This window comes from Atractosteus spatula, chromosome 7, assembly GCF_055471065.1.
Source record: "Atractosteus spatula isolate fAtrSpa1 chromosome 7, fAtrSpa1.hap1, whole genome shotgun sequence".
Taxonomy (NCBI): domain Eukaryota; kingdom Metazoa; phylum Chordata; class Actinopteri; order Semionotiformes; family Lepisosteidae; genus Atractosteus; species Atractosteus spatula.
In genome coordinates this window covers 15,802,650-16,091,007 of record NC_142712.1, presented here as the reverse complement: position 1 = coordinate 16,091,007, position 288,358 = coordinate 15,802,650, and the positions used below count along the sequence as shown (strand labels likewise).

Genomic DNA, 288,358 nt, shown 5'->3' with positions numbered 1-288,358 from the left:
TAAAGTAGTGCTGGCTTGTGTTGCTACTTAATTTGAGAGATGCAGATGTATTAAAATGATTTCACTACAATCATCTGACAAAGGCAAGGATTTGTCACTCTGCAAAAACAAAATAAAAGCAGTGTAAATCATATAATTGGAGGCACCTCAGAAAGAGCAGGTGTGAAACTGAATACATTTATTTTTTTCCCCAGGAAGAAGCACAGATGGTTCTGATCCAGGGTTTTATAGATATGAAATCCCGGTGTCACTGCACTCATTTGAGTGTTTGAATAAAAGATAATAAAAATAAAAGCTTTTAATCAATTTTAAAGGATCAGAATACCAGCCTATCTTTATATAATATGTTTGACAAAATTAAAACATCTGGTTAACACATACATCTTTCTCCTGTAATAGCTTTAAAAAACAGGACTGATATTACAATAGGTTACTATTACTATTTTGTTTTTTTTACCTTAATTACCTTTTACCATTATCACAAACTTGTATTCTTTGACCAAATTAATTTTAAATATGGTCTAGAACACAATGAGTATTATCTAATTTTGAAATACATATGACAACTAGCTAAGCTTCTAAATGATAAGATGCGCCTGTCTGAAATATCAAATATTGAACTGAAATGTATAGGCATTTAGGAAAAAAAGAATATTACATTCTGACATTTACAAACTACTGCTTTTAAGACATTTAACACAAGCCAACAGTAAAGAAAGAAAAACACCTACACATTAATTTAAAAATGCAACGAATTACATTTTTAATAAATTAATTTTACACAATCAGTCCCTTATCACTGACCCCAATGAGTTCAGTGTATGTACAAAAAAACATTCTGTTGCGTAAACACTTAAAGAAAAAAAGATATAACCCTTTTTCATTTGCATATTACACACTTGAGGAGGTTTTAAATTTGTTTTTAATTACTTTATCATTAATTCATGAACACTGCATTAAGTGACACTGCAACACAACCATTTCAACCAAGAGATCATGAAGTCACTAACAGACCCAAAACAACAACGTTAACAATTTGGTCACATTTTAGTTTTCTTAATGGTCTCTTGGTCCTGTTCTGACAGAGGTTTAAGTTTCAAGGCATTAGCAATGAAAGCATGCAAAAATAAAACACCTTCGCAAAACGATGCCACTGCAATACTGTATTATAAATAACATAAGGAAAGAGGAGACAGGAAAACTGTGAATTCCACCACTGCACTCGGTGAACTGTTCTTCACTGTACCGGCCAACAGCCTTAATCAAAAGGCTCAGTTGAGGATCATTTATAGAAATCCCTTCTTTTTCTGGATAAAAACTCAACCCAATTCCATGAAACACAAATAAACCATAATGAAATTCAGAGACACCTTAGTATTGGGGCCATATGAGAATAACACATGTGGCATGTCTTTGCTTTGACCTGCTTTATGTTAGTCCAGAAGTTCATACAGTACTACCCCATGGACCCCAACAGATACTGGCATCTTTCATCTCATTAGAAAATAAGAAGTAGGCAGGACCATTTAATGAGATTGAGCCACTCTTGTCAAATATTGCAGTGCATATGATCAGGACTTTCGTGTGACTTGTGCAACATCCTCTTCCTTGTAAAACCACCTCGTTTAACAGCTGGCTCGGAGAAATCCAATTTGCCTGCAGTCTGTGCACGGATGCCAGCCCATGGGCCCCACTGTTCAATGCGCCGTCTGTGCTGAAAGTTAACATGTTCAAGAACCCGCTGTCTGTGGTACATTAATTGCAAGCAGATCTTGCAGATGGAGGGACTTCACTTACATACAGCACAACCTCTGAACGCTGTCACCTTGCACATAATCAATTTCTCTGTGCGCAGAGCTGCTGTAAACCGAGTTTTTAACAAGAAGAAAACAGTGACAGGTAATTACTCAACAGCAAACTGGAACTGCATACAAATCCTGTCACTTCTGTCATATGCAGCCTTGTACATTTATTTGATTCAAACATAAATATTTTATTGCAAGTCTAGAATTCTAAGAAAACTGAATGAGATATGCGGGTAGATAATACAGTTTAGAAGTTGAGGGTTTTTTTTTTCTATGGGCAGCTTCTCACTCTACAAATATTGTAACTGGTACGATGCACCTTTTCAAAACCAGGACAAACACTTTGGAAACACCATCAAACAGAGCAATTGAAGGATACAATCTCCTTTAGTTCTAATGTCCTGCACATCCTACAAATCACACTGGTTATTTAGTTATCATCAAATAAATACTAGCTTCAGAGAATTCTCTTCAAATTAAAGGGCTAGTTTAGAAGATTCAGAAAGCTTTTCATTATTATTAGAAAGGGAAGATAATAATCTTTCTAGTGTGTGCAATACAACCATACACTTTCTTCGACTTCTGAGGAGATGCACCACAGACAGTACAGTACCATAGGCTGTTTATGAGAAACAGTCTCTTAAAATATGTTACTCAAGGTTACATTGTAATTCACATACAGTATAAATTACAACAATGACTGTAAATAACCTCTAGTCTCAAAAGTTCAGTATGAATCAATGGTGAATAACTCTCAAAATCTTTTAGTACCATTAAGTATCAGCAATAACCTTTTTACTTAAATTATACATTTTCGCTATCTGTATTCGCTAGAATAGAAAATGTTTCTTGTACTCAAAATTAACGGAAATACAGTATTTGCTCTAAATCTGCAGCTCGGAAGCTTAACAGAGTAAAATCTACTGATTTAGGTCACAAAAATGACCATTTAGGATTGAATATAGTCAATTTATATTCACATGACTTGAAAGTTTTTTTATGTAGGAATATTTTTTATATACAGTCTCAATACATATTCCAACTTGTCAAATAAACATAAAATGCTGTGGCCTCTTGCACATACCAACAGCACGTTTGTGGTCAAGTCATAATGTTCTTGGTACTACTCTGTACATAGAGCTCCTCCAGGGGTGTGTTGACTTGTGGAGGAGTTGTATGTACAGAGCAGTTTCAAGAACACTCGATTCACAGCAAATAATATCCAGGCTCATAAAATGATGCCTTTGCATGGGATTCCGGAAAACAAACCAGACCTTTTCCACAAATGTGACTGAATCCACCTCACTGGGTAAAAGAAAAGATGACCATGTGTACACAGCAGAGACACACTCTGGACCTTCATGTTTTAAATCTTTACAAATCTGTGAACCCAGCCTTGCCCTACATGTTTGTCAGATGAGTCACCTTATGCCAGCAGCAGCCAGTCACAACTGATAACAGCCCCAGTTACCACCATGTCAGGGTGAAGCAAGGGTGAATTCTCACATTTTAGAGGTTAAAGACCACCCCCACTCTACACTGCACATGAAGTCACCACAGAAATCAATTGTGATGCTATAAAATAGACAAATGTAATGCCTATCATGCATTTGAATCATACACAGACATGTTCTTGTATACGTTTACAGGTGATGCTGCAGATTCAGATGACACACAGATTGACAACAGGGCTACACATTGACACAAGCTCCTTATAAACCACCATCAAAACTTGTTAGTGTTTTTTGCCTAATTCCCTTTAAATGAAATGTAGTTATTTGAAAAAAAGTAATCTATGCATTCCTGTTTTTTGGTTTAATTACCACCAAAAACAGTACACCATTTTCAATACACCAGCATTTATAACCCTATTTTGAACACAAATCACATTACAATGATATTCCCAGTTAAATGTTGTATAAAATGGAGAAGACGGACACCGAACTTCACAGTCCATAAAGTCCACTTCTTTATCTACTGTACTTACAATTGAGAATGAGGATTGAATATCTGTCAGGAATTCAGCAGCATGAACAGCAAAACAACTAGCAAACTAGGGCTAGAAGCAATATAACCTACCCTTCTGAGCTCAAATTTGATTTTCTTAGCTTCATAGCAGCAATAGCATTAAACTAATGGTTAAAGAACTAAACAAATAAATGGATAAAAAAGTTTGCTGCATTTGGTAGAGCTAGTCAAACCCCAAACTGCTTTGGATAACAGATGTTTCAGATATTATGAAAATCAGGATTTTCTCAGTTTAAAAAGGTTTAGTTCCCCCTGAGAAGGATAATAATAAACTAGCTTTAAAAACAAAATACATCTGGCTTCAAAACCAGCAGCCCCTCTGAAAAAAATAGGAAAAAATCATTTTGAACAAGTGTCAGCACATTCCATTCAAATACTCATCAATCACGGGAACAATTAGTTCAGTTTCCCAGCTCCTAGCTTCCTCGATTCTGGCAATCTTTGCATTTTAATTAATATACAGTACAGCTTCATCCACAGTCAACCATGCTAGAATGGATCTGGACAGGCTGTTAGATGATTCAGACTCTGTGCTTGGAATTACCATTGATTGATCCTCAAACATGCAGAGGCTGAAATAAAAGGAGGCTACAGGCTTTGTTTCATAATTCATATGCTTTCAGGTTTGGCTTCCCTGTAATGAATACCGTTAGACTTAAACATGAATAAAGGGGAAAGTATACATGCTTTATAATTAAAAAATGTATACAAATCTGGCAGTTCTAACTAATCAAGTACAAATGTCTGAATACTCATACAGTCTGATTGTCCTGGTAAAGTATAATACTGATCTAAAGAACTACTGTCAAGGAAAGAAACTTGTCCATAAGAGCACTAGGCCTTCACTTTGTAAAACTTGTGAAGCAAAGACAAGTGGTGCTACAGATTACAACAAAAAAGTTTTATTCTTTAGTCATAAGTATTGATTTGGCACACAATTTAAGCCCCATGACAAAAGTGTTCCTACTGGGGTCAAAGCAGTTTTGAAGACAGAATGTCTTTGCCTTTCTTGTTTTTACTGTTAACAGTTTAATCAGCAGTTAACCTTGGCTGTAATTGCTGTACAATGCAGAGCAGTGTGTGGCAGTGACAGTTTTCTCCTCCAGGGCCCTTCTCGGGCAAACAAAACACCAAAACGTTAATGGACTGTGTGGAAAAAGCTGCCATTTCGGCTTACTTGATTTTAATTTGCTTGCTCACAGCAAAATGCTTGTAGACCTAGCAGCTGATCTGAAGGGTCTATTTTAACTGAAGGCCCAGAGCTGTGTCACATTACCTCCAGCCAGCAAAGTCAGAGATGACGTTTTCCTAGGTCCTCCAGGCATTCTACCATGTGAGGAGTTGCAGAAGACAGGTGAACTTATGGTGAGCTTTGCCAAGCTTTCTAAGGCAGCTGCGACCACACTATGTGCCTTAAGTAAATGTCTGTCCCATCAAAATAAAACCTGCATTATTTTTTTTAAGGTAAGTGTACAGCCAACTTAATAGTTTTGTTAACTACTGTGCCTAGATAGTTGACCTAAAAATAAAGACTTTATTTTACAGATTTTGTGTGCTTATAATATGGTACAGTGAGGGGAAACTCATCTCCATTTTGATACTGTATGTAGTAGTGACACACTTACCATTTATCAAAAAAATGACAAAGTGCAAATATAAACCCCTTCAAAATCAGTTCTGTTATTCCCCAATCAATAATTTGGTGGCTGTTTTGAACAGCGCAGTTTGTATATTATTACAGTGTAGAGTGTCGCATTTAAATTTGTGGTCTTACTTGAAGCACCGTTATCATCGTGCTCAGAAGTGCTCTAAGACAATGAAATAAATCACGCCTGTCGCTGTAAACAGGCACTTCTGCTTTCCTGCTTCCAGGGACGAAAAGGAAAAGTGAAAGAGATAAAAGCTAATCTAAGACATGGTACAGACACAGGAAGACATAACGAGTCTGCGCTCAAGAAGATTTTCTGAGGGAAAAAAAGCTGGTGCAGTATCCAGTCTTCTTGAAAAGCTTTCAGGAACACAGACACCCTGAATTATAGCAGACAGGTTGAGAGTCTCATCCAGAGCTCTACTCAGGTAATGTTCATTAAAAAAGGTTGTTTGAAGGTCATGCATGACAGATGCCCTGTGATGCCGTTCAGATTATGTGCTCCTGTGGGCCATGCTGTATTGCAGAGGTACAGTACTGCTTGTTGATCCCTGCGGACAAAGTCAGCCAGCATCAGTCAGAACAAAAAATAAATAAATCTGCTTACCTCCTGCTTACCACAGGTTCCTGTTTTCTTTAATAAAAAAACACTTTCCCTCCAGGTGATTCTGGATGTTGCCATAAAGCAAACAAATCGGGAACTACACTCAAAACATCCTCTCTCTCCCAAAATTTTTGTTATTTTTGGCAAGATGGCAATGGCTGCGAGGTCAATAATTTTGCGGCCAGGGAATGATCAATAGCAATAACTAGTGCACATCTAAAGCTGTCTAAAGTTACTGTGCGGCACTGTTACTGAAGGTCTGCTGTCTTCTTAGAAATATTAATACTGCTTTTTTTTGCCCCCACGTGGGGGGGGGGTTGTACACAACAGCAAATGTCTCAATGCAAGACATACAATGGACCCTGGCTTTGAGGGAAATGCTTCAAGAATCATTTGGATGACATCCACAGATCAATTACCTGTTCAGAACTAAATGAGCTAACCAGGCCAAATGGCCTCCTCTCATTTAATCCTCCATTCACTTCTTATGTTCTGTAAAGTGAGGGAGAGGGGAATCATTAATGCATGCATTCAAAGAAGGCTTTGCTAATGTATACTGCTTAAGAAACAGAAGATAGGCTAAAAAAACTTTTGCACGGACAGTAAATTCATCTCTATAATTTACTCTATTCCACTAAGATGGAGGAACTGTTTTCTCCCAATACACCTAACAATAAATGCAGCTACACAGTCTGATCTGACTATTGAACAGTGGCATTGGACGACTGGATACACATTTAAGCATTTGTGTATTCTCTTTCTGTATTGACACATTAAGTAAAAATGTTACTGGTTCCAAGGCTCATTTGTTGCATAATTGCAACCAATTAATTCGCCAACATCTATACACACTTCAATATCATCCTTTTTAAAAGCAAAATTGAAAATAGTAGGTGTTGAACACAAATCAAGTTTTGGAAATCAGATAATTTCATAGTTTTTCTTTTAAAAACAACCCAGGCCCATTCCAAAGCAGATAGATTCTAATGGCTATACCTGTCAAAATAGATATTCCCATTGCCTCTGTATCTCAAACATGTCCACGGGCCGCCCTGTAGTACAAGCTCACTAATGCAAGACCTCATTGCTTGCAAGCCGAGACATGGCCTTTTGAAAACCTGACGCAAAAAAAGATTTTAGGCTCATTTTGTGTGAGAGGACAACATTTTAAAATATCAAGAAGGTGTCAATTCAGACCTCTTTGGGTCATTCTAGTGGACAGCAGACTGAATGCAAGACATTAAGCATATTAACATCAGAAGGAAGACTGAGTTATTCTTATATTTATCCTTAATCCAATTCTATCACAAAATCTTGTGATTGTGCCTTACAGGTAAAGACAGAAAACAACAGTACTCATAGAGGGAAGAGAAGGAAATGGTCAGAAAGAAGCCAAAGTGCAATACATGAATGAAAATAATTGCAGTTTCCTGTGCTGCATTTCCATGCCAGTTAGGCAGAAAGTAGATAAAGCAAACATTCCACATTAATCAAATACCATACCATCCACACAGGGGAAGGTGAAGTCAGACAAAATAAGTGAGAATGCTGGATTTGCTGCTCAGATAAAGACATCTTAGACATCTGACTTAAGCAGCAATGTAGCACAAACCAGGTGTCACAACGGCTTATGTTGGAAGACTTTCTTAATCTTAAATACAGCTGAAATCATTTATACTTTTCTCTATACTTCATTCCACAGATAATGTACTGAAACACAAAAATTACAATGATGTACTGATGAAGGAGAAACTAAAATTAGTAAAAAAATAAATTAAATTGAAGATATGATAATGGTGTTGCTCCCACATTGACAAATATTGCTGAATATTTTTTCACCTCTATGGAGAATCATTAAAATGCATTTCCTTGATCTCCAAATCTAAAACTATACAAGTATAATGATGTACTAAATTAACTAAAGGAAAACGTTTTGCTCCCCCCCCCCCACCACAGCGGCACTACTGTATGTATGTAGTGGTATCTGAACCTTAAAATAACAATGCAGGCATCTTATTTTCACTGAGAAAATAAACATTTTATCAAGCAAGATTTTTCTTTCTCTCTCAACCTCTACAGAAAAATATTTATAGTTACTACAGTATATTCAATTATAGCATAAGTTATGCATTATTAATAAGCACTACGTTCTTGTCACAAAGCCAAAAAAAAGCTTGAAAGCATGACATTGTTTTTGAAATGCACTTTTGCTCACATCACCAAACAAATCTGACCTTTTTACCGTTATTTTTTTTTACTTATATTTACTTTGAAGAATGCTTTATGCATTATTTTTTATTACTCGGCAAGTCAATTGTGAACAAATGTTCATTCCTGGAGAACCATGAGCAAATACAGCACCACATTTACTGGAGTAAGTATGGGAAGTGTCCATTACAGTTTGAATTTGCAGTGGCAGTGGGGCCGGACCTTTGCTGAATTTATGCTGGCCTTACAATTTGTGCTATTCCTTCTCTTACAAGACCTTTTCCAAATTATGGCCCTTCAGCCTTCAGGCACACACTACACAGCTTCCTAATGTTTCTTCAAGGTTAGCAATGATACATGAACAGGCCTTACCGGACATAAGGCAGCTGCTATACAGCACGCCTTGTTAAGTGTGGGTTTAAAAGAAAAAATTACACATTTACGATCGCACACACATAGATGTTGGAGAAGGCCTTCCCTGGCAGAAACAACACCAGGTACAGTAGCTTTAAAAACAAATCTGTGGCTGTCTGTAACTAGCCTTGAGGATCTTACTGCAACAGCATAACACATACTTTGCTTTACCATTACTGCCCCTCTCAATCATTTTTAACAGAATCAGCAACGCAGAACTGCCCTGCCGCTCTTTCAATTGATCCCTCTACTAGTGCAATGCACAGCAACAAGGCATGAGAGACCCTACTGCACTCTGTCAATTACTTGTGTGTCAATTGATCCAACCTGCTCCAAACACGCAAAAGTACTGCAATCTGCAGATGTACTGTACACTGTTGGCATAAAACAAAGAAATAGTGAAAATGCCCTAATGTGTTCAGTGACCTCCAGCAATATTAAGACAAACCTATTTATATTTTCTAGGGGATTACAATTAAGCGATTGATTACCAAACCCCACAGTTAACACATGATAATTCCCTCTGTGTACTGGGTTGTGTTCATTAATTAGAGCTGTGGGCACCAGAGCAGGTCAAATCTCTAGTGGAAAGGGATGAAAAACATTATTCTTAACCAAAAACAATACAAATTACTTACCTGAAACCCAATAATGATTAAAAACAAGAATTATCTTTTAAATTGCGCTTAAAATTCATCATTACATATTCTTTCCATGGCTTATCATAGTAGCTGGTAGGGAGAAGGACACCAGGAAAACTTAATGTCACTAAGTAAATTAACTTTATATCTTGAATACATGTGAATTACAGTAATTGAACAGTTTACCAAAGTAAACCAAAAATTACACAATGTGGTGTATAGTACAAAAAAATAATTTCATAACGTGTGAATTACATACAGTAACTGCCAAAATGCATTATTAAATGAAATTTCTGCTGGAAAGGACTGTTCCAAAGCTGTTTTATCTAAATATTTTTCCATTAAAAAAATGGTATATAATCTCCCTTTTCATACAATTTGTACAACTTTGGCAAAATAAAAGAAATCTTGGATGACTGCACTACCTACAGCTTTTCTTACATCAGGCTATAGTCATCCAGACTCATGAAACCTGATAGCGAAGTCTTGTCAAGTTGTCTATTTCCATGTTTTGACAGGCAGTTAATTCCTTGTTGAATTCTCTTCAGTATGGCTTGGCGCAGACCAAATGCCACATGGATAATCTCTCCACATTTTTGAAAGAAGAGAGCACTCCCCACCAGATGTTTCTGTTTTGTGTGCCGAGGTTCAGTATTAATACCATAAACTCGCAAAACAACTTGTGAGTGTGGTTACAACACACACTAAACTCTGGTTTGGCAGTGACATCTTTAATCGCACAACCCTGCAAAGACAAAAGGGAATAATTTACATAATCTGCATCCTGGGTTAATTTCCTTTCTAATCTGAGCACCCTTCACAATTTTCTACTGCTGTCATGTTTAAGGAACACTTAAGGAAAAGAGTCTACAAAGACAATTCTCATTCTAAACAGAAAAGGCAGAATACCAGGGAGTACACAGCAGCTCTTGAGCTAGAGATCAGATTCCCTTTCTGTGGAAACCAAAGCCAATTATTCTGTCACCAAGAAGAAATAATTTGTATAAAAAAAAGTACCTTTAAATGTCTAGGTGCACTGATGTGTGTACAGCACAACACTTATGCTCGGCAGTATGATGACAATAAGCAGAAAACCTCATTTTAAGCATCCAGGAGCAGATCAATTTGATATGATCAAGAAAAAATTGAATACTGTACATGAAGACAAAGATTCCTTCTTTCTATGTGAATTCTATACTCAATCATGTCAGGCATATTTTTATGTCTTCCTTACAGTTGTGTTCTTTAAAACAGATGATGAAACAGCAAAATTTTTGTTAATGAAGCAGACTTCCAAATCATTTATTGTTCCTGCTGGTTTAAATCCTGCATACTGTAGGTCATGAGAGAAATGAGCTTGGTGCTTTCCATTAAACTCCCAGCGGTGCATATCACCAAACCACTATAGAAAGCAAAGCAGTCTGGTAACCAATGGAGATGACAAACAAGGCAACCAAGAGGCAGGTACAGTACAGAGCTGAACTGAACTGCCTTCTAAGCCAATGCAGGACACTGTGAGAAAGCCCATATTCAAACATCTTGTGCTGCAAAATGGTTGGTGAACAGTGATTTAAGTATCCTGAATAGGATAAAGAGAGTAAAGAACTTCCAAAGAAACAAAGGCCACTTCAAACCCTAGGTTTTTCATTCAAAAGGACTAAAAGCACATCATCTCATCTGAGCCAAATCTTAAAAGGGATAAATTTTCCGTCCACATAACTACATGTTCATATTGGCATCACTGTTGTGTATTCCAACAGTAACCTATAAAAGACCTGAATACAGCCATCCGGAATATCATCCAGAATCCTCAAAATCTCATTTTTGCATGGCAAGGACTACCCTATTTAGATAGTGACACATATATGAAACAGCAAATGGAAAGGTTACTGGATATAACATGATCCCATTTTCACTCTGATCACAGCTGCATAAAGCTAGTTCAAATTGCTAAATGGATATAAGCTATATCAATTAGGCATCACAAATTTGTGCCTAGCGACACTAGTGGACACTCAGGACTCCATGAACAGCATGCAATTTCTTTGGAACAGCTGGGAGGAGAGCACAGACTAGCCAGCTCTGGGAGAAACAGCAACTCCTATGAGCACTTGCAATGACCTCAGCGAGGCAACATGCTTCCTGTCCAATCGGCACTAATCCTCATGCACATTGCTGGCAGGCATGTAGTATATTAAAACATGAACAGTTTCTTTCTTGAGAGGACAGGGGAACCTCAGAGGAGCTAGTTTGCCCCCCTTCCTCATTCTCCCAGTGCGGGTAGGGTAGTTGTTGCTGCAAGCTGAAATGTAAAAGGATAAACTGGGATGATATATAATAACGAACAATTTTACATTATTTTCAATTAAGAATAAAGCCTAATAATAAGGCCCACGCTCTTTTCATTTATAATCCTGTATTTTCCATTTATGATGTTCTCCCATTATGTCTAATTGAAGACGTAACAAATGTGAGACTGTTGCTAAGCAGCTGTGGAGTTTCTTATGTAGTAAAATAATGGTCTGATTTTGGCAGCCTAATTTACTGTATGTTAACATATCCATCTCCTGTTTTAATCACTTCTGTCAGAATGGTTTAGATCAACGTGAAAAGTGTGCAAGGTGTTTAAAGTTTTAAGCCACTGTATAAATTATTTCAACGTTCAGTTTTAGGAGTGTCTAGTCTCATATGGGGGAAAAAAGCAACCAGACCTAAATCAAGTTGCTTTCTCTTTCTCAAAATGTCAAGACACCACAAATGCAGCATACAAGATAAACCTTGTGCTTCAATCAACAAAGTACAAAATAAACATGGTGTCATCATTCCAATCAGGGAATAATTATTCAAGATTTTTTTACACTAGCTACTATACTGTGTGTCTCAGGTAAAGAGAAACATTTCCTTAATTGATTTCCTTGATTCCTTTGTGATCCCTATTACATCTGAAAGTAAGTGAGCTACAGTTATAGCAACCTGATGTAGAACTATAATAATGTAAGAAAATAGTCTTGTTTTATATGTTTCTCTAAGTTATCAAGGTGTAAGCAAAATGTGAAGTTAATGATTATTGTGGAACCACCTCTGAGTTAGATCACAATAATACAGTAATAAATAATTTTAACTTATTTAAAGTATCAAAAATGATGTTCAATTTTCTTCAACAGCATGTTGGAATTACAGCTCCAGCTCCTCATATGCAGTATATTTGCATAAAAAGCACCAAAAAAAAAACAACCAACATACAGAAAGCTGTTTTCATTAACTTAAATCAGAACAAAATTAATTCTTTTTTATTTTAAAAGGTTAAATAAGCTTTTCTACCTAAGCTTGAAGTTACTAAGTGGAATCCTTGTCATTTACAGTGTAATATAGGACAGATTGGATTGGAGTGCAGAAGACTACAGAAAATCTGACAGGTAAATTAAACCCATTACAGAGCCACTGCTGTAATTCTCTGACATATTAAAAAAATGAAATAATTAAATACATTCAATTAGATTCAAAGCTCATAGGACAACATCATAGACTAAATGGTATCAGACAATAAAAAAACAAGTAATTCCTGAACTATTAAATTTTCAGCAGTTGATCCACTATGAACCGTATTTGAGCATAAATGCTGTTCTTTCATTAAAGCTATACCAGCATTTAAACGGGCTGTTATGCTTTTAAGTGGATTTGGAAATGTTTAGCAAGCAGATGATAACACCACTAAGGCAACGATTCAGCTTTGTTTTATCCAGCTGAGAGGCCAGTACAGTGGAGTGGTGGAGTGGTTTTTCACTGCAGCAGTCTTGTGGATCTTATGGTACAGTACTTCTCCGTCCGAGAAACCCACTCAAAGAGCCGCCGTGACAGAACCAGGCAAACATGACATGAAGGAAGCGCGTGGGCCGAGTGAAGAAAGATGCTAATCCGCAAGGAAACGGATGGTCTGAGGCCCAGATCTATCGTTTTGATTGAACGTTTAGTACAGGCTTGACAAGAATTGAGTGGAACCCTGGTTCACCAGCTGAAGAACAAAAAAAATTCTCAAAAGTGACATCATCACTTTTGGCAGGACCATGACCACTTTATATTAGAAAATTATAAGAGAACAATTCCAAAAAAGGATTTAAATGAAACCTGGAATTAAAAATTGAAGGTTGTAACAGTTTAAATGTATAAATTCCAACTATGGCTTTGGAACACTCAGTACCAATATCGCCTCAAAGATTACCATGCGTTTTAAGATAAACTTTTATTTATTCTTTTATTCTTCTAAATATGTGCTAGTCCATTGGAATCACTTTAATTTTTAACCACAAATGGCAGATGTCTTATTTATAAGCATAGTTGCAGTCTGGCAGAAAATATTTAAATTAACATTTTACTGGTTCAATTCACTCTATACTGCATATAATAGTGGCACCAGTGGGCAACGGCTGCAAATAGGCTTAATTTCTAATGCAATTCTTCTAATTAAGGTTTCAAAATTGGACCTCTTCCACAGTTCAACAAAAACTTCCAGAAGCCAAGTATTTTATATTACTCAAGTAAAGGAGATATAATGTTTACAAAATAATTGTCTCATAAAGACTGTCTATTTTTGCAGTGCGCAGCTGGCATGATCAGGAAGCCTTTTCCCTCTTACAATGAGCTGCACACAAGTCTAATCAAACGGTTGTTTCTTTTTTCAATGAATAAGCACAAAGGACATTCTCAATCACAGAGGTTTTTTACATGTTAAAAAACTTGTAACAACTGGTCTACAACTTAGAACTAAAACGAGATATGTCAGCACCAACGCAGCAACAGTATAATTCTCCAATGAAATCAAAACTTATAGCAGAAAAACAGCTTGTTGTTGAAAACTATTCCCAGGGCTAACTTGAAAAAGGAAAGAAATGAATTAAAAGCAGACTTTAAATTAAAAGTTAAAACCTCAATTGTACGTTTTTTTGACTTGTGAAGACCCCACTACCACCTGCTTTGTACTGTGGCCTGTACAACTGCATCCACTCTTGTCAGTATCTCTAGCTCTCCACCCACACAACACCAACCTGAGGCATGTTATAGTGCATGCTCCTTACCACATCAAAACTGCACACTTACTTTTTTGTCTCAAGTTTTTTTAAACTTTACCATACTTTCTAAACAATATTATTCTTCAACTAGGATTTCACAATCCTTCACTGCCCTCTGCCAAACCTTTAGCATGATGTACCACTTTATTGTGTCTAAGGGACAGGCAGGTTTTTTTCAAGAATCTAAATGGGATTGAAGACAAAAGAGGACTGAAGTGAATAGTCATTTACACAATATTTGTACACACAAAGTCAATAAAATAAAAAAATCAGGCATACACAACTACCAAAGTGGAAGTGCTGATATCACCCCTGTGTGCTGTTTCTGACACACAGGCTCTCTCCACTAAAGCTGGACACCTTTCAAAAAATATTTCAAAATGAAAAAACAAACCACTATGGCTATGTGTTAGGAAACAGGGTGGTTTGAAAGTTCGAAATTGCTACAGTGACAGTGAGCAAATGCTGAGAGTTTTAGCATTTTGCCAAATGTGAATGTATCCTTGAATCACATTGGCATCTAAAATGACTAAAAAAAAAGTCTGGTGTCTTCAAACTCACTGTGCCTAGGGGCAGTTGGCAAGAATCCAGACGAGAGGACAGCCCCCTGTCTTTAGGAATGCTGAGATTATCATCCCTGTTATGGAGTGTGAAATGATTCCAGCGAAGGGTGAGGACTGAAGTAAATATCACTGGGAATTCAAAGTTCCTCAAACACTGAAGCCCGTTCCTCAGACCACTAACTGGGCCCCATAGTGCCAGACTGAATTTGACCCGTTATGAGCCAGATGTGACTTCTTGTGCATTCTTTAACGTCTGGCACAATTTAGCGCCTCTTGGATTGAGTGGTATCACAGTCAGTGTTTCCTAGACTTGTTGTGCAACAGCAACCTTTTTTGTTTGGTTAGGTTCTCCAACACTACAACTGTCTCTCATGATGACTTTACATGATGCAACAAAGCAGAAACAAGAACGGTGCACTTTCCAACTCTAATTTTAAAACTAAAGTAAACCACTCCGAGCTGACAAACGAAACTCAAAACATATTAAAACCAACCTTGTGTACACCTAATGCCATGGCATATAATGTATTTATTGTAAAAAATGGCACCAGTTATTAATGCTTAACAAGTTAGCAATTGTTTTCCAAGGGAAATTTTATGTTAACAGGTTCATGGTTACATGAACCTTCCGTCCACATAATGCAGTTTCAACAAGACCATGTTGAATTACTAATCAGAATTTAAAGATTCTTATTTATGAACAATTAAACTTAAAAAAAGTTGTGTTCTGAAGTTTTGTACATGAGGTAATATTATTATATTACATTGTTCTTAAGTCATTAACAATTCTTAGAAGAAGAAATCCTGACTTTTTTCCTAATTCTAACACTAACCTTGGGATTATAACAAGAAGCAAGAGAAGCATGTGAAACAATTGATAAACAAATAAAGAAGAACCTCCCAAATACAGAGCAGAGGACAAAGATTGCGAACCTCATGTTACTACTATTTTGTCACCATGGCAATCAATAGTGTAACCACAGTCCCATGTCTCATGGGAAAAGGTAAGTTATTACAAGCCAGGGATCTAGTGTACCACCGACGCCATCTGTACAGTCTACAGAAGTACCATAGTGGCTTCAACATTCAAAAGGGATGTCAAGGAACAGCCCAGTTTCCAAATAATTAGGAGGTTTCTATAGTATTTAATTCATGAAATACAGCACAGCTTATCCTGGTGAAAAGTGGGCACAGGAAATGACTGTTACAGTGTTAGAAAATACCAAGATGCAGTGCAGCTAAATAAAATATCTTTCATTTTCTCTTTAAGAATGTAAATAGTCTTGAGCATGTTTTTTTCTGAAAATTTGCATACTGTATGTGTGAAGAATTTAACATAGCATTTCCGTCCACATAATGCAGTTTGCTTCTTTGTTTGTTTGAAATAAGCTCCAGGGCTGTTTTTTTTAAACGCTTGTTGGCTTTTTTATGATGGAAAAAAAATAGATTTTCTAAGCCATCTAAACGAGATGAGAGGAAAAGAATAAAACTGCTTGCTTCAATGTTACCCATGTCAATTCCTAGAGGAAAGGCATCCAGCTTCTCTTCGAACCGGTGCCAGCTGATGCCTCCGCACAAGGAAGAGAACAGGAGGAAACTGGCACAGTCTGAGCTCTGTCGGGTTATGATCAGATTTCATCACCAGATAGCACACACTGCACCGAAGTGTGAGCTCCCATCGAAAAGAGTGAAGATACAGTCAGCACCCAGGGAAATGAAAAACACAATACCATGACGCCAGAGATGAATTATGCTGAGGAACAGCAACAACAGTGTACGCGGTGTCCACAAAAGTCCTGTTTACACAGCTATTTTTTTTTTAATTTGTGGAACAGTGCTGGTCTATACGCAAGCTGAAGCAGGCTGCCAAGAGAAATATTTTGCTTAGTCACAGCACGCATGTCGCAGCAAATGCAGCAACTGATCGTTCACTGCTACGAAAGTGATGACGCACACACTCAGCCCCCGGAGTTTCCGATACAGTGAGCATCATTTTGTGAAATGAGCACAGATGATTCGCCGTTTTCCACTTCTCAGTTTTTGCTCGGTGCAACAGCTGTTAAACCAAAAGTGCAGCTCTCGGATAATAGGATTCTAATAATAACTGTTTAAACTTACAGTATATAGTGCATTTCTGGACACTCCACTGGACACAAAGTACTTTACAGGTAATGGGGACTCTCCTCCCTTACCACCATTGTGTAGCACCTACCTGGATGATGCGACGGCAGCCAAAGTGCACCAGTACGCTCACCACACACCAGCTATCACTGGGGAGGAGAACAGAGTGATCAAGCCATTTCATCGATAGGGATTATTATGAGGCCATCATTGGTAAAGGCCAATGGGAAATTTGGCCAGGATGCCGGGGTATTTCTACTCTTTTTGCGAAATGCCTTGGGATTTTTAAGGACCTCGGTTTTACATCTCATTCGAACAACGGCGCCATTCTACAGTATAGTGTCTCCGTCACCATACTGATATTAGGACCCACACAAACTGTGGGGTGAGCGTCCCCTACTGGCCCCACTAACACCTCTTTTTCAGTAGCCACCTTAGCTTTCACAGGTCTCCCATCAAGGTACAGACCAGGCTCACACCTGCTGAGCTTCAGGTTATAAAAAATACATGTTTGTCAGATGTAACTCACACAGAAAAAGTCCTTATGTATCTTAGTTATTATAAAAATGTAAAATGTCTGACCATTGTGCCAAGTTTTCTTTTGTTTTCCAAAGAAGAAATTCTGTGCACCAGGGTGTCATGAAAGATGTACTATATCAGCATTCTTTTTTTTCTCTGTTCTGTTTTTTCTAACAGAATTTTTAGTTCAATGAACAGCCTGTGACACCATGAGCTCCATCCAGGTACTGGATCACACCTGCTTAGCTTCAGTGGATTGCCAGCTGTGAGTTGCAGGACGATATAGCTGCTGGCAAGAAGAAGGTCCCATGCAGAAAAGATGGCGATCCTTTCTTTTACATTTTTTTCTGAAGTGTTTATTATTTTATTCTGTCCACCTCAAACTGAAATTGTTTCTTCACAGCTTGGCTCGCAGAAGCTTGGCCTGACCCGTGTGAAAAGAAAGTGATAGACAAGACGTGCTCCTGTGACCTGTGCCCTGCTCAAAGCCGTTCATCTTTTGGCACACTGCAAGCTCTATGGTGCCCTAACAGGAGGTCAAGTGCTGCAAGCCAGCCAGAATCTGGGAAGCTGCAGGAGCGCCCTGGCTGTCTAATCCCAACCCGACCCCTTGGAGGCGCTGTGCCAGCTGTGCACCCACACTTGGGGAATTCTGGTCACACCTAAAACCTAAGCTGCTTTTTAAATAGACTTAAAAGAAACAAAAAGAGGCAAACTCAGCCGAAAGATCAATGGAAAAAAAAAAGAAATTGTTCGGCTGAAATGTTTTTTGAAAAAAAAATCACAGCAACTACAGTAGCGGATTTCTAGGATCCAAAAGAAGCTGACTGATTTGACTGCTTTAGAACACTCTCCAGGCAGATCCCACCAGACCAGTGCTAGATGGCACAGCTGTTGCCATACTGACCGTTGTGTAACAGTTTGTACAGCAAAGAACATTGCTATTGTCATTGCTGACACAGCTATGCAAAGCAACTTGATGAGTCCCTTGTCTGCCAATAACTGTCAGTATGTTCCACAGCTGTACTGAACATCTGAAAAAAACACCCCTTATTCTGGCATTCATCAGATCTATCATTTTTTTCACACAGGAGGACAGTTTCAAAGAGGTTCCCATTTTTATCAAAAATACTCTCTAAATCTTGGGTTTCTTTTTTTTTTAAGTTAGTGGGTATATTTTAATAAAGAATACAGTGCTATATTACGTAAAACAAATGGAGAAAAACAATGTGAAATGATTCCATATATACTGTATATTTGGGGTTTTTTAGATGAACATGTCCCACTTCCAGAATGGAACCTTAATGTCTAAACTTCTCTCTGCACATCTAACAAAGAGATTCCTGTAAATCATATTCATTGTACGGGAACAAGTAATAGGTTTATTCCATGCTGAAAAAAAGAAGAAAGAGAACACAACGTTTCGGCCGTGGAGCCTTCTTCAGGTGTGTCAATATTCATTGTACAGCAGTACAAGGGCATTGATTTTTTGGTTGAGTGGTGAAAATATACACAGCATGTTTTAAAAAAGGAAATTGTTCAGCTATACCACTTTACAATCAATGACCACAATTTTCTTTGAAAATAAAAAAGTGGCATTTAATTGATTACCACTTTGAATTTTAAATGCAAAACCTTTGTACTAGGCAAAGGTTAAGACATTCACATTTCCATTGATGTTTCATGACATACAGTACAGTAGATGATGAAGGAATGAACATTAGCCAATTTTAGTCTTTTTGCTAAAGATCAACAAATTCTAAAAAACAAGCTGCTATTTTGTGCCCATATTTGTTATTACTGTATAAATCCTTACAGCGATGGGTAGGCCTCATTTTGCACTTTGCAGCTCTCTAGTACTTCTGCACGGAAAGAGAAAGCAAAATTCGGTTCTCTCTTCAGCCCAGAAGACCCTAAAGCTTATCTTTACTACTATCAGATTAAACTTTTGTGGTGAAGTTACACACTGTGTGTGAATGAGGATGGGACAAGGAAATTGTGGGAAGAACACATTTCATGGCAGTTAAGGCTGCGATCTCAGACCTCTTGTGTCGTAGGTTCGATACCGGCTGGTACACCTTCTGTGTGGAGCTGACATGTTCTCCCTGCATCCATGGGAATTTAAAGGTACTCAGCTGTCCAAAGAAATGCTCACTAGGTTGATAACCATTTTTCAGTAGTTCTGAGAGACTAACTGAGACATAATGCCTATATGCATTCTGAATTTCTGCTGTAATTTTACTGAATAATAATAGTTTTTAGTCTAGGATATGTCAGTACCCTACTCATGGCCTTAATAATGTATACAAATTACTTTCAGAATAGGTTTCTAAAGGCTGTCACCCACAAATGTGTACTTCATAAGAGAATTCTTACATTGATTATATAGAAAAAACAATCAAATTGTGTGGATATACAGTTATCCTGGTTGGTTAAATAATTCATACATGGAAAATGTATGAATAATTATGCATACTGCTGACATGCAGAATAAAAATAGGCTCCATTATGAAGAATGATGTACATTAAAAACTAAAATACTCAGAAATTAAAACAAAACTTCACTATCAAACCATTTCAAGACAGATGTCTTTTTCTGGCACAAACACTGTCATTATGCCACTATCCAGACATGCCCTTGTTTATTTTAACACTAATCTTAAAAACATTTCATTCCACCAGTCTCTAAATTTTCCCCTTTCCTAGGCAGGATGAACCTAACATCTCCTGCAAGTCACTGCTGTTTAAAACACACTTAATACAACAATTCAAAGCTTCAATCAAAGCCGTCTGACTTCCAGTTTACAGTATATCCTGTTCATTCTGAGTGTAGGGCTACCAGGGAGGTATCTGTTTTTCTGGGATTCCTGTGTAACTGAAATGAGAGAGCATGACAGCCCTACAGCGTGAAACCACAGTATCTTAATGCTTCATATGTGATCATTAGCTGTTACAAACACACTGAAATGCTGTGGTCTTTGTCTCACATTTACTCATTTGGCAGACATTTTTATTGAAAGCAACACTGAACCTCATCTACTCAAATCGCAAATGGTGAAAACTAGCGGTTGCATAAAACAACAATATCACAAAAAAAAACAATAACAGTGCTGCTCGACAAACAGGAAACTGTAACATAAGAGCACAGTTGGTAAGTAAAGGTTAGTCAAGGGCCTCTGGGGTTACACGTGTCCTGAAGAGATCAGTTGTCAGTTTCTTGAAATGTAAGACTTCGATGTCTTGAAATGTCAAATGAGTTTGTAACCTACTTGAATGAATATTAGAAGGAAAATCCACAAAACAAAAATCAATCTCCTGGACCTTACACCTAATAAAATAATTGAACTATAAAATACTTATATAAAATGTGTAAATAACTGTTTTATGAAGTGATTTGTTTTGAGTTTTTACAAACTAGTGATGTTTTTATTGTAGGGTTACATTTCATTATAATTTACAAAGGAGCTGTCATGTTGTGGTTTTTCACGGCACTTTTTATTTACTTCAGCCCTGTACGTTATAGGTGGGGTAAGACATCTGAACAGCAATGTAGCATCTCCAGTGGCCTTAAACTGAAAAGAGAAAAAAGGTCATCTTCTCTCCTGAGTGCAAAATATCTGTCACCCTCAATTAGGTTTATATTATCATTAAACATTCAGTTTTGCCATCTCCCCCCTACAGAATGCATTTTCTCACGTATTAGCAATGACTTTCTCTATGTTCACTACCCATCAAATACTAATAAACAAAACAGAGTGAAGTGTTGTGGTTGGAAAAAATGATAAAAATATGAATAATTCCATGTTAGAGGTGCAAGCAGAAACTAAATCTTTATAGCCTCACAATAAAACACGACTTGAATTCTTATCACTATTGCCAATATTATCCCTCCAAGCAAATACTGTACTAAAGGTCTAAAGCTTAGCTCATGCAGATTACCTTCTTAACTAATAAACTGCTTATTTTATCCAAACAGGAATTCCAAATTTTCTTTAAACCATTTAAGAGGATTATTTTTAAAATGCAGCAAAGAATTTCTCTCTAAAAATGCCCATGTAACATGGTGTTATATTTACCAAGAGAGCTACAGTACAATGAAATTTTAACAAATTCCACAAATCATGTACTCGTTCTTAGAACTTCACTGCTCATATTTGATGCTGACGAAATTGTTCAAACACCATGGGGAGGTTATAAGAATTTATGTATTTTGAAAACAGAAACTAGAGATGCCCACAGGCTAATGTAGTTAAAATGGAACATTATTCTGTCAGTGGTCTGAGAGGTTGCTACAATGAACTGAAAGACTAAAGTTTTATTCACATGTAACTGTTTACTAAGGGCAGGGTCTACATTACCTGCTGAATGTTGGTTCTCCCCTGGGTGGCCTTAATTGTCCCTTTGTTAACAAGACTCTTGCTGAAGGAGCAGTAAATGACGCAGGTTGCTAGGAGATGTGAATGAGGAAGGAACTGGGTCACATGATTTTTGTTGACAAGGTGGCGGACAGTATCGACTTAAATCGACTTGAAGCCTTCCAAAATAACGGAAAATCCACAAGGGAAGCTTGCAGCAGACAGGAAAAGTTTCAATTCATTACAACCATGCTTGCTCCAGACACTGCCCTCTATAATCTCTTTGTCATCCCATATGTTAATTAAAAGCAGTGGTTGACTGTCTAGTTTACACAGTACGATGTAGTGTTTTATTTCATGACAAAACAATGCAAAACAAAATGTAAAACACAATTTTAGCCCCATAACACCTGTTTTCAGGAGTGACAGCTCACGTGCAACAACAGCGGTACCTGTTAGAGCGATAAATTTGAACGAGCGGCCTGTCAGACAAGAGCAGGGGTGAGCCCGAGTCAGATTTACACAAGGGGCTCCCCTAGGTCACATGACCAGTGTTCTGTGGGGACCACTAGCGTAAATGGCACTCTACCCCTGGGACATCAAGCACATAGGCTGAGTCAATTTAGATTTAGACCTGTAAAAAATATGAGAAGGAAGAGGTTCTTACTGGACACAAGTAAGTTATTCTGGACACAAGCATTGACAACTTAAAAAAATGCACAGCATCTTACCAATGTAACCTTGGAAGTTTAGTTTTACTGTTGCAGTATTTCCAACAACGTTGATAACTACAGGAATAACAAGACAGATACTGCTGCTCTTGACTCAGTACTGAGAAGAACGACTATGTGGGTCCTGGGCTTAAAAGGAATGTCATACACAGACGATTACAAAGAAATGAATCATTTTAGTCACGGTTTGGGACTGAAACCAGAAGGTACAGTTTCAGAGAAAGGGGCTGTGGGAGCCTGGAGTATGCTACAGTGTGTAGGCTGTCACAGCTAGTACCCTGACTTCTTTCAAAAAGCAGCTAGGCAAGATTTTTGTACAATAAGCTCCTAGAAATCTAACAAGCAAGATGGATTATTGAATACGACACTCCACATAGTTTTAGCAAGGTCCTCTCTAACCTCGCAGAGAAACCAATTTAAATTGTTTGTATTATAAATAGTTTTTGATTATGGGATATATTCTAACTCATTTTTGGACTAGTTAGTGGGATATGTATACCAAAACTGTCAGTCTCCAGGACATGGCAATTGCTTCAAAACATGCAAATGGTGAGAACAGAATAAGTTATTTGGGAAAATCGTGAGCACAATAAAACCCAGATATTATTCATAGGTTTTAAAAGACGAGGTTTGATGGCTACACCATTTCCTAGGCCTCTTAAAGAAGCTCGCCCAGTCTTTGGTGAATATCAGAAACTCAGAGGTATGTCTGTGACAATCTGCCAATATGTGTACAGTATATGCACACAGGGTAAAAGAAGCATTAGATGACCCAACCCCATGAACTCAGGTCAGTGTTCAACCAGCATTTCAGATATCTGCAAACTCCATACAACACTCTCATTGGAAGGAGGTCAGAGACAGCATTGTCACTCTGGCCAATAAAACATCAGGTAGCCTGTATGGATTTTTATTTCAGTTTCAAACTTAAGATGCCAAAGAAATGCTAGCACATACAGTACATGTATCAACATTCAAATCCTATTTGACTGCCTACAATTTAATTTCTTGACTGTATTTATGTACATGTGTAGTACATAATGAAGAGGATTGTACAATACAGTCAATGTCACTTCAGCCAATTGGGTAGTAACAGTGGGCTTTTACCATCACACCATCCCATGACCTGGATAAACATTTCATGCATTGGCTTTAACATGGAATTATTCACTTGGACAAATCTGGGACTCTTTTTGACAGCTAGGAACAAGAAATATTAGAGAGACAACACCTGATAATATAGTCTGAAAAACAAAACCTGAAATATATGTAATCAGGTCACAGAGCCTTGATAACTTACTGGATTAACTTTCTTAATTTTTGTGAAAAAAAAAAGCTGTCCCTTTGAAATACCACCACCCAATAAATCTCATTACATCTGGACTGCTTCATCATCTTGCATTAATGTTGTTTAAAGCAATTTTAAAAATCACTGAAATGACTGATTTTCCTACACAAGCAAGCAGAATATTTGGAAAATTAACCACATATTGAGAAAAAAAATCTCAATTTAAAAAGCCTTTTGCTGTTTTTCCCCTCACCATTACAAATCACAGTCCATGTTATCAGTATTTTGAAAAGACAGAAGGTAATGCACTGAATGTTTTAGCACTGAAGTAATTATTAGCTCCCTAATTTAACAGGTTACACATTTTAAGAAATATTGACACAACACACATTTAAGAGGGAGACACACAGAGCCATAGGGGATGGTTTAATATTAACTATACAGTAGGGAGCTTTTCTGTTTTATTATGACAAACAAAACCACACTAATGCACCCAACACAAGATGCTCTGCAGCTTTTAATCTGTTCTCCGCACAGAGGCTGAAAATTGATCTATCAATTGATCTCACTCTGCCCATGACAAATACGTGTCAATTCTGGGAACCTTGCAAAGAAATAACTGATCTACTGGCTGCTGCCTCTAAGAAAATAAGCCCTGTCTGAAGCCCTGCGCAGCTTCACAACAAAGAACCGAGCATTCTCAAAGATTTTTAAAGCCATTGTTGAACATTCTGGGTTTCAACCTGATGTAACATAAAAGTGCACAGAACTTGCAGTTATCAGGTCCAAGCTAATCCTGTGCAAATCCTAAAGAACTGGGCCCTGCTCAGCCAGATAGTGGATTTTCATCTTATGTTTCACTGGTTTTGTATTTGACAGGAGACCCAGTAGTTTTACAAGTGTTCTCTGCAGGTTTTCTTGATGTTTACAGGCTTGGTAGTGAAATATGCTGCAAGGAGAACCAATAGATTACGATTCTGAAAACGAAGATGATGAGCTATAGCTTGCTTCCCGGGCTATTTCTGCTGCGGAAGGTCCAGAAATAGCTCACATTTTATATACAATTCCAGACTGGACAAACACCTGACAGAGGACTTTTAATGTAGACAAGTGGAGAGGTAGTAAAAACAAAATTACAAATACAAAATAGGAAATGCCGTGACAGAACATGCTACTCACTGAAAAGGACTTGGGTTTTTATATTGTTGCATCACTTACATTCCCTAAACAAAGTGGGGAAGCATTTAAAAAGGTAAACACAATACAGCCATATATGCTGGGAAGTACAGAATTTAAATCAAGCGATGTTAAGTTAAAATTCTGTAACACATTTGTAAAGCTATTACAATTATCATCACTTTGGTCACGACATTATAAAAGAATGTATTGCTCTGGAATCAGTCCAGAGAAGAGCAACCAGACACTTCCTGGGACTTAAAGGAATGCCCTACACCAACAGGATGAAGGAACTGAATCTCTTAAACTCTTTAGGCTTGCACAGAGAAACCTATGAATGAACCTGACTCAGGTATTTTTTTCACAATTAACTCTACAAAAAGAACAGTGAAACACAAACCACTCTGGAAACTATTAGGAAGTGCATTTAACACTGAGAAGAGGAGACACTTTTCACAGAAAAGTGGGAGTATGGAACAGACCAGACATGAGACACAGCTGCTTTCAAGAAATGGATGGATGAGATGAATAACTTACTAATTCACAGACTGGAGAGGCCAGCAAAATGGCCGCCTCTCCTTCGTAAAACATGCAGTATGCACCCATACCACCTTTCCCAACAAACCCCAATTTGTAGCGCTCTTACAAATCAACATCACGTTTTGCTTCAGCTAGGAGAGATACAAGTAAACAATCAATGTCAAAGAGCTCCACAATTTAACAAAATTCATTGTAACTTACATTGTAACTTATATTACAACACAATCACTGATGTACAGTGTTTGATTTTTTCTATATTAAAGATGGTCAAAGTCCTGATTTAGTCTAAACCATAGAGATTTATGGATGTTTTCTGTAATGTCTATGATGAATCATTCATGTATGTATTTTAAGCTTTCCCCCTACATGATAGGGTGGTCAGTGTTAGTCCATCTTTCAAATATTAAAATCCTAGCTTTCCAGGGCCTATTCTATAGAGTATAATACCAGTATTTAACCCTACACATTAACAAAAGGTGTCATTTTTCTTGATTTCGAAACATGAGAATTTTAAATGATTCATGCAAAATGCACAGCTGATGTACACAATTCAGAAAGAAACTCCCCAGAAGTCACCGACAAGAAAATAAATCATACTGTCCCCTAAACTCAAATGCAGATTTCTATGGTTCTTCTGCAGTCACTTGAATGACCTATTCATTACCATGACTTGCAATATCACCTAACACCACAACAAAAAATTCTGCACCATGTCTTTCTGCTTTCTAGCAACACAGACCTTGCCTTTAATTCAAAATGTCACCTTTTGTTAAAGTTTGTCATCTGGTTGGATACAAAAAATGTTCCAATGGACACAGAAGCAAATAAAGTCAGGTTAATGCCATCAGCACACTTTCCCAGAAAAACCCCAATTTCCAATATGAATTCTCTTAACCTGCTCTTTTTAAAGAAAGTTTTAATTATTACTATTATTCTCGATTTATAAACAGCAGTCTAGCTGTAATACAAAGACAAACTGATGGAACTTGTAGAAGCTGAACTGCCAGATTAACTATATGACAGCTACCCGTGAAGCTTCATTCATAGAAATATTCTGCTCTCCTTACTGTCCCACAAGCCCGTCTACATTGTATGGGTGACAGGGCCTTCTCCTGTTATGCCCCCAAGCTCTGGAACTCTCTCCCCAAGGATATCAGAGAGTCACTTTCTCTAAACTCCTTCAAATCCAGACTCAAAACCCTCTTCTTCAGAAAAGCCTTTACTTAACTGGTTCCATTCTTCACCCCTCTGCTTTTCTTAGTACCACCATCCACGGTCTCCTCTCTATATTGTAATTGTGTTTTATCTTGTGTATTCTTCTCATTTATTGTTGTTGTCATCCTGTAAAGCGCTTTGAGAAGCCACCTTTAAAGGTGCTATATAAAATAAAGGTCATTATTAATAATAATAATAATAATAATAATAATAATAATATTACTGGACATTCTAACAGACATCCAGTACCAAGAACTTGTCCTGTTTTTTTCCATGTTGACCACTTCTTCCCTGACTGGGGTTACTTAAAACATTGATTATAAAGACAGATAAAACAGCAAATAAAACCAGGAGAGAAGGTTCCTCTGATGCTTTAAGGGAATGCGGAGCTTCAAATGTGAAGAATAAATCTCTTCTATGTTGTGCCAGAAATAAGCCATTGACTGAATCTCAGAATGTGGAGCAGCTGGTAAAACGAGCTGCAGTGCTCCTTAAGTCAGCCAATATAAAATTGGAGGTCTAGCCTGTTCAGAAGTAGCAGGCACCAGATTCCACTGCGATAAACCAAAGAAAAGTGAGTGACTTATTCTGATTAGCTATGATTAAAGGAATAGGCTGTTCGTAATCAGATATGTTTAAAAGATCTTGCAATGAGTTTTCAAGATCATACAGTGCGATGTGCACTGAGTTACCTGATCTTGCTGCTTTGTAAATAGAGCTCCCTATCTCAGAAGTCACTTCAAATTCAGACATATACAGCACTGTACATTGCATGCTAGGGAGCTCCTCTCTCCCTCTCCCCTCCCACACTGGCCTGAGAGTGTTTTCTGCCCTTCTACAATCTCTCCACTTAACTACAGATACTCTTTCATACCGTTTTCTTACAACAAATCTTTGCTGTCAACATTTTTCTGGAAATGTTTTTGTGTAAAACAACATAAAAGGATATTTCTCATGAACGTTTATTAAACAAAATTATACTTGCATTTTCTTGAATAATGAAAAAAAATGGACAAATAAAGAAAATTTGACAAATAATGAAAAAATTAGACAAAATTAAACAATCTGATGAGGTCCATTTAGTTCAAATTAATAAATTAGATAACATTTAACATTTGTACTGCCATGAAGTTACATTTTGTATCCAGTTTTGTTACAGTCTCTGTGCACAACACCTAAATTCACTGCAAGGTGATATTATGGTTTTGAGATGAAAACAGTGACCGGTTAGGTGTAAAGTTTTGAATTGAAAGTGCTTTCCTAACTTATAAATTTTATTTCCCGAACAACAAAGCTGAACCAACCAGGGCTAACTCAAAGAGCAAGATAACTACCACATACAGTACAGCACATTGGCAACACCTTAATTAGTTAAACGAAAATGAAGATTTAAGGTTTAATGATGACCCACTTTGCTCAAAGCATTTTTAATATTAAACCTTTAACAGACTTAAAATGTCAGCTCTGCTTCTCTTGGTTTTTACATTTCAACAATCACTGGCGCAATGTAATTGTGGCCCGAAGTTAATCTCCTCTGCATAGTGCTGCTCCATATAATATGGCAAATGAATAATTTAATTTGATTATGCAAATTTGCCAATAAATAATGCTACATATGCAGAGAACAAAACCCAAATACAAAGTGACAGCTATGATAAGTGAACCCTGAACCTATATGATACAAAAAACACAGTGCATTGCAGTCATTTGTAAGTTAACATAGAAGCCAACAAGGCACACATGGTTAAATAATGCATCAGAAGCATAATTCAAATGCAGGAAAGACTAAAATATTTGGTAGAAAGTGCACAGAATCACTTAACACTCAAGATACAACTTATATTGGAGGACAGTATATTTTTTTATAATGTTTGGAATTGCATTTCAGTGCTTATTAAGATATAATAAGGACAACAGAAGAACAACGCACATTTCAAAAAAGAACATCTATAACTTAGCATCTTAATATAGCATCTTGAGATGGGGCCTATACAAAGCAATATCTGAATATAATTCACACTGTGCATGGATCGAAATGAATTTATGCCATGCTGATCCGGTTTATGGGTCTGCTTTGACTATGCTAAAAAAGGGAGAGAAAAAAATGAATGTCTGAATGTTATATAAGCAATAGGACAGATTTTTAGGCCAAAGTTTGCTTGGCTTTCTGGCTTGTGACTGGATCAACCTTAAGATGCTATGTAAATGTTTCTGAACCTACAGTATTACAGATTGCTATAGGGTAGAACAATGTACCGTAAAATAAAAAGATTAAACAAAGCAGAACAAGGTTCAGTGCTTAGTTTCTTTTTTTATTTTGCTTACACTGAGTATTTGCTCTTTATTGCTCACCCAGAAAGAATCTGCTAATCCTGGCAAGCACGCAGAACAGTAGGTGTCCAGGAAAAACCCCAAACTCATTAAGTTTCCTGCGGTAAATGTATCTGACCTCCAAAATTTAACAAATGTAAAGCCCCACCACCTCCACTTTCCTCATTCTCCTTTCTTAAGTACGAATTAATCTACTTAGCTGTCAAAAAATAATGACATAATGGGCCAGAAACCAGCTAATGCCAAGCCCCATTGCATTAATAAACTGAACTAACCAGCTCATTAAGTAATCTGTCCTGCAGGACAGGATGACAGAAGAAAGAAATAAACCAAAAAGCATATTGCTATACAATTATCCTCAAAGGCTTCAAAGGTGGACCACAGGTGCTTGTTTACCAGACTGTTAAATCTGCACAATAAAAAAAACTTGTAATAGCCTAGAAGCCACATCAACTAAGAAACCCCTTCCACACCTGCTTTTTTAGGACAGCCTGGAGCCACTTTATGGCTGCCCTTTCTCAAATGTGACTGCTCCCAGGCCTTGGGCCATCTGAAATGTTTTTAAACTTTTTAATGCCGACCAGAATCGGCAATTACAAGATACGGCTTAGCGCATATCACAGTGTATATGGGGTCCAAAAAAATGCTGACTTAGATTTGAGGCAGACAGGGGTCAGTGCTAGATGAGCTGAATAATTCCCACTTCAAACAATTCATGATAGCTTTCAATCCTTGAAAGCCATTTGTTTTTCTTTGAAAGAACATGGTAAATTCTTTCCCCTCACTGAGCATAAAAAGTAGGATTGCATATCTGTCAATGGTTGGAACTGTGATCTTTTACAAACGAGCCTCCAAGCTTATTTGTTTTTTTGTAGCTACAAAACGTGGCAGTCTGTGAAAATGTTGTGGCAGGCACAGAAAGACACCCGTATTATCAACTCCAGACAGCCCCTGTAATGCATATCTCTCTAGCACTGATACAAGGGAAAGGCATCGGTGACTTTTTTAAAGGATTTCCAAAAAATGTTGTAAGGCGTTTTTCATCTCCTACAGGTAAGTATCCAAATTTGCAGAAGACCAGTTTTAATTTTTCTTCAATAATCCTAATGTATTCTAGCAGAAAAAAATAGCTTCTATACAGGGTAAAAAAATGCTGCACTGTAAAATCTACAATGTCTCATTTCACAGCTGACTCCCTGTTACACAGTATCTTTCCTTAAGCCAACTCAAGTCTTCTTACAAGACACTTACAAATGATCCCCTGGAAAGGATGGTGGTTGAACCCTTTATGTACAGTATATGATATTACTCTTAAGACTACTGCAGATAATACATCTGATGTGGTTTTACATGACAACTGTCAGACCTAAGTGTTTCAAAAGGCTTTTAATGACTGTATATCTCAGCGGCTTATGGTTATCATTTTCAGTCTTCTTTTTCTTTCGCACTCATTAAATATAGTCATATACTGTATGTGGTCACTTTGGGTTATTCCAGAACACTGTTATGTTGCTCTCTCCCATGTTAACTAAGTGTGCTGTGAAAAAGTCAGCTGTTTAGAAACCTAACTCAAGCTTAATGTAGAAAACACAAAGGGAAAGAATATGACTGCTGTACAAGGTTTAGCTCACCTCGGTGCTAAAACACATTAAGGGAAAATTAGTGAAACAAAAATAAGACTTACTACAAGAATTTAACTAATAAGGCATCCTTCATCTGCCAAAGATGGGTTAAACATTTTTTTAGGACTGTTACCGCTTGATAAAGCGTGCCAAGAAAGCTGGCTACTTCATGAACACAGCCATGTATGATGCCAGTTCATGATTACTAAAGTATAAATGACACCTGAGGACCATATGCAAAATCGAGCAAAGGCTAACATAAAATAAAATGCTTACAACATTAAGCATTACTTTCTATGGTTTTCCGGATATGCAGGTCACCTCAATATAACTTTGAAGACAAAGCCCCTGTATTACTCTCAGAAAGGAAATAGATTTATTTGGGCCACTCAAAGAGACGTGCGACCCTTACTTTTTGCAATTGTTATGCCAATATGCAGCTCTCAGAACTTGCAGCATAGAATACCATGGCAATGACTCTCAGAAGTTAATTAAAAAACTGCTTCATAATCAGTGCTGTCTTTCAGAGTGAACTGATGGGAAACATATCGAAGTCCAGTTTTTGTCTTCGAGAGAAGGCTTCCACGATATAACTGCTTGACGTCTTCAGACGCAGTCACCACTAAACCAATATCACATTAGGAAAAGGACTGGATGCTCAGAAATTCATTCCTTCAAATTATTTTTCAAGCCAAATAAAGCTGAACACATTCTACATCTGTCTCTTCACTGGGACTTCACTACTTTCTTTCATTTAACACACACAGCTGGCAGGACAAACAAACAGGTTTTACAGTCCAGAGTCCACAGTCTACAGTTTCAAGCTGGCAGCTGTTACCTTTCAATGTTTGAAAATAAAATCAACACACACTACCTGCGTGTCCATGTTTTCGCTGTACCATCGGTTTTCTGTATGAAGGGTTTCAATTAAAAATGATTTAACACCTTTTCACGGAAGGACATTTAACTGGACATCCAAGTTACTGAGCCACTGACTGAGCCATTGTCATTGACCACTATGCCATCAATAAAGCATTAGCAGATTATAAAAGTGTTAGGATCACCAAACAAGTAATGGTTTCTTGGATTCATTTCTTTGATACATAGTAGTAGATGTCCATGACACAGCCATCACTTATAAATGAGTTCCTGAATGCAAAATTTAAAAATAAGTTACTGGTATGGGCTCACAAGCAAAAATATTAGGACCCCCCACCACCACCCCACCGTCAAATAGATGATGCACACAGCAGCAGGAAATGTATGGCCTTGAGTAATGTGAAACAGACTCATCACCATCTCCATTCAAAACAATTCCCCAGGTCTCAGTCCTATTAAGAAGTGTGGTGGAGTCAATGGAACATGCAGTTTAATATCAAACACTGTTACCCTCATCACAACCCCAGCTGAAGGTGGTCCATCTATAAGAATGGGATTGGGCTGCAAATATCTTGAAACCTGGTGGAACACAGTCACTGCCTATTCAAGCTGTACTTGCTGCTCATAGAAGCTCAACAAATTATTCAGTGGGGGTCCAAACTATTTGCGCCAGTAAGTGTATTCTTTGAATATAAGACTGATTAAACTTGCTTTTTGTAAAGCAATACAGCCTTCTGTTCATTTATACAGGCTCTTACAATATCAGGCTATCATGCAGTTTTCTAGCACACATACTTCTGAAGTACTTTAAGTTTCTTAACAGAGATGAAGAGAGCTATATAAATTTGAGTTTTGTTGAATATTTTATCCTCAGTACACTTTCTTCCTACAATAATCCTGCAGAAGATAATTTAGTCTAGGCAGCAGTATGGTTTAATGAAATCCCTGGGAAATACATTTCAGTATGTGTCAGTTTAAAATAAACTGTAATAAATTATGGTCTATAAATTAAATCTACATTATCTGCTGGCATAAAAACAGAGTAGTGAACAGTTCAACCCATACTTTTCTACACAGATAAACATTTTACCATGAAGGATAAGCCTTCAAGAAAATGTGAAAAGGCATAACTAAAAGGCAGGGTATTTCAAAACTAGACACCACGCAGAATACTTGCTCTCCAAAATAAGGTAGCTTTTACTTTAACCTCATGAAACAATTTCCTTTCTTAAAATTCAATCCACCATGAAGAAAGAAGGTGGAGGCTTAATTAGCATATTTTATCTTGTACCGACTTTAATCTTATACTCATTGGCCATGAATGATTAATTGCAAAACACCTTAATTAGGAGAGATAAGGGATAGTGGCAAAGAACAGCAGCAAAGTGTGAATCTTTGTGCAGTTCTTCTGTTCTGGAAGAACATGACAATAAGTAGGCTTCTCCGGTTAACTACTGTATGATATCTGGCAATCGTTGTTAACTAAGTCTTTGTACTGATGGTGTGCTGACATGCCTTGTATCTATCATACCCATGTAAAAAATACATTCTTAATACCTTATATTATCCTATTTCCTTTTAAAGAATATAGATATATTTTTAATCCTACAGTTTACACAATTTTGAAATAAGTCAATCTGATTACCAGAACATATCTTATATTAAATAATCTTTGGATGAATCTCACATGCAATTTAATGTGATATCAGTTGCAGATAAGATGTTCCCCCCAAGAAAGCAGCTGGACTCATGAACTTTCACATGGAACTGTTGTACTATTGACAGAGTTCTCCTCTATGGTGAATAATAAAGGTTCAATTTCATTTAACTTCCATCTTGCTTTACAGCAATATCTTATCATATTTATGTTATTCTTTAACACAAGGGCTGAGAGCTCTTGACCTTGAGTGAAGAGTGCCATCCGAACAAGAGGAAAGCATACGAACTCCATGGAGACAGCACGTCACTAACTGAACCCACGACCCCAGAGCTGCTAGGCTGCAATGCTAACCATTGCACCACCATGCTGCCCTAGTACATGGCCATTACAACTATATTCCACATTGTGTTCTGCATTACACTGTAGATATCCAAGATAAGGAAGCACTTCAAATTGGTCATTCACTTCACAGCCAAAGGTTTTACTCATTTTCACCATTTTAAGTCACATTAATAATTCTCAATATGGAATGCTGTCCATAAGATGTGTGACGTTTAGGAGCAAAGAAGGCATGCTTAAACACTGCAGAAAAATAAAAATAATAAAATCCGGTAAGAGAAATGTAAGTATTCACTGAATCCATGTCGTAATCCAGACGGTTTTCCCCCAACAAAACAGCAAATGAACACTAGACAAACCCAATCCACTATCTATCAGAGCTAAGTTAAAATATCTGCTTAACAAGGTGTGAAATCTACAGATGGCAAGACCTGACACACTGCTGAAATCTGTTCATCATCTTTCTGGTAAGATCTGATGCGCCGTTGGTGATATATGAGAAATTCCCCGCTGCATACCCAATGAGGTGAACTGTGACGCCGGCTAAACAAGTTTGATCTCTTGCACTGCTACAGTACCTACCTGTCAAAACGAAGCATTTCAAATTAAGTCAATGTACCACCTCTACAAATAAGAAAAAAAAACACATTTATCTCTCATAACCATTGCAATGCAAATGCATACAAACATAGTGCTGGAAAAATCATGAATATCAATATTTTGTTCTATTTTTCTACACTTGATGTCCCCTCAGTTAGGAATTGCCAACTGCTGTTGGTATACTTGCTTAAAGCTATGACTTTGGATGTATGTAGAGCATGAGGAAGGGCAGACCAACTCCTCTGACCTAGCCAATCACTGAACTGCCCATATTTTAAAGTGCTGCAGCTCCATGGTGCCCGAGAGGAAAGTTCACACTGATTGGAAGAGGGACACATTTCCGGCTGGGGCTACTGCCAGTCTGTAGCCATCACCTTCTGGAAACCTGACAGTCCTGGTCAACTAATCCCAAACCATTTCCTGGCAGCACCCGGCAAATATTTATCAAATAAAAGGCCTGCAATTTTATTCATGTCTACTCAAAATGGCTGGAATTTTATTCATGTCTACTCAAACTGTTATTCCAGTACCGGTGTTGGTGCTCAAGAATGCCCACTGTAAAAATGGTCTAGTATAGTCACATACTGTATTTAGTAGCACTGCATACAATTTTCACTTTGGAAAAGGCGCATGTGTATTATCCATTTTTTTTTAATTATAGTCAATTAAAACATATATAAAAGAACACCATTAGATAGAAGCTGCCCGTTGTATTCTCTGTTGACAATGAGAAAACTTATAAGCCCAGTAAACTGAAAAGCAACACACTGTGGGTCACTTACAGCCATTTAAGAATAAGCAGATTAGTCAATATAAGTTGCTATCATTACAAAGATTAATGCCAATGGCAGATTCACAAAGTTTTTTTTCTTCAATTACGTATAATGATATGCTATTACTGCTTATAATAATAGGAATGATTAATGGTCCATAAAGGCAGATGCTATCTACCTGCTTTTCTGCTAATGTGTAACAGATAATGAAATGCCTGAATCCAATTAACACCTTGCCTTTTAGTTAAACAAATGCCAAATACCGCAGTCTCATTTAAATAGAAGTCTAAGCACCACATCTTAAAGAAACAGTTACTGACACTACATTAGATATGCACTGGAGATACACCTGGTTAAACGGGACAATATTTTCATCTTTGCCAGGCTTAAGCAGGTCCTTTTTGAAAGGAAGTAGAAATAAAAATGTGATGTAGTCCTATCATAAGCTATGCAGCATCTGCTTGAAGATACTATTCAATGATTAATTGATAGTACAAGCTGATATGGATGCTGTAAGCTTTTTGAGCCCACATTACTGTCTGAGGGCTTTTCATAAGGATACAGTAATCCTGCATAATAGTCTACCCCAGGTCAAGTCACATTTGTCCTGAGTGCGTTATCTTGGCTGGAAAGCCAATGTGAAACACATTCACCTTGGCATCTTAATAGACTGTGGAGGGGAATAATGAAAACAACAAGGAGCAAATTTTCCTGACCTTAACAGTAGTAACTCAATGCTTCCTGGGTCTACCTGTTAAAACTGCTCTATCTAATCCTCATCTCTATACTGTACATCTCTTCCCTTAGCTCACTCACCTCAGACCTTTATTGGCCAGTTCAAACCTGTGTTTAATGTATCTGTATATTGATACAGGAAACCAACACACTTACAGCACTCTATGGCTATGTTAAGAATGCTTCCCTTAATCCTAATTCCAGGTGTTGTCAAGTCATCTATTCTGCAATGCGTGACTAAAAACCTGCATTGTTTTTCCTGTAGCACACGTACAGTAATAGGTCTCAGTCACACTAACATGCTACCAAAATAAAAAAAAACAGTCAGACCCTCTTCTTCCTTGTGAGAGTCACTCTAAATATGATTACCTACTGTGTCAAACTGAGTGCAGCACTGACAATTCACCGGCTCTGCTGGGATTAGCTGCGCCCCAGCCAGCCTCTGCATACTGTATATGGTGCTGTTCTCCATAGCAGCCAAAGATCTGCAGACTACAATATACACAAGGCTTCCCAATCTCTGTCACAGTGATCTCAGTATCTTCTGGATTTCATTCCTGCTAAGCTCTCGGTTATGTAATGGTCCCTTTAGCTAAACTGTGCTTATGTGCAATATTTTCCAAGGTGTACCAGCTTCTTAAAGCTTGCTGTATTTAAGTTATTATTAAAGTAATCCTTCAACAATTTTTAAGACCTGAAATATTCCAGTTAATCATATTCTTCATTCAAGTACGGTTTCAACTAATGGAGAGCTAAAACTGACTACGAGCTGAGGAACAAAGTTTCAGGTACTGGAGCCTCAAAAGCTGATGATTGGGAAAAACCTGGTACAGAAGCATCTTGAACCCCAGACTTTCTTAGGAGTATAGTGCCTTCAGACAGAGAGGAACCTGGCACAACTGGCACATTTTATACAACAAGCCATGTTGCACTTCCTTCGGATTTGGAAGCTACAAAATGGAGGATGACTGTGGAACAGTGCCCCACTTAAAAAGCAGATTGCAATTATACAGTAGAAAGCAGGGCAAAGGCAGAGACCAGCTGAGCCGAGTCCTGTCCCCCTGGGGTTGGTGGCGTGGAAACACCTGCTGATCAGAATGTTTAGTGGAAAAGGGATCTGGCCACGGAATTAGATTTTAATAGGCTTATCAATCAACAACCTTCTTACTGATAAGATGATGAAATCTGTACCGGAAAAAAAGTTGTTTTTTTTTTAATATTGTACATATGAAAGCCAGTACGTAAAAAGCAAGGCGTAGTACTTGTACCCAGCACACCTCATCACAATACAATCATAAAAATCAGTGTAAAAGCAAACCTAAAAATAACTTTTGAAAATGTTGCTGCAGTACTGTAATGAAAAGCACGGTCACTGCTGGATTTAAATAATGAAAATTCCTTAATGCTCCATTTCTGTATCAGCTTCTCCTGAAACTAAAGGCAATGAAACATTAAAAATATCCTGCACAGATACCTTGGGCACTATCTGAAGGATCTTATTAAGCTGTATTTAAAAGTGGAAGAAATCGCAGAATCAAAAGGTGAAAGTCTTTAGCCTCACTGTACTTGCAATAATCAGAGCAACAATAGCAGTCAGATCGGGAATTCAAATGCTTGGTACGTTACCGATTCATAATCTGTGACCTTGGTCTGCCTTCCTCCTTACGAACAAACACGCGCTCTTCCTTTTTCAAAGTTGCTCTTGAGCAATTCACTGAATCTGACTGATATAACATTGAAGATAATTCTTACAAGCAAAATAATTAATAAGCAGGCTATTTTTTAATCTACACATATGGCCGTCATTTCTCTTAAGAAATTGAGAAAAACATATCAAGGCTTTGTCCTTGTAACATAAAGCTACTGTATAGGTCCCAGAAACGGGAGAGACAGGAAAGGACACATAACTTAATTAAAAAATATATAGCACCTATTCAGAAATTGCACACGAACAACAAATAAGCACCCAATGCAATCAAGATCAATGCTGAGCCCTCACAAATATATTTCAACACGTACAGTATGTTATACAAATTTAGTTTGGAGTAGATTTTTTTTTATGAACTACAAAAAACAGAATACACTGACACAAATGAGGCTTCAAGCAAGTGAAGACTACATAATGTAGAAACCAATACAAAACAGACAGATCTGAAAAATAAAAAAATATTCTACAATATGGTTTCATTACTGTATATATTTTTCTCCATTTATCACATGAAAAAACTACTTTTGAAGCTTTATGTTTCATTTCAACAGACATCAGCACTTCATTATCTTTTCTTCCTACATGTTAAAACGTACTCAGTATTTCACATAATGAAAGGTAAAACACAATCTGGGTTATATGCAGAGATGAGAATATTATGGTGTTTAAGATGGTTTTTCTCACAGAATATGGTGTCATTCACCTGAGTAAACGAACACAGGTCATAACCCTGTTAATCTTCTACAATTTTTAATGAATAGCACCATATATTTTTTATTGACCATATATAAATTGTAGGTTTATTTCATGGTTAAAAGAACTATTGTCACTTAATCTTCAGTAACAATGCCCAGAAACAACTGTGGCACCCCACTTTATATTTGGAAGTTAGAATTCCCATTAAATTGTTCCCGTGGAAACAGAAGCGTGTTGTTCAATGCATAAGGTGTCTGAGATTTGGGCCAATGCAGCATATTCCTGTCTAAACATGCAGCAGACTGTGGCATTCCTTGTTCTTGAGCAAGGAATTGTTTTCTTTCCAGTGAAAGAAACTAAACAATGTGGAGCATTATTAATCTCAAAATCAATTAGTGGGCACTTATTTTAAGTCTGTTAAGCAGTACAATACTCAGACAGCAAAACGGGATAAAAAATAAAATAAATCTGTAAGCCTTGGCTACATTCAATGCGCCAGAAAATCTTAAATTCACTGGTAATTTTGAAAAGTCCAATGAGTTAACTCAATCCATGCCCATTGTTTGTTGGGAATACTGTAGGTTCCCAGATATGAAGTGATGAGAAAATGGATGGATGGCTTTAATTTGCTTTATAGAACATTTCAGCTCAAATGACGCCAAAATGTTCAAGCCCAAACTGGAATTTAGCCAGGAAACTGAAGTTACACCTCAACCATTTTATGAACAACGCCATGTGACCTTTAATAGCTAAGTAGTCAGGATCTTTGTTTAACATCTCATCCCAAAGACACGACCACCTACAGCATAGTTTATTTCCCTAATCACCACACTGGGGTATCGGTTTAGAAATTGGAGTCCGGAGGAAAGAGAACCACCTACTGGTCCAGCAACACAACTCACAGCAGCAAGCTGGTTTTCCTTTGAGAACGCTAATCACACTCCCAACCAAATGTAGTCTTGTTCAGCCATTTGAGTTCTGAGACCAATTCCAAAGCAACAAAACAATTTTTGTAATATGGTCACCAAATATGCACACAATATTCTAAATTACTTGTGCATGTTTAGAGTAGCATCCCTTAATTCTTCACTTTTAACATTTCTAATGTATTGTTTGCTTTCCCCCCACTATCTGGTGAAGGAAACTGCCTTTTAAATACCAAACCAAACCAAAGCATTTTAGAGACAGCTCTTCCTTTCCACTGGACATGGAAAGGGACTCCTCTCCATGTGATTCAGTGGACAGTACAGGACCAGCTGCGAAGGCAATGAATGAGGCAGAGGGAGAGATGAAAAGATCCACACAAGGAAACAACTTGGAGATCAAGTCAGGTTTGCAGCCTGAGCTAAGGATCTCATCGCCTCTCCAAAAACTATGCATTTTAATTCCCCACTGTAGAACAAATAAGTTAATCAAAGTTGCAGGTTCCCATCTCTCAGCACTAACGCATCTTGTCTAAAGACCAAAGTTTAAAATAAAAAAAAACGGTTTGTCTAGGAGATGTTTAGTGCTGCTTTGAACCACACAGAGGAAGTGGACACTGGACTGCACTTAACAATGGACACCGGGCTAAAATTGCTGGACATTCCACTCAAAGCACCTTACAGGTAATAGGGACACCCCTCCACCACTGATGTGTAGCTCCCACCTAGATGATGCAACGGCAGCCATAGTGCACCAGTACGCTCACCACACCTCAGCCATCAGTGGGGAGGAGAACAGAGTGATGAAGCCAATGCAGAGATGGGGATTATTAGGAGCCCATGATTGCTAAATGCCAGGGGGAAATTTAGCCCAGACACCCTTACACTTTTTGAGAAATGCCCTGGAATTTATAATAACCACAGAGTCAGGACCTTGGTTTTTACTTAAGCATAAATATTGTTTTAAGGAATAACATATCCATCCATTTTCTTTATGAAGCCATTCCCAGCAAGCAACAGGCTCAAGCAGGATACACCCAGAATGGGAGGGCAGTCCATAACAAGGCACACACAGACATGTACACACTCACACTAGGGCCACTTTTCCTAGAAGCCAATTAACCTACCAGTAAGTCTTTGGGCTACAAGAGAAACCAGAACAAATTCCACACAGATAGCACCCCAAGCCTGGAATCGAACCCCTGCACTGCGAAGCAGCAGTGAAAACTACTGTGCTGCCCCTTTCTACATAAATAAACAGTGACATTTACTGAAGAAACTGAATAAATATTTGCAATGTAAAGCAATGACAGTTTATCTAGTTACATAACTACATGCTTACAAAAATCTTGTAAACATAACAAAAAATGACAAATAGAACACAAAACTAAAAGTCTGAAATTGAAAAGTCCAAAGAAATATAATTAAAAAAAAGAAATGTGCACTATATTTCAATTCAAAACATTTATGCTGTTTAGACTTTTGGAAACGTTTAATATGAAGGCATAACTTTCAATGAGGTAATGTTATGTATTTTAGAAACTAGATTTTCTTTTTTTACAGTATATGAGAATTGTTTCAGATGTTAAGTGATAGTTGAGAATGCAGATCTTTGACCAATGTCATTCCGATAAACTGAATTCACTGTTGACCAGGCCCAGGTGTGAAGAGAAGTGTTTCCAGTGCTGGCTACCAGGCAGGGCTAGTCAGACTGCTTTGCTATCTGTGACTTGCTGACCCGCTCCAGCAACACAGGAACCATGCCATCCATTTAAGCAAGAAGGAATGTGCTTTGTTAGTAAACTGATACAGAGTTGGAACAACTAAAAGCCACTGTAAATAAACAGGCTTAAAATTTCAAGGACTGAATTAAACTGCCATCGCTTTCATCCACAGCAGAGATGTTTCACTCTGAAAGCTTTTTGATTTTGGTTCTGTAATGTGACTCTGGTGAAAACCTCCGTTTACAATTGTTTATAGCTACAGATTTTGTTTTTAAATTTTAATGGCCAGTATTTAACAGCGTTTGTGACTCAATGGCTTAATTAAATTGCAGAATAAAGATGCACTCATAAAAGAAATGCATTTTTAACATTACTGTATGTGATTAAGGGCAACCTGTTACAGTATATGACTGTTTTACAACAGACATTGGTAGAACACTTTATACAACACAGTCTGTGCTAAAGACCTTACAAAATACATTAAAATCCAATGATATCTTAAAATGTCTCATTACAATGAATCCATATACCAAACAATATTGCAATGATTGCCATCAATTACACCATTCTTGAGCATACCTTCTTACCACAACACCATAACAGAAGGGTTGAGGACAGGAACTTCTGACTTTTGGCACACTTGAAAAAAAATCTCACGAATATGCTTTTTTTCTTGACTTTTCCTGGCGCAAACAGAGTAAGATGCCCACTATGTCTGAAGAGTCTCTGATTAACAAATGCATTGGTAGTAATGACACTCAACAAACAAAAAAAAAAATGACCAAGCTTTATTTTCTCTGACATTTACACAATAAGTCTTTTTTGCTTTTTACTTTAGCTGAATCCAAAGCAGAAAAAGCCTATTTGTTCTGACATGAACTTTGATGGGCAATCTGCGGCTAATTTTCTCACCCCTTAAAATCAGACCTGTAGTGTACCAAAACACAGTGTTAATCTTTTTGTTAAATGGACTTAAATGCTTTATACATTAAAATAAAAGTTAGTCTTCCATTATTGTGAAAGCAACCTATATATCCTTGTCATTTTTCAGTGTTTCTAATGAAAAGGAACAACGCGAAACAAAACGACAGACCATTTGCTAGCCTTTTCAGCTACCCACATGGACATACCCTATATTCATAAGCAAAACATCTTATAGGCCTCAGAAAACAAACAGAACTGCGCGTCAGGCAGGTGTCTAATGTTTTCTGGCAGTACTCCAAACCAGCACGTAATGTTAGTACTGCGTTCTGTGCATTTGCAGGAGTGCACTGCGCCTTCAGATGGATTTCAAAAACACTGCCACTTGCTTTAAGGCCTTGCAGTGACTCGCTCCCGTTCCGTGCTCACATCCTGCATCTTTTGGTAGAAAAGCTGGTAGGTGGCGGCCGGTCAATTACCACCGCCACCTGGAAGACTAATTACAGTGGTCGTCCTGCGAAGACGCGTCATCGGTGAGCACAACCTGTCACACCACCTACAGTATTGCTCAGTCGAGCAGGGTAGGCTAGTGAAGCTTAAAAATACCTCTATACCTTGACGGTGCCTTTTAAGCTTGAAGATGTGACACAAAAGGGTCAGATTCTAGTCCGTACCTTCTGAAAGATATTCCTGTCTGATGATATCGGACAATATATTACATGCGATATTTTCTCCAACAGAACAGATTCAGGAGACTTGCTGATTTGCCTTCTACCCTATTTGCTTACTTAATGCATACAAACCACTTAAAATATGGACAATGCATCAACAAATGGCTAAGATTCACACATAGCTGCTTTTTCACAACTAGTATCAAGTTTACTTCCTTTTTGGGGTTTTATTTAACTTGTTTATAAACATCCTGTTGTTTTTTTCTAAACACAATCTATGTGTTGGTTTAGAGAAGGCTGTAGCTTTCAATAGGGATACATTGTTCTGCTATAGGCACCTTTAAACTGTGAGACACATGGGGAATGTAGTGAAAACTACCAGTTTTCAAAGAATACACAACAGGGGCTACTTGTTCGGGGATACATATTGTATCACAACATAAGAAAGAGAAAAAAAGGATACAGGCCTACAAATGAGTGGATAATCCAAACATGCCTTCTGTTATTAAGTTTGGAATTCCATGACGAAGCATTCAAACTAAACAATGAAAATAAATACAAAGGCACAACTCAATGTCTGATTTCCAACGGGTAAAAGCAAGATGTTTCTAGCACAAACAGAATCCTCTTCAAGCTATGCAATTGGTCTGGAAAAGAATAGTACTTTAAAAGATCTTCCAGCTGCTAAAGTTACTATAACATGGAAACTGCAGGTTCCATATATGTTATATGTTTTATGTATAAATCAATTAACTCAAATGCATTAAAGCCGTTAAAACCGTAATGCTGTTACAATAGTTCTCCAGCTGTCTGCACATAGTGCAATCACAACTATCTAGACAATGTTTCAGTTAAGAGGGCTGTTGCCCCTCATAATGAAATATAATACTATCTCACTTTCTTTTTTTTATGAAAATATAGAAATCTTCCTATCCACACCAAACAATAATTAGAAACTTATTAAACTTATTTTACATATCATCTTTATAAGCAATCTTTGCACTTAAATTCAAAAACTAAAACTAGAATAAGAACAGAGTTGGATTCTAAATAAAACCAACGGCAGCCAAACATGCCAGTGTACGTTCAGAACCAGAACCGGACACCCAACTCATTTTGGTCCATAACACAACATCCCAGCTCCAGCTTCACCGGGGAGAAGGGGGGGGGGGTTGGTAACACTGAGGGGATTCTCTGCAGACACCCCTAAACTTCATTTCCATCTTAATTCTCACAGCCCTGTCATTCCAACTTTTATTCATCTCTTCATTTTAATTCATTTTTTTTCTTTACTGCAAAAAAAGAAACTCAGTCCCTAATAAATCTTCCAGTCTGGTGGAATACATAAATATTTATAGGAGGACAACACCTGTTTGCTGTACTTGGTGGTAATTAGGATCAAGATCAATAATCTTTCCTCTTGTCGAGATAACACTTCTCCCTAACTTGGTCATGGCTTGAATTACACTTTGAGTTTCCTTTGTCTGTGTTGGTTTAGAGAAGGCTGTAGCTTTCTACAGACAAGTAGCAGGCTAAATCCTACTAAATGGCTACCAAGGTACCTCCAGATCACCTTATTTCCCACTACTACAAACTGAGCCATACTATGCTAATGCGTTTGTACCACATTACATGGATGAATACGTTACTTACTCTCCTTTTCGACAGAGAAAAGGCACCCGGGCTGTCTTAACTGTTTGGAAAATAAAGCTAAGAGGCTTTGAGGCTTATTATTTCCTTCAAAGTTATCTTCTGAGTCCCATCAGAATCCTGTCCCCGATTCTTGTCTCGCCCAACTTTTATGTCTTCGGCATGTGGGAGGAAACCAGAGCACCAGGAGGAAATTCACAAGAAAATGCCAACCCCAAACAGAAAGGCTTCTCGGCCTGGAATCAAATCAAGACCCCAAGGTGTGCTGACTGTAAAGACCCCGCGTCACTCAAAACGGTTGTCTTCCTGCCATTTTTTAAAAACCAGCCATGTCAACAGAGTCCTGTTAATTCTCAGGAGGAGGTTGCCCACACTGGCTGAAGAAATAAGTCAGCAGTCGAAATACTGAAGTCCATACTGTATGTCTACATGATTATGGCGACCAAGGAAAAAATACTAGTTGGAGTTTATGAATGTTAATAACACTCCTTGTCATCATTTCATGAACCTCCCAAGAACTTCACTGTAAACGCCTGTTTATTAAATTAAATTTTTTGGAGGGCAAACTGTGTACGAATCTAACTTACAAAAATTATGCCAAATACTTTCGAATTTCTGGCCTCTCTAAACACTGAGAATATACATTGAGTATTTTATAATGCTCAATAGCACTGCTTAAAGTGTTATCATAAAGTAAATACAATATTCATTGAAACACATTTTATTTTCCACTGTGGATGCACAGTACTGTACAAACTATTTCAAACTGTGTATTTTAACGAAGTGCTAAATAAAGTATGTTTCATGCTCGTGAGATTTATGCTTAGCCTACTTTAAGACAGTGACTTTCATTTTGTTATTTAGTTCAGTGCGAAAAAATGTTCTTTGGACTTGAGTATGGTTAGATCTAGCACAAAAGGGTTTATTATTATTAAGAATAATAAGTAATTTTTATTTACCCTTTTACAGTACCAAATTTTTGCTTAGCCTGGCATTGTGTAACATTATGAACACGTGAGACGACCTTTATACAGCGCGTGATTAAAATTAACAGATTTTTTTTTCGAAATGTACCCTTTAAATCGAATAGGCTATTAATTAACACTGCCTTCCATAGAAACCACTCCTCAAGAGCATTCGGCCTCAATCAATAATGCAGGACCAAGACACAGGTTGTGGTTTCTGGGACATACGAACAAAACACGGGACCCTCCCCAAGACTGAAGTATCAGACATGTTCTCAAACACCAACAAAGCCGGTATCGCGTAATGTTCGATTCTCACAATGATTTGGACATACAGTATAAGTTGGTTTTTTTTTCAATTTCTCCGGGCATTGCACAGTCTTGTCTTATTATTGCAATCTCCTTCAAGCCCATCTGTTAAGTATTGGCTGGTTTTGAATACATTACCACTGCAGCAACGTCCCCCACCAACTGTTTTCACATTCTGAGCGGTTCCCTGCCAATGAAGGCGCTAGTACTACCCTCATTTGTACACGTTTATGAGCACTACGTGGTTTTTAATACTGCAACATCTTATTTAAGACATGGTACGGCGTAACCTACACAGTCTGGGCATCTTGATTACGATGGGTTCGAGAAAGCGAGCGCCATGAAAGAAAAGGCAGGCTTATCCCTTCCCCCCATCCCGAATAAAGATCTCAATGCAATAATATACACGGCTAAAACATTCCGAGGCCCTCCTCAAGAACATTCAACAGACTCGCACTTCAAAAGGTGCGATGCAATTTTGTGGACACAAAGGCGAGAGAACCAGTCAATTACAACTATAAACGCCACTACTTTGTTGCAACACCGTGCGTTTTGACACGCTTATGCTGCCTGCACGGATAAACCACCACCGCCAGCTGAGTTGAATGACCCCAGTGGATCCGCAATACTGAAACGTGGACGATGTGATCACTACTGAACAGAAAACCTGCTTCACACAAACGTGAAAGATATTTGGACAGAAAATAACACTTTCCAGCCTAATCTTTCTCGGTGCACACTGGCCCTCTGTTATTATGTGTGCTCTGATCCGCATCCCAAACCACACGAACACTGAAAACTGCTTTAATCCATCTCCATTCGCTGCGTGTAAGCGCAGCTCCTTTGGTTCAGTCTGTACCCGGTCAAACGCAACAGAAGGCAAAATTCTGAACACTTAGCTAACGATGCAGACAAAAAGGGGTAGGAGCTACAGTATTCATCTGGGCAGCATCGTGTAGCGCTATAAAAGCACCAGTTAACTAAGACTGGGTTATATGTATATACGCATACTGTTTAATGATACACAAAAAGGGTCACCATAAAGAACTTGCAGGCATAATAAAAAAATACCACACGGATGCTCTTCGTCTTTTGTTTTAAGCCACCTCAAGCAAAATGACCTAACGACAGAGAAGGCAAACAAAATTAGCTATCCCCTCGTTTTCTGCAAAAGAAAGATGATCGGGGTCTTTGAACTTCTCGTGGCAAGCAGAAGCTATCGGAACGTTTTGTGATTTTTCTGAATCAAAATCCCATGGCAACGTCATATAGTTGCATACTTCTGATTGTGCTTCTGTATTCAGTTGCAAAAAAAAATACAAGCTCGTACAACGTTCCCAGGTAAACTGTGACGGTAACGAACAAAAGGAATTGTCTTCAGTATTATGCAAATTAAAATAATTGTCGCAGTAATATTGCCACTATTAACGGACAAAAGTCAGGGATTGTAATCCTGAAGTGCCCTCCAATAGCAAATATTGCCCTCTAAGAGAAAATTTGCTATTGCGCCTAATGTATTATCTCTTCTTGTCTGTAATCAGAATGTTTGCGTTTATCTCCCTGTTAAGTTGAAAAATACACAGTAACAACATGATATGATACCGCATCCATTGGCAACATATAAAATGGAACAGTGTTTAATAATACATGCAATTAAACAGACAGTATGCATTGTAGGGTTTCTGTGTTGTTCTTACCAGGTTCAGAACCGTCTCGACAATGTCCCTGTTGCTAACCTCGCCGACCTGGATCAGACCGATGAGAACGGCGAATTTCATCTTGATATTCCGGATCGGCACCGAGGGGTTGATCACCCCGGCCGGCAGAACCATCGAACCCGAACCAGACACCATCACCTCCCCGGTAGCGGAACTCGTAGCCCCTTGCTGCCCAAGACCCGGGGGTGGTTCTCGGTCCGAGAGCGAAGCCGAACCCGGTACTGAAACCAGCTTCTCGCTCGACATTTCCACCCAAATCCGAAGGAGCGGCCGCAGTCTCACCTGCTTCTATATTACCCCCGACTGTGCCAAAGCATCAAGGAGAGAGGAGAGAAAAAAAAGAAAATTCTGGAATAATAATATAGGGGGAAAATTCTGCTTTTCTTGAAAATCCACCCTCTCCCCCAGTCTGTGCATTCAAAAGCAAGCTGCTTGCAGGTGAGGTTTGTTTTCTAAATGATTAGCAGTACGTGTTATCTTTTTCCCCTTAATTTGGATTCTAGATGTCAGCCAGCAGCGGTGCAGTTGCTAGTGTTGTCGTACTGAAGGCACCACCGCTCTCTCCGCCATGTTGCCGCCCCCTGCCTGCGGTACTGCTCACCACGCCTGCGTGCTGAGCGGGGAGGTGGATACGGACGGGGAATAGTCGAGGGAGGCTGTCCCGTTAGATGGAAAGGGACAGGTGAGCAGGTGCATTCCGGAATTGGACCTTGGGGACTAAGAATATAGGACTAGAAAAAAATGGAAAATTAAAAGCAGGGTTTGCACACAGTTCCTACTTAGCATATTGTAGCCAGAACTTAGACTTTAGGACATAATGTGACTTTACAGACTGTGGGCCAAAGCAGCAGACCAGAGCATACTCTGCCAGAGCATACTGTACTGAACAGCAGAATTCATTTAACCACCCCCGCCCTCGAAAAAACTGTATCAAGTTTCGTTGACATGATTTCACTGGGAAATTTATTTTTACCACAATAATATTAATAACAACATTTTAAAAGTCTACCATGTGTCAAAATGGTGTTTGGCTTTTCAAATATTTTCACGTTTCACTTTGTGCTGCCTATATGCAGTCACCGAGGTCTATCACAATTAAATGATGAGCAGAGTATGCAATATCACAAAAAAATGCTGAATTTATTAGCCCTGCTGCAAAATGGTTTATTGTAACTGCACGGTTTACCACACACAAAAATTATGTAATACTGTATTTACTATATTATACTCATAACTTCTCCCCTCTTTATACCGTATACATATTTATATTTACAGATTTCCTTGCATCATGTCATATTTGTATGTGGAAATGGCTGTGATTTACACTTATTTTAATATATTTTGAACTTTCTGTCGAGCTCATCAGCTTAAGGTTACCAGCCATTTTTCAGATCTTTCTATTATCAATCATTTATCTTGTAACAATTATTACTGTATCTAAAACTAATGGAAAGTCCTGTGATTCCATCAAATCAAGATATGATAATACCACTGTGGAACTGGGGAATTGTGGAATATGTTAACATTTAATGTATATTTTGAATCTCTAAAACTTGAGTCTAAAATTAGTGTTTATGTATTTACAAAAAATACTATGAAGGAATGAAGCAGAACTGTCTTAGACTTAATGGAAGAAATATGGTTATATTTTAAAAAATGTAATGTTAAAGAAAAAAATAGAAGATTGTGTAGAGGCCCCAAGATTCAAAGATAGAAAAATAATGTAATATATACAAGCTACTGGCAGAGTTGATAAATATATTGCAATCTCCAAGACAGAGATAGAAAATCATATTGCAACGGAGGTAAGAAAATAATGCAAAGTATTTTTTCAGTGCTACAAGAGTAAAAGCCGCAGTCAAACTCTTTAGATGAATACAACAGTCCTGGAACATTACGAAACATATACAAATATGAAGCAATAAGCAAATAAAATGTTTCATATTTTGAAAGCATTATTAATAGAAGCAGATTAGCTGATCACTCTTTCACCTTCTACAACAGTTTAAATATATTATACTATTCCAAGTGTTAAGAGTTAGAAAGAGCATGTGGGATGGGGACAGGAGTATTGTTTTGGACTCAGCAGGGGAGTCCTTACAGAACTGATTGTGACAAAACAAGGAATTTCACAGAGTTAATTAATAACCCTGTTGGTTTCCCATTATAATCTATTGTCTCACATGTAAAGAGATATTGAGAAATAAAAAATAATTATTTTTCTGGTCTTCATTTCAGAAAAAAATTATCTTTGAATCTTCCTTTATTATTAAGTTTTTGTATTATTCAGAGAGAACCCTCTCTTTTAAAACATAAATGCATTAAATCAACTTGAAACACACAAATCAACAAAGAAAGAAAGGAAGCAGACTTGCATCTTCTTGGTGTAGAGGAAATTTGCTTTATCTACCCAGAAGGAAACAAGATCTCCTGATTGAAATTTATTTCACTAAATTTAATTTTGTGTTGTATTTGTAGAATCCCAAGATCAGGAAACCATTATTGGGTTTAGAATAGCAATATAAACACAGCAGAAAACATAATAATCCACAGTAAATTAAAGCTTCCCTCTAATGTCAATGCCATGGTAAAGTTAAACATTAATGGGTTTGTAAGGACTTTAGTTATGGGTATAATTGCTATAGAGCAAGCCTCTGTAAAACTGACTTTCTCTTACTTGGATTTCAATTCAGACCACAGATTCATGTATTTTCTTCCCTTGTCCCTCTTTTTATTCAAACACCATGTTCAAAGGAGACCTAATGCACTTACATCAACAATGGTATATGGTACATGTCTGAATGGCGAAAAGCTTTTAGCACAATTTTCCATTTTGTTGCCAGTGTATATCATCCTATACATGCTTTAATAAAGAGGCTTTGCAGCCATCCACAACCAACAAGTAGTGTTCCTGCTGTGCTTTTGCCACCTAGCAACTGTTGAGGTCGATATTGTTCTCATTGGCAGATATGCTACATATGAGGGACAGGCGTTTCAAAGGTTTTTACTTCTGTGCAAAATCTACTCTATTTCATATACACAAATGCAAAACATATGGAAATAGAAAGATATTTAAGAAATATTCTTGGTGGTAAGTGACCTGTTGCTGACTTTTGGGGTATGTTTGGTTAGGAAACTATGAAGCAAAATCGCCAAAATGCAGGTTTTTTTTAGATGTTCATAGAATTTTCCCAGTTTTCCTAATTGTTGTGTCATTCATCTGCCATGCAAATAGCATGTATGGTATCACACTTCCCTGTACCTCTGTGTACTTCCCAAGATGTTTGCTTTATGGAGGTACAGTATAGTATAATCAACCTCCATAATGCAAATGGTTTCAACATCTGGCAAGGCTCAATAACTAGAAGCAAAGCTTAGTAACTCTTTGAACTTATGTAAAAGAAAGATTTTATGTATGCTATTTACAAATGCAACTATTGACAAACACATGCCTCCTTCACAAAACTGGGTTTTAGAAAAAAATTTAAAGTAGAGTTTGCACAGTGGCGTTCAAGCAGGGTTTCCCGATTGAAAATGGGCAACTCTATCAGATGCACATATTTCAAATCAGAGTAAATTAGAATTTGAGCCATACTGGCAAAACAAAACAAGCACATACTGTAATGCTTATCATACTTAGATCAATTAAAAGGAAGTGTTTTCTCCCATTTTGGTGGAAATTAAACCAAATGGACATTTCCATGTGTCACTGGCCTATTGAGAGGATGAGTTTAAGTTTTGTAAATGTAACCCACAACAAGTGCCGTGTTTGTTGTTTTTGCATGTATTATCCTTAGGATGTGATGAATGTCTGACACTGAAATGAGGCCTAAGTGAGTGAGTAAAAAAACAGGTGGTTGTGCTGCAAATCTGAAGGTGTGAAAAGGGAAAAATCCAATAGGCCCAAATCCAATAGGCCCAAGGGGAAAGAGTGTTTGGATAATGAAAGGCAGCTTCCACACTCTAGCCATCTACCATAGCTTTTAAGGATTTCACCTTATGGGAGCAGCTGAGGAGTCTAAAAACACAGTGAGTCATGCTTGTTTGACCATTTCAACATTGTTTACAACTTGACAGCTTCAACTGATCCTCTAGTTTTATTTCAATAACCTAACCCCTGCCACTTAAAAAGAAGACAAAAAGACTAACAATTGATCAAAGTCTCAACACTCTAAAAATGACATTCCTACTTGAATATGACGTACATAACTATTACAATATACAGCAGGAAGTCCTATGACTGTAAACATATGTTATTAAGATTGTCATAGCATTAATGCATTATATTCTATTAAATATTTATGTTTTATACATAAATATTTGTGTTTTGTATCATTAGTTCCTGTATGTTTTGTATACAACATTTTCAGCAATGGGTAGCTTTCAACTATGATACTCTCTTTCTTAAGGTAGTCTTGAAAGTCACCTTTAAGTGAAATCTGAACTTTTGTAGTGAAAGAACGACTTTTCTCAGAAATTATTTTACACAATATCTGAAAACATAATTCTGTCAGTTCTTATATCTGTTACTAATAACATCCCATGATGAAAACCTCAAATGATTGTTGCTGTTTCTGGAGTAGATTACATTGAATTAATTTGACAATATTTCCCTTGAAACTATCTGTTGATCTCTATTGCAATTTTCATGATTGTTTTTACTTTTGCTGATTCACACATTTAAGGGGAACAAGATATTGCTGATGTTTTCATCTTAATAATCCTTAATCTGTTATATGCACAGAGGTAACAAATCAAGCATGTCTCTCATACTTAAACAAGACCTGTTGTAATGTTCATTTTGTATAGTTATAGAGTGACCTGGAAATGTCCTTCTAATGTTTTTTTAATCTACCCTTTGAATTATTGAAGAATACTTGGGTGCAGACAACCACTGTAAATTACCTAAATCAGAAATTATAACAAGGTGGAAGAGAGGCAGGGCTATGTGTTTGTTAATCCATATCTGGTCAGAGGTGATGTACTGTAGGCTCTGCAGACATGCAATGTTAATGTAATAGGTTGCATTCTAGAAGCAAACACTAGACAGGAGTGGTGTCCTGTCATCTCTCTCACACTGCTCTAATGCTACCTTGGCCTGCTTATGATAATAAAATTGGTCATCCATCCATCATCTCAACATGTTATCCAATGCAATTTAAATTGGGGCAAATGGTATCCAACCACTTAATCTTAGTGTTCTCCGAATGCTCACTCCTTTTGCAAATCACTGGATTACCAGGGATTATGGCAGGAGTTACATTGTGCACATGCATACCACAGTGGAAGTTTAACTAAAGTGACCTCCATGGGTCAAGGAGGAAGTCATCAGTCGGTGATAATGCCTGAGGCAAAAGGCTCTAATGTCTTTTAAGGCACTTTCATGGAATTCAGACTCCCAAAGTTGATCTGAAAGCCGTTCCGCTATATTCCAGTGGTTTTATACCTCTCGGTAGCTGTTTTCCTTTTAAGAATTACTATCAGACTAACATGCCGGAAACATTTGTACATTTGTGCTTTTTTTTCAGTATAAAAGGAAGCTGAATAAGATAACCTGCTTTGAGATCAACAACAAACAATCTTTTCTCAGGCTTGAATATAATCTTTGAACTCTGTAATCCACACATTTGGTTTTGAATTTTAAATAAGAGGAATCACTTATCCAGAGTAAGTGGCATTCTGTTTAAAATCCACTAATATTAACGTGCAGAAGAAAACATTTCCAAAGAAATGCATTAGCAAAAGGGCTAAATGGGTTACTTAGTGTGAGATTGCCAAAGCAGGAAAGTTGGATCATGTGCACCTATTTTGGTGTTGCTTAATGTACAGTATGTGAGAAAAAATACTTTTGAATTTTCACCTGAATTTCCTGTGAGCATCACCACAACAAACGGTACCCTTTGACCCAGGACAGTAGCATACTGTACCTTTAGAAGAGCTTACCACCCTGTTTTTAGTTGCTTCACAACCCTGTTCACTATGAAACAGCTTGAATCATGGCTATGTGCTGCCATGATCCCTGCATAACGTTTATCCAATTTCTAAATTCATATTTACACAGATGGGTATTTTACTGGAGGAACTGTGGTAAAGTACCTGAGATTTGAACCTTCAGCATTCAAAATACAAAATTACAGGTCCAGAAACCGGTTTGTTCCTCCAGCTCAGGCATAATACAGTGTAAGGATGAAAGAAATTTGACAGCAAATAGAAAAATAAAGAGGGAGGCTTCTATAACAGTTTTTCTCAAGAGAAACTATTGTTAAATTATTATACAGTAGAATTTGTTAAAACATCATAACTACTTGCATGTAATAAATATCATCTGAGTAGTGTACTTTATTTGTTCCTTCAGTACATTCAAACTGTAGGAAGTGAGTGATTATATACGAGACTTTATGTTGAAGTACAAGTGATAGTATACAAATCTCCATTTACTGCAATGACAGTCTTCTACTTTACATTTGTAGAAGGAGAGTGTTGTCTTTAAAGAGGTGTTTTGCTTCATTTACATGAGTTTTTACAACCCTATAGTTAGGTAAATTAGCTTTTAATTGTTCTGTGAATTTCTTTTTTCAGTTTTCCATTTAGCTCTTCCACCATGACTTTCCATGGAGTCTCCAGCTTCTTCCAGCACATCGACTATTTGAAGTTGAAGCCATTGGACTTTCTGCCCATCTGGTCTGGCCCCATGTTGATTTGGCTACATTCATGTCTGGCCTACTGCAGGGTTGCTCCTGGTCTGAAGGACAGCTGTCATTCATATACGGCCAGTGACAGGTGTCTAGTCTGAAAGTGCATTTCTTAGCACAATCATTTCACCTGGAGTCTTTTTACTTGCCACCATGTAGTCACGTGCGTTATTAAGAGGTTATCACAACTCAGACTTTTACGCCGAAATAGACTGAGTACTCTGGCTTAATCTAAGCAGGATATTATATCCGTTCAAAAAGCCTGACTATATACGAATTCATTCATGTACTTCGTAATGGTCATCGAGATTGAGGAGGAAGCTATCTGCAAGAACAGCAGAGATATGACTTTAACTTTTATCCAGCATATGAACATCAAACAACACGAAACAATCGCTTGCCTTGTACAATGATGCCCTTTCTACGGTAACTGTAAAGAATTTTCACAATTATCTTCTTTCCTTGTTGTGTTCAACTTCAGAAAAGAAATCTGAGGTTGGGATGCCTAAGGACGGAGGTAGCAACACTGAAGTATAGGAAATTAAAAATCCATATCATCCCTTATCAATGAGGTCAGCTGTCAGCAATCAACTGCTCCCATTTATCGGCTTCTTTCTGTCACCTGGGAGTCGAGGGACTGTGTGGTTCAGGCTAGTGGTAGAGGGTAATTGGTCCACAGGGGTGTGTGACATTATTTGATTCTGTACTTCAGAAATGTGCTGCACATTCATTACTTGGACAAATTTTAGCAGCAGGTGTCCTAATTAAGCTATTAAATAAAAAAAACCATTCTTTCCTCCTCGTGTTTCCACACATAATTGCAAATTTCAGATCTCCTAAATCATGTCAGCTTTGCTAGCCATAGCCATGTAAACTGCTGAGCACATGAAATTATTACTTCACAACTGCTTTGTTGAACCAGTACTTGTTTATTTCCATTTCTAATTTCTGCCTTTGAAGTCAAGAGATGGAGTCTTTTATAGATGGCATCTTCCTACTGCAAAACAATACTCTTGTTCTCATTTACTTTGCTGAAGATATGAAGCTTCTTTACAGAGCATCTACTCACAACTGTTTAGCCAAAATCGAAGAGAAACAAGGACTAATATCAAGAAAGTATGATATCTATCTCAAATCACATCAAAAAGGTCAAGGACATCTCCAATGTCATTAAAGCAACGTGGCATTAAGCCTGTATCACTATCAGACATCTTCAGTGAATCCTCTGATTAGGAATTTTTCAGGCTACAAAAGACAAAATCCAAGGCATTCATTATGCATGAAAAAAATAAAAAATATATTACAAACGTCACATGTTCTCAAAGGACAGAAAGCCATCAATATACTGCAGCTATCATCAATCATGCTTGGAACAAATTTTCCATCTGCTTTTCTATGCACTGGATCATGTAGCAAAATCACTTGACCATCCATCCATTTCCTACCCACTTCATCCTATTCAGGGTTGTGGGGGAGCCACAGCCTATAGTGATAAACATGAGTGCAAGACAGGGTATTGTCACGCCCTCTGCAGCCAGGGGGCGCTCCCCTGTCCTTCCAGTGTTTCTCTCTCTCTGGGGCTATATATTTCCGGGTCTTTCATTCTGCTTGGGCTCAGCATTGACATTCAGATGTCCTGAAACCCGCCTAGCACCAGGTCGCCCCACGTCCTCTACCTGAGGGCATAGGTTTCTATACGGCATTTCCTGAACAGCTGAGGGTCTTTTTCGCTCTTCTGCCATTCTACGGTTCGTCCTTTCCAACATCCGTGACAGGTACACCTTGGATGGGACTGCAGTCCACTGCATGAAACGTAGACACGCACACACTCACACTAGAACACGTTTTCCCAGAAGTCAGTTAACCATCAAGTACCGTGCTGTATGTCTTTGGATTGTGGGAGGAAACCCATAGGAACATGGGGAGACCATACAAATCTCCACACAGATAGCACTCCAGCTCCAGAATTGAACCAAGGGCCCCAGCAGTGCAAGGCCACAACGCGAACCACTGCATTGCCACGCATCCATGGCAAAATCTTCTCAAAAGACATTCATTTGCTACACAACCTATACAACCAAAGACCTGAACAGTCTTAAAGGCGTACTTCTCATCCTGACACCCTCCTTTGTTTTAAACATTTTTTTTTAATATTAGCTTTTGTAAAATTTATACTAATTCCTATGAATTAAGGACCCACTTAAAATGGGAAAACAAAACAAAGAAAATATCTTAGCTACATTTCTGTCTTCCTCCTTAACTCTTTGTCTGTTCAAGTGGGTGACTGTGATATGGACACCACAGGGTGTCATTGTTTTGTGTGGGGAAAATATGAATTCTTTATTCTCTCAGCTTTTGGTCAGTGTGAGCTTAAGGAGCTGTTAGCCGTGGGGTTTTGTCTCTACGTTATATTGCTATGAGTGACAGTGAAAGGGTTAAAAGACAAAAACAAATCAAATGCAAACATTTTTTTCAATGTATAATTCATGCTGCTTTTCCAGAAGGTCACCAATACCCATTCGACAGAAGCCTTCCACTTTAAGATGCATACAGCATGACTCATTTGAATTTTATTTCCCATGGAAATATATTACTCTGTATGTTATAAAGCAAAGTGCTAACAAAACCAGGTGTAGCAGAAGTGTGGAGTAGTAGTATTTAGGACTCTGGATCACTACTGCATGATTGAGAGGAGTCCAAATATGGGATAGGGCAATGCTGTTATACTGTTGAACAATTAACGATTAAATAATATGGCCTAGTATGTAAATGGATATAAAACTAAAATATTTTAAATGAAAATATCTGATGAAAGGGTGGCAGGTACAGCAGAAATTAGCATTGCTGCCTCAGAGTACTGGGCCCTCATTTTACTTCATCCCAGATCTGGGGGTGCTAACTGCGTGGAGTTTGTATGCTCTCCCTATATTTGCATGGGTTTCCTCGGAGTGCTCCGGTTTGCTCCCACAGAATAAACACATGCTGGTAGGTGAATTGGCTTCTGGGAAAATTGGCCCTGTGTGTACATGTCTGTGTCTGTCTTGTGATAGATTGGCATGCCCATCCATGCCCACCTTGCGCCCATTGCTTGTTGGGATAGGGTCTGGATCCACTGTGACCCTGAACTGGAATAAACTGTTAGGAAATGTATGGATGAATATCTCCTGAATAGGCGATCGTTCATGTACAGTACTTTAATCTTCTACCATTTTTTAGACATGTGACAGAAAAGGATAGTGGTATTTTCCTGTGAGTACAGTTAACTATATTTCATGATAGAAAACGTGGGAGAAGGTTGCAAAAAAAAGGTCCTATCCACTGAAAAAGAACAAAAGCTCAGCAGAAGCTTTTGCTGAGCTCTGCCCTGTAATAGCCACTTTCAGCTCCTGACTGACAGCCAAAAGCTGAGCTAGCTTTCACATCTCCATGCAGTAACTTATGTGACTACACCTCTTCAATTCCACCACAATTACACAAAATGTACAGTACAGAAAGATGTATAATGTATCTGGATGTACACAAAATACTGCAAAATACTGTTTTACAGCTCCTGTGGGTTTGCCTGCCTTAGCTGACGAATATTTATTTTTAATTTATGAAGCTTTTCCGAAATTATTTCTTGTTTTAAACAAATGTGACAACTTCACAGTGAAAATTGCATCTGAAGGGTTAACAGGGCTCCACTTGCCTATTGTTTCTCACAGTTTCTTAAAGCTCCTAAGCGTCAGTGTTCCAGAAGGTTATTCAATTAGTGACTGATAAGCACCACATTATTGTACTTTCAATACGTCTGTAGAGGAACACCCTTTTAATGTTTTTTAATGTCTTGTTTGCTGGTCCCTTGGCCAGTGAATAATCCATGTTGTGTTAAATAAAGGTCAGTCCAGATAGCTATTCAGGGGGAGGGTTCTCCATTCAGATGCTAAAATGCACACACTGCATTGGAGAGCTTAGTAATGTGGGGCTTCGTCCCAAGTGCTTTCTCCTCAAAAGAGCCCTGCTGCCTCCTCGACTTTCTCCTCCTAACAGAGGCACGGGCCCGGCTACCAATTACACAACACCCTGCCAAATCGCAGCCAAGTCTTTCAGGCCCTTTCTCTTTGGTCTGCTCCTGTGAAGCTGTGCCCCCTGTGTTTCATGTGAAAGTTTGATTCTTGTAGCTTTTTATTCCAGAGCAAAATTTTATCTTATGTTCAGTTTTCCAAACATAAAATTTTAAAGGGTATGTATCTAGCAGGAGATTGTACAGCTCTGAAACAGAGGTACTGTATTTACATCCACTTTAAAACAGTATTCAGTAATTATGATAGTCAATTTTGTTATCTTATGGGTTATGGCCCAGCTTGGAAGTGCCGGCTGTGTGTTTACATCTCAGCTCACAGCAATGACCCCAGTGCCCAGCAAGAACAATGACATACTGTATAGACTCCATTAACCAGCCCTCCCATCAAGTCATTCAAGCCGTCCTCTGACACTAGATACTGCACTGCAACATTCAGGACAGTCAGCAGTGATTGGAGGAGACGTGTCTCCCTCACTGATGTCACCACAAGCCTTCAGGATTGCTGGGAGCCAATGGGAAATGTTTGATGATGGAGCCATCACAAGCGCCTCAGGTTCAGAATAAAGTTTGGATTTTCCCAGAGAGTTTAGTGTAGATTGGGGAAATTCACTCTGAACTGAGCTGTACAGTCTATATTCTCTTTATCTGTTCACGTGATACACAGGTAGTCCAGGAAAAATACATTCTGAACTCGTGTGCCTGATGTGGAGTGTATGAATAAAAAATAAAAGATGCATCCTATGTGTGTGACTTCTCCTTATCTTTGCTGTTGCACTTAGGTACTGTATGTACTTGTCACCACTCTGGAAAGACCCTGGTGACTTACTTAGTCACTGCCCGGCCTTTCACAACACAAACTCTTGATGTTTCACGTCAAAGCTAAAAATAAACATGGCTTGCACTGATTGAGATTGATCACTTCAAGCAAGGATGAGCTAATCCATCTGTCCAATTCTTGCAGTTTCCTGTCACATGAATATAAATGCTACTCATTAGAGATCGTTGATTCGTCTGTGTTAGGCTTTTCATTCAGGCAGAGGAGATAATATCAACTGTCTGCTATCAGGTCTTTTCACACACCAGCACACTGGTACAATATCTAGCCAAACCTTAGATGCAGAGCCATAGAAGAAGATAGCCCAAGTTATTATATGATTTTTATTAATCACTTTTGTTAGAACATTTTTCTTTTTTAAATTCTACTGGTTCTGACTGTAGTGAAGTCAATAATGAAGTCAATAATGCACAACATACTTGTCAGCATGTTTTCTGATTATTTCTAGACAAGTGTGCAATATTTATATAAACATATGAATGTGCATATAATAATACAGCGGATTTCTGCTAAAATTCAGATTTTACAAATAAGTGAACTATGCCTTCTCCCAAGTAATGTTTAAAACATTGTACCTAGGTCTTGCGTTTTAGTAATATACTTTACATCAGTGCAGTCTTAGCAATGCTAATACAATTGCAAGTATGTAACAACCTAATGGCTATGCAAATCTTCATTTGTAATTGGTGGTATTGAACAAAGTGGATATATTTTGTGGTGTCTGTAATTGCAATGTAATTATGTATCTATAACACCCTATCATTTTTTACTGAGTTCATACTCAGTACACATGAACTAAGTGTGTGTTCAAATATTACAGATTAGTTAAATTTTGGATTTGATTATTTCCCTTTTTTAGTAGGAATTATTAATGATCAACCTCTTATGGTGATGTTTTCTCTTCTTGTGTTGGAATATTTAAATATTATACACAGAACACATCACACCACCCATGAACTCCTTCACTCCATGGCTCTGAGCATCATTAATTAAATATTGAATATCTGCTGACATCTGATTAACTTGTCATGCAAAAAAGTAAGAAGCTGATTGCAAAGCACCTGAAATTGTTCATTCAAAACAGCAAATTAAAAGGCCATGACTGTTAATTGAATAATAAATAGTTATGTTTAGAAGAAATAACTTGAATTTCATTTACTTTTGAACCTGGAATTTCAGCCAGCTACTGTACTGTATATGTGTTTTTAGTCCTAATGACACATGATACCAGTAAATACAAAACTAAATGCCCTTAACTGCACTGTAATACAGCAAATTGTTCCACTTTCAACACTGAACTACTTTACTATATTTTAAATTTCTTTTAATTTTAACAGATCTTGAGCCCTTTCCCAGCACTGTCTTGCCATTATATTTGTAGGATTTTAATTTGAAGAGTCTAGATGCTTTAGAGCTATATCACACTGCTGATCTATTGAAACGCCAATACCCTGTTACCTCCATTTTGTTAAGGACACACTGGGCTCATATTTTAGCAATTGCTATTCTCTGCTTCATTTTTGCTAAAGAAAAAGAAAAAGAAAAAGAAAAAATGACTTTTAACCTACAATACCTATCTATTTGTGTGTAAATCTAGAAGAATGGTTTTCTTTTAAAAGGTTTTTCCAGGCTTGTGAAAATACTGATCCTGAGCTACTTTTGCTAGGAGCGGCCTAATGGATCTGAGCCTAGATATGGTTGAGTGGTTCAGGTCATATCTCTTTGGTCACACACAGGCAGTTATTTTTAAAAAATCATTTTCTAGCTGTTTGGCTATCTGGAAAGGTTTTCTTCGGGGATTTGTTGTGAAGTCTGATATTTGCTGGCAAAATCTTGTTTGTGTCACAGCAGAGTCCTCAGTTTATCAAGTGTACACTTCTCTGAACCCATCATTCTGTAGAGGGATTTTTTTATTATCTGTGCTGTGAATCTTGTACCATAATTATATGTATTTTAATATTACCTCATGGGTAGCATGGTGGTGCAGTGGTTAGCATTGCTGCATGGGGGCCCTGGGTTCAATGTTTGGGGCATTATCTGGGTCGAGTTTGCACTGTATGTTCTCCCCATGGTTGAGGAGTATGTCCAAAGACATACAGATACATGTAGATCAATTGGCTTCAAAATTGGCCTTGGTATGAGTGTATGTGGGTGTGTTTGTCTGTGTGTCCTCTGTGACGGTCCATCTAGGGTGTATCCCATCTTGCTTTTATTGCTTGCTGAGACAGTCTACAGCTCCGCTGTGACCCTGTATTAGAAGATGTGGTTAGAAAATTGATAGACATATAATCTTACCTCAGATATTTTATATTGCATTTATAAATGTTTCATAAGATGCTCAGTGGTATGGTGGTTAGTGGTGCCAAATGATAACTTTATTTCAATTTCAGGTGCCTTCTTTGTGGAGTCTGCGTGTTCTCACACTAGCTACTGTGTGTGAGTGCTCTAGTTTCATTCACAGTCCATACTGTCTAAGGGAATTGTCATCTCTAAATTGTTTCCAATAGAAATATGTGTGTGTGCCTTGCAACAGACTGGCATCCGATCCAGAGTGTATCCTGCCCTGTGCCAGTTGTTTGCCAGTATAGAATCTAGCTCCCTAAGACCCAGTATTGAGCTAAGTGGTTATTGAAATTAGATGGAGAAACTGTATTAATTGTATTAATTTGTTGCTTTGCCCACATCCTGTTATAATGTCTCCCTTCATACTTCAGATGTTTACTTCTGCTGTTTTGTTCAAATGTGGTAGATTCCAGGTTTAGAATCCAGAAATTAATTAACAAGACTAATAAAACAATGAAATGAATTTTCTGTTAACTGCTTTTCATACACCTCAGAGAGTCAGCTGCAAATGTTTATGGTTGTATAAACATATACAGAGCCAAGAAAACATTTGTGAGCCTCCAATATAATTACAGGAATTTACAATTTCTTACCATGACACACTTGTTTAATTAAAACCGGTCTTTCCTTAAACAGCCAAAAGGGTTTATATATAACGGTTCAGTATTTTTTGAGACACAGTGGTGTATGAAGTAGAAAAAAAATGAATAATTAAAAATCAGTCATCCATTTTCTAACCTCTTTATTTCAATACACAAAAAAGCCGGAGCCTTTCTCAGCAAGCAAGGGACACAAGGCAGCATACACACCAGATGGGATGCCAGTGCATCACTGAATTAAGAATCAGTGTACAGTAGGTGAATTAATTAATGAACCCCTAGTTTACTTAGAAAAAGTAAGGGGTAATTAGAATCAGATGATTAAATATTTGAGTAACAGTGTTCAATTATGGTGGTCAACTTATATAATGGTCAGAAACCATACAGGTTAGTGAAAACGTGTCATGCCAACGTGACAAAATCAAAATTTCAGAGGACCAAAGAAAAGGCGTATCTGATGCTCATCAGTCTGGAGAGGATTACAAAACCATTTAGAAACATTTGGGGCTCCATCCACTGTCAGACAGATGGTCTACAAATGGAAAATGTTCAAGACCACAGTGGCTTTAGCCAAGAGCAGTTGTTATGCCAAGATCTCCCTGAGAGCAACCTGGAGAATGATCTAGGAAGTCACAAAAAAATCCCAGGAGGCCTCTCTTGCTGTGGCTAATGTCAGTGTTCACGCCTTACCCCCCAGCACAAAAACCGAACGAGAAAGGTTTTCATGCCAGAAGGGTCAGGAAGAAGCCATTACTTTCTAGAATGAACACTGCTGTCAGATCTCAAAGGGCATCTGTACAATCAACAAAACTACTGGAAGAGGTTCACCTGGATGGATGAGTCAAAAGTTGAACTTTTTGGGCACAGTGCAAAATGTTTTGTGTGGCAAATACAGAAGAATCTCACCCTGCACATTAAGCCTGGTGGTTTGAAGGTCATTTACTACTGCTTTACTATTTCAGGGCTGATACAGCTTGCCATCATTGATGGAAACAGGAATTTGGTGATGTATCAGTAGAATGTCATGCCGTCCATTTTATTGCTGAATTTGGGTCGTGCAGCAAGGCAATCATCTTAAACATTGAAGCAGAATTGTAACAGAATGGCCAAAGTTTTGCAGTTTGGAATGACCAAGTCAAAGTCAGGACTTAAATCCCATTAAAACATACTGTAGCAAGGAAGTTGCAGGTTGGAAGACTAGGTCAATAGACTAGGGACTCATGAACAGTTACAGGAAATGTCTGTGTCACGCCCTCTGCAGCCAGAGGGCGCTCCTTCTCTGTCCTGTCCCTAGTTTCCTGTGCTTTGCTCTCCTTCTGGTGTCTCTCTCTCTGGGGCTATATATTTCCGGGTCACTTATTCTGCTTCACTCAGCATTGATGTTCGGATGTCCTGAGACCCGCCTAGCACCAGGTCGCCGCTCTGTCCGTGGCCTGAGGGCATAGGTTTCTATACGGCACTCCAGAACTCTTTGCACTGCTGAGCCCGGGCTAACTCCCCGCCGCTTCTCATAGGGTCTTTTTCGCTCTCCTGCCATTCCATGGTTTGTCCCTTCCGACATCTGTGACAGTCTGAAGACACATACTCATTCAGATTAGTACTTTTACTATTGAATCATTAATTAAATAATCCAAATATATCTTATGTATTTAATTACCAATTAACCAGTTTAATCTGGTTATCTTAATCTTTTATTAAGACTTAAATGAAATTCTAATTACATTTGAAATAGAATGTCATACTAAAATATATTAGAATGAATATTTTAAGCAATGTTTGCTAGCTGCTTTAAAAGCAGCATGGTCTCTTTGTGAAAACCATTCAATTTAAAGCAGTTCCTATTTGTCAGAAATATAAATAAAATATGTATTGTTCTTTTTGCAGTGGCTCATAGTCCAAGCTGATTTTCACTTTATTGAAATATATACTGAATACACACTGTTCTTACTAAACCTAACCTTAGTCCAAACCCTTACCTTAAACTAAGCTAATTGCCATTGAATAATTAAAGATAGATACTTTAGATTATAGATAGATACTTTTATTGTCCACTACTGTGGAAATTTGTCTTTAGGTTCTCCCCTAAATGTACAAAACACACAAGCAAAACATAAAAGACACATACAATTGTGCATAAAATATTAAACAACATTACATAATAAATAAATAGGCAGTTTATTTACATTTCCATACATTCGATGAGATGCTTTATTGCATAGGGGAAAAAGGACTTCTTACAAATTATAGGTCCTTTATTAATGTTCTATAGAATATCAATTTATAGTAATGTGTGCTGCATTAAATATTTATTAAATCTTTTTTCATACAATTTAATTTAAAGCATTTCAGATGCTTGGTTTGAAGATACAAAATGTCACATTAGGGCAGAAAAGGTTAAATTCTGACCACTCATATTTATCCATAACTGGATAGTTGTCCGCATATTATTGTTTTTAGTGTGTGGTCTTGCCTTTTAAACTTTTATGTACTTAAAACTTAACTAATCGAAACTAAAAAAAATGTTTTTTTACAAGAAGATAATGGTAAATGGGACTGGATATTACACTGTGAAGTAATGACATATGGAATTGCAGCAGGCACCTATTACCCTGTCTAATGATTTAAAATAACGCAACTAAAATTACAGCCATTTGTCTGGATTAAAGGCTTTGAGGATTATGAATGGGTCTGATAATTCCTACATTGGCCTATTTTGTGTAGCCTCTGAAATTGTGCTACTTGTCTTGTTTTGTATTTTTAAAGATGTCCTTTAGTATTCTGTATTTCTGCACATTTTACTTAGAAAAGCACAGACTTTTTGCAATATGAGGTGAATGAAAGAAAGGGAGATTGAATTGAAGGAGAGCAGTATCTACTTTTCAGCTGAATAATATCTGGTTTCCATGGTGCTTTGTTGAAAATGAGAGTTGAGGATGGAAAAAAACACAAAAACTAAGGGAAAGGTTGTTAATGTACTGCAGGGCAGATGCTGGAATATAAGGATAGTAGTAAATCTAGATTTTTCTTTTCTTTTTTCCAGAAAGCTTTATGTTCTGTCAGTTGCTGATTGTTGGGAAGATTTGGTTTAAATCTAACAATGATGTATAATTAAAAAATAGCTGACAAACCTGTCCATCAGTTTCTGAATGCATAAAAGCAACTTATTCTGCTCCAGGATTAACAAATGACAGATGTATATCTCTTCTCTTAAAAAATAAGGAACATTGAACATTATGAGAAACACAGAGTAAATGTGATGGAGATGAGAGAAAAACTCTTTAACTGTCCAACAAGCCTGTTTGTGTTTTAGGCTATAAGAAACTGAATTGTGTGAAAGAAATTTAGTTTATCAGACATATATGTACTGTATACAGCTTCCATTACTTTTCTATTAATTTATTTCAGTTTTATAAGGAAATAAATCCAATTTACCTGAATTTGGAGCTGTAATCCATATAAAATGTCTACTTTGTTAACATGTCTACTGCAGTTGCTTTTATGATAACTAATTCAAGTGACAGTGCAAACACCAGATTGAAAGACTTACAAAAAACAAATATGATAGATCTATATTATTAAGTTCTTAAAACGTTTTTCTGGCCTATACGTTCCATTAAATAATAGCTCTGTTGGTAGAGCATGAGACTCATAATCTCAGAGTAGTGGGTTTGTGGCCCAGGTCCTCCATGTTGGAGGTTGGGCACAAGGCTAACAACTCTGTCCTGTAAAAACCAAATGTTACAGAAACAGCAACAGGATGTTGCTGCCCCTACATTCCAGAAGGCATAACAGACAAACATCCATCCATCCAAATAATAAAACAATGACTAATACTGTATACTGTAATTAATCAATTCATTTGCTTATTAATCATTTTTCGCCAGAACATACTTCTCTGGGGTATGACTTTTCTGTCTGGAAAACATGGTGCTATGCTGTGAAAATATATTTATAGATGTTTGATGGTATTAAAAGTATTTGTTACACATATACATTAATTGACATTTACTCTACATATGTGCTAGTTTACTGTCCAGCTTGAGTTGGCTAATTAGGTGCTTTGAAAACTGTAAGATTTGCTTTCCACAGGTACAGTTCTTGATATATTACTCTAAACTGGAATTATTTTAATGGACGGCACCTTACTCACTCTTAGCATATAATACAGTATCTTGAAACAACAGCTGTACTCCCTTAAAGCCTATGGGTTCGTGTTGGGAAGAGAGACATTGAAGGAGAATCAGTTTGGCTGTAGAAGTTGAATTACTGGGCTGGTAAGTAGCACTTGTCCCTCTAGACTACAAAGTCCAATCCTATGTGGTAGCTACGGACGTTTTTCTGTGAAATGTAAAATAATAAACACTATGGGTATTAAATATCCTGTGGCAGTTTTCACAAACCATTCTGTCGTGGTCAAATCCAATAGTAGGTTAAATGTTCTAGTCCCACTACCTTAGTAAGAACCAAGGTCAAATTGCTGTCTCTTTTTCATCTTTCTGTTCAGTTATTGACACAGTCATACTGGAGTTTTTTAACTACATACAAAATAACTATTTCCCACCTCATACTTACTGGCATTGTAGTAATAGCTTATCTGCATCATTACTATAGACTAATTAGGGATTCTGTTCATAATGAAAGGTACTTTATAAGCATAGCTATTTCTGTGAGATAAGAAAGAGGTCCAGAACATACATAGAATTTGTTGTCTGGAAAGCAAGTTCCACTTGTGAGTGGGCCCTACCACAGTTGAAAAAACAGCACTTTGAAAGGATACTAGAACGTGCGTTCTCAATCCTTTCTGAAGAACCACATGCCACGTCACCAATAGTTCTGACAAATAGTGTAAATGATTATGTCCAACAGTGTGAACATCACCTGCAGTACTCATAACGTCACCTGCCACTGTCATGTGACTACAAACAGAAATGGCACCCTGAAAGGCCTGTGCTTTCTGTGGCCTTTTTCTTCCTCCCAAGTCTCATTAAAAGCAGGCAAGTAGAAACTTGTGGAAATAATGGAAGAACGTCTGTGTAGCCAAGGCAACTGCAACAAGGTGCTGCTTAGATTCAGGCTTCAGTCTCTTAAGAGATCTCTTAAAAGAAACTCAAAGGTGTCTTAAAAAGGAGAGAGACCCTTTCCCTGGAAAGAAAGTTTAATCATGTCACGGTTAACAGCGAGACTAAAACCAGGGCCCAGAATTAACATTATCTCGACATTATACAGATTATGTCTTTGCAAAATGTTTTGTGTTTTTTGGGGTGCAATCCAAGAAAATGTTCTCAGTTCCAAGCTGACTCAGTCGGCTCTACACATCACTTAACGCCAGTGGAGTCTTGATAAAGAACATGACAAGCTGAAATACAATGCGTAGTAAAAAAAGAGAGAGACTGATAAGGAGAGCTGTAGAGAAGCCGAGGGGCAAGATGGCTTTTTTGATGGATCAATAAAGTAGGAAAGTAGACAGAATAATTCTGCAGCAGGACAGAGAAACAGGGAAAAGGACCTGAAGTAGTCCTGGATGTTGACTTGACTGACAGGTGAACATTAAAATGGTACCTCCAGCATTAAAATGCAATGATGGCGAGCCATTCTGGTGTTATTCATTTGTATCCATCTGAGCCTTATATGTCAGAACACGATAACCGAGAAGAAATTTCTTCTTGTTATTGTATTTTGTTTTAAAGAAATTTGCAATACAGGTATATTGTTTTCCAAGTTTAGAAATGGGCATTGCACATCACAGATCAGCACCACTTTCCAGAACTCCATAGGCATAACAGGACGTAAACAAGACACTGGACACTGCCAGGGCTGTTTCTTCCAGTCGTGTCTTGGAGGCCTGGGACAGAAATAGTTGAGCTGATACAGTACCTCTTTGTTAAAGGTTCCTCAAAAATGGGTCCCTCAGAAACAATTCTGGGGAAGCATATCAATGTTGCAAAGTCTTCAGTGACAAACTCCTCCACCCGAAAGTTTCAGTGTATTGTGTAACAGTTTTCTGCACTCCTGCTCTGCTTTCTCTGCTTGGTTTTGAGTATTATTTCCAGTAGTCCTCTTAGCTCTGATGGTGAATAATGCCAATGATAATTAATAACTAGTCAGCAAACACACTTACTGTAATGGGACATACAGTACATGTGCTACTGTACATACTTTGTGTGTGAAGTCTGAATGTAAATTGCACACATGGTATATAGTTTGAAGAGCAACATAAAACAGATGAATAGAAGACCAACTGGTAACAGATCAGAACTATATAAAAAAAACTTGGAGTGAGGTGGTCCAGTATTGGAGATAAAGGGTTTATTCCCAAAAAGGCTCCCAGGCCATGTTCCAGTCCTGGTCTGACTGTGAGTGACAATGCTGTAGCAGCTGTTGATATGAGTTCCTTCCTTGTGAAGCGATATTTCTTGAAAGCCTCATCTGAAAGTTCAATTTTAATTTTATATCACATTTCTTAATTAAGAAACACATGTGAGTGGACAGACATACTGTACAAGCAATTAGCAGACATTCACATAACTGTAAGTATGCAAGATATTCACTTATAAAGGCTCTTTGTTCTACTTAATCTTTTGTTCACCACTCTGTCTTATTTTTATAATTATTTTTTGAAAATGTGCTTCTGACTTCTCTGTAAAATAGGACACATGGGCTTCTGAAGGACATACTGAATAATGGCCTAATACAGACATGCTGTGGCTCATTATTTATTAATTTGTTTAATAATTTATTTATTAATGACCTTTTACAGCAATATACCCAATTGGAGCTGTTTCTTTTTACTGTCTTCTAAGGTCCTGAACCAGGCTTTCTGAATAACAAATGCTATTGACAGTAATTCTTCAAAAAACACGATTTTAACTTAATGTACAGTAGTTTGACAGACCAACTATGTGGAGAAAGAGAAAATTCTAACACCCGTGCTGGTATGTTAATTTAAAGTTTTCTGATGTGTGGTTGGCACGCTCAATAAGTATTCCAGAAAAGACATTAAAATTGTTTTGTATTTGCACTGTAGTTTAAACTGCATATAATGAGATAAATTATATATATATATTAGTCTGTGAATGTATGGCCCTCTTCAGATACTAACAGCACAATAGCCTCATTTTGATTTTAGACATACATGCATTATTTCTGATAACAATATTAACATGTTATGATACAGAATCTAAATCTGATTATTTCATTCAGGAACAACTCCAAACACAGAATTGGCAATCTTCTTGGATTGCCTTTGTAGAAAAGTATTTTTCCCCCATTGTTCAGAGCACTGACGTGATACCTGGTATCCTTAAAGCATATGTGAAGACCTGCAATTAAAAAACCTTGAATTTCTTATATCTAATTTGTTCTTAGTGTTGATGTTAACATTAAAGTCTAAAATGAGCAACCAACAACAAAGAAATACAGCTAATCTATTCTTAAAAGAAAAGTTAAATAATTTCCTCTGCGCTTGCAGATCTTATAGAACACAAAACACTTGAAGACTGAGCTAATTCACCAAGCTTTTCATTTTGTTTCCATGAAGGCCTCATAAACACCACATTCTTTTCTGCAGTCATCTAAGGTTTATGTGAGTTTTACACTTTGTGTTTGCATTTCTCAAAGATCATTTCTACAATTATGGGCTTTGCTTGGAACAATGCTATGGAACTGAGAAGAGGCTGAATAGGAAGGCTTGTCAGGAATTTCATATATGCAAATGAAATCTTTTCCATTTCTTGACAACTAATTCATCTCACTCCAGCTGCAGCACTCAGATCTTATACTGTTCTTTATACTGAGATGCAGAGATGATAATACTGGGGATCGCCTTGAGCAGACAAATTGTACAAAAATGTAAAGAGAAGAAACAGCTTTCAGAGTTGTAAAATGTGGTGCTCCTTTTTTTAAGAAATAAAATTCATTATGAATGGCATGGTGGTACAGTGGTTAGTATTGTAGTACTTTGTAGTATTGTGTAGTACTGGGGCAGTGGTTTCAATTCCAGACCTGGGGTGCTATCTGTGTGGAGTTTATATGTTCTCCCTGTGTTTGCATAGGTTTTCTCGGAGAGTTCTGGTTTCCTCCTACAGTCCAGAAACATACTGGTAGGTTAATTGACCCTGGTGTGAAGTGTGTTCATGCCTGTGTACCCAGCAATGGACTGGCATCGTATCCAGAGTGTACCTTGCCTTGTGCCCACTGTTTTCTGAGATAGGCTCTTGGTCCCTTGTGACCCTGACTTTTAAGAAGTGACCTGAAGTAGAATATGGACAAATAGAAATTTCATCATTCATCATACTGTATGCCTATGGAAAAGTTAGGTAATCACTTTTGTGTCTTAGCAAAGAGGTATTCCTTTATGTTTTTCTTAATACTGTACATTATTACAACAGATGGGCACTAATAGGCCCATCCTGAAAAGACCCATATCCTGAAGATGGCACTGGCTTCAGACAGAGTGTTTCTGTGTCAGTCTTGGATGTGACTTTCACTCTGACAAGAAGATCTGTTCATAATTCAGTCTTCATCCAGGTAAAGAGTAAAAGTTGAGAGGCTTTGCGATATAATCCAATGTTTGCAGGAGGTTAAGCTTATCAGGTTAATTTCATGGGACTCAAACCCCTGCCTCCTGAGCTAAAGACCTGTGCCCCTTCTTTAGTGGGTGTTTGTGGAGAAGTAAGAGCTTGAAGGCGTGAGAGTATTAAGTCAAAAGCACATGTAAAGAACACCCTTGAGGTTTGCCTCAGTAAGGCTTGGCCCAGAATCTCAGGACTCGCTTGCCTCTCTTCAGCCGGTTTGTTTCTTTTAACATGTTCATCTCAAAGGAAGAAAAGGAGAGTGAGAGAGGAGAGCTGATCCTTAGATGTTATTCTGGGGTAACCTAAGATCTCCTAGAAGATTTGCTCTTGTAGAGATCTTGGCAGGACAACTAGTCATAGATAATGTAATCTTCCATCTCAGAAATTTCGACAGATTATGTCCTACACTATGTTTTCTTATGTCTTAAGTATGTTCACTGTTGCAAAAAACTGGTCAACACATCTGTCTTTTCTAGAATTGATTACCACAACGGCCTACTTTCTGAGGTATCTTAATCCACACTGAACACACTCTGATATCTTCACAATTCGGCTGCCAGAATCTGACCAGGTTGTGTGGAAGTGATCACATTACACCTGTCTTTGAATCCTTCAATTGGCTTCAAATCAGTTTGCGACTCGACTTCACAACCCTCATGCTCAGCCATAAGGCTCTACAATGACTTGGCACCTCAGAACCTATCTGACTTTTTATCTGTCTGCTCACCAACTCGCAACCTTCATTCATCTGACTCTGGTCTTCTGTATGTTCCCCAAGCTTGTTTACATTTTTTTGGTGACGGGTCCTGGTATGGCCCAAAGGAATTCTGTCCCTAAGGATATCAGAGACTTACCTATTCTAAGTACATTTAAATCAAGACTCAAAACCTTTCTTTTCAGAAAGGCATTTATTTAATTATTGTCTGTGTCTGCTTCATTTTCTAATGACCATGTACTGTATCTTTTGTTGCACTTCTAACTGCTTAGTTTGTAATTTGTTTTTTCTATAACCATTTTATTTTGTTTCAACTGTTTTTTCTTACTGTAAAGGTCTTTGAGATGCAACCTATAAAGGTGCTTATTATTATTATTATTGTTGTTGTTGTTGTTGTTGTTGTTGTTGTTATGGTCTTTAATATTTTCCATCTGTAAACCATCTGTTTGAAAGTGCACGTATGGTCCCAAATGTTATTTTAAGTATTGGTTATAAATGGTTTTGTGAACCTCTTCAGAATGATGTGCATCACTTACAGTACACTTGTTTTTGAAATATTTTTTGATTGTGCCATGATGTGCTCCCAGTACCCAACCTGTTAAAGATAAACCTCACAGCATTTCTTACTGTTATATACTGTAGGACTGGACATCCCAAACGTCTGTCCTTGTTTACTTTTTACATAATTATTTTACCACTTGATTCTAGTTACTCCCTTGATTGTGCAAAAGTTCACTAGGGGTTTATTTTTTATTTCACCTACACTGAATTAATTATCCCTTTTTACCGCTTTACTATACACCATTGTATCTCTAAAAACATTGAATTGGTAAATATAAATCCTTTCGGGTTGTTAAAAACAAATCAGATTCCGTTAAACAAGGGTTCTCTCGTAGTAAGAGATTACATTTCTCACAATCATATCTGAGATTTACAGACTTTTTCTCTGCACTGTACGATATGGAATAAGGCAGTATTTTGAAAGAAAAAAGACAGAACTTGCAATATTTAAGCCCAGTCCAAGAAGGCTGTGAATATATCTGTCTGATTCATTAGTTTTGGGTTTTGATAAAATAAAAAGAAGTCTTTATTAAATGACTAAGAAATGTGGCACAACATGCACTTGGACCTGGATGTCAATGGAAATAAATAAAATAAGTTGCATTAAGTACTAAGGAGGCTGCCTGAGAAACCCCAGGCTATTCGCTCAAGTTACACTTGAAAAATAATTAGTGTCCCCAGCTTTGTCTCCTTGGACTATATAGGATATTTAACACTCATGGATATACCTGGAGAAAACATTAGGTAGCAGTTTTTTCATGTAAAAATGTAAACTGCATGCAAACAGCCTCCTTAATCTCCCATCTACCAGCATGACGTACATTTGGATTCAGCACAACAGGGCCAGAGTATGTTCTTTTTTCAGATGGCAGAGTGAGCTTTATAAGGCTGAACTTGAGCACTTGTGACATGAGGAATGTGAAACATTTCATTATCACAGCATGAAATCGGCTCTGTTCTCCTGGTCTCCTGAGTTTGCTCACAGATCATCCTGGACAGCAAGTGGGAGACTAGGGCTGTGTTAGTATTAATATTGATATGACTCTGCCATGCTTAATACGGCTGATATGATCAGTCACGGTTTCTCAGGTCCAAGGGCAAATTACATCAGGGAGTATAATGAGGTGCTGTCAGTGCAGGGTAAACTGGGAAATCCCATGTGACTTCAGGGGAACTTTACAGCATTCAGCAAAAATGTTATGTCTTATCCATTTCCCAAAGTCTACTCCCCACTAACACATTACTTGACAACCAAATGAAAAATGCCATTGTGACAGAGGTTCTGTAAACTGGACAGAATATCTTACTGAAGACATTTTAATTAGAAACAATTCAAAGGTGTCGTTCACAAATTATGCAATAACACACATAATGCATTATGAAGGAATATTATTCATATTAAAGAAAAAGCTTACCAATGAGTAAAGTCTGCATTTTGTGGCAAATAAAGAATAAAGAGTTGGCAGACAGAGAGACAGTGGTCAGTGGTACACATTTGGAGTTTCCATTTCATATTATATAAACTTTAAAAATCAAAAATAAAATTCCAATTTCTAATAAAAAAAGTTTCTGCCACCACTATCAAAGTATAACACCACATTTGATGTTGAGCCTTATGAATACTGATTTTCTTTTTATTAACTCAAGTTTGAATACTCTAGTAATTTCAAACAATGCTCTGATCCATTTATTTTCATACATCCATAACTCATATGGATCTTATATTCTGTAGAAGAAGAACAACAGCACCTCACTATCAGTCATAGACAGTAATTTATGAATTCATAGGGAAGGAAATCCTTTCTAACTAGTGTGAGGAACAGCTTTGGTGTGTTGTTGAATATTTTGTAAGTTAATTGAACAGGCAGAATTACGAGGTTATCAAAAGGCAACCTGACAATACTGAGCTTAGAATATGGTAACATTGTTCCTGTAATGGGGGTAAAAGGAGAAACCAGGCTTGGGACCAGTTCATTGGCTTTGTGGTTCCTTATGGACATTTGTCAATGTGAGTGTGGGGACTCCAAGGTACTACTGGAATCTCTTCTACTTTATATCCAACCACAGCAGAAACAAACTGTGTGTGGATGTAAACAATTCTGGATAATGGATTGTTATAATCCATATTGTTATAATTCATACTGCACCATACCTTAATAGTTGTTAAATACAAACTTTGTATAGCTGTTTAGTATATCAAGCTTGTCTACAAAGCCTGTAGATGTTTGAGAAGATCATCTACAGCATGTTCAGCACTCTTTATACTAACTGTAGTACAGTAAACTGTAACACAACAGGGTTCGGGTGGGCGCCCTTGCCTGCTGCCTACACAGGTCGGCCCCCCACCGTCGGGGACGCGAACCCGGGCCACCGGCGTCATTCAACAGGGACCCAGCCCGGTGAGCTAAAGAGAGATCTCTCCCCAGCCTAGCGGCTGTGCTAATAGTCCTGCTATTACAAGGAAGGGCGGTGACGTCACCGCTCTGGTAAGCCGGCTCTTACACAGTGCCTGTCGGCCGTATGCGTTACAATACAGTAAGCATTGTGCTGATGAAATTAAATGTACATTGTAATTATACATTAGTTGGAAGAGCAGAGAAATATTGTTTTATCTATCAGTGATGCCAAATACATTTTTCATAAGATAAACACCTTTACCTGATGACTGCTTTTTCTAATCAAGGTGGATATTTTTCAAGGGGAGTATGTGAGGGTTGGACATGTTGGATCCTTAGGCGTTTAAAAAAATTCCAGGAGCTGAAGTTGTGTTTCTATCACTTTCTCCGCATAACATGTCCAGAGTAGCAGAGGTAAAATTAAAATTCAATGTCCAGGCGCAGCTGTTCAAGTAATAAAAGGGTCAACTCCACGAGCGTTTTTCCCCCCAGCTTCACCCAGCGCTACAGTTCTGCTTCTTCCCAACAGAGGGCACCCTAGCCATGACTTAATCCTGCTAGATTTATCACACCAACGATAGTTTAAATCCTCCACCTACAATACTGTACGGTATTTTGTACAAGAGGACTAATGACCTCTGTAACTTCACTGCTTAAAAGAAACAGATATACACGGGCAAAAATCAATCATTTGCTCATTAACAATCGAAATATTAATGCGAGTTAAGACATTTCTCTCTTGGGTTCTCCCATTTGGGTTACATGCACTCGTCAAAGACATGTCAAACCACTGTAGAAATGAAAATACTTTGCTATTGTTTCAGGATCTCTAGGTTACCCAAGTTCAGTTTATTCAGACGCCATTTGATTAAATATTGATTAGTTGCCCTGCTGAAACATCGGTAGTGTGTATACACAATATCCCTTTTGTGAGACTAGAATATACAATGAGCCAACTGTGATTAAGGTGATCTGCAATCAAAATTCTTTTTTACTATAGTGACAAAATAAAACGAATCAGTCTCCCTCTTTTTCATACTGTACCTCACTGCATTCTGCGTGCTCATGGCTGTGCACAGAGCTCTGGAGGTCAGCAATGCTGGAGAGAGCCTGTACTAAATTCTGGCCTTGCGTGCTTTGTATGAAATAACATTTTTTATTCATGATGAAAACACATTTTTCTATTTTGTGTACTTACTGTATTTCCAAAAGGAAAACATATTTTTATCACAAATATTTGAAAATGACCAGAATACTAAAATTCGATATAAAAGCCACATCTCTACATCTCTGTGGAAAACGGTGCTTAAATAATTCACGAAAAGGGAAAAAAACGTCTTTCCGGTTCAAGAGCTTAATGTTTTAGTTACATGGATTAACAGTGACATCTGGTGGATAACGACATAATTACATTCGTTTTGTTAAGTTCTACAGACATCTGTCAGAAACCATTACATAAACATAATTTAAAAACATTCTTCTAAAATTAACATAAAAGAAACTATCGAAAATGACGATTACATGTCTCTTGACTGCACTGTCAGATATCTCCTCTCCATAAAATTCTTTTATCTTATGTTTAAAGTCCAACATACTCTTTAATTTGTTTCATTTAGAGGTATTCACTAGTTTGGCATAATTTTACTCACAAAGAAATAATCACTTGTTATCATTGAGTGAATGCTACAATAATTCCTACTCAGTTTTCAATCTAATGCACAAACAAAAAACTGCAGCAATATTGTATTACATAATCATACCAATTTTGTCCTTTTAGATGCAATATACTGTACAGTACGTACAGCAAAATCATAATAATGAAATGATCTTGATTGCAGAGATAATAATTCACCACAACCAACCATCAACTATACCAACCGAATAGGATAATCAGCTAGCTGCTGGTTAAAGGGAATTTAATCTCTTCTCAACAAAAGCACAATTGTTGTCATTGTTTCCATTCAAAATCTGAATTCCTTGTTGGATTTTAAAATTAACATTAATTAAGAGTTCTCTTATAAATCAATTTTTCCATACGAAATCCCCAAATTTAAACTGACTCTTGACCTAAGCTTAAAATCGTCATACTGTCAGAGCTCAGAGCCATTTGTGACTGTTATTCAATAAGTAACAGAGAAACCAGAATGGAAAGCCAGAATAAGTTTTTAATTCGGTTGCAGCAGCCGTTATCGGGGTTTATATAGTAAAGCTTGTAATTTATAAGCCACAGGCCCTGGCTCATGTATTGATATGGGTTTTTGCTGGGAGAAGTATAAATGCAAATAATATTAGAAATGTTATCTCAAATGCAGCTGTGTACAGTTACCACTGGCCAGATTCAAGGAATGCAATATGGCTCAGAAAGAACTGCATGAATACACTTACATGAAGAGAATTTTTATTATGTCTTGGAAAGATGTTATAGGGATGTACAGTATTTCTTCACAACATTTTTTGAAAAAATTCTTCCTTGTATTGGGATTCAATCATATTCCAGACACTAGGAAGTAACTCCTCAGATGTTTACTTTTTGTAGCCTGAAATCGCATGGTCATTCCATGGGCAAAAAATAAAAGTGTCTCTGGTTATACTGTATTAGGAGATAAAAACTCCACATTTAAAACATCATTCTTCCATCTCAGAAATATCACCAGACTATGTCCTATGTTGTCTGAGACTGTAGCTGAAAAGCTGATCAATTAAATTGTCATCTCTAGAATTGATTACTGCAATTCCTACTCACTGGAAATCCATACTAAACAAGCTTCAGTATGTCCAGAATGTGGCAGCCAGAATCCTGACCTGGACTTGTACAAGTGATCACATTACTCCTGTCCTAGAGTCCTTGCACTGGCTTCCCGAGCAGGTTTCATGTCAATTTCAAAATCCCCATACTCACCTACAGTATAAGGCCCTACTGTATATGGCACTTCAATACCTATCTGCATGGTGCGAATTATGGGGGAGCCAAGGGGGAGCTTAGATCCCCTGAATAAGGCACGAGCCCCCCTGAAGAGACCATTTGCAAAATTTTGGGGGGTCTCAAAAATATGGAAACTGTCAATTTATAAAATTTAAATCCTATTTATATGTGTCACTTTTTCCGGTATAGACTACATTTACTGTAGGTTTCTGTTGTGAGCGTGTTGTTGACATAGAAATAGCTAAGCAACTTAATGCTATAAAGGAACAAGTAATAGGTTTATTCCATGCTGAAAAAAAGAAGAAAGAGAACACAACGTTTCGGCCGTGGAGCCTTCTTCAGGTGTGAGAGAGACAGGGCAGTAGGCAAAGGTAAAGTAGCGGGAGAACAAAGGTTGGGAGGGAGGAGGAGTGAGAGGCGGGAGCAGGGGACAGAAAGAGAGGCCAATCAAGAGGTGTGAAGTCAGAATGGGTGCAGAGAGGTGTGAAATGAAACTTCCAATGAATGGAGAAAATTTAAAAGAACAGTAGTCTGTCGTTAAGGGAAGGGAGAAGGTGTGATCCTAGCTGCAGAATAATTTTAGTTTCGGTCGTCTTTCTGATGTATGAGTTTGGAAAACCGTCTTTGAGAACACAGACGGAGAGATTAGAGTGGTCGTGGCCGTCAGAGGTGAAATGAGAAACAATGGGCTTGGAGAGATCTTTAATCTTTACAGCCCTGACGTGTTCTCTGAAACGGTCTCCGAGTCTCCTTCCTGTTTCTCCAATGTAGATGGCTGGGCATTTACTGCAAGAGATACAGTAAATAAGGTTGCTGGAGGTACAAGATGCTGTCTGGGTGATCCGGAATTGTCCTGAGGGGCCTTGAATGAGTGTGGTGGTGGCTGTGTATTTGCAGGTGATACAGCGAGCTCTGTTGCAAGGGAAAGTGCCTGGTGTGGATGGTTGTTGAGGGCGGTCAAGGGAGCTGTGAACAAGGAGGTTACGCAGATTAGGTGGTCGGCGATATGAGATGATAGGGCGATCAGAAAAGAGGGCCCCAATGGAGGGATCATCCTGTAGGATGGAAAAGTTGTGGTTAATGGTCCTGGGGATAGGAAGTGTGTTAGGGTGGTAAGGAAGCACCAGAGGAATGCGGTTGTTACAGCGGGAGTTCCTGATCGGGTTGATGGTCCGGGGGGTGTTTTTGGCTCGGGCAAGGGCCCCGTCAATCACACTGCTGGGGTATCTTCTGTTGATGAAACTTGCTTATTTTGGATTCAACCGGAAAACCGTGGGTTCAAAACGTAACCCATGGCCTTTCGTTGAGAATGAAAACTTGGGATGCACAATATGCAGAGATGCAAAGAGTCTTCTGCTGTTAGAAAAAGCACTTGGCATGCATTTATCTGAGGAGTGGATTAGTGGAGATGTAAGTAGCCCTTTGCAGAACCAGTTGCGGAAAAAATATACAAACATTGTGATAGCTTATCACATAAAAAGGCCGTTGATTTTGAAGAGACAAAGCAAAAAGAAATTCTCCCTAACAAAGTACTTGAAAGGAATGCTAATTTAATTCAAGACACCGCAGTTTCATTCAGTTCTGCCAATATGGTGTCCAAGGAAAGACTTATTTTTGTGGATCTGAATGGACCTCCTTTGGAGAGATTCGATCCTATGCCTTTAGAGTCATCTTGGATTAAACCAGGCCACCGCTTGTCCACTTCATGGGCAACAGGATGGACACCAAGGACAGCTGAGCCCTGACCTCTGTGGTCACTTCTATTTTAAGGTAAGAGTAACTCCTGTTAAATTCTAACTATATAATCCAATGCTCACTTTTTTCAATGTGTTAGTTGACTGGCCCTTCATGTGTGATGTGCCCCCCCCCTGCCTATCTTCCTACTCCCCCCTCTCAGCCTTCGTTCACCTGACTCTGGTCTCCAGTCTGATCCCTGAGCTGGGTGACCGGGACTTCTCTTGCCATGCCCCTAATCTTTGGAATTATATCCCTTAGGATATCAGAGAATCACCTTTCCTTAGTATTTTCAAATCCAGACCCAGAACCTTCTTTAGAAAGGCTCTTATTTAATTGATGTCTGTGTCTGCCCCTTTGCATACAACATCTCCACTACTACCCTTCTGTCTCTTTGTCCTAATTTGTTTTCACTGTTTTTTGCTTTTAAAGGTACTATATAAAATAAAGTTAATCATTAAATGAAACTCAGTAACTAAACCATACTGTCAGCATCTAGAATTGTAAGTTGGAGACCGTTTCTAGAAGTGAAAAGTCCTGATAATTCAGTCACTGAAACAAGAAATGCCAAAGCACTACAGATACTGTAAGTGCACAGTTTTTAGATATAAATATATCTGCTGATTTGAATTTTTGAACAAATCTTCAGTACTATCATGTCTTCAAAGCAGAATTCACAAATTGGTTTTATCCTCATCAACACTCTGTTCTTTTTTTCAATATTTAGAATGTGCAATTATTTTTGTTTTCTGTGCCTCATTGCTTTGGAGTCATGAATTCTTGATGATTTGGATGCATTACGATGGCCCACTTATTAATGCAGAAGAGATGAAGATGAGACACAAGCATTTTTTAAATATGCACAGAGTAGCTTTGTCTTTTTCATGGTGTGAGCCTACTGTGCTGACAGTATAGCTAAGGCACTGGTGGAAGGACAAATGGATCTGTGCAACCTCACATGCATCTACCTGACTATAACCCAGCTATTCCTGGCGGCACTCAGTTTCCTGTTCTTTGCTATTTGCAGGAATCACACTGACTAATAGCATAGCCCAAATCTGAAGTAGATATTTCTAACCTATTGGACCCAACCTTTGTTTATAACTGCTGCCTTTACTAATGGATCCACCCAGGAACCATCTTCCTTTCAAACTATGTACTTGCCTATTCTGTTTCATACCACAAGTATGTCAAGATAGACATAGGAGCAGCCCAGTCTTCCTGCAACACAAGTGGAAAGTCCTCAGAAAATTAGGCAGTGCTCTCAAAGCGTCAACTGGCATCATGCTTGAGAGCAGCATCATTTGTCGTCACCTTTCGGAAACAGCAGAAAGATTTTTCAGAATGCGCACACGAACTTTGAGACACACGACAGTGTGCAAATCAACCATCTCCATGAACAGGAAAGAAAGTGCATGATACTCAACGGAAGTTAGCAAATGAAATATGTAAAGGTGGCTTCTTTGATGCACATGGAGACAACAGCAGAACAAAACCCATCTGTGCATGACAGTCTCCAAAACAAATGTGATAGTAGACTCCTTTTATATGGAGTTAAATTAAATGACTCTTGGAGCAGTACTGTGGAAATCTGTTCTCCAAAAACATTTTGCATGCCTTCAAAAAGGATAAGCATATGTGAATAGCTCTTCAGGTGGGTAGCTGCGTCAGCATGCGTAGGCTGCAAAGGAACAAGTAATAGGTTTATTCCATGCTGAAAAAAAGAAGAAAGAGAACACAACGTTTCGTCCGTGGAGCCTTCTTCAGGTGTGAGAGAGACAGGGCAGTAGGCAAAGGTAAAGTAGCGGGAGAACAAAGGTTGGGAGGGAGGAGGAGTGAGAGGCGGGAGCAGGGGACAGAAAGAGAGGCCAATCAAGAGGTGTGAAGTCAGAATGGGTGCAGAGAGGTGTGAAATGAAACTTCCAATGAATGGAGAAAATTTAAAAGAACATTAGTCTGTCGTTAAGGGAAGGGAGAAGGTGTGATCCTAGCTGCAGAATAATTTTAGTTTCGGTGGTCTTTCTGATGTATGAGTTTGGAAAACCGTCTTTGAGAACACAGCTCAGTGAATAGCTCTTGTAGTTGTGAATAGTGTTCAGATCCTCCCACTTAAGAGAGCTGTCTTTCAGGGTAGCAAGATTTAACGTGTGTTTGAGCCACAAGACTGGAGCAATTGGATACCATGATAGCACAATTAGCACAATATCACTTCTCAGAGCTGCTGCATATCAAATGTATGGATTTTCATCCCTTTTGTAATTTAAAAACAGAGATCATGGATCAGTATAATAATAAAGGAGGTCCAACAACACCTCAAGGGACTGACACCCACTGGCCCTCACACTAGTGCCTGACCCCTTACCAGTCCTTACGGCCTTTAATCACTTCTTGTGTCAGCAGCTGTTGATGGGCAGTAGATGTTCTGCGTTCGAAATTTAAAAAGGAAAAGGGGAGGTAGGGATGAGGAGCCACCATTTTAAAATACATGTTGGATTTGCACATTTCTTTTGCACCAAATCCCAGAACAAAATCTGACCACGGAGCACAAGCAGGGAATTAAAGACAACAGCAAAAACAGTTCCAAGATTACACAATTAATTATGAGTGTAGTGTCTTCTTGACTAGAGAAGCCATTCCAGGCAAATATGACTATTTCTTTGATATAATCAGTATTCCTTCAAAGCTTTTCAAATATGTAGATAAGGGGTAGCCAAACTGGTCTTAGAGGGACCATGGAACACATGAATTTTGATTAATTTAGTGAGTCAATTGGTTCAATTAACTTAGTTGGAGAGCTAAAGTGCTTTCATTTAAAATGATTTCTTATTTACATAATTGAACAAATCACTTGCTTCAGTGGTCCAAGCATAATTGTTTTTGGAACTTGATGGTATCAAGTCATGATGGGTGAGTCATGAAAACTGTGAGTCGGGGGTTCCCCTGGACCAGTCCTGGCTACCCCTGGCATAGATTGATTGACAAGTCCCTGAATTGCATCTTCTGTTTGCTTTAATTGAATTGACAGTGGCTGCAGGGTCTCCTGACATGTAATTCGTCATCACTCCTGAGCTATCACACTTAAAATCAGATTAATCTGAGCAATAGGAGTCATTTCAAACTCCCCATTTCATCTACTGTACTTATTGTGCAGAAATGGGAGAAGACATTGATTTTAGCTTTGATATGTTTTAATACATCTTGTTGCTCACTTGAAATAAGCATTTGATTTTCCTGTCATAAATGGTATGGGATAATAAATGCAGTATAATTAATGTTTTAAATGAACTACTAATTATTTCAATGGCCTTGGTAGATTATAAAAATCATCATGAATGCTAACAAATCCAGTATTGTGTTATTATGACTGATTTTCAGTAGAATACATTTAAATTTTTATATTGAGTAAGTGTGCGGTTTACTCTCAACATGAGCGCAGTTCACTCTCTCACACCACCACCTGTGACTCCAGCAGTTATAATTACACTGTCCTGGAATGTGCAGACGAGCTTTTATTTTTAGAGTCTGCTTCTTACAACTCTCTGTCTCTCTGAAACGGGAGAGAAAAAGCTACCAAACGCTTCCAAAGCTCAGGACTTCTAAAACACCACAGGCTACAAATTGCTTTTACTCTGGCTAAAAGCAGGAGTGTGCAGGAGGGAGATTCACAAGCCTGTTTAACAAAACATGAACTCTGAGTTAAACGCCATGGTGTGTATTTTGAACTTCACAGGGGAGCCCTTGCCTTTAGAAGCTGAAAGGATGAGTGTTTGTACAACCATCCTTTATAAAAGGATTACAATTGAATAAAAACCGAGCAGTTTACGCTGTACTCCGCCAGAAACTAAGTGAAAATTGTCTACCCGCTTTTAAACCGAATGAATTCTGTAGGGTGTTTTCAGCGTGGAACATAAAACTAATTATGAACTAATACATTATAAATTCCTTGTTGAAAAAAATCGATTTGATTATTCATACGAATGGTAATACGGTATTGTTACCAAGCCGTGTGTGTAGAATTAACCATCCTTGCATAAAACTGCCAGATTTTCGTGTTATACTGTAAAACATAAATCTGATGCGTTTGTATTTAAAGAGCTCTGTTCCAATGTTGAGCTCAGTGATTTATATAAGGGCACATTGACAGGGGAGATTGTATTTTTTTTGTTCATCTACACTTGGTAATAATATTTTTTGTTATGTTGTAACTGTCGATCGACACCCTGGTCTTTTTTGCTTCAGAGTATCAGGACTGGCTATAGCCCATTAAATAAACGAGGTACAGTAACAAAGGTTGTCATACTAACGGTGGTTTACTCTGCACATTTTTATTCGCATTTATACGGATAATTGCGAGTGTTTATATAGCGAGGAATCGCTTCACTTAATTAAAGGCTACGTTTGCAAAATCCTAATTGTTCATGTCCATAGTGGAATTTAGCTGAAGTACCGAGGTTAATACCTTTCCGAAAAGTCCCATAGGATCCCACGATCCCATCAGAAAAAAAACAGTATGTCTTACACCACAGCGCCTACCGTTAGGGACATCGGTTTTAAAAATCTAATTATTTTCATTTGTAGATCATCCAATGATCTTTCTCCGCACCTTGCAACCTTCAAACTGTTATCACCAGCAATGAGTATTAGGATAATCAGCCAGTTTTTCCTAATTCTCTAATAAAAATTGCACGATACATTTTTTCGTTTACTCTGAGAAAATTTAAATAGGGTGACACAATGGCACAGTGTTGCAGCCTTGCAGTGCTGGGGTCCTGAGTTCAATTCCCAGGCTGCACTCTGTGTGGAGTTTGCATGTTCTCTCTCTGTTGTTGTCCACCCAAAGTCTAAAGAATTACTAGCAGGTTAAGTGGTTATTCAAAGTGATGGCAAATGTTAAGTACTTTATTACATTTTATTACATATCCCTCAGAAAATAATAGCAATACATTAATTTTAGTACACATTTGAACAAAAATGTTACAATTTCTAGTTCATAAGTCTCAGAGGACTGAATGTATTTTTCATTAATCTTTTAAAGTACCCACAATCCAGTACTATATAATTGCATTCATGTTATTTGTTTAGAAAAAGCAGTCAAAACTTTGGTACAGTTCAGTAAAATAAAACAGGCTTTCCCCCTGTGTATTCAAAGTGTTTGTCTGATTAAGTCACACGGAATATATTAACAATACCATTGAATTAACATTGTGTAATTTCCTTAAGGGAAACTGCTGTATTGTTAGTGATTAGGAAGCAACAACCAAATCACTTTAGCAACAGAGACAACATGAACTAAAACAGAGTTTGGGAGAAAACAGAACATGATACAGTGTATGCCTTGAACACAAAATCCTAGTTCCAAGATCTGATTTTCATATTTACGTTTCAACATTTTCATTCATCTGTACCACATTTTGGGACTTATGAACACTTGTTGTGGTTACTGGAACATGTACCTGGAAAATAACAGCTAACCCAGGGCAGTCATTCTTTTGAACAGCCAGTCATTTTTATTCTTCTTTGCTTTAATTGGAAAATGCTGTCAAGCATGAACACGCAGGAGACAGAAATGTTTTACCTTCTGAGCGCCTGACCTTTTGAATATTAACATTTTAAGGTGTACATTTAATGTCCCTTCCTGGAAATATTTACTCAGAAAAGAAAATATCCATTTTAAACTGGAATTGGTTTCCCACAATTTCATTTTCAACAGTTCTACTCTTTTGAAACTCTTTTTTATGAACAGCACATACGATGGACCAGGTTTAAAGGAAAAATGAAGTGAGACTTTAACTGGAATTCAAAACCTGTGATTCCATGATACCTTGAAGCAATACAGAAGCTTACTTTTCAGAATATACAGTATTCTATCACAAAAGGAAGTAGCGAGTCTAGTTTTATTTCTTTGTTTGCCAACAAGATGAAAACAGAAATACACTGAAGGCCTGTCAATATACATCAACAGAACAACTGTGACTAGGAAGGTTATAAAAATAGTTTATGATGTGATAAATAACTGATGTGAAAATTAAGGGGCAAAAAATATCATGTAATAATAAACTGATATGCTAAAATGTAATAATACTGTATACAGATGTACTTCTAAAGAAATCTGCCAGATTGTTTGTTTTGTCAGTAACACACTCTGTATCCAGTAAATTTATGTATACATCCATTTATTTGAGTCACTGTAAAGAGAACCTCTCAAAACATCAAACTATAAGTAACCTATAAATATCAAAATGACAGGCGATAACACTTGTCAGAGGCACTTTACTGAATTGCTAATGCATTTTGAGAGAAATAGGAATTCCTGAATGCATACACTTACACTAACACTTAATGGAAAAAGCTGGTGAATTTGGTCTATTCTTGGGCTCATCTTAAGCAGACTGCATCAACAATTTTGTGGGCTTGTCATAAATCTGTGTTTACTGATGGTGAAACATAAAAGTCAGGTTTTCACCGAGAGATTGTTATCCACTCTGCACTGGTTTCTTGGCAAGAAAACATAATCACAAGATATTTGTGATGTGTAGAAGTGATGTGCACCTTAGACCCAAGGATGTCTTTGTTTTCAGGCAAGAAAACAAATAGCATATGAACCAGAGGGCAAGATTCTTACATTATTCCAGCATGTACTGTATGGTAATAGCTGACTGAAGTCACACTTTTCAGTACAGTCTGGCAGGAACATTGCTGTAATTTACAGTATAAATATAAAACTGAGCTGCCTGAGTCATACTGGTTGGAGTATCTTCAAGGTATCTTACATTTGGAGAATAGCCATTTCACAACCCGTGACAATCCTTTAGGATGCCAAAACTACATTACTGACCTTCAGAGCTGTCAAGGTTTCAGTGTGGCAAAATTGGACTCATCCCTGAAATATTCTTCTATTTCATAGTGTAATGCTGAAGAACAAACGTGTCGTACAGTATATGGAGTATCTAACAAGGATGGTATGATGGCACTACTGCCTCCCAGCTTCACAGTCTTGGATTCATCTCAAGCCTCAGGTTTCTGTTCGTGTGGAGTTTGCATGTTCGCCCCATGTTTGAGTGGATTTTCACTGAGTGTTCTGGATTCTATTTAACTTCTGTCTGAGGCCCTGCCTCAGGTCTACAAAAATGGCATGCTGTTCAGAAGAGGTGCTACATTCTCTTAGGCCCTACCTTGTGTCCTAGGCTCCAACTTGTGGGGAACCTTACCAGGATAAATGACTTTATGATAATGTACAGCTACCTTATTACTTTTGGGCTCTCTGTTTGATTTTCTATGCTCAATAAAAAGGCCTACTGACTGGGAACCTTATATTTCAAACATCAACTCCACTGCTCACAAAAAGGAAAAGAAAAATACGAAGTAAAGCTGTTTGCAACATTTTAATTCAGGTTTATAGACTAGTTTTTTCTTCTTGATGTCTAGGAGGAGCTGCAAATAGTTACTGTGAAAAGATTAGTTATACAACAGGGAGTAGTTTGTGAGCAGTAGGAAAGCAGAGTTTTCAAATGACTGAAAGAAGATAAGTCCCTTGAAGACTTCTTTATGATAGTAATATTGCAACAGCTGTTTTAATGCCCACTGAGTGCCCCTGTTTAGAAGAATATGTATTATTCACAATAACAAAATTATTCTAAAGCCAGCCATTTGAATAACAATCATTGCTTTCATTTCTGTTAGCTCTGCTGAAGTGACTTTTTTTTTAAGATGACAAATGGGGGCAATGAGTCTCCCAAATCATATCTCGCCCACAGATTACAGGATGTTGCTGAGAAGACCTCAGGTGATATTTTTACAGTCTCCTTAGCAACAGAAGTACTGCTTATAACTAACATTCCATTCCATAGTTGGAATGGAACAGTGACTGCATATCAAAGCAGATAGACAGAACTGCCAAGGCGATACTTCTTTGGAAGAATAACTAAAGCATACCACATACAGTATGAAACAACTTTGGAACCCTTTAAAATCGTATCTGATTTCCTGTGCCTGGAAATAAACATTCCCAAGGCATTTTGTGCCATATCCACACAAACATTTACCACTTTATTGACTTGCCTTATCTTTGTTTCTCTTAACCAAACAAGAAAAGATTGTACCCATGTCATTTTGTCTATTGTGTCATGAATCTCGGCTACTTCATTTAACAAAGAAAAACACTAATGTCTCACTATGAGTTTCTAATACCTTCAAACCCATAAACCTCTCTGGCTTTAAGGACAAGGTTTGGGATAAGGAGGGACATCTTCTCTTTTCTAATAACAATTATATTACAGACAATTAGATTCCTGTGTCCTAGCAAAAAAAGCTCAGTCGCACCATTCTTATCTAAGTGATTAGTCCATCACTCCCAACAACCAACCAGAAATACCTGCTTCAAGCTAACAGGCAGTGGTACAGTGGTCTCTGCCTACAGTACAACAGCACTCACAATAGTTGGCTCCAGGCAGCAACCCCATCTCTCAAGACACACACTACTGTACAGAGCCTGACTTGTTAGTGCACACAAATAAAACAACGGCAATATACATACAAAAATATTACAAATCAACAAATACAAGCCAGTTATCAGTTCTCAGTATGCCCCAAGGCAAATAAGGTGGCCAGCCTGAGGGTGCCACTGGCCCACAGCTCCTCCTCTACACAGCTACAATACATTATTCTGCAATGTTTTACAAACACCTCTAATGGTGTTGCGGCAACAGTGGACAAACATTAATGTGCTATCTGACCTGAAGGATTAGATGAATTTTTAAAAAATGCAGTACGAGAGATTTTAAATGTTGATACTGTAAAAACCGTTGCCTGCAAATTAAATACTTCTAAATGCTTGTAAAGTACTATTGCAGTTAGCTGACCCTCTTCCTCACTAGGGTCAATACAAACTAATTTGGGTGGGGGGTGGCTTAACCCTCTGTCCTGTAAAGCTCATTCTTAAGAACATATTCATCACAAAAGAAAACAGACAACAGAACTTTACAAACTCATATTCCTAAAAGGGTTTATAAGTACACATAACAAAAAAAAACCAAATACATATTCTAAATATTTTTTATATTTGCAATTGACACACTCACAAGAACGTGGTTTGTCCTTTCACAAACTCTCTATTATAATGATAAAGCTTAAGCACTTGACTCTTCTAGCCCTTTTTTTCCCCACAACTCTTCCGCTCTCTCTCTACTCGGCTTTTGTATTCTATAATGATAGTCACAGCCATAATACCCGACTCCCCGACTGTGTAGTTACAGTAGTTGGCATCTCAAAACTGAACTCGCAGGCATGCGTGTGCATGCCTTGTGATGGACTGCTGTCCGGTCCAGGATGTGCCAATTCTCTGCCGTGTTAGGATCGAGCTCCCCGTTAAACTGTACTAGAGGAAATTAGTGAACACGGAGAGATACTTGTTTGTGTGTTTGCTGCTTTAAAAATCCTAAAAAGCAGAAAGCTTTTAAAAGCTACAGCCGGCAGGTGACAGGCAACTTCCTTCCTCATGCTTGCCTCAGTTTTTGGCGTCTGGGAGTCATGTGAGCGCGCTGCCCAATGAAAGCCGTCGATGTGTCTGCCTGCTTTTGTGTTGGCTGCGCGTTAACTGGAAGCTGCCGATGGCTGTTACATGTCCCCACTCTTTTAATTTCATAACGTGGCTGGGAGGCAGTCGAAAGGTAGCAAAATCAATAAGATGGAAGATGTAGCGGAGAAAAAATGACTGTGCGCTTCATGTAGCATCAGTGCTTTAAAGGAACGATCACAGGGTCGTCTGCTTCGAAGGCGTCTAGCGCTGTTCCCTCGGTGTCCGTGCGCTGGTTGCCACAGCCCGCTGTGATGGAAATGCTTTGAAATGATGCTTGGTTGAGGCTGTAGGATAGAAAGTTTTTAAAAAACAAAACAAAAATGACATAAGACCGCCGCGGGTGACTTCCTATTTAATGACATGGTGAGTATATGTATATATTTCAATTATATGTTTAAAGTGAATTTTTGAAACGAGTTGCTGATCGGTGTTTCAGGAATAAATATCAACTTTCCAAAATAATTTACATTGCATTGACCGTTGCAAGAATTCCGTTTTCCAACAGGGAGATTTTTACGAAGTGTGCACTAGACTGCTGTATATTGGTATTGATTGATGAACCTCGCATGTCAAAACTCCAATAACAAACATCGGAAAAGTGGTGATAAAACACAGTTGTGACATTTTTTAATCAGAAACATACGTTTACATAATTTTTAGACTATATTCATTAAATAAGAAGTTGTTATAAAACTTGAACATAAGTAAGAAATCAGATTTGTATTTAGCTAAGTGAATTATGGGTGATGGACAGCACTTCCTATTATGAACACGTGCCTTGTCATTGATTTCCATCGCTCAAAAAATAACTCCAGTAGCGTCGTAAAGACGAAACGGCAATGAGATGTTGAACAGCATTGTCTCCTGTTACCTGTAATTAAGTGAACAGGTCCAATAATGACTTTTTAAATCACACAATATTATCATTTATAACGTAATTTATTCTGTGGGGAGTACCTCTACGTTATGTTGTACAGTATTTCTGTTGAGTAGATTTCCTTGAGCAGGCTATCGATTGCAGGAATAATTCTTATACAAGTACGTTTCACGGTACACTTTTTTTTGTGTTTCGACCCTCGGCTTTTTCACCAAGAAAAAAAGCCTTCTAAATGTCTCCCAAATAGTTTTATAATGACTTTTACTCCTTTAAATCGTAATTGAGAGTTAAATGATAAAAATGCATCAACGATTTCACGAGTCCCTGTGTCCTGAAGTTCCCAACCAAATTATAAAATCACAAGTGTTGCCGTTTCATAAATCAACAGTTTACATTTGCATGCATTTCCTAATGGGTGTACACTTAAAACCTGTCCACCCTGAAATCTATGTAAATATTCCAGTAAATTTTGTTCCAGTTCCAGCGGACCCATTCTACAGGTACCTGCACAATAGTTGGTGTCAATGAATATCTTCAGATTCACCTCAAAGGGATTGTTTTTTATTTTCAAAAACCAAACCTTTCCAACATGTTTGTTTATTCCGAGGCATTAAAAAGGCAACAAATCTGTCGACTTTTGAATTTTAAAATGTCACCCAGTACCCAGAATATGAAGATACCATAATATCATAAGATACTGAAGGGTTGATTTCATTTAATCATTGAATGTCTTTTTTTGTGACTGTATTCAGGTGTATGTGGGTTCAGGGGCTAGTGGTTCATTTCCATTCTATTAAACAATGAAACTTCTGTAGTTTTAATGTGATTCTCAGAAAAAGAGAAACATATCTTATATGTACTACTATCTAAATAATCTGATTCCATCAACAACTCCACTCAGTTGAGGCGGGTCTTTTGCTCACTGTACCCAGGATTAAAGCTTTGTCTTTCCCATCTCCACTGTTCTAGAATGCCCTTCCTCAGACTCTGTGAGAGACAAATTCTTTGAGTCTCTTTAAATCCAAACTCAAAACTCACCTTTTCACCAAGGCCTTTATCTGCTTGCTCTACATTCCATCTATATAAACCTGTATGCTCTTGTTTATTTGTCTCTTTCACTTTTTATTGTACTTTTTTTCCTTTATCACTCTGTACAGCATCCTTGGGTTTTGGAAAGGCACTTTATAAAAAAACATGACTTAATAACATTTATTATTTAGGAGTAACTTTAATAATAATAACACACTATGTTCCATTTCTCAATTTGAAACAAAGAGTGTACCAAGATATTTTTCCGTTTACCTTTGTTAATTAAAAGATTCCTTATTTTCATCCGTAGGTTCCATGAAAACCTTCTGTGGTCTTGTGGTTTGTAGCAAGGGCAGCTCAGTGAAACGCCACACTTTCCACTGCAGGAAATCTCATTTGTCCATGTCCTTCAGAGGACGATAAGTGATGCACGTCACTGAATAAACTAATTGTTTTGTGGTGACTATAAACAACCTCTGAGCAACAGTGGGGATCCTGCAATGACCCATCTGTTGCTGCCAGGAGACGGAGTCTCATTGTGGTTTATCTTTTGATTTTTAGGGCATCATCTAGCTTTGACACAAGCTCGTATCACGTCAGTTCTGTGCTTTATCCTCAAGCTTGTTTTATTTTTTTAATTTTCCTTGGTTAGAGGTTCAGTGGTGGACAGGGCCCAGATACCAAAGATAGATCTGAATGGCAGTATAATTTATTGTTCCACAGCAGCCTGCCCAGTATGGACTGTCTTCCAAAACTCCAAGGCTTAAAGTGTATTATATCAGTATATAGAAATATGATATACAAAGTACTGACAGTGCTTCCTTAGAGATTAATGTATTTCTCAATCGTATTGAAAGTGAACAGAATTTGAGAAATCCTTAGTCCAACCATCATTTTCCTTGCCCATGACCATTTGGGAGTCTTGATTGCAGTATTGATGTTACACAATCTTGTTTGTTGTCAATTTGTTTCTTTTTCTGTTTCTTCTTGTTATTCCAAGCATATGTCTTTCCACACTGCTGTGGTTCAGTTGTAGCTTATACATGTACAGTATATAGTTTTTGCATTCAGGGTCACCACAGTGTGTTATTAATTGGTTGTGTTAGTCCTTGGGATGTGTTTTGGCTCATTGTTTTAAACAGGAAAGGATACCACTGACCAGGAATGCAGAAAGCTGGTTCTTGGGGGAAAAAAGGCACTGTTACAGGGGTTCTGTAGATAAGAAATCTCCTCTCTCCTTCCACCTGCAGCCTTAAAAGGATTTTGATCTGGAAAAAGTCAAGGCTAACAGGTTTAAAGTTCTGAAGTGTGTTCTCTTTTAAAGTGTGTTTTTGTGTTGATTGTTCTCTGAAATATGAAACCTGACATCTCTTTCAAAATCACCATATCCACCTGCCATTAGTGAGGTCTTTTTAGTTACTGGAACTTATGAATTTTTAATGTGAAAACATTCCTATGCAAAACCTGTGGGTATGTAAGTGGGGGTTACCCAAGAGATGGTCACGGAATGAAAACAGGCAATTTGTGATTGCTGTTTAACTCAAAATATTTTATAGGATAAGTGTTCACCAAGGGTCTCCAACTCTTTTCCTGGATAGCTGTCGTGACTGAAAGTTTTTTAGGTTCATAAATTGTCCCATTGGCCATTGACTAGCTGATTCTGTTCACTAAAAACTCCAGCAAGACTGAAACCCTACAGAACGGAGGTCCCAACGAGTCATATCAATAACTAGTTCCACTGCTTAGAGTTAACAGTCAATGTATTTTACCTGTCACCCTTATGTGCAAATAAAATATTAACTGTTTTAAACAATACTGAAATGTTTAATTGGAAAGAAAAGCTAGGTTTGTTATATTGCATAAAATAAATCTTTGATGTTTCAACTGAGTAAAAAATTGACTATTGGAAGGGACACTTCATAAAAAGAGCAAAGTGGGAGCTGTATAATCTCTTCTCATCACCTGCTCTCGTCAATGGTGTAGTCAGCTGGCCCAACTGGCCCTGTCAGATGGTGCAATTGAACACCTGAACCTTATCACTGCCACCCTCCCCCATTGGCAGTGAATATCTTAAGACAAAGAAAATGTTGAAGGGATACTTTCAGCTCGATAGAGCTCAACTCTCTTAAGTGACTTAAAAGCTTAAGTAATCCCTTCCATTGTGATATCAGCATAACAGTTCACAATCCTATCTGCAAAGTTGCTAAAAGAAGCGTTATTTTTACAGCTACTGTATGTGCTGCTGGCCTGCACTTCGTTTTCTGCAGTGACTTGAAGTCACTGTTGATTTAAATTTCCATTTTCAATACCGATGGCAGGAAATCTCTGTAGCAGTGCTCAGCTGCACGCTGGTAAGACAATATTCCTGGCTTCTTTCAAGAAAAGATTTGATGAGATCTCAAGGTCAATAAGCTAACAACCAAATGGCCCCCTCTTGTTTGCAGTTTTTCTAATGCTCTCGTGTTAATGGAAGTGAAAAATATCAGCTCCAGATACAGTGCACCTGGTGGGGGGAATCTGATTGGTCTTTTTCCATTAGTGTCTCACAAAGAGATGTTTATATATATATCTAGATTTTATATATTATTTCAGTACTAGTGAGGTCAGAGGTGGAAGCCAAAACTGCCATTTGAGTAACCTACAAACTTGTCAGTCATCAGTAGGTCAAATAAACCAAACCTCTTATGACAACTGTTTGCAGCACCATCATCTGAATTAAGAGCTACAAGAGAAGATGTACTCTTTATGTACATACACTATGAACTAATGTCAAAATTAGGAATGTCAGGCTTCATTTTATGTGCTTATGTGTCATTTTATAATCCATCCACAAGCAAGAATGAGTAGAATAAGACATACTGTAACTGCATTTGTTAATAATCACCATCTCTGTTTTCCCTTTGTGCTAATAACTTGTAACGTGTCCGTGCCTTTGTTAATTTTGTTGTTATTTAATATGAGATGCGATTGTTATTCAGCCTGCTTCACAACCACTTCAGTGACATTCTTCAAGATACACTGGCTGTTATGCAGTAAATATGAAGCTGGACAGTGATGAATGAAAAGGCCCATTTGTATCTCAAAATCACAATTATTGTTTATAGTCTACCAGACCCAGTAGAAACATGGTTAGGTAACAATGACATTTTTAGATGTAACATTTCATTTTTCTGAAGAAAAACACTAAACAAGCACAGAGAAATTTGCAAACAAAAAGAAGGCTGGATAGGAGGTGTCACAGAATAAAAATGAGAAACGGGGCTAAACAGAAAGGTTGTATATGAAAAATTATCTGTTAGGGCTGAGAGTTTTTGCCATAGAACAATTTCCAATTCTTGTGGTAAAGTCAAGAACGTTTCACTTTTAACAGATTTAAAAATGTGCTGTTTTTTAATTTTAAAAATTGTGCCCTGTTTTTTTGCTGCACTCCAAGATAAAAACATTGTGCCAAATTAATTCTGGCTTAGAAAAGGTCTTGTGTCTGAAATAATGCATCGCATTTTTGAGGGAGCCCTATTTAAACATTATTTTTTAGAGAGGCAGGATGAAAGAATTGTGAATCTCTTGACCTGCTCAAAGAGATGTGTGTTCTTTTACAGTAGATGTAGAGTGACATTCAGGCCATGACCGCTTGACTGCTTTAATAGAATTATAGACTGAAAACCCTTACCTTAATGCTCCCTGCCAGTTTGCCGTTTCTGCAAGGCAGATCATGGATCATAACAGTAACTATGAAACTTTGCTGAGGACAGCCCCTTCTCTGGAGGTAAAGCAACCTGACAAATGAGGAACGTCACAGAGTTCTGTCTCAGGGAAAAAATTAGAAGTTGAAGTTTTTTCTTTTAACTTTTGAAGTTAAGGAATCTGACAGAAACCCTTTGGTTAAGTTCCGTCTTCGTTGTAGCCGTTATTTGCTTCTCCTGAAAAAGGCCTGAATGTCCTTATCTTAATTCCATGCCTGGAATGAGATCCAAATAATCTTTCATTACACTGTTGCCACAATCTCTATGTAAGCTGACACAAAGCCTGTCTTTTGGAGTATTAGTGATACTGATTATTTGACTTCCAGGGGCACAAAAGGCAAGATGTGACAAATGGCCTACTTGTATTGTTTCTCCTTACTAACTCTTTACCTAAAAAGGTTGTGGGCCTGTGGAACTAGCTGTCCAGCCATGTGGTTGAAGGCGATACTTTGGCTCCTTTCAAGAAAAAGCTGGATGAGATCCGTGGATCAGTTAAAGAGGAACTGCAACACTATTTTTATATTTTGGGTTTAGAAAATGTCAGCAATGATGAGTGCATTTCAAACCATAGCGAAAGTAAAATGTACACAGTAACTTGTAATACCTCCAATTTACATCACAAAATAGATGGAATTTCCAGTTATGCACAGCGCCATCTTCTACGATTCAGAACAAGGCGACAAAACTTCTGGTGAAGTACAGCGGCCCTCCTACATTGTAAACAAGAAGGGTTGTGAATACATCTCTTTCAATCCAATAGAAATATTGCTTTCGACTTCAAGATGGTTTTGCTGATAAATGGAACTTGTTAACTCCGCATGCAGATCATGTTGGAAACTTTCTGTGACAAATTGTCTATCACTCGTGCTTCGCATTACATTTGCTATTACAGATACTAGCGAGCAGGAAGGGCTTCATCATGTCACAATTTGTGGGAACTCTCGCTCTTCTTTTTGTAGCTGGCGCTAATATTGACTAGGACTAGGGTTCAAAACATCTCTATAAAGCCTAGAAAAAGGCATTTTTGAAAATGGTGAGCTTTCAGACTTGGAAAAGAAAGACTCCTTTCAGCTCATCTTTTATAGTGTTCTAGTACACACTTCCTGTTTACTTTAAGGATTTTAAAAAGGCTTTAGACAGATTTATTAGAAAACATATATCTCTCTGTGGCTATAAGATGTTTTACAAGACATCAGACACACATACTGTAGTTGCTACAGTAAGTCACTTAACACTGCCCACTCCTCCGACTATTCCATTGGACTAGTTTGACAGACACCATTAAGAGATCTGTGGCAAAACAGCCCCTAAAATTTCAGTAAAGCTGGGACTTCATAAGAGAGTCACTCTCAGCTGCTTTTTAATAAGGCTATTGGAGAGACCAGTTAGCAGTCACACCTTGTGGTTTGGTCTTTCTTGGCCTCCAACTGTTCATGAGCCATGAAAGAATTTCATTTACTTATTCCGGTTCCTTTTACCATGTGTGCAGTAATTGTAATTGAACAAAGCTACTTGTGTGTGTCCATAGATTTAAATCCATTTCAGTACAATAGCATATAATGGGGCCTGTAAATCCTGAAAAATATAATTTTGAATATACAGTATAGCAGTTTTCTACACAAGTAAAAATGTTGGTGTCTATGTATTACGGTAGGCAATAGCATTTAAAAAGAATACAATTGCATATTCCAAGTTTTTTATGGTTTGTGTTATGGTACGGTGTGAGTAAATAAAGGATGTGTGCTGTTCTTGGTTGTATATTAGCAAATCACAGTATCAGGTGTGGTTATGATCCTTGCTACAGCAATTTATTATTGGCAGGATCAATATAGCAATTATGTTGTTGGTTGTGTTAGACCAACCAAAGGACAGAAGTTGAGTGGGTTGAAAGGGAATGATGATAATACTAGTAATAAAACTGCAGAGCACATTTCCTTTATTATGATATTTACCATAAAAAACCTTATTCATGTTAAATAACTCAGTTGCTCAAATGCATACTGTAAATGGAAAGAAATAAAATGAACATCTCTAAATGTATTTGGATTTCTTTTTAGAATTACTCTGATTTTTCACATTTCTGGCCCAGGCCGATGCAATGAAAAACCTCTAATACAGGCGTTTCAAAATGTAGGTGCAGCATTGTTTAGTGTTTCATTCTTTAAAATCTTCATTACAGCATTATGATTCTAACATGCAAGTATTGATTAATGAATACAATAATCAGAACCTGAAGGAACGGTAAGATTGCACACTGTCCCACCACACCATTAGAGAAGAGCTTTCTGAAAACAGATAAAAGGGCCAAGATAAAGGGAATGGTCCATTACTTGGTATATTTCTTGATTCCCAAGGACTGTAAAGTAGTAACAGACCAGGCCTTTTGCTGGTGCGCAGTGGTAAAGAAGGCTTATGTAAGTGACCTCACAAGAGGCATGATGATTAGTGTGCTTTCCCCTTCTGCATTGCTGAAAGCAAAAGCAGAGCCTGCTAATATGTCAGTTCAGACGCTCTCCTTAAGAGAGAGTTTACAGGCTGTGGAGGGTGAATAAAAAAAAATGCCAGCAGGTACCTTCTGTACCTCTGTCCACATCTCATACAGAGCTGCTGTTCTCAGCTGTCTGGCCCAATATCTTCACAGATATCTGCAATGTGCTTCAGTTGTAATTGCTGCTGGAGGTGGGCTGACATGCTCTTCGAAGACTTTCTTTGATATGTTGGGGTTGGAAAGTTTGTTTCTGTATTTCTTTAAGCACGAGAAATATGCATGATAAAAGCTGGAAAAAAAAGATTAGCAATAATGTTGCTTTTGCACCCATTAGAAGCATCCTCATTACCTGCAATACAGTCACAGAAAGACAGATTTAGGGTGACTGTGTTTTCTGCACAGTACTTTTTTTAGCTACCGCTATTTGGTAGCCTGTCATTTTGCGATCTGGTCACAATTACTGTTTGCCTAATCGTTCTAAAACAATACGGCAGCATGTTAAATTGAAGGTAGCACTTTGCATTCTAATATATTCGAGCTCTCCTTGTGAGGATGACATGCAAAGAGAAGCCGGCTTCAGAGGGAATAACAAAATTTCAAAGGAAGCCGGTTGTTCATCTGAGACTGGGAAATGAACAGACATTTTACAGTGAGACAGTGACTCAGGGCTGCAATTTAGATTCAGTAATGATGGGAGTCCCAAGTCACGTAGTTCTAAGTGCCACTGTGTTTGGCGTGTTCCTGTAGATAATGCAGACAGCAAACCTCATGTTTCAGGTAAGACAGTACTTCACTGCCTTGTACTTTATTCGTCCTGACAGGAATGTGACTGCAGACCAGGAATAAATGAGACACGGTGCTCTGTAGCGTAGCTCATTAATGCAAATGATGGTCTCATTTTACTCAAGGCGCAAGCAAGGTTCCATAAATAAGATTAGGATGTGTCAGTACTGGTCTGAATATTATTAATATTAACTCTTTTCTAGCAGTAGCAGATATAGATAACAAGCCAGTTCAATCCAGTAACTCTAATGAGTCAAACCAGTAACTCGATAAATGAACTACTGTACCTTCAGCTTCCTTCTCAAATTAATGGAGTTCTTAATGGTGTTATCAGGGACTGCTCGTTATTGTTAGGTATAGAATCATCCTTGCTTAAACCTGGACTCAATTCTCCAATCTGTGTTTGTTTTGTAGTATTGCCTTTTTTATTTTGAGGAATTTGGTCATTTCCAAATATTTTTTTCTAATTTTATACCCTCCTAATTGTGTTTGGGTTTGTGAATTGCTTATTTAGTTGGCTTGGAGATACACCCCTGTAACACAGGAGAAGAATAATGACTGTGTACTCACCCGTATCATGTTTATCATTTGAAGGCAGATCAATAATGTTTCACAGCAGAGTTAGTTTTAACTGAAGGAGCAGTATCTCTCTCTGACAGCACTGCAAGGTCACAAACCCCCCCGACATCTCTCAATGGTAACTGCTGTATGGCACTTCTAGGGAGATGTCAGTCATTGTTGGGTAATGACTTAGCTCAGGGATGAACCAGCAACCTGTGAATTCGAGAGCAGAACCTGTATTTTGATTGAGCATCTTTCTGATTGAGACACGCAGGAGATCCTTCCTAAGTATATCTGTATATCAACTAAATATATAGTTAAAATATGATTTTTGTCAGTGTTTACCAAACTGTTTATTGTTTCCTTTGTCAGTGGCAAAAATGAGTTTGTTATAAGTTCCTCAGGGGTCTCTTACTATCCCATTAATATTTGAATGAGCTATCTCACTATTAACAGTACCTAATATAGCAGGTGTGATTCTATGGTTTTGACAGTGTCTCGGTGTGTATAGACCTATTTGTTAAATCTCTTGTTTTACTCTGCCAACACATTAAATCCAAATAAGATTGGATGAGGGAAGAAATCTACATTATTTTTCCTGGACTGATGGAGGTTTTAAGTTCACATCAACAGTATGCCAAAAATTCTGTCCTCTTTCACTGAAAGGCTAATGAAAAATTAGCCCATACAGATCTACTAAACTTAGCCTTGAGTTGTCGGCTGGCATAAATTGATTGAATAGTCAGTTCCTGCCACGTGTGTAAGCAGCAAGCTAACTAGAAACCAACACTTCCAAAGAAGAACTGAGCACATTATATGCTTTGGCATCTAATTGACAATTATTGCTTCCATTTTCACATTGTACTCTTCTCCTATCCTCTCCCATTTCTTCAGACAGCAATATAGTACGGTTTGACCAAACAAGCATATTTGTGCTGAAAATGACTGTTTCTCTAAGATATTCTTACATTAACATAGGCCTGCAGCCCACAGCTGGCAACCCTTAAAAGCTCAGCAGGTGTGAGTCAGTACCTGGATGGGAGACCTCCTGGGAAAAACTAAGGTTGCTGCTGGAAGAGGTGTTAGTGTGGCCAGCAGGGGGTGCTCACTCTGCAGTCTATGTGGGTCCTAATGCCCCAGTATAGTGACAGGGACACTATACTGTAAAAAGACACCGTCCTTCGGATGAGATGTAAGAGTCCTGACTCTCTGTGGTCATTAAAAATCTCAGGGTCTTTCTTGAAAAGAGTAGGGGTGTTACCCTGGCATCCTAGGCAAATTTCCCATTGGCCCTTACCAATCATGGCCTCCTAATCATCCCCATCTATGAATTGCCTTCCTCACTCTGTTATCCTCCCCACTGATTCCAGGTGCGTGGTGAGCTTTCTGGCGCACTATGGCTGTCGTCGCATCATCAAGGTGGATGCCACACATCGGTAGTGGTGGAGGGGAGTCCCCATTACCTGTAAAGCACTTTTGAGTGGAGTGTCCAGAAAAGCTCTATATGAGTATAAGCAATTATTTTTATTATTATTACATTTATCGGGAACCAGAATGTGTTGTATATATTGCACTCTGTTCATTAACAAATCTTGAATTTTGATTAAAGCTCAGAGTGCCAGCCTCTCGTGTTTAAAACATTGGGTCCAAATCTTACGCTGGTTGGACAGTGAATGTGTGATTTGGAAAGCGAGGAGAACTGAAGGGCTTCTTCTAGTTTAAATGTTCTCATAATTGTTGTCACAACTAGAATGCATAGAACTATACAAAGTACTGGAGGCCAGAACATAGAGCTTTCTTTTCCATGTAGGTCTGTCAAGGATTGTGAAATTCGAACCAGTAATGGAGAATCCATCCATCCATCCATTTTGTAACCACTTCATCAAATCCAGTACACCAATCCATCACAGGGCAGACAAACAGACATGGACACTTGCACACATTTGCACCAGGGTCAATTTTCCCAGATACTGGTATGCCTTTGGACTGTTGGAGGAAGTCGGAGACTACGGAGGAAACGTATGCAAAGATGTGGAAAGCACACAAACTCCACACAGGTGATATGGCAAGTCCAGATTTGAACCCAGGGCTCCAACACTGTGGGACAGCAATGCTGATCACTGCACCACTGTTACTTTCACTTGTATTCCATTACAGGGATTACTTTCCATGAAGGGATTACCTTTAACAGTAACCCTAACCCATTACAGTAACAAGTAACTGGTGTAAGGGATTTCATTTTTAAATTAAAGGGGAGCTGTAGTCACAATTTCTCAGACCATTTATTAAATCACTGCAACAAAATAAATTAAACGGCGGTATCTCAAAATTGTACAATTAAGCACAAAATTGTGAACGTAGTGAAAGTCCTGTATGGTCTCCACATTGTCGATATCTGCTGGTCTTGCCATGGGTGAGAGTGAGACTTCTTGCAAATTGTGATGAAAAACGGCCCTTCCTGCTCACTAGTCTCTGAAATGACTAATGTAATGTGATGTATGAGGGAATAAGTACATGATGCGCAGCAGACATTTCACCACAGAAATATTCCAACATGATCTTCATGGAGAGTTAATGTAGTATTTGTCGCCAAAACCTTCTCAAAGTTGAGAGCAATATTTCTATTGGATTAAAAGATGTATCCACAAGCCTGCTTCTTTACAATGTAGTAGGGTCTCTTTGAGCTTTTGCATGTTTTACATGTTACTGTGTGCATCTTTCTTTAATTGTAATTTGACTGACTTTAATTGTGATTGCACCGAGCAATGCCGATTCTTTCTAACCCAGAAATCTAAAAATAACATTGCAGTTCCCCTTTAACACGAAGTTGGAAAATAATTTTGAAAACGTTCAATTTTGAACAATGAAGTGTGTGTATTAGTATGTAACGTCATAGAGTACATTGCTTTGTAAAAGCAATTTCCCCTGAGCTTCTTACTATCTTCCTGCCAGTTCTGGAAACAAACAGCACCGAGCCAAAAAGTCTGTTTTTTTAATCCCTTTTGTATTCCAGCTGTAATATTCTGGAAGACAGATCGATGATTGCAGCAGGGGGTCGACAATGGATAAGGAGGCCAGCCGGCTGGAGAGGGATCACGTTCACAGCGTGTATGAAAAAATAGCTCCCTACTTCAATGATACCCGCTACAAAGCCTGGCCCAGAGTGCGCCAGTTTCTGCTGGATCAAGAGCCAGGCAGCATCATTGCTGATATCGGTATGTCCATTTTTCTTAGCTCTTTCTCCATCTTTACACCATGGTCATTTTTGTTAGGAGCTAGCTTATAGCCTTTTTCCACTCCATGGGTCCCTCGTTCTCAAAACGCTTACTGCAATACAAGTTAAAGCCGTTTCTTATTATTGGTCAACAGCGCAAGTAATTTCTGAAGCCCCACTGAAATGTTCCAGGGTGTGTAGTTCTTGGAGATACTGAGTCGTAAGGTTTTCATTAAAAACCAGAGCTGTCTGTGAATTACTTGAACCAATTTTAGGAGAAACTAAGATTAAAGTGATATTTAAAGTTTGGAAGATTGATGCTCTCTATGATCAAAATTGGAGATCACTACCCTTTAGGATGTTTAAGGGATCCTTTTTGTTTTTTTTAATGTTGCTAAAGGAAAGACACACAGTTAATCTAGCTTCCATCTATCTGTGCAGCTACCTGTCTCTCTGTTTATCCCTCTGTGTGTCTTTCTGTATATCCCGTCTTAACTCGCAGGCAAGTCATTCATTTGAGTGGCATGAAAAACTTTATCCCAGATTGACTAAAAATGAACAGTTACAGTTGAAAATGGCACAGTGTTTGTTTGAAATTTACTGTACTTTCAGGTCAAAAGCTGTTATCAGTCCAAGCCGACGGTTGATCTTTCGAGTTGATTCAGTTTCACAGCAACCTTGCTTTCCAAGATACTACATATGGTATACCTGAAGCAAGCACCAGCAAGTCCCAACATGTTCCTGTTTTAAATACTCAAAGAAAAAAGCCCTTTTAGTTATGAGCCTAATGTTTGTCAGTTTGCTGATGTTTGTTTGGTGCTTTGGAGTGGTGGGGGTGTTCCACATATGGAAATGTCAACGGGGGAGTACTAGGTTAGGTCCAAGAAAAAGGTCCTTCTTTACTTTTTTGAAAACATTGAGGGATACCTTTTTGTTTTTTTTTCAGTTGGGATCTAAAAAAAGATTTTAATCGTCTTCATTAAAAGCGTCCCAGATCCCAATCAAATAGTAACATTGGCTAACACCGCCAGTGTTGCAGAAGTGTGTAGTTAATCATAAACCTCACTTTATCTTCTTTATTAAGTACTTCTTGAGTAGAAGTGTCCCAAATCTTTTAAAGCTTGTATGCCAAAAACATCTATACAGGTTTGTAGTGGGAAGAAAGCAGACATGTATGTGAGAATTAAGCTACTGCTCAACAAATCAGTCACATTTATGGTCAGTAGCCTTTAGGGGATTCATGTCTTGACTTGTCAGGAGACCATGATGTCACGGCACAGGGTAAGTATGGCTTAAATAAGAAATGAGCAACAGTGGGACTTTTGTTTCAGGACTTTCCTTCCATGGCTTATTCTTACCTCTTGGGTGATGACTTTATGAGGCTGAAAAAACTATAAATCTTTCTATACTTTGGTTTAATTTAATTATTTTTAAATATTACTTTATTTTTTATTACATTATTTATAAAATAAACACTTCATATGGAAAATTCTTGATTCAAACATCATAATACAAGGATGATTTTAAAATCCCGCCAATCAGAACTTTGGCTACAGCAGACATTTTCTCGAGTCTGAAATTACATCTAAAACTCTTTCTGCAAGGAATAATAAATCACAAAGGCGGCACAGTGGCTGGCATCACTGCCTCGCAGTGCTGAGGCCCTGCGATGTTAGCTGTGTGGAGTCTGTATGTTCTCTCTGTTTAAATTTGAGTTTTCTCCGGGTGTTCCAGTTTCCTCCCACAGTCCAAAGACATACTGGTGTGTGTGCGTGTTTGTGTCTGTGTCTGCCCTGCGATAGACTGGCATCCCATCTATGGTATATCCTCCCTTGTGCCCGTTGCTAGCCAGAGTAGGCTGAAGCTGTTAGAAAATGGGTGGACGGATGATAAATTGCACTTCCAAGCTTTTTCCTTGATAAGACCATGACATTCTAACTTTGTTGTTAGAATTGGGTTTCCCAGATCAGCTTTTTCACTGGGAAACTATGCTTCTGATATTTCAGTCACATTGAAAAAGATATTTTGTAAAATTAAAAGTAAGAGCACTTCAGTGCGGTGGTTCATGCTGCTGTCTCATAGGTCTTTGGTATTGGTTTTGATATCAGTCTGGAGCTTTTTTCCATGAGGAGTTTGCATGTTCTCGTGTTTTCTCCGGCTTTGTGTTACTGGACTCTTAGCTGGCATAAGCTATATATATATAATATATGCTATATATAAAAAAAAGGTGTGTATATATATCACTATATGATATATTTAAATATTTTCAAATATTCTAGTTTTACTTTTCATGAATAGCTTCAAGTATCACTATCCTCTAAAAAACACAAGTTGCACTATTTGTTTCCATGATTTGATATAAAGGCTATGGTTTCAACAGAAGAAGCTTCTGTGAACTGTGTTTGTAGGACCAGTAGGGGGTGCTCACCCCATGGTCTGTGTGGGTCCTAGTGCCCCAGTACAGTGATGGGGACACTGTACTGTACAATATGTGTCATCCTTTCGGATGAGATTTAAAACTGAGGTCATTAAAAATCCCAGGGTGTTTCTCTAAAACAGTGTGTAACCCTCAGTGTGCTGGCCAAATTTCCTCCTGGCCTTTACCAATCATGGCCTCCACTAGCTAATTTGTGGTGAGCACATGGGCCTACACATCTGTGCCGGTGGAGGGAGTCCCCATTACCTGTAAAGAGTATTAAGTGGAGTGTGCAGAAAAGCGCTATATAAGTGTAAGGAATTATTATTATTATTATTATTATTATTAAAATAAAGAAAATAGCTCAAAGTTTGCTGCATTCTTCTCTACATCACTATATTACTAACCAAGTTATTTTTCTCAGTACTTCTCCCGTGAGGTACTTGACAAACTAATGTCTTTCCTTCTTGTTTAATGCTGCAGGCTGCGGTAATGGGAAATACCTCCATATCAACAGCGAGACCTTCAAGCTGGGCTGTGACTGCTGTCGCCCCCTGGTGGAGGCAGCCAGGAGCCACGGTCACGAGGTGCAGGTGTGCAATGGTCTTCGGCTGCCTTACCGGGATGGCTGCTTCGATGCTGTTCTCTCCATTGCAGGTACACAGCAGTGGTATGCTTCCTCACAGTATGCCCTTAGGGCAGTGGTCCGCTAGTCTGGCCCAAGGTATTCGCGTTCTCAATAAACTACTGGTGGGTTGGGTGGCATGGTGGCTCGGTGGTTAACGTTGCTGCCTCATAACACTGGGTTCAACTCCAGACCTATCTGGGGTGCTATCTGCCTGGAGTCTGTGTGTTCTCCCCATGTTTGCGTGGGTTTCCTCTGGGTGTTCCAGTTTCCTCCAGCAGTCCAAAGACACACAGGTAGATTAATTGGATTCTGGCAAAACTGGCACTGGTGCGAGTGTGTGTGTTTGTGCCCTGCTGTGGACTGCCGTCCTGTCCAGGGTGTATCCTGCCCTGCGCCCTTTGCTTGCCAAGATAGACTCTGGCTCCCCTGTGAATGAATGAAGTGGTTAGAAAATAGATTGACAGATAAACTGCTGGCCACTAAGATCTGGGTTAAACCAGGCAGACTCTTGTGGCAGTGTGTGCTTTGCATTAAATTGGGTTTTCAGGTTTCTGTTCTACTTAAGGTCTGAATTTGTTGGAGTCTTATACTGATTAGTAATACTCCATGCCGTACAATATTAATTTTCAACAAGGTTTGGGATTTACAAAGAGAACCAAAGTGCAGAATTCGAATTATGTTTTATATGTAGATAAGAGACTGTTGCGGTAAATTTCCATCCTCCATGAAGTGAGCATGCAGTGCTTTCTGTTTCCGGGGTTGCTTGTTCATTATTCATTTCACACACACGTATGCCGCATGGCTGTTGAGTATCAATTTGCCACTCATCTGTTTGCAATTGAGAAGATAATGTCCCTTTATTAAAGAATGAAGTGAATGAGGCTGCGAGTTACCAGGCTACAAATGATAAGTTATCTCTTTCAGAAACTGATGGTCATCAGGTTTTCAGGCAGTGAGTCACCAGGCAACGCAGACCACTTTTTGTGAAGTGCAAGTGGGTTGAAAAATATACGCCACTGACGCACGAAATCTGCATATTTATTTTAGCTTTTACTGTTAATGTACAATATGTAGGAGGCGGTTTTATGACGGGCTAGACAGGAAGCATAGAAAATGTGTTGGTGTGTATCCGTATCTCATTAGATGAGATTTATTTAAGGGTCCTGGAAATATGATTTTTTTTACAAAGGTGCTATGTTGTTATTCAATAAAATGTGGCGCGCATACATAATGGCTGGTATTTAGTCATGCACTACTTAAATGTTAAGTTCATTGTCTTGCTGTACCATTACAGTATTGAAGTAAATGATATCTCTTTCTGCAGCTTTGTTCACAGTTGCATGCGAAAAGCAATTCTCATTTTTATTTAAGTGTGTTGTAGAGTTGTTCTGACTTCCAGTCATTATCAACTGTTGCAGTATTTAACACTTGCCAGAATGACAAATTACAAAGAATTTATCAACTGTGTACCTTTGGTAATGGGTGAATTGCTGTGTTCCATGGATTAAATAGCATTTGCATAAAAAAAGAACAGTATTGTAATTTTAGAAAGCAAATACATTTCCTTGTGTGTTTCCAGTGATAATTACGCATAAGACCTACTTTGTCTAAGTGTCCTTGTGTGTAGAGCACTGTACATTGAACTTAAACCCCTTTACTAATGAGGAGAATTTGCACTGAAAAAATAGAACGTAAGTTTATTTACTGTAGGTTACTATGAGAGTGATACTTACATGTCTTGATCGGATGTAACAAAGGATGTTACTTATATAAAAGTGCATAAAGGTGTATATATGTTGGAGCACCAGGGACTTTTTTTTTCTTTTACTGACAACAACAAAATGATTTTGAGAAGATCAGAGGATTTGGGAGGCAGGAACCTCAGTACACGAGAGTATTAGTGTAGCTTCTTGGTGTGCCAGGACTGTTGTATACTTGATGGTGTCACCGTAATGGCCTCCCTTCTGTTTTTCAGTCATCCACCATTTCTCCACTAAAGAGCGCCGCATCCGGGCCATAAAGGAGATGGCGCGCACCTTGCGAGTTGGCGGGCGGGTGATGATCTACGTGTGGGCCATGGAACAGAAGAGGCGCAGGTTTGAGAAGCAGGACATCTTCGTCCCCTGGAACCCTCACCCCCCGTCCTCTCCCGCCACTAGGGGCTATCCAGGCAAAGCCAGGCAGGACCGGAGAGGCTCCAGTACTGGAGACTGTGCTAGCTATGGCACTGATGGCAGCGACAAGCACAGGAAGACAAAAAGCACATCCTCCGTCGCGGGCGAGGAGGAAACGGCATCCACTTCCCACGGGAAATCGAAAAAGCTCTGGTTTTTCTCCAGGTCGCTGGATTCAGTATTAGATTTTGGAGGTGCCGCCAATTCCAGGTCTACCAGGGAACTGAGCACGTCCTGTGATGACAGCACCCAGATGAAAGAAGCAAACGAGACTAAGGTCTTCGGGCTCAACAGAGGCATGGGTCTGATCAAGCAGGTCTCCAGCTTCTTCTCATCGAGGCACAGCTCTGACGAGGATGTCTTTGGGTCTGTGGTAGACCAGGACCCTCCGAAGCTCTCAAGGGTTGAGAGAAATGGCAACTCTGCCACTGAACAGCAGGGCCTGTCTGCTGCTATAGTCCACACGTGCGGCGCTGTGCCCTTGCCTGACCTCGTCACACATCAGAATATTGCTGTTGCCGACAAAGAGGCATGTGACCGTGCCTACAGCAACAGACTGCCCAGTGGAGAGCAGGAAGGCAGGCCCGAAAGAGAGGTACCACAGTTCTTTAACAGCACAGAAGGCACTCAGGACAAAGAGATGAATAAGCAGAACAAAATAAAGTCAGCAGACTCCTTCCTTCGCTACTATCACGTGTTCAAGGAAGGTGAGCTGCTGGAGCTCATCGAGAGGCATGTGGAGGAGCTACACGTGCTTCAGTCGTATTTTGATCATGCCAACTGGTGCGTCATCGCCGAGAAGGTCCAGGTTTGGCAAATTTAGATTATTTGTGAAGAATGCTGTGTTTTTAAAAGCCTGTTTCGAACCAAACTGCTTTCATTTCCCCAGCACTGATCTCAAAGTAATCATATAACACAGTAATATGTCTTTTCTTTTTGTTTTATATACTTGAAGAAACAGTGTCAGTGTAACTGATATACTGTACGCCTCAGTGTTTTAACAAGGTATTTAATTTGAAGTACTGTAGTATGATGTGGAACTCATTGCTCCCTAATGAGCTGGATGATTCTGTCTGATTTTAATGCAGATGTTTTGTATTGGAGTCTATGAAACAGTTGATTCTGTTTATAATACAGTAAATTTATTTACTAAAACATCTCAAGTAGCAATTTCTAGGATTCACTTGTTCAATAAGCCCGCAATATACATTAACATGAACATACAGTATATTTGCATGTACATCTGTTTCTCTTCAGTACTGAATAGAGTTTAAGTGTGCTGTCATACGGGTCATTATACTGATCTGTTTATTTTTAAACGCTTGTCTGATTTGTAATTGTCTATTGTCATGTGCAGCCAAAGAGTATCACTTCAATGCATAGTTTAATTCAAATATTGCTCAGGATGTGTTTTGTCCTCCTGAAGAGTTCTCAATATTGTTTGCATGCTTTCACTCCAAACTTGAATAATTTTTCTTGCCGCTAATTGTAAATAGTCAGTTAACAATGCTTTGAACCCATTATGTTTTTAGTATTGCAAGGTGGTTTACTGGTGTTAAATTGCCTCTAATTTGTATTTGTTAGCTTTCCAGACATTTCATAAATATTTTTAATATTTATTGAGCAAACGTGCAGTGGCATGACAAATCGTTTTAGTAAAAAATAAATTACTTTTTAATATTTTGAACTGTTCTGTGCAAACTGGTTTTGTACATTAATTTTAATATTTGTGTGTTCACAATCTAATAAATATATTTTTGTCCTTGGAAAATGAATGACCTTTGGTGATGTTTATTGCTAACACAGCATGAAGACATGCATATTTTCTTAAATAGCATATAAGCAAGTGAAATCTTACATTGGTTGAGGAAAGTTGGATTTCCTCCAAGGCTCACACTAATAACAAGGGCAGTTTTCCATTAACATAAGGTTTCTTTTTCTTCAGAGTTCTAACCTGTTTTAATTGAGTTTGAACAGTGGGAGAGATTCTATGTCATTTTAAAGGCCTACAGAGTACAAAGCCGTGATTGCCGTCATTATGGAAGTCTTCCACTGTCTGCTGTTCTCCTAAACTGACAGCTGCTTTTATTGATATTCATATTAATGTTTATGGTGTACTAAACTTGGTACCAAATAAAGAAGAAAAATACCTTTTATATTGTCTTTTGCCAGCTGCTGAAAAAATCCAGTCAATCAAAAGTTGCAAACGCACCTCAAAGAGGTGAAAATCAAATGCTTTCCATGCTCAGTGTTGTAGCTTTTTGAATATGATTAGAAATGGGAATCCACTTTATTTTTCTTTCAACAGAGTATGGTATACTTTTTGAGTATTGAAATTTAAATGCAATAACCTTTTGTCATTGCAACCACATGGCATATATTATGCACCTTTTAATTGGTTAAATCGGGACATAACTCTCTATGAATCCACCTGTTCCTGATGAGGTTAATCAAAAGCCTGAAAGAAGCCAGCATGTACAATCCAGTATACACAATGTCTAGGGCATCCTGAAGATTTGTGAGGCTGCAGTTCTCATTAGTCGGTTTTGTACAATTTGGAGGAGCATTACAATCTGGGGTTTTTGCAGCAATTTAAAGGTTTTTCCCATCTGGATTACCTTCATTGTACAGTGCACAACAGCAATCTGCTAAAGATGGGTGTTTTTTAGAACAAGCATCAGACTTGCGCTTTTGAGAACTTACATCTGCTCCTCCACCAGTGCAAATACTGTATTTAAAGTTTCACTGCACTAAACACTTTTTGTTCATTAAGCATGAGTTCATGGAAAGGTGCTTTTAAATATTTAAGACTTCTGAGACAAAGGGAGAAAGAATTAAAAATTACAAATTCAGGAAACTTCTAATAAAATCTGTGTGACCTAAAATAAAATGATACTCCGAACTTTATTGCAGGGTTTAAATTAATGATGGCCTTATAGTTTATTTAATGGATCATTGCAAACTTCCATTTGGTTCCCAATACTCTACTGCCTACTTAGCACACAGGCCTCACATTTTCAAAATGTAATAATGACAACAATCTGGTTTAGATAAAGTGTCACTGCCACACAAAACCAAATACTACAGTAGTCTGAGAAGCTTACAGCTGTGTCAGCGGGCAAGCTACTCAGGAACAATCAGAAGTTAACTGAACCTGAAGAAGATGCCACACCTAAAACGTTTTTATTTCTTTCATTTTTTATTTTCAGCGTTGAATTAACTTCTTGTTGCCAAACACGTCTCTGCCAGATTGTGTGCACGAGCACCACTCAAGGATGCAGATTCAGCACTGTACATATGAACATTTGAAAAATGAACTATAAACAGGACATTTTTATACACTTAAACATCTCAAAACACCATGCCTTCAAGCCCATCCTCCATAAATTTCTTATAGATGGCCATGAATTTGGCCACAAAGGCTTCCAGGTGATAAATGGCTTTGTTTCCAAGCTGCAGCCGGTGCTCATAGTAAGCAGCCATCTGTGCAACGTCAGCTTTCAGATGTCCATCACAGTTACTCAGGAGCTCCGAGACCAAGCCCTGAAACAAGAGGCAAAAACGAACTGTCAAGATTCAAGACGTTTGCATATATAATGGTGCAGGAACAATCAAGAACAAAATCATAATTTAAAAAAACCGAGAGAGTTCATTTGTGAAGAGGCATCTCCTCTATAGACAGTATGATGTGGTACAAATTTTAACAGATACTTTGGTTTTAATCATAGGTTTCAATCTTACGTTAAATTGGGCTTAATAATACAGAAGGTCTTAATCAAGATTAATCTTGACTTCATTTTACAACAAATGCATAATACCCTCTTCTACAACATTTGGTGCCTGTATGCTCTATTGGATACTGTTTCCAGTAACTGAACTGAAGTTTAGAAAAACAGAATGTAAAGAATTTCTTTTTTTACAGACAAATGCCTCAATCACAAGGGGTCTGAGAGCCACACATGCAGAAAATGGTAGAGAACAAACAGCCACTGAGTGGAACGGAGGCTCAGTGGTTAGCACTGCTGTCTCACACAGCTCAGGCTCTGGGTTCAATTCCTGGGCTTCTATTTGTGCGGAGTTTGTATGATCGCCCGATGTTCATGTGGGTTTCCTTCGGGTGCTTCGGTTTCCTCTCACAGGTAAGTTATGTGGATTCGGGAAAAACTGGCCCCATTATGAGTGCCTTCTGATGGACTAGTGTCCTGTCCAGGTTGTATCCTGTTTTATGCCCACTACTTGCCGGGATGGGCTCTGGCTCTGTACTGGATAAAGTGGTTAGAAAATGGATGGATGAGCAGCCTCTATTGACTTGTTGACCTAAAGAATACTCCTAGGTAAAGCAGAGCTCGACTTGGCTGAATTGAAGCTTAAGATGGCTGCCTGCTTTTCCACTCCATTTTCTAAAGCCAAAGTGGGATTCTAAGGAGAAGCTAACATTCCAAAAATTGAGCAACACTAGTTAGTATGAATGCATGACATTTTTAATGAGGTGTGTCCACCAGATCTTTTTTGCTTGAGATTAGTCACTAATATGTTTTACACATGCTTGAATGTGTGCTCATTGTCAGGAAATCTTGTATATCAAATGAATTAGAACCAGAAAAAAACATCAGACAGAAGGTAAACGAAAACTGTACCTTGATGATGATTTCTGGAGGAATGCAGTGAGTGAGAAGCTCATACAGTCTTGCCCGGACTTCAAACAGTCTAAAATGAAGAGTGAAAAAAGACGAAGTCAAAAGACAAATACACCCCTTCCTCACAGTACGTAAGGATTCTGTTCCACATGTCTTTCTGTAATCTGCTTTTTACACCAGTTGGCAGACACACTTTCTGTGCTGTGCCTGATCAAGAAAGATCATCCACAACCTTTCTAAACAGAAATACTTCAGGAAAAACATTTTTAAATCCTATAGTCAAATTAAACACCAAATATAGCTTACACTTTAAAATATACAGAAATAAATGAAACATTGGAGTGAATTACCTTTTAAAGAGTGTATACTGTAGGGTACACTTAATTATCATATACCATACTGCTAAGTAATTAAAACTTCAATGTGGGTTATTGCAGTATTCAGCAAAAAAGCATGAGGTATAACAGCCTATGCATAAGAAATCAATACTGGGCATAAAATGGTGCCCTAGTGAAAGCTGGTGGTGACCGCATTATGCTTACTCTATGCTTTTCTATCTGTGGATGAACTCACTACTTGATCTTTTATATCTACTGCATATCATTTGCTGTACTTCAAAAATGTTATTATGGGACTTACAGGAGATTTGATGGAAAGTCGACCTTATATCGAGACAAAGGTAACCCAGGGAGCGGATGTATGCTGTATAATTAATTAAAATTTAAAATGTGAAACACCTTTTGTGCCTTTGAATGTGCCCGCTTTTTGCAAATGTTAAAGATGAGTGGAACCACCTTAAAATGGAACTAACTATTTTCAATCTCAGACACTGTTCTGTCCACCACAGTAGGTATGAAGTACAGCCAAAATGAAATGAAAAATAGAACATGATTTGATCTAGACGTTGTCTAATCAAACCACATGCGCTTGCATCAGCTGATTCTTTCTTAAATGTTTCTGAAATGCGGTTAGGTCCACTGAGGGTGCCTCTGATTCGTCATGTTGCACACACAGCTGCAGAATATGTTTTTCCTTAAAAATTCAGGATGGGGAAAAAAACTCTCAACTTGTGGATCTCCATGCTGCAGAAACAGAAATACTAAAATTTCACCATCACCATCTCCCTTGATGATTTCTAGTCATATTAAAGTAGCTTCACAGCTTACACGAGAGAGAACAATTCCTAACAGTCTGTACCACTCTTTCCGATTAGGCTGTGTAACTGGGATGTGCCATGGAAGGTAACAGATTAGGACCAGCATTAGAATAATCTGAAAGCCTATGTTTTCCAGCCAGTTGAATGTCCAGCCCAGCGCTCACCTCTGTGGACTCTGCAGGCTGACAATGGCGTTGGCTGTCTCTCTCAGATAAACCTCCCAGTCTGTCTCAGGAATTTCCTGGTCCACAGAGAAAGGATACCTACACAAAACACAGGAGAGGTCAGCCTTTGCGCATCTTAATATTGTGAAGCAGAGGTTGTCCCAAGCAATCAGTAACATAGTTAAGCAGGAGGTTAGGTTAATTCTAGGCAAGTCCAACTGTATAGCTTGTGTCTTCAACTCAGGAGCCTTCGGGGTCTCCTAAATTCTGTTCTACATACAGTACCTGATCTCTTAATCACCTATTTTACACAATAAACTGAACGCCCATTCTTAAAGACACCTACCGCATTCAAACTGGCACTTCTATGCCCAAAAATCCTGTTTCGACCAGCACGAACAACTGATAAAGGAAAAGTAAGAATCAAATTGGAACTTTTAAACCTTTCCCCGGGGTTTCAAGTAGTTAAAAGAGACCTTCTGTACTACACAGTGCCGAAAGAACCCCGTCATTGTTAAACTGTGAAATTATTTTAATCTACAAATGTTTAGAATAAATAAATTACAGTCGGAAACAATAAACACTCACTCAAACTCCTGCACAAGACGCTAAACATCTATAATGTAAATGTAGAACCAAGGCTACAAAGCCCATTTTCTTTTACTCTGCTTTTGGGGCATATTTGACATAATCCATTACTTCAGATCACGCTACGAAAATACCAGCTGACCATACAGTCCATCCATCTGGAAAGAAGGCAATCAACACGAAGCAAAGATTTGATGACACACTCTAATGTGCTGTAATTTAATGAACTCAATCCATTCATCCATCAAGGACAGTCAGTTCTTTAAAGCAATCTGACACGGGGTTAAAGATAAAGAGGAAGACTTGCAGTCTGAAGATTCACTACAGGAACGCTTTTGTTTCTTTCAATTAAGATGAAGAATAGGGATATTCCATTCCACTGAGTGCTTTCATGCAAGTCAAAGGCTGCGAACCGTTTAGAATGGATCAGTTTTTCCGATAACAAAAACACAGTAGACGTATTGCACTCAATGATCAGATCTATGCTGGGATTAAGAAAACTGGTTTCAGCATTCTTCTACATTCCTTTAGCATTCTAAAAGCTCACAAGCTTTAATCCATTAGTTTAGAAAAATCTTAAGTGGCAGTGTTAGATTATGTTTCTTTTTTTCCCCCACTACAAATAACTTGATATTCCAAAACTGCAAGATTCCTATATGAAATCGTGTGTCATTTTGTTTTATAAATTCTAATACATCATATGCAACAATCAATTACATCTGAATGTATTCTCGTTTCTATAATTTATTTGTCGGGTTTCTTCATAGGTTTTCCATGATGGCAGGTCTTTCTACTAAGACTATTTTGGACGTCATTGAATAGTGCCATAAAAATAACGTCTGAAGCAGGTTCTCAATACATACTACTGGGACACCTTCTGCAGAACGAAATCAGCTACACATCATGCTTTACTGTCCATAAGTTAAATCACAACGGTGCTGCACTGATCTATTTCTGCCATTTCCCTTCCTCTGCTCCAGTATCCTGGAGCTCTTTCAGAAGCCGATTTTGAAAATAGACGTTACGTCAAAAATCAAGTGAAGAAACAAAAGCAAAGACATACTGCAATCCAGTAGTGACCAAAATGCAAATCTAAACGAAATCAGCAGAACACAAAAATCACAGGGGAAAACCATCATATCCCTCTGGACAGAGCTGTCTTTCTTAACCATTTAGCTTATTCCAGCAAAGTCCAGAATAAAGCTCCCAATGGAACGTCAACTGGTGAAATGACCTCTCGGAGAAGCTTTCTGGTCGTCATTGGGGAGCTGTTATGAATACATTAATTCGTGGCCGATCGCTACAGGCAGCTTTTAATTAAACCCCCCTGTGAACTAACGCAGACCTCTGCATGCCAAGCTAGGTTATGAGTCAGTGGCCCTGCATATTCATGCAGAAATTAATATTTATTCCGACATTCTCTATACGCCACATGAGCAGGCCCTGGTCTCCCTGGCGAGCTCGTGTATCCGTGTTCCCTCTGAGAAAATCTGCACAAAAACGTTGCTACTAATTGGATTATCTTTTATGGAAATGACATTTATCACCCCCTCTGCAGGCCTGCACAGACATTGATGGGCGTAACACACACAAAAAAATCATTCTGCGAGGACACTATGGCTAATATTCAGAACAAAAACTCTCAGTCTCGCCGGTCCCACACAGCTCCACAGCCACAGTGGCAAACACCTTGGAGATACAGTAGATTGCGTTGTTTACCGAAATGAACATGCATATAAAACATTGATCTCCGATGTGTCTTGGTTTAATTTTCTCAAACGCCACTTCTCACTAAAGTCCCCGAGTTACAGCCCGAGTACTTCATGAATGCTGATCCTCCTGGAAATGATGTGCTACAGTATGTGTGCACACATACTGTGTGTGCACCACCTTGTGGATACACACAAGATGTTCAGAATTTTCCTTAACTGAGGACAGCTTTTATCATTCACTTACATTCTACACAGTTTTCAAATAATTTAACACTTTGCAATAAAGATAAACTCTGCATCTCTGAAGTACAGTTGTATTTTGTGTCTTAACTGTGGCTAGTAAGTAAAATTAGCAATGGTCCCATGCCTTGATCTTAAGTTTTAATCCCCTTCAAAAATCTCCTTATGTGGTCCCTGACATGTCAAGAAAGACTAAACTACTTCTGTATCAAGTTAGTGTTGCTTTAGCAACAACACGTTACCTCTGTGTAAATAGTAGTAATTGGTTATATAATTATAATAAAAAATAATTTATAATCTATAATATATAATAAAAGGAACAGGTGAAGGTTCATTTCATGCTGAAAGGGAAAGAAAAGAAACCCAATGTTTGGGCTTTGAAGCCAGCATTGGAAAACAAGTTTGTGAATGTTAACTTCGGGTTGAAATGTTAACCAATATTAAATTTTTGATTTCAGACAAAATTTGCATTTTGCCTCAAATGTTGAAGTAGGCTTCGTAGCCAAAACATTGTGTTTCTCTTCTTTACCTTTCCGCATGTGACACAGCTCCTTACTCGACTGCCAAGACATATAAGAGGGAGCAAACTATGTGTGCGACCCGAGATGCTGTGTGTGCATTAAGATGGGCCAAAACAGTCGACTCTGAAATCCGAATCCATCTTAAAAGCAGTGTGAAAAAGCCTGAGATGTTGTTTAACCCCCCAGATTGGATACTCTGTAGATGCCAGGTCACGTGAACAGGTATTGCTCCCCATGAACTCACTGTTGCACTCTGCAGGCTTCGCACATCAGCAGAGCTTTGCGAAGATTGCGCCCCGACTTCTCAGCAATTTGCTTTGCAAGCTCCCCAGGAAGGATCAGGCCTTCTTTCCTGCACACGCTGGTCAGAACACTGCATACCTTCAAAGAGAGAGAGTCACTCATTTTAGCAGGTATATTACCTGCAGCTGACAACTGGCAACCCACTGTAGCTACGCAGGTGTGAACCTGGCCAGTTCCTGGATGGGAGACCTCCTGGGAAAAACTAAGGTTGACGCTGAAAGAGGTGTTTATGGGACCAGTAGGGAGCGCTCACCCTGCGGCCTGTGTGGGTCCTAAGGCCCCAGTGTAGTGATGGTGCCATACTTTTGATGAGATATAAAACTAAGGTCCTGACTCTCTGTGGTGTACCAATCAAGGCCTCCTAATAATCTCCATCTGTGAACTGTCTTCATGACTCCATTATCCCACTAATTGCTGATGTGTGGTGAGCGTTCTGGCGCACTTTGGCTGCTGTCACATCATCCAGATGGGGGGGATACACATTGGTGGTGGTGGAGGGATGTCCCCATTACCTGTAAAGCACATTGACGGATGTGTCCAGAAAAGCACTACATGAGTGTAAGGAACTATTTTTTTTTGTTAGACCATTTAAAGCACTGGTTCCCAATCCTGGTCCTGGTCCCCCACACACACCTATTGCTTTTGTTGCAGCTGAACTCTCAGTAACACAACCAAACCCTTCATTAAATTAATAATAATAAGATTAATTTGAACTGTTTGTTCCCAGCTCTTAAACATCTTGGGGCCGAGCTTTAACTTGTAATCTGTAAGTGAAATCAAATCCCCAGCTTGTGACTCGAAACAGAATGAAAAAATTCAATTGAACCAACCTCTTAGATCAAGTCAGGCTCCAATGATCTAATGAAGGTGGGCTGGAGTGAAAACCAGCAGCAGGAGTGTGGTTCTCCAGTACCACGATTGGGAATGACTGACTTACAGCAAGACCATGGGCAATGTGACAAAGAGAAGGAGCTCAACCTCATCCTTATTTATGTTTCATAGAACAGACATCCAAACCAAAGAACTGAACAGAGTTAGGGAGAGTGGAGAAATTCTTACAACAGATTTGTTTGTGGAGTGTTCTTTCATTCTGTACAGTTATGAAAGATGCAAATGGAGATGTTTGGTAGAAAAAGGGGAATGCATGCAGAACTGAGGTTTGTGATATTTGTGGTGTTCTGTTGTGTGACAGTGAAAGTGTATGGAGATCCAGACTTTACACTCCCTGTTTTATTTTTTTTTATAACAACTCCTTTTCTGACTGAGAAGAAATAAAACTCGTCACTGGAACCCCTCCCGCAATCCAGCCAATATGAGTGCTTCGCTATGAATCAAATCTATTACAAAGATCTGAAACAACTCCCGATAACGTCAAAAGAATTTATGTCCATACTGTAAATGCATCAAATTAGGCTGTGTAAAAATTTCTGCTGCTAAAAAACTAGTAACACTTAAAAGTGCTATGTAACTGTACTTTGAAGGAGGACAGCGTATTGAGAAGTCCATCACACATAAAATTGCCAGTAAGTGAATCTCTCATAAAAATAGCCTCATCGTCTTTTTGACAGCATTCATAATAAGGAAGACTAAGTGAGAAATTGAGTCTAATGAATCTGCCAAATTAAACCCTCACAAAAGCACATGTACATTCTTTATCAATACAGCATACATGTTTCCTTTCAGAATTACTACTCATTTTATAAGGAGAAAAGGACACATACAATACTGCTTAAGGCTTTTCTCCAAGTATAAAATGTAAAGGTTAAAAGCAGCAGCCTTAAGCTAAATGCTTTTCTGTCTGTTTGAATGCAGTGTGATAAGGCCACGAATCGTGTCATAGCACACAGTTTGCCAAGTCTCTCTCAGTAATTATCCACGCTACACTAACACGGCCCTGTCAGGCTGAACTGAGCTGAAATGGCACAATAAATACAAGAATGCTACTTTCGACATTTTATACACTTATATTCTCTGTAAAATAACACATTAGAGTTTAAAACGTCCACGGAACAAAAGGTTATTCGGTGTCACCAGCCACAGTTACTGTACACAACACATCACAATATGGTGTTGCAACACAAATTTTACTACACCAAGAAACACCAAGTTCAGTTGGCACTTTGCTATTGAATTAAAAATGTTTCTGCCGAAGCACTTTTTCAAGTTCTAAACCAGACATTGTGTTAATACTTGTTCACTGTTATGGAAATTAGAATTAAAAAAATCAGAAAGGCCTTAACAATATCAAGAGGGACCAAACTATTTGTGCGACCCAAGATGCTGTGTGTGCATTAAGAAGGGCTGAAACAGTCGACTCTGAATTTCTAATCCATCTATTCAATGAAATACCATTGAATCCCTACAAATATTCAGGAGGCAGGTGGGAAAATTAGAGTACCACAAGGCACAGACGTTACACAGGGGGAACATGCAAACTCCACACAGACAGGCACCGGAAATGAAACCTGGAGCTGTGAGACAATGCTAACCACTGACTAGAGGTCCACTGAAGTCAGAACAAGACGACTCAGCTTAAAATAATAGCTATTCAATTTCTTCAGAGTTCAAAAGGCTCCCTTCCTTTTTATTAGGTTACAATACCCACTCAATCAAACAGACAGCGCCTGAATCTAGGATCCTGGAGCTCTGGGGAGGTGATGGCTCACTACCAAGCTATCATGCCCAAGAAGGCGAAGTGTACTGCCTCCAATTAGGTCATGGCACAAACACTGATTTCCTAAAGGCCTCGCCTCACAGGCGATAGCATGGCACCCACCTCTTCCACGCTCGGTAACGGCACTCGCACAGCCAGGCATCTACTCCTGATGGGAGCAATGACTTTAGAGGTGGAGTTGCAGCACAGTATCAGCCGGCAGGTCGCCATATACTTCTCCATCGTCCTTCGCAAAGCATGCTGGGCATCCTTTGTTAGCCTGTCCACTTCAGTCAGGAGCACCACTGTCCAAAAGATACATTTCTTGGAGTGAATTTTCGATTTTGAAAGAGAGAGGGTTTCGTTTAAAAGCTCTGATCCTTAAAACTACGATGGGTCTGCTGTAATTCTGAATTTAACCTGTCAACCACTGTTAAGATAAATAGATACTTTATTGATCCCGTGAGGGAAATTGCAGAAGACCTTACAACTAATTTAATTAACTGGTTTAGAGAAGATTGCATTAAATTGTGCTATTTTTTTTTACATCAAAGTGACAGAACTCGTCACCATCTCCGCTAACCAAGCACAGGCATCTCAATTTACCTTTGAATTCTCTTTGGGTGCTGGTCTGGATCTGCTGAGACTGTGCCACTGTTTTTATCAGTTCCTGGACAACCACACGGTCACTGTTCCCTGCGTCACTGCAAGACAACGTGTTTGGAGATTTAGGAAAGCACAGACATCTTTCTGGACTTTCTAAATTGGCACCAGAAGCAAATCTGAAAGCCTAACAAGAACACAGCGAATTCACGAAGAGCCATCACTTAGGTACAAATCAAGCTCGTTAAGACAGCTGTTCCTTCATTCAAGCAATTGAGATTACTCTAGTGATTATGGACAGCAACAAGAAAAATACCACATATTATAAAATACAACATTCCAAAATTGGTTTTCAAGCTACGTCTATATTCCCTTAAGCAATTAATGGGAAGAAAACACATGCAACGCTTTACTTGTCCTCTCATCAACAATAATATTTGAAATTCACCTGCACTACACAGCAACCAATCTTCAAATACCATCAACAAACTCCTCAAATCTACTTTAACTTCTGTCTCATGTTCCCTGCTCTCCAGATGGTTTACCTGGGATTGACCTCAAGGTGATAGTTGCTTGCTATTGTGTTGATCTCAATTTTCTTTTTCGAAGGAGCCTGCAAATGAAAGGGAAAAATAATTGGTCTGTCAGAATATGTGGCACAGTCATTACAAAGCACTTATCAGAAATGTCCCAACCAGGAATATTTATGCACATGGATGTTTCTGTCATAACCATTAACATCTGGCATTACAAAGACCCACTGCACACCATTTCTAATTAAGAATAGGACACAGCTTACATCTGCTTTACATACAGTAGATGGCATGCCTGCAGTCAGACTTTCAGATAAGGTGTAGAATTGCAGAAAGGTACTTTCCTGTCTGATCCAAAACACTTTAATATGCTGAATCACACACAGCATGCCAATTCACAATGCTCCCTATTAACCTGTGAAGAACACTGCTGTGAAGTACAATTTATCTACCCTTAGAATTCTGACTGAATTACATTCACAACGCAGTAAAATTTCTTTTGGCAATCTGGCATCTTCAATTTCCAGATCGAAGAAGTATTTGGAGACTAGAAATAAATCGCACAGTGGTTTCATCACTTTTAAGCTAGGAAGCTGCAACTCACTGCCCTACAGTCCCAATAAAGTTATTATTTGAGGTCACCTTTAATCACCTGCTATTTAAAGATGAGGACCACATATTTTAGGAACAGATAATTTAAGCGATCTGTGACCCTTAAGGGATCACTGGCCCTTGAAAGCACAAGGACATGGTGATTTTGGTTCCAACTGAACCCTAAATTACTAAATTGAACACATCCCCTGTTTGACTGATCAGTTAAATTTTTCCGAGGTCTTTACAACTGATGATGTAAAGGTTACTCATGTGCCTAGCCGGATCGGGTCTAAGACCAGGTTTAGAGATCTGTTTATAGAAAAACCTAGTTTAAATGCTTTCGACCCATTACTATCCATACTAAAACATGCAATTTATAAATTTTACAATCTCAGGACTGACCTATTTTTATTGACATAAAAAGGTGTTGTCCTTCAGTACAATATAAAAAGGTTTTATTGGTTTTTATTGTCAATTGTAAGAAAAGTCTATTTTTAATAGTAGTCCTTACTGTGATGGACTGATGTTCAATTCGGAGCTTTTCAACCCCGGCACCGTACAGCTCTCTGAGCAAGCACATAATCCGTGTTTTCTTCCCAGCTCCGGAGGGACCGTACACCATCAAATGGGGAAAGTCTCCCCCTTGCACCTGAAAAACACGCACAAATGGGTAAATATTCGCAAAGACCAAAGAGTGCAGGAGACCATAGATTTATTTGAAATAGTTGTCAAGATCAAGTGGTTTAAAGAGCTGCTCTCAAATACTATTTATTTTTTCCCTAAATTATTCCAGATCCTGTCATATTCTTCGCACCCTATCCGACAGTGTAGGTAAAGAATTCTTAGGAAAATGCGCGCAACTGTTCACGCTACAAAACTACAACAACAAAAAAAAACCAAAACACAGGAGCAAGACTCACCAGGTTTTTAAACATGTTGGCCTGATCCTTGTGAAAATCCAACTTCGACAGAGAGGTCGGTCTGTATTTATCCACCCATAAACTCATTTCGCTGTAATTTATTAAGTAGTTTTCTTAATAGTTTTGATATATATATATATTCAAAGCACTGTATCTCACTTGCTTGTATTACAAATACAACTTGTCTTCCCGCGAACTAAACACAACCCGCGCTGTCAAACGCAAGCTCACTACAGGAAGTGGATTGGGACAAACAGGACGAAGGAAACGCGAGTCCCAAAATGCGATAAAACCACCGCTTGAAGAGACACTTTCGTTTGTGAAGTGTGAAGAAAATGTACTTCAGGTTTTAAGGATTTAAAGAACAAACTGGAAAATAATTATAATCTGTTCCCTCATGCCCACATTTGAGCAATAATTTAGCACAATAATTTGGGATAATTACTATAATAATAATAAGTTTAGCAATCTCCTTTATTGAACACGGTGTATGAAGGTTGTTACTTAGGCATAACATGTACGGTATAGCGTTGATTATGTTCGGACCATGCTTTACAGAAAGCATTTCGTAACTATTGTAACGAAAACTGTTAAATAGACTTAGCAATTTCAGTAGTTCAATTAGGTTCACACCCTATGCTTAACATGGTCAAATCTATATACATACAATTAAGGAATGAAAATATAAAAAATAATTAAATTTGCAAGCAACAGTGATGGAAATGTAACATTTATTTTAAAATGATATTAATCAAGTTGCAAGCGTCATCCAGTATTGTGTGCCTATTTTGACTGCGAGGTAGTCTTAATCTTCGTTACAAAACTACTTTTGCAGTTGTTCTGATATTAACACAACCCTAAAATAAGCGTTTTATATAAAAAAACAAGTTTTTCATTTAAACAAAAAAGGGATATTCACTTTAACCTACTACAGACACTCCAAAGCAGACCAGAATGTTACATCTGTAGATAACTATGGATATATCTCAAAAGAAAAAATGGATGATGTCTAGATAGTGTCAACATTTTCAGCTTCAAAGCAAAGGTGATGTTTGCTAAGATGTAGGGAGTCCAGACTCAGTGGTCAAAAAAGCAATCATAAAGTCTACCTTGGTTTACCTTAGTAATTAGGCTTAGTTAATTAAGTTTTGGGTAAATGATTAAGTGTCAATCAACAGTCCAGAAAGACACCATATAAGATCAGATCAAGACAGAACAGAGAAAAAGAACAGAGACCACATGACAGGATACAAAACATAAAGCCTGTGCCAGGCAAGAGGTCGTAAGAGAGCTTGCTATTCTGTAGTTTTCTAGGGAACTTGAGTTCCTGAGTTAAGAAACAGACACTCCTGCTTAGTGAGTGCATTTTAGAATAGGGAGATAGGGAGATTCCCATTTATTCTGTGGCAATTAGGTTTGCTGAATAGAGAGATTTAACCACATGTTGTATTCTATTTAGTTTAGAAAGAAGCTTATCTCTTATTCTGATCTTTGTAGGGTTTAAGAATTAAATGTTCATGTGGGTAGCTGCGTCAGCATGCGTAGGCTGCAAAGGAACAAGTAATAGGTTTATTCCATGCTGAAAAAGAAGAAAGAGAACACAACGTTTCGGCCGTGAGGCCTTCTTCAGGTGTGAGAGAGACAGGGCACTAGGCAAAGGTAAAGTAGCGGGAGAACAAAGGTTGGGAGGGAGGAGGAGTGAGAGGCGGGAGCAGGGGACAGAAAGAGGCCAATCAAGAGGTGTGAAGTCAGAATGGGTGCAGAGAGGTGTGAAATGAAACTTCCAACGAATGGAGAAAATTTAAAAGAACAGTAGTCTGTCGTTAAGAGGAGGGAGAATGTGTGATCCTAGCTGCAGAATAATTTTAGTTTCGGTGGTCTTTCTGATGTATGAGTTTGGAAAACCGTCTTTGAGAACACAGACGGAGAGATTAGAGTGGTTGTGGCCGTCAGAGGTGAAATTTTTTTTTCCCAATGATTTCAATGATTCAATGATTTTTCAATGATTGGTGAATGATTTCCTTTAAGAATTAAATACTTGGTAAGAGACTGGGATTTTCTGTGTGGTTAGGATGTTAGGCCTCTGAGACACCTTGTCTGTAAACTTGTGTATTGTCATTGTTAATATTTGCTTAATCGGGTGTGCCTGAATTATTGCTCTTTTCACAAAAACTGTGCCAGAGAACAAATAATTAATGTGGTATTCTTAGGTATATTCTTGGCAGAAATCATTTACAGTACAAGTTGGGGGTTATGATTATTTAATTTACTTTTTGATTAATCCGCTCGGTCATTTCCTGATGTTCTTTCTCAATGTTTGTAACCCCCCATTTGTAACAGTATGTAAACATTGAAAAATAATTCAAAGTTGAAGAAAATAGCAACATGCATAATTACCCTTAATAATATGACCCCTATGTGAAAATTACTGTATAGAAGAGAATTCACAACATGTCTCTTAACAGCACAGAAACACTTTTAACAGTAAAAAGGCATAATAATAACATGGTTTCCATAAAATTAACTGTATTTAATTTAAAATAATCGTATATTTGTCTTGTAAAATAAAATCACTTATTGCATGTATTAATAATGCAACTTTTGAGCATCAGCAATTTGTCTCATAGAACATACTGATGTTTTCTAACTTAATTGTCCATGTACATTAGTATGCTTGTCAGTGTTTCCTCATCTTTTTCAAAACTTCAATGCAAATACAAAAATGTTTTCATCCAGAATAAGAAAAATATAAAAGGTCTTTAAGTAGGCAGACATTATAAATCTTTTTCTGTGGAACAACTGGAATGATCACACATTGTCACAACCCCCTGGTTTCCCACACCTGCAATATACCAGAGAAAGAAAAAGTCACTTAAGTATAAAAGATGTGAAATTATGTATTTGCACAACTTAAAACATCTAAACTTCAACAAATCTCCCTATAATGTATGTTCAATATTATTCTTGTGTTGGATTGCACATAACACATTATTTGACCTCAAGAGCAAAACTTTGAACAAAACAGTCTATAGATGAATGATTACATGGCAAAATTACACAAAACAATGTAAAACACCGAACCCATTTGGTTGTAAGGCTACAGATCTCCACAATAACTATAAATATATTGTCATTTCTTTAACACCAAGTTCCTATGATATTAAAGCTTTGTGAAATTAATTTGTCTCTTAAATGTTCACAGCTTGGTTTGTGAAAGAAGAATTTCCTACCAAAGATGTGTACTCAAATTCAATTCTTCTATTTGTCTCATTCTTCTTAATACTGTAATAAGACACCTAGAGTCTGATTACATCTCACTACAAAATTGTAAGGCATATGTTAGAATTCAAAGTAATGCTTTTGTCAATATACTTTTTTATAATAAAGGACAGTTACTGGTACAGTAGATATGCATTGTGTTACCTTTACAGCAGCTCTGTGGACTATAGTATGCCTGAGAGCCAGTTTATCAATGTCTCTGGAATATCCTCCACCAATAACCGTGGCAATGGGAATGCCCCTCCTTACAACAGCATCAATAACATACATGTCCCTCTGATACAGTCCTGTGAAAAATAAAATAAACAAGCACAGACATTTTCTAAACTGAATGGAAAGTAATTTTTCACAGTGAACAATAACTGGAGAAAAAAAAAGCATAACTCAAAGAAAACATTGCAGAACTACTCAAACCATTGCACTGTTTAGAATCTGATGATTAATCATTACATCTCTAGTAGGATGTTCTAACTAATACGTTAGTGTTAATAAGAATCATAGTTCCGGTGTCAATCAGAAAAAGTAAATAGTAGTTTTTAGGAAAAACAGTTCCTGGGTTACAAAGCATGACTGTCAAGAGCAGAAGTACTTTTTTTCCCAATAAAGAAATAGGACTTTACCCTCATCTGTTAAGCCAAGTTTCCCCAATTCATCCTCTCTGTGGGGGTCAACACCAGCATCGTAGAGCACCATATCGGGACGAAAACTCTCCAGCACCCAGGGGAGATGTGTCTCGACTTAGAAAGAAGGAAAAAATGCTGAAGAATTATGATTAAGACCGCATGCTTCTGAGGAATTTGAGCGCTTACCTTTACCTGAAATAATTTAACAAGATTTTCAAATGCTAATTCTCTTAACAATATTAGTGCATAACAATTACAGGGTTCCCAAGCTCAGTTCTATTCTGAACATTTAAGAGTTCTGAGGCACTTTGTGTTTTACCACTGAGTCTAATTACTCTTAGCAGCTTTTCCTATGGCCTAGCAGTGAGCAATTCTTGGTTAGTCTGCTTTAGAAACATTAGTTTTACTGAAAATGGCCGCATAAAAACACTAAATATAATTAATTGTTCTGACGTTATTCATCAGTATGCAAAATTCTAGAGATGCATATTGCTCTAATACACTTTCTAAAATAAAAATGAATTGTGTGCTTCACCAGTGCATATGTTAAAGCACAGGAAGTGACCAGCTGGTGGAATATTCAGTATTTTTTCTTATAATAAAAAAATAAAATTGCAGGGAAGAAAGAGCTTCCAGAGAGCTACACTTTAATGATAGCCTTTGTGACAGCACTGTGAGTTTTTGGGGCAACTACAGTAGGTGGTAACTATAATTATGGAACTGGCTGCCCGGTGCAGTACTTAAAGAGGAACTTTGCAGAAAAGAAGGATAGTAGTAATGTAAAGGGTCATTTCTAAAATTTAGAGATTGCCAAGATTGGATTTAGCCAGTCCATGAAAAGAAAAAGTATATGTAGTAACAGGTTAAAGGTTCCTTTTTCCAAAAGCCTGTACAATACCTGTATTGAGGTAATCTTTATCCATCATTCCTTCGTCAATGCTAATATCCAGGTCACTCTGTTGTTTCTGAACCGGAAAGTTCTTCCCACAGTGCACAGAAAAAGTGAAAACACCTGGCTCATCTCTGAAGATATAAGCAGTGCCATCTCCCTTAAATGAGATTAAGGCAATATCAAACCGACAAAGACCTTCTGAGACACAAGTTGTGACAGCATTGAATGCATGAAAACTGAGAACCCCAGCAGGCCAGTTCAGCTGCAAATGAATCTGTCATTGTGACATTGTCATATAAATATTCCTCCCCCCCCTTTACAACCATGGTACCTGGTGCACATCCAGGTCAACGATGAGGATCTTCCTCTTGGGGTGAGAGCTGTCCATCCACTGCCTGGCAGCCACCGCCAGGTCATTGAGGAGACAGTATCCTGCACCATAGCTGGGGAAGGCATGGTGAGTGCCCCCCGCCGTGCTGCTGGCCAGTCCTCTTTGGAGTGCAATCTCGGCCGCGAGTAGTGTGCCACCTACAACACAGCCAGCCCCATGCTTGAATTTTTCCTTCACGAGGATCACAGTTTGCTAAGCCTGTATTTACCTGAGACATGTGAATTACACATTGCTTAATGTGACAGTATTAGGTATAGAACTGTTCAGTTTGTGACCGTAAAGCCCACCATGGGAAGTGTAAAGTGTTGAATGAGATTCTGGGATCGGATAGTTACTAGAAACCAGAGGAGAAAGAAGGGCCAGATGTCCTCATTATATCTGTATATTAAGCTCTGAGAGTTTTTTTCCCTGGAGACCAAACTGTCTCATTCATGGGGTACATTACACGTGCTATGTTTTTAAAATAGTCTTCCTGTATTCGAACCATAATTCTTGTGTGTTGACATAACTGCTGTCTAGCTTTTCTTACAATGCACAACAGAAAAGGGCTGCTTGTTCCTTTTCAAGCACTATGACTGTGTTGTACAGTGAAGCTGTTGCACAGGATTTCTGTGACTCCAGGAAGCCGAGTTAGTCACATCTTATTGAACGGAAAACAGCTATCCTAGGTGAAATAGTACTGGAAATGTACAGGAGATCTCATGACAGCTAGTTAACATTATTCCAATGTTGTATAATTAGCCTCTAAATTGCTCCAACATTGTCAATCTTTTATCAAGCAGAAATGAGGGGATTAATATGGTAGAGCTTTTCTGTTGTTAAAATAAAATCACTGAAGAACTGATATTTCATTCTTGAATGCATGCCACTGTGGGCAACATAAATATTTTAGAAGTCAGGCAAAATGTATTCACTATATCAATACAAACCCTCAAATTTTCTCTTTTATTGAGATTTGTTAGAGGATAATACATCTTCACAGGAATATAACAGTGTTTTGAAACTGAAAACCTAAAAAGACAGTGGCATCCTAGAAAATGTAGTATAACGTGTGCATTAAATAAGCATGATCAATATGTACTGTAAAGAAATTAAATGTATTTTAAACTCTACTAACCACCTTTCCTTTCTTTTGTACCTGTTTCATATAGGCAGCGATGTACTATGCCTTTACTCCAGACAAATCCAGTCCTTTTCTGCTCCTTCTGGCTGGTCTTCCCATTTATGAAGTTTTCCACATACTCCTCTGTGTGCACACGGCAGAGAGCCTCTTGAGACACCGGTTCAGGGATGCACACCTTGAAGATACAAGCCAAGGTGGATAGTTCCAAAAAGGTCACTGCGTCCTCTTATTGTTTAGTTTTTATATACAGGACCTTTACCTCCAAAGTGCAAGGAACTATCTTTTTTTCCTTTTGTTTTCATGGCAACAAGTGTTATTATCATAGCCTCATTTCACTCAGTACATCAAAATGCAAAGTAGTAAATGAATACAAAACAATTAAAAAAGGTATTTTCATCAGTTTAACAAAAACTCACGTACATACATACAGTACAGTATGTCCTAGAAAATTAACATTTGGATTTTTTTAACATAGCTACTGTATCCCTAGCTTCACACAACAATTAAGGGTCAAATAAAGTTTTTCCTCTTCAACTTTCTTCAGGTGTTCTTCACACTTCACAGTAGACAAGAATAGTTAATGCCTTTGACAACACTAAGATGTTCCCTTTGAGGTAACAAACTTCAGTGTATAGTTATTTATAACTCAGGAGCACAAGGATATGTTTTTGTTCTTACTAGGATTACACAGTACAATACCAACCTCACCTGTTTCTCTGTTATTATTTGATCTTTAAGAAGAAAGTTCAGGACCTTGGGAAATTTTCTCATTGGAAATCTGTGATTGGGTGGAAGATCACAAACATATTTACTGTGATGGACAACAGGAAGACCTCTTGCTCCTTCTTCAATCTGTGAAAGGAAAAACATCAGAAGTTTGTGGCAAGATTTCTTTTTAAATAAAATAATGACAATGTTATAGGTGGGAAACAACTTTTAACGTTTTAATTTTACATTATTCATTTTACTACCAACAAAACCTATTTCTGAAATAGTTAATAGGTATATCAAAGCAACAGTCATTTGTAATTTGTCAGATAAATGTCTGAAAACCTCATGTCCACAAAACTAAGCAACTCCATGTTCGTTGCAGAGAACAAGATACAAAGTCAGACAACAAGCACTTAATACGAATATACTCGAAGCAAAGAATTAGACCGTCGCATTAGGGAGTCGCATTGGTTATTTACTACCAAACCATTAGACAATAGGAGCAGCACATACTTCGTATTTGCCATGTGTGGCTCTCTTCCACTTGAAGTTATGCTGGACAATTCTTCTGCGCAAAAGGAGATCCCCAAGCACTGTCACATGCTTAGAACGAAAAAGCTGTTTATAATATGCGTTTTGTGTAGCCGATATACATACAGGTATCATTTTTGTTTGTGTTTTATGTTACTATGCCATATTACGAAACCATCCCCAACAATCAGAAATACTGTATCAGTTATAACAACACGTATTTTTAAATGCACCGGTAGCAGTGACTTTTCCGACTTTCCAAATTAGTTGCCTTCTAATACTAGAAATCACTAAATCCAGTTTTAAGGAAATGCTATACTGTTTAACATTTAGACGCCATGTTTTCGTTAAAGGTTGGGAGGTACAGTAGGAACTAAAGTTCTGACGTTGACGTTTCCTTCGTACTGTATGTTCATGGTGAAACGCTGGCAGCGTGTAGCTTATTTTACCACGTGTATTGTAGTAATTATTTTAACGTAGTACACTGCGTCTTTTCAATTTGCATTGTGTAGTGGATATTTGATATTTTTAAGTGAAATACCCCAATATTTCTTAGTGTGTGTTTTATAAATTATAAAAAAGTCTAGTGTTTGAGATTGAAACAATATAAAAAGTACGACCACTTGAGGGCAGCAGGACTCAAATGGATGATTTAAACAAACATGGATGTGCAGGTACTGCATCAACGAAGAAGCGTTACACGGGAAACACAGTGTAACATAAAAATTACATATAACCATACAAATTGGTTATATATAAACTTTCACGTATGAGTCTACTAGCCACTACTCCACACTGCTCCCTCAAAGTGTAAATTAAATTGGATACTTTAGTCTGATAGTAATAAACATCCAAATTTGTAATTTCCGATCCTCTCAGCAGAGAGTCTTTATTATCCCCCGGGGGGGAAAGTTGTTTTACAACAGCAGTGTTGGTGTACAGACAAAAGACGAAGAAAAAAAGACAGGAACAACAATATACATACGTATTTACATTGCAGGTCAACTGTTAAGTAAGGATATAGCTACAGGTATGAATGAAAACTTAAATCTGTTGGTTTTGGAGTAGGGGAGTCGGTATCTGAGTTCTGATGAGCTGCATGTGGTTATAAGGCAGAACTTTTCTATTATAAGTTTAAGTAAAATTCTAAAACAAAACAAATGGCTAAATCCTCCAAAAGTACTTCGAGCTTTTGCTCCGTAAATAATCATCAAGTCTAATTCTAGAAATCTCTGTAACACTACAGTGACCTTCATGAAGGTTCCAAAGCAGAACAAGCTGTCATCTGAATCAGAAGATATTATATGTACTCGGGTTGTGTTGGAAAAACAGACTGATTTCAGTTGCTCTGAAAGAGCAATGCATTTCATCTGCAGTGCTGTTTTGATTTCCATGATCATAACATAGGAGTTTGTATAAACAAAGCAATTTCCTTTTAAATTGTTTCTTTATTTCTATTGATATGGTTTGTATACAGGTATATCAGTTTAATGCTTGGAAAATGTTAATATATCAATAACATAACATCTTTCAATGTAAATGTAAGATGTAAAATGTAAAAACATTTAAAAAGACACATTGAAAGGGAATGGATGTTGGCTACTTGGAATGTAAAAATGTTACACAGTGAAACTTTCAAACAGTTTAATTTCTGAAAAGTAATATTTCAATAAATTAGTACTTTTAGATTTATTTTTTCTGTACAACCTTTACAAGGACAATAATAATGTTGCGCTGAAGATGCTATTTAATTCTGTATGACACAGTGACAATGGTAAGCCTTGGTAAAACCAATATTGTCTTAGGTTCCCAGCTGGCTGTTTAAAATAAAGAAAAATGTGCAAATTAAAAAAGGTCTCTGTAGGTTCCAACTGTAGACAGCACCAAATGTTTAATATGCATTAAAAAAACCATCATATTGCATAAGACTCCTTTAAATGAGGTGGGGATTTGAGCTTATCAGTACAAGTTAAAACATGAATGCTATGTTGTCTTAACATCAGTGTTAAAACTGTTCAAGGTTATCAACAAATATCCAAAAGAACATGGACAAATATTAACCATGTTCTTGAATTATTCACTGATCCCTGAAAAGTGCATTCTTGTTCTTTGCATGTTACACTTTGGGCTCTGGTTTATAGAGGCCTCAACATGTTTTGGTTGGCCAGGCTTTCTACTGTACTTCTTCAGGCTCTGGCCATATATGATAGTCTATCAATGTGTCTATCCCAGTGGTCATGGAGTGCAAGACAGGACTACACCCTAGATGGGACACCGGCCTATTGCATGATATAAATGTGCACACATGTATAATTTAGAGACACAAGGTAATCTAGCCATCATATCTTTGGAATGTGGGAGGAAACCAGAGCACTTGGAGGAAACGCATGCCAACACACAGAGAACATGCAAGCTCCGCATAGAAGGCACAGCAGTGTGGGTTTGAACACAGGACCCAAAAGCTTTGAGTCAGTAATACTGCTATTTTATTTATTATACTATAATACATTCTTATAATTATAATAAACACTAATATGGAGTTGCAAAACCATTTCTGAAATGGTATTGTCAGTAAATTCTAATGCACCCAAAAGCAAATGCTATCTTACTTTCTACGTATTTAAAAATATGAACCTGTTCCCTTAAAATGTTATCCTGACGCTAATGTAGAATTCCGTGCCTTCTCTAATCCCTTGAGCAGGGGAAATGCAATGCACTTATTGTATTATTACATTACCGGCAGAAAAATGAAGAAGACTGCAGCTTTGGTTTGGGATTGTACTGACATGTATTAAGAAATAGATGTGAAGGATAGCTTTATGTTACTGCTCTTTTTTTTTTGCTTGTGTTTTTTCAGGTGCAGGAAATGTTGGAAATGAATGTTGTACCTGTAAAACAGAGAGCAAAGAATGCCTTAAGGCTTGAATGCAAGAAAACATTTTGCAAAAATGAAATATTGAGGACACGCAATATCGGGTTCAAGTATCAGGTTCTTCTGAAGCAACGATAAACACAGTTCCGCTTCATTTTCATTTCATGAGCAAATATCCCAGAGTCCTGTTAGCATCATTAAATCAGTGTTATAAATGAATTAAAGGCCTAATTAAAACCAAGCTAAACTCTGTGCTGCATTAAAATATTTCCCTGACACCTAAACACGTTTTGTAATGAAAATAGCATTTAGCATTGATGTTTGGCTATGGATTTATCTCCAGTTTAGAACTAGTATAAACTGTCTGCTTCTAGCGTAGGTTAATTAAATAAATGGGATTATTTTCTTGCACCGTGATTAAAATATCTAAAAATTAAGGCAAATCACATCCTGTAATTACTCAGGCTAACCAAAGCATAATGCAAAAACATGACATTATTTGGGACCGAGAGGGATGCCAGCCTATCATTCCTGTATATACCTGTAGTTTAAAACTCAATGAATCTGCACTCTGGGGCTATTTGGTAATTTATTCAAAAATGCGTAAAGGAAAAAAGACTTTTGAAAAAAATCTTTGATTTGTTTACTGAAAAGCCTGAGATCTTTTTGCATGGCTAGCCCAAGGCTGTTGATTTAGATTCGCGGATCATTCTTCGGATAGTTTCAACATTATATCACTCAACCAGCTTGTGTGCGCTACATCTGTTCAAGCAAGCTTGAAGGATTCCACAGCCACAGCCATAACGGCTCAGTTATGTCAAAGGATCTTGGAAAGGCTGATTGTTGTTGAGTGGAGCAAAGATGCAGCTGCACTGAGAACTGCTATAATCCCAGAGTATGAAGTTTGTCAAACTGTGATGGCAAGGCCTCAGCATCACTTGTTTAATTGATGTAAGCGAAGCTGCGGTTGCCACGGTAGCAGACCCACAAGCAGAGCACAGCTGTGCCACAACTGTGCGTTCGCTTTCAAGACGGACTAGGGCAGGCTCAGGGAAGCAGAAAGCAGGGCTCTTCCCGTTCTCTGCAGCCTCCCGGGCGCTGGCAGGTATGCAGAGCTCCCGCTGAGGGACGCACCCTTATCTCATTGGCACTGGAGCTCCAGGACGAGGCTGTGTGTAGACCGGGAGAAGAGGACAGAAGTATTAACACACTCTTCTTCGTTCTCCCCTGTGTGCGGTCATAGCTGTAAACCTATAGTAAATGTTAAAACACACAATGGACTATTCCAGATAGGGTGGGTACACAAAAATAAGTGGAGATTATACATTTAAAAAATTGATTTGGCATGTATGGGTCCTGTACCACTGCCAAACCCTCTATTACTGGCTCATCTTGGGTGAGTTGATAGGAAAGAAATTGGCAGTAAACTCTTACAACACCCTTTTCTATACTTGTTGTATGGGTTTGTACAGAATTTGAGCAACTATTTTCTTCTTTACAGCATCATTTAGATGAATTATAGACATTCTAATTTAGTAGAATTAGAATGTAGCATTCTAATTTAACATTTCTGCTAGGGTTGCCCATATCACCAGGTTTATACTGTATTCTGTATTTTGTTGGACCAGTGTGCACTTTGTGTTGAACTAGATGCAGTTATTTGTGATCTTGTATAGCTGCATTTTATTTCTGCAATTATATTATTAACTGTGACTCACCTTGGTTGCAATGTATCTGGCAAACAAATAAGTAAAACTAGAAGTTAAGATGCAAATGTTCAAGTTCTCTATGTTCAAAAGTGAGTTTTAGCAGTGGAGGGAAAACTTGGTTTTCCTTTGATCCCTGGAGTTGGACGCTGATGGTATTTATCAGTTAAATGCTGAAATTTTGGTGGTCTGAGCAATGAATAAGAGTCTGTTTTTTTTTAAACATACTGTTACGTAATCAAAAACACCCAACAGGAGTTTAATTGTTCTACAACTCTGAGCTACCATTCTTAGTTCTCCAAGTACAATATATACCAGTCACTTCATTTCTATCTGTGACTTTATAATCTGTACTGTGGTGTATTTCACTGAATTTAAAGACAAAACCAGTTCTTTATTTCTGGGCTGATGAGAATTAGAATTTCATTATTCAAAAAGTAGTCAGAAAGCTTAACAAGCACAAATCAGTAAATAAGAAACCTAAATTGCCTAAACAAGCAAAGATTTTTTTTTTACATAGACACAAACAAATGTCGTCGCCTGAAAGGCTCATGTTAAAATAAAGCTTATCATGGAAAGTTTACTTTAATCCAGGACCAGCGTCTGGGAAAATACAAGTATAAAGAAAAAACTACTTACTGTATCTCAGCTGCATGATGCACCTTTTAACCCTCTGTAGGATAAGAGAACTTCATTGTTAGCAGTAAGAAGGCAGTTAGAATATTAAACCAAACCAATCACAGCTCATGCTGTTTTTGTAATCTTTATGCTTGTTGTTCATAACCCCAGTAATAGTGTTTTTGTCACTTATTTGGTGGGTTAGCTGAAATTTGTGGAGCATTCTAATTATTCTGCATTGAACTCATTGTAAATGTCATTATGTAATAAATTATTTAATATGTATATCCACTCATTTAAAAAGCTGGAGAGTCTACAGTATTTTCATCTGTAAAGCTAGCATACTGTACACAAAGGAACATTTAATAATGGATTTTTCCTTTCACATTTTTAGCATACAGTAAGACTGTCAACACCTACAATAGATTATTTTTTTGTGAATAACAATCAATATTCACAATGCAAAAATAGTGAGTTTTACACTTTAATCTATGGGGATCAAAGCAGATTACAGAATGACTCCCCTAATTCTTGAACTCCGAGTTGCCAATATTGTCAACCTGTCCTTCAAACACAAAGATATGGAAGTGTTCCAGCTCCCGTTGATCAAATCTGAGTAACACAGGCCTCGGCATCATCTGTTCAGATGTCACTATTTGTCTTCATCTGTTTCAGCTGATCTCTCTCCTTTCAAGCGCAGATGAGAGCTTTTGACTGTTTTCCATAATGCTTTTTGAGACTTCATATGTGTTCATTTGCTTTCTTGCTTTTTTTGTATTCTATTGAATTCCACTAAATTAATCAATCCCACGGGCGTTAGAATTTTAGGCTCTGAGGTTGTTTTTTTCTTGTTCTCTTAGATCCCAAGATTTTGGAAATATACATAGAGCAGCAGACATTGGAACTTCAAAGTTCTCCCTGTATTAGTGCGGGTTTCCTCCAGGTGCCGTGGCTTCCCTCTTCCAAACACACGCGAGATAAATTAATTGATATCTTTATACAGTCCCAGTGTGTGTGTTGTCCAAAATGTAGCCGGATCTTGCTCATAGGGTTCTGGGATAGACTCTGTGTCGTTATGACATTTACTAGGAATTGGCAGCTTTTCGATGACGTATATGTCCTAGGATAGAATATCCTTATACGAAAGTGTTATCCACAGAGAATGTAGAAAGCTCTTAAATGACAGATCTTTATTTACAAATCATTCCCTTACTGTGCAGAAGGGAGTTAATTAACTGCATGTCCCTTTAGAGTACTTTAAAAGCTACAGTAATTAACACCATTGGTTTAAAAGAGAAAAAATATACCTCAGTGTGACGTAGCTGGAAATTGTCATCTTTATCTTCCCAATTTTAGCTGCTGTTGGCTTTGTGCTTGGTCATCTGGAAGACATATAGTACCTTAAACCTCTTTTTTTGGTCAAACTGTCAAGATTTCAAAAAATCGTTAGGGTAGGGCCTCAAAAGTTCTGCTTTTTCCTACAAATGCCCTGACATTTTGGATGCTAGAATACATTAATGGAAATTCTTGTTTTTTTTTAGCAATGCAGTCTTTCCTTTAACCTACTGCTTTACCTGAAGAATGTGGAGCTCAAGTTAGCATCTGAGCACTTTGCTACTTTGCTGGGCCACTTAATCCATTTCAGCTAAATTGACAACTCATTGGCTTGATCTCGCCTCTCCAAGGCTGGTGCTCGAAGGCCGGGCTAACCCACCCACTCGCTCTGGCCCGGCGTCTCACAGGCTCATTTGCTGAGGAGGGGTAGTCCTGCACAAACTGCAACAGACACTGGGTTTGAATACAGCTTTACACAGAGAATGCAAGTGACGTGCAGTTTGATTTACTGCCTGCAAGTCCACCACAGACAACCAGTTCTGGGTCCTTAGGTAAGCAACAATTACACATTATTACACATTTCTGGTGTTCTCATTTATTGTTAATTTTCTTCTGAAAGGTTTTCTCAAAATTTTAAATTAGGTGGGGAGCTCTGTCTCAATATATATTTTATGCAAATGTGAAAGCATGGTTTTAATTTTGACTGATTTGTGATCCAAACACAAGAAATTCCTTTTGCATCCTTCCTTGTTCTCTTGCCATCGTGACTCTCCACAGCTGCCTTTCTTATCTTTTCAGACCGACAGCTTGTAAGTTCAAGGCTGGTCTGGCTCAGTGTGGTTTTAGCTGGAGCTCTGTGGAAATGGCAGTCTGATGAGGGCTTTTGTGAGGAGTAACACTGTGTGGTGTGTGACTGAACAGAAGGATTAGCAGTACCCCTGCTGGGGATGTCTTGTCTGTGAGGGGACAGATAGTACAAAATGTAGCTGCTGGTCTCAGGTGTTGGGCTGTTCAAGGAAGGCGAATAAATTAATTAAGGATAGAAAAGCCTGTGTCTAGAGTTTCAATTAATAGGCTTAAACCAGTCTACAACTTTATGAGAAAGGGCACCTGCTTTTAATTAGAATGTCCATCTGTAACTGTATTAGATTAGAGTGTTTAGATTAAATATATACACATTCTATTGGTCTCTTACTCTACGTAGTGGCTGTTATTTTTTAATAAACAGGATTCTGAAGAAGAGTAGAATGTCCCTTTTTTTAATTTCTGGAATTAAAACATGCATAAAATATGTACAGTAGTAGTCCATTGGAGAGATGTCAAATTCCAATTCCCCAAGGTGCTGCAGGGCATCTGGCCACGTTCCAACCTAAAATCACTTATTTGCACATGCAATGTAAAATTTCCAGGTCTTTGTGCACCTGATAATGTATTTATTTCAAACAATAAAGCTTAAAACTATAATCAAAGCCTGGATTGTTGTCTGAAGCTGTCTGAAATAAATATATATATATACCCATAGAATAGCATTTTTTCTTTAAGTGACAAAATGGTGCAGCATGTTGATAAAAACATGTAGTTATCATGAGCTGGTGAACTAATCTACATCCATAATGTGCAGCAGGTAGGAATGAACTAAATCTCTGTTCTGCCTTGACACTTAAATAGAATGGGAGAACAGAGCAGCCTAATTCTGGGCTAGTTTTTTTCATGATGTGTAAAACAGTGGATTGGCATTCTGGGCTTTGCTGGGCTTTGGTCTAAGTGTTTATCAAAGCGCGATTGGCATTAGCATTCTCTGGCTTCTCTGATTTACTGCTATGAAGTCACTATTTTATATGATATATTACATACATACAGTATATTTGGAATATAATTGCACGTTATATATGATACATTATATATTTTGAATAGCATCAAAGAACCCCCACCCCTGCCCACACACACACAGAACAGTTTCATTTTTCCTCCCACAATTTTTTTTTCTTTTGTGGAGAAGATAAAGGATGGAACCAGTATCCCTATGTTTTTTTCCTCATCTGGTGTTATTCCTGTTGGTAGGTTAATGACATTTTTCTTTTAGCATGGCTGAATTGCCAGATAAACTGTAGTGGCTATGTGTTTCTGTTACAGGAAAGCGACGGGTTCAAGGACGACATCAGTAAGGTATGCATCTGTCGGAATCGGTGCAGCTGATCTCAGAGTCTTAGAATTTGGAATTCAATCTAATGCTGAAAGCAATAAAAGGAAACAGGTGGCCACTCCAGCTATAAATTGTAGCTGTTGTTTTGGCTGAGAAATGATAATTTGACACAAGGCACACTTTAATGTCTTTCCCACACAATGATGAAAGGACTTCAATGTCCGAACATCATATGAGTTTCTCTCGCTCAGTTTGCTGTGCCCTGAATTCACTGGTCTTTTTTGTCTTTGGATCTCCATCATTATTGTTGGAGAAAGGTCAAAGTACAAAAATAACTGCCCTTTTCTGAGATAGGTTAGCAGACGAATGCCAAAATCATTCCTATGACAAAAGGATTTTTTTTATGACTTCATTAAAAATCTATATGATTCAGTCTTGAATCTTGTGATGAAAATCAAAATTGGCTTGACAACTTGAAATTGTAGTACTCTCCATATACTGTACATTCTTTCTTGTTCGGAACAGCAATACTCCCTTTTGTAATGCTGTGCTTTCCTTCAGCATATGCGATTGACTTTAGAGAGCTAATTAGTGGTCTTTAAAGGTCCGCTGTGAATATTTTCTATTTTATTAAATGATGATGCAAAAAATCCTGTAAGCATTTGACTGTCAAGGCGTACACAAATGCTGTCATTCTTATGGACAGAAAACATTGTTTTCACATGCCTTAATATTATTGTGGGGAAAGAAACATGCTGATGACTTATGTGGTCTGAAGTAGAAGGTGGTGAAAATGTGAATGTGTTGGGAAAAAAAAACAGGGAACAGAAGAAATAGGAAAAACTGTTGTTGATGATGTGGTTGAGCAAATGGTGTAACTCCTCTACTTATTGAACATATCTACCGTAATTTAAAAGTACACAGCGTGTTTCACTTTACACATGTACAGTAGAATCAATACCTCCAATATAACACCTCCTCTCACTCTGATGTTCAATAGGCTTTTATTCCCCAAATCTAAATCTAAGGAAGAATTAGAATATTTTTTTCTCAGCCGCAGTATTTGAGAGGCATCCTCTGCCATATCAATGCAATATTTAGAAACACTCGACACATTTATATTATTTTCTGACAAGAGTAGCAGGAAAAGTTGGGTACAGGGCAGGTTTATCCCTGATCTAATTATGTTTCATAGAAATATTTGTTTACATTTAATTTTAAAAAGGTCATGTGCCTGCAGGTAAATGGTAATGGAAATAGTATTCGTAAGATTAGAATGTATGAAAATGTGTACTTTTCTTTGAAGTATTTTAAATAGTGAATTTAACCTCATCTATGTGAGCACTTGCAGTGTTTAGAATATAGTGTGATTAATTATTTTGTTGACAAATTCAATTATTTTACTTCATCTTCAAAATAGTTGATTTCTTTATTTGTTGTCTGAAGCTCTAGCCTGTGTTATTCTTTTACACTGCTAAGGATGAAGTGTTCATACTGTCTCATATCTGACATCCCAATGGAGTCATAATACAGTACTGTATATGTTTTTAGAATTTCTGCAGTCTTTGTTTTTGGTGAGCAAAAGCACCAAAGAGGATTGCAAAACTTACCAGAGGTAATTCAAAAGCATGGAGAGATTTTATCTCATACATTTGTTAAAGGCTTAGACAACTTAGAGGCAATTGTTGGGAACTATAGTATATTAATACAAATATGGTTGCTTGTTTACCACAGATTGCACCTTATTAGTTGAATTATTGTCAGCTGATTATAACTTACTTAAAGTTTTAAAGCATAAATATTTGTCACATGTATCTCACACAGAGAAAACGTCTTTAATTTCTCAGTTATTATAAAAATGTAAAGTGTCTGTTCATAGTGCACAGTTTTCTTTTGTTTTCAAAAAAAGAAATTCAGTGTCTTAGTGTAAATGAGTGTCATGACAGATTTACTATATCATCATTGGTATTTGTTCTCCTCTGTTTCTTTAATATAATTTTTAGTTCACTAAACAGGCTGTGACACCATGAGCTGTCTCTTAATAAATTAGTGAAACATAAAAACAAGAAGGTCAAAATGTAAACAAGCATATGCCAATAACATTAGGATCTAGACTAGATTTCTTTTCTGTCTCCCACTTTCGAACATAGCCCCTCGTTGTAAAATGCTAGCATGCCACAAAGTGTTGTGGTCTGAGACAGGGTAAATTCTGTTATTACTAAACCACAGTGCACTTTTTCAATATATAAAAAAACATTTTTAATAAGTTGTTTAACTTTAATGGTAGAAATGTTTCAGAAACTTTCCTGTAGTGTTGAGAAGGAATACAGTTGTTCTGTTGTTGCTCACATTTCAACATCAGTTTAATTCATTCACTGTTTTTGACCTTTTCGGTCTACATGTTTTGATAAAGGTTGCAAGGGCAGCATGTTGAGTGCGAAGGATCAGAAATCCTTTAGCTCCACAAAAGATTCCAGGTCCTCTTAATCCTAACCTTGTTCCCAGGTTAGCCAAGGGATGAATTCCCTCCACTGTGTTGTGAATTAACCTTGAGGACTCTGCCAAATGGAATGTCCCCAGTTAAACTCCAATGGAACAATTTCAGATGGCTCTTCCATCCAGATGAGTAACAACTATGTTCCGCATCTTTGTGCTTAATACTGACATGGAGACCTACAGTAATGCAAGGAAACCTCATTTCCACCAATTGTATCCTAATCCTACCCTTTCAGCCTTTACCCAGATTTACCCCCCACTGTAACTGAACTTAGCATACTAACGCTGCCCTCTGTAAGACGCATTCTCCTGGTTGAGGAGTTCCTCAATGTACCTCTACCACCTCTTCTTGATCTATATAGCCTCCTAAACTCCTCAAGTCCTTCCAGAGCTGAGAGTTGAAATCCCTGTATAAAGGGTGATGTCTGTGTTCCAGTCACTAGGTGCTCTCTGTGCCTGTAATGGAACCTTCTTTCCGGACACTATGCAGACGACAGAATCCGGGGTAGAGTGAGGAGAACACGGGGAAAAAAGTATGCAGGAGTGGGGAATGAAAACAGGGGGCGTGTCCATGGTGCGCTGATGTTCGGGGGAGGTGTGGCCGAGGCAAACAATCCAGAACTGAGTCCAAAAGGGGAATCCAAAACGGGGCAAAAGTCCAAAGCCAGGCGATCCATCCAAGACAGACGATTAAAACCAGAACCGGGTCGGGAACGGGAACCTTGACGGGACCAGACGCTTCCAGGTCCCGGACTCGCCTGGTACGAGAACCAATGCAGAGCCCGGAACAGAGTATGCGTCTGGCTTTTAAAGGGGGCTGGAACAGGGAGCAGGTGCGGGAGATGAGTGAAAAACAAGGAAGGGCTGGAGCGTCCTTAAGAGGATGGGTTTACGATCGTGACAGTGCCTCCTGGTATCCCTGGTGTGGGTAAGGTTCTTTCTGGTCGGTCTGAACCATTCTGATGGTTTTATCTGGCATTTGGGATAGAAGGACCCTGCCAGGTGTAGTAAGCTCCAGATGACACAGCTTCAGGGTTCAAAGCTGTCCTGAGAGGCATTCCATGGGTCTCTGTTTTAGCCTTTTTTGTGTATCATGAGATTAGGCCTTTTCAGACCTCAAATATGTAAACTATTGGAAACAGGAGATTATGAAATTGCTTTCATTTCTTGTTTTTGTTGTTTTTCTTTTTCAGCTGTGTAGATTTGTTGTCATGTCCTTTTCATTTGAACTCTCAAAACACAGACTGACTCCACTAAATGATAGCTTTGGAGGGTTTGTCATCCTCCACAGAGCCAGAGGAGAACTTTGTTTGTGTTCAGCCCACGCAGGGATCACAAACAAACATTTTAGGTCATGGTTGCCGTAAAGAGTAAAGTGTTGTTGTCTGAAAAAATATTTTAAAAATTACTGCATTTGATTCTGCAACTGGTGAATGTTTTTTTTATAAACAATCAAATTCATTTACAAATCAGTTTCAAATCCTGTAAAATTTCAGTTGATGGATTTATACACAATTCAGTCCTTTTGTGCTAGGTGACTCTTCCTTTTTCTACTGTAGATAAGAATATAAATATTAAAACACTTTAAAAGAGATTCTCTATATTGACTGTAATTAATCTTGTAATGAAGATACAGACTGAAGATATGTTTTTAACTATATTCAGGAGATAATGGGGAAGGACCCTAGTGCTATTCCCTGGCCACATCGTCCTTAAGCCAGATAGGCTTTGAAGCTAGAGATAAACTTAGTGTCAAGAATACATTCTTGCAGATATTGGATCTTTAAACTGATGTACAGTGCTGCCTCATCAGTGATTTAAGAGCTTTAAGCTCCTCCCTTGTCAAAAACATGATTATCTCTGATCACCTGCAACAAACACAGGTAAAGATTGATTAATCTCATGAGCCTAGTTTAATTTATTTTGTAAACCAAAGCATATGAAAACAGAAAAGGCATATGGTTCAAAACCTGTCCTGTTTATAAGGCTTCTCAGAACATACTGTATGGCTTGGGGGCAGTCCTAAAATGTAGGGAATTACTGTATATGTGTGCTGGTGTTGTCTTGTATTGTTTGCTTTCCTTCAGACACCTGTAGACAGCAGATCCTTATTTTAGTTTTTAATCCATTTTAAATCCAAAATGATATATTCCATGAACACATTTATTAAGATTCATGCAAATGTATGTTGACAGTGGGAAGGAATTCAAAATCTCTTAGTGGTGTTCCCTGTCATCACTGAGTTATCTTTTTGCTACACACATTTCATCTAAGATAGTGCTGGTGAAGTGTTTCGGGTGTAATTACCCGTAGTGAATCAGACCAATGATTCTTCCAGCATGCCAGGGCCCACATGAGGTTTATAAACCTGGCATTATTATTTGTCAATATTATAGCTTTTTTTCAGTAATTTCTGGATTTATGTAAAAGTAGACCACATTCTGTTTTCAGACCTTTGCTTTTAATGCAGAAAAAATAAACATGCTTCGAATGTTTGAAATAGTATGCCTTTATTCTACCCAAATGAAGGGCAGCAATGTCTTTGGCATGTTCTAGGGATTTTTCATCTGTTGTTCATCCATGTTCTGTAACTGCTTTATGGTTGGAGACTTGCAGTGACCCAGAGCACAGCTCAGCCAACCTCAAGTTGCAAAACATGACCACACCTTGAACAGAATGCCAAGCCTTTTATCAAGCACAAACACACGTTTAGGGGGCAATTTAGAGACCCCTTTTAAGTAGGACAGCACTTCAATAGACCGTGTGAGCGAACTGGAATAACTAGAGAAAACCTCTTGGAATGCGCAGAAAACATACAGACAAATGTGAACTTAAGGCCTAGGAAATAGGAAGGAATAGATGTGCTGCTTATTGGGGGTGTTAAAGCTGTAATTTGTTAGAGAAACCTAAAAATCGCTTTATGTCATGTTCAAACTAATTAGGTTTGGATCGACTGACTAGATAAAGAAAAGATTTAGATAAAAAGTAAGCAAGTTACATTTAAATATGTAAAACCATTTTATGTGATGTCATTATTGCTCTGAAGTCAACCCATTACAATGCCATAAATACACCGTCACGTATTCTTTGATTGATTTGATGTGTAATTTATTTGAATGTGCAGGGTACTGACTAGTCTGTCATCCCCAGCATATTTTTGATTTACACAATAATGGCCATTGTTAAAACTACACCAAGCTGTGTGAACAACAGGTGAAATGAAGAGTCTCTTTGTTTATTACAAAACAAGAAATCCTGCCAGGCTTTTGTTCCTCTGGGTGGCGTGGACAGACGCAATCTGTTTCAAACTAAATCGTCCATGCTTTTCCAGTTTAGCTCAACGAGTGTGCAGTTCAGAATCCTACGTAATGAAGGTGTTACAGTGGAAAACAAAACACAGTTGGCATGATAGCCTTTATCCGTCAACACAGACAGATCAACATCATGTGCAAATGAGGAACAACAGTATGACTCTGAGTTGATGCGTCTTTCATTTCACCTTCCGATTCTTGTTTGCTAATTTATCTATGAGGTTCTTCCACTGAGATCAAGGCCTCATTTCTTCAGGTGGGACCAGGCACATGTAAACAAATGGAATTACCGTATGTACACCACGAGTGTACAATGTAAGATTGCCAGCGTGAAACAGTCTAGGAAAGCACTAAATGACCCAAAAAATTTAAGCGCAGTAACTCTTATGTAACATCTTAGTAACAGTTATGCAGTGAAGTCACACACCAAAAATCTGTTGTGTGGCTCTCATAACACGGCAGAGGAATTTAGAGGTGAAAGAATATATGTGCTGTCATTTAGGTGCTAGAAAACTGTAGCTTTTTGGAGAAACCTGAAAATAGCTTTATGACACATTTAGAATAGTTAAGGTTGGACTGAACTAGTAAGTTGGACAGCATGTCTATAGGCTGTGGGAGCAAACTGGAGTGGCCAGAGAACTAGTAAAGAAAAAATGTGGGCTATTACAATGTATTAATGATACAATTTGCATGTTGCATTTTTAGACACCATGTGCTAAATATATAGTACCCATTTGTGTGATGTCATTATCCCTGTTAACTTGATCATTACAAGTGCATAAAATACTGTCATTTCTTCCTTGACTTTGATTTATTTAAAGATGTACAGTATATTTGTTGAGCTTTGCAGGGTGATGACTAGTCTGTCATCTCAGGTATGTTTTTGTTTTACACATTCTTGGAAACCTCTGTTTTTCTGTTTGTTTTTCAACCAAGGAAAGGGGAAAAAAGATACTTGCATAATGATGTACATCTTAACATACCCAGCAATTACGAGATGATCCCTATCTATCTCGCCTCTTGTCTCAGAAAAGGAATTTGCTGTTTGATTATGAGCAGTGTCGGTGCATGTTACAACACGCAAAGGTAGTGTTTGTTGTTCAGGTGAATTAATTTGCAGTTGTAGTTGGTTTCCCATCCAGCTGAAAAGTCAGCTTGGTATCCCCTGTGTAAACCTTTTGACAGCAGAGAGATGTAGAGCAGACGAAAGGGCAAGAGACCAACTTTGTGTCTGATATTATCTGAGTCTAATCATGGTCAATTGTTGACACAGAATTGAAGATGGTACAGTACTTTTTTTAGAATCCTTTTGTAACTGAGTCTAAAACTCTAAATTTTAAAGTAATTTTTAAGTAAATTTTTAGGTAAATTTAGTAAATTAAGTTAATTTTAAGTAAAACTCTAAATAAACTATTAAGTATGCTTCTGTACTTATATTTCCATGTCAAAAACTAAGAAGAGCTTATAGCCATTTGTGGACAGCAAACTACAGTGTATATCATCTACCATGAATCTCAGTTTAAGCCCCACTTTCATTAGAAGATGTTTTTTTTATGGGCTATCTTGTGTGTTGTTCTGGAGGTAGCCATAATTCTGTTAATATCATTTTTTCATTCAGATATGTCAAGAAAATATGTTGTAATGCACAGTCTCACTGCTTTTAAATTTATATGCAGTAATTTTAACATTGCTGTATCTCATGGTTTTAATTTTTTATGTACTGGTTTATAAGAAAGGATGTGATAATACAACCATTATTAATAACATAATTAAATAAGGTTGAAGAAGGGTAAACATCAGTTGCAGAAAACAATGCAAAGCTTATTGTAAATAAATCAAGGAATTTGTGGAGGCATACATACTAGTTTCTGCCACAGAAATGGGAAACTTTCTTCCTTGCCATTGTTTCAGTGAAGACCCGAGCAAGACTGGTTTTGAAAAATTGAACCCTTGTGTTTCTGCATTTTTATTGCAAATATTTTTGCAGGTTATGGTCTTGATAGAATGAATATGGCACCAGCCCAATCAGAGTGAAATTACCGGAGATAAAATGAAGAGGAATTATGACATTTCAGTATTGTACAGTACAAATATGAATGGCAAAAAAGAAGTGGTTTGTTGATTAACAGCACTGGTATCTGCATTGACCCCAAAGCCATGAGCCAAGACTCAGTTATTTTCCTCCCTAGTCCCTCCTTAGCAAAGGCTAATGGTAATGTCCATCTTGACCTGCCTGCTAAAACTGGTAACTTACTACAGTCAGGTATATTCACAGTCAAACCATAAAATGCATTTCAGGCTTTCATTGTTTTTTGAGAACAGCAACCGTGTAACAGAAAGTAGTCATCCTTATGGTTGGAACTTCTATTTTTTGAAAATACCCACTACATTCTCAGTGATTGACACTCTTGCCCCCGTCTTAAATCTATGACTTTAAAACAATCCTGCCCATTTGGAATTTCTTGATGATAATTCAGGTAGGGGGTGGCTACGCTTACACATTCATCTTCGTGATTAAAGCTCTGTGGACTACATAAGGAAAAAAAGCTGGAGGAGAGCAGTATTTTTAATGCAATCCATCTGCTTGAGTTGTCAGCACCAATCACTGTCTGTCTGATGTTGCCCCAGGTATTGCAATGAAGTTCAAATCGTTCCTAAATCAATTGAATCACAAAGACAGCAGGAGTGATGTATCAGGAAAATATGGATAACAGGAGTGGGAGATTGTAGATACGCAGAGCCCCAGAGTTTAGACTACATCGTACTTTCATTTATGGAAAAGCATTTAAATGAAACCCCCCCCCCAAAAAAAAAAATTGGGCTGAACAGTTTTATTTTGTGTTATTTGCATTGTAAAAAGTGAAATGAACAGTGACACATTTTAATTGTTTTGACATAATGATCCTGAAAATGATGTGCACCAGATCATGCTAATTATGATTAAGTAAGCTGCATTGACTAATTGTGCATTTACATGTGAAAGTCTGAATATGAGAAAGGCTTTAGTCAACAACAACAATAATAATAATAATTACACTTACACATACAGTATAGTGCTTTACTGGACTGTCCACTCAAAGTGCTTTCAAGGTAATGGGGACTCCACTTCCCAACCAGCATCATAATTGGTAAAGATAAGGGGGAAAATCTGGCCAGGATACCGGGGGTTAACACCCCTACTCTTTTTGAAAAAGTATCCTGATATTTTTAATGGCCACGGAGAGTGAGGACATCAGTTTTATGTCTAACCCGAAGGACAGTGTCTTCTTTGCAGTATAGTGTCCCCATCGCTATAATGGGGCATCAGGGCACACACAGACTGCAAGGTGAGAGCTCCCTACTGGTCCTACTAACAGCTCTTCCAGCAGCAAACTTAACTTTCCAAGGAGATCTCCCATCCTGGTACTGGCCAGGCTCACATCTGCCTAGCATCAGTGGGTTGCCAGCTGTGAGTTGCAGGGAGATATAGCTGCTTTTACAGTATATCCTCTTCTAACATAACATGATACCTGACTGTTCTTGCACAAGCAGTGCTTCTCGACAGTGGCTAATCTTATCTCCGTTGACACTGAAGGCTTTGCATCATTGGGATGTCGATTTTTTTTTCCTAAAGTTCAGCTGGATATTCAAGCATCTTACACAATGCATTTGCACTTTTCAGCTTTCTTCATGACTGTTTCTGTCATGAAAAAGAGACACAGAAACAGTCACTACAGCTTGACATCTAATCAAAAACAATGAAATGAAACAAGAAAAAACAATGCTAAGTACAACCAGGTTTTAACTGGGATTAAAACACTTCAGAAAAAAAAGAAGTTTCAACAGTCTCTGCTGTGCCAAAATATACTGTACAGTTCAGTTAAAGCATTTCTGTGAATATTCTGATTCCAACGATGAAACAGCCCAGTGGAATTCCTTAACCAAGAATGGGTGGTCAAGATACACTAACTAACAACACTAAGTCATGAGATCTTTTTTCTTTTCCATTATCTCTCCACAATTCTCCAAAATTCATTGTGTATATTATATAAATAGATATTTACAGTATTTTAATTGCCAGATATTGACAGAATTTAATTTTCATGAATCTGTTATTACCTACCAACAGCTAGTATGTGCTAGAAATAGTGAGGACAGCAGGTGTTGTACAGTAACTTCATTTTCTGTAAAATAAAAAAGAATAATGCAATTCATGATGCCTTACTTCACAAAAGAGCACCATGGAAGGTGAGGTGAGTGTTTCTCTCCAGTTTTCTGAATGGTAATTAAGATACTGGAAGGACATGTCTAAGTCTGCTGGTATGGAAACAGTCAGTGAGGTGAGCAGTTGTGAAAGGCAGTGGTTAGCACACCTGCCGCAAACTGCGCTCAAGACAAGCCCGCACTGGTCTCCAGTCAGGGAAGAAATGACAGAATAGACACAGGCAGAGATTCATCACAGCAAGTGGCATGAAGGGCTTGAGATCTGCCAAATGGAGAAATCATTGCTACACCCTCTTGGAACCGAACTCTCTTTGCATTAAAAGCTTCTTTAAAACCACCAAAGAAAGCTCCCAATAAACTAGTCCAGCTTCCTTAAATGATGCTTCTGATTTGTCATATTAAAGAATCAGTCTTAAGATACAGTGGAACAGGATGTTTTCTGAATCTTGGAGTTCAAGCCACCCTGTCAACGATACATTCACACCGTTGCCAGTGGTTGTAAGTACTCTGATTTTATTCCACTGAAACACAGGATTTCAGATCTGATCCAAAGGTGAGACTTTTAGACCTAAAGAGGCTGAGTGCAGAAAGCTCTCTCCTAAAAAGCTTTAAAAATGTTTGGTTGCAATGTCAGGTTCGAGCAGACATTTACAGTTTTGCATTGTCGTTGTCCTGGCAGAACCAATGCAGAACATAATAGAACTGCAACATTACATTTAGGTACAGTATCATACTGTCATCACTGGTTATTCTGTTAAGACTGTTGCAAACATAGTACCAGCTCATTAGAAACAAGTAAAGGTTAATTCCACACTTAAAAATAGAATGGAGAAGTGCAAAGTTTTGGCTGTAGAGTCTTCTTTTTTTCTGAAAAATAGAAACGACTTTCAACTTGAGAGCATGTTTTGCATGACACAGGTGTTCTGATGTCAATTTTTTTTTGCTGGAAAATTGGAAAGGAGGATGTTTTGGCTGAAGAGCCTTTTTAGATGTGTTCATTTTTAAGTGTGTATTAACCTTAACTTATTTCTTTGCAGCCAGCGCACACTGACTCAGCCCCGGACTCTAACATCTGAGGTCAACACATCATGTACATCTCTTGTTCTTATTGTTTTGTTATATAAATTTGCTCTAGGAAATAGATGATTGATGCAGATGTTTTCCTTCTGTAGGAGAGCCTAAATCAAAGCTTTAGTGGTGAGTGGTCCTTTTTCTTTAAAGGGCTAGATGTACAGAGTGTTTTTTATAAAAGTTTGGGCAGAACAAACAGCAAAGCTATCAGGAATGGGCAGATAATGTAGAACATCTGCACAGGGGCTGTGGAATGTGTGGAACCTGCAGGAGAATAAAAACAAATGGAGAATATTGAGACAAAGAACAAGGTATTACTGGAATGTTCCGCAAATTAGCAGGATCTGTTGCCATGGAACTTTATTCTTCAGCATTGTCGACTTAGATGAATAACCTGCCTCACAACATGACCCTAGAATCTGCCGAACATCATCCATCTAGTGGGAAAATTCATTTCCAGGGCCTACACGATACAAACAGGCTTACAATCTATGCAGCATATTTTAGATTATGATGTTTCAGAACGTCTTCATATGATTGTCAGAAAACAGATTCTATTAAGAAATGAATTGTTTCTTAAAATTATCTAAAACTGGTCATTTTTAAGTAATGTTAATGAATGCTCCAATGACTTATGGCTCTTGCCCATCTGGATAAATGTTTTTTCATAAATCTGATTAAACCAGAAATTCCAGTCTGTTGGAGTAGATAGACAGGGTCATATTGATTATCTTTGTTCTATAATTTATGAAAGTGTAGCACAATGCCTGACTTCCCGTCTTAATATTGCTGGGTTACAGTTTCACTATATTGTTATGAATTGATTCTTTTTTAAGAGGGATATACAGATAGACATCACACCTTTGAGCCACCAGAGTCACACTAGATGGCTGGGATTAGGACTCCACAAGTGACAGTGCTTCACCAGGAGAGGCTAAGATTAGTCAGCCAGGGCTCTGCTAGCTATCCAGCCAACTTCCCTGGCCCCTGTAGTTTCAGTGAGACTGTTAGAAAATGAAGGGTTCAATGGTTAAGCGGCTCAGTGAAACAATTTCCTAGTGCAGCACAGAAGTTGGTGTTGTGCAATGAAGTGTGAATAAACAATTAGCAATTCCAGATTTTGGTTGGTGTCAATGAAAAGCAAATTGTTTTTGTTTCAGCCAAGCCGACAACAGAAATGTACTGACTGTCGAATGTAAATGAACCCATTGATAACAGCACAACGTAAAAGAAACACTTTCTGGACAACAAAGATTTTTCTAACTATACCACGAACATTCGCTTTAACTCTTCCTGGAGATAACTTGTTGGAGCTCCTTGTTCCTAAACTCCCAGCTCCTAAACAACCGCTTACCTAGGTCACAGAAGTATTCTAAGCAGTTTTAGTCAGCCTGAGGTTAGCTTGGACTGGCACATAGTATTAAGAAAAGTCCTTGTTCACTGGCAGATATCTGAGGTTTGTCTTCATTCACATTCCCTCCCCAAAGACTGAAAACATGTTTGTGAATGTTGTGGCAAGCCCTTGCGTTTGGAGTGAGGTGCTTCAGTGATAAAGTTGGCCCGATTCCCTCTCAACCTAATTTGTAATTTTTAAAAAGTCATTCAGCAGCAGTCGCCACAATTTTCTGACAGCGAGACAGACAGTAGTGATTAACAGGGCCATCAGCAATGACACAGTGCTTAATCTCCCCCAGTTTGACAGCACTGTGTTCAAGGGAGCCTGACCTTTGACTTGTTCAAAAACATCTTACAGAATCCTAAAATAATATTAAATTTCTGTGGTCTGGATGTCTTTCCACTTGAAACCTCTACAAAGGTTCTTACTCAAAAGCAAATTAAAAGAGAGGGCAAAACACATATCTGCAGTGCTTGTCATAAGTAGTTGCCACAACCGAGCTTTAGTTCCCCAGTCTAAGACAACAGTTAGTTGTATTTTAAATGACACAGCCCTCTTGTCAGCATGTTGTCAGAAAGGGTTTGACCCTCTCTTGACCCTTTGAATGTGAACAAGGTCCTGGTTTTTGAAGCCAAGCCTGAGTTGTACAAAGTAATGATACATTTGAAGGAGCAGGATATCCTGGGAAGATAGTGTTGGCTTGGCTGGCTTAGTCTCAAAGACGTGACGAGAAATGAAAAAAAAAAAGAAGGACACCCTCTGAACGCCTGAAAAGCTTATTTGTGCACATCTACTGGAGCAAAGACCAACTGAGTTTCAATTTAAAAGGCAGGAGTCTTGGCAAGTAAAGTGTAAGAAAAATGTCAAAAATGACAAGTAAAATGTAAGAAAATTAAAAATCACCCTAAAACTGTACATAATGGGGACACCATGATGTAATACCAGAACCGGGCATTGACTGCTAAAGTTAGGTTTTGACTCTGTGTTGTTAATGCCAACGTCTTCCCATTAAATATAGTTTGGCCTCTCCCACACTAACAATGCCAATTGTAAATTCTTGTAATTACATAGTAATCAGGTCTTTAATTTCATTGATTGATAGATTCCACAATGAACTCTACAATTAGTTTGGTATTTAAAATCTTTAGATTTTAAGTCTTTTTTCTTTAAAGTGGTTGAGGGGATGTGTCTTGTGAAACGCTGCCTTTTATACCACGACATTCTTACTCCCATTTTCCTGCTGGCTGTTTTGCTCTATTTCAGTGTCTGTGTTTTGATATAAATTTAATTTGTCACACCCCAAGTGGTGAAACAATGAAAATTCCTTTGCACTCCTGATATGTAATTTCTAAAGATGTTTGAGAAGTGAAGATGATGAAGGTGTGGATCATTTTGAACAATCTGAATTACTAGACACAAACGGATCCTTTTTAGCCATATAAATGACAACAAATCTGATAAGGCATCTTATCTGGGCAAACCTGGTTTTTCAGGTGTATATTCTTTTTCTTTCATTGTGACAAACTGTCAAGCAGGTAAAAAAGGTGACTAAAGCAATAGTAATTCCGCTAGGGACTGAACTGAAATGGTTCTGTATCTCAGATTGGCATGTTCGTTTATTGTCAGATCTTTAATTGCCTGTTTACTGGAACATAGGACCTGATGTATTGCAACATGAGGGGTGAGGATTTATTTCCACTTGCAGGAAGACCTAAGCAGTGATAAACAGATTTTTTATTGAGAAAAAAACACAGGTTTTTAAATTTGAAGTCTCTTTCTCACCACTATTTAAAGTGTGTTCCTTCCTGAAAGTATAATTTTATGTTATATTCAGAGAATATTTTCACTTTTTCTATGAAAAAAAAATGAAGTGCTACTGTATCTTACATTGAAATGATCTCTTGCACTGTTGTGCTATTGCCAGCAGCATTCATAAAAGCATAAGAAAAGTTTCAAAAAAGAAAAGGCCATTTGGCACATCTGCGGAAGCTCGTTTAGTCTTATTTAAGGGTCGCTGTTAAGACAAAACAAGGGTGTTGACACAGCTTTGAACATTCTAGTAGATAATAACGTGCAAAGGATTTGTTATGGCTTTTGTTTCAGTGTTTCAATTGACAGGCTCCCGGTAAATCATACAGTACAATTGTCTTAAATTTTTGAATAGCACTGGATACATGGCGGCACAAGAAAGATTACAAAAAAGTGGAGACCATCAAACTGTTAAAAACTGTAGGTATCAAAACCTGGAGCCTGCATTCATTTAATGGTACAGACTCAGAATTCAGCCCTTCTGGATGGTCATGGAGCTTGCGTTGGGCACCCAAGAAAGATGGAATAACAAGGAAGACACATAAGAAAACATACCAAACAGTTGGAAAGACTTTCTCTGACAGAGACAGAGGGTACTAGTATTACTTCACTGTGCCTTCAGGAATGTACATTTTAAGTGCAGATCTTTCTTGCCTTCAGGGGAGTCATATTTTATGAAAAGAATGAACATTGGGAAAAGCAGGAGAGGGGGATGAAAATATGTTACCTAACCAGCAGACATGAATAGAACTGCTTGTGTGAAGAGCCTTCTACTGCAGAAACAGATTAAGAGTGGAGTAAAGCAAAGGGGATTGGAAGCACAGCTAACAGGTCAGCTCTGGTGGACAGGACCAGTGTCACCACACCAGGATTATTCAGCCTGGGCCAGAGCCATTTACTACCATTTAAAGGAATGAACATGGAAGGAAGAATATGGCTATTCAATATCCACAAAGGTAAATTGTGTTTGCTGTTCTCAAGTGACAACAAGAAATTTAAGAAAAATAATGTAATGATACTGTGGCATATAATGTACAAAATCAAGCAAAATACCAAACTTATCAGTAATTCAAACTTATTTTGTGAAGCTGTTCATGCCAAGTGTAAAACTTCTGACCCCAAAACTTGTTGTGTGCTTGTATTTACTTGACCTCTGATTATTGATTACCCAGACAGCAGCAACTCAATTGATTCTTACCTACTTAATTTGTGCTGGACAATCTTAATTTATTGGTGTGTTTCTCTGAGCAATATTATAAACAAGCACTTGAATCCCTTTCCATTTCTGAGGAAAATGCTTATAAACCAAAATTAAGTCAGAAGGATATGCAATCAATGGGTGACCTTTGATTGCAAAAACTATTGTTTAACAAGCAAAAAATATAATGCCTAATGAAAGGCAGTCACTCCGTCTGGTCCTACAGTATATTCTCCCACACACATGCCCCGCTGTTCTGAAATGTTAGTTATCCAGATGAGCTTTTGGGGGTTTCTGTTACTAGTAATTGTTTGCTTCTGTGCTCTGTGCTGTACACCATAAACCACTTTCTGGCCAATTATGATATCCCTTGTTAAAGACATAGAAACAGAAAGGGAAGGAAGTGATCAGTCCAATAATATTCAGGGAAAGAAAAACACTGATAACTTCTTAGGCTTTCATTAGGAGCACTTAAATAGTTTCAGATAGAATTACGTTAACAGTCTGAAATTGTTCCTTTCCCTAGCCTTGGCATGCTGTTCATCTGATTCAGTTTTCTTTGGCATATTTCCCAAATCCCCCAGCCCAGTCTTGACATCCCTATCGGAATGATCACCATGTCAAGCAGAGAGGAACAGCCGCTCCTTCCAACACTTAACGCTGAGCTGCTGAGCCCCAGATAAACCGATACTGCTCAAGTACCTCAGCACCACCTACTAGTCTAGTACTTCATTCAGTAGCTCAGGGATCTGGGAGCCACAGTCCTGCAAGTTTAATAGGTAGCCTTAAAAGTTGAGCAAGCAGAAATCTGAAAAGCATGTTATCTCCTCCTAAGTAAGCATCCGATTGATCCAATTAAGTTACTTTGTGATCAGCTGGAATGAGAATCAGGAGGCTCTCCAATGCCTGACCTTATTCAAGATTAGTTTTCAGAGGTTCTTCTCCAGATAATTGGAATAAATACATTCCTGTAATTTTACTCTTATGCTCCAGTCATACACTGCACATGGTACAAGTGGTGCAATAACTTATAAGATTGTGGACGATGTTACACAGCACATTGTAAATCAAAAAGTTAATGTTTAACTTTGGCACAGCGATGCTACTTAAACATTCAGATTTATTGTAAATAGAACAGATTTTCCAGTATCGAAAAAAAAACTGAAGTAAAAAAATCTGGTTATTTTTTTCTGTCAGATTTTGCCCTGAAAGGTGTTTTTGGAGGTTGTTTCAAGGAAGACAGATCTTCCCTGACCTCTTCTGTATTTTATTCATTGTTATGTTGTTGTGGCTGTTGTTGTTTTATAAATGGACTTTATGGATAAGTGCATAACTTTACTGCACACATGTACTTGTCTATGATGAAATGATGACAGTTATGTTTAGAATTACAATTTGATTTCAACAGGTGTTTAATTTTCATGACAGCTGGGAAGATAGTGAGGAACACACCAGCTTTATGTGAGCCAAAATGAAAGTAATGGACTGTTTACTTGATAGCTTGTGATGCAGTTTATGCAGGCGCGTTATCAGAATTTCCTCACTTGTAACCAAACGAGTGTAACAACAGAAGTGAGCACACTGTTCCCTTAAGTCACTTCCTAAAAATGGATACTGTTTAATGAGTGTTTCTCTTACTGGCCCAGTAACCTCACAGAATGAATCTATAATGGCTGCTTTAGTTTGTTCAATTCACCCCATTATAAGGACTGTACCTTGTGCACCATATGATATTCTAAACAGTCAGGAAGATATCCAACCATTTCTATCTTAACAGAGATTTTTCTATGCATTATGTAGCATTTGAGTGCATGATCTTCATTCATTTTTGGTCATTTTCATCACTTAGCAGCTCCTACCTGTACCTCCCATTCACTTACAAAAGTCAGCTTTGAAAGCTGTCTTAATGAAGCTTTTATTGGTCCATCAGAAATCTCCATTTCAATTTTCATAATTACAATAATATGATATGCACACATCGGTATTATTTTATTGTTAATGAACTCCATACTGTCATAAACTAGAAATCAGGGAGGCATGATCAATAAATGTAGCAGGAATAAGCATTTACTATTATAGCCTTACAATTTTGAGTTTAGTGAGTGAAACATTTAGGTGCCAATGCTATTGCACTTTTAATAATGTGATTCTTGCACCCAATCAGCCCTAAGACAGCATTTAGGACTCTGTAATAAATCACTATTTGACAAACAGTAGACTTATGATTTATTGCATTCCAAAGCACTATTTATGCTTCATTTAATCCAAGATGCTATTTAGTTTAACAATTAATCAAACAATATCCTAAAAATGGTATCAAAAATACACTGGCACTGAAAATCATTTTTTAAAAATAATTTATTTATTAGACTATTCCTGCTTCCTTTTATTATATTATATACTATATTACAACATAGACTTTGCTTCTGACATTTCAGAATGACACCAGAAAGACACTGATTGAGAAACCACATGAGATCAATTAGGTCATCTTTCTCTGTGAGCCGCTGAATTTCAAGACAACTTTGAAAAAGTACAAACTTCCCTTACAAACTTAAAAGATAATTAATCTGGTATTGATTAAATATTCAATTTCTTGTTTTCTAATGGAACTAAGGCCATAAATCCAAATTCCACTGTGGAATACTAACACAACCACAGAAATACTAACATTAATTGATTTAAACATTTTTAGAAGGTCTTATTTGTAATATGAATGCTGTGGAAGCGTCTCAGAGTAAATGTTAACTCTGTTAATGCTATTGTAGTACCCAGGGTTTAATCAGTATTAAGAATACTGCACTGCTGTGATATGGAAGTCATTAATGATAATAAAAAGAATGTATCTAAATAATTAACTATATATATATTAACTACAACACCCAAGGCAGCTGAGTGTACAGGTAGTTATGACTCTGGACTTCAGGCTGGAGGGTTATACAGTAGGTTCAAAACTCTAACAGAATTCTGCTGCTATACCCCAGGGGGATATTTTTCACTCTACTAAATGCCTGTCTGCACAAATGGGTGCTCTTCATTGTAATTAAGAGTTTGTTCTGAATTGACTGATTGGGTTAAATAGAAGGATTAAAACATGTAAGAGAGCATTTACACTGTGCTGTTCTGTCTGAGTGAGTCATGGGCATCCTTAGGAGCACTATTAAACGTATTCTGAAGATGGTTATGTACTAAGTAATAATATAAAATAAAAGTAGTTCAGGTGGGTAGCTGCGTCAGCATGCATAGGCTGCAAAGGAACAAGTAATAGGTTTATTCCATGCTGAAAAAAAGAAGAAAGAAAACACAACGTTTCGGCCGTGAGGCTCCACGGCCGAAACGTTGTGTTTTCTTTCTTCTTTTTTTCAGCATGGAATAAACCTATTACTTGTTCCATATAAAATAAAACTTAGTGTATTCAAAATCTAGTAGCCTCATTGCTGGGTGGCTGTTTATGAATCCGATTGGCTCCTAAGGACGTAATGGAGGCCTGTTTAAAAAAAAGTATTTTTCATAAATGTATTAGCTGCAGAACCACTTCTTTTAAAGAAAATCTCCATGCAGTTGCTTAGTCCTTACCAGCATAGTGTGGAGCATTGTTGATGCAAATTGGAAACAAAAAGGGCACTATTATCCTATCACTTAGATAGTGGGGAAGTATGCTTTAGATTAAACTATTCCTCTGCTCTGAGAATTTCTATTGAACTGAATGCAGTCTTTTGATGTCCTTGCTTGGTATCAGTGTTTGCACTTCCATTGCCTTTATAACAGTGTGAATGAGCACATTCATTTGGTATAAAACATATGGCTGCTTTTTTCAGATTAAAGAGAATTCATCTAGAGCCTTAAATGTACAAGGCATTCCTATAGCTGCAAGAAAGAACACAAAAACCAGAAGGATCAATAACTCAAAGCAGTTTTCAAAGCAATATGATTAACAGACTAAAGTTACAAACTCCTTTTTGTATGGAGTGGATTATCTGTTTAAGATCTGGAGTGATGTTGTCTTATAGTAATTAACACCTGCAAAAAAATCAAGTAAATGGCGTATAAACCTAACTAAACAGTCCAAAGACTCCCGGATGAAAAAGATGATTGTTACTCCTGCAGAAAAAGATCAAAGAGGTCAATATGGGGCACCCAGGTTAAAGCCAGAGGTTAAATTGTTCAAATTTCTTTCATTGCATCTCAACCTGTCTCATTCATCCCTTGTCCTTCCTTTTACAATTGCCTTGCACAAAAACCAGGTACTGTACATACATTCCTGTTTTAACTGCATTCAGAAAACACATAAATGCAATATCAGCTTGATCAATGTATTCTTATGAACCATTTTTGATAATTCAGAATTGTAGCTTTGCTGGAACCCTTCCAGAACAGCTTAAGGAGCACATTGGACAATTCACTCAGTTGTGTGAATGGCAGCCTTTATCTGAACAGATGGCTAATTTCAGCTGGGGCCGTAAACGCTCTGCTAACTATGAAAGTGGACACATTTCTCTTTATACATAGTTGTTTATTTGATAGAAAAACAGGCCCAGGGAGTCTGCTGAATGAAAAACATAGTCATTTTCGAAAAAATAAAGATAGCCCCCTGCTTTTCTGACAGCATCAGCAGCTGTAAAAAAGCCTGGCACTTACAGTAGATGCACCATTATACAAATGTTAACTGTCCTTTTATAACAGTAGGATTTCACACGACTGGACCATGCTGTCACTACTACACTGACAACCGGGGAGGGAAACATAGATTGGAGAAACCTGCATATTCAAAATAAACTCTCTGGATTTTTTAAATGGCTGATTATCATAGATAATAAGATAGAGATAAATAAGACTTTATTAATCCTGAAGGGAAATTGATGTAAATAAACATTGCCCATGCTACAAAGAATACACATAACATTAATTTCTTATTCAAACATAAAGTTTTAATCTGTGTTGCATACATTTCTAAATGTTTCTTATTCTAAATAGACATTTTCCTGCTTCTAAGTAACATTCATAAAGGTTATCTTTAGCTCTTACTGCTGAAGTATAACCCAACACTTAATTTGTTTTTACTTGAATGACTTTACTGTTTTTTTTTGCTTCCACTATGCTTTGTGGTATGTTCTATTGTACAAAACGTCTGATTGTTTTGAAAAAGCAAACAAAAAAGACAAATATGTTGCTGGAAACCCCTCGGTTTCTGTGTGATTGCACTGCAGATACAGTATGATTGAAAAATACACTATTCTAGCATTTGTTTATCCAAACAGTAAGTCTGTTTCAGAAAATATAGCCCTGGGCTGATACATTCTTATCTTTCACCAAGAAATACTTTGTTTTGCACAGCGAAACCAAAGAATTCTGTTCTGAGACTTTTCTTTTGACTGTTTTTTTTTTGTTTCGCCAAACCTCAGACTTCTCTTTTGACTCTGACCTCTACTTTGGAGCGCATGCAGGCGCTACGGGGGATAACAGGTGAAGCTCGTGACTCGGGAGTTGCCATTGAAACTGAACCGAAAGGGTTACAAGGGAGAAAATCATTCCCGGCGGCAGAAACGCACCCACACTGACGGCAGCTACCTTTCTTCACTAATCAAAGCTTAGTCTTAAGGTTGACACCAGGTGCTTCAGGTGATGAAATGAGGCCGAATGAGGGCCCTCTGTACACCCAAAATTCAAGAGCTCACTCTGTATGTACGACATTGCCCGTTTTTTTTTTCTCACTGGAGGAAAACCGTGTCGTTATCCACACGTTGCACACTGCTTCGCTCTTTCTTCCAACCCCCCGCCCTTATATTTCTCATCCACATCCTCCCCCCTCCCTTCCTCACACACTCACACTCGCACATATTCTGAATGGTTTAGTCACTCCTAGCCAACGTCTGTACTGGGCTGGCCTCTAGGGATCTTTACGCATAGTTCTGGTGACAGCCCTCTCCTGCGGTAGGAAAGCTGCTTGAAACGCGCTCAACGAGAGAAGCGCTCAGCGCTTTTTGACAGAGAGAGTTTTTTTTTTCTGGTTCTTACTGACAGCAGAAGCTGTAACCAGAAAATCCCTTTTGACGGCTTGCCTTCAACAAAAAGCACAGCAATGCATGAAGGAGATTCATGAAAAATATTCTACGCAACAGTTTTTTTTTTCCTTTTTGCTACAGCACTGTTGTGCTGTTGTGTTGTAACTCTTCTATTTTTTGCGTCTTAGGACTTGTCATCACAGGTGTTTTTAGTCCTTAACTCAGTAAACAGATACCTTGGAAAAAACTCTGACAGCTGTAGTCTTGTACAAATTGATTTTTCCTGTACATTATTTATATTGTATATTTCTGTGGATAGTGGAGCTGACGATATAATTAGAAAGCGTTCAACTTAAACTAGACTTCTTTAATGAATGCCCCTTTTTGTCGCTAATCCTCAGAAGAAGATTGAGCAGAGCAGGTAAGAATAAAGCATTTGAATTTTAACTGTAGTAAATTCAAGGCACATGCTTCTCATATAAATTAAAAAGGTTAATTTTTTTTTGCTAATTGTTATTTACAGTATATAGAACATTGAATTTTGATATTTTACTATTTAATTTGGGATATACCATATAGACATATGCATTTATTTTCAAATTCTATGCTTTCTGCATGTTTCAGAAATGCTTAGTGTGGGGAAACAATATCTTCATCAACTCAAGTATCAAGTAGTCCATATCGATTTTCAATAAACTACAATGGGTTTAAAATACTCAAAGGCTACAGGAGAAGAATTTAACAGGTTAGTACTAAAAAAACTGTATTGGATAGCTGCTAACTCCCATTTTCTAATGTTAAAAAACGTTTATATAAGAACTTAAATTGCTTTTTGTAAGTAGTTATCAGTGGGTGCCCTGGTATGAGTGTACAGTATGTGTGTTTGTGTGTCTACCCTGTGATGTCCCATCCAGGGTGTATCATGCCTTGTGCCAGATGCTTGCTGGGATAGGCTCCCCCACAACTTGGAAGAAGTGGTTAGAAAATGAATAGATGGATGGAGATCAATGGGTTGCTGCAGTTGAGTTTAGAAAGGGAAGAAAGATATTAACGCAAAGATATTGTATTTCCATCTCTTGAGGGTGTACTTTCTGTATTTCTAGTTTAAATAGTTTAGTTTGGTTGCAATTAATGACCAATGTTCTTTTCAATTAATTATTGTTCTAATGTGACTAAAAGTAGATCTCACCCTTATATTTTTTTATAAATATATATACATTTTAAGTAAAAAAAGTCCTCCTTAATACTAAAATACTAAAATACTAAAAATGATTAAGATCACATTCTAACAGTATGTTTATAACATTGAAGCTGAATTAATAATTGTAGTAAATGTCTTAATTGAAAAATGTAAACTAAACCATGAATAAATCAAATTTCCATTTTCTTTTTTAATTGCATTTATACACCTATTGTTACATTTTTAATAGCTCCTGTCTTTCACAGCTGATTTAAAGAAATAAGAATGAAGAGCGAGAATGACTTTTCCCAAGAAAACTGCTTCCCAACTTTATTCTATTTCCATTAGGAAATCTCCCTGATTCCCAACCTCTCCCCTCATCAAAGTAACTCTGATCCATCAATAAATACCTCAGCTGCCATGAGTCTGTGCATAATGTCAGTTTCTTTTTTCTGTGCTTCTTTATGTTTATCCATTTGGTTTTGCTCTTTAGTCTTTTAGTCTTTTAAATTTAAATAAAATGTAATAGATAACAGATCTAAGAGAATGAAAATTGAACTGTCTAATTTCCCTTTGATGTCTGCTTATTATACCTTGAAAGAGTTTGGTGGTTAACCATAGAGTTTTGGTGAATTCTGAATTTTATTTTTTCTTCCTCACAGCTAGATATCCTAGGAAACTGGCTTTTGTTGTGCTCTGTTACCTGTTTCAATACCTGCAGGAAAGTTATAAGCAGAAAGGACGGTCATTTGTTTTCTGAAAGCATACACAAAAATGGCTCTTCTTTCATAAAGAACAATATTTTACCTTGTAAGATTACACGCAATGAAAGAAAACACGTTGTATTACTAATAATATATTATATGATTTATATTAATTATAATTAATAATATTAATTATATTATTAATAAATCATCAATACAGATCCTTTCATCACTAAGGCTTCCAAAGCTGTTTCAGAGGCTAAAAGATTGTATTTCTTATGAAGCTGAATGATAAACCTAAAGTTGTATACTGTATGTGACTTTGACTGTTGTTGTGACAGTGGGGCATAATACGGATGTCCCTAACACTTGCGTGTTTATTTCTTTGATTGCAAATCCAAACTTTATAATTCAAGAATTCAAGAAGATTCTAACTAATGCAACAAAGCCATGTTTCTGGTGCTGTTACTTTTTCTGTTTTAACTGCATGTGTGTGTTTGTTCAAGAAAACATAATCCCTTAATAGTGACTGTGTTTCTGTCCATCTTAAATGAAGAAAATTGTCTGTAATGTTGCAGTTGATACATTGTTTTTCTTTTCAGCTTTTAGAAAATCCTTGAATTGTGACTAAGATTATTCTTATCATGTTCTGAAGGTTAGCGCCAATTCTTATCATTAGTACAGGTGCACGTTTTCCTTTTTTCCCTCAAGCATTCACATATCTTAACTAGAAAGTGTGTTAATTTCATGGCATAGCTGAGCACCGAGGTGAATGAGCCCTCCACCATGAACGTTAAGGGTCAAGTGCTTGATAAAAAGTTGCACATTTGTTACAACAAATGAGAACTCTCACGTTGTCTTTAACACCAAGCCAGTTTTTGTTCAACATTCCTCAGCATTTAAAGACTTTTTCACAAAGATATGTAGACACAAATTTTCCTTGTAAAAAAAAAAGGCGCCGTATAACATGCAAAACTCTCTGCAGACGTGGAGTAAATGAAGTGTGTGAGAAATGTGCGAATTTAGGTTTTGTGAATGTTACCTCTGGGGAGAATTTTCTACTACAAAACAAGCTGCTGCGATTTTGCATGTCTCCTTTAACTAAAACTTTTCATTTGTGCTATCCTGTTGTCTATAAGAGATACCTTCTAAGGGCCATAACGTGATCATTGCCTGAGGAAAGTGATTGTTGTTGTTCCTGTAAAAAAATAATAGTTCATGTTGTAGCTTCATTTGCAATGTGCAAAAGAATGCATCAGTTTTTCCATTTCAAGGGAAGAATCAAAAGCCAAATAAACGTGGGTTCTTAAATTCAGGGTTAATGATGGGGTGAGCCGATTTTAAACACAGTATGCACGGAACACTTTTGTGACTGATGAATAGCACAGCTAAAAGTAAATCACTGACCAGTGCTGTAGTTACAGATTCTTGTGTTCAGTGATGTCAGTGAGATTGTGTCTAAAACAGATCCAGACATGACAAGGCAGACCTTAACCAGGTGTCAAAATCTCACTGTCCTTTCAGTTGAGCATCAGTATACTCAACTGTGGTGGTGGTGATGGTGGGTGGTGGTGGTGGGGGGGGGGGGGGGTTTAGACAGTCAACTTACAGCACTCTTTTTTGAAGCGAGAAGAAACAGAAACACGAACCTGCTGTGCGAATGGGGAGAGGAGTGTTATTTGAATAAGAACAGTCTTGCATCTCAAGCACATGCGCTCTCCCATTCCAAAGTCTAAAGCGTCACGGGCCTTGAAAGAAATCAGACTTTCCAAATTCAGTTTGGTAGTGGCAGGAGCCGTTCTGTGAATGTGCTAAAGAAAGCACATGAACATAGAAAATGCCGCAGGTCGAAAATGCATTCATGTAATATAAGATCTAACAGGTCTTTGAAATACTTGCATTTTCAAGAAAATGTTGGTACTGTAGGTTGTGCTGCTCATTTTTTGGGGGTCATCAGATGTACAAATGATGTAATATGTGATTTAGCCAGTATTGATTCAGTTTTTGTGTTTTCTTTCAGCACTTTCAGCTGATGCTGGTAAAATGAATGGGGTGAAGGAATATGAACATGCCTGAGACTCTTCAGAAACAGTGGAACATCAGGGAACCTTTTAACTGAAACCAAGAAAAAGATGGCTGAGCCAAGCCTCAGGAATAGAGGGGTATGGATTCACCTTGTGATTGTAGCCAAGATCTAGACAACGGGATGGAACCTGCATCTGTTCAGGAGGATTCATTGTCATCACCATCCTTGTCACCCATGACCTTCAGTTCTCAGGAATTTGGAGACAGCAGGGTAGGTCATCATTTGTCCGAAAGTGGAACAATACTGGCGGAATATGACAACCAATGCAACGCTTGTCATCTCTCTGAGAATGAGGCAGGGGGTAATGCAGGTGTTGACTTTCACACACCTAACCACCTGGAGCTGAGGGAGGGTGCACCATGCGCGGATTCAGATGGAAGCAACTATAAGGACCTGCTGCCCGTTCCCAGCTGTGAAGAGGAGCCAGATTGCTCCTCAGTCCATGAAGGAAGGAGTTCTCCTGCATGCGGCTCTTCGAGCAAGCCAGGGGAACAGCCCAGGATTGTCAAGCACAAACCCAGTTCCATCACCTTCTCTGATTACAAATTCCCCAGCAGCTGCTTCTCCAGCAGCAGCAACGAGCTCTTCATTAACGAGGGCTCGGACGCCGACTCCTGTTCCTCTGAAGATGACGACAACGATGATGTTTTCCCAGAGCTCCCGCACTACAGGGAGTTTCTCATTAGCCGATACAGGAGGTCCGTGGGACGGAGCAGGGAGAAAAAGAAGGGTGTGGATGCTGTGTATGCAGAGACTTGGCAGCACCTGGATTCAACTAGAAAAAACAGCAGCAGTCCTGAAGCAGAACACAATGTCTCAGAGGTGAGAACCTAATTTTGTGTTACGGGACTGGTGAATGATATGGTAAAAGCTCGCATTGATAGGTAAAAAGCGAATAAAGAACAAGTTTTACTCCAAATTACATTGGTCAATTGCAGATAACTTTGTTGGACAGTACCAGAGTGTATGGGAAAAATGGTTCCATTTTTATGCAGGAGCTTGTAATGCTGTGGGCTGAGTATATTTATTTCTAAGACGTACATTAAAAATGAAACATTTTACAGTGAGGAAAAATATGAGATACCATGGAAAGGAAAACTACTTATTTTTAACTGTTTTTTTTGGTCAGTGGTGTTTCATTCCTTAGTATGAAAAATACTTGAATAAAACGTCAAGTATCAAGACGCCTGCACCTGTTTGTTGTTCCATACTCTGAGGACACCATTTATTTTTTTGTAAAGTCATCTTCATCTGCATGGAACATTTTTTCCTCTATTCCGGAATATCAGTGATATTGTGGAAAGACAATTGTGATGTAAGCATGTTACTGTTCCAAATGTTAAATTACACAAATGACTGTCTTGTCATGGCTGTTTTCAAGTACCTACTGTTGATCTTCTTTCAAGAGGGGACCCACTACGTATTTGTTTCTCCCCCTTTCACATACCAAATAGTGTTTGGACAAAGTGTGCTTCAGGGAGCCTTGGAGCACAGAACATACTGTTCCATTAAGGAGGATACACTTTTGTTGGACAAGTCAAACAAAGTAGATTTGTGACATCTTTCCATCCTCTAATAACCCCCACATGACCTTTTTGCCACCTTTGTGCAGGTCACTCCCACAGCGCAGTGGTATGAGAAATGGAGAACAAGCCTGTTCCACTGCGTTCAGTCTCTTCAGTTTAGCTCTGTGAATTTTCTCTGTGAGAGCGCTAAAAACCAGTAAAGTCATTTTTGATTTCCATAGTGTTCAGTGTTGCAAGAGATCTTGTGATTCAGATAAACTATGAACTAAAGAAAAAAAAAAGAAAAGGGACAGTGTTTACGGTACGTACAGTACAAACAAACTTATTACAAAAAACAATGTTTGGGTAAGAGGTCTAGGAATTCAAGGAATCCCAGAAGCCTGTCTTAAGACAAAAAGCTGAACATTCAACAACCAAGACTATGCTTCTGCACACAATGCTGTTATCAGCTAACTCTTGGACAGGGACCTTTGTGTTAGTTAATGATGGCGTTAACACTGACCCCTAGGTTGCAGTGTGGGGGGGTTAACAACTAGACATAGAACATGTGCATGTGCTTTCCCTTATGAAAGCTCACTCTGGCATATCAAGATAAGAACTACTGAGTTATGGTCTAGTACAAGAACAGAAAAATCGTAACAGGAGCATGCTAAGGCAGAGGTTTTGAACAGCATGAGCTCTGGAGAACCATGCTAAAGCAAATTAATTTTAAAAAAAGCTGCAGCCCTGCATGTGGACTATAGTTCTGTTTAAGAACAGTGTGATCAGTGCCATAACATGGTTATATCTGGACATTAAGAATTGACATTCTACTGTATGTCATTCAAGGTCTACATAGAGAGTTGTGGGTGTCTGGTAACACTTTTCAGACACACTGTGGAATCTGATCTCTTGGAATTCTTGAAGAAAGAACTGGGTGGGATTCTTAGATCAATGTGCCTCCTCTTCCATGTGTAATCTAAGTTGTTATATTCTGATCTTGTAAAAAAAAGGGTAGTTCATTTTCTCCTGCAGCAGAACACTGCACTCATGAAGCGTACCCATATTAATGGTGTCGTACCTTTCAGCTTTGTTAAACCACAATGCAAATACAGAAAAACAAGAGCAGACTCATATTCATCTCCTCTCTGTCTGGGAAGACCCCTGTAGTTTCTGATTTTCATTCTGCCTGAGATGTCAATTTATTCACTTAATGGACACTTTAGTTGAAGTAACATTGTGCTTAACCAGATCTCTTCAACTACTCTCAGCAAAAAAAAAATGGCAACATGGTCTAGTAGAGCAAAACTAAAGTAACCTTAATTGAGAGCTTATTAGGTATTAGATCTGTGTTCTAGCTGACTACACCAAACCAGGTAACAAGTTTATTTTTTAAATAACCACTTTTCCTTACTGATAACCTACATCAAGCAATGTTTTAGCTCTCCTCTATAATGAACAAAAACAATTTCTTAAGGCAGAAGTGAGCCACATTAGAATTTAAATCAGTAATGTGATTGAGTTCTTCTCCATTACACGTGAAATCTTATTTAAGGAAAGAAAGATACAGTATGTTTTGTTTCAAATCAGCTGTTTAGGCCATAATCTGACTTTCAGGAATAATAAATTAGTTCATTTGTGAAAAGACAAAATATTCTGAGGCTGTGCTTTTCCTTTTGATTATTGTATTTTTTTCACGTGCCCATCCTACTTTATTGATAAATTGCACAAGGTTCTGTTTTACAAAGGGCATATTTCTGCAATAAGCAAACAACCACATAGATAACATGTACTTCTCCCTGGAGCAAGCGAGTATCTGGAAAATGAATGCAATGTTTGTTCAGCTGACAAATATGACTGGAGCCTTTCCCATGTCCCGCTACTGAACAGAGTTTTAATGACAGTATATGAATAATATAATAAGAAGGAAGCCTGAGAGAAGTAACTTTTAATTGTGCCAGAGTCTTTAAAGGAAGACTCATCATCATGTTTCCCTTTGTACTTGTGTTGGTGCTTTGTTTTAGTTCAGAGAATTTTCCAGATGAACACTCGGTGCACATCTCTGCAGGTTCTGTCTTTTGATGGGGCCTGCATCATGATAGATACACCTAGCTCCTCTGTTGTCAAGGTCTGACACACCACACGTGCTGTGCTATTAAACAGGAGAAAGTGATCTGAAAGTGAACCATTAACCCACAACTTACAGACCAAAAATTAGTGCACAGTGATGAAACCATGTTCTTTGTTTTCTTCTGAGAGCCTATGCTGATGCTTCTTAGTAGTAGTAGTAGTAGTAGTAGTAGTAGTCGTAGTATTAATAACTGGGCGTTTCAAAGGAACAAATGGTAATTAATTAAATGCTGAAAAGGAAAAAACAACATTTTAACTGTGGACCCTTAGAGTCCACACCAGAAATAATCTACATAGCTGTTTTTCATTAGAACATCTGAGAAATTACTTTTTGAACACAATATCCCTTAGATGTACAGTGTACTGTTTTTATATTTTTAATTAATTTAGTAAAATGTCTGGATTTTTTTTTCACTTTGACATTATAGAGTACTTTGCGTTGATGAGTAGCAACAATTCTCAGTTAAATACATCATGGTTCCATGCTGTAACACAATAAAATGTGAAAAGGGGGAGTGAATACTTTTGCAAGGCACTGAAATAGGAACCACATTAACAGACAGATCAGGCTGACTAGAATAGCTGGAGGCACTTGAACCAGTGCTCGGTTTGTTCTTTGCCTTGATTCTCTTTCTCTTCTAAGAGAATGGCATTCCCCGTTGGCAGAGCATCTCACCAAGGTTGGGCATGATTAGGCCACGAATGGGGCATCTTTGGGATGCTATCAGGACCTATTCCTTACATTAAGTTGTAACCCAGGGTACGCAAATAACACACATTCCCTCACCTTGGAAATAACAAAATATAACAAGAATCACCACCATGATCACAGCAGAGCTGCACAACCCGAACGAGGTAAAACAACAGATTTCCAGAATTCTGAAGCTTTTGTGCTAATTAAAACTACACTGAATTAGCATTTAATCCCCATGCTCAGTAAATGGCACTGACTTCATGTGACATTTAGAATGGACCAAAAGGCTTTTTGCTCTAGGTTATCTTAAAAGCTTATTGCATGAACTTGAGATCAATTAGTTCAGGCCTTCTTATAAAGATCAGACTCTACAGAACAGGTGACAGAGATTCTTCTTGTGTGGCACCACATCTGTGAATGTGAATTTCTCTGGAACTGTGGGCACTTCTAAAACTTGCCTCAGGGCCTAACCATTTTGCTTGTATCTGTTAATGTATAATTTAGTGTGGTTCTCTGAAGCAGTTTACTGTTTTTTAACGAAAAATATGCCGTGTGCATGCAGGGCATTATTGTACAGCCTCTTGAGTTTGATCTTAGAAATAAAACTGAGTTGTATTATAGATGCATTCGAACCAATGCAGTTTCATACATACTGCAGTGTATTCCCCCTGGGAAGCTTTTTAAGCCATTGGAAAAGCTTTCCGATTTCAACTGGTTTGCTACAACATTTTATATCTGAGTTCATTCTAGCTTCCAATAGATGGAAAACAGCAGTCCTACTGTAGCACCTTAATCTCAATGAGGTGGTGTTAAAAACAAGAGACTAAATTCCATGCCTTTCTGTTTCCTGTGGTCCACAGCCATTTTATAAATAATTGACTCTATAGGTGATTTTATTTGAATCAGCATGAGATGGTTCTTATTATAAACATGGAGTAAAATTATTTTCCCTAACCTCTTTCAAAATTATGAATGTGAAAAACAAAGTGGAAACATTTTACTAGTACGATTCTAGACTTGAGTTCGACTTTAAACTGGCTTTAAGCACATCCCTGCTTGTACATTCATGCTTGTCTCTAGAATAAGCGGTCTCTTGTTTTCTGGGCTGGTCCTCTCTTCCCCAGTTGAAGAGCTACTAGGCAGCAGTGCAGATCATCACAAATAATGCATATGAAAAAGTTTCATTCTGAAGTAATGGAATTATATTGCTTTCTTTAAATCTGAATTTGTGGGAGAAGCTGTGTCTTGAAGGACTTTACAGGTTAACATAATCCAGCATTAATGAGCAAATTGTTCCCCCCAAGCCTGATGTACAGTAAAACCAGAAACTGAAGTGAACATAACAGTTTTAAGAACATAAAAGCACAAACCAGATTTTCTCTACTGGATTGGCACTTAATGCAAGAGAAAACTTCTGCTCACCAGTTTCTTTTAACAGTCACCTTTCAGACTCCTTGTTTTTACATTGCTACAGGAGCTGTAACATTTTCCAAATTGCCCATAATTACCCCCTTTTCATAAACAAATGGAGGTATGTTCTTAATAAATTCATCTTGTAGGGTTCTCAAAAGCTCAGCATTCCAAAGCTGTAAATCTTGTGTCACTCTAAGGCCCCAGCGATGATAAACTAAATTTATAGCTTTGTGTGTTTCACAGCTGCCTAAGAGGAACATTGACAAGTTTACACGAATCAGAGAGAAAACAGCCCTTAGCTAATTAATACTTGTCCACTAATCGTTCTTGCTGTTTTTTATTGTGCACATATAGTTTAGGGTATCCTGTGTTTATCTATCCCACTTATCCGACCCAAACATCAGTGTGTTTATCCATCCCATTTATACAAATGTGCTAAAAAGCCAGTCAAAATGGCAAACTACAGGCTTGAATGGGTCAAAGAAAGCACATGGACACAAGGAAGGAAACTCCAATTTTGTTAAATTAGCTCTGGCGTGCTTTGCGTTTGAAGCTTTAAGCTGTCGCTAAGGAAAATTAATAGTTTGTTCTTTTAACTGTATGTCCCCAAAGTAACGTCTGATAAAATGTAATTCTTGCTTTAATTTAATCTTTGATTCTCTAATTTACATTCCATGAGTTCCTAAGAAAATATTTGCTGATTTTCTTTTGCTGTTTTTCTTACTGTATGTCTTGGCGGTTTTATGGCTTTCTGAACGAAGGTTCTCCCTGCTTTCTAAATATACAGATGGAAAAAAGAAACACAACATTTTCTGGAATGAGAATACTATAGTTACAGCTTATGTACTTTCACAAAAAGTTGTCAATTTGTTTTAAGCCCTCTGACTAGCAATACAGCTTGTGCAGTGAGGCATTGCAGCTTGCCAATCACACGAAAGCTCGTTAGGTGCACTTTTACCCAACGAGCTCCAGGTCGAACAATGCCTGATCAGGTCACTTTTAAAAAGGCCATAATTCAGAGCTTAGGTCACTGCAAGAAAAAGGCCACACTTAGTCTGTTTTCTGTGCATTCCGTAATGCCTTGAATGTCACCAGAAGCAATGGAGAGGGCCATTGGCATGCTGCAGGCAGGCATGTCATGTGCCAGCGTTGCCTGACACTATGGAGTAAGCCGCTCCACTGTGTCCCAACTGCAGAGAAGGTTTTAGCAGACCAGCAGGACAGATGATCGTCTGAGATCTGGTCGCCCTCGAGTGACCACACCAGAGCAGGACCGACACATCAGAGTGGTCTGATCTGAGAGATTGTTTCAGATCTGCCACCCGTACTGCTGCTGAAACTGCCGGCAGACACAATGCCCGCATCAGTGACAGGACAGTGAGGGTCCATGTTGCTGGCCTTAGAGCAAGGTGGGCCTGTCAGAGGCCCACCTCTTAGACGTCACACCCGACTGGCTTGGGCCAGACAGAGGCTGCGAAGGACTTGTTAGGAGTTGCATCAGGTCCTCTTCACGGATGAGTTACTCTTCAGCCTGTTCCACGCAGACGGGAGGTGTTGTGTTTCTTTTTACCATCAGAATATTTTGGAAACGAACTATGTTATAGTGACAAGACAATAATTTATGTCATTTCATTCATTGTAACTGTGATTGTGTGCTCCACATACACAGAAGCACTTTGTAGATTAAATCAGGAACCTTAAAGGAAAAAAAAAGGTACATTTTATTCATGTGAACCTCTTGTAACAGAGAGGTAACAAAAACGTACAGGATTAAAACACGAAAAAGGGTATTTTCAGTGGCAATGCAGAACAGAACATTCCAGACACAGCTAACCGTGTTCGCCACCAGATGGCAACGTTGCTGCACGGCGTTACGCGAAACCTGTGGATAGAGACGGGGAAAAAAGACCCTTAAAAGTGACTTGTGCCGGCTAATGAATCAATGTTTTGCTTCTCCGAGGACAGCAATTTTTCAGAGGCCGAAATACTGTCCTCCTAGGTTTTTTAATCACCTCATTTGTGTGTGAAGCATAACCCATCTAAAGATTTAACAAAACAGAGAACTGGCTGTGCGCGTATTTTGTTTGGAAGACATCTACTGTCGGTGAGCGAATTGTTGCTATCCCATTGTCTTCTCTCTTGCCCTTGGGAATTAACAGAATAACCCGGCTAGACTCTTCCTGTGTGTCTGAACATTCAGCGTTGACAAAGTAAGCTTCATGAAGAGCAGGCGCACTGTGTGGGTGGCATGGCAGTCACTGAAGGGATAAACGTCACTTTGCCCAAAACAGTGACTTATTCAATTTAAAGTAATTAGAAAGATTAAATGCAGGGGTGTAGCCTTGTGACAAATTTAGCCTGTTACATTTAGAATCTTTTTTGCTTCTATAAATACATATTAATTTATGAATCGCATAAACTGAGTCATACAAGTGATATTGTTATGAAAGTTATTTTCATATTTTCTTCAGAAACTAAAAGGGAAGTAAACCGGGGGACATGGCCTCATACTGAGCCAGTCTTATAACCGGTAAATTCCAGACATTCCGTTTAAGAGCACATGGGTTGTAAATTTTCAGTGCTGAGCACACAGATTATTCTGAAACAGCATCATGTGAACGCACATACCTTTGCTACTTGCCAAAACAGTTGCAGTACAGTCTTCATATGACTGCATCTCTGTACCTGCACTCAAAAATATACTGTAGGGGAGAGGTGCTTTACGTGTACAAATACGAGCGACTCGTTACTTTGTAGAATCATTATGCAGCTTACGTTCCTGGTCTCATAGCCTTACTTTATTTCATACATTCATACAGCTTTTTTAAAATCTCATCTCCGAATTAGATATTTAGAAATTTGTGATCATTTATCTGAAAACTATTTTTTTCTGGAACAATTTTCAGATTTACATTTCACAAACGTTCCCTATAGGAACCTTTCTAATTGGTCCGTCTGACTGGTTGTTATTTTTTAACTTTTTTTTTTGTTTAAAAAGATGTATGTATTATACATAAAGCACTCCTCTTACACACTGATGTACCAGTAAAATACGAAATTCCTGACAGTTGTGCAACTGCTGGGAAAGTTACAGTCTAGCTGTAAAGGATTGTAATGTAAACAGTAAAAGCTTTTATATTTTATTTAAAGGAAACTACAGAACCTGGACTGGAATGATACTCATTCACAAACACTTGAAATTTGTAATCAGCACAGATAACACTTTTATTGATCCCAATCGTGGTTCTGTTCCCATTTTGATTTCTTTTGCATCCTAAAACAGACACTAACTGTAAGTCTTAATCTTAATCATTAGGAAAGGTGTTAAAAAAACAATTGGGCTTTCATGTCAGCTTTATCTAAAAATCCAACCATCCTTGTCTTTGAAGTGCTTTTGGCATAAATGTGCATTCCACGTTACTGCAGCATTAGTGAAGAAGGGCCTTTCACATTCTATATCCCAATTCTGAATTGTCATTGTTATCTGATCTACTCTGTAGTGGAACTGTTGGCGCATAATAGCTGTTACCCAGGTGGGTGCTGCACTTCAGTGGAGCATGAAGTGGTATCCCTCTCCTTTATGTACTTGGCTTTGGGATTCTTTGGAATGAAAAGTGCTGTACAAATGCAGGCAGTTATCCTTAACTTGCATCACAGCACCTACCCCTTTCACTTGTCTAGTGAACAATTGCAGTGATGTCAGAGACAGCAATATTGCCCCATCAGCTGATCATACTTTTACTTTGGTTGTGTGCTAGCCCTGAGGTGAATAAGGAACAAATGCCTCTGACAGTACATGTGTAAGAAGACAGTGTGCATGGTCCTCCACCCTTCCTTGTACTGCTAAGGAGGGATGATTTCAAGCTAGGTCGTGAGGATTATGATAAAGCAAGGCTTTTAAGTCTATCACACCTAAAACCAAATTAATCACTGTTTTACTCATACGCAACATTAAGAGCACCATTAAGTGGGCGCCATAGCACTCTAATACCTAAAAGAAGCTCTGAAGGTCCAATGTGTACTCAAAAACTCAGCAAAATCTAGACATACTGTACATAAAAAAGATTTTAAATGATTATATTCCAGCAGAAATAATGGGAATTAGAGAGGAGTATTAAGAACTCCAAACAGCTATTTGATTTCATTATAGGCCAAATACTGCATATGTAGAAAGAAACAGGTTATGAGGCTTTCTCATTCTGAAAGAGGCAGCTGTGATATCTGGAGCTTAATTGGTGCTGGAGCACTCAGTATTTCCACATTCCAGCAATTTCAGGAGCACAGCAGATAGCGATCACACCCATTGCATTGAGCCTTATGGCTAAGTTATTAAGACAAATGTGCCTTTCTCACAGATGACATTCATCAATAGGATTATTGTATAGGAATCAGTAGGAGCTTTGATGCAGTGGAAAGAGGTCTGTCCAGCCCTGAGGCACAAATAGTCACACTGAGCGCCTGGAATATATTTACTTCAGTTTGTTCCAGGAAATGAACAAATAGCTTTATAGTCCCTATTTTTTTATGTCCCTAAGCCTTGCTGTTGTGCGAAGCACTGTGAGAAATTCAGAGCTCTTGAGATTATAAACATCTTTTCAGTAATGGCTGTGGCATTAATTTAATGGTCTTCTAGCTGACTGCGTATCCTGAAAATGTATGACCCTAAATTTCTGGATTTCCAAACAGGGCTTATGCCTGTGTATGAGTGATCTATTTATATGCGTAGCAGTTTAGGCTGCAGTGAAAGCTAAGGGCTAAGAATTCCTTAAGCTGGGCATCTCACACATACCACAGTTTTGGGGTCAGTGTGCTATAGCTCTATCTGCTATTGTGTAAAGCTATCGCATTGCTGTTGTAGATTGTGTTAGTTTTTGCTGGGTAGGACAATCTGTAAGAGCTTCTTCTGATAACATACTGTAATCTTGTGCTTCCAAGGGTACGGATAGTAGTTTCAGATTTTCCACTCTCGCTTCCCGGGAATCATTTTAGCCACTCCTGCTGTAAAAACTGTTCATTTAAACCATGAAGAATAAAAGAGAACTTTATTGAGGTAGCTTAAGACTCAGTTCATGATAATGCAGTTGAAAAAGTTTTTGCCCCTTATCTGTTAAATACTGTTATTACTTATAATTGCTAATGCTCATAAAGCCTATACATGGTCTAAAGAAGGAAGGCAGTGAATGTTCTTATTCAGTAACCCCCTCCTTGGATTTTTATAGTGTAAGTTTCTCACTATATGCTTAATCTTTTTTTTAATCTTTTTTTCGTGGCAAGCTGTGAGCCACAAGGAGAACTAGTGTGAATATTTAGTGGGCGATTTCTCTGGGCTTTATAGTAGATGACAGCAAAAAACCTGAGTAATGAGAAGCAACTTGAAAAGTCACACATCTAACCCAATATCCCAGTCTCTGCTAACCTTAAAACTAGCAATGTAATTATCTTCAAAAGCATTTAGAGAGCACCCAGTTGATACCCAGATGCAGTTGTTGTTCTTACACTTCACTGTTGTTGACACACTACTAAAAAATGAGCACCTCATCATGAAGAAAAGCTTGGTTTAGATACAAATGTTCATTTGCTCAGTACACTCCTTGTTGCAATATTCACATTCAGGAAAAAACAGTACCAACAAGTTTAGATCAATACCTATATAAGGCCATAGTATCTATGAGACCCCTCAGAAAGGAACAGCTGCAGAACAGAATCAATGCTATTGATGTAACAACGTATTTGACTCTAGAACTTCAAATCCTGAAAATCACACCAATAAATGCTTATTTTGAATCTTACACCAATGCTAAAAAGATGTTGTGTTCAATATTATTTTTTTTTCCACTGGGATGCCTGCTTTCAGATATTCTGCAAAAGGAATCCTAGAGGAGACACATGAAAAATGAGATATTATGATCTTTAGCAGTAATATACACTGCACTGAGGGAATATCTGATGCTGAATGATTAATGTCTAAATCAGATTTCACAGATAAAAATGTAATATTTTGAACATTATAATACCACCAAGCATCACTCTGACACTGTTGTGTTCAAGCTGTATTTCTGTGATAGGGCACAGATAGTCTGCAGAGGTTAGGTTTTATATCTGTCCATCAGCTTGGAGAGTTCTGATATAGGTGCTATACCTGTAGGTTAGGGGCTCCAACCTTGATCCTGGAGAGCCCCAGGATTGAATGGAGGCAGCAACACTAACTACTGGGCCACCATGCCAGCTCTATTAAAAACCACTTCAGTTCAAATTAAAACTCGTTAACGGAAAACCCATTACCAAAAACAAAACTCTGTCAGAAATACTGTGGAAAGCGCATAGAATTCCAAATCCTTCAGAGCTGTATTGGGCATGTTTACTTTAAGGTACTTTTACTGTTTTCAGGAGCCTCCAGTCATGTCCCCATGGTCAGAGTCGATGACACAGCTCATGAAGAAGCTTGACCAGCTAAATCTGGATATTGAAGAAGCCCTGAGTAGTAACTCCTCACCCTCTGACACTCCTGGAGTTCAGCGGAAGGAGATGGTAAGTTTGACATCATATTTAGGTCTGAGATTTTGGTGATTCTGTGCCTTTATACTCTGCCTTTAAGCACATACCCTATCATTTGTTTGCGTGTTTCATGGAAATCATTCAGTTTTTCTCCCACCCTCACTTTCTTTCATCCTCCTTATTAATAATGACGACAGAAGCAATTCCTTTCACATGTACAGTAGGTTAATTACAGTACATCCTGGCAGCACACAAGTCACATGTAAAACACAAGACTTGATCATACTGTGTAAAGTAATGTGTAGCCCTTAACCAAACAATTAAATTTTGAATTTAGGAAGTACTAAATATTATTCAATATAATTAAAGTGAATAAATGTATGACTATTAAGAGTTGGAGATTGTAAATGTTATTATAAAAGATTAGTGTCTTCCACCAGCTTGTATCTACCTTTGATATGTAATTGAATGTTTAATGGGGTCTAGGTACCTAAAACAGAACGAGTAAAGTTGTCTCAGTTGAGACAAGACTTTCAAGTACAGGACATACTGTAGATGCAGATCTTCATAGCTTGATTCTATTATTCAGACACAAAAACTATAAATCTAAAACATAGACATGGCCATTTTGATTCCCATTTATTGATTTTCTCAATTATCACCTCTTCCTCATTGAGACCTTGCTGAAATACTTAAAATTAGTTTTAAGCTCTGACATGAACTAGCTTTAGTTTTTTTGTTAGTTTTTGTAATGTGTTTATTCATGCTTTGTGTTTTTTTAGTTAAATTTGAGGTATTTCTTTCATCAGCAGTTGTAAAGATGTCGTCTAAAATAGTATGTGATTAGCATGGGAGTTTACCAACCACTGGAATTAAAGACTCATTTTATGTTTTATTTTAATTTATCTGTTGTAGTGGTTCTGTTAAATTAGGTGATGTGACTCTTCCACATTTGTTTATTCTTTAATTTGCAATTCCAGCCAACACTAAAGTTATTCTTGAAAGTTTATAGGTTATCAATTGGAATCAAAGAAACAGGGAATTTGATCCAGGAAGAGAAGCAGATTTTAAACTCACCCTCCTTTTCATAGCCTGCTTTTAACTCAGGTTATAAAATGTTATGAATGTCATTATGAACTGGGCTTTGTCCACATTAGGAAAACATGAGCATACAGAGTTCTCATGATGAATTACTCAAAAGATATACAGTAGATGTTCTGCAGTTGGTCCTGTGTACAAAATACTGTGTAGGATAAAACCTAAATCTTCTGACACTGCAAAACAATCACATAGCAGTTTTAAAAAAATGCTATGGAGGCTTTTAGATCAACATTTATAATGCAAGTAGTTCTAAGAAAGTGAAGTTCGTGACACAGAGATTTGATTTTCCCAATTCACATATAACAGGCGCACTGACTGTGACACGAAGGCCTTGATTACTCATAATATTATGTAATGGATATGGTAGAAACATCTCGAATAAGCCCTTTTATTTAGTTGATGAAGGCTCCCAATTTGCTGGATGTGCTAAGAGAGACATTACTGGCGGACATTCCTTCTACGCTACGCAGGATCAGCTGAGACAGACCTCCATTGTGCTACACGTTTCACTAGGACTGTGAAACATGTTGTTTACAGCAAGAGTTTCTCATGATGCCTTGCGTCATGCCTCCAACAGCACTGTATTGGTACCAAGGGACAATAGTGTCCTTTTTGGTGTTCAGGGCAGGAGAGCACATATATCAGTATTCGTGTTGAGATTTCGGTGCCATTACAAAGGTTGTGTGTTGTAGTCAGTTGGCAGGAGTAATGTACTTTCAGGCAAGTCAGACCAGCTAAAGCCTGCAAACTATCATATTGTATTGAGTGGACAGTGCAAGAAATTCATGTTGAAGCTGACTCTGGAGAGTCAGGAAAGAGTATGTATCCTGAGACATAAATACGTGTATAATACTTTACTGACCAGGAAGGAACTAATGTTTGAACTTAAAAGTCTTTGGTTTTTTTTATAATGATAATAAAAAAGAACTGCAGTAAATGTGAAGAAGAAAAAGTTCTGCTTTTCAAGATTTTCGGCTCTGCTCCCCTTGTTTGATTTGCCACCACTACAGTCTCCATCCTGTCGAGGTTTTCTTTCAGCGTCGGGCAGCCAGTTGACTTTTCATTACTTGCTGTTTTTTTTCAGTCTGCTGCCGTTCTGGGGACAGCAACAAACCAGGCCTTGGGCGAAAAAAACAATTTTGCAAAGCAAGACGGAAAATGCAGAAACCCGGATGATTTCTCCTTTTCCTTTTACCCTTTAGCGGGATCAGGAGCGACACTGAAACAAAATAAGGTAAGTGCTGGATTCACCTCTCTGAGCCTGCTTGCTTTCTTCTCTTTGTGCTTCGTTTATGTTTTCTAAAGCCAAGCTAATCTGAAATGTTAAAGGTCATTGACAGTGATGAAGGTGCTTCTACCATGGAATGCCACAAAACTTATACAACAGACCATACAACTGGAAAAAAATACCTACACAGTGTGCTGTCCATTCAAAATAACCAAAGTGCCCATCTTTGACCATGAATGTAAAATTTTACAGTAAATCTTTATCATTTTACCTATGATTTTTAGATATGATTTCCACTTATGTCCATTCTTTGTTACTACACCTAGAGTCTGTCCAACTCCCCACCTTGTAAAATTGTAAAAATTAGTTCACTTTTTTTACTGTGAAACAAAACAGTAAGAGAAAAGTGGAGCTTCAAAAAAATCTGTGGTGAGAAGAATATGAGAACATTGTATTAAGAAAAAAAGTTACAAAAGAAAAGAAGCCACTAGATCCATCTTTATCATCCAGTAACTATTGAGTTATTAATCCCAGAATTCCATCAAACCTTCTTTTTTGAAGGTTCCTAGTGGCTCAGCTACATAATGTAGTAATTTGATCCTCCCCTATAGAGTGGATATTTGTGGATACAGAGTTGGCTACTGTTGTTAGACCTCAGTCTTACTCTACTGAGACCCTATCACTGTTCCATCACTGTCCCCTGGGTCTGGCTTCTGTGTTGACATTTAAGAACTAGATTGGATTGACATTTTCAACACTTTCAGTCAGGTTAACAGCTCAGAAGTATCTTTGATTTTTCTTTTTTACTGTCTGAAATTATTCAGTGCTTTTAATGTGTCCATCTACAGTGTAGTAGGGGCAGGACAGGCAATCGGTAGCAGCCTACCTATACAGCCTACCTATAACCCTGTAATGTAAAAGCATCCCATCCTGGGGTCCTCTGAGCGCTGTTAATGCTGCAGAAATTCCGACCTCCTAAGCCTTAAGTCTCTGTTATCGACTTTACTTTTTAATGCACAGGACAGCAATCCTTCTTGTTCTACAGTTACTCGCGGTGCCCTGTATTATTCCATGTCATGCACAGTACAGATCTGTTTTCAGTCCATTTAATAGCATCACATTGATTGAAAGCACACAGCCCGTGGATGTGGAACACTACCAAATGATAGACAATGCATAGAAATACCCAAATCATACTCCATTCCATGATTGTTGCAATAGTCACAAACTGACCATTAGCGTGCCGTAATGGACATTTCAGTATGGCTTTTTTTTAACACCACTTTTCACCAGCTTGATACCGCAAAACAACAATTTCCCATGGTGTGCTTGTATCTTGAAAAACATTTGTGTATCGGTAAATAAGTGGTTGCTGTTAAATCACTGTTTACTGTAGTTTAAGTTATCCATATATCCATCTATTTCACTCATAGAAAGTACTCTTTAATTAAATGTGTTCACCCACACATTCTTATGATATTCAACATCTGTACATCTTGAGTTTCTAGATCGAATTCAGCTCTTGAAGAAACAAAATGCATAACTGAAAGCTGCACGATTCATAATGATAAACGTATTGTGATAAGACACAGAATTTACATGAGTAATGGCTTTCCTACATACTGTATAGACATTCCAGTAATTTGAAGTGTTTCAAGGAAGACTTCTTTTTTCTTTTTCATATTTCCCAGCATCAGCTTCTTGTGTTTATTTTGGGAGCCTGACCTGTTTCCATTGGTTTTTTTGTGACCAAATGTCCAAAAGCTCTCGAAGAGGGAAGGAAAATTCATTCTGGCCCATTTCTGTACTTTCTGCTAACATTAAAATTATGTTAGAAAACCCTGTTTCAAAAACCTTTTGTGGAAAAAATGAATCAGTAGTGCTAATTGCAGAAAACCTCTTAATTTGCTGTCGAGGAATAGTCAGGCTACACGCATGCCCAGTCTTTAAAAACATTACACATACCCATTCTTTAAAATACTTCTCAGTACAGTTAGATTTGGCATAAACACCATAGTACACAATGTCTAATATAAATATTAAACTTCAGATCATAAACTAACTGACTAACTCACTGGTGTGAAAGCTTCTTCTTCTGTAAGGATACTCACTGTGCAGCTGTGAACTGTTTTTCTGGAGGAATGCCAACAATTGCATTTGAAACAGGTTTTCCGCATCAGAGAAAGTAAATTAAACAGCTTTTCTTTGCAGTAATCCAAACAAGATACTCCTTAAGTAGAGTACTGTATTTAATTCATGAACTTTGAATGACTTCAAGAAGAACTGCTTTTGGTGTTTGTGAGAACCTGTACATTGTACAGGATCCTGATCAGAAGTACAGTAATTTCATTGTATCAGGAAATGCAAGATAAAAATGTGGGGAAAAAAGGGAAAAAGACAAAAAGATCAAAGTGATGCAATAATGTAAACAATGTCTTAAAGTTTTTGATAATTTTTAAGGGTTATTTTAATAACTAGAAAAAGCAGCACTTTTTAAGTTGGCTCTTGCTAGATATTGTGCAGAGATATGTGGAAAGAGAACACTTATTAGATTAATGGCTTATAGTGAAAACTGCACCCTGGAACAATGGAATGTAGTACATATGCAAATAGCACATTGCATAGACAGGCACTGTACAATTCACAAAGCAATATCTCAGTAGGAGTTCTGGTGATTTATATATCCCAGTAGCACAACGCATGCCCCCTAGTGGACACTAGTAATGTTAATATCCTTTTTTGTGTACAGTAGAGACCAGGATAACTAACACTGACCCCACTGTGCATCAGTATCTTGCATTTAAAAGATTAAGATTAAATTGTTTGATGTATACATAGGTGAAAAATCACATCAGTTTCATAAATTTGGAAAACCAGCATATTTTTTCTTACGAATTTGGCACAATTCCAATATGATACTACGGTACTGTGCGCATAGTATTTAAAGAGATAATTTGAAATAATAATTACATCCTATGCATGCATTTAAACTGTAACTCATCTCTTGTGCAGCTTTAGTTGATTATCATCTTAGTAAGCAACCTGGGCATTTTGGCGAACTTGTACACAGATTTCAGATTTTTCATGTGTCTCAATAATTTTATATCACCCTGTTATTTCGAATTGTGTAACGATCACTGGTTTAAAAAAATTAGACTCTCTAGAAAAAATGCCAAAAACATATACATATTTTGGTTTCCATCGCAGGATAAACAACTTTTGAAAGCATGGCTGGAATGTGTCTTTGGTAATTTAGAAGCTTAGATGAGGAGGGTAACTTATCACTGGCCTCTTACATACTTTGCAACCCCTGTAAATATTTGAGGTTTGCATTAGGCTTAGAGCCAGGCAAAGCATTCGCAAACAAAGATTATAAAGCATTTAACAGGATTTGGGGGATAAAACTTTGTGTCAGGTGGAACTGGAGAAATGGGTAGCCATGGGATTTATTTAAACTTGAATAGCACAGCAAATAAAAACAATATTTTTATTTAGAAGGCGCTTCTGAGTTGTCTTCAAATTCATACCTGAAAACAGGGTTATAGCAAACACATTTTCTGAAACTTTTGTTAAGTTGGAAAAATGTGATTTGGATCTTGAGATTCCCACTTGCAAAATGTCTTTTCCAGCTGTTCTTTGAGTTTGGGCAACTTACTGTAAAAGCTAAATAATCCAAGAAGCAAGCTGATGACTTAAAGTGCTTTACTCCTTTACTAGTTATTTAGCATTTTTATTACATTCCTGAAAAGTTACTTTCAAATAATAAAGAGCTCTTCCTTTTTATGTGGAAGATTATTACATGATGATTTTAAGGTTTTACGTTTAATACAGTATCTTCTTTTTCAGTTTTGACCTGCAAGTCAGCGAGATATTCTGAAGATATTAAAGGTTATCCATTTATCCCAGAACCCAGATCCATTTTAGCACTGGGAATAATATTTCTCAGCGTTTACCTGAGAAACCGAAACTGAAGACATTCTAAAGATTTTAAATATTTAAAATAGATCAACAAGCCCGAGTGCTCTATTCATTAACCAACAATCTTATCATATGGCTTGGAAATGGTAGGACTTTTTGTATTTTAGCTGAACACTTATGGATGGGGACTAGGAGTGTTCTGTGTATCTTCATCACATGGTTTCTCAAAACCAGGATTCAAGGGACTCTGTTTGGAGATTTTGTTTAGATCTTGTTGACAAGCTTTAACGAACAATAATGAATGTGCCTCAGACAAAATCAGGACATAACGTGAATAGATTTGCCAAAATTGAAAACTAACTTGAGAAAATTGAGAAATTAGAAAAGCTGATCACGTATGCACATGGATGTGGTTCTTTCAATTTTGTGCTAGAATATGTAATACATGTTTATTTTATCTTCAAATAGCTCAAGGTAGGCAGACTGAGGTACATCTATAGCTGTTGTGTAGAGTTCACATAAAACTTCCAAGTGGGACTGGAGTCAGACAGTTGAATGGGTAATTGGATTGAGGGTAATGGAATGATTGAGCTTTGTGCACTCAAACAAAATGAAGTCTGGTTCTCAGGGAAGATTATGGAGTCAAAAAGCTGCTAAGGCATTTTGAGTCTTCAGAAAGCTAAGTCAAGGGTTCAGACCACAATGTAGGGAGCCAAACACACCATTATGATGGATTTTTTTATAATGAATGAATCTAGAAAAATATTTTCAACAACACTAACTATAAAAATACACTGTTTCTTGTTGTATGTGCGATCTTCCAGATTCTTAACAGTATAATATATAAATAATAAAATATTACATTAAATACGTAAAGGAACTTAATTAAAATACAATGTTTGTCTTAAAACATCAATAAAATTAGAATGCAGAGCCTTACTCTAGTCACAATGGCTAGGAAAATACCTCAGATGTTTTATTATGAAGAAAAGCTAGAATCAGCTCTTTCATTTGTCCTTCATACTTGAATCCTATTGAAATTTGGATTTTTTAACATTAAATTTATGTTCTTAATTGAGGTTCAAGAGGGATAATAACAGATAAATTTTACATCACAATCATTACGGACTGTTGCTATATATACTGTATATACACACTACTTCTTGCATTTCCACCTTTGCAGCTACTCCCAGGTTAGGTCTTCACTCTGAATGGGGGGTCGACTCTCCTCATCCTGTGGCCAGGAAGCTACCCCTTAACCAAACAGGTTAAGTCAAAACATATTCAACTTAAATACTCAATAAACATTCACAAGGCATGTGATTCTTGGATGTCATCATTCCTTGTGAAATGCATATTAGATATTCCTGTGGGCAGCAATACCTGAGTTTAGTGTTCTTTTCAATTACGTTTTCAAACTGTCTTTCTAATGCCCTGTTAAGAATTCAGAGTCTCTCCCCATCAGAAAGAGATCCTTTGTCATTACACTCATTAATATTGCCCCTGGGGGTTAATAGCTAGCCAGGGATTACTTCTTTAGCAGGCATTTGCTGACCTCCTGCTCTAGACGAGAACAAATTTGAAAACAAGTTAAGTATTGAACGGCCCTTTCCATGGCAGTTGAGATAAATAATGAATTTTCAAGATATTGTTCTCAAGGAAATAACAACCTCTGTTTAAAGTGGTTTATAATGGATTCACTTAAACTGAATTACAAATAACATTATCTGTGACCAGGACAAAAAGGGAAGCTCTGGGAAGACAATATTGTCTTTTCCAGGGACTGTAACATAGGCAGGGGAGAAAGCATTTGTATTTTATAAATATTTCTGGTATGCATTAAAACTCTTGAATGCGTGCTCTTAACCTACCCCTAAATCTGTGCTCATAAAAACAGCACTAAAATATATTCCCTGCACCTGTCTGCAAAATAGAGGCAAGTCTGTCTTTTCCAAGTACACTGGCTCAACTCACCTTATTAATGTAGATTGCGTACAGGACATTGGTTGTCTGCTTTAATGATATCTTAGGTAACACTTAAAAACATCTCTAAACAAAGTGTGGAATTTTAAGAATTGTTTTATGGGGTTTTCTTTCACTTCAACTTGGAATTAACAGATGTTAATTAAACCCCCTGTGGCACTGTACGTGCCGAGGCCCCCTATAAGAAATTGTAAATACTGTAATAATCTTAGAAGGGGTCCATTTTGTTTGTTTGTTTTGAAACCTAGGTTATTGTATAGCAATATCTAAGAAAAACATTCTCGGGTGACTATGAACAAGCTCGGTTGCTGAGACCTTGTGGACCAAAAGGAGCCATCACAAGAAACACAAGCAATGCTAATCAGAAAGAGAAGGGGTGGCCTGTGTATGGAGGGCCATCTGTCAGAGCTGCTTCTCTGGTTCACCTTCCACCCAACAGGTGGCTTTGTTGCTTGTAAAGCGGGTTAAATAAAGTAAAAGGCTCAATGGGATCAAGACAGATTACTAGCCAAAGCCAAGCTCATGAGAGAGAGATTTGTTCTGCTTCAAGGAAGGTTAAGCTGCTGGCTGTGCCCTGTGCAAGACATGCCGCCACAAAGTGTCAAAATATAGGCAAATCAGTGGGCCAGTGCTGCCTGTGGCTTTCCAGCTGCGGCAGAGCTGTGCAACTGCACTGTTTCTCTCTTTCACCTCCAAATCCAAACAGGCTTGTGCCTTGGAAAGGAACACAGGCATAAACAGAAGGAAGACAGTTCAAATAGAAAAGGCTGAGTCCAACCCATTGCTGGATGATTTCAAATCCAAAATATCTCAGGGAAACTGAGCTCCGCAATATCAGTAATGCTAGGCTAATGTTGCCTTCAGAAAAAGTTGAGCTTGATAAATTTAACATATGGTTTTGTTCAAATGCTTAATTCAATTTTTCACTTAATTAAGATTTGCAACTGTTTTAACATGCCTTCATACTGTGGTTCTTTATTACACTTCTTAGGAAAAATTGACAGCAGCAAAGTAGTAGTAGTGTAGGAAAGAAAAATGGAGCAATGTTGAAACCGTAGAAAACTACAGCTAAAATATTGTTAGAGCACAGTAAAACCTTATTAGAGGTGTGAAAATCCTAAGACATTTTTACATTGAATCTAATATCTTCACCAACTGTTACGTTTATTTTTTGCCAGCAATTTGGTGCCATTCGAAAATGTTACTTCCTTGTCAAAATAGTTAAGCCGCCTGCTTGCAACCATACCTCTACAGTTTTAAGAACTTTATCACACTACATAAAGTTTTTCAACAGATTTGCGAAGGGAGGTCAAATTTTAATTTCGCCCATTTATTATAAATATCCCACCTCCTGAACACCTTTTGAGCATCTTCCATCATGCTTTTGTAGCAGCTGCTGGGACCGCTGTCTGTGATGAATGAGGAGATGGGTTCGTCCTGTAACCCTCGTCCTTATAGTCAGGTTGCTATTTATTCAGCCAGGCCGGTTACACGAGTTACACTACACTATCCTAATGAAATCCATCACCTCATTGAATTAGATACTGCTGAAAAGGTGGAGAATGTATTGAGCAATCCAGGGGAAAATTTGGCATGGACACCCCTACTCTTTTAGAAACATCCTGGGATTTTTAATGACCATGGAGAGTCAGGAGCTCACTATAATGAGACATTAGGACCCACACAGGCTGGGGACCCTACTGGTCCCACTAACACCTCTTCCAGCAGCAATCTTAGCTTTCCCAGGTTTCTCACATCCAAGTACTGGCCTGGCACATATCTGCTTAGCTACAGTGGGTTTGCATTTGTAAGTTGCAGGATGATATAGCTGCTGACAAACAAACTCGAGGCATTCTGGTTTCAGTTCTGGAAGAAAACAGAAATTGTCATGATCCTAGCACCAGCATTAAGAAATCTAATTTAAGCAAGAAGACTTTCACTGCTTTAGAATGGGCTGGACTGTATCCTTGTATGTTCACATTTACGGTATATGACTGTGACATTTGTATTTATATTTGTATTTGTATAGTTGCCCACTATATTTCTGCGGTCTATACCAGCTTTATTGTTACTTCTTGCACTCTATTGTTATATCGAGAGCACCCTGTTGTTTTTATGATTCAGTATCCGGTGACTCTTTCTGAACTGCTTTTCTCACTGGATTTTCAGTTAAGTTTTCAGCTATCATTGGAGTTGCTGTTGTATATTTCTCAGGTGGATGTGGTGTACTACTAGATTTATATTGTTATAGCAATCATGTCATCACCTAACAAACTGACTGACCTTTTGAAATGAAGTAAAAACCGAATATTTATTTTTTACAAACTTTGATTTGAATTTTCTGCTGCAAGAGGAATTTGGGTGCACACGTGCTTCATCGGCATCACTGCATGTATACCTCATTCTCATTTAAAAGCCATAGGAAGATAATGCCCATGTTTCCATAGTTTTGCATTCACTATCTGGAATGTCAGGGTTATTCCATCTTTCCATTAAATCTATTTTGTTGGCAGAAGCAGTGGAAATCTCAGTGCTGCAGAGATGCGTGAAATGGGTTTCTCTCTCTGTGCCTCTGTTTCTCTTTCTCACACTGTGCCTTAATTCAAATCGTTGAAAGAGCATACCAAAGATCTGTCATATATTGCGCTAAATCTGTGAATTTAGTGGTGGGGTCTTCTCCTACTTCTCAGCACAGAGAATAACAATGATAATAACAATATGTAGTGGTTTTCTCAGAAAGTATAGAACTCTGCATCCTGTGTCAAGTGAAGCAAATCTAAGCAGAGGCTTTTTTTTTTTACGTTTGTACCATGCTAGTTCAGCCTGAACACACCTGAAAGTGTTCCATTATGAAGCAAAGCACTAATCCATCAGAGCAGTTTAACCAAAAGGAGATGCTGGCTGACTGCCCAGAAGCTGTCCGAAAGTCCCAACTTCCCTTCTATTTTAAAGGGAATAGAATGGCATCAGAAAAAGATGACCTTTCATCTTCCGTTGCACATTACCTGTACAGTTTAGATGTGTAGCAACATGCACTTTAAATTAAATTACATCCCTTTGAAAGAGCACCATATCAGGTTTAGCAATGTCGTTCACACTTCAAGTGTAATTTGTGGCAATTTCTTTAGCAGAAACTAAAACTCGATTTATTTAAATCCAGGCAATCCTGAACTATTAAATTAAAGCTTTTGACTAACTTTCTCAAAGGGTTGAAAATATTTGCTTTTTTTGTCCAACAAATACATACATTCATTATTATGCAAAAAGCAGAAATCAATAAATTGGATCTATAACTTTTGTGTTATTGTCACTTGTTACCACCCATTAGAATTCACAAGATCAATTATTATCACAATCATTATCAACCACGTATACGGTGAATCTGACATCATAATTTAATTTATATTTCCATGCAGATGTGTAAAATCAAAGTAATTCTATCAATCTAGATACAATGGCGGCATTGCTTGGTTATTTTAAACATGTCAGAAGTAAACTTTTGTGTGTACATTAAAAACCATTTATGTTATGTGTAGTCTGATTTAGGCAGTCTTATTAAGATGTGAGATTTTATCATTTATTCATAGCCATCACTTTTATAAGAAAATCAATGCTTGGACCACTCACTGCAAATCAAAATAAAAAACTGAAAATTAAAGAACAAAATAACAAAACTAGATTGTCTTTATATTTCTACTACATATCTAATCGACCACTAAGCTTTTATTTTACTTTTTATTAATGATTTTATAAAATGTCTTTCAAGGAAAATAACCTTCACAAAACATCGTGCATTAAAACCCAAACTATGACCTCTGTCCTCAACTGTTTACAACAGAAGACCAAATTTGGTCAGTACTGTCTAATTGCCCTAACAGCTGATCTGGATAACCAATCAAATAATACATTTTTCTTCAACTGAGAATAACAAAAAGTGATTGATAACTTGGTTTCCCCTGACATAATTGTGTGTCAGTTTTATGTATGTTTGATGGACATACTAAATATAGAAAGGAGCTTTCCTGTGGTAGAGTTCTATTTAAAAAAAGCAGATGAGTCTGTGCTGTGGGGAATACATCTGTTCTAGCAAATATCTCTGGATCACTTTGTTACTTCACACACATTGTTTTTCTTGGATAGAAGTGAAAAATGACATTTTTCCTATCACGTTGAGAACAAGAAGGCTTCACCTCAGTATCTAGCTCTCTGCGATTAAGGGAAGTAAAGTGCAAATTGTGCAAAGTGAAGAATACGTGTGTCAATCCCTCCAAGAAAAAAGACCCCCAAGAAGAAAATCTCCCCATAGACCATACACAAGCTATCTCTACCATGAATTACATTACTTCATGAAAGCTGTACTGCATGTCATATCTGTCCTGCACTGGAATATACAGTGTATAATAATCATGAATGGCAATTGAGCTTTTGTGCTTTTTGGCTATTGGAATTTCCATGCAGTTTTGAACTGGAGAACAATTGTCATAATAAAAGTAATAATATAAAAACCTGGATAGGAGAATAATAGAATGGAGATGTCTGAAAAATGGTACGATCATGGACCTGAAAAGGTTCTTAACTAGATGGTATTACCATCTTGTAGGATGTTGATACCATCTACTGTACTTGTTGATCATACCACTCAACACACAGCACTGAAAGACACCAGGAACATAAGCTAGTTCGAGGATCTGGAGATTGATATGAGAAGGAAGCAGAGATTCACAGAAAACCGCAAGTCCCTGCCCTTCCAAAGAAACACAGCAGAGGTCCAGACAGTAGGTCTTTTCAGCACAACTCAACTTTGCCAAGTGCCATAAAGCAGACCATGCCTAAGGCATCAGGTTATGAACTGGTCTCAATGTGAAAGCCTCTAGCGTAGCCTGCAAAAAAATAAAAATGAGAATAATAGCATCAATATCTCATAAGACTAAGAATAATTTTATTCTTTAACTAGTTAGTAAAATGAGCTATTAAGTGGGAGATGTTCAAGGAATGTAGGCTTGAGATCATTTGAAAAGGCATTCTTAGAGCAGAAGCTGCTCACTTTACACTCAGCAAAGTTTTTGAAATGCTGTAACTGTTGTACATTTCAATAATACAGATGGAAGCATTCAGGCACAGATCTCTGAAGGCGTGGAGGCCTGCTGAGGTTCATGTAAACCTCACTGGACATTGCATAACCATACACATTCCTGGCTTTCATGGTTTGCCATGCTAATTCACAATCGCCATCTGGCAAAGATGCAGAACCATAAAGATGTAATTTATAGCTATTGCTCTTTCATGTTATTGCATTTCTGAATCATTGCAGATTCTGTAATGAGTGGTTTGATTCTCTGTCGTTATTTCTACCTCACATGCCAGCTGACTCTTAAGGCTTGGGAGAAAGCTTTTCAAAGCGGAATTAAAGGAAATGGCCTGTTTTAGTATTTAATGTTACATGATTATCAATGGGCAAAACAATTATTTAGATACCTTAAAAAAATTATCCCCCTGATATATTGGAATGTCACACAGCGTGCTAAATAACGTTATGAATATTTGAACTGCAGCTGAATTGTGTAAAATGATTGTTAGCTTGGTTGAATATTCTGAATTGTTTTGTGCTTATGTTTTTTTGAACATGCATACCGTGCATAGAGTTGGTATGTACAGTATGTTCTTTTTTCACTAATATAATTTAATTCATAAAGGCAATTGTTGCAAAAGCATTTCTTTTTCAGTCTTTTTCAATCTTTGTGTTTGTTACCAAAGTTAAAATAATTGTAAATTGAAAAGTGTCCCTTTACATTCATCACAAAAAGTCAGTAAATGTGTACATACTTTCCTGAAAAGTATGTTAGCTTTTGCTATGATTGACAATCCAAACAGAAAGAATAGTGGACTGAAAAGGTAAGCAGAGAATAAAAGCTGTGTAGCTTCTATGCTGATAATAGTTTTCTATTTTTTTCTATTTGTGAAGAGATCTATTAAAGCATGGAACAAGCCTAATAAGAACATAAGAACTGTTAACAAGAGAAGGCCATTTTGGTTGCTGTTACTTTATTGATCTGAGGCTCTCATACAGCCACAAATTAAATGATCTTGAGGAACATCCTTGAACAACATGGCAGGGCAATTTGCAGATATTCATCATTTGTGTAAAGCAATTTCTATTTGCAGTCTTGCATGTACACGTACACCCTCACAGTTTCCACTCTATAATCATTTTACTGGGTTTTCAAGCAGTTTTGTTCAAACGTATCCTTACTGTGGATTACTTATGATATGACCGAGGCTTGGTTCAATGATGTCTAGCCCATGGAGCTAGACCTATATCCTGAACAGGCACCTTCAGTGACTGAACCACTCAGGTGTCCAGATTGTGTTCAGTTTAATATTGCAGATAACATTGTTTTGGAATCCATGACTTTTATTGTTGGTTACCACATGCTGAACAGCCTGTCCCCTGCAGCTCATTGTATTTATAGCAAAAAGAAGGATAGGTTGAGGATAAAAAAAATGATAGTGCAGTTTGCAGAACATTCACCCAGTGACTTCGGCAATTAACAGTCTCACTAAAGCAAGTTGCCATTTATGTATTTTTGTGACATTTACTTTAGTAAATCTCTGGCTGTCAATATCTACTATAGCATTTCCAGTTGAGAGACACCAAGTAACAGAATGTGTGACTTTCTTATACATTTTCTACAGACAGATATTTCCTGTTAAATTCTACTTATTTCACGATGAAAGGATCTAATTAAAGTCTTCCCACTGTCCCCCATGGTGATTTTAATTGTTTTCCTTTTGTAAGGGAAATTAAACGGAACAGGAATCCTGATTTTTGCAATATCAGAGCCTCGATCTGAGGTGTTTTAATGCTCATTACACATGTACTGAGACCATGACTGAAACAGCAACATTACGGTTCACAGACAAGTGCCATTCCACTGCACTAAAATTAGTGTTGCAGTTTAAAGTGCTTTTTGAGGCAGTACTGTATGTCCTGTTTATTGTCCCTGGCTAGAAGGATTTGAAGGATAATTTAATCATGACTTATCATGTCTGGGCTATGGCTGGCTTAAAGACTTTATTTGCGGTGATCATTTTACATTATGTTTCAGAAGAAATGCATTTCTAAAAAGAATAATCTGTCCAGAAACCTATTAAGACAACACAAATAAATATGGTATATATAGTAATACAGATGAAACTTAATCCAGAATTATCTGTATGTTTTTTAATTTCACCACAATCTGACCATACTGTACCAGATAATCAAAAGAAAATAACTGGTTAAAAAAACAATATACTGTATGATTGTGATTTTACTGTAACTAATGAACAGGAAAACCACTGCCCACCCATTCTGCATGTTTCCCTTATGATTGGCCGACAGCAGATAGTCATATTAACCAAACTTAGCAGTACTCTTTGCTGTCTTCTTGAGTCTTGCATTCTTTGCAATCAAACAGAAAACCTTCATACCGATGAAATTTTAGTCTCCCATTCTGTTATGGATGATCACAAGGTAAGACAGCCTTTGGTTTTCAGCCATGACCATTTCAAAACTAAAACCACAAGAAACATTGCCTGAATTAGAAAAATCAGTGTTTTGATAATGAAATGACAGAAAAGACAAACTGAGCTTAATGGTAACTTTGCTTTTGTCCTGAACGAGAGAAAACCTAGATCCTGCATTAGATACATCAATATAGTCGGATCCCTAGATCACCAAAGGCTTATCGTGAAAGAAGCTGCTTTGTTTACAAAACTCTTCCAGTCCTTAAAAACTACCTTAAGGTCCAATGAGAACCTGCTCTGTTCTCATTGATTAAGATATAAATTCAGTTGTTCTGTTTACTGTGCAGATGTTTGTATTCTTTTTAAATCCATTATCCATAAGAACATAAGAAGGGATGAGAGGGCGCCATTTAGTCCATTTTGCTCTTTTGGTAGTTTAGTGGCTAAGTGAATATAAAACTTTGTCCAGGTAATTCTTAAAAGACGTCAGAGTTTCCTGTGCCAGCAACTTCGCTATGAAGCTAATCAGGTTGGAGATGTGAGAAATTATTTCACCAGCTGCATTAAGGGAAAATATAATAATCAACTCCTATAGCACCATATTGGGGCATTGGTTTGGAAACCAGATCTTAACTGGTCTTCCTGCACTACGTACAGTACAACAGCTTTCAACTTGATAACATAAGAAACACCATTCAGGATTATAATGATTTTAAGAGCAATATCATTTCTGAATTATGAGGTATATGAATATCAATTATCTCTGACTGTTTTACAATGTTTTACTGTTTTACAATGTGAGAAAGCAGAGGTCTTATTGAACTTCATACATCGAAAATAAAAAGACATTTTCAAATTTGGTCCATTTTGCCGTTTGCTGCATTTCTAAAGACATAGGTTAACTGTACATCTGCTGTCATTCACAGCTCAGGATGTTAGGATTACCAGATAGACATGTCAGAGTAACCTCTAGGTTTTATTTGGAATAATGGGCTAAAATGTTCCAGTGCAGGTCTTCTGGTTGTATTTAAGGAAGAGGACCTGCATCTCTTTAAAAACTTTTTGTTTTTTTTTAGCTTCTATGAAGGTCATGGACAGCCTCAGAAAGAACTGAAAATGTTTTTCCTGCACTGCGGCAGTGACAAAAGCAGTTTGTCACATGATCTAAAACATGTTTTCCATCTGGTGTAGGCAGCTTCAGAGTTGATGTGGCATTACTAAGCTAAACGAACTCAGCTATCCTGAGCTTTTGTCTCAATAACACAGCAAGGACACAGCAAAAGAGAGCTGTTACTATGAGCTTTTACTATGCTAAAAGACTGCCTAGGCCAGGGGCAAATTGTGGGACATTTAGTAAATGCTAAAGAACCTGGAAGCACAAATAGATACAGACAGTAAAGATGTATATGAATTCTGTACAAAACAAGGACTTAAAATGATTGTCACTTTAAATTCACTTTTGCTGTAATATAAATTACATTACATTGGATTAGTTTAATATGATTATTGACTTTGAATCTTGGATCAGAATGGTTATTTTTGAATAAGGTGAATTTGACATGGAGCACTCCAAACATCAATTCAAGACTCCTTTATGTTCATAACTCATGTTCTGGAGTAACAAAGAAAGAAAAAATACATTGAATAAAACAAACTGTCAAACGTAAAAAATGTAACAGTCAAAATTCCTGCATCAAATATCTGACCTGTTGCATTAAGCTTTTTCACACTTTTTTAAAACTATTGCTTAAATGTTAAACATGTTATTGAATCTATTGTGATGTGTAGTACCTGCAAACAAACTGAGAGTAATAAACCTATCCAAAAATGTATTGTTTTTTTTTTCTTTTTATTGTTTGGTCATCAGATTTGAAATACCACACTCAAGCATGTGAAGTATTAAACAAAAATCTAAATATAAACAGATATCCCGGATAAAGGAAGGCAAAGTTCAAACCATGCTGTTTCTAAGATTCTGTTGTTCCAGACTAGCTGTGTTGGTAATTAACACCTGGCCATGAAAGTTGCATTCATGCTCTTAGTAATTAACACGAGAGGCTGTCATGCTTAGACATAACAGGAGCAGGAGCCTAGTTCACTAGGCTCTTGAGTCACTGTGTCATTAATAGAGGATTAATTCGCCTTGTGTAATTGGCTTGACTGTCAAACCTGATGCCATTTCCAATAAGCAAAACCAGCACCTAATCTCTAGTCAGTACCTCAGTGCAAACGTGTTCAGGTCTTTGGTTTGGCCTGTGATTCAGTGGGCTTGTTCTCTCAGGTTTTGAGTCTGTGGGCTGACTGAGAATTGCAATGTGATTATATTAACGTCTACATTCATGCTTGTGGTTGGGTGGAGCAAATGTACAATTGTACAGTATGAATTAAACTTTTGACAGGAAAGAAAAAGACCATTATTCTCTTTGGGAGGGAAAATTAATTGCAAAAGCAGGTTGTAAATCCATGCTTAATGCTGTGGCCTGATTGAGGTTCGGTAACAAAAATACTTTTAAATCAGCTCAAGAAGAATGACAATAGAAGAGCATGTTTTATATGGTTTCCCTTCAAGGAATTATTTTCTGATTTCACAAAATTAATTAAAATCTAAATATTGATGAAGTTCTCACTTAAATGGATAGGTGGCCATTTCTAAAGAACCGTCCACACAAACACCACAGGATCAGTACTGGGTAAGAATCTAGAGCTGAACAGTGCTCACCTTACTGCACCTGATTTCACACATCTTCTTACTTGAATAGCAGATAAAATATCCCATGATATTTATATATGATATATTCCTACATCCCATTTTAATACATTTCCTTATGGACTTTTTTCAAGAAAAAGCAACATGGAAACCTTTCCTTATCAAAAGAACTGTTTACTGTAGTTTCCAATGAAAACAGATGGCTCTGCAAGTCTTGAAAACAGACAATAAATTATTCAGTCCTAGCTTCAACAACAGACAAAAGCAACAAATGAAATATGGGAAATTGCTTAGTAAATTTCTTTTGAGAGGGATGGAATAGGTGTCTTTTCTGTGCTCTTCTACAACTCCATTGAAGCAAGAACCACATATTCCGGCTACACACTGAGAGTTAGGTCATGTCAAGAGCTGATTTAGAAATAGAAGTACTGTTTCCTTGACATCCTCATTTTTTGACTATCAAGTGCTTTAAGTGCCTATTGCTTTTAGAAGCCCAATCATCACAGCTCAGTGAACAGGGGTGAAAAAGAAAACAAAGTCACAGTCAGGGTCCAGTCTGTTATTTGACAACTTTATCAGAGCTTTCGAGCTTACTAGTGAAGGAGAGTTTCAGTTTTGTATCAAGGACAAAAAAGCCATCAATTATTTAGGAGAAAATAGAATCCCAAGTGAAAGAATACTATTTCACTATCTTAAAAATGAAAGACTCAAAGATATATTATAGCAAATGTCACATTTTCAAATCATATCTTGAATTATTACCTTTTATGACAGAAACAACTAAGACGAAAATGTAGCATTTCAATCAATTTTAATCTAAATTGATTTTTCAGGAAAAATAATGACAGTGGCAGAAGGGTGAAAGGTAATTTATAAATGATAACTGTACAATAGAACAATCGATGTACAATTCCTTGCTAATGTATTCACTCCCTGCCAGTGAAATCCCTGACTCATTTATAAGGAGAGCTGTCACAAGGACATTAAAGAGACGGGTGTACAGTATTTATTTTGAGATCATACTATATGAACTACTATTATTACACACAGACAGAGGCCATTTAACTAATCCTGTGACTTCCTAAAGTAATTCGTCAACCTGAACTATTTTAAGTTGGACATAACAAAGGGGATGAATACTCATGCAATCAGTTTATTTTAGTTTTTGATTTTCCATTGAAGTTTATGCCGACATTTGTCTTATTTCACCCTTAAAAGGTTTGAGCATTCAAATTGTGATTAAAAGCGTACATGAAGGCATGAAAAGTGTGTTGAAACATAGCTGAAAAGAGCAGATTATACTTGCTAGGTATTTATACTACTCTGATTCTTATTTGTTAATAAATGTGCTTCACATCAAGTTCAAGTTCAAGTTCAAGTTTATTGTCATTATACTCATATACAGGTATATGGTATAACAAAATGCTATTTAGCTAGCTCTCAGACGATACGTTGTACAAAAAAAAACAACAACAATACAATTGTATAATAAAAGAAAGACAGAGACAACAGGCAGTGTGCAAAACAACAACAGGCAGTGTGCAAAACAACAACAGGTAACAGGTAATGTGCAAAAACAACATCAGATGTGCAAAAACATGCATCAACAGAATGAAATAGAAGGATAGAAAAAAAAGGATAGAAAGGAGGTTCAGATCATAGGTGAGAGGTGAGGTGAGAGTGAGAGAGGCTGGGAGTTTAACATCATCAATGAATAAGTATCTTCAGTCAACCATGCCATGACCAAGTCTTCATGGCTACCAAGAAAAAAAAATCCTACATTTTGTTGCAAAATTGTATTGTTTTTTGTGTGTTTTGAAATACATTTTTAGTTGTATATGTTCTAAAGATTTTGAAAGCTGCAGATGGGTAGAGTTCAGCTGCTGAGACCACAGTTTTCTGTTTCAGAATAGCATGTTGATTACCTTTCTAGCATTTATAATAAACAGAAAAGTGTTGAGGAAATGCATTGCAAGTCAGAGTCTCATTAAAAGCCACAATACTGGGGTCTGAGAACTACACATCACAAAGCAGCATCACTTTAAAAACTTCAAACAAGTTCACGTTCCATTTGATAGCTGTACGGATCCATGTAGTCTTGTTTTTGAGTGTGGCGCAAACACCCATAGGGGACAAAATGTAGAATTGTCTTTAAAAGGCTGGGACTCATTTTGCTATGAAATCCGACCTTGTGTCTTATCTTTCAGCACAGTGGTATTCATAACAACACTCACCTTTAATTACCAATGCCCTGATGTGCCAGCAAATGGGAAACAGCCCCAGAATAGCACACCTAAATAATGAATGGTTTTTCCATTAGTAAATATTGTGCCAGTGTATAAAAAAATGTACAGTACAGCACAGTAATCGAAAAAGAAATAGTTGTCATCAAGGCAGTAAAAATGTTATTTGGAATGTTAGAAATGAAGCTGATAATTCAAAAGATTCTGCAGGAAATAAAAGTCTGGTGTGATCTAATAAAAGCGAGGCAATTCAGTGGTCCTTTTTTCTTTGTAAAAGATAACAAGCCTGATTTTGCCTCAGTTTAGATTGACCATAACATTCATTTACTATAGAGTGGGCAATTTGCTTACAGTGTTGATGGGAATTGTTGATGTTTGCATACAACATGGAGAGTTCAACATTGTATTTTAGGATGCCACCATAACATTATTGTTTCTAGGAGAAAGTGACTTCTAATAATAATTAGAATAGATACAGACTGAGTACAGTAAGCTGTGAATTAGTTGATATTAACATCATTAATTTGAAGGGAGTAGAAATTTCAAATCCTAAATTTAAAATGCACAATTTGCTATTTATAGTAAATATACAATATACTATTTCACTATGGATAATAAATAAACTCAAAATCAAAAGTAGCACCCAGTTCTACATTATTAGCTGAACTTTTTCATTACTAGAGTAAGAACAGACAAATCTTTTTGGAAAAACATTTAATAATTTAGACGTTTTAGTTGTTAATACTGTTCTTAAAAATGCTTGTTTCTTCAGTCTTAACTCCGTTTTAACATAAGGTCATTGAAACTAGTCCAGAGGTATTGAGGTACAGAAGTTTCTCAGTAACTCATTTCTGAGAGTGTCTAACCAAATATATGGTGATCCAAAGGAAAGGCCAGGAACTATGAGAATGTGTTCTGGAATGTTAAAAATGATCTTTTAAAGTAGTTAACTCATAATCAAGACTCAAAGAAGTAACATATTTACATCCAGAAATCTGAGGGTACCGCAAATCAAAGAAGCCTTTCTTTTTGTCAGACTTTTTAGCTTATTTTGATTTTCAGTGAACATTCTTCAATGCTACAGCCAATGCCACAACTTCTCTACATTTCCAGAATGTGTGGAGAATCTTTGCCAAGCTGCTGCCTTATCTATAGTTTGAGACAACTGTGTGTGTGTGCGTTTTAAAATGAATCCAGAGAGAGAACAGCCCACATGGCTGAATAAATCTGTTTATTAAGGTGTATACATTGTATAAATATTTATACACATTCCATTATAGCCTTTGTAAATCTGATCCAAGGTATCTTCAAATAGGAGTTTTTAAACAAAACTGATTTGTACCATGTCATGTAAGCATGTAAAAGTAAAAAAAAAAAGGTAATTTGGTAGATTAAATTTTTTTAACCTGATATACAGTATGTGGTCTAGAATGCTGGCTATAAATAGATATTTTAGTACTGTTAATTGGGAAAAGATGTAGATAATGCATCTATCCAAAAAGGACAATTAAAAGTTTAAAGCATCTCGAAAAATTTTAGTCATGTAGTTTAACATTAGCTGAAATGTGGCTTAGCTGCAATTTGAAATTCTATATTAATTTAATTTCAATCAACTTATTTCATTTTTTGTATAAATTAAAACTAAATGATTCATATATTGTTGAGCTTGGCAATTTCCTTATGTGAATAGCCTTTCGCAGTCCAGTATGTTGCACTCCAAGATGGAAGGAATTACTCCTCTAATTTGGTTACCTTCGATCTTTGAAATGTGACTTTGTGGAAAGTGCTTGAGAAGTACAGTTCATAAAATCTTCAGCTATTCCGGTACAATGTTTTTTCCATTTCTACCCTGCAGCAAATGTAGCTCTGTGCACTGTTTGTGCACACTTATATTCTGACTAATGTAGTTATTCAACATCTCTTGAACAACCAACCCCCAATGGCCTAAATGGGGCTCCAAAGAGAATCATTGTCATAAGTAGTTCAGGTGGGTAGCTGCATCAGCATGCGTAGGCTGCAAAGGAACAAGTAATACTGTAGGTTTATTCCATGCTGAAAAGAGAAGAAAGAAAAAACAACAAAGAAGACTCCACAACCGAAACCTTGTGTTTTCTTTCTTCTCTTTTCAGTATGGAATAAACCTATTACTTGTATCATTGTCATAAGACAATTTCCCATATTTTAGGCACTCTATTCTGACAATTGTGCATTATTTATGCTTTCCCTTTACAAGCAAGCAAGTTCTTTTGGAAAATTAATGTTTTCTCACTACCCTTTCTTATTGCAGAATAAAATACTACAGTGATTCCACTGAAGAAATTCTATCAAAATCAGAAATCAAGGAACTCTGAAACTAATGGAATATAATTATTTCGTTTATAATTTGTTCTCCCTTATGTCTCATATGTTCATTTACTGCAATGTGGGTCAAAGCCTTGTCTGTAGATACAGTAGGTGCTAGTATGTACTGTACTGTGCATCTATGAACCATATTACTATATGTCTGATTGTAAGAACACTGCTTATTTACTGTTTCCAGCTGGTGTATGCACATGTTTCCTGTAGGCATTTTCTTTTTGTTCTCTAGCTTTTCAAATTCAGACCCACTTGTTCTTGGGCACTAGACAAATCGTGTTAAATGTCAAATGTTTTGCCGCTGATAGCGTCTTCTCTTGAAATAATACAATCAATTTATATTGGAATGGAAGAGGCTATAATAGTACAAAATCCATTCTAAATTCCATTTCTAAAATCAGCAGAATTGACTACGGTTTTTCCCATCGTGTTAAATGAGATCTTGCAAAAAGCACCACTCTGTAATGTAATAATACAGATCATTACACCCTTTTTGTAATGTTTGGCTTTTAGCTTGCCAAGGTTGTAGCAGCCTTTTTGGTGGTTTTGAATAAGTCTTAGAAAAACAATAATGTTCTACTTGGATCAAGTGTGCTCTTGTGCATATCACCTCTTTTTTAACATTGCTAAATCAAGGGGTACCAAACGCAGTCTTGCTGTGAATTCAACTGTGTAAAGCAAGCAGTACTGCACAGAGCAGCTCACTAGAATAGCTGGTAGTGAAACAAACACAGTAATTACTTTCTCTCTTGTGAAAAAATAGTTCTTTTCACATGGAAAAGGAGTTCTGTAACTTAAAATTTGAAAGTAATGCTCCAGCATGATTCATTCTGTTCTCTGAATCTTTTCTTACAGGTGTCTTTGAAGATGAGCAATGAAGGAGCAGGTAAGCAGGCTCCTGTGGGTTTTTGTTATGGAGAAATCTTATGATCATAACCCAAACCCTTTTTTTAGAGTTCGACTGGATCTCATGCCCACTAAGTAAATTCTTATTGTGGAAATTTGTTTTCATTTGTGCTTTGTATGAAGGGTTATTGATTTGTTTGTGGGGTTTCCTTGGAGATTTTACTTTTATGTCAGCTTCAATTTTGATTGACAAAATCTTGATTTTGCTGTTGTGTGACTTGTACAGTAATTTGTCATCAGAAGTAATGGAAGCATTACTTCACACCGTACAAGCTTGTTGTATCCCTGTCGTATAGGTTTTGCAGCAGTAATGGGGAACAATAGCTGGATATTAATGACTGAAATGACTGAAAATGTTAGAACACTGAACAGGGTTTTATAACTGTTGTGAACATCTGATGTTTATACTGTATACCAGGGGGTCTCTAAATCTGTTTAATGCTTCTAAAAACAAAATAAGATAATCACAACTGGTTAAGGTAAACATAAGGAAACGTTTCAAGAGACTCTGACAGGAAAGGCTGGGGCAGAAGATTGCATATATAAAGAAGTGACTTTGTTGATCTGGCAAATTATTTTGTCTGCCTTGACACATTTCAAGCACCCGTGAGAAAACCAGCAAATCCAAAAAAGAAGTTTGCTGTGCATCTGGAACACTTCCTCAATAAACACTTTCTGGGTGCACTGAGATTGTGCTAAAATACTTTTAATCATGCCTGCTTCACTAGAGCTATTTTAAAGTAAGGTTAAAAATAAATCAAGAAGTTTGACAGGAATGTATGTGGACTAAAGGCCACAATGTTAATATCATCATGAAAAAGTAACTGTTGCACAAATGAAAAGCAGTACGGCAGTAAAAACCCAGAAGAAGCAGCCGAACACAAACACTCAACCATGAGAAGTTAAATCCACTGCTACATCATGTTAAATGCAGATCACTCAAATATACTTTTTGTTGGCTTTTTACATAAACTACCCAATTGACTGATGATATACTGTAATCCACTTACTGGGTATTTATATTGTAAGGATTTCTTGAAGTCTCTAAGAGTGAAAGCAATATTTAAGTTTAACCTGATCAAAGTTCATATCATGCATCCTTGCCTACAGTACATTTTCCAAGATTATAAACTGTGTGCATACTACTACTGTTCGATTCTGGTTTCAGTTTGCAATGAAATAATAGGGAGTTGCTCCTTTGTCTTCAGGTATTAAGAACAACAGAGTGATTACAAAAGAGAGGAGGCCATGTGACCCACCTGTTCATTTGTGTGTTAGTATCTTATTGTGTCACTTTCTCTCTGATCTTTCTTAGACATTCACATAAACATAAGCAGCTTTTCATGTGCACAATCCTAGTCACTCCTAAGGTGATACAGGAGCTGAAGTGGTAAAGCGGCTGATTAATAGTTTTCAGTTCCAAAAAAAGGCAATTTATACAGTACTGTACATTTATATTAATAGACACCCATGACACCATGTTTTCTTCTAGTTATTCAATTTATTTTGAAATGTTGGGGTGTATCAATGGAAACGCACCTTAGGAGGTAAAAAAACAGGTTCTATATGCTTATCTACTGTATAGTAAGTGAAAAAGTTGAAGATTTAAAATCATGATGGAGTTGATAGTTCTTCCTAAAGTTTGCATTTGCAGTAGAATCTTTCAGTTCCATTTCTTCTTGCCTGCATCATGTCAGTGCTTCTCCAGCCAACTTTATTCCCCCCCTTCAAATACAAGTCTCCAATTCTTAATTGTAACTAATAGTAATAGTAACTTCTATTACTCTCCCAGATAACATGTAAATGTTTGTCCAAAATCATGAAAGGTAGTATTATTGTCCATTTATTAAATTGAAGATTTCAACCAAAGCACTTTTAGTTTGCACTCATACAGTATATACAGTGTTGTATCTGTTTATCTAAGAACCTTCTAGTTACAGTACATGTCCTAATACTATGCTACAGTATACTGCCACCTTCATGTATATTGGTAATACAAGGACAGTATTATTGTGTAGACTGGCCCAAGGTTATCCCAATGCACAGCAGGCTAAAGTTGGAAAGTCATAACAAATTGTTTTCCAGTATTGGACTGACAGTGACCTAGTACACTGAGCCTGGGCCGACACCTCTCAGCATATTATTTGTACAGTACCTGGAGTATGTCGAAACAGTTAGGCAGAAGAGTGGCTTGTCTGCATTGCTAGGAAGTAGTGAGCTTTCAATATCATACTGGGATTTTCAGTTTTGCATTGGGATTACATTTGCGAAGACTTTGTCTGAGAAACTCTTTTTTGTGACTGTTTCAGGGAATTTCTAAATTTTGCTTATTTTTTTCTACTCATCTTTTTTCTCAGAAGCTACTAGTACATTCTAATTTGTGCCCAGTGCTAAAGTAACAATTGACCTTTAAATACCTGATTTCTAATTAGTCGATGTTCAAAAGTCCTCTCCTAATTTATTAAGAATCCCATTAAAGCAGTTATCTAGCTTCAGAACCTCTTTACTCTGACAGGAATTCCTTCTAATTAATTGCTTGTTAGATAGTTCTCCTTAACCATTTTAATTTTTGTAGACACAGAGCAATTAGTTAACTACACCATGCATAAACGAAGACAACACAGTGATTTATTATATAGCACTAGAAGAGTTAGGCTACAGACTCTGGGTATTTACTCCTGTTTTTACATTTTAGATTTATGGCTGATTTATGTGTAAAAGCAATGTGTTTAACAGACTGTTACTGACTTGCTTTAGAGAGTTTTTCTCTACTCTGCTAAATCTGTTGTACTTTGCAGATTTTGTTAAAGAACCAACAAATACTCAAAGACTGCAAAAAATGTCTAAAAATCGAAGCATCTTTCACTCTTTTCTCTCTCTCGCACTCTGTTTAAATACACATAAATAGTGTATTTCTCCTTTGGAAGGAGTTGCTCACACCGTTAGTATTCCTGACTGAATATTCTTAAGAGGATTGGTATATATGTCCATCTATGTTTTCTATTTGCCATGATTTATATACACAATATAAAATAATGCAAATGCCATCTGGAAGCAGGTAAGACATGTTATTGTTCAAAGGCTACCTTTATCCTGTAAACAAGGAGCCATAAATAGATTTCCATGTGCCCTGTACACCTGGTGTCCGTCTGTTGCAGTCTCATGGCCACTGTTTGAACAAGCTAAACCATGTGTGCTTCCTTAGATATATGATGTATATTTATAACTATACACAGAGGGGGGAAAGGGGGGTGGGTAGAGGCTCTTGTTAAACTGAGTTACTTTCCTCTGGATGCCATTTAAACATCATATTTCACTGAACGCTGCTCCACAAAACAAAGTCCCTTGCAGTCAGCTACCAGTACTTCAAATGGTCATCTTTCACTTACAAAATGTAAAAAGCTTCTGCTTCTGAAAAGCTGAAGTGTTTAATGTGTGCTAGACAAAAGATTTGTTTGGCCATGAGAGGCACATCCATAAAGAGCCATATTCTGAAACATAATGATGAATTTTTATTCTGCCTTTGCATTTTTGTTGTTAAATACCATTTCAAAGGAGCTGCTGGCAACAGTAGCTTGCTAGGGTGTTATGTAACCAAGTGGAAGCCACTATAGTGTCCTCAGTCAGAAACTACAATCCTTATGTCAAAAGTAAATTATAATTTTTTTAAGGTCATTATCACCTCTGTTTGCTATACTATTCTTAATATTCGACAAATGAAGGAGCAGTTTACCTAATGTGTACTGTATGTTGTGATTTGGGCAAAAAAAGCATTGTTAAACGTGTCACACTTTTACATGAAAGGATATTGTCATCTCAGTAGCAATAACATAGAAGACTGCAATAGTTGTTCTAATAAATAGCCATGTGGAAGCTAGACAACTTCCCATTTCACTGTAAGTTCTGCTGCGTTGCTGAGAGGAAGGGTCCAAATATCTTCCTGCTTCCTGTTTACTTTGCTCCTGAGTCAGGCGTTTGTTTGTTGGGCCTACAGCACAACGCTGTACACGCAGACAATGTCACTTTGAGTGACGAGGACAGATGCTTGGTGTGATTCCATTAAATCAGTGTCCAGGGAGAACTGTAGCGGACATGTATTTTTTCTGACCTTATATTTATGAGGGAAGCACTGTGGTCTCGTGGTTAAAATTAGGAAGTTTGCCAGATCATTGTTACCGATTTGTTGTTGGGAAATATTTTTGTTGGTGCGGTATGACCCTTTCAGGGCAGCCTAGAAATTCACAAGGATGCCATTTCGGGCTCAGGTTCCAACTCCAAATTAGGTTTCACATGACTTTTACTGGACACAATGTCCGTGTATGTGCCGAGAAAAGGGCATTTATTTGTGCTTGTCCAGTTCCTTAGAGATAATTTACAGGATTCCTGTAGATCCCAGTATTATACTGTACTATAATCTTTAAAGTGATAAATTCTTTAAGTGTCATGACTTAATAATGACATTCAATTGTGCTAATACCTGTACATGCTGTGTGTGAATATATGTGTAGAATACCTGCTGCTCAGAACACAAAGCAGACAATAGGTGACATTACTTTACCTCTGTTAAATATTCTATATTTACATTGCTCAGTGTCACTTGAGAGCCAATCAACTGTGTAGTTTATGTGATTTTACTGCATTTGCACTGGGAGCACTCCCACCTTCAAGACTGGCTGGCTAGAATAGTTGTTTTTTTTCTAAACTGTCCCTGTGTATGAGTGTGCCCTGCAGTGGACTGGTGTCCCACTCAGAGTGTGGTGCCTCCTTACAGTACATGGTAATTCCAGAATAGGCTATGGGCTGCAGTTACCCTGGCAGGGAGCAAGATTTGTAATAATAATGGACTTACACAATTCATATCTCATTTTGGTTTTTACTGTTTTTTTGCTTTTTTTTGCCCTATCACATAAATCCCATGTCAATTTGTACCTTGTTTCCTGCCTCCTGATTTAATAACATTGATGTGCATTATTTCCTGCACAGCACAATAAGGTCTTGTTTGATGGAACATGCCACAACGTATTTGCTGTATCATAACAGTATGAAGAAAGGTTTACAGTTCCATGGACTCAGTGCCCTCTGAAAATGTTCCTTTATTGTCTGTCAGACACATTGTACATCAGTGGTTACACAGAGCTCTCTATTTTTATGAAATATTTTGGTGATAAACAACACCAGAAAAAGCTATTAGCAGAGATCAATAATATCAGCAAGGACAATATTCAAGGACTCCTTCTATGAAGCAATGAAAGATGATACATAAAGCACAGTGTTGGTATAATTTAAGCTGGGTTTACATTTTTGGAAGTTACGTAGAAATTAATTTGTTAAGAGTTGGTTTGACTACGAAATATGAGGAGGACAGTCAAGGCAGAGATTCTACCAGCGTAGCTCTGCATTAGATGTCATATTTTTTTCCTCTTCTCCTTTCCCTTTGAGATATAATAATGACCTTGGAATACAATTTTCAGATATACTGTACTGTACAGACTGTGTGCTTTGCATTATTACAACTCTTTAAAGAGGAGAATCAGCATTTTTAAAAATATATCTAGTGTTTGCTGTGATAATCTATACTGTTAACCTACAGCACAGTAACCTGTCTGACTGAGGATATTGATTCAGAATATCAGTGAAATGCATCAAAAATACATCCTGCCAAATTGATAATCCACATGACATGATTAGAAAAGTATATAAGGTATCTGCAGAGTTTGCATTTGCCTTGGCATCTCTCATTAAATTTAGCCCTATCTCTGGATGAAAGAATGTAAATACCCTTGGAAGACATCTTAGATTCTGATGTGCTGTACACCTCAGGCAGGTATTTCAATTTCTCTGGCTTCCAATTGGCAATGAACGCCTGCACTGCAACCCTATTTTACTGTAGCTGCACTGTTGTATTTTTGAATACGCTAGTATATTCCTAGTATATGTGCTGCTAACCTACCATAAAATTTGAAGTGGCTTATAAACACAAATAAAGTCACCAAAATTTATTGCAAATACCTTTGGGTAATCTATTTAGCCATATTTTAATGGTACCATAAACCAGATAAAAAAAGGTAAGGATCTCTATAGTAGAGTGGGCCAAAACTTTTGATTTCAGTGATTTATGTTCTGATTCATGCACTCTCATTAGCTAATTGAAGCTGAAGTCATTGGCTGCTGATTTATTTTCACCCCAGGGGCTATTAAGATTTTGCTGCATACAGTACGTTACGTATTTGAATTTATTGGCACTGCTACTGCCACTTCTTTGCAAGCTCTAAACAAACTTGTAATTTCCCCAGGTTAAGTCCCCAGATTTAGCCTGAAGAAGTCTGCAGAACCAGAAAAGACATGTGGTAGCTTTTTTTCAGGAAAGCTCAGCAGAACCTTTGGTATAGCATTCCTAAAATGGATTTGCCAAGTGCTTTTCTGTTTCTGCTTTTATTTTGTTTGTTTGATCTTCAAGGGTTCTAGTATTTAAGGCTCTTGTGATATTTTATCTCCAGATAAGCTACTAATTTAGAAATCGATGTTGTGGTGTTAAGGTTTGGTACCTTACTTTGTATGGTATGTTGGCAATGATTCAAATGGGACACCTGCTGTATTATTCATTTTTCAAGCTTTGTTCTTTATTCAACACTACACTAGTCCCTATGTTTTCAGTATAGCAAAAGGATATCAGGAATATTATTATTAATTTCATGAAACAAGTGCTGTATCTTCTGTCACTAACTTCTATTCACTAAATGTACTAAATAGTGTAATTCACAGTGAACAGGAAGTTAAATTATTGATTAGAGCCTCAAATATCTAGTTTAAATCAATGGCTATATATGCAAGTCTGTATTTATATTGATTCATATCCATCTGTCATTTGGTTACTTTTGTGCTCCTTAATCCGAAGAAAGGAGGCAGGAAAGATACTAGTACTGTGCTTTCTGTCATGTGTCACTTGTAGTCTTTTACACAGAGTAAAGCTTCTGAGTATTATGTCATGCTATTATACATCCCCCACGCTCTACCTAGTAACCCAATGTGAAAATTCTTTAGTCAATTGGCATAAAACCATTTAAGCACGAACTACTACTGATAATCATCAAGGTCATTTGTAATATAGCAGAAACAGCTGAAAGCAGAACGATGTCCACAATGTAATTGGATATCATAGTCTTCCAATAAATGCTTATGTGTTGTTTATAATGCATTTCAGGCTTAAGCAAGACACTCTTACTGTAATTTTCCATTTTGCTTCCCTCCTAAAGAAATCAATTCTGTGTGAATATTATTATGCCAGGAAAAGTTTACAGATGCAACAGTGACAAGTGGAATTAATTGAAGGCAAATAATAAAAATCTGTTGGTTTCCAAATCCTGGGAAAAATGTTTAAAGAAACTAAGTGAAGCAGTTATTGTATGTTTTATACAAAGAAAGCAAATGTAGAAATGTCATCTTTAACGAACTAGAAATAAGAGCAGCTGCAGGTAAGCATGGGCAAATGTTTAACTTCGATGGCAAATTTAAACCCAGCACTGCATTGCAATGCAGGGCTACACCACCAGTGCTTTTTCTACTTGAACAATTATAATACATTCATTAATTATGCTGACTTGTAACTGGATTTTAATTAAAAGCAATTGCATTGTAAGATAGACTCGATGAGCGTGGTGTGGTTCTGATTCATTGCATTAATTTTATTTGACTGCTTGGTCATTTTTATTATCTTAAAGTATCTCAGTAAACATGGATTCATGTGGTCACCCTAATGGTATGTAAAATAAAGCATAGCTCAGTGATATGGCAATCACTGTAGAGTAACAGCAGAGACAACACGTTTTAGCTGATATAGTGCAATATGAGACTTTCAGCACAGCTGGCACACAGTGCGATATGTGGGACTGTGGGAGGTTCCCAATTTCTCCACATCATTGTTTAGCTTACTGTCAGTGACAGGACAAGATGATTTCAGGTAAAGCAACAGATGACCACATACCTTGAACATACCATATTTAGCAGACACAGCTGCAAAAGCTGAACAGTCTGTATCATAGTGCATTCATCTGCCCACTGGGCCATATAAACCATTACAGTATTGTATCATCCACTGTGACAGTTTCCTTTACAGAGGAGAATTTTTCAAAGGTTAAAAGCCTGAAAGGCAGTTTCTTTCATAACCTGCTAGATATGAAAAGGACATTCTTTTCAGCTCTAATAACACAAAACAAATGCTTTCCAGAAGCTAAAAATGAAACCTAACTGTATTTGGAAATTATTAGATGGTCTGAAATTTTTAGGCTTCAGTCTTTTCCATAGTTAAAATGAAAGATTATTTTCTGTTTTTATACTATAGCAGAGATATGTAGTGTGATTGAAGTCCTCTAAAGCATTACCTAGAAAAGCAATAGAGACAAGAACAAGTAAGGCATAGAAAGTCATATAATCGATTTATGAATGATACAACCAAGATATCATCTCAGAAGAAGAAAAATAAAGGCAGTATAAAAGATGTTTTAGACTGATTCTCCAGCACATTGAGAGGGACTCATTGTGGAGGAAATCTGGTTAATAGAAGGCAGTTCATTCCCTGAGGAGGTCATTAACGTGACCTCAGGTTAGCACCCAATACTCAGTGGTTTTACAGGCAAATGAAATTGAGAGGAGGTCAGGTTTCCCTTAGACTATATAAGATGAAGGTCATTCCATGTCTCTGCAATTTGGCAGATTTAACTGATGTAGGCCAGTCAGCATAGCCAAGCAGAGCTCTGATTATTGAGTCACCTTGTTCCCAGACTTCCTCTGCTGCCAGCTGAAGTAAATTAATAATCACATCTGAGTCACCTTAAATGCAGCTTTATGGGAAGAATAGGTGAGCTGTCTGAAACATCTTATGGTGGAAATGCACTAGAGTACACATTGTGAAGCTCCGCTGTACCATTGTAAAGCCTGAACAGATCCTGTAAACTGCAATACAAGTGAGCTTGTATAATGTCAGGCACATCACATAATAATACGGGATAGACAATGCATCTGGTTCCTGACATCACAATTCTTTGGGTTTTTTCTGTGTACAAAATCTTGCCTTCCACTCCTCAAAACATATTATTCTTCATATGAAATGAGGATTTTGAAAATGCACCTCCATCTCCTCCAGTATATTTTAAAATACTTTTGTGCAACATATATGTATATACATACTGTACACATGCACACTTTTGGTCAAACTCCCCCCTTTTCAGGCATAAATGTATAGAGAGGTACTGATATCTGTAGCCCTTACGTACTGTATATGACCTGGAACTGATAACAAAAGACACAAGGAATATACCTTCAAATGTCCTTTATGCCTTACAGGGTACAAACAGACATCCTTAAAATTTAAATGTTAAAATAGCAGCTGAAATGTTCCATGGGTAGCTGTTTTTATGAGGAACAAATGTCTGGCAGAGGCAGTAAAAGGTATGATGGTTCCACTTATCTCCCCTGTCTGTTAATGTATTCTGCCAGTTGTTGTTACTCAAGGAGATGTATTTTTGTTGTCAGTGAGTTGAATTTCCTGTTGCCAAAAGGAACTAATTAGAAACAATATTGAGCTGACAGATTGTCATGATACCGTAGGGCGTTCATCAAATGCGAGTACTAGACAATGATTTTTCTTTTTAATATATTCTGACATGAAGGAGTGTCCTGACAGGAGCTACCTAGTCTTCACAAACACACCTTTTTTTCTGTTTGTGGATTGCCTTCATTTCACTTGATACGCCCTAGGCTACGCATCCTCAATCCCATTATATTCTACTTCTGTAAAACCATTGCTGAATCCCACTCTAACCAATTTATCCAATAAGAACAACATTCACACAGAGTGGAAACTCAACATAAAACTATATCCAGAAGATTGTAGATAGCACTAAATCTAGCATGACTTTTAGTCGGTGGCTTATTTACCAAGAGATGGTGAGGATCTTTCCATTACACTTCTAGTTCATCGGAACTAAAGTGCTCTCCTTCTTTGCATGTACAGTAATGGGCTTCATAAATGTGAAAAGTAAACATGTAAAAGAAATGTGTGGGTAAACTATTTGGTATTGGAAATGCTTTCTTGTAAATGAGACTCTGGAACTGGTGTTGGTCACTCCTGCCCTGTGTTGAACACTAGCCTTGTCAAAACCACATTGTGTTAAGAATGTGTATCTGGAATCATACTATGGCCTTTCATATTGACTATAGATTTGAGCTCAAATTGTAGGGGCACTTGGATTAAGGGGAAAATCTCTAGCTAAGTAACCAATAGAAAAGCATACTTTATGGTACTTTACAGCCTGAAGGTTGAACTCTTTAATATATACTGATGGAAAAAAGAAACGCAACACCTCCTCCACACTCTATCCCTCCCGTCTGTGTGGAACAGACTGAAGAGTGACTCATCCCTGAAAAGGACCTGATGCCACTGCTGACGAGTCCATCGCAGCCCCTGTCTGGCCCAAGCCAGTCAGGTGTGAGGTGTGAGCAGAGAGCCTCTGACAGGTCACCTTGCTCTAAGGCCAGCAGCATGGAGCCTCACTGTCCTGTCACTGATGGGGGCATTGTGTCTGCCGACAGTTTCAGCAGCAGTATGGGTGGCAGATCTGAAACAATCTCTCAGATTGACCAGTCTGATGTGTCGGTCCTGCTCTGGTGTGGTCACTCGAGGGTGACCGGATCTTGGACGGTCACCTGTCCTGCCGGTCTGCTGAAACCTTCTCTGCAGTTGGGACACAGTGGAGCGGCTTACTCCATAGTGTCTGGCAACGCTGGCACATGACATGCCTGCCTGCAGCATGCCAATGGCCCTCTCCCTTGCTTCTGGTGACTTTAAAGGTGTTATGGAATGCACAGGAAACTGACTAAGTGTGGCCTTTTTCTTGCAGTGACCTAAGCTTTGAATTAAGGCCTTTTTAAAGGTGACCTGATCAGGCATTGTTCCACCTGGAGCTCGTTGGGTAAAAGTGCATCTAATGAGCTTTTGTGTGATTGGCAAGCTGCAATGCCTCACTGCACAAGCTGTATTGCTGGTCAGAGGGCTTAAAACAAATTGACAACTTTTTGTGAAAGTACATAAGCTGTAACTATAGTATTCTCATTCTAGAAAATGTTGTGTTTCTTTTTTCCATCAGTATACATGCTGAAGATTAAATCTCGCACAATTCTGGATTCCAGGAAAAAAACATTCTGAATATGAAGCTAATTAAAACTACAGTTATACAGTATATGCTATAAAATATTATACGTATATAACATTACATATTATAATATCAATCCATATACAAACAACAAAATGCACATAGGGAGTGTATATATATATAAGATATATATATATATCTCTTTTCACTCTCAGTCTTAATACTCTCTCTGACTCCCACATGAGAACTTTTTTAATCAAACTCTATTCTTTGCACACACACACATTCAAACAGAAGAACATCTCACAAACATGACAAGTCTCTGTCCTACATACACCCCCTTTTTCTAAATAAACATCCCTCTTTCTGTCTTTCATAACAATACTGAAATGTAAGAATGAAATATCAAAATGAAATAGTTTGGGTTTTTTTCAAACAAACAACAGCCCACAAACATTATACTGTACTGTAAATCTCAGTCCATACATTACACAGGTGTGATGGACAGATACCCGTACAGTATGTCTCTCTCTGGAACGTTCCTGTAAAAGTAATTTATGACTTCTGTGTGGAAGTTAGAGTTTTTATACACATAGTGTCAACATTGTTCATTCTTGACAACTCAAATACTGTAACAGACCTTAGCAGAATCCATGCAAATGCCTAAACTGAGTTTGCTAAACTAGGAGAATATTAATTCTCAACTGGCTTCTCAGAAAGCCAGAGAAGGATTTATTTTCAATACATTTTCTCTAGGAATTAATATGCAATAATATTGGATTTTTATACATACTTAAAAGCTTATCACTGCCCCATTTAGATCCCATTTTCAATTTAATCAAAATCCCTGCAATCTGTCCACCACAATGCCATTGAGTTTGTCACTGTTGTTTTTCCAGGTTTTTTCCGCCCTTGATGTCTCAGTGTATTGTGGTGTCTGAGCATCATCTTTCAAAGGGAATTCAAGTTCCTGATTGTGCTATTAATCAATTGCTACTTATTAGTCATTGCTGTTTGGTCCCTATGAATTGGGTTTTGCATCCTTATCCACGATGTGGAAATAACAGATATCTGAAATTTAAAGGCCATTAAAGAAAACAGAAATGCATTCTATTTCTCCAGTAGTGGAAATATCATTTTCAAGACAATGGATGAAGGTTTTTTACATGTGTGTCTGCAATCTGCTGCATTTTCATTGCCAGTATAAATTATGCATGTATGTTTTGTTTCTGTACACAGATGCACAATCTGTCTGCTGTTAATGGACAATATGGAACCTGAGTCAGACTGTTAGGATTAATTTAGCTAATGAGTACAGAGCAAATGATGCATTGTGGATAACAGCATTGAGCAGACATTATTCAGTCAGACATTACGTTTTGTCTGCTTTTTTAGTTTTCTTATTATTTCCTATGTGTTGCTGCCTGCTTAATTTCAGCTGGAAGACATTCAGTTAAAACATTAATATGACGTACAGTAAATGAATACCATTTGTGCAGCATAGATTAATGTGTAATTATTAATAAACATTTAAGGTGTGAGCCGATTATGTATTCAGCATATCACTTTTACGATTCTGATATACTTGTATAATATCCTGTTCTACGTTCATTTTACAGTATTCAGTACAGTATAAAATAGTGAGACTCTAGGAAATGAAAAGAAAATTGACAAAACATTTGCAAAACAACTGAAATATCTTTGCAAACTTATCAGCTACCGTGGTAGTTGAAGCGTTCTATTCTTGTGTATCTGGATGATTTTTAACTATGGAAGTAAACATGTGTCTGGGTGATCTCCAGCCCTGTTGAACTTGCAGGTGAGTGGTATCTCTGTTATAAAATCTCTCCTCCACTTTCAGTTGCCTTCGGGCAGTGGTCTTTAGTTAGTTAGTGATGTAATTGTGCACCTGCTGCATGCTATTTTCCATTGCAGCTGCAGAAATTCATGTAGTTCTGTATCCCTAAACAAATGTAAACATATAAACCAGGATTCCAAATGTACAAAAATCACTTGTGCACATCGAGGTCTTAAGTTTTCAGTAGTCCACTGAGTTGGCTGATATGCTAGTGATGGCATATAAAATTCCTCACCTGTAAGACCTTCAAGGACACCTTGAAAGACATCATGAAAGACAGAAAGAGACCCTTTAGTGAAATTAAAATGAGACTTGAAGGCCATGTAATACCTTAGCTTTTATCTCTTGATTTGAGGGGTAACAGCCTGACCCTGAGGACGAGGCAGTGAGAGCCCCTCCAGTATACTACAAGAGCTGCTGGGTTAGGAGCCAAGGGCAGTGAGGACAGGGCTGGTGGCCGAGAGTACAGTGATGAATGATTATGAATTTACACAACATGAGAGCAGGTGATCAACAGGTGATCAGCAGGTGAACAGCCTCCCAGGTGTTCGTTCTGAACTCTACCGGTAAAGGAGATTAAATATGCAGACTGAGGTAAATTACTTTTTTAATCAATTTCATCGCCCACATGTTATGTATTTTTAAGTGATTTAATGTTTAGCAGATTGGATATGGATTGGAGTTGATGAAAGGCAAACTAAATATGAAATGTGTTTTTGGCTTAATGGCATAATTACGGCTAACATATATAGATTTTACATGTATATTTTCAGTATAAGCAATTGGAAATTATACTAGGTCATTCCAAAGTTGTTACAGAATTCGAGGACAGATATTAGATAGGACAAGAGTAAATTGGACAGGAGTAAGGCTGCTACGTTGACAGAGTGGGTGCATTTGTCCGATTTGCACTTCGCTTCTTGACAATTTGAACATTCATGGGAGTATAAATATACTCTCATTAAATAAAGTCATATTACGAGAGTATAAATTAGTCCCTTTTTTGAAACATGGTTTCTTGTAACCGCTTGGTGATATTCTGACTCCCATTTTAATTTGTTTGGTTTGCTAAAACATTCCATTCTGTAGGGCGTCTTGACTTCTTCAATGGTACATCCCAGCTGGTTTCCCAAACCAAAATATCTGCAAAGTGTTTTTTTTCCTATCCAGGGTCATTAGTTTCCAGTGACTAGTGGATACTGACCTCAGACAGCTGCACTCATCCTGCTTTCTAAGAGAGCAGCTCCCTCTTAAGCTACAGTAGACAGCCTTTGCAGCCTGAGGTAGTCTATAATTAAATAAAAAATTCCACATGAGTCATTGCCTCATTCTATGAATGGACACTTAATTGCTATTCTCTGATCAATCTGGTTGGTGATGTTTAGTTTTTTTTAAGATTAACACACACATATATATACAACTTTAATACAGTATGTGTGCATTCAGTTCAGCCTTAATATGAAAAATTCTCATTGCTTTGCAGTTTTTGTTTCTGCTTACATTTGACTGTCAGAACATTTAAAAAATAGTATGTTCACATCAACTTGCATTTTAAGGGCTATTTGCAAGTTTTGTCTCCTAGCCTTTACCTGCTCACCTTAGGTCATTTTGTATAGCTTGCTATTTCTCAAGCTAACTTACCTTTTCTGGTAAGAGAAGACTTTAAGAAAGGATTTTCGAGGCTTCATGCAGGGAAGTGTACTGGGGAAGCAAACAAGATTTGGACAAATGTTTGCAGCCCCAATGTGTATCATTATTCATTAAAGCTAGGACAGCAGTAATGGATGTCCACATATCTGTTCCTCCCACGTACTTTTTAGACTAACGTCTCTTTTGTTTTCATACAATAGAAACGGCATCAGTCAAGTCTGTAGTTCTCTCTAATCTTTTGTCCCTGGGGGTGTCCCATGCAAGAAGTGAGGCCTGACAATGACCAGGCCTGAGACCTGGGGTGGGGGTGGGTGCTGTCTCCCCAGAAAAGGAAGGGCCTGTTCCAAAGAAAATGAATTAAGTGTGTGGGGGGGAGGGGGGGGAAGGCTGGAAGAAGTTACAGGGGGGTGAACTGTTTGGTAAAACTTAGGAGAGATTAAAAGGTTAAGCTCAAACACGTTTGAGAAATTCGTCTAGTGTTTTGTAGACAAGTACACTTTGGTAGCCCACACATGGTGAGGTGAACAGCCATGTTCACCTTTCCTGCCTCTGTGGATGTTAATCCAGATTTCTTGTGTATTTGCTTTGTTCCATCTGTGACGAATTTGGGAAAAGATCTTTTTTCACACACACAAGCATATGCTACAACTTCAACATTTTGGTGTTCATGGACTGGCATTGTATGAAAACGTTTTTTCTTATATTCATTTTGCTTTTTTAAAACTCATCCAGATGAATGACATCATGAGTTAAATTTATAAGGAGTCGTCATCCGCAGATACAACACTGGCTCTAAGGTCTGCTACTGGCATGGCTAGCATATGAAAAATTCCACACATGGAAAGATGGAAAATTACTTGCGGTTTCCTGGATGCTGACGGGTAGGCTTGGTGCCATTGTGCAGTGTGAAGGAAATAGAATTGGCTGTGTCTGCAGAATGTGGCCTTTTTTCTCAAAACGTAAAAAGTGAAAGCTGAAGGAGAGAGTAAAGGTATATGAGCCCCATTGTTCAAAATACGCCATTAAAAAGAAAGCAGAATAATTTTCAATAATGTGTAACTATGGTATTAAACTGCCTTACATTTCAACAAGACTTATTCTTTCACCATAATTTTTGGTTATTTTAGAAATGATAAATCTTTGTGATCTATTGAGTCTCTGCACAACTCTGGAGGGCAGGTTTACCACTTTAGTCCAGACACTGCCAGTTTGAGCCTGAATTATGTTATTAATTGACTGTGGCTGGGAATATAACACCATATGAGTAGGTTGAGCTCATGTCGTCTGTGTTATACCCAGCATGCCATGCAGCACCTCTGTGGCTTGTCTAGCACCTATGGACATGCTGTAGGTCAAAGCCACATCTTTCGTCCACCATGCTAAAGTTAATTCTGTGTCTCCATCCACTGGCCCACGGGCTGATTGACAGCTGATGATTCACAATGAGGGAAGTATACGTTATAAATAAAATGGCCCTAATAAAATTAAAAATAATTCGTTTCATATACTTTTTCAGACTGAAGTCACTGAGAAAAGTTTTAGCATCTTACATAGTAATTCTAATTTCAGATATTATTTTTCAAATTTCATTGCCCAAAACTCAGGAATTGACCTTTTCTCCAGAAGTCGGGCACTATTGAAATGCTAAGACACATAACACATAGGGGTCAGTATTGTCAACCCACCTCAAATAACCCCCACCTGGACTGTGGGTCCCTTGGGACTATGTCAGTTAGCTATCTGTGGTTTCATTTGGGTTTGTGATTACAAATAGAGGCCAGATATAATCCACCATAATTTCCACAAAAGCTTGAATAAAATCCAGCTGGGGCTTGTCCTGACAGCACACCACTTGACCAAATCAGTCTCCGAATCTGTTTTACATTGTGACGCATGACAAATGCCATATAATTTTGATGTAATAAATCTCTTTTAGTGACCTGTAGAGTGCACATTCTCAAACCTGTCATCCAGGAATTGTCCACAACATGCATGGAAATCCTATAACACATTCACTGACCCTAAACGCAGGTAGTTTTGACAGTATTGACAGTGCCAGTCTCCACTGGAAGTGCTTCATGCTTCAGTCATCTGTCTTTGTCATTTAACGCAAAGGTCATACTGTATTTGAGATGTTTTAGAAATGCAGTTCTTTGAAAGAAAGAAACTGCAGTTTCTCCCTCAAATGGCCCTCCTCTGTGCTCTGCCATGGTATGACCTCCAATACATTCAGGAAATAGAAATATTTAGATCAGATATATCTGAAGAAATTTCAAACAAAAAATGCTAAAAAGTCAAATTGTGGAATGTATGTGTGTATAACAAATAAAACATGTTCAATGTTAAGATCTAATAATCAGTATTAGAAATATGATTTATCAAGTCCCCCTTTCAACTTAATGTTGAAAGAAATAGTTTCCTGCCAGGAAAACCTTACATTTTAAGTAGTGTCACTTTGTTTCCTTTATTTAAAACATCGAAAAAGATTCTGTTCTGGGTTCCGTGACATTAAATAGGAGTAAAGGAATTCTTAGAGGTCTCGAAAGGAAATAGCAGCTAATTATAAGAGCTCTGGTCCAATCTGTGTGAGGTACAACAGAGACTGCCAGGTTGGTCTAGGCCTCAGCTGTCACTGCATGAAGAAAAGTGCATAACAGACCCGAGCTGAGGCTTAATGAGGCAGGAAGTCAACCTGCATGCTGGAGTGCGTTTAATAATCTTTAAAGGCATCAATATTTACACAGCTACCAAATTTGTTCCTGCTGTTATCTTTCATTTTGCTGTGATTGTTTGTTTGCCTTTCATCAGTTTTCAGCCAAGGTTTCATCAGTTATCAGTTCAAATCGACTGTCTGTAAAGGATTTATCACCAGCCTCCAGTTAACTTCATTGCTGCTGAAACAAACATCATAGCCCAGATTAAATAATCCCAAACACCCATAACAAATTAAAAATCCACTATTTCAGAGCAAGTTTCCATTCAGGGGAAGGACCAATCCTCTGGTAGACAAAAGGCCTGCATTAAGTACTGTATGTGCAATTGGCCAGTGGCTTGAAGTTTTGATTTAATCTCAGCCTGAATCTTCCATCGTTAAAAGCCAAACACTAAACTCTCCACTCACTTAACCAGTAAGGGAAATCTTTCCGAGTGAAGGGGGAGCCCTGTTGTCCAGATGTTGTTGGTTCAAGCAAGGATCATTATTAGCTGACTGTGACTGGAATTCTCCAACTGGAGCATGACTGGCTCTATAGAACTGCTAGTGGATGAGTGGATGGGAGTTAGTCAGCCTTGGTTCTTTGGATTAAACAGTTCCAAGCTGAGTGAAAAACAATAGGTGATTCCAGATTTGAAAAATTAAGCTTCCCGGTTTCTTCCAAAATGGACTCCTCGACGTATTTATCAGACATATTGAACCAAACTTGAATGTATTACAGAATTTAATGGCAGTGTAAAAGTAAGAATGGATGGCATCATGCTTAAATCTCTTGGTTATGTTTTTCCAGTTTTTTGTAGCCCATGTACAGCTAATTTGATAAAAACATGAGCTGCTGATTGTCTAATTCCTGTGTTCCTGAGCTTGAACTTTCAGTAGGCCCGATCAGTTCCAAGTGGGACGTAAAGGTGCCCCAACTCTTATAATATGACCAAAAGAGTCATGCGAAACTGTTATATCAAAGTCCTTCCATTAAGGAGGTAGTTAATCAGAGCAGCTTTTATGCAATCTTAAAAGTAATTAAATGATTTGGCTTTGACACCAGTGCTCCACAGTCAAAGCGTTATGGAGCTGTTGTGCAATAAGAGGCCACATTTCCCATTTGGCATCATTATAGCTTTACTTGACGGGAACTGTTTCTGTTTTGTTTTATACAGTATAATACCCGCTCAATTCATGTATCACATAGCTAGTGTACATGTTTTGCTTTTTACAATTAGAGTTGGATCGCAGATTCAGAACTTAACTTGGCAGTCCACCCAGTTTTGTTGTAAGTGCCCACATTTGGCCCAACAAAGCCTTGGCATCTATTGTGTATTTTCCACTGAAGTATGCCACCTGCATAGATCCTCTTTTGGAGGTGGTAATGCAGAAAAAGTGGCCTGTTTTTGACACGTAAACATGCTGAGGATTTTCATTTCTGTAGGAATTCCTATCTGGAATGTACTATTCTTGCCTTTTTACAAGTCTACAACTGGGATATTCTCTGGAAACACTGCAATGTTGGTTTCCCATTCTTACATGTCTTGGTTTTATTTCTGTTTTGGATTTGAAGGCTTTTGGGTCTTTATTTTTAAAAATGGGACATTTTTGACTCAATATGAAGGTCATCATGCTCTTCCAAAGCCAAATTAAGACAGCAGCAGTCAAGCAAATGTTTGTCTTTTACAGACTGCATGACTTGGTTTCGTTTTGGAATAAATGTTCTATTCTAGAATATTAGACATATATATTTAATAAAAAAGTAAATGTACGAGAAGACCATTCAACATTTTTGTGGTAATTATTTGACATGTAAAAACCACTAATGTTGATGGCTATACCTCAGCATACTTCAGTGTGCAACATTCTTTTGAGGATATTTTAAGCCAAATGAAACACTAGACAATTCCTGTATAAACATGATTTTCCATTTCTTTTTTTCCCATCTGTTGAGGTACAGTAGGTATGAACTATATTTGCTTACTGTGAAGATGAGAATAAATTGCTACTGTTTTTTTTTTCTTGTGGCTTCCCTAAGGAATGGTTAAGATGCCTCAGCATACTGTAGTTTAGGCATCAATATTAGAAATGTACTTCAGCAGACCAGTGGCATACCAGCATAATGAAAACCACTTAAAGAAGAATCAGCTCTGAGAGACACCTATAGATCTCTTTGATTCTGAATTCACATTAACCTTCTCCTATTTATCAGGATTGGCATTATGAACTGTCTGGATTGACCCCCAGACTGTAAAGTTCAGTAGGCTGCAAAAAGAATATTAAATCTCTGTGATGTCTTATGCCTTGAAAATAAAAATGAATTTATAGACCCAGTCTTGCTTAGAAAAAAGTCAGTCTTCTTCAATCGTTTTTGTTAATCATGCCAACCCAATTAAATACAATAATATTATGAATATAGAATGGAATATTTAGCAAGCATTAAACACAAAATGATGCATGAAATAATTATATTATGCGACAGTGCTATACATTACAAAGCTTTTAATAAACAGAATTCAACAAAAACATAAAACATTTGGTGTCTACAAAATTGTGTATAGATGCCATAGTTTAAGTAAACTACATATACTGTATTATTTAAACTACTGTATCTACAGTATAACATCTTAATTTTTATTCATAAGTATCCCTTAAGTCAATTATTTAGCAAGTAGGAATTATAATGGTTCTGAAATTGCCCTTGATAAATAGTAAAAAAAACTTTGCAGATTTTTGTTTAGATAGCTGAATTTAAGATTCCCACTCAGAAGCTGTTTTTTTTTCTTACATGCTTTTAACACAAGAAACCATCTGATTTTTATCGCCATGCTTTTTGTACAGCTCCGATGCCTTTAACAGAGCCCGACAGCTCTCATTGCATTAGTTTAAGTCCAGACACACTTTTGTTTGTAATAAAAAAGCTAATTACACAGTGATCCCAAGCATATTTATAATGAAAGCCGCAAGAAATGAATCTAGAGTTGTCACAACAGGCTTGCTAATGCAGTGCAGACATTGACATTTCCTGGGTCTGTGTGTGCATGTATGTGTGTTAGAATTCTTGCTGTTCTAATAGAAGGCAGGTGTTGCTTAATACTATGAGAGTTTTCCCATGGTTTTTGATGGGTTGCTTGGGTTTAATAGATTCAGGCTGAACATTTAGTGGTATTCAGTAGGGTCCTTTTTTCACCTTTATCCAAGGAGGCTCAGTTAATAATTCAATTGGTTTGGAAACAACTAAATAACACATGATAAATAAAACGTTAAAAATATGTAATAAGACCTTTCTAGAAGGCTTTATAAACTATTTTATTCATTATACAATGACAACTTGGGTGTGTTATTTTGTCTTTTAGCTTCTGCAGTCTCTCATATATTATTTTATAAATTGGTCTAATAGAGGACTGTACCTATTCTAAAAACATTACCCTGCTAAGGAAGTAGACTTGCACTGTTATTTATCTTTGCTTAACCACTATACACAGTAATTATGCTATAATTTGTATTAAAAAGATCAACGTTTTTTCAAGAAAGAAAACATACAATTTGATATTACACACTGGCATCTACTCAGAGTAGGTTCCTATTGTTCTAATAAGAACCATTTGAAAGTTTAAGATGTACAGTATTATTTTATTTTTATTTTTGAAGATACTGTACAAGTAGTCTAACAAGAGCACACAAAAATACATGACACTTATTACAAAGTCAGATACATTTCTTAACTTTGAATTGTATTTCCTGTGATGTTTCCCAGGGACAGTGCATTAATCTGTTATGCCAAAGAACCAGAACACATGTTACTTACCTTTCAGTAAACATCTTCAGTGCTATTTCACTGCTATTTAGTGAAATGTTTTTTTTTCCAATTATTATACACTTAACCAAGTAATCCAAAAAAAATCAACAACCAAAACCAGTGTAATATTTGACAGTTTACGTTTTTACAGAAATCAGTGTTTTCAAATTGGGTTTTTTTAACCGATATTGCTTACATTTAGTCTGCACTCAAATAATGTGATGACTAATGAGAAAGAGTAAAGATGTCCTTCCAGCTCAAACTTACTAAAGTATGTTACAAAATGAAGGATTGGCATAAGTAATTGGCCCATCTAACCCATTTGATAGTTAGTAACTAACTGATGCAAGAATTTCTTCTAGCCATTTCTTGAAGGAATCTAGGGTATCAGCTTGAATACATGGCTGGGTATTTCTTATACATGAACTTCAGTTGTTTGGCTTAGAAGGAAAAACATTACAGTACAGCCAGAATTCAGAATAAACAACAAGTAAATAAATTGCTTGGCCTAATGTCGCCTAATGGAACATATTTCTCAGGGGAAAACATGATGAACACATCTGCAATCTGCATTTATTTCCACTTCAAAAGAAATATTTACCGCCTGTGTGGCTTCTCTGGAAAAGTCTAAACACTTCTTGGGATTCTGTGATCTGAAATGTATAACATGAGCTTCTTAGAGTTGCTCGCTCCATCATGTGATGCAAGGCTGACAGCAGTAGTTCCCTCAGTCTGTGATTGGCTCTGGCCTGCTTCTAGTCAAAGAATTTCATGAAATTAGAAGGGAGAGATTTCTTGAACAGCAGTTCAGATCATCCCTGTCTACCTCTGTCAATTGAAAATAAAGAGAAAGAAATTAAGATCTGTAGTTGCTAAGACCTTTAATTATACTGAGAACAATATGACAATACAGTATGTGGGTAGCAGAGACACTGGGAAGAATTAAAATATCTTTTTCATTGCTAAATCTCTGCGGCTCTAGTATTTCTTGGTATAAAAGGAGATGGACACTACTCATTCAACTGGCTGGGGTAAATCAACAACTGAGTGAGCATTCCTAGAGCGATTCCTGTTTTCTTTTAGTCTATCAACTATTGTTTCCTGACTTAATGTTTCTGCAAAAGAGACAGGGGTTGAGACTGAACTGTGTATCGGTGCCATCAGGAGCAATGCAGGAGAATGCATAAGAACAGCAGATAAATGGACCACCACTCTTGGGTACCTATAGAGGTGTTTCTTTTTTATCTTAGTCACATTTGTATTCATGTTTAGGGTATTAATCGTGTTTAAGGCTTTTTAGTATGCAAGTACCCTTTCTGATTTATTCTTACAGTATAGTATGGTCATGATATCAGGACTTACCTCTTGTGATTGTACATTCATATCTCCAGCAGGTATGCTGAGAAATACAGGGGCCTTAAGGATGTAGATATATGAGCTGAATTATTGAATTATCACTCTACATATCCTTTCAAAGACTCCAAAGACTAATTTATTACTAATGTATACTGTATGAGACTCCCATCAGTGTGATTTTTTTTCTATAAGCAGTGATCTGGGCATAGCTTACATTAAGGCAGCCACATAATGTAACACCCCTGCACATCCTAAAAATATCCCAAATATCCAGCAATATACAGTATCCATGAAAAAGAAGAGCAGTATTTTTGGGATACCTAAAAAGTAATTACTATAGTGCTCAGCCTTTGTTTTATACAGAAATGTTAAATCTCTCTTGTTACCTCAGCTCCACTCCTACTTATTCAAGCTTTAATGAGCTTCTTGGTACTGAAAGAGCCTTAGGAGGTTGTGACACATTGACGCGGTTATTTCTCTTAATGTATGTACATTACTGAATGTACTAAGGTGTTCAGATTATAGCCATTGTGCCATTAGTTAATTCTTCTTTTTCAAATTACGTGGGATAAGATTTCCACTGGAGAGTATCACAGTGGAAAGAAGAAATACTGACAGAAATGCTTTCAGAAATCCACTGTTTACACTCACTCAGTCCTGGCTGAAACCTAAGTTCAAAATGGACTTAACAGGTTCCTACCGTCTTTTGTGATTTATATTATTATAATAATTTCTGATGATAGTATTGACTTGTATATTAGTTATGGATATTTTTCCATGAGAAACCTGGGTTAGAAACACTAACATTTTGTAGTGTAGAATTGAAAAACCGAATATGATACCATAGCCGAAACAAACGTCCTCTGGCCCACACAGTATTTTATGACTGGATATTTCACAGGAGTACTGGAAAACATCCTCCAAGCCTTAAGGGAGATGACATTTCAAGACCAGGAAAACTGTAGGAGGAGAAAAAATTAAACAAAATCTCAAACCATAAAGGGCTTTGTGAAGCCCAGTTCAGGAATGTGTCTACAAAATGAACTGTGGTGCTATGTGATTGAATGAGACAGGTTTCTCAGACAGAACACCTGAGTGTGCACTTGGGTGCTGTGCAAAAAGACTTTAACAAGTGAGACTGAAAATAGAAACCTGCTCGTAGACAGTAAAAGCTGTCAGTATGTGACCAGGCATGAGTGCTGCTGCAAATTATTCAGCTCTGTACTTAAAAAGGCTCTTTAGAAGTGAATATGGTATTTAGGGGCATCATCTATATCAACAGGGGGTGCAAAAAAGGAGTTGATAATCTCCTTTTTAAGCATCTGCAGCTGATACGGGAATTCTGTCAAAAGCACTATTTCTTCACCAGAGCATTGTGAAGTATTGTGAGCAGTTGTGTTTTAACCTGTAAACCTTTAAACCTTTACACTTTAACCACAAGCCCATCTCTTCCTGGTTTCACCCTTGCGATCCTTGCGACCCTTGCTCTTTGTAGGCCTACACCGATCATGATAAAACATCTGTGTGGGAAGGGTACTAAATGAGATGGATCCAGGGAGGAAAATAAAACTTCTGTAACATTCAGATGCATAACATTCTCCTCACTCATTCCAAAACTTCCAAGTTCCCTGCTTATGCATTGTGTAAATGCTAAAATATCTTCTTTTCTTTAAATTATGCACATATTGAAGTGGCATGTTTAGTTAAGGCGCAAGTTAGTGTCTGTGTTTGTTGTCCTAAATGTTGAGTTCAGCCCACTGAACCTCAGTGGTGTTTTTGTTGTATTTGTGGGTGGACACAGCCCAAGAGAATCTGGAAAACAATGTACACTTCTGAGAGGAAGAATGTCCCCAAAGAATGAATGTTGAATATGTATGTCGATAGTTGTGCAGCCACAGGAAAACAAAAATGTGGCTCAGTGAACACCAGGATGAAAATCTAATTTCATCTGTCTAGAAGATAACCAGACCTTGACCAAGTCTAGAAAAATAAATGTACTGTATTTAAGTGTGTGCTTGTTGTTGAAAATGTCTGATAAATTATACATAGAAAAATGTTATTTTAGCTGTTCTGCCAAGTGTTAATTTATTGTGGGAAAGTTGCCCGTACTTGTGAATCATGCACATCATTACCCCATCAGTCTATACACTAAATACATGAAATGATTAATTAAACAAATGTCACCTGCATGGATGGTAAAAGAAAACATAAGCCCCTGCATATATTTTCACATGTAGGTTAAAAGTCGACAGCTGCTTTAATCTCTAAATCAAGGACATCAAACATGCCGTCAGAACAATGTGTGAATTAATAAACTGCTAAAAGTGAAAACAGAGAAAAGTGAATTGCTTGCTTCTCACCTGTTCCCTTAGGAGCACTATAGGAATAATCCTTGAAATGTCACTTACTGTAGTCACGTCAAACTATAGCACTAAAATACGCTAGCAAGGGGCTATATATCACTAGCAAGGGATCTTCCAAACCAAAGAGTTCATACAGTACATTCATGCAGGCACTCTCACATTTCATTATCCTCTTACCACAGTCACAAGCAGACCAGAAGGAGTTTCCCATTTGCTGCTCATCTTACAAGAGCATCCTGTACATTTGTTTTAGTCAAGATCAGGCTATCTTGCAAGCCAGTTCAGCTTGATAATGCTTGTTACATTTCAGGGGATGTTGTTGAGTAGCCTGCTACAGTACCTGCTCCTAGCTATGAGTCTTTTGCAGTGAAGTGATACAACCCTGCAGTCTTTTACAGTAGGTTCTGACAATCCACATGAGCAGTCACATGATGTTATTGCATCGCCCTGATAAGGACCATACAGAGCATTAGTCATCTTATATGTTTGATTGTGATACAGTTTTGATATGCATATCCTCAAAACATCTAGTCTAAGAGTTTTATGAGTGTTTTATTGTGAGATTATCATCTCCATATTGGATTTCTTAAAGCCACATTTCACATCCACATGTTTAATAATGACACATGCAGCATCGTAATTTCTTCCCACTTTTTCAACCTAATTGTCAGTGCCCATGTTTTTTGTTTGTGATTATAGCGCTTTATCATCTTGTTTCTTCTGATGAGGTAATGCAGCATGCAGATCAACCATTTCATGAGCAGGAAAGTCTAGATGTTAATACTTTGGCTTGTTATATTTATTCATATAAATGAATATGTAAAGTATAAATGGCTTTATTTAAGGGTAGACATAATAATGTGATGAAACATCACAAACGCTGTGTATCTCAGTGTTTCTCTTCTCTAAAATTGTGTATGAATGCTGATACTGACATATTCCATTTTAGCGTTTGCATGTCTATGTTTATTAAACCTAGCACACAACTGTGATTTTGTCATCAAATTTATATAATGTACAAGAGGCACTTCATTTCAGGTCAACTTTCAGAGCTTTTTTGTTGCAAAAAAATATTTGTTTTAAATAACAGTATAGGTGATTTTATCATGAAAAATGATGTTAAGGTTTCCTGCTTTTTTGTACTGTTTAAATCAGCTCAAAACTTTCATTTACAGTAGGATTATACAGTACATGTTAACTGGAAAAGACCAAACCATTTTCGACAAGTAATGAAAAACCACAGGTAACTTAAAAAATAAACAGTACTACAGTAAATTAGTATAGCAATAGAAAGACACCACTGAGACAATTTTAGTAACTACATGATGCCATATTTTAATTTATGACACAAAATTTCCATTACCCTTTTACATTGCCTTAATGTTATGATTTGAAAGTACTCAGTGTCGTCTTGGGGTTTGCATTTTTAGTAGTCTTGACTGACAGAAAGTACTTCTTCCAGAAGTAAGAAAGCGGTGTAGGCAGAGGCATGCAGTCCTCCTAGGATATGGATATGGTTAACCAGCTCCTGACCTGGGATGAGGCGTTTTTTCTGCAATTCCCAAGCGAGGGAAATTTTTAGCCTTGACCTTTCAACTATGACATATAAACAGAGGAGTCAATGACTTCAGGAACATTCCCACTGCTCCGACTGATCTTTCTCTCAACCCCCCTCGTCTCTTTTCTTTTCTCATCCTTGACTGTCTTCTAGCTTGGCAGATGAGACCTTGTTATTGTTAATATTCAGATACCCGTCCAAAACTGATCTTGAAGTAGGACTTTCCCCCTTCTCAAGAAGAGCAAGAGTGTCACAGCTTTGTTACTCTATACAAACCTTAAAACACCCTATTAGGAAATAAGGAGGATATTAAATTCAACTTGCTGTGTTTTGGTTGCCAATGCTTCAGTGTGTTTTCTGGGAGCTAATTTTGCAGAAAGGTCATTAGTTGCCATGTATATTCTTCTCTCCAGTCTTAGTGAATATAATCCTAGCTGTTTTATGTCAATATTACTGATTACCCTTTCCTGAAGCAAGTTTTGGGGACCTTCTTACTGTATGCTTTAGATATCGCTGCTTCTTCATCTGATTAAAATCTGTGAAAGCATGCCTATGCCTAAGCAATCTACTATAAAGAGTGTCAGAGCACCACTACTAAGTGTATGCACTTAGAAAAGGAAGGGTAATTCAGTAAACAGCCTGCTACTTGCCTGCCTGGCCATTCATCACTTCAGGCTGATTTTAATTAAGTTTGTTTGTAATGATCACACTTGTCATATTTGTCAGTACGCAGTTAATTTTGCGGGTGTCTAGGAAGAAAACAAATTACTTCCAGAGTGCTGCTTTTTTACCCAATAAAATAAAATTAGAGCTAATGTATGATTAATGAAGGTTTTTGAAATGCCAAGAGGCCATCCACCCTTAATATATTCAGCATACTAATCCTAGAATCAATAATAGTTGTGTCTTCATGTTTTCAAGCTTCTGCATTTTTTAATGTTGATATATGGTCACTGGCCAAATTAGGAATATTAGGCACCCATGTTATAAATAAGAAGCTAGCCTTCCGCAAATGACTAGAACAGCTATATACTGTACTGTCCATGTAGTATGTATTCCAGAAGCTTTTGAAATGTTTGCAGCACTATCCCATGTTGTCCCTTGTAGAAGGATCACTTTCTGTTGAAGTTTTAGTCGCACTGCATTTCAATAAGAGAATGGGGATTTTCTTTTTGTTCTGAACAGGATGGAAATCTGTCTCAAGATCTTCAAGCTTTCCAGACATTATCTGCTAATATAATTTTCCTTTAGCTAGGGATTTGTAATGTTTTGGCTGGAGAGTGTCAACACAGAAACTCTTAATTCTGAAGTTTAATTTCAAATTAAACACTCATTACATTGAAAGGATATATGCTTTAATTGTAGGATGCTTTAGACCTTTGTAGGTAATTATTAGTCTTCATTAAAGGTAGAGGCTTTTGAAAATTAGTTTTGCTCCAAATGTTTGTTGTTGGCAGGTTTAAACTTTCCTTAAACACAAAGGTGTTGTGTGGATGTTCCTTTTTAGTTCTTGTGTCTTCATCAAGGTGTGAATGTTTCATAGGGCGTTTAAGAGAACAAGTGAAAGAAACTTGAACACAAAACTCTTGGTCCTCAGAGCAAACAAAGAAATGTCAGTGCAGGAATTTTACTTACTCCATTCTGAGACTCCAGTAGGTTACCTGCCACCTCCTGTAAGCTGCATTACACCAGCCACAAAGTAAAGCAGTTATAAACTTTTTAGTGGTTTATAATTTTAATGTTTTCAGACATCCAGGCAGTGTCACATGGTCCTTTTTACATCAAAGAAGTCCTATGTACTGTATGATAACCTGTTCTCATTTCTCAATACCAGTACTTTAACTGCCAATTATTAACAGTAAAAGAAGTTACATGAATGCCTTTGTGATTAAAAATTTGCACTTCATTCATTGAGTAGTTTCTGAATCATGAAAAGGTTATGATGACATAATTCTAGTTTTGATTTTAGTAGCTAGCCTGCTGAACAAATGCTAAGAACGTTTTACAGTATGTTAAGTTTAAAAAATACAAGCTAGTTAAAGACAGCATTTCTATTTAAAAATTGTCTCGGGAGGGCAAATGAAATATCTGTAATAACTCAGTTTATATTCAGTGGTCAGTAGGTCACTGACCTCTTGATCTTAGACTGGACAGCTGCAAAGTTAGTAGTATTTTCTTTTGAGTGCCAACAGACATGAGGTGAAAGTAAATACTGAAAATAAAATATTTTATATTGATTTATGCGTACTTTTTAAACTGCCATCACATATTCACAGAACTAAGGTCCCCACGAAAAAGTGAGTTTTCATAGAACATAATCCACAATATCACATGTTATGATATGAATAATGCAGATGTGTCTTATACCTTTAAACATATCATTGTATCGGTGTTTATATTTTTAGTGAAGGACAATAGCTGAACAAGGACTGTAGTTTGTAAATATTAAGATACTCGCTATCTGAACGAAGAATAGCACGAATACAAATATCTGTAACGTTTTTTGTTTGCAGACAATAAAAAACAATCCAGAGTTTTTGTAAACAAACAATCTTTTGCTTGTCAAGCATAAACAGGTTTTCTTTGACTTGCCGTTATGGGAAGGCGAGAGTGAGCGAGAGAGAGAGAGCCCCCAGCGCTCTGCAAATGTAACATGCCGAAGTGGAAACTTCAAACAGCTGCACATCTGGTCCAAGCCTAGACGTGTACAGCGAGGTCCTGCTCAAGGGACGCTGTCCGTCTGTTTTGCGGAGGACAGAGTGAAAAATCCATCAAAACCTGGAGGAGGCTTTCGCAGAGTTATGCGTTTGTTTTCCGACGAGAGCTATTTTGTGTCCCACGCACTGCAAGGTGACGCGGCTCTGTGATTCAGGTGGAGTGGCAGTATTTGCGATACGAGTTACGCAGTGGACGAATAGCGTATTTTGGGTGCAAAGGGGAGATCGTTATGATTCCGGATTTACGATGACAACGAAGCGAAAGTCTACGAAACTCCAGTTGAGGCGATCTTTAAGTGAACAGTTGAGAGATTCCACGTCAAAGGCTTGGGATTTATTGTGGAAAAATGTCAGAGAAAAACGACTCGCAGGTCAGTACCACTGTAAAACAAACCATGCAGTCCAATTGATCGGCTCACTGCTCTGGCATTGGAAAACAAAATCTACTTTTTACTTTGCATTTACTTTATTCTGTGGAGAGATTTTTGTTGGGAAAAGAGTGGACTATATGATATAATACTACCTAATGCATTTAGCATCTAGCTGTCATCTGTAAAGTAGAAATTTAGACCGTTTCCTTCTCAAAAGTGCGAATAAGAAAAAAAATCATCTCTTTACCCTTGCCTTGTTTAACTTTCTGTGATTACAGCATTTACTAACTTTCATAAAGTTTAAGTACTCAATTTGATTAAATAATTTGTTTAATCATATTGATGACGCTAAGATTTAAAAGATCCATCTTAAATAACATGCATATTTTAATTTGCCAAATGAAATATCAGCATTGCATTTCCTCTTTGGCGAACCCGGTTTGAGAACAACTCGCATTACACCGCTGACGAAATTGTCCTCAGGAGTGAGCCAATATTTGCCCATTTGTTTATGTTTAAAATAATTATTTAAAAACAGCTGGCTCTTACTCACATTTTTTCAAGTGTTTAACATTATTGCAAACACGCTTTAATTGGAGGAGACAATACTTTAGGTTGAATAGCTATTTTTCAAAAGTTGGCTTTTTCCAACTGCGGGTTGTCACTGAGTTGTGACTGGGCATGACAAGTACAAAATAATAAAGGTGCTCTTCTATTAAAATACTATTATTATTATTATGTTACGTCCAAGTATACAAAGAGGTTTAAAGCTTACATTTCGTTTAATTGTATTATATTTTCGATTACTTACAATAAAAATATTTAATTATTTGTATTTAAAGTATGTACATTTTATGGATTCGTTCCAAAAGTCAGTAATTTCATTTATTTAGATAGGAACCTAAAATCTGAGTATGTTGAAAGGCTGAAATGGTCTTGTTGTCTGAGCAGCAGAGCATCGTGTCCGTTTGGAGTGCAATCAGAGCGCAGTAGAGATGGACATGCAGACAGACATATGAGCCGTCTCTTCCCCTAAAGCACGGTACTATGCAGTAATTTAAACCTGATTTGCTTAAGACTCAGCTGCCTAAGATGTCATTGCAATACCGCTCGGCAATTTCTAGTAGTGTTTTAAAAAAGGCAACGTAAGACGGTTTGGCTGTAGTTGACAGTGACTCTGGCGATGTCAGATGGTGATGACAACCAACACATTGTCACATGGAAGAACGTCATTATGAGACTTTGAGAGCTATCAGAATTTTTGTTGTAAGCTGTAAAATGTTTGATTTTCGTAATGTTTTTGAAGTCTTAAGAGGCCAGTAATGTTTTATGAGTCAAAGTGATGGTAATTGCAGGAACATTAGCTTTCACAGTGCAAGGAAATCAATCAATATTGGCATTTTAGATGGAACGTATACCGCTAGGAATAAACGTAAAGTAAGAAAATATGTTTACAAAGTGTCGCAACCGGTGACACAATCTGTTGTTTTTTTTCAGAAATGATGGTACAGGCACCCAGCGTTTGTGATGTTTTTCATGTGTTTTGTCCCTTACAAAAACGTAATTGAGCTCATTCATTGCTCATGGGGGTAGTGGAAGAAAAGGTCGTCATCTCTCTTTGACTGTTTTTGGTCGAATACTTTCAGTGTATTGCCTGTCTGCTTATATTCTCCTCAAGTCCAGTTTATTTTTTTCTCTTGCCGTTCGACACGTATTGCAGATTGTTTTCATTTGTACGTTGTTGTTAGTGTAACAAATTTTATTAAACTGAATTTTCACAACAGTCCTTCAAGGATCAGCAAACGTGCCTCTACCTATTGCAAACCACTCTTTTCGAGCTGAAATCGGATCTGTCTTTTTAATAATTTGCTTACACCCCCACATATTTTGGTATGTACAGACGGTACAGATGTACAGACGTACTGTATAAACATATACAAACATGTATATGTTTTAGTAGTAGGTGCTGCATGTTAATATGCTTCATTTGATGAAAGATAAATGCTTTGTTTTTCCAGTTATTTGAAAAGGCAGCTGTGCCGCCCTTTCCAGATTTGCTCCCAGCGCTTTTCAATTACTGGGCCACCATGTATTTTTGTACTGTAGCTGTGTATTAGGATTTGTCATTTTTTGCTCAATTTGCTGTAAATTGCCACTAGGTGTCAGTCAATTCAAGATACTGCATATACGCTCTCCTGTTTTTTTTTCTGCCGTTATATAGAGGCTGAATAATATTTAGTTTACTTGGCAAATATCATCATGTTTTATTTGTAATCCGTGGTATGCATAATAAAAATCTTTTGTAGAAAATGGATTATGATGAACAGAAATAAATTTGCATCAGTCTGTTTTCAAAGTACTACATTTTATGAGTCATTAAAGTGATACTGTATCCTGTTTTAAAGTAATGAGCCGGGCATACTACACAATGAAAACAAAAGGCATAGAAAAGTGTATGATTATTAGTTTTTTAATATTACATATTAATTAATATAATATAAACTTCTTATATAATACTTCTTGCTCGATGACCTTCCAATCCTGGCAGATTGAAGGTAAGACACTGATTAGGATAAAAATGAAAATGCACAACCCACAGTCGTAACAACAGTAAAACAGGTTGTTATTTGCCAGCTGCAGACCGTATTGTTAGGATTGCTGACATATTAATCCCACATTCTATTCCATATATGTATTCCAGTTATGTGCTATGGCTCTGGCAACTAACCCAAGACCTTGTGCTGATGTTTACATGCACATAAAACACTGCAGGGCCTTATTTGGGTAGCATAATTATAGCTGAACGATACAAAGGAGTTGGCAGGAGAGTTGGGCACAACCCTATCTTAAATATCCATTAATGGCTTCTTTTTCATTTGAACTACTTTCCAATAGTGCAGGTTTTCTGAATCCTGTTCACTACCATCTATCACCTGATTTCGAATGTTATATCTCCCGATGGATTTTAAAAAGTAAGGCCTGTGTGTGGGTGTTACATTTTTGTAGCAAACAATAATGTAGCCGCATGTACATTATAAATGTATTACATTAATTTTTAATGTATTACATTAAAAATAAATGGTTGCCTGCTAGATTTGCCAATTAGTTGGACCGGTGGGGACAGGTATGTGAAAACGCACGTACTCATTACAAATTGAGCATGTCCCTGCTGCTGAGGTCATTAACATGGCATTCAGAATGAAGTGTAATGAACAACAATCTTTTGCATATGGAGGGAGACCTCTCCTATTATTAAACTTTTAAAAATATGATTTCTGTGGCTTAACGGCAGGTGAATCACTAAAAGTATATTCTGTGATTGTGGCCATAATCCACAGGGAGAGCATTAACTTGGAATGAATGAAGGTTCAGGGAGTCAAGAAGTTAATGCTGTAGATGAAGTGGGTGGGCGGCATGGTTGCACCATGGATAGCGTTGAAGCCATGCAACACTGGGGCCCTGGGTTCAATTCCTGGTCTCCTGTCTGCTTGGAGTTTGTATGTTCTCCCCATGTTCACGTGGGTTTCCTCCAGGAACTTTGGTTTCCTCCTACAGTCCATAAATATTCTAGTAGGTTAATTGGCTTCTGGGAAAAATGGCCCTGAGTGAGTGTGTGCTTTTGTGTCAGTGTTTGTGTCTGTGTGCAGTGGACTTGCCCTGCAGTGGACTGGTGGACTGGTGTCTCGTCCAGGGTGTATCATGTGATGTGCCCATTGCTTGCTGGGATAGATTGCTCGAGCTTCCCCGCAACCCTGTAGTGGATAAAACACTTAGAAAATGGATGGATGGATAAAGACATGAGGGTAGCACAGTGGTATATCCAGGCACCTCCATGTTCAGTATAGTATTGGATGCAAAATCGAATTCACATTTATCTTGGAGGAAAATTAGGAGAGAAAGTGTGCAGCTTTTTTTTTTTTTCCAGAGTTTAATGGATGTTTGGAAAAAGTAATCATACTATGTTGTATGTATACCATAAGTCATGCTATGCTTTCTTTTGAATCGTGCAGGAGCGTTCCTAAGCAAAGTCCTAAAATCTGCGAGCTGTAAAAGAACTGGAAAGACATCAAAGAGCATTTTTCCTTTTCATGTTTGCAGCTTTTGTTTAAGTAATCAGCTCCGGTGCTAGTTAACTGAAAAGTGCAATTGTTGCTCAGTAGAATTTTTTAGTGTTAAAGGGGAACTGCAGTCCCGATTTCTCAGACTGGTTCTTAAATCTTGGTAACAAAATAATTAATTGATGGCATTGGAAAAATGTTTCCGAATTAAGGATGAAATTTGAAAATTGAAAGTCCTGTATGGTCACCATGTTGTCGCAAAATGCTAGTCCTGCCACGGGTGAGAGCGAGAGTTCACCAGAATTGTGATGTAAAATGGCCCTTCCTGCTCACTAGTCACTGTAATGACTAATGTAATGCGGTGTATGAGTGAATGAGTACAGGTTGTGCAAGCTGACATTTTGCTGCAATGTGATTCGCGTTAATAAGTAGTATTTGTCTACAAAACCATTGTGAAGTCGAGAGCAATATTGCACTCCTTTCTAACTCTGAAATATAAAAATAGCATTGCAGTTCTCCTTTTAAAGACGGAAAAACAATAATAGCTGATGAGAACAGAGTAAACCATTTTTCTCTTTTATTACTGGAGGGAATATTTTCACCTCTTAGAAGGTGCCTCACCATGTTGTGTCAATGGAGTTTTTAACCTGAGCAGTGTTTGGATGACAGCTGATGATGTATCTCAGGAGCAGCTGCTACATTTAGGTCAGGCTCTGTACTTTTCACAAAAGCTTTCTTCCAGTGCTTTGAGTGTAGGCTGTAATAGCCTACAGTATTTTCCACTGTGTTGTTGATGTGCAGGATGTGGTACTTAATAAATGAAAATAAATTACATAAATATCCCTCCCAGTATATAACATAATGTATGCCAGTTTAAAAGAACTTTTGTTTAAAAAGCTATCAGCTATAATTGTAGTGCTATTCTAAATTATTCTGAATTGCCTTTTTTGCTTAGAAGAAACAGTGCGTTTTTAGTAGACATTTCCAGTACGGGTTCTTTACACATTAAAAGGGAGATATTTCACTGCAGTTTTTGCTTTAGAACTAAATTTGGGCCCGTTTTTCTTCCAAAAATAAACATAAAGTTTTACAATTAAAAAAATCGTAAGATAAATATTTATAAAAGTAAAAAGGTATTGGCTTAAGATAAAACTAAGCTGTTTCAAAGTACACAGGATACAGACCAGCATAAAGAACAAGACTCATTTATTACACCATGAGTGCCAAGATAAATACCCCAAGCTCCACCCCAGCTCCTCCTGATTGGCAGGTAAGATTCCATTTAAGGTCTCAGGGTCTATAACCTGGCATAAATAGCTGAACAACAAAGAACAAGGACAAAACACATCCACAACAGGTAATACGCTTACAAATTCAGACACAGCTAATATACCCATTAACAGTACAGGGTCACAATAACAAAATGGAAATGCATGAATATACTGGCCTTCATTTTCATTCCAAAATGATGGTCATAAATACAGAAACAAAGATTATGTATAATGTACAACTTACATCGTTGAACATTATGTATAATACTGTATCTCTCTATTCAGTTGTCAATGAACATTAGAAGAACTACAAACAAATAGAGGTCATTCAATGGACATTAGAAGAACTACAAACAAATAGAGGTCATTCAACACATTTGCCTAACTACTGTGGATATTAATAGTTTATAGATCTGATAATCTCCTTCCTTGAAAGATTCCTGAGAAAGAGCATTTTCTCGCCAGCAATTCAATGAGCTACATGTTATTTTTTAAATGTACTGTAGGTGCTCCACAGATGTAAACAAAGAACAAGGAACATATTTGCTTCACCCAAAATGGTTGACTGTTTTAAACATTGTGGGAGCTATGAAAATTGCGGGTCTTTTTTACCGAAGGCAGAAAGCTCAGATAGCCTCCACACTCTTGCCCTCAACAAGAGCCAGCATTTCAATGTGCGCAGAGGGAGTAGTGGTGAGGAGCTGCAGTGGGGCATTGCACTGAAGGATGACATTACAAATCGTGATTAAGTGGCTGTGAGTTGAGTTATTTGTAATGCTTTTAACAAAAAAACATGAGGCTATAAAAGCAATACATCTGACAGCCACTTCTGACCTTCCCCATGGCAGGAAGACAGTGTAGCTTCAGTCATCACAAATTGTCCAGTGACACTCCGTGAGTCATTTGCTATGCTGAATCCTGAAGCTGTTTCTAGTGGGTGCCAGCATATCTTTCGCTCACATTGCTACCTCTGCTGCCTCATATAAAATATTTTTTTTTCTGTAACAGCTTTATCCTGAAAATAGTTAGAAAGAGACTAACCTGACAAATACAAGGCAAGAGCAGGGCAAGCAAGTCTGGATGGAATGCCAGTCCATGACAGGACACGCACACACGCGCGAGGGAGTGATGTTTAAGAGATGCTAATCAATCTCAACAGCATGTCTTTGAACAATGGGACCAGAGCACCGAAAGAAAAGTCATGCGGACACAGGATGAACGCACAAACTCCACACAAACGTCATCACAGGCCAGAACTGGACCCAGGACCTGAGAGCAGTGAGGCAGGTTTGCTGACGGTCATGCCACTGTACCAACCCTAATTGTATGTGTAGATAAATATCCTGTTAAACTACTCCTGTTAAACCCCCTGTCATTTCCCAGCTTTTAACCTATGTGACGATAAATTACCTAAAATATACAATTACAATCACAATTAGAAGGGGAATTAGAGGAAGCCTGAAAGTCCTAAGGTACTTCGATCATGTGTGCCAAGCACCTCCTGAGTAATAAAAAGCAGACAAGTTATGTATAACCACTTGTTTGTGTAATGGTGTGGCAGATCACCACTCTATATCAGGAGTCAGATCTACAAAAACATGTTATTTTCAACAAAACAGGAACTATATTATTCATGCTGAATCCCTGGCTATATACTGCAATATAATAATATTTAGCATCGCTTTGGTAAATCTTGCTGAAATGTGTCAGTGATTTATATCACAGTGTCAGTGTCAGTGATTGGCATTCTCAAGCTATTTTCATACTTGTTTACCCAACATAGTTTTGTCTATCAGCTTACAAAAATCTGAGGCATGGTTTTTATTGTTGGACATATTACCCTGGTCTCTATATAAAGATACTGTGCTTGTTAGGACAGGCCTGACTTAGAAGAGTTTCACTGCACAATAGCTACAGTACTCCAAGAACAGTACAATCACGTCCTGTTTGTACAGCAGTGACTTTGTCTTATTTTCTCTTCCATAGCTCATCTAAACATAAGTAACAAAAAGGGTGTTTGGGGGAATTATGAACATATTCCCTTCTCTACTGGGTAAATAACAAGCATGCTCTTTTATTTACTGTATGTTTTAGATACAAGCTTCTTAATTAATGGGAGTAAGAAACAGTGTTTCATGGACTCCATTTAGAATTAAGACAAATTAAGAACAGACTTATCTTTCAGGTGTAGTTCCAAAGGGAGGAAGAACTCAGCTCTACAATTCTCTACAGTTCTCTCGTAGTCTGGTAGACCCATAAAGCTCCCTTTGCAGGCTTGTGGAATGTGAGTGGGCATGGCCAGTGGCTCTGGTTGTCCTGAAAACTGCTAATAAGCTAGTGTCAGTCCTAAAAGTCCCATGGTGTTTAATAAGGAAACCAGAAGTGAAAGAATAATCATACATGCAGCCTCACAATGAAAATGTTAGATTCTTTAAAGCCTTATACTTGGAGAGAGTGGTAACGTGTATTTCTCTTTTTTTTTTACATTATGAAACTTTAAGGGAGTAGAGGTCTAAAATAACAAACCAGACCTGACTCAGAATCATCATCGTTCCTGCCTGATCCGCAATACACCACCTTGTAATAAAACGTGATACAACCTACGTTAAAGGGGTTTTCTCATACTTACTGCAGTGCTCACGACAGATCTTGATAACTAGTTAAACAATGCTTATTGTCACAAAAAAGAGGTGGTGGAGTCACCTACTTACAGGTAAGTCATTTTAACTAGTGTATAGAGTTGTATTGTAGCCAGTGGCACAATTTTGCTGAATGTAAACATTTTTGCTATTTATTTTATAGCTATTTTGTCTATAAATTACTATTTGACCAATGGACCAACTTGACCTGGTCCAGTCTCCAGTTCAGGTAAACGTTCATGTTCACTGAAGACTTGTTTCATCCCTGCGAAGATTTTTATGTACACATTTGTCTCTAATCTACTGTAGAAGGGTGATTCATGGCAACAGTATGTATGTAATTGTAATGAATCTAGGACTTTACAAAATTGACATTGGACTGCATATTGAGTTAAAAAAACATTCTTTGAGGGTATTTTTAGGTGTGTTCACGTTGCTTAACTGCTTCATACCTGTAAATTGTTGCCTACCTTATTTTCACCAAGTAATCTCCTCACTGCAAGCATATATATATTTCCACTTTTTTGATCAATAAGAAATGTGTGAATTATAATTTTAGATGAGGTGGAGTATATGCCATATTAGTCTCAATGTAATGCGAGTATTGTTGCACCTCAGATGCAGTGCGGACTAATTAAGCATGACCAAGTGGGAACGGGCGTTTTTATTTACATTAGGTGTTCAAGCTACACTTGTACTGTAGCAGGGATCCGGCCCATCAGTATATAAGCCCATGCCTCTAGAATAACTAGAAACTGTTTTTCTTCAGAGCTTTTCTGTGTGTGAAAGGGCCTTTGCTAGACAGGCTAGAGTTTTGATTGCAAGCTGAAACAGTACCACCCCATACCTGAGCTAACAATTTTCAAATGCAAACAGCTTTACAAAAACACGACTGCCAGCCTGGGGAAACAAGGGGGGTGTTTATTTAAAATGACCAGCATTAGACCGAAGCCTGCCATTGAATTGTGGCCTTTGTTTGTTTCACCTAGAGGAGCACAGCAGCTGGGGATCAGTGGAAGATTGCTGTTTATTTAGGTCACATGCCTGCCTGTTCTGTTCAGAGGCATTGCAAGGTTCCTACACTTTAAAATTCAACAATGTGATACATAGTATTTTGGAAAAGGTGTTTTGGATACATGTTTTATTCTTTATTCTGTACTTTACACTGAGCACTATTACACTGAACAGTCCAACGTACATGAAAGAGCACAATTTCATACATTGTTATGAGAATAAAAAGATGTTAACAGTATAAAAATCTGCATTTACTGTACCGAATAAATCATCACCTGCAGACTTCAATCTGAATTTACATTATGCCATTTTGTTTTTCTTTAAACTCATTGGGGATTTTTAAGTTAAGTTTAAAAAGATGTTAGTTTTTAAAAGGTCAGCATTTTAGGGATTTTAAAAGGTAGCGTTTGTAGATTGTCATTGGGCCCAAATTGAATGCCTTCATGGACTAAATAGTAGGGTTTTTGAAGGGTATTGCGGGGACAGAGGACAGAGATAAAACTTGTGTAAATGGGAGAATGACTGTACAAACTCCACACTAATAGGAGCTTAAATCTGAAATTGAAAAATCCCAGGAAACTGGTGCCTATGAGGGATCAGTGCCAACCACCAAATCACTGTGCTTCCCTGGAGGAAATCCGGATTCTTTTGTCCAGTTTATCAAATTAAAATTGAGATTGAGCTTTATTGGCATGGCCAATGAATAGCAGTGTTGCCACAACAGAAATTATTAACCCAATCTGCTCACCCTTCTGATATAAGCACTGTGCTTTCTTTCTGTGAGTCTTAGGTCAGTGGACCCTGGTGTGAAGAAGATAATTGTAGGAACTGATCTGAAAGCATAGGAATGGTAAAGCTGGTAAATGTTATCTGTGTTAGTTATTCGGAAACTCAGGGCTGCCTCTTTTGTGTAAACCACTATTAGTCTTTAGATTGGATTTTTTAACTTAGAAGGAGGACAATCTACAGTATCTATTAAATAGCCTTAATTATTTGTTTGACTGAGCCTCTGAAATTACGATGAAAATGATTAGCATTCCGCCTCAGCACTTCGCACTGTAATGAGCAGCAGTGTGAATTCCTTAGTGACGAGCCCAGAAAACTTGGCACCTGACTGTAGCATTACAGCGCTCAGGCTGTTTCTGCGCTGGGTGGGTCTTAGGAGTGATGTTTTTTCTAACCCTCCCATCTCTCTGCCTCATTGCTTAGTCAGTTCGGAGGCATGCCTTTGGTATTTATATTTCCCTCCAGCCCGGGGAGAATTGACAACAGTTCGAGAGACTTTGGCTTTGGCTCAGGCAGGTGGGCAGTGCATTCTTTGCCTTTGTGTCATTGGTCTGCCCTGGTCACGTGACAGAGCACCGAAGAGTGAACTGTTGGCACTCCTCCTAAGACCAGACTCTCCACCTTATTTCACTCTTGTTGTTTTGCTTCTGTCTCAACCGTTTATTACTGTGGACCAGCCACTCCAAGAACACAAGAAGGAGAAGGGGAGCTACAGAGATGTTTAGGGAGCCCCCTGAGTCACCGGGCAAGATGTGTTTGAGCAGCATGCCCCCTGAAAGCCAGGACATGTACCTCAGGTTTGACCACCGCAGAAAACGCTCAGGCTATAGACTCAGCAGGATAATAGCAAGACAGCAACTTCTGAAGAAGATTGCTCAAGGTACGAGTCTTTCATCACATCAAGGGAAACTACTGTTTACTTACTTATCTTTTTACTTCTGTCTCCCAATCTGTTGTAACCGTTTTGATAGTTGAGTTGTTATACGACTTGTTTTTAAACATTAGACATTTAAACATTACAAGTACTGTACCTTCTCATTTTAAAATTATATAGGCATGTTAATATGGTTTGACTGATGTAAGTGTTGTGAAATATTTTTAACTTGTTTCTACTGTGCAGCTGTGTAGGCATAAGGAGATCGGAGGCAGCAGTTTCTTATAATGCACTGTGTCCTTAAAAAGTTAGATCCAAAAGTAGTTGGTGAGCAGCATTTAGGAATTAGTATATAAAACATTTTTCTTTCAGTCATTAGGTTTTGTTAAAACTCAGTCTAATAAACTGCATTTCACCTTGTTCTGAGTACTTTTGTGAAATCACCAAGCTACATGTTTCACCCAGAGTTGGTATGTGATGCTGAAACGTTAAAAGAAGCAAATGTGCAGATTAAGTAAAAATGCTGGAGCACAGTGTTTGGAAAAAAAACTTTGGAATTTGAGTACCAGGAGAAGGAAATAAACAGCCATTCATTTACAATAATTTTATTCCCGCTTCATTATTTTTCTTGAAGTACTACAATAGCACTGGTACAATGGTAAAAAAAAAATTCACCTTAGATTTACCGACAAGGTTTTTCCTAGACTTGAGATTTTCTACATTTTGCTGTTACAGTTGTTCTTTTGCTGGGACTTAAAAATCTTTGTTTAAAATACTATAAATTCATATTTACAGCATGTACTGTTCAATCTGTCCTAAAACAGAATTTAGGCAAGCTGGTGGTTATGTTACATTTTCACAATCTATTATTAGTTAGGTGTTCCCAGTGCTCACAAAGAAAGTGAGTGTCTAGGCAGTGTTCATATAAATCCTTCCAGCATTTGTGTGAGCATCTTTGGTAAGAAAATAGGCACAATGCTTTATTAATACAAACTTAAGACAGAACAAATGTAATATTTATATGTCCTTTGTTACTAGGGTACTTGGAAATTTTCTTTAAAAATCAGCAAGAGGGGTAAAATAACAGTAAAGATTTGCCTTTCTGCTGCAGTGTCAAGTTTTTTGATGCTGCAGCTCATGCCTTAAAAAGCATTGTTTTCTCAAACATTCTTCTAAGAAACAAAAATTTGGATCTTCTTCGCATATTCTCTGCCAGGTCAAGTAAATTGGCTGAATTAATTTAAATAGGCTGCTGAAATCATTTGTGAAGTGCTTTAACAGACTTTTACAAGTACTGTAATCATTATAAGATTATTTCAGTGGAAAAGTGATTCAGACTGCAAATGTTCTATCTTTAGTTCTGTAAATACTAAATATCTGTACATACTGTAGCTGTGTGTATGATAACCTGAGTAATGGTGCAGGAGTGTAACACTACTCATGTAACATTGGCTTTGGGCGACTTTCCGTATTACTAATGACATTCCATACCCTGAAGAAACGCCTGGACGCGCCTGGGCTGGTCTCTCACTCAGAGTGGCACCTGCTGAGTTTCAGACAGCACATGTTTCTTCAGGCCATGGGCAGATCATGGAAATGAATAAGGGAAAAGCACTATCTTTAGCTGCCTGTGGGGTAATACTGCAGTGGTTCAAAGAGTGACCATGCTACAAATTCTCGTGCCTTATGGTGTAAGAATTTGGTATCTTGATTTGGTGTGTTAAGAGCAGACTTACTTGGACTTGTTTTTTTCACACCTTTCTGTAAAACGTTATTATTAGTGGTGTATTATTACTTAAAGAATAGTGGCAGTCAGTACAGTGTTTTGACTACATACACTTCTCTTGTGCAAAATATCAAAATTTAAAATAATAATTATGAACTAAAATCCCACAAAAAATCTTTAGCTTGTACTTTTTTTCAGTTTCCTGCTTAATTCTACTTTGTAAAATCATCATTTAATGGGTAAAAGGCAAAAAACATTTTTAGCTTTATCTCAAACATCGTATTCATTAATTCAGACTTTTTATCAAAAGACTGTAAAAAATTAATCAAATTTTCACAAATGGTATGTCCTCCCTGTGTTTGTTTGGGGTCCAAAAACATACTGGTGGGTTGATTGTTTTCTGGGAAAATTGGCCCTGGTGTTTCTGTGTCTGTGTTTGTCCTGCTGTGGACTGGCGTCCCATCCAGGGTGTATCCTGCCATGTACCAGATACTGGGATAGGCTCTGGCTTCCCTGCGACCTGAATTCGAAGAAGCAGTTAGAAAATGGATGGATGGAACAATACTGTATACTTACACATATTCTAAGTAGAAGTCATATATGAATTATATTTTATGTATACAAAGATACTTGTGCTTACATCCTTGTAATGCATGTTTCCGATTCATGCTTCTTGTAGATATTTTCATTCACGTGTTCAGAGGTTTCAATATTTCTTTGACACTGGACGTGCAGATTGAAGCACACTGCATGCTGCTCGTTAGAAGTAATGAATGAGGCAGCTCATTTATCTGCAGCTATGGAAAGGAGGAGGCATGTAGGATCTTGTAATCATTTTTTGCATGCTTTACAGCTTCCCTGGTTCATTTGTCAGCAAAAAAGACTGTACGAAAACAGTATAATGCTGGTTTAAAAGCAAAGAGACAAGACAAGGGATTGTCTATAATTCTTTGACTTTGGAGGCTGCTGGCAGTGAATACTGATGCAGTATTATACGTATAGTGTAGTTTTTCACTATACAGAGTTATACAGCATTGACCTTCTTGTTTTCCAACTTCTTTAACATACAGTATACAGAGTTTCAATCTGCATCCACAGTTTGGCACATGAGAATGAGGAAGTGCTTCTTAATTATACCATGCACTGTTCTTTATTCCTACAGTTACAAAGCAAAAATGATACTGTGAAGAAAGCATTATTTTAAGTAAATAAATGGTATCTCAGTGTATTCTATGGAAATCAATAATTCTTAACATGTTTCCATTTTTGAACTGCAGATTGTTTTTGCACTTTCCCAGTAGCATTACTTTATCATTAGATTAATGATGTTGAGCAGTGCAGAAATATGAAAGCTCACAGATCAAAGTAAGTAACCAAATGTTTTATATTTCGTGTGGTTATCATTTAACTACAAAGCCTATGCAGAAATTCTTTATAAACCTGTATAGTGTTTACTGGAAATGCTCAAGGATATCATGATTTCCAGTAATTTTACTTTTTAACTTAAGTACTATTATTCCTTTTTAAGGCATGCAGTGTTTCTGTTGGTGCTTAAACTTCTTCTCACTGTCCACACCACAGCAGATATATGGTGTTTGAAATCGGACCAGTGTGAAGGTACTCTATAAGTAATCTTTCTTTCACAACGTTGTATATAAAACAGAATTTTTTGTGTTTTCTTACTAGTATTTTCTATGAAAAACAAAGAAAAGACGTGAGAATTGTACTGTGTATCTAGGTAAAGCTTTATACAGTTTTCTCTGCTTGTCACTGTATTTTTAATTCTTGCCCTCTATATTCTGTGTGAATAGCTACAATCTGTTGTGCTTTTGTATAGACAACAGCTGTTGTGTAGACCTGTTCAGTACTTAAAGTCTGATGCTGCTTTTAAAAATGTATTTTGGGCTCTATGCTCTTAGTCTCGTAACTGCTATCAATAGAAGGAGCTCAGTGTAATGGAATGCATGTTAACAGTGTGTTGCCTTATACTGGTATTATTGTGGTAGGAAGAGAGTTTATTAAGTGAATCTTAATATAATTATTAATATAAATACTGTACAAATAGCATAGCAATGGCAACAATTTGGTTTTATTATGAATCCTCAAATTTTCTCTTCTCCTCATCTTTGGAGCTGTTTTGTAAGACGTCTGTCATGAAAAAAAATGAATACAAAGACGTTCCTCATCGGTTACATTTGTATTATGCATTAGTGAAGTAAGCCCTCACCAAAACTGAGAAGAGCTATCCCTGCATTCCAGCTTCTGTGGTATGTTGACTTACCAAAGCGAAAGTGAATTGGTTAGTCATGTTCTGTTTCATTGCAACTCCCTGTGAGTGCAGGAGAAGTGTGGCATTGCTTTCAGTTGACTCCAGATGGAAGGCAATGTGTTTAGAAAAGAGAGGTATCTCATTCCTTTGCTTTCCAGTATCTTTAAGATGGAGGGTTTTTCATGGGGGTATAAGTGAGGTATAGAGCTAGGAATAGGAAATGGTCTCTGCTATTTTCTTGTTTCAAATCAGTCAGACTTAGCAAGACAATAACTCTCAAACGGTGTCAGAAGTTGTAAAAGTGAATTTATAAAGCCCATACAGTGTTTCCCTTGCTTTGTCTAGTTTTTTTTTTCAGGGGGTTATGTTCTGCATCACTGTTTCACAAAAGGAGTGTGTTTAGTCAGACGTAAAAGGATGTTAAGATGTGATCACTTGATCTGTAATAGTCTGGTATCACAAGCCCAGCAAGTGTTGTGTAGAGGAATAGAAAAAACTTCAAAATGCATGGTATTCTATCTTGGTTAATATAAACCATATTTGCTCCGTCCTCTCTTATTATTTGTGTGAAGGTTTGGGAACAGGAAATCTCACTGGTCCTTTGGGACATGTATTTGTGTAACAGATCATCTGGTCATGCTAGTACCAGATCTTCACCAGCCCTCTGTATATTCAGCTACAAAATAAGCATTTTTTAATGGTTTAAGAGAAAAGATGCAATATTGGCATGCACAAATCAAACCTTTATAGAAGGCATTTTACATTTGTCCCATAGAAATATACATTTATCGTTTAATGGAAGGTTTAAGTTTTTGCTTTTAAATGGTTACAATCTTGTTGTGGACTAGATGTTTGACACATCAGAAGTCTCCTGCCTGAAGTTACAGGTGTTGCTACGAAGGATTGTTTTGATTCTGTTCAAGAATGCTATGCAGTTATACTGTTATACTTAATGATGTTCAGTATGACGTTAAATCTGCTAATCTGCTCAAAATGAACAGGGCAGTCTCAGTTTAAGACAGTGATTAAGTCCTAATGATATTAGCATAAAACAGGTATTCCACAGAGTGGGAAGGTTTAATCAATCAATTGAAGTATTATAGTTTCTTTCCAAAACTCTACCTACTTTGTTTGAATTGCTTTATATAGTTCCAGTTGTATGTTTCTGTTTAAACTGATATTGAACTAATATTTAATTTAAAGGTTTGCTTGGTCTTTTCTTAAAAGTTTAGTCTTAAAACCTGTTTAATAAAATTTTGATTGTAATTCACTATCATTTCAGGTTGCAAACAAAAGAAGGCCTAATTTAATAAATTCTAATTTCTTGAAAGAAGCCAGGGTGTCAGCTTCTACAACATGGCCCATTCTCAGTTAAAAGGCACTTCCACATAGATTTTTGTGTCCTTTGATTTTGTGTTTCTCTGATCATTCTGAAGAAATCAACTGGGGTGACTTTATCATAGAGTATTTTGAATAATTGCCTCAGGTCCCCATGTAGTCTTTGTTTAAGATAAAAAAAGTTCAGCTCCTTCAGCTTGTCAGTGCTGGATATACACTTTAGCACCAGAATGTATCTGTTTGCTCTTCTCTGGACCGATTCCAGAGTAACAACATCTCCTCTTTAACGTGGTGACCAAGATTGTACACACTATTCTAAATACGTTTAACTTGCCTTGATTTAAATTCTGTGCTTTTAACTACTGTACAGTATATATCCTAACATCTTGCACATTGTATAGAAGATGTAAATGATGTGTCGAAATGAACATCAAACTCTTTTTCGTAAGCAGCCTCTTCTACTGTATCTCAATGTTTTCCGTTTTGTATTTATAGTTTTATGTTTTTGCCACGTGGATGCAAAACACTGCACTTGTGTAAATTAAACATTATCTTCCAGTCTTGCCCAGTCTTGCATTTTACATGAATCATTTTGAAATTCATTTTCTGTGTCTGCAGTGTTTGATATTCCTCTTAATTTAGTATAATCTGACTAGTTTACCAAATACCAGAATCTAGATCATTGATAGAAATTAAGAGCAGTGACCCTGATACAGATCCCTATTGTATTCCATTAATTGTTGTATCCTAATTTAAGCAATCACCCCTTATCTGTTGTAGCTACCTTACAGTTGTATTAGAAGTCTGATTTATTGGTTTATTAGGTGCATGATTCAGTTTTCTCACCCTTATTATGGATGGGCACTACATTAGCATTTCTCCAGTCCATTTGTCATAACCCTGCCTTTACCAACTGTTGGAAGAGTTACGTCAATGGATTATGAGTAACATCTGTTGCTTCCTTGAGTTCAGTTGTTAAGATATTATCGTGCCCAGGAGATTTATTCATCTTGAGTGCTTCTAGTACCCGAAAGACTCCTGCCTCTTCTATGCTAATATTATTTAATAGAGGAGTTTGTCCTTCTGTGATAAATATAAATGATTTATGAATATAAATAATTATGAAATCCATCTCTGCCTTCAGCCTAGTGCCCATCCCTCCCACTCTTAACCTTAAACAATAGAAAAGCTGCATATGTAAACATCTCAAAACATGAAATGTATCCATGACAAATTTTCTGGGAGGAATTTCGATGATAATACTTGGAAGAACTTGGGCATATTTTTAGGGGGTTCATGCCAGATCACGTTGTGACAACTACTTCTTTCGTCATGCTGTAATTTTAACCTCAGCACTATATCATGGTCTATTTTTTTCTGTACTTGTTTGGAAAGCCTGAGATTTTGACTTTAAAGTTATTCTGGTGGACATGAAAAAGTGGTAAGAGTTAGTGAAGCAGCTATTGATGTGCTTTTGTCTTTGTCTGTTTTATTGCTTATGATGATGCATCTGGAAGCCAGATTCCCAGGTTCTAGGAGATACTTACCCATCTGTTTCTGCAGCTAACAGAGCTGACTTCACCAGGGAAAGAATTCCGACAATGAAACTTTGGTCTCACAGAAAAGCAGGAAAATTCTCCACACATACACAGGCTCACCCACTCGCACACTGCCACCTCTGTACAGATATCAATGTACTATTCATGACTTCATTTAAAAGAAATTTCCTGTATGATTCTCTCATTCCCTTCACAGATTTCTTTAAATATTTTTTTTCCAAGAGAGTGTTAACCAAGAGTGGGTTTATAGAGTGATGTGCAATGTTTTTCTTATAATAGAGTGATGTGCAATGTTTTTATTTTCTTCTTTTTTTTTTTGTTTGTATTATATTTAAATGTACAGGAGTGCTGTGTGTCCATAATAAATTTCCCTCAGGGGACAATAAATCTTATCTTCTTATATCGGTCACCTGATCAAGGGGTTTAGATTGCTGTGAACTAATTTTTCTTACATGTTGCATGTACTGTATTTCCTTATGGGTTACAAAAAATCTATTATTGTCACGTCGGTCTTTCTTGTTGTCCTGTGTAATAGCATACTGTACTAGTAAACTAGTGTCCCAAAAAAGAGCAAAAAACAGATTTTCTTATTTTTGCTTTTAAGGCTATTGGTTTTTTTTTCATCATTGGTTACTATCAAGATTGATGAGTGAAAGATGCTCTAACCATGACTAAAAGCTCTGTGTCTGACTGAGGGCATTTGTTCTGAGTAACTTGCTTGCGTTGAAGGTGATTAATCAGATGAGTTTAAGACAGGAGGTAGCTATAAGTGACCCTTATAAGGCCACAGGAGTCACTTTTCAATGACCTTGGGCTTACAAGTGCGTTGTTTTTCTCTGCAATGATCATTAACTCACGGCTGTGTTGTGCAATCTGGAGGTGAGAACTCTTGCTCTTCACAGCTCCGATCTATAGCATTACATGGCAGCTGTGGTGATATCCAGAGCTACAGTATGTAGGAGTGCAAAGTGTGCAGCTGAACATTCTTGTGGGCTGTTCTTCTGGAGTGTTTCCACAAACCTTCCTCTTCTATAAGCTTCTTATGCAGAGTACTCTTCTGTCATCTGAGGACACCTGGAAGTGCCTTCAGATTGCCTTGTTGTTTCTAATAAGATTTGATCAAAGAAAGGAAAGACATATTTTGAAACGTTCACACAGCAGATTTAAAATTATTTCTGCGAGTTTTAGGGTCATTCATTTTTTGCAATAATCAAATTGCCTTTCTTCTTTTTATTTGGCTTTTCACATTAAGCATCCAGTTTTATCCATTCAGTTAAATTCACTTTAATTTCTGCCACAGAGGTTGATTTATGGAGTGAATACTACAAAAATAAGGGGACCATTCAGCACAAGTAGTTCATTAGGTTTTTCAGTAGGTAAGTGACCAAAGATCTACTGTATCTAGCTGTTTCTTGAAAGACGCCATTGTAGTGGATTTAGCAACATGGCTGGACAGCATTCTCTCAAAAACCCTTTGTGTAAAGAAGTGCTTCCTGTTCTCATTTTTAAATGCATATTCCTGTATGTTTTTACCTGTACCATTTTTACTGTACTTGTTTGCTTGTTATGTACTGTATAACACATATATGTATAACTTTTATTTTTGCTCAATTTCCTTCGCAAATTTCTAATTGCAGTATTAGGTTTGCTGATCTAAAATTGTTCGTCTCGTAATATTATTTTCTATCATTTTTCTCAGTTATCTTAATTCTGTCTTTATATATTTTTTTCCTTTCCTGATTAAAATATGTCTTTTTTTTCCTTTCCTGATTAAAATACACCAACATTACAAGACATCTGGCTATCTGATCATTGGGTTAAAAGTCTCACATTTTAACAGTATAAAAGTTGAAAACTATCGTATGTGGAATAAAGTTCAAAGTCAGAATTGTTAGTCTATGCCTTAATATAGGAAATGACGCTGAGAATTTTTTATATTAAGAAATCAAAACCTAAAAGACATTCATGTTACGTAACTGGTTTATATAAAGTCTCTTTAATCACAGAAAGTGCAGAAATATGTTGGCAATTAAAAGATGAAAAGAGGGCAGATGTCAGGGCATTGTGCCATAACTTCATGGCAGATGCGCAAAACAAAATAGCTTACTCTTTTGTGCCATGCTAATTAGCAATGGTAGATTCAACTTTTTACATTCTTCCCTTATTTTAGTTTCTGTAGCTGCTGTTTGCTAGGTGGGCTGAATGCCCTTCTCTCATTTGTAATAGTTACTGGTATTCGCACGTTCTTTTTTGTATTGTTCTTTGCAATCGTGATATGAAGTTGTAATTTAAACCTCAGCACTATATCACGGGATATTTTTTTTTCTGTAATTGTTTGGCAGGCCTTAATAATATTGCATCATGTCACATTGCCCTTGGCAAAGGCATAGCCCAGAACCAGGTATAGCTTCTGTACAATTCCCTACCCACTGATCTGGGACACCGTTGCTCTGATTGCAATCTTGTAGTCTCCAGTCTTCTTAACAGTGCAAGGAATATCCTGTTGAGATATGCGTACGTTTTCCTTTAGAACACCTTGCCCGCTCAGTAGCATTCATGCCTAAACAAATGTTGCACCAGCATATTCATGTGGGGTTATCTATGTGCATTATACAATATACAGAGTTCACTGCTGTGACTCTGATGTGTGCTTAAGTGATGATGATAGAAATGATAGAAATGGAAAATTTACTCAAGAATTCAGGTGGCCGAAAGGCAAGAGCTCAATGAACTCTTTCACTCAGTATTCTTCAGCTTGAGAATAGATTTAGAGTAAAGTTTAAACTGAAGGAAAGCAGACTTTTTTCCACTTTGGCACTAGTATTGTCCATTGAAGGGTTTCAAAGTAGAGCAGGTTGGGGTGCCTTCTTACCGGTTTTTGTCAATTTTAACTAAAACATGGACTCACTTCATTTTGTTGTTAAATATGAGATTTACATCAAATTTATTGCTTCAGTGCCATCAAAACCGCTAGAGACTGTGAAAGGTTTTACGACTGCACATACTGTATTTTTCCTGAGTAGAGGAAATGTAAAAATATCTGGAAAACATCAGCACTTTCTGGAGTAGTTCACACTGCTACTCAAGATTAAGGCTCACAATCTTCTTTCGGATATACATTTTATTATTATGTGAGAGTCTAATTTTACATCTACAAAGAAAAGCAGGCAACAGTGATTGAACAAATACTTCATAACAGCTGGACTATGATGATATGATCAACTTCCTGTTAGGTGTGATTAGTTCAATAGAACTTTATTTTGACCAAAGGAAGACATCAGAAATCATGAGTATAGTACCTTTGTATCACAACTGTATGGATACAACATGAATGTCACTAAACTGACATGGTAACTTAATCTTACTGGTAGGTTATCTAAATCTGTCTGATAAAATTGGTTTAAACAGAAACAACCATTGACACTTGTTATAAATGGATATTTGACAATGAATTTGTTATCTGCCTGAGGCTCAGGGTGGAACTGAGCTCCCCATATGACACAATGCAATGCTCTGGAAGCTGATATTGATGGCAGTCTGCAGAGAGGTTTTCTTCGTCAAAGAGAGTTTTTGATCGTTGAGTAAGAGTTGAGGCATTTTAATTTCTCAAAAAATGCATTTGTTATGCATTTGGTTAAAAACAGAAACACTAAGGTATTTTTTGTCAAAGAAGCACCATAATAGGATGCAATGTGGATTTATGACTCACAACATTGTAAATATAGTCTTGACCATCATTCCCTTTTAGCATAAAGGTTTAGACTGTAACAATCTCTTTTGCTACGTGTCTATGTGTTCCTCAGAGTCTGCATATGTCTTTTTAGGCATTTGATCTGTTTACCGCTCCTTCTCTGAACTCTCTTTGAAAATGTATCGTCTATTCACAGGATGTTGAATTTTAGGGGTGAAGAATACACAAGGAGTTCACAGACTTACTGAAGGGAAAAGTGCTGAATGTCACAGCCCTGTTGGAATGCATCCGATGCAAACATAGAGCAGAACAGATCATCACTCCCGTGCTGGTGCAGCTTAGCTTTACTAATGTTAGCGTCAGTAGTATGAAATATAGTTGTCTGCAAATATTTGATTTTGGTAAAAAATTCAAAAATGGTCTCAAGTGCTTGACAAACTGGACTTTCAGTTATTTACAAAAATAGATTTTTTTTGCATTGTGGAGATTTGCATCTTTAAAATAATAAAAATAAAAATCCATTAGAATTGTCTTTAACATGAAATAACATTGCATCGTGTGTGTAGTTATATATTTGGAGTTATAGTGTCCAAATATTGTTTATATACTGCATGTTTTACAGAATGTCATTTCTTAGTATACCTTTCTTGCCAAATACAGTAACCTTGAATTGAGTCTTTGAGAAGGCATAGAAATTTCCAAGACAGAGTCTTGAATCTTTTTATGTGCCATAGAGACTTTTATTTATATTCTAATGTGTGTTAATGTTGTTCATTACACAGTAATTGCTGTGCGTTCAGGCTCATTTCAGTTTTCATAAGTAATAATAACCTTTATATATTGATTAATCAAGGTAGCAATATGGACTGAATTTGTATTCTCACAGTATGTCTGGATTTGAGGAAGACCTGTTGTACACAATCTTGTCTTGCGTTGTTGTGGCAGAAAGACCTACTGTACAGTACCATGCTTGAATAGCTCTCACTATTTCAGTGATGTTTCCATTTGGAGGTTAATATGCTTAATTCTTTTCACACAAGAACACTAGGATGTGGATCCTAATGTAATGTCAGGAAGGAAAGGAGAGAAGAAGGAAATTGATTAAATTCGACCAACTAAAGCAAAATAAAGTAGGGCTTAAATTTCTCTCGTTCGTCTTTGTAGGTTTTAAACTGAAAGAGCAGATAAAGCTATTGAAAGCCATCAGTTTATAGCTCTTAAGGACCAAAGGTGGTGAAGTAGAACTGGTGTAGATTGTAGTCCCCTTTAATAAGTTTCAGGAGTATAAAAGATTAACAGCAAAAGAATATGTTTTATTTAGCTTGACCAGATTAATAGAAGACATTTTATCCATTTTCAGAAAGCTGCTTATTCGTAGTAGGGGTAGTGGCAGCATGGAGTCACAGAAGCATGGTGACCCATTTGTATTCCTTACAATTATATATCAGTTTATATATAACAGTTTGTATAATTCAAAGGATACCAAAATCCTTTTCATGTGATTGACTAACCCCAACCAGACACTCCCTTGGCAGCAACTACCAGTTGTGTACTACCAACTGGGCTTTCCTGGTCACCAAGTTCTTTTGACATTAACCATGTGTGAGCTTCGGAAAAGAAAAATCACCACTGTCCTTCACTTACTTGTGAACTATTACACTGTCCTTGTGTAATATTGATTTTGACCTTCAATTCTTTTTTCGGAGGTATTCGGTAGGTAGTCCATTTTCTAACCACTTCATCCCATTCAGTTCATAGGAGAGCTGGAGTCTATCCCAGAAAGCTATGGGCTCAAGGCAGGACACACCCTGGACGGGACTCCAGTCCCTCGCAGGGCACAACACTGACAAAGACGTGCACACACTCACACCAGCACCATTTTTTCCAAAAATCACTAATCTTTTCATAAATGCATGTGTTAAGAGGGGAGAGAAGGGAACGGTTTTAGCTTTTTTTGAATGCCAACAGTGTCAGGTAAATTTTGCAGTACAGAACTGAGTATAACACTGGGAATGGTATCACATGTTGATTAATCATTGACAGAATGGAAAGTTGGTAGATAACTGTGCTTACTGTAATTGTAGCTCTAAAGTAACTTATTAACAGAGCCAAGCTGAAAAATCAGACCTCTCTGATTTTTATACTCTGGTTGCAGGCAGCCTTAGTGACACAAATCAATTATTATAGTAAAAAGGTCAATTATAGGCTTTGAAAGTTCGTTATACTTTCAGAAGGATCCTGCAGCAAAAAAGAAGAATGCTTCTGCATTCCCATGTCAAATCAAACATCTTGCCATGTGCTCTTTGTTTAAAGTTCAATAACGTTAAAAGTGATGACGCATCCATTATGATGTCTTATCCAATACAAGGCTCCACTGGGAGAGCAGAATGTACCTAGAGCCTGACAGACGCTGATCTGAATCCATGTCACCACCCCTGCGTAAACTTGCCTGTACTCGCCTTGTATTGGCCATAGGACAAAAACATATTCCCTTTTTAAATGTGTTGAAATGACATTTTTTATGGTTTGCAGTAATACTTAGGTATTAGGTATGGGTAAGCAAACAATGATCAATTTGGTGCAGAGCAGAAATGAATGTATGGCTTCATCTCGGACTGGATAGGGGTTTGGTGATGGGGGAGGTGGGCATCAACTTGGAAACAGCAGGCGTTTCTGTTGATGGTCAAAAGCTTTTCAGGGTACCAGTGAGAGCTTCGTCTGCCCCCTGGCTGACATTTCAACGTTAACTGTGTGAGCAACCTGAAAATACAGCTCAGATGATGTGTCCGTCTGTAGTTTATCTCAGTGCCATGAAACAGTAAACTGGGTCAAATGGTACATTAATAATTCCAGTCTCACTGTAAAGAAATACAGTAAGTAACATGAATCATGACTGTTTCTGAGAAAAGTACCCAATATAAAAAATAGATCAAATATAACCCAAATATAAAATATGATAAAAGAACCCAATATTTTTCATTAAAGGTGAGGACAGCTAGAATTGAGGCTTGAGCTTTTGATATTTTTACTTTATTATGCCAGGATTGTTTTTACCTTAATCTTACCCCATGAAAGTCAGATTGTTTCAAGACAAAAGTACAGTATGTCAGGAATATGATGAAGATACAGCAGCTAGTCAGCTTTGATTTGCTTTAATGTTTATTTTTTTCTTTAAATTATCTAAAGAACAGTAGACTGGGGACTGTGACTCATATTCCTATAAATGTATTTCCTGTATATAATTTAATGATATTTCTGATTGTCCCTCAGCTGGCTAGTCAAATTTATTAATGAAAATAATACTGGTAGGGAAATTATACATGACACTTGTACATACTGTACTTTTAATCAATAATCTCTCAAAATGCTGTTTGACCCATTTAATAAAACTCTAGGTTTTGTTTTCTGTTTTTTTATCTGATGTTTGTCTTAGATGTAGGAAATAAGGTGTTACAAATTATTACAGTGAACAAATATGTATATTAACCAGAGGGCTCTGGGGTGTGTGTGTGGGGGGGGGGGGGAGTTAATTTTTGTAAACTGATCATTTTAGTTTAAGCTGAAAGCAAAGTCTAATTACTTAACCATAATTACTGGAGATGGAATCTAATAATCAATTAATAGTTTGATGAAATATGTTCTCTGGAACAAGAAATGCAAGGCACATTAAACAAAAGTGTACATACATAAAGCAAACATACTGTATGATGCTCAGATTTTTTTTTTGCAGTGTTCTATCTGTGGTACTACCGCTTTGTTTCCCTCTAGTGGTTAAAATGAAAAACTACAAACGTGTGACAAAGCCAGCAGCCTGCATTCAGTAACATAGAGATTAATGTACTGTATGTTCAGTTAAAAGGTCTTCAGAGGAAAATGTACAGTTTGTGGGGCTTATAAATAATGTTATAAACCTGTATGTTTGATGTAACTTTTCTGTGAAAAATGAAAGATGTTAAAAGTCCTTTTTTATAAACCACTTCATACATCCTTTGTCCCTTTAAAGGACAGATGTGGCTTGGAAACTGAAGGAACCTTAGGGCAAATGAGCTGGGAAAACAGTTCCTAGCCTGCCAGCAGGCATGTTTGGTGTTTCGTCAGTGTGTATTTACGGAGTAGTGTAGAGGTGTCGGGCCGCCTTCCAGATATTGTACTCACATATTTGAACACCTGGCAACTGTAACACCACCCTGCGGGCTGAGAAAAGCAGTTGTTCTGGTACAGTACACTCACAGAAATGCTCAGTGCTTCAGTCTACATTGTTTGACGGATGAGTAAGATCACAATAAAGACAGTAGCTCGTTTGGTTGCTTGGAACTGCTCATGTGCAGTTGGAATGGTGGAAGAAGTGTTTCACTCATATTAATGTCTTGGTGGAGCTGTGGGAGACAGGAGTTTCCAGACTGTAATACAGTTAATTAGCTCCTTGAGTTCCCCAGAGCTGGGCCTTAGTGTCCTGTAGGTCCTCCCTAAAGAAAGATGTAGGCTTTCTCACGCTGGGGGCCCTGTGACTCTTGCCTGCTTGGCCTCAGAGGCCTGACCTCTCCAGGGCCTTTCACATCTGAGGGGAATCCCTGCAGGGACCTTGTGCCCCAGGCTCATCATTAAGCTGAAACAACCAGTTGAGTAGCCCCTAGCGCTTTAGATTACAGTTACCCTCTTTACTGTTTTTTTTTGCATGAAGGCCTTGATTCTCAAGCTTCGCTTGGCCTTCTTTGGACATCATTCTCAGTATCTGTGACAAAAAAACAACTTTTCATAATTTTTGATTACTAATTTATTGGGTTGATGCTTTTAGCCTTACATTTGCGCCCATTTATACAGCTGGGTATTGAACTAGAGGTGCTTGGGTGAAGTGCCTCCTTTAAGGATACAACAGCAGTGCTGCACTGGTGTTGTGAACCCACAGTCTTGCAGTTACAAGCTCAGAGCCCATATCACTGTTAACCCACCATCATTGCTTTGTCTAATCATCATTAGTATCATTCTTCAAATGTTCAAACAACTTGATGTTAATTGAAAATGAGGTATGTTCACTATATATGTGTGAAACTAAATGCCCAAGCTGTATAACAAGCATGTAATTTACTGACAGTATCAGTGTCAGGCCCAGTTTTCTGATTTCAAGCTGTTGATGCTGTGTATATCAAATAACTTGACCTTGTGAAACTGTAAGCACGTGTGTTAAATTAAAAAATCAAAAGACCAAAATGTTTGTCTTTGATTTTTACAGATCTCACGCATCATATGGGATCCAGTATTGTTAACAAAACAGAGAATTCCAGAGTACTTTTGAAGAAGTAATGAGTGCAATATAATTTAGTTGGAGACAGCATTGAAGTTCTATTAATCAAAATATTCCTTATCCAAGACAGCCAAAGCAAATCCCTGATTTTAATATTTTCAATGGATTTTGCAGTTTACTCATTTTCTGTATATTCTTCTCCTAATTTAAAATAAGATTCCAGTTAGAAGTTGAGCAAAAAAGAACTGAGAGAAATGGTCTCTCACTTCTAAGACTTTCATGAAATGATAGATGTCGTTGTTATTGAATCAAATGAATGAATTTTTTTTCATCAAGAATTTACAACCAGTAGGAAACTGTGTGATTTGAAAACTGCAAAACTGGAAAAAAACAATGTGCTTGTAAAGGCAAGTTGATTTCTCATAATTAAAATGCCAGTGTAACTACTCATCAGTGTCAGGACTTGCAGTCCACAAGTTAAGAAGTCGTTCCTTTGACAGGAGTGTTTAATTGCTTGTTGGAAAACAAAGTTACTGTACATACAAATTCATTATCGGAGTGGAAGGCAGGCTGTACAGATCCCAGCTGTGCTGTAGATGAGGGGGAGGGGTTAGGAGCACATCTGAAAAGAGACAGACCAAAGTCTGGCTGACAGAGGAGCCAGGGCATCGGACTGAAAAAGCCAGAAGCCGAAACACACTCCAATTTACATCTGATTTTTGCGGGGAACCTTCTCATTTCTTTTGAATGGTGATGAAATGGAGGGTGGAAGCCCAGAGGTACATTGTTTTTCGTGTTTTAAATTGCAGAAAGCACTAGATGTGTTACAGTGTCATTGAGTTTGTATAGCTACTTTTTGAATGAATGGTTTTGTAGTCTATCGATGTGTATGGTGTGCTTTCACGACAGTCATTGCCAAGAATAACAGGAAAAATTAAAGTAGGTTTTAAGATCTTGAATGTTCTTTTTTACAATCAGACTTTTTAAAAATATCATAAAACCAGTTACTCCACTTGTCATACAGTATGTATCCCAAAACTGTGCTCTTCACTTATTTTGGATTATTGTTTCTATGTATAAAACATAATGGCATTCTCAGAATGTCTTCAAATAGAAACATACTCTTAATCAGTTGATGACACGCTGTGTATTGATAATGCTCTTAGGTAATCAGGACTGAAGCAAATTTAACATATATATTAGAATACAGAGAATAAAAAGAATTTGACAGATGTGGTGTGAGCTGAAAATAAGAAGAAAAGAAAATGAGGTTAGACAGAAAAAAAAGAATTGCTGGCTCCAAAAGCTAAAGTTGATGTTTTTCTCACCAAAGAAAAAAAAACTACACTAGCCCCCAAGATGGATGTCAAAACATTTTAGCATGTGTGGGAAAATGGCTTCTGTCCAATGTCTGGAATCGTTTATCTTCTGTGTAAGTCTTGCAAGCAACTGCTTTATGTATTTTACAGAAAGGTCTGCTGATTGATTTCGGTTTTGTTCAGGGCTGTCTTGGCCACAGGACGGGGATGCTTAGAGATTTGGAGAATTGTACTGTAGCTTTCAGAGGCTAAAGAAGCTCTAGGTGTTGTGGTGGGGGGCCTTTCTAGACCTCTGACAAGTAGACACCTGGGTGGGTTACTCTGAGGCCGAACTAATAGAAGTCATGTGTGCCAGCCCCTTCTGTTCCCACCCCCGGCCCCAGCGGTGACGAATCAGGAATGCACCTGCACTTGAAAAGGTGGCGGAGGAATTCGTATCCATCTGTCACTGCGAACAGTCAAGCTGGCCTTGCTGCCACATGGGTTTCATTGGAGCAGTCTTTGTGTGATGGCCTTAGAGGTGAAAAATTAGCTTTCCCGCAAATGTCCGCGAGCTCTGGTGGAGCCGTAACCTTCAGATGACTTTGATGTTAAGAATTGCGGAATGGTTTTTTTCTTCTTTTTTACAGCATTGGAAGGTATTATGTTGTTATGCCTGCCATGTGGAGTGTTCCCAGTCCCATATCATTTTACAGTTCCATATGCAGTACATGACTTAGATTCTTATGATCAAACTGATGTCAATTATATATTTCAGTCTGAGCAGCAGGCGTATGTTTAACTGTTTTAACGGTTAGCTTGTCATGAGACATAAGTTATAACAAAAATGTGCTTTCCTTTATCAAAGTGAGCACTACTTCCCCACTTCCAGTCATCCATCAAAGGCAGTTTGTGCTGTAGTCTGTTGTTTACATGGTTTTTAGACAACACGGCTGGCTCTTTCTGAAAAAGAGTTGTTTTCCACTTGGAGTTTTCTTCAAATATTTACAGCATGTTGAAGCGTCAAATATTCTTCAATTTCTGCAAGAAAGTAAATCCTGGTCAGACCGAGAAATGCCATGTGCACAGATTTCACAACTAATTCCACAGAAAGTAATGAAAAAAATGTACTTGTTAATACTAAATTAATTGAAACAAAAACATTTTGTACATTTGAATAAAATATATATTTAATAATGTTTATAACTTGCATAGAAATTAAAAAAAAATAAAAAAGATGTCTTCATTCATTGAAAGAGATACGTTCCCAGAAAAATGATTCAGCTACAAACAATGATTCAAGACTTCAATGAAGAGAAAAAAACATTTTATTTATGTTTGGTAAAACGCAAAAAGTTATTTTTTTCATTCATGCAAAGAAAAACTTTGCAGAGTGTGCACTTTGAATGCGGCTGAGATTCATTTATTTGGTGGTACACAGTTAACATCTGGCTCACTGAGAGATGAACTCTTGCCAATGTCCACCTCCATTCTGTAGTGTAACGTCTTTTGAGAGAAGCTGGCAGCCACACAAAGCAAGAAGCCCAGATTCACACTTCATAGACTTCTACTGGTAGTACCATCATATTAAGAACCTCATGTCTCTGCACACTGGATAGGTGAATTGAAAGAGGCTGTTAGGGATCAAACCCATTACTTTTGTGTTGCTAGTGTACAGCTCAACCAAATCAGTAACACAATCAACCAGTGTAAATGTGTGTATAAAAAATGTCCAGTCATGTTAATTTCTACTTCTCTATATTACTGATTATCTCATCATTCAGGGAATTGGGGAATTATTAAAGATGTCAAGAGTATAAATTGTTCCTCTTAAACAATTTAGTCCCATCTTTCAGGTGGGTATCTGCGTCAGCATGCGTAGGCTGCAAAGGAACAAGTAACAGGTTTATTCCATGCTGAAAAGAGAAGAAAAAAAACACAACGTTTCAGCTGTGGAGCCTTCTTCGGAATGGAATAAACCGACTACTTGTTCCTTAGTCCCTTCTTTCATCTTTAAATTCCATTGAAGTTCTTGAATAAGACATCATTATGAAATGGGAGAATTCTGAAGTCTGGCAACAGCTGGTCAACCGGTGGACACAAAGTGAGAGTTGGCTCTGTCTCTGTTCTGAGGACTCTGACCTGGCTCTGCAGTTGTGCTTCAGCTCAGCAAACTGCCGTGCCAGATAGTAACCACAAAACTTCTCATTTGTACTAGACTATCATGTTCTTCCAACTTAATAAAAAATGACGGAAGCTGGCAACATTGTTTTGGTTCAGTAACGCACCAGTGTTGTAATAAGTGCAACATCAATTCAAAAGTAAGTCTTTCATAGAGGGTTTACTTGAGATTTTGATGATTTTGCTTTCATTGGCTTCAGTTAGTCTTGAGATTGCTTTATTTTCTTTTAGAAAAAAATGGTTCACAGCTTCTGTTGACTGATGTGTAACTACAGATCTCAGAGGCCTGTTCGCCAGAGACACCAGGTGTAACTGTAGTACAGAATAGCACAGACATTTTTCTTGGAATTTTGTTCTTGGATGTGCTCTAACAATCTCCCCAATCTAGTCTGAAAACTGCTGCCTTTTCCTCAAAGATAAATGCAAAGGTTTCTCATTACTCTGGGAAGACTTTTCCTGTCTAAATCATCTCCCAACTTGCAAATTGAGAGTGAAAAAAATATTTTTAAAAATTCTGAATAAAGGCTCAAATGTCCTTTTTCTATCCAAGTCAAATTTGAAACTTCTGTGAGTTCATCTAATGAGAAAAAAATCAAGTACCTCTGCTTCCCCGTCCACTATTTCAATAGATTGGGCCAATTCTAATTACGGTGTAGAAGAGGCGTGATTTGAAAAACAAACATTATTTGAGCTAACTTACCTGCTTGAGGAGAATGACAGCCCGTTCTTTAGGACAGGACTGTTGGAACTGTTCCCTTTAATGTAGAATGAGAATTCTTCGAGGCTGAAGATGAGGTGGAGATAATGAGATAGGAGATATGAAAAAACGCATAAGCAAGTATGCAAGAAGTATCATACTTCTACATAAGTAAGATGAAGTGGTAGAGATTAGGACTTGACCTTCTCCTGAACTTTATTAGATCAGCTTATTGTATTCCATGACAGTCCTATCCTGTACATGTGTTAACTTTAGCTGAATGCCATAAATTCTGTTCTTGAAAACCGTGTCTTGATCCTCTGGCGTCCATTTACAGAGCGTGCAAAGAATGTGTTGACTGACGGTTAGTTTGTGTAAGAATAGTTCAGATCATCTTTAAAGTCCATTAGTTTTTATTGTATTGTCTTTCAGAATAAAACACACGGGGACAATGTGCTGGGAATTCGCTAACTTGTAGTTCACACTTGACACCTCTTACAAATTCAAAGGGTTGGAACAAGTGCTGCAGGCACAGTGGTTAGCATTGCTGTGCTGTGGCCCCGGGTTCAATTCCAGACCCAGAGTGCTATCTGTGTCAAGTTTGTTTGTTCTCTCACTGTTAACCTGGGTTTCCTCCAGTTGCTCCAGTTTCCTCCCATATTCCAGAAACATACTGGTAGGTGAATTGGCTTCTGAGAAAATGACCCCTGGTCCGCATGTGTGCACGTTTGTGTCTGGCTGTCCTGCAATGGACTGGTGTGTATTCCTCCTTGCACTCCGTTGTTTGGGGGGGGGGGGTAGACTCCGGCTCCCCAGCGACGCTGAATTGGAAGAAGAGATTATAAAATGGATAGATGGATGGAACAGCTGCTCTCCGTGTTCATCATCTCTTTGAATATGCCATCAAGACAGGGCTGAGACTTACCCAGCTTTGTAAAGCAAGCCTGTTATGGTGGTGGAATCTCCTAAGTAGATTGTCTTTTGCTATAGTGGGGAGTACCGCTCTCAGAACCTGCTGGGTGGCTCTGGAAGTCTGGAAGTATGCCTGCGAGGCCTCAGCCTCAGCCTGGGCTGAGGACAAGCTGCAAGCACAGCGATTACTTCCCTTCTTCAGTTCTGCCTCAGTGCAGTGCTGCAGTGCTCTCTCTTAGTACTGTTTTATGTCTGAATCCAGCTAGCACAAGGGATTGTGTATTGTCTGAAACAGAGAACATACACTTGGTGAAAACTTCACATAAAATATATAGGACATTATTTTTTATATGCACTGTTTTGGCGGCACTGTTTGCGTGTAAGTTTTTTAACTACAGTCCACTCAAGTGACTCCAGTACCCCCAAATTTTTGCCAATCAGTTGTTCCCTGATTACCGTTTATGCCCACCAGCTTGTCTTCAAGAGAGCTGGTTTTCTGCAGCAGCCAGTTGCTCCCACAACATTTCTGTTTCTTCTTGACAAAGCAAGCATCAAATCCCCATGATATAAAATAGTATATAGTAAAAATACAGAACTAAACACAAATGTAAGGCGCTTGGCTTTCCATTCTCAAGGCACAAGGCCTTGTGCCACTGCTTGCCAAAAAACAGGGACACCCCCTTCCATTCAGTAACACTCAGACTGTGGTTCAAAAAGGGTGTTGCACTCAAGCAATCCCAAAACCACAGAACTAAATCATACCCTGGATTTCTTATTTTAGGAAACTTCGGCCTGGTCCCCTAGCAACCCTGTGAGGCTGCATAGATTTTTGATTTTAGAAGCAGTGTTAGCAGCGATTTTAAGGCAAGGTTTTGAGTACAAGTCAGGCTGGAAATGAGTATTGTGTAGGGCCTGACGTACTGGCCAGATTATGTCTTTTTAATTAGGTTTTTAATAAACAGTTATGTCTATGTTTATTTAAGGGAACAGACTGAATCAGTGTCAAACAAAGATCTGAAGTCTGTTAATAAAGGATAATAACATTAAGGCTATGTGACACAACTCTCTGTATTGCTTTCCCTCACTTATTACCATGTGGACTACAGATGACAAGAAAAGCAATGAGAATACATTTGAATATCAGGAAAAAACAGATTATATAAACTGCTTTTTTAAAGTTCACTGAAAAACTTTATAACGAATCAGGCAGGCTAGACATAATACACTAACTAGACTAAATACATTTCCTTTTAAATGTTCCTGTGCTCTTATAGTATGCAGATTAAGAAGATGACAGAAAGTACTAGAAAAAAATTAATAAAGGACATATGTTGACTATGGTGTTCAATGGCCAGCTCTTGCTGATTGTGTGGTATTGTGTTTAGACTTCTGCCTACTAGGGGTTAGACTGAGACTGGGGCCTACATTAATTAAACCCCCCCACCCCCGTCTCAGACGCAGGAGTCCTTTATTCCCACGAGACTGGAAAAAAATGACTCGAGGCATTCCAGCATTTAGCTTTTTCCAACACCCACCAGTGTCTCTGCTGTTCAGAAGTGCTTTAATGTACTGCAAGTTCCTGTTTTATGTGCTGTAGTGAGGCGACCTATGCATACCCATTTTTGGTGTTTAAAAAAATCACTTTTTTAACTCACCACATTCAATTTAAGTATTTGTGGCTGGAGAAGTTAAGAAAACATGTAGACTGTTTAAAGAATGAGCCATAGGATGCTGTGGTTTATGATGGACTAGACTAGAAAGAGTCAGCCTTAGCAATATGCAACCCTCTGTGCTTGAGTTTAAACAATGGTTTAAAAATGAAAGAGCCTTAAGACAGAAGCTTTTCTTGTTTAAGCGCTTGCTCCTGATGTGAAGCAGTCAGCCTTAATTGGTTTTTAATCTAAACACTTTTTACATGTTATGACAACAATCTTTTTATTTATTTAAAGGTAATCAAATTTTAAAAGCTCCAAATATTCATAGCAGTGTGGTGGATGACTCACTTGGCAAGGTGATTTAAATTCAGAGGTGAGCTTGCGCTGAGAGTAGGGCAATTTCAGAAACCTATTGTCTCCAAAATGCTGTAAACGTGACTATCATGTTTCAATAGAAAACAGAGTGGGAGTGCACAGTAGATAAGTCCAATATTTTTTTACACAAAAGTTAATGTAAACCTCTTTAATTATACTTAGACAATACATGGAAGAAATTGAAAATTCAATAATTATCCTCTTACCAGAAAAATAACCTTAACAAACTCCCTGTGACTTCTTTAGTATCAGAGTTCAATTAGATGACCTGTTGGGAACATGGAAGAAGTAGGGAGATATTCCAGACTTTCAATAGGAATTGATATCAAGTTTCAACTGGAAACTGATTTCAGGGAGATTTTAGAACTTTTGCCTTTGTTTTTCTTTGTGTTGTTAAACCTATTTTCCTGAAGTAAATCAGGATGTAGTTACAAATCAGATAAACTGCAACATTCTAAAATTTCTATAAGTCAAGATTCCAGTTGTACTAATTTATTTAAATTTATTCTTAATATATTCACATTTACTGTAGTGATACAGATAGTGTAACAGTTGACACTTTTTCAACAATAAAAACTCCTGAAGTACCATAGAAAAGATGACAAAAACACTGTTCTCGTATGTGTACTGTAGGTAACAGGAAATTGCATTATAATAGAACGTACAGACGTCATTGCATGTGCAGTGAAATCAGATCTCTGTTTAAAGTCTGTTGAGTCTCAAGTTTATGACGTTTGAAAGGGATTCTCCAGACAGGGCAATCCATTGTTTTGATTTGGATACCTACTATTCTCGTTCAGTGGTTTCAGAGCCTCTACCCCTGTAATTACGTCTTGCACCGCAACTGTCGTCATTAACAAGGACTGTTACACAAGGCTGATCTTAATGATTCATAAGGTTATATGCACAGTTTGGATTGGTCAAAATAGACACACAAAGATTGCCTGCTTACTTGATTCATTTTTTTCACCATTGCACAGTTTGACTCATTCAGCTAAGTCTTCACGCTCAGACAAAACTTAAGATGTAGATTCTTTTTAACAAAGCATGGCTTTGTTAAAAAAAACCTGGTCTCCATAGGGTTACATTGTCTCAGAGACATTATGTATAATGTAGTACAGTACTTCAGCTTATAAAGTAAGCAATCCTAATATGACTCACAGCTCCATAGTTTCCAACTGTTTATGTTGTGTTTTTCCCACTACAGCTGCCTACGTTTTTCCATTCCTCAGCTCAGCTGGAACATCTGGAGTTCCCAGCCCCCCAAAGAAATAACATCTCCCAGGACTCTGCCATTATCGCAGTCAGGAGGGGTTTGTGATTCCTTTCAGCTACCGCACATGAACATGCGTTAAACTGTGTATCTTAAGAAAACACAAGGAGAATTTGCTGTCTAAACTCCTCACTGGAAGCTTTGTGAGTGATTAGAGCAGAAAGTCCCAGTGTATTTGCTGGAGTTTGATTACGTCTGATAAAAATTCCTATCTCGCAGGCTTCCTGCCCCCCCACCCCCAAACTCATACCCCCAGTGATTACATGCTTCACCAAAATTTTGCTTACGAAGAAGAGCAGACAGATGGCAGTGCGAGGAAGTATATGAAGTCACTGCTGGGAGATCCTTGTGCGGGGATTAAACCTAGAGCCACGCTCGCCCTCCTCACAGGCTGTCGGAATGCGAACACTGTGGGAAACAAGATGTTGAGACGTGTGTAGGATTTGTGAATCCGCTAGAGAGACTCAGACACGTTAGGAAAAGACTCAAGGATGATAATCTCAAGTGAGTAACAAAAATGTTTTAAATATCTTTTATCCTAAAATGACAAATGACAAAAGCAGAAAGGTTTACAAGGCTTAATCTGTAATTTAATAATGAATTGTAGAAAGTGCGGTACTATTTTTTTGGAACTGCCTGTCAGAGGAATCGGTTTAATTGATGGGAAGATATGGAAGCTTAATAATAAAATGACAAACTGACATTTACTGTAAGTTGCAACTCAGGTTTCAAACAGCAAAAGTTGAAAAAGGGTATCATTAATATTCCAAACCTCATATTTCCCAAAAATACATTTCCTTTGTTTTTTTAGCTATATAAGATGTGATTTTTAGTGATAATTATGGTTTGACAGCTTTCCATTGTTTAAATTTAACATATTAATCTTAAATGTTTTTTTTATTTATGTTATGTTTAATTAAGATAGAGTATTCAGCCCAGTGGACTTAACAAATACATATTTGGAAATTATGGTATATTTGTAAAGCCGACTTGAGCCAAAATCAAGCTGACATTTCTATAAATGAAGTTCTATTTAGAAAATGCTACAGATGCGTATATTTCGAAAACATATTCTGAAAATGAAAAAATGTTTCATGCAGTTTTCAAGTTTAAAGTCATGGTGTAGAAGGTGGAAAACCCTTATTTCTTTGTTTTTTCTTTGTTTCTTGTTTCAGAGAATAAGCTAGATACTTTTAATTTTATTTTTTGTTGCAGTTATTGATTGTATTTGCCTTTCTGGCTACATTACCAAATTAAACTTTAGCCTGGACCTCCATTTCCCAATATACAAATGTCATACTGTACAGTACCTTCACTTTCGCTTTTGCATTAATAATGAGATATTTTATTAGATTTGTCACTCATTTCTTCATAATATAGTAAAGAATAGCATGGAAGTACTTTTCTAGACATCAATTAACACCCCCCTCCCCATAAATGATAAGAAGGAGTTTCACCTTTTGATTTTTTCCAATAAACATGAAACACTGAAAGTAAGGGAATGTGAAATTGCCTTTTAAAGCTACGATGCTGCCAATACTCCTTTTCGCCTTTGAACAGAAGAACCATGTGTATTCAAAAACACGCCAGACAGACTGCCTACGTACAGCTGTCAGAAGTGTCTCCTTCGGTTGCTTCAGATCTTCAGTCAGAATGCATTAAGCATTAATTACGTAACACCGATTTCATAACTTGATCTGAATTATAAAAGGAAAGGAAGGTGTCAGTCATAAGAGTAGGGATGTCTTACATTCATTATTACAACACTGTTAATCCTAAGGTATGTTATTAAGGGCTTTACTGTACTGTCTTGTCTTTGTGGTAGTGGAATCCTACACGTACACCTTCTACAAGAACTAGACTCCTCCTGGCATCATATACCAGCACACTCTTTCTTCAGAAAAGCGTACTGTACAAAAGACCCTGTATTGCGTTACAGAATGTAAAATGCATAGGAATTCCCAGCTCACATTTCATGCTCCACAAAGTAACACCTGCAGCTGTCATACAGCATGGATACTGACGGCATTCCCGCTGTGGGGCAGGGATGATGAGGAACAATAGAGACTCGCAGAGAATCAGGGTCTCAGCCAACTGGATGGGAAATCCTAAACTGCAGATAACACAGGTAGTGTTCCAGCTTGAGTATCTGAAGTATTTTCTTCTGTCAGAGAGGCAGGTGAGACGTTCTCAGGTGTTAATTGCTTTGCTGGCTTGCCTGTTAATCAAAATGTCCTGACACTTTGGAGAAAGCTTTGATTTGGGGGTGTGGGTGGGGGAAACAGGGGGGAGGCAAAGGCAAGTGAAATTGTTGTAATTTACTTGGCAAGCTAAATTAATCAATGACTTCTTTTAAAGATTAGGCAGTCGCTAGCAAAAAAAAAGTCTGTGCTTTGACTTGATAGTTGAGCCAAGCTGATTAGTTTTAAAGGTAATTGATGAATGCTCTTATTGTTGTTGCTCTGCTGTTTCTCACCTTTTCGTGTGTGGGATAAAGAAACACAGGTGGCCAGTAGGTGCCTGCTTTGTGTCTCATCCATTACCCCTGTCAGTTTCTTTGCCCAGTGTTGTGTTGGGAGGTGGGGTTAGGGGCTGCGACTGACTGTTTTCTTGCTGTGTTCCTGTACTCCAGGTTTAAATACTTTCCAAAGTCTGCACCATGACTAGCAATAATGTGGTCACCTTGACACGTCACAGAATGCACCTCTCCCATACAGTACCAAGAGTGATTACTTAAAGGTTAGGCTTTCCTTTCTGTGACCAGCATGACAGAAGTTGCAATGCAAAGGATCTAAAGCCCAGACAAGGCTTCTGTCTCTTTATGTGAGATTTGTCTCTGTGCTGATTCAGATTCAAGTGGGATCTTTTGCCCTCTCACATTGAGGTGCTTTTAGGAGTGAACTAGTGAACAGGATTTAAATACTCTACAGACAATTGCTTGGGTATGTCTTTTTTTCTGAACATTACCAAATTGTCTTTGTGCTGTGTAACACTGATTATGTTAGTGCATGCAGAAAAATGTGAATTTCTGTTCTCATAGAGCATTTGATTTTGTTGATAAAAGGTGTTGATATTTTTTGTGCTTTAATTTTGTATTTAATTTATTACTGTTCATAAAATATCTTGTATGCAGTACAAATACTCACATAAGAGGTGTTTAAAAATATTAGAAAACTGTAACTAAGCATTAGATGTTATTAAGATGTGCATCTTATAATGCTTATCAAAGAGAGCCCCTCTTTTGCAAAGCACAAAGGTAAAGTGATTTGCGCAGTGTTAAAGGTTAACTACAGTTTAGGGTACATTTCACATTGCCTTTTCACTTCAGAAAGGAAATGCGGTCGTAAAGAAAGTGTAAGAGAAGGACACATTGTTTTGCTGTCTTGTCATATATGCAATAAAGGTGCAGTAACTTGACCAATGATCCAGCACTGGTTCTCAAATGACTGGGCAACTATCCCTCCTGATCCCAGAGTGTTTCTGGTGCACTGTGGTCTGGCACAGCCCTAAAATTATATGCAAACTATTACCATTAAATGACCAGACAGAAAAAGGCTAAATTGCCTGTTTCCTTTTCTGGTTAAGTGGCAGAGGAGCCTTGTGATCACAGAGGCTGGAGCCAGGAGAGGCAGATTCAGAGTTACCAGCAATGGTTAATTTGAGTCAGAGCATGACCCTGACCACTGGGTCACCTCTGCCAGGCACTAATCAGTCCAGCTGTAAAGTGACTTTAAACAGAATGGTACTGGGAAAAAAAGTGGGTCCTTAGTTTGTTTTGTCCAGGGTCAACATAACTTTTTTTTATTTAAAGCCTTCTGCTTCCTTTGGGTTGTGCTCCAATCTTGGGTCTTTTGGAGTTTCCACATGCTTTTGTTCCCAAATTGACCCCTTTTCTAACTTAATTGTCTCAGAATCACTGGCATAATAAAATTTAAACATTTTCTGGACTGTTAAGTCCCATGCTTTGTTTAGTAAAACATTGCATTCTCTCTCACTCTTTGAATACTTCCCCAGGTATTTCACATTCTTGAGTACATTTAACACCATAAGTGGTGACATTCATATAGTAATTTTAAAATATATTTTAATTTTTTTTTTTAGTATTTGTTTACAATTAGCTTTTATAGAGCTGATCATCTCATATTTTAAATGTGTGTGAAACAATTGCATTGTGTCTGTACAGTCTGCTGTAACTTGTAATTACTGTTACTGCAATGGGATTCCTGTCCCTTGACAATTGTGTAACTGAGTACACCTTGTTTCTCAGCTGCGTGTTCCTTCTAATCCCCTTTATCTAATGTTATGTAATCTGTCTTCATAAATTCCTTAATTGTATTTTAACTATGTTCTATGCCAAGGATATGAAGAGGTCAGGAGTATTTACTGGGCTTTAATCTAAGAGATTCTAAAGTTGACTGTTGGCGTCTGCATTAATTTAATGTTAAATATAAATGTAACATGATTGCTTGATATAATTTATTTATTTTCTAAAAACCCATGTGGGATATTCATTTTCACTCCAGTTTTATTTTACTTGGATCTGCAGAAATTAAGCCAGACAGCAGTGTTGTTATGTAATGACCACAGTGATGTTAAAAGTTAAGTACAGTATGTCCAAACATAGATTTAAGTAGTGAATCAAACAATGTTTCTGTTATCGTCAGAAGAACTTGGGAAGAACATCTTTGAGTAGGATACTAGCAGAAACAGAATTTTCTAACCTCATCATCCAGTTCAGGGTCGTGGGGGAGCAGGAGCTTATCCTGGAAAGCAATGGGCGCAAGGCAGGGTGAAACCTTTTAGTTATTATATGAGAATATTCACCTCTGAAATATCAAATCAGAAGAACAAAAATGAGATGGTAGCATTCAGCCTGTTGTGCTAATTTGGTTCTGTCTGTAGTCTATTTGTACTGTGAAGAAGCGTTCCAAGTTTGAAATCCCCCACCTAGAAATTTACCTGCAGCTTAAAATAGCTAGTGAAATCTAATCTGCACATCTTGGGCAGCAGAAAAAAGCTGCAGTTCCCACTAAACACCCACATGAACACAGGGACAGCACACAAAGGCCGTGCAGACAGGTACGCCAAGCTAGAATCAAACCCAGGACGCTGCAGCTGTAAGAAAGAGGTGCTGACCACCACACGACCTGTAAACGAGAAAAAACAAGGAGTCTGGCATTGAAAACCTGATGAAATACGAACCAACTTCTCTTCATTTCATTCACAGTTTCTCGCAAGTTCTCGAGTTTTACTCCATTACCCAAATCTCTTTGTCTTAATCATGTCCAGTGCTAAGGACGGTCTTGACAGGAGGTGGAAAAATGTCTTATGTAACCACTATTCGTTGGGTGTTTGGTAGTCCTCATTTTTTTGTTGTGTATTTTCCTTATGGTTGCCCCCTTTCACTTAAAAACCCTTTACATGGCAAACCCTAAATGATACACTGTTACTATGTTCCAGTGCTATGATAGTTTACAAAATGTGTGCTTAACAAGAATCGCAAGAAAGAACACTATAAATCTTTTGCCATATAATTTTATTTCTCAAAGATGGTCCTGAGCCACACAACTCACTTGTTCTGGTTATGTTTTAGAGATCGAAGCGAAGGAGGCATGTGACTGGTTACGGGCAGCAGGATTTCCTCAATATGCTCAGCTTTATGAAGGTAATTCATATTTTTATTTAAATTCTTCTAATATAGACAGAAATAACAAGTGTAACTCTTGACAAATAACTAACCACATTAATGTAACTAAAACTACTGATAAGGGGATTTAAGTTTCCAGATTTATATGAAATGTCTTTTTTTTGTTAGCAATTTTGAGCTTGTGTTGCTTATTTAATGCCGAGGTAAAAAATATGCTTCTGTAGCTGCACCACAGCAGAATAGCCTTAATGGTTTAATTTCTTACGGCAGTTATTCACTGTAGCTCATTCACTGACAGTTGACCTGGATACTGTGAGATTTAATCTTATTTCAATTTGATTACGGAGAATCTGTTTGGCTCTTCTCTTCCTGATACAATGAAATTATCATTGGTGTACCATGAAAGGATTCATTTACACAGCTGTCTTCAAGCTCACTGCATGAAACATGGTGCTCCTTTCAACTCCTTCTAAAGTGGAGTGGTAAATTCTGTCTGGATATTTCCCAGCTTGAGTTACTATCCAAACATGGCCTGTGTAGTTAAAATAAGGGTCATGGGAAAACGTCTTCTTTTTAAAAATATTTCATTCAAGGTCTCCACTGAAGATTATGAAAGATGAGTTAATTTGTTTGCCTGGGTAATGTCAAATGCAGTACCTGATGTCATCAATAAACCTACTGTATTATCACCTCTATTACCTTTGAGTCTGAGAAATGTTTGATAACTGCAGTAACTGGAGCATAGATTTGTTTTTTCCTGCAGATAAACCATTTCATACCATGGTTGAGACATTGCTGCAAAAGCATAGCTATCAATGTGCAAGGGATCATTCTGCACATTCCTCTGTGAGCAAGCAGATTCAAACTAAACCCCAGACTAAATCCATCTTCGACACACCCTGCCTCATGCAAACCCATTTACTGTTTATGATGGCAGGTTTCTGTTTGCTGTAAGCATCTTCCTTGTCATTAATGGAAACCTGCTATCAAGTACTGGGTTTTGAAAACTGGAACTGGCGGGCAGACATTCTTATTTAATCTAGGCCTAATCCTGACAGGGAGATGAGCACCTTTAATGAAATTCAAATTCTTTATGCCTGTATTGAAATTACTAGGATTTACATTCACACTTTCTGAAAATACCTTTTAAACTTTTAAAAACACCTTTTAACCTTTTAAAGTGCCAGCAGCTACAGTATGTCACCCTGCAACTCAAATTTGGGAATGCACTAAAGCTCAGCAGGTGTGAGCCTGGCCAGTACCTGGATAGGAGACCTCCTGGGAAAGACTAAGGTTCCTGCTGGAAGAGGTGTTACCTTTCCCACTGAGGGGACTAGTAGGGGGCGCTCACACTGCAGTCTGTGTGGGTTCTAAAGCCCCACTATAATGGTGGGGACACTATACTGTAAAAAGGCGCCGTCCTTCAGATGAGACGTAAAACTGAGGTCCTGACTCTTCGTGGTCATAAATCTTAGGGCGTTTCTCAAAAAGACCAGGGGTTTTAACCCTGGTGTCCTGGACAAATTTCCCCCTGGCCTTTATCAATCATGGTCTCATAATAATCCCCATCAGTGAACAAGCTTCATCACTCTGCTTTCCTCCCCACTGATAACTGATGTGTGGTTAGAGTACTGGCGCACTTTGACTGACGTTGCATCATCCAGCTGGGGGCTGGAGAGGGGTCCCCATTACCTTTAAAGCACTTTGAGTGGAGTTTCCAGAAAAGTACTACATAAGTGTTAAGAATTAATTATTGTTAATTCATCTTCTCAATTCGCCATTAATAGTCTCAAAGGTATAGTAAAATTAGTCCAGCCCCCCATCTGGGTCATAACATTTGCTGTTTTAAAAGCTTTTCTTCATGTTTCCTTAGCTCCAGGCACTGAGTTTGTCTAAAAGAAAATGTTCATCATATCAAGTAAAGCCAAAAGTAATGTTAGTTTTAGGAGGCCCAGATCTAGCCTTACCTGTTACATAAGCACAGAGTAATGTGATATACAGTAATAGAACTACAATTCTGAAGTGGGTATTTTACGCAGTCTTGCCACTCCTCATTAAAATCCCTATGGACACAAGTTGCTATTCTAACAGTTCTTGGAAGTAACTAGGAAAATGGAGTGCTGGGATTTGGGAAAATAAAAATCCCACAAAGAATTACTTTGAATTTGTGAGTTTCACAGTTTCTCTTAAGAGCCCGATTCTTTGGCTGAGCCCTGCTGGAAATCTCATTTGCAAGCATATTCATTGGGGAAGTGTATACTTGAGGTGTAAACAAAAGATTTCCCTTCTAATCCCCTAAAAAAAAACTTCAACATTTCACAGCACAAAACCTTGTCTCACCCTTTGGTTTTTGGTTTTGTGCTACTCCAGTGTGTACAGTATGTCAGCATCACCTGGGCCTCTGTTAAAATTGGCGAAGCCAACAAAGTGAAATGGTCAAGGAAATAATATCTAATTAAGTTCTTTATTTTAGTGTACAAGTCCCTATGTATAAATAATTGTATGATTTAAGTCTCATTCGTCTTATTTGGTTTCTACAGTTTAAGACCTTTGTTCGGGTTTGTTAATGAATTCTTTCGCACACACAAGGTTTTCAGAGCAATTCTTCTGTGGGTCGGCACCAGCATACTAGAAGGCCTTTATAGACTGAATACTGGGGTTTTGACCCTGCACATGAAAGACAATCAACCCCCTCCCTGAATGCTGAGAAGGTCAAATGTGTTAGTTGCCAGTCGGTTTTGCTTGCGAGTCGTAAAAAAAAATCAAACACAGTTGTACCCATTTCTTCTTTCAGACTCTCAGTTTCCCATTGACATATCTGCTGTGAAGAAGGATCATGATTTTCTTGACAAAGATCTTGTCGAACCTCTTTGCCGGTATGTACCAATCTAGGGTTATAGGCTTCGTTAGTTCATGTAGATGATGGGGCTTTAACTATAGCTTCTTTGAATTTTACGTGTGTTCTATTCAAAAGCCCTAGATTCATGACTGTTACTTGTTGTAAATGAATGTTAATTGCTGTAAAGTGATAATTGTTTTATGGTATGAAGTGTGACACTGGACTTAGTTTTTAGTTTTAAAGATTGACTATATCAGAAAGGTATATCAGTTTTTTTTCTCTTAAATGCACTGATGTTCATAAAGATGAAAGCCTATAAATAAGCCTATAAATGATTTTCCATGAGAATAATAATTTAAGTGATTAGTAAAACAATTGATTCAAGGAACTAAGTATTTTCTGATAAAAGCATTTTATTGCATTAATATACCATATTTATTTAAACAATGTGGGTCATTTCTTTAACATTATATGATATTGACTTTGAGCCAGAATGTAAATTGATGAGCCATGTGACATTGCCTTCTCTTCTTCCCTATTGCAATATAGCCCCAAAGTGTGGCAAATAGCATATTTTAGAGTCCTTTTTAATACCACAACTGAGACTGAATATTATCTACAGAATTAACCTAACACAAGTAATAAGAAAAACTCTAATTTAATGCAAAACATCAGATAATTCAACTTAATTTGATCATATTTGAATGGATTGGTTTATTTGTAAAAGACTTTTCCACACGGTTTATGTGCTGTTTTCTTATGTAGGCACTGCAGGGGAAAACTCATACCTTCTTATTTGATTTATTTTCCAAATGGATATGATCCCTTAGAGAAATGGGCTAAAAATGTTGCTCGCTTTTCTTTATTGTCCCATTTTTGCTGTTGTTTTGAAATGGTTTGAAGTGACAGTTGGACACTCAAAAGAATGGAGAACAGCACTTCACCTCCTGAGGTTGTTATGGAGACAGTGATGGGGGTGGGAAGGGGTAAGGGGGAGGGGGTTCATGGATAACTTAAGATACTGTGGCTCGAAACAGCTCTTAACCAACTGATCTACATTCAGAACTGGCTTGGTGGGAAACACTGTGGGCCAGTAAATTCTCCCATTCCAGCTTTGTCTGTACTCCGTGCGGCTGTGCGGGAACAGCCCCCCTCAAAGGGCTTCTTTCCATCAAAAGTGCAATGTGACTCCCCCCTTCACGCAAACACATGAGTGGCTGATACAGTAATGTCACGGTCACCCACTTTCACTTTGATCTTTGATGATTTACTTTGTATCGTTATCGGATACTCAAAGGTTTCTGTGCCTCGGGGGGTCATGCGCTTGTCAGTCATGGCTAACAGATGTCTGTGTGCTGAATGGGCACACACCCCTGCATGTCCACACTGTACCTGGGCCTTGAAGATTTGCAGCAGGTTCTGGCACGGGGGGGGGGAGTACTTGAGGTTGCATGAAGTAATTACAGTATTAGGGGCTTTTGCAGCCTTTGTTGTCAAAGAATAAATGGCCTATACTTCATTGAAAATAACACAAAGAGTCACGAAAAAAAGGTAATTATGACACCACAGACGAGCCAGCTTCTCTTTGTGAAGCATAACTTTGTTTTCTTATATATAATTCATTTGGAATGTCAGCCCCTCCACCTAGTATGTTCCTTTCTCATGCTTTTCTTTTGAATTGTTTTGATAACTATTTAAAGTGCACGTTACCGCTAGTTCTGATTTCACATCTCTTGGCATAGATTTTAGTAACATTTGTGGGGGAAATAATTTGAAGAGCTTTAGGTCTTTAGCTGGAATCATCTTAAATCCAGTGAGGTAATCACAATTGCAAGATGGTAAAGATTTGTGCTTAACTTGGAGGCATTGAAAACGCAACAAATGCTAATGCTGCATGTTTAAAATCTCTTCATATGAAAGAGATTGCTTTGGCTTTTGTCGCTTATATTATTTTTACTTGGAAATGTGCTTGTTCTCTTGTTTTCTTATTTATTCATGGTAACAGTAGGGACTATCAAGGACCAGGGTTAGAATGATCACACTGTATCTTTTTTCTTACTCATCTGAAAACCTAAAGTGTAGCTGTATTAATGTGTTGTGTAAATAAATTCAAACTGCCCCCCGCCCCTCCCATGCCTGAATGTAACTCAGACTGACTAGAATGTTAAGTGCTGAAGTGATGACATCAAAGGGAGGAGGGGATGATTAGCTCTCCTGTTTTTGTGGGCCTGTGGAAAAACACATTGTCACTCTGTGAAGCAACGGAGTCTGACGGTGGATACAGTTACTTAGGGACATGGCTACTGTACAGAATCATGTGCCACTATCTTGGGCTTCAGCAGTCAACAAGTCCCAGTGAGTTAGGTGGAAGTCACTATAGAGAAAACAAAATCCCTCTATTTAGGTTATTAGCTTAATTAGGTGTTTTAGTGAGGGGGGATCTGGTCTATCTATATTAGACTAGGCTTCTGTTTACTCCTGGACACAGGTTGCCCTGAGTTTGAAATGTTCTTTAGTGCTTGGGAGATCAGGCTGATTCAGGGTGGACTGCTTTGGTCTGCTGAATTTCAATCAACTATGGTTTAATCCACGAGGAGATCATATGGCTGAGTTGGGTTCCGTTTCTCCCTTTCAGGAGGCTGAACACATTGAATAAGTGTGCCTCTATGAAACTTGACGTGAACCTTCCCAAGAAGAAAGTAAGTGCTATTTTTTTCTGTTGATTGTAGAGACTTTAGCAGTATTTATTTTACTGTAGATGTACTTGACTTGTTTGTCAGACATTGTGGAATTATTGTTCATTTGTTTTTGTGTAAGAACGATGTTAAGGTTCAATATAATTGATTTTCACCAAAGTTAACAACAGTTTGCAAAAAAAAATATTTCAATTAAACAGATTCATAATTGCACCACGAACTCTTTCTAGTGTAAAGAGCATAGTGAAATTTAAAATCCATGTGCAGATTAAAATGAATTAAAACATTTCTGTAGTTTCACGTTGATGATGTGAACTTTTTGTGACTTTTGTGAATCATTTGGTCAAAATTGTGGTTTCTTACCTTTTGGTTTATCAGTACAATTGGGATATAGCTATTTTTGCATACTGGTTTTCTCCAGAATCTCTTAATATGAACAGTTCATAGAGAACTATTCCTTTCCCAATAGCTGAATGGTACAACAATGAAATTGCCTAACAATTACCTCTTAATTCAATTAAGAGGTAATTTAAGAACGGGCAGTTGTAGCATCCAAACCTGGCATATTGTACATTGTATTGCAATGTATTATGTTAAAATAATAATGCCTTTCAGGATTACTTAAACAAAGTGGAGTGGGTTTATTTTAAGCAGTCTTTGCCTGCTCTCAGCACAAGGCCTCTGTTTTGCAGAACTCAGCATTGCCAGATGAGCCTGACCTGTCCTACTAATTCGTTTTCCTTCAGTAGACTTTATCTACCACACTGTTGCACTTCTGAATAGATAATGACAGCATGACATGATAAAACGACAAATCGTGTATTGTATTTTTAGTATTGTGTAGTGTATAAAATTTGTTTGGACACTCTGAATAGTAAAAACGCATCAGAACATATGAAAAGTTGCAAAAAAGATATGGCCTTTTAGCCCATATAGCCAATTTGGTAGTTATTGGCTTCCACACCAACAATGTTCCCTTTAAAATGCATTTCCACATAGTTTCCACTTACAGTACATCACAATATTCATTGTCAAAGTTGCACAAATGGGGAAAGAATATTTTATTTATTTATTAAAACTTGGAATAACAATTTCTAATGAAACACCAAAAACAGATAGTGTTGGCAATTTTTTCTTAGTCCTAAAGTTTTCTAAATTGATTGTGAATGCATATTTTATATTGATTTCATTGCAGGTTTTTTTTTTCCCCATTGAATTCACAACAAATGAAATATGCTGTGGAGTAGTATAATGTGTATTTTCCTTTGGCTTAGGTTAAAAAAAAAAACGCCAGGGAAATTTATAAAAATCCCTCATCAAGAGAGGTTATTGAAAATTGATGAACCTTTATTGATTGAGAGGACAAGGGAGAATGTAGATGGATCGTTGAGAAAAAAATCATGTAATGGAAGTATGTTTCTTATATATATATATTTGACTAATAATGTCTAAGACATGTATCAGTATACTGTGAGCAGTTCCAATTCATTTTCTCTGCTTTCCCACTAGAGCGAAGACTCCGATGAAGAAGACTTATTTGCAATCAGTGACAAATGGACTTTCGAGTGGAGCAGCAGGCGGTGGTCACGGCTGGAGGACATTGACTCTTTCCTGGGCCGCGCGGACAGCCAGGCCCCACCGGGGGGTGAGCCCCTGAAGAACACGACCAGCAGCGAGAGTGTGCTGACGGACCTGAGCGAGCCCGAGGTCTCGTCCCTGCACAGCGAGAGCAGCGGGGGCGGCGAGGGCCGGAGCCTGGCCGGCACCAGAGGCCTGGTCGCCGAGGAGCGGGAGGGCGCGAGGCGGAACTGCGCGGACGTCACCGCCATGCCTGACTCCACCTCCCCGGCTCTCCCGCAGGCCCCCAAAGACATCACCAACTACTCCTCGCTCTCCGCCAAGAATGGGAAGCACAGTAGGACCCGCGCCAAGGACTTCCTGCGGCGGATGGAGACGCTGAGAACTAAAAGCACATCTGTGAAAAATAAGAAAGCCCTGGTGATTAGCGGCCCCGTGCTGCAGCAGGAGCCCGAGTCCCTAAAGACTATGCACTGCGTGGAAATTGTGAACGGGGACTTAGGTGGCCTGGAAAAACCCCGGGGCAGCTTCCCCTCCCAGTCTAGCAGCGAGAGCAGCGGCCACTCGGAGACGAGCGGCAGCGCCGTCAGCACCCCCAGCCTGAAGGAGCGCAAGCCCCACCGGGCCGCCCACAAGCGCAGTGGCATGTACCTGGAGGACATGGACATCTTTGCGGGGACCCAGGTGAAGAAGGTGGCCGAGCAGAACCGCAGGAACGAGTTCCGCTCTTACGAGAACCTGGTGGTGCACATCCCTAAGGACCACAAGCCCGGCACCTTCCCCAAAGCACTGTCCATTGAGAGCCTGTCCCCCACTGATGCTGGGGCCTCTGTCAACTGGCGTACAGGTAGCATCTGCCTGGATGCCCAGCGGCAGCCCCAGAGCTCTAAAGAGCCCAGGCCCATCACCCAGTGTTGCCCCCGGGGAAGCCGGATCAGCGTGTACGACAATGTGCCCGGCTCCCACCTGTACGCCAGCACAGGCGACCTGATGGACCTAGAGAAGGAGGACCTCTTCCCCCATCTGGACGACATCCTGCAGCACGTCAACGGGCTGCAGCAGATTGTGGACCACTGGTCCAAAAACATCCTGCCGGAGATGCAAGGCGACAACCTAGAGCGCGAGGGATCAGGGCTGCAATCCTCCAGTCAGATCACCCTGGACTTTGAGGGCAATTCTGTTCTGGAGGGACAGACCACCCCGAGTGACGGAGATAAGGATGGCATGTCCCTCAATGAGTCCGACTCCACTGGAATGAGGGAAAGGAGGGATTCTGGTGTGGGAGCATCACTAACCAGGCCGAATCGGTGTGTATTCTCCTCCTAGTTATCCTTTTAGTGAGCAAAAGGGTAACTTATATGAAATAAGTTTTATATTATAGCAATGGCAATGCTTGCTTATGTTATGCAACATCTAAAACAAAAGGATGGTATATTGTGCATTCACTAAGGAATAATTAATCATATTAATAGTATTTGAGTGCCTTGGCTGTGGAAAAGAATTTAATTATATTTTTAGTAATATTTTAGAGGATGCTGTACAGTTTGCTTTTGTTCTACACTGATAGGCAATAGAAAGAGATCAGCTGTAAGAGTAAGGATAGGCTTCATTGGGTTTTTAGTGAATTTAATCATCAAAAAACACTGTTTAACTGTAGTTCACTGGAACCTGTAAATAGCTGTAGAATCTATTTCTAAAACTGCTGTCATGGTTTCAGCTGAGACAAAAGAGTCTGCAGATGCAGATTTCCTCCTCAGCATATCGTTATATAATTCAGTTATAATGTACATTTCTCTTCTTCTCAGTTCTATAGTAAAAATGAAGTTTAGCTATTCTGAAGTTAATATGAGAAAAACTGATTAACCTGAAAAAGGCTACCTTGCCTTGCAGTAATATGTGTTTATCAAGTTTCATGATGTATAGCAAGTACAGTATATTGCTCTGTATTCATTAGGCATGTTGCAATACTCTTTTTGCACCTTGTTGTATGAAAAATGAAACCTTGCTAGTAAATTACGTAAAGAGGAAAAACAAAATGGTGTATGGATATAAAAAATATATTGAAATTGCTTAGAAAAATAATTTTTAGTCATTCCTGTTTGAGGCAGGAGTAGCTATTAAATATTGCCCACGTAGAATTTCATGGTGTCTGATGGAAATAAGCTTATTTTAACAATAAAGAGAAAACTAAGCACAATTTATATGTTTATAATAAGACTCTGAAAAAGTATGTCTTACCTATGAGAGGAGGAGGCCTATCTTGCTTCAGAAGTCTGTCTTGCTTCCTTCCCAGTGATGGTGGCAACTATTTTGTGAAAGATACTCACTTTTGTCTCCCATCTTTAGGCTGCGGTGGCCCAGCTTCCAGATCTCCACTCGCCTGAGTCACTCCATGGCCTCTCTGCAGATCACCAACCAGTCCGCTGGCCAGCTCAGCCTGCTGCAGAAGTTCTCCCTCCTGCGCCTCACAGCCATCATGGAGAAGTACTCCATGTCAAACAAGCATGGCTGGACCTGGTGAGCACAGAACGGCAACACCTACTCTTTCAAGATTAAATTTAAACAAAAACGGTCTTACTGGGAACTGATTTACCTTAACCACAGCCCTACCATTTACGGGTGGTCATCAATGACCATGCCTGGACAGGGCCTATTACAGACCAAGTAGTTGGATCAGTACAGATTACATGCAGTCCAAGCTCTGTTATGGAACGTTAAAAGTTGTCACGCAGAAGAAAAAAAAAAATCACCAGTTTTTCTCAGATTTATTCTAAAGACAGAGGATGTAGGGCAAGACACTGTGATTTCCAGTAAAAGGTTTTAAAATTCATATTCTAATTTAATCTTCTGACTGCTTTTACTTCCTTGCAAGATGTACTGATTTCCTCCTCTTAACAAACGTATTTGACCTTGTAAAATGGCACAGCCCCACTATCTTTGTTGGCCATCTCCGTTTTCCAATTTCAATAACGGTGCTGGGATATGCACAAAAGTGAAAACAGACATCTCGTAGACATCTCTAGGAAGCAGAGTTGAACCAAGCTTTTCTCCTTGACTGAGCAGAAAATGTGCAATGAAGACATCACTGACATCAAAATTCCCAGTGGAGGAAGTGAGCTGTTCTGTGACCTGTGACAGCCGGCTATTTTTCTCTGTATTTCTCACATCCTGTTTGACAGAATCCCTTTTCTTCATCTGCCTGCGTTTTCCTTTTTTAACTAAAACATTTTCTGAGATGCCAAAGCTATTATCTCTAAAGCAATTTACTGTAAAATTAGAATAGCCCTGACCAAGGACATCCTACCCATCTAGTTTCTTAGCAAGGGAAACAAAATCTCATGAGGGATCAACAAGCTGCATCTGAGTGGCGAAGCACAAAACATGCAAGTTTAATTAGCATACAGAGGCCAGTAACTGACAGAGCGTCTAGTCCTGCAGTCACCCAGCCAGCTACACAGGGTTACTGTTGTTTAGCAAAAATAGAAGGATATCTCTGCCTTCTCCATCTTGTGCTGCTTCTTCATGACCTGTAAATGGAACAGTTTTGAATTCAACCAGCCATGAGACAACTGCAGAGTACATCCTATTCAATAGTCATTAGCATCTATTACCTGTTTTGAGACTTGTAAGATAAGAGAGGCATGAAAATTCTGTGACCTGTAACTATGAAACATGGGGGAATGGTATAGTTTTTTTTTGTGGTTCATCATTAAAAAAAACCTAGAGGGAACAATAGTTTCAGACGAGTTTTGTGCCTGGTTACTTTCAGGTCTGTGCCAAAGTTTATGAAGAGGATGAAAGTTCCAGACTACAAGGACAAGAACGTCTTTGGCGTTCCTTTGATAGTTCACGTGCAGAGATCTGGGCAGCCTCTCCCACAGAGTGTCCAGCAGGCACTACGCTACTTGAGAAGCCAGTGTTTGGATCAGGTCAGTGCTTTTATCCTGGGTACTATGAATTGCGATGGCAGTCCCATATGTTTTTCTAAGAGCATGTTTTGTGTATGACATTGGTAAATGAGCTAAGAACACATTAATTTTTTTTTTCGTTTAACTGTTGTATCATGACTGCTCTTTATTACTTTATAAGTAAACAATAAACATGTACATAACTTGTCAGTAATTGAATTTGCATTGCAAGTCATGGCTCAATCATTGGAATTGTTTTTTTTAGGTTTTCAGGAAACTATGAACTCTATGACTTGTGTATCAGGCAAGCCAGCTATTTGAGCAATCTAACCTTTGTACCCAAAGAGCAGTTTTTGACTGCACATAGTTTAGCTTTAAACATTTCCAGTATTTATATTTACTCAAACATTACCATTAATTTGTCCAAGAATAATTGCATTTTTTTCACAATTTTACTTTTGCACATTTTATTGAAGGGAAATGAAGAATAAGACATTTGATATTATTTCTGCAGAATTCTTCTTTTTGCTTCTTTTCAGAATTATATTGACCCATTTAACAAAGTATTTTTTTAATCATTCACGACAGTAAAGATTCCGTTCATTTTGTAATCTTCCATAAATATTAACGTAACGCCTTTAAATTATAAATTCTGTTCTGAATATGTATTAATAATGCAACATATTTAATGGATAAAGCATGTATTAAAGACATTCAAAGAAATTCAAAATCAAATTGTTGTAGTGAACATTACTGGTCATCTCTGACTTTCAACAAACCTTTTAACTATCTAAAAACATTTACACATTGCTAGTAAACATGTACAGTATGCAACAGTCATGTGTAACTCGCTCAAGTAAACATGATATAAACATCATCTACAGTATACAAATTGACTATACTTATATTTTTAAGTTTAAATGGTTTCAGTTTTATAGCCATGTCATTACCATTTCCATAACTAAAATCTCGGACTTTGTAACCTCTCCAAATATGCCGAGTATAGTGCTTGCCACTATAACTAAGTTGTTTCACAATTTTATTTTATCACTGAAGCATTATCAAATTGGCCATGGAAATATGAAGTAATAATTATCAAAGGAAAAACCTGCAAAACATCCAGATTAAAATATCTTTATTTTTCTGGATTATTTTCTGGAATGTGGCATTCATCAAAAAGAGATTATGATTGCACTTCATCTGATGGTGTGGCTCATTTTCTACAATGATGAAACACTGGCTTGTAACACTGATTCCTGTTGTGTTATTATTACCCCATATCCGCTCTCTTGTGAGGGGATGAAAGCTAGCCTGCTGCTTTTTCCGTTTTCAAAAAGACTGGGGCTCCTTTTAAAGTATATGAATGGAAACAAGATGTTTAGAAGACACTGGCCATACAGACAAGATTGAAAGCTGGGCAGTTAAGGGGGAACTGTAAAGCCATTAGTATACTTTGGGCTTAGAAAGAATCTGCATTGATCAGTACATTTCAAACCACAATGAAAGTAAAATGTACACAGTAATGTGTAAAGCCTGCAATTTACATCACAAAACAGACTAAATTTACAGGTATGTACAGCGCCATATTGCCACCATTGTCTGTAATTCAAAATAAGGCAACAAAACTTCCAGTGACGCGAACTGGCCTTTATTACAGTGTTAACATGCAGACTTGTGAATACATCTCTTCTAATCCAACAGAAATATTGCTTTTGACTTTGACACGGCTTTGCCAACAAATACAACTTACTTGTTAATCTGCATTCAGATCATGTTAGAACATTACTGCAGTGAAATGTCTGCTTGCACAACCTGTACTTATTCACTCGTACATCGCATTAAATTAGTTGTTACAGTGACTAGTGAGCAGGAAGGGCCGATTTTACGTCATAGTTTGCACAAACTCTTGCTCTCACCCACGGCGACACCAGCAGTTTGTGACAACATGGTAACTTCCAACACTTTCACAAAGTTCGTGATTTTGTGCTTAATTCCGAACTTGTAAAACTGCAATTCCATCAATTAAATTATTTTGTTACCGAGATTTAATCACCAGTCCGAGAAATTGGGACTGTAGCTCCTGTTTAAACAAACGTACTGCCAATTCCATAACATAATGGCATCACAGGGGGAAGAAAGAATGAGACTAAAATACAACAGATTTTGTATGATGTTGTTCATCTGCAGAATCCTAACACTGAAAAATGAAATTCAGTAATATTTTAAGTGAATCTAAAGAGCCTCCTTTTTATGTTCAGTGTTACCTCTGAGGACTGTACAGCAGTGAAAATGGTCCCACCAGTATAGGTACAGTCCTACTTATTCACTTGCAAGAAAAATCCTTTACTGTCATGAATCCAGCAGCAATTTAAATGCTTAAAACATAGCTGTGTTAACTAACCAAGCCTTAAATTCTCATTTACATAATCTCACTCTCCTGACATAATCATGCCCGACTCCTTGAAATTTTGTATTTACATAAACAAAGCTTCCATTCTCATGCTTCGCACAGAAGTGTTCATTCAATTCTGGTTAATGTTTTTCACCATATTATAAAAGAATTGCTAATGAGTTGTTTTTTTGGTCATTGATCATAGTGCCTGCCTGATGCCTCAGCCTGCTTGTGGCTCTAATGTCTAACCCACTTCCTGGGTGGTTGAAAGTTACTGGGTGGCAGCTCCACAACCAAAACATGTTCCGTCTCTTTTCCTTTTCTTTCAGCATGGAATAAACCTTTACTTGTTCCCTTCTGGTTTTCTTTCAAGGTGGGATTATTCCGGAAGTCTGGAGTGAAGTCCCGGATACAGGCCCTGAGGCAGATGAATGAGAGCTCCCCCGACAACGTCAACTACGAGGACCAGTCAGCCTACGATGTGGCAGACATGGTGAAGCAGTTCTTCAGAGATCTCCCTGAGCCCCTCCTCACCAGCAAACTGGGGGAGACATTTCTCCACATCTATCAATGTAAGACTCACCTTAACAACGTCACAGTGGTCCTTCCGTCACAGAGAGAGTGCCTCAATAATTCCCTTGTTAGGATTCTAAAATGCCTCCTGTGTTAAGCACATACAGTTTTTCAAAGTTTAATTTAGAATTCTCTCTTGACCATCTCTTTGATATATATTATTTTTCCACAGTGTAACCCAATTGCTTTGTTTTAATATAATCTATGGTACATTGTTACAGACAGCCCACGGCTTTGAAATGAGTGCCTGTTTTTGTTGAAAGAAGATCTATTTTAAGGGCAGATTAAGGGATTAACTATAACGGCCTCTTTTTTTTTTTATGTGCCTCTGGTGTGGTCTGAAGCCCATGTATTTGTATCTCTAAAGCTTTGCATGCTTGAATGAGTCAAATGATTTTATCCATTCTAACATCTGTCCAGATGGTGACCAAAAATAACAAACTAGCTGTCTCCCTCAAAGGACACAATATTGCCATTCACCAAAGGTTTTAGAATGAAGGAGTGGTATGTCAGTTCCCTGCTAACTGTAGGTTTTATTATAACGTATTCCTGAAATAATTTACCTCAGAAATAGTTACTGCAACTACATTACCTTTGGGGTAAGATTGATGACAATACTTTTATATATTAAGCGCATACATTTGAAGATTTATGGAATACTCAGATCTATTAAATTAATGTGAAACAATAAGGTGTGCAATACTATAATTCTGGTGTACTATAATGTACTAAAGCTCCAGTGTTTGCATGCTAAGCATGTTGAACTTCGCTTACTGGTTATTAAAGTAATTTTTTTCTTCCCCTGAAGACGTTCCTAAAGACCAGCGACTTCAGGCTGTGCAGGCAGCCATCATGCTCATGTCGGACGAGAACAGGGAGGTGTTGCAGACGCTGCTGTGTTTCCTTAGCGATGTGACCTCGGTGGAGGAGAACCAGATGACTCCCATGAACATTGCTGTGTGTCTGGCACCCTCATTGTTCCACCTCAACATTCTCAAGAAGGATAACCTGTCACCAAGGTATCTTTCCACTGTCTCAACGCAGTACTTGAGTAACTACAGTATATGTGCTGTACTGTGTATGGTCTTTTTCTCGGGGTTACCCCGTACTTAACAATTCTTTACTAAATAGCACAGGGTTGTTTTCTATTAACATTATACGAAACAGAAAATGATCAAATCATACATATGGTTCAACACACAAAATGTATTTTATTTCTGGTCAAATTTCACATTAAGCATCTTCTAGCTTCCATATGGTTGTGGTAGAAATATAAATAGTAATCTAATTTCTTAACTGAATGACTGAGCACAGACACCCCACACTTACAGTACACATTACTTAAAGAATACTTTTCTCAATGTACAGTAACTGCTCCTTTTATGTCTACTTGAGAATAAAAAAGTAATAAAGATTTAGCATATACAGAACTGGTGCCCTTGTTCCAGTACAGTTCCGTTTCATGTTTAAAGCTTTGGAAATTAAGGCATTTTGCTTTAAAGTACCAATACATTTCAAGTGTGCACAATTTTGAGAGCATGCTCCGTACAAATAACTCTCCTCTATAATTAAGCTACTAATTACTGTGTCTGTATTTTGTCAAATTTAAACCTACACACCTTGTTCTATGCCCTGAAAGAGGACACATAGAGATGCTACACACATTCATGAGAGAGGTTTCCTTCCTGTTACCAATTCACCTCCAGGGCAGCAACATTTCTCAAGTCCTCATTTCCAGTTTCCCTTTCCCCTCCACAACAGAGCCATGCAAAAAAAATACGCAACAGGGAGGCCAGACCAGAAAGACCTTAATGAAAACCTGGCTGCAACTCAGGGCCTGGCTCACATGATCTTGGAGTGCAACCGGCTATTTGAGGTGAGCGACTGAAATTTTTTCCTGAAGGCAATGCACTATGATGAGGAAGGGCAAGACATGTCAAAAAGACAGTTTGTGAAAGATTGGCCAGGAAAAAGTTGAGTCAGAACCCCCCCCCCCTTCCTGCTTTTAAGAACATATCGCTTTTTTCTCCCCTCTCCAGATCCCCCATGAAATGGTGACACAATCCCGCAACTCGTACGTGGAGGCAGATGTCCAAGCCCTGACGCTGGAGGAGCTGTGCAAGCAGACGGAGGAGGATGATGGCACCTACCAGACTCACGTGGAGAATCTGATTCAGTCCCTGCTGAAGGAGGCTAGGGAAAAGTCCAAGTACTGGGTGTCCTGCTCCAGCACAGACAACACTGAGCTGTTCTATAAGAAGGTAGGTTTGCCACCCGGCCTCTGCTTTCACCTCCATTCCTTCAGAGATCATTCGGTTATGTATTTAATGAGCAAAGCACGTAATTATTTAGATCCCTACAGTGTTAAAGAGAGCAGCCTAACAACATATAAAATGGCTCCATGCAAACACTAGAGGAGGCACAAACACTACAAAAGCAACAGGCTTCATTTTTTCCCATAGTCCGTTGATTTGCTGGTGTTGGGTTTACTTGTTATTATTGTTACCGTTCACTGTTTGCTGGGGCTTTTGTTCGAGATGTTAGTTGTGATCGCGTTATTAAAGGCTGTGCCACTGTCCCCAGGTGGGTGATGGCAACCCCCTACGGCGGTGGAAGGTGTCAGTGGAGGTGGAAGCGCCTCCTTCAGTGGTGCTGAACCGGGTTCTGCGAGAGCGCCACCTGTGGGATATTGACCTGCTGCAGTGGAAAGTGATGGAGACTCTGGACAAGCAGACAGAAATCTACCAGTACGTGTTGAACAGAATGCCACCACATCCAAGCAGAGACTTTGTAGTGCTGAGGTGAGTCTGGCATTCAAGTCGACACTCCGATTATGAACAGACCGGGATTTTCCTTTAAAACCCAATGGTTTAGACTAGAATATAGAAAATAAGTGTGTAGTCTGTTAATGAGCTTTTAAGATCAAATTTGCAGTTATCTGAAAAAGTGTCTTGTAAAATTTAAACTCAACCACAATTCTAGGTATACATCTAAAGCAGGTATAGGTTTGAAAACTAATACTTGCAAAAATCTTGATATAATACCCCTAATTTGTACAGAATAAACTGAAAGAGGGTCTTTTAAGAATTTGTCACTTATTTTTTGCCAAAGCGTTCAGGTGTGCGTCTTGAAAAGCTCTGTAACTGTGCCTGTTGCTCCTGTCCAGATCTTGGAGAACGGACTTGCCGAAGGGGACATGCGCACTGGTTTCAGTATCAGTGGACCATGAAGAAGCTCCGCCAATGGGAGGGGTGAGAGCGATAGTGATGGACTCACAGTACTTACTGGAGCCTTGTGGTTCAGGAAAATCCAGACTCACACACATCTGCAGGATAGACCTCAAGTGAGTAAATATTTGGCCTACCATCTGGTGCATATATTCATGTGGCTTTTGAGCAAAGTGTCTCTTTTTATAGCAGTGAACATTAAGCAATACAATAATTTAAAAACAATTGTGACAGTTTTCAACTACTTGCTATATGAAAACAGGAGGTATCGCATCACAAAGAACATTAAGGAATGTATTTGTTTTTTTAATCTACCACCTACATTAGTTCTTTGCTGGAAGCATGTACTGTAGCTGCCATTAACAAGGGAAATTCAGAATCAGTATGAAGTATCTACAGGAAAATATGAGCCAGAGGCAACAAGTAGCAACTAAGGGAGGGGGAATGCACTGAAAACTGAGAACAGGAAGCATTTTTTTACTTGAAGGTTTAAGGGAAGCAGTAATGAGGTACCCAGCTATGCTGTCAAAGCATATACTCTGGCTTATTTCAAGAAATGGATGGGATCCTCAGATCAATTAGCTACTAACAACCACATGAGCTAGACTGGCCAAAAGGTTTATAGCCTTTCTGGTGTTCTTATGTTCAAAATACTAATAAAGTAAAGATCTACTCTATACTTCCTCATCATTTACATTTTATAGTGGATAGCCCGAACATTAAAAATAAAAGGCATTTTATTATTATATGTTATTATTTTGCATACAGAGGCATTAAAAATTCCACTGATAAATTGTAACCATCAGCATTTGTTGCTTTTTTAATGCCTCTCATTATAGTATTAATTTGTAAAAGTAAAGTAGTTATTTTACTTATAGTTTACATATAGTTATTCAAATAGGTATTCACAGCTGATGGTTTTGTCCAAAGTCTGAACACTACTCTGGCGCTACTTTACACTGAGAACATAATATTAGGACAAATTACATAGTGAAGCACAGAGGCTGTTTAAAGTTCAGACACAAGTCACGTAACTCTCTGTATCCAAAGGTGTCTCCCAGACTACATCTTTCTGCCATATCCAGATTCCATGTCTGTAAAAGTCATGGACCATGAGGAAAACAAACAATGTTGAGCAACAATATTGTACTAAATGAAAGGGTGAGGATATGTATTTTTGTGTTGTGAGAAGTAATGATGGGGCTGTATAGTTTAAGAGAAAATTAGATCCAGGAATATAGCCTTAAGGGATTGTAGGAATTCTGTGTAGGCAGCGATGGAAAACAACTGATGGAGCCCATCTTCTCAAAACTCCTAGGAACTGATGTCTAGACTTTTCCTTCTTTCAGAGGAAGAATGCCAGAGTGGTACAACAAAGCTTTTGGACATCTGTGTGCTGCTGAGGCCGCCAGGATCCGGAACTCATTTCAGCCTCTGGCGACAGAAGGGCCAGAAACAAAAATCTGAATGCCTGAATCCAACTGGATGAGGGTAGGAAGAGCCAGGTGGATTTTTTTTTTAAGGGATCATCGTCTCAGAAAACAACTACAGCTGGGACTCCACTGATCGCAGTGGAAACAGAAAATAGTGTCAGCAAAGGTTGCTGGACAGTTTTATTTGAATTTGTCCTGTGAAGCACTCTTAATGGACATTCTGGAAGTGAGACTCAGCTTCTCACTGGTGCTGGAATACTTTGTCCACTGGGAACACTAAACAGCCTGCCATTGTTCCGTTGGTACCATTCATATTATTATTAATTATTTTTATGTATTGTACAATGTCTAGGACATCAAATATTTAAAAGCTTCTGGGAAGCATGTGTATTTTATTTTAAATACAAATCTCTATATAAATATATGTATAAATAAAAGTATATATATATACACTGTGTATATTTAAAGCTTATTTTGCAGATTTACCTGCATCTTTGCTTATTATATTGAATCTCTCTATCGCATTGATACCATGATATTTCAGATTGTAAAAACGTAAGCTGGTTTTACTAAGCTTATGCAGTACTGTTTGTGCCAAAATCAGTATAATTTAAATCGAGTTCTACCCTGGCGTTTTTAGGGGGTTAAATATTGTGACTCAGGTTTGATGTCCTCATACCTGCTCTAATAGTACTGGACAATTCTAAAGAGGTGATAACAGGGTGCCCAAGAGTGCATTTTTGATGAAAATATTAAAATAATTTTCATGCATACTGCTGTGGACCAGTCTTTTTTTAACAGCTGTATTTAGAATGAAAAAATTGCATTCACGCCTCTCCCTCAGTTATGATAACCCTTCTCATTTCTCTGCTGTAGCATACTTTATTTTCAGCCAGGACTTTACAACCAATCCCCAAAACACATTTCAATCATTTCAAGTTATAAGTCTTTAATCAGCAACATTTTAATGGTATTGCAGTCTTAGACAAAACACAAGGTTTCAAAAATCATTCCATCTTAACCTTTGAGAATTTCCAGTCTCAGAATAATCTGTTTCACAGTGAACAGAGATTTGGACCATGAAAACGACGATTCATGTCAGCAAAATTACTAATGTGCTCCTTGTGACCAATATAAT

General features: G+C 37.8%; 5 protein-coding genes across 11 annotated transcripts in view; 2 read left to right on the top strand and 3 right to left on the bottom strand.

Moving 5' to 3' along the window:
• nbeaa (neurobeachin a) overlaps window positions 1-47,392 on the bottom strand; it is a 356,961-nt gene extending 309,569 nt beyond the window's left edge. For 2 of the 5 annotated variants that reach the window (XM_088922429.1, XM_088922430.1), the window contains exon 1: window positions 47,126-47,392. In XM_088922429.1, the coding sequence (XP_088778555.1) occupies window positions 47,126-47,392 (267 nt within the window). The remainder of the gene's footprint in view (window positions 1-47,125) is intronic. The other 3 variants (XM_088922432.1, XM_088922434.1, XM_088922431.1) reach the window with 2 other exon arrangements.
• Window positions 47,393-87,850: 40,458 nt separating this feature from the next.
• trmt9b (tRNA methyltransferase 9B) lies at window positions 87,851-107,838 on the top strand. The gene is made up of 4 exons (XM_088922124.1): window positions 87,851-88,517; window positions 100,649-100,850; window positions 103,749-103,922; window positions 105,869-107,838. Exons 2-4 carry the CDS (start codon window positions 100,697-100,699, stop codon window positions 106,888-106,890), a joined length of 1,350 nt encoding a protein of 449 aa, XP_088778250.1. The 5' UTR covers window positions 87,851-88,517; window positions 100,649-100,696; the 3' UTR covers window positions 106,891-107,838.
• Window positions 107,839-109,247: 1,409 nt separating this feature from the next.
• Window positions 109,248-120,911, bottom strand: rfc3 (replication factor C (activator 1) 3). Its single transcript, XM_088922459.1, has 9 exons — window positions 120,692-120,911; window positions 120,283-120,420; window positions 119,190-119,257; window positions 118,648-118,745; window positions 118,165-118,346; window positions 115,330-115,466; window positions 112,025-112,123; window positions 110,705-110,774; window positions 109,248-109,610 (listed from the first exon to the last, which is right to left on the bottom strand). The coding sequence occupies exons 1-9, from the start codon at window positions 120,776-120,778 to the stop codon at window positions 109,419-109,421; spliced, it is 1,071 nt and encodes a 356-aa protein (XP_088778585.1). The 5' UTR covers window positions 120,779-120,911; the 3' UTR covers window positions 109,248-109,418.
• A 2,024-nt stretch (window positions 120,912-122,935) lies between these two features.
• On the bottom strand, window positions 122,936-128,632 carry hdac12 (histone deacetylase 12). 2 transcript variants are annotated; one of them, XM_088922456.1, is made up of 8 exons: window positions 128,224-128,632; window positions 127,708-127,851; window positions 127,015-127,174; window positions 125,817-126,013; window positions 125,492-125,642; window positions 124,591-124,707; window positions 124,115-124,257; window positions 122,936-123,533 (listed from the first exon to the last, which is right to left on the bottom strand). In XM_088922456.1, the coding sequence occupies exons 1-8, from the start codon at window positions 128,374-128,376 to the stop codon at window positions 123,510-123,512; spliced, it is 1,089 nt and encodes a 362-aa protein (XP_088778582.1). In that variant the 5' UTR covers window positions 128,377-128,632; the 3' UTR covers window positions 122,936-123,509. The 2 variants fall into 2 exon arrangements, with proteins under 2 accessions (XP_088778582.1, XP_088778583.1); XM_088922457.1 differs by having other exon boundaries at window positions 127,708-127,777; window positions 128,224-128,348.
• A 33,817-nt stretch (window positions 128,633-162,449) lies between these two features.
• LOC148830638 (stAR-related lipid transfer protein 13-like) lies at window positions 162,450-287,991 on the top strand. Of its 2 annotated transcripts, XM_088921367.1 has the most exons (17): window positions 162,450-163,193; window positions 174,501-174,641; window positions 176,794-176,943; window positions 198,505-198,535; window positions 268,521-268,592; window positions 271,369-271,450; window positions 274,049-274,112; window positions 275,619-276,994; window positions 278,034-278,204; window positions 279,457-279,616; window positions 282,361-282,559; window positions 283,369-283,579; window positions 284,322-284,436; window positions 284,600-284,821; window positions 285,144-285,361; window positions 285,727-285,903; window positions 287,137-287,991. In XM_088921367.1, the coding sequence occupies exons 1-17, from the start codon at window positions 162,450-162,452 to the stop codon at window positions 287,252-287,254; spliced, it is 4,251 nt and encodes a 1,416-aa protein (XP_088777493.1). In that variant the 3' UTR covers window positions 287,255-287,991. The 2 variants fall into 2 exon arrangements, with proteins under 2 accessions (XP_088777493.1, XP_088777494.1); XM_088921368.1 differs by lacking the exons at window positions 162,450-163,193; window positions 174,501-174,641; window positions 176,794-176,943; window positions 198,505-198,535 and adding an exon at window positions 238,361-238,717.
• The last annotated feature ends 367 nt before the right edge of the window (window positions 287,992-288,358 follow it).

What these genes read in the sequence shown, in the direction of transcription:
- trmt9b (XM_088922124.1), top strand. Translation starts at nt 100,697, where the DNA reads ATGGATAAGGAGGCCAGCCGGCTGGAGAGGGATCACGTTCACAGCGTG. An exon ending in CAGCATCATTGCTGATATCG is followed by an intron (nt 100,851 to 103,748) that starts GTATGTCCATTT and finishes TTAATGCTGCAG; the next exon opens with GCTGCGGTAATGGGAAATAC. An exon ending in TGCTGTTCTCTCCATTGCAG is followed by an intron (nt 103,923 to 105,868) that starts GTACACAGCAGT and finishes TCTGTTTTTCAG; the next exon opens with TCATCCACCATTTCTCCACT.
- rfc3 (XM_088922459.1), bottom strand. Translation starts at nt 120,778, where the DNA reads ATGAGTTTATGGGTGGATAAATACAGACCGACCTCTCTGTCGAAGTTG. An exon ending in CACCCAAAGAGAATTCAAAG is followed by an intron (nt 118,347 to 118,647) that starts GTAAATTGAGAT and finishes TCTTTTGGACAG; the next exon opens with TGGTGCTCCTGACTGAAGTG. An exon ending in CTCCAGAAATCATCATCAAG is followed by an intron (nt 109,611 to 110,704) that starts GTACAGTTTTCG and finishes CTCTTGTTTCAG; the next exon opens with GGCTTGGTCTCGGAGCTCCT.
- hdac12 (XM_088922456.1), bottom strand. Translation starts at nt 128,376, where the DNA reads ATGATACCTGTATGTATATCGGCTACACAAAACGCATATTATAAACAG. An exon ending in ACTTGGCTTAACAGATGAGG is followed by an intron (nt 124,258 to 124,590) that starts GTAAAGTCCTAT and finishes TATTTTTCACAG; the next exon opens with GACTGTATCAGAGGGACATG. An exon ending in TCCACAGAGCTGCTGTAAAG is followed by an intron (nt 123,534 to 124,114) that starts GTAACACAATGC and finishes GGTATATTGCAG; the next exon opens with GTGTGGGAAACCAGGGGGTT.
- LOC148830638 (XM_088921367.1), top strand. Translation starts at nt 162,450, where the DNA reads ATGGATTCACCTTGTGATTGTAGCCAAGATCTAGACAACGGGATGGAA. An exon ending in TGAACCTTCCCAAGAAGAAA is followed by an intron (nt 274,113 to 275,618) that starts GTAAGTGCTATT and finishes CTTTCCCACTAG; the next exon opens with AGCGAAGACTCCGATGAAGA. An exon ending in TCACTAACCAGGCCGAATCG is followed by an intron (nt 276,995 to 278,033) that starts GTGTGTATTCTC and finishes TCCCATCTTTAG; the next exon opens with GCTGCGGTGGCCCAGCTTCC.